General features: G+C 43.8%; 4 protein-coding genes across 5 annotated transcripts; 2 read left to right on the top strand and 2 right to left on the bottom strand.

Moving 5' to 3' along the window:
- Positions 1 to 5,080: 5,080 nt before the first annotated feature.
- Positions 5,081 to 12,972, top strand: fth1a (ferritin, heavy polypeptide 1a). Its single transcript, XM_041198156.1, has 4 exons — positions 5,081 to 5,340; positions 7,841 to 7,987; positions 11,109 to 11,234; positions 12,593 to 12,972. Exons 1-4 carry the CDS (start codon positions 5,239 to 5,241, stop codon positions 12,749 to 12,751), a joined length of 534 nt encoding a protein of 177 aa, XP_041054090.1. The 5' UTR covers positions 5,081 to 5,238; the 3' UTR covers positions 12,752 to 12,972.
- Positions 12,973 to 36,007: 23,035 nt separating this feature from the next.
- LOC121282835 (bestrophin-2-like) lies at positions 36,008 to 74,920 on the bottom strand. Its single transcript, XM_041196648.1, has 10 exons — positions 74,769 to 74,920; positions 67,095 to 67,189; positions 63,114 to 63,347; positions 62,084 to 62,238; positions 48,483 to 48,560; positions 45,947 to 46,099; positions 44,787 to 44,867; positions 43,478 to 43,629; positions 37,104 to 37,322; positions 36,008 to 36,998 (listed from the first exon to the last, which is right to left on the bottom strand). Exons 1-10 carry the CDS (start codon positions 74,918 to 74,920, stop codon positions 36,008 to 36,010), a joined length of 2,310 nt encoding a protein of 769 aa, XP_041052582.1.
- A 21,892-nt stretch (positions 74,921 to 96,812) lies between these two features.
- On the top strand, positions 96,813 to 161,828 carry LOC121283267 (guanine nucleotide exchange factor for Rab-3A-like). 2 transcript variants are annotated; one of them, XM_041197653.1, is made up of 11 exons: positions 96,813 to 96,988; positions 136,796 to 137,051; positions 138,122 to 138,217; positions 139,909 to 139,986; positions 141,891 to 142,106; positions 146,689 to 146,817; positions 147,595 to 147,707; positions 147,799 to 147,822; positions 154,406 to 154,505; positions 158,746 to 158,812; positions 159,515 to 161,828. In XM_041197653.1, exons 2-11 carry the CDS (start codon positions 136,866 to 136,868, stop codon positions 159,595 to 159,597), a joined length of 1,092 nt encoding a protein of 363 aa, XP_041053587.1. In that variant the 5' UTR covers positions 96,813 to 96,988; positions 136,796 to 136,865; the 3' UTR covers positions 159,598 to 161,828. The 2 variants fall into 2 exon arrangements, with proteins under 2 accessions (XP_041053587.1, XP_041053586.1); XM_041197652.1 differs by lacking the exon at positions 96,813 to 96,988 and adding an exon at positions 100,505 to 100,796.
- Positions 161,829 to 173,536: 11,708 nt separating this feature from the next.
- Positions 173,537 to 263,286, bottom strand: LOC121283409 (eosinophil peroxidase-like). Its single transcript, XM_041197965.1, has 16 exons — positions 263,121 to 263,286; positions 240,864 to 240,954; positions 232,727 to 232,820; positions 230,425 to 230,600; positions 225,877 to 226,009; positions 224,394 to 224,523; positions 224,081 to 224,287; positions 223,632 to 223,992; positions 218,696 to 218,856; positions 198,667 to 198,925; positions 197,090 to 197,260; positions 187,909 to 188,146; positions 185,185 to 185,396; positions 182,565 to 182,729; positions 179,861 to 179,954; positions 173,537 to 175,990 (listed from the first exon to the last, which is right to left on the bottom strand). The coding sequence occupies exons 1-16, from the start codon at positions 263,259 to 263,261 to the stop codon at positions 175,852 to 175,854; spliced, it is 2,772 nt and encodes a 923-aa protein (XP_041053899.1). The 5' UTR covers positions 263,262 to 263,286; the 3' UTR covers positions 173,537 to 175,851.
- Positions 263,287 to 278,372: the final 15,086 nt, after the last annotated feature.

The raw sequence follows: 278,372 nt of genomic DNA, 5'->3' as shown, positions 1-278,372 counted from the left end.
ACTTTGGAAAGATGTGCAGAACTAAAACCTCCAGATACACAGAGGTTCATGAGAGAATCTTTGCACAGAAGGCCATTAATGAAATAGAGGAATCTCACCAAAAATAGGAACAACAATGTTTCCTAAGCGAGATCAAAGATCCAATAAACACTTTCTGGAATGTGGATATTTGTATAAATGGATACATCATTGATTTAAAATTGAATACAAGAGCAGGTTTCATAGTCCTGTCCAATGAAGAACCATGGCTAGCAGCCGAATGGCTGAGGACAACTGAAACACCGTTATGTGGTGCAGGAGGGATCAAAATACCAGTCATAGGCATGTTACAATCAATGCTCCAATACAGGAACAAACAGATACTGGAAACATTATATGTTATTCACAATAAGGAATTTTCTCCTCTGAATCAAAACTCTTTTGTCAAGCTCAACCTAAACAAATAGCCAAAGACACCAATGTACCAAAAGTCGTCAATTATGCCGCAGAGGAGCCCCTCAAACCATCCAAACGCTCTGATGAGCTCAATTTCAGTGTTGATTTTTTGACACTCTTTACTGAGGCCAATAATCTAACCCCTTTCCAATAACATGTATGGAGACGGAACGTAAACCTGTTCTTCCTGAAGTGCTAATGAAACAATTGGACCAACGAGTACCTGAATGCAGCCATGACCCTTCATCAATCTGTGCATTGGGAGAGGGTAGCAGACGAAACCCAGACGAGACAATGCACTGGTACAATATCACATTCATCTGACAGTGGTGACCCTTTGGTAAGTACATTCACACTTATCTATCCACAAAAAGTGATAATCCAGGATGCGAGCAGTAAAACAGGTCCAAGATCATAGAAATGAACTGAACCAGATGATGTTCACCTCTTCCACGTTGGAGGATACTGTCCTTACTGCTACACCAGGGTTATGGGAATTTGAGGGAAAGCAAGATGTTGATCAAGTTCCTTCCTCACAGCTTCCTATCTTGCCTACACAATTATCTCTGGAGGCAGCAGACCAGGATTCTCCAAGACTTCATGAACCAGAGGCTACAAAGAGTCATCGCTCCAGAAGTAAAGAATGATGGACAAACCTGTCAAAAGGAACCAGAGTCAACTCAACAAGCAAGCAAAGGGAATATAGTAAACATAAAGAAAGGGATAGACCCACAAAATCTGACCATCAGAGAGAAACAATAGATCAAGAGAAGTATAACAGCAAGGAGAGGAAGAGCATCATGAGTAGATCCACATAACAGAACCTTCCATTATATATCTGGGAGAATGTTATGACCAATGCAGTTGGTAAAATGGAGTTATTTTAAAAATCCCAGGGGGAAACTTTAAACAACTGTCATAACCTATAACTTTAAGTGTTATGTTTGAGATGCGACTCTAAATTCAGGAATCAGACCATCAGTTCTTGAGGTTTTACATTAATTGAAACATTTTATTAATTTACACAGATTAAAAATATATATACACATGGCTACAAATTATTACTATCATAACATTTTTTACAAATTCCCAAACTAATCTCCATTAAGGCAACAGCAACCCATAGGCTTAACCAAACACCAGGCAAAGCATTTTCACCTTACAAATTCAAAATGAGTTCTTTTCACTGTGGAGCCAGTTGGAGGCTTGCAGCTGCCTTTTGATCTTACATTGCCTCTGCCTGCACACCCGAAAACTACTGAAGTTATACCAACCACCACTGATTGAATTCAAATTCTCATTGTCTCACCAGTCTCTTTGAACTGTACCTTTTAATAATGAAACCCCATTAATTGTACCAAATTGTATTAGTAATATAAACATATTGCTTGGTAGCTGCTAGAAAGGCATCAAGTTGTCACCCCACTTCTTGAATGCTCTATTCAAAAATGCAAATGGATGCTATCTCTCTTACATATCAAAACTAGGACCCATCAAAGCACCCAGACTAGCTGACTTTAATCCAATTAAGACACACCTGCAGACTAAACCTCAATTTTAAAATAAAAATATTTTTCAAAATATTATATACATTAATAGCTTCATGACAGAGAACTAGTTGTTGAGAGTCAACTGACAATGCACCAGATACTGCAACTCTTGCCGAGGACCAACCAAGTCAAAGCCAAGAAATCGAAGGGGAGACTACTTCCAAGCCTCACAAGGACCAAAGAGAGTCATGAAACCTCCAGACCAATTAAACCTATGAAGTCAGAGACTTGGGAGGAGAAGAGGCAGTGTGTAAATATAAATATATTTGGACAAAGACTTGGGGGCTGATTAGTATTAGGGTGTTCAGGGCTGAAAGGGTTAAGGGACTGGAGAAACAGTACCACATGTAAGAGAGTCACATGATTAGGAGTCTAGAAGGAGAAAGCTCACGGATTAGATTGATTAATACCTGTACTCTTGTACTTCTGTAATTAGCTATGTTCATACAATAAACCAGTTATTGTACAGACATATCTTTGCCTCCTCAACTGTTCCTTCGCCAGTCACAATCACTTGTACGTTTTAGAGACACTTGAAAAATTAACGTGAGGGTCAATACATGTGTAAATACGATTCACAATTATCATATTCCATTATGTACATACTTTATAACTTGTGCAATTGTTCCTATTAAAGGAAAGGGGGATGTTGTGATATTGCTATGTAGTTTAACATATTGATTAATATACTGCTGAATTTGGAAATAGTTTAGTATATGTCATCACAGAAAGTGATTCAAGTTTACATGTGACATAGTAGTTGGAGCAGTATTGATCATTCGGTAACACATGTTACACACAAAGAGTTTTCCTAGTATTGTGTTTTTCTTTATTAAAGAGCCCTTTATTTAGATTACTATTGTCCAAGTGTTTGGTATGTTTGTGTTAAGAGTCAATAACACAACACTGGCATTAGTTGCATTGACTGTCATTGTAATATACATTATTCTACTTTTCTGGTGAGAGATGCAGTGGTTTTTGTCGAGGTTCATCCCAAGCTGCTTTGTGACACAGGACTTTGTGCTCTTTGGGCTGTTTTCAGGGATGCACACAAAGACAAACGTCAGCTGCAGCTGGAGGATTATCAACTCGATGAAAGAGGCTTTTTGGTCTGCCCGAAACTTGTTGGTCTTCCAGTGCAAAGAGTTGTCCCCGACCGAGTGTTGCAGACTGGCACATTCCAAGGTCCAGGACAATGTGCAGTAAAGTTTAGGGCAGCCACCGCAAAGGGTGCAATGAGGAAAGGTCACTGCCTAAAACCTTTCAGCCATAGTGCACTGAGGGGCTGGATACCGTATAGATCCCTCGGGCTGTATAACTCACAATGAATGTATGCAGCGAAAACTACATGTATATCACAGTTGTATTGAAGCACCTCAAAGTGCGACATATGTCGATAACTTGAATACTATTGCACTGTCTGACCATCTGTAATGACCATGTTGAAATGTTTGTAATGTTCATTGATTATATTGAAGCACCTTGTGATCTATGTGGAAAACTGGAATATGATTGCTCTCTTTGTGATGGTTATTTTGAAATGTTTTGTAATGTTCTTTCAGATATTTTATGAATAAAGTGTATTTTTTTAAAAAAAACAAGTCTGTCATAGATATATGTAAACCAAATTTGATAATATCAACGTCAGGACTGAACTTCCAAACCTTGAATTTATGGTATGTACTTTTTCTTGAAAAACTTGAGCAAAAAGTAGAAGTTGGCACTATCAAGGCTGAGTAGAGTAAAAGACATGATTAAATAAATTAAGAATTAATGATTCAGTGACACTAAGCTTGGATTTTAAGAATCTTGAGGTTGAGGAGGAAGGGAAGACTAAAGAGGTATGCTGTTCCAAACTTTTGAGGTCACTTAGGTTCCAACTCTTGCACTTTATCCCACTGTTAGTGACAAAGTCTTGAGCCCTACTTTCTGGAATTCTCTCCCTAGGTCACTTGTCTCTCCACCTTTAGAAACATTCTCAAAACACTTCTTTTTGAATAAACCTTCAGTCATCTATCTTAACTTGTGCGTTACGACTAGCTGTCGCTCATTATTTTTGCTATTTTTTTCTGCACAATAAAAATCCTTATGACGTTTCCTACTTTGAAGGTTATATGGTGTATGACCGCATCTTGTCCTTGAGGAATATTGCGATAATTTATCACATCCAAGTGACAAGGTTAGGTCACACCCTGACAAAAGGTGAAAAAAATTCCACGTTTCACGGCAAAGATTGGTAATGTACTTTTAAAAGCGTTGTCATCATAAAAAGGTATTGGTAAATATTTTTTCCCCTGGGGATATGGGGTGATGAATCATACGCATCTGTGTTATTTTCGTCCTGGTGGCCTCATACAGCGATACAACAGTGCATCCTGATACGTTTGCATCAGTGTTGTTATAAACACAGGCTATTCATGGAGATGGTGCCCTTTTAAAATAACTGCATGTGAAGTGCTGTGGTAAATTGCAGATTCATGGTCCAAGGAAGATATAACAGGCAGGATCACAGGTTTGGCAGAAATGATGCGCATTTTCCTGCAGAATCTGTAAGATGGCTGTACAAGGTTGCAGCTGAAGGTGAGGTGCTTGGCTTTCTACCACATTCTGCCTCTCTTATTACCACCAGCAAGCCCGCCATCACACGGACACCCTTTACTAATGACACGATGAGGCGATATTTTAGTTCGTCGCTCCTGATTTCCCTGTATTTCAGTTCTTCATAAATGAGTGTAAGACAATTTGGGGAAAAAGGTGCCAACCGGCTTCGCCATTAGACTCTCCTTCCGTGCTTTGTTAAACCGACCCCGCGCGCGGTCACCGCATTAAGCGCGAGGCGCCACTTAAAATTAGGCAAACAACAGCGCCGCGCGCTATCTCCCAGCTCGCGCAGGATTAGGTGATGGGGATCGGAGCACGATTCAGCGCTTGGGGACGAGGCCGCACGTCCCTGTTGTTGAGGGCTGACTGGGGCGCGCGTTCCTGCGGTTGGGGGTGGGGCGGGGAAGGGAATTTCTTTTTAAATTTCCGGAAGCTCCTTCCCACTGAGGGTTATCTTCCAGAACTACGCATGCGTATCAGCTTTTCCCCTATAAGAAGCTGTTAAGAATGTGGGTGGGATCAGATTGAAGGAGAGTTTAAGGGAGAGACAGCGTTCCTGCTTCAACAGTGATTGAACGGAACCTTCATTCCCAAGTACTTTTTCCGTCCACATACACATAGCATCCTCATATTCTGCTTTATCACCATCGCAATGAGCTCCCAGGTCCGACAGAATTACCATCCTGACTGTGAGGCCGCCATCAGCCGCCAGATCAACCTGGAGCTGTACGCGTCTTATGTTTACCTCTCCATGGTGAGTATGGTCCACAGGTCAGGGAATGGGGGTGGTTACTACTACTGCTTCACTGGTGAGAGAGACAAAGGGCTTGGTATGTCATGAAGGACAAGGGTGGTGGGGGGGGGGAGAGAGTTGGGATCAATCTGAGAAGAGGACATATGCTGGGTGGGGGAAGGGACTGGAGAGGAAAAAGGTCGTTTCTCCCCTGGGCTTTCTGGGTAAGATGTATTGAAACTGTTTCCGCGGTGGTGGTGGTAGTAGAATGACGGTGTAAAGAAGCTGATTGGCTTGTAGTTATGTAAGGTTTTATTGCATCTGAAATGTGTTCATGATTGATCACTTAAGTGCAATGATTTTGAATGCACCAGCCGTTTTGCATTCTGCAAAGTCGGTTTGTTCCAAGACAAAAATAAAAATACCTGGAAAAACTCAGCAGGTCTGGCAGCATCTGCGGAGACGAGCACAGTTAACGTTTCGAGTCGATATGACTCTTCAACAAAACTAAGTAAAAATAGAAAGGAGGTGAAATATAAGCTGGTTTAAGGTGGGGGTGGTAGGGTAGAGCTGGATGGAGAGCCAGTGATAGGTGGAGATAGCCAAAAGATATCATAGACAAAGGACAAAGAGGTGTTGAAGGTGCTGATATTATCTAAGGAATGTGCTAATTAAGGGTAGAAAGCAGGATAAGCAAGGTACAGATAGCTCTAGTGGGGGTGGGGTGAAGGGAAGGGATTGAAATAGGCTAAAAGGTAGAGATAAAACATTTAAAAATAATGGAAATAGGTGGGAAAAGAAAAATCTATATAAATTATTGGGGGGGGGGATCGGAAAGGGGGTGGGGATGGAGGAGAGAGATCATGATCTAAAATTGTTGAACTCAGTATTCAGTCTGGAAGGCTGTAATGTGCCTAGTCGGAAGATGAGGTGCTGTTCCTCCAGTTTGTGTTGAGCTTCACTAGGACAATGCAGCAGGCCAAGGACGGACATGTGGGCATGAGAGCAGGGTGGAGTGGTGAAATGACAAGCAACAGGGAGGTCTGGGTCATGCTTGCGGACAGACCGAAGGTGTACTGCAAAGCGGTCACCCAGGCTGCGTTTGGTCTCCAATGTAGAGGAAACCACATTGGGAGCAACGAATGCAGTAGACTAAATTGAGGGAGGTGCAAGTGAAATGCTGCTTCGCTTGAAAGGAGTGTTTGGGCCCTTGGACGGTGAGGAGAGGGGAAGTAAAGGGGCAGGTGTTGCACCTTCTGCGGTTCCATGGGAAGGTGCTGTGGGAGGGGGTTGAGGTAAAGGGGGTGATGGAGGAGTGGACCAGGGAGTTCCAGAGAGAATGCTCCCGGAGGGGGTTAAAGGGAAGATGTGTTTGGTGGTGGCATCATGCTGGAGTTGCTGGAAATGGCAGACGATGATCATTTGAATGCGGAGGCTGGTGGGGTGATAAGTGAGGATCATGGTTCTGGGAGGGAGAGAATGTGCGGGAGATGGGCCGGACACGGTTGAGGGCTCTGTCAACCACCTTGGGTGGAAAACCTTGGTTAAGAAAGAAGGAAGACATGTCAGAGGAACTGTTTTTGAAAGTGGCATCATCAGAACAGATGCGATGGAGGTGAAGGAACTGAGAGAATGGGATGGAGTCCTTACAGGAAGTGGGGTGTGAGGAGCTCTAGTCGAGGTAGCTGTGTTCCAAGCATTGGGATGAAAGGCCAGTTAGTTTATTTTTGGTGATTGGAAAAGGAGCTGGGCAGGACACTCGATAGCCCTCCGCTTTTGTTCAAGATCCATCTAAACCATTGGGACAAGGGGTGCTTTAATGGCTCATTGGATATAAGTCTAGACTTTCTCCAATCACAAGATGGGCGGCATTACTGGTAAAGTCAGCATGAATTGTACTTAAGGTTTTTCTGAGTTGCCTCCTTTAGTACAGCTGAATAGCATGCATGGCCATTTCCCTGAAGTCACATGCCCAAACTGGAAAAAGACAGTAGATTTCTGTTCCTGAAGGACATTAATGAACCAGGTGATCTTTTACAGCAATCCAGTAGTCCCATGGTTACCATTTCTAGCCTTTTGAGTATGTATCGTGAAGAAGGTGCTACATAGAAGCAGGATGAGGTAGTTGGAGATTGAAGAGCTCACAAAGACTCGGCTTTTTCAAAATGTTGATTTACAAGTCTCCAATGCTGTTTGATATACTTTAGCCCTAAATTCCAGTATGGCCATTCTACTCATGTGGCTTTGGCCTTCCTGCATCTTTTTTGTGCCTTTTTGTATGTTGGCAACAAAGCCTTCAATGTGCTCTAAGCTCTCTGTCATTAAAAAGCCTCTTTTTGCAAACTTGCCTCCTTGACCATACCACCTTCCACCTATCCTTGGTGCCCATCTAGCTTTCACTTTTTTTGAAGTGCTTTGGGATCTTTGTTATGGGATGTGCTATGAATACTATCATATTGTCTTGTCACTTGAGCACATACTTTTAAGTGTTCTCAAATATACATTATTATTTTCTTTTCAGTCCTTCTACTTTGATCGAGATGACATTGCATTGAAGAATTTTGCAAAATTCTTTCTTGAGCAATCTCATGAAGAGCGTGAACATGCTGAGAAACTCATGAAACTACAAAACCAGCGAGGAGGGCGCATCTTACTCCAGGATATCAAGGTTTTAGATGCTTACTAGTAATATCCTAAAATATTTTGTATGCTTATTGACTGCAACTAATTTCAGGTCAGTCAAGAATTTGGACTAAGTGTTTACTGATGGCTCAGTTGGTTACTATGTTAAGTAGCTGAGCTGTGCTAAACAAAAATTCTGGGTTTTTCTTGGTGAAAATGGGTTCTATAATGAGACCTGTTTGAAAGTGTGGTTTTAGCACATACCTTTGGACCTAGTTTCTGATTACTCATAATTTGAGCTTGCTGGAGATGCTAAGTTGGACACATGCAGGGTTTTAATATTCAAGTGCTGATTAGTTACACTATCCATGAAAATTGCATGTGGACTCCTTGCACCCACTTCCACTGAAGATGTAGAGTGTGAAGGCTGACACCTAGCAGGTATCGGATGGCTTGAATCTGAGTGAAAGGATGTACAGGTTCTTGGACATGGTGCTGAAGGTTCTGGTGGTGGCAGCCCAATAGAAGGGGGTGTTCTGTACCTGCAAGGGGAAAGGGGTTTATTTCTCTCCTGCAGGAGCTGGTGCTGCTGACAGCCTCCTACAGACCAAGAAGCTTCCCTAGCAGGTTGCTGATTAAGTATTTTTGTTGGTTACTACATAACATGGAGTAGCCCAGAAACCCTCAAGAAAAATTTGGAATAAATGTTGAAGCCAGTGTCACATCAGACTGGGTTTCAAGTGTTTGCTTCAAATCTCATAGCAAGTAAAGAATAAAATGTAATATGCCTTCAATTGTGCTCAATCTTCTAAAAGGATGAATTTATTCCTGGTCAGCTGATCTCTAATAGAGGATTAGGACAAGTGCCAACCATCAAACTCTTTTGCAACCTTGTTAATGGGTGCTAATGGGAAGTTGAGTGCCAATCAGCTGCTTAGCTATCTTCCTGACAAAGGTCATGAACAGCCTTCCAGATAAAGGCCATGAGCAGAAGCTTCAACTTTACTAAGATGCCTTGTGCTAAATGGGTGTTCCAGTATAAGGCCCCTTAAACTCTTTTTGGTACCTGAAGAATTGAGGGAGAATTTCCTCCCACCTGTGCCAGGTTAGCTGCTCTCTGCTAAGGTGGTAGGAGGTATTACAACTGACATCTGCATCCCTTTTATTCTTTCATGGGCCAAGGCCAACATTTGTTGCCCATCCCTAATTGCCCTTTGTGGTGGTGAGCTGCTGTTCGTAGTGTACCTATACACCCACAGTGGTATTAGGGAGGATGTTCCAGGATTTTGATCCAATGACAGCGAAGAAATGGTGTTATAGTTCCAAGTCACGGTGGTATGTGACTTTGGAGGGGAACTTGCAGGTGGTGGTATTCCCATGCATCTGCTGCCGTTGTCCTTCTTGATGGTAGAGGTCATGGGTTTGGAAGGTGCTGTTGAAGGAATGAACCTTGGTAAGTTGATGCAGTGCACCTTGAAGAAATCATCTTGGGAAAGGGAAAATGATCCTAAACATCATTTGCTGGCTCCTGTTTAGAAAACGGATTTGGGCTTTGCTATGCTTCATTTACCTTGCACCTGATGAAAAGCCATGTGGTTGGGATGTTGTCCATGGAATCCTCCCCCAATTGGGGGAAAAGCTTGAAGAAAAATTTGTACACCAAGATTAACCAATAAAGGAAGGTGTTTTTGTTGATTGAGTGAGCTACATCCAGAGACCACTGCCTCATTTTTCTTCAAAGCTTGCACTTTCATATTGGACCATTTTTAATTTTTAACATCTTTATCATGGTACCTCCTGGGATTGCAAAATTCCTTTGCATTAGTATGCCATTTGGAGGCTAAAGTTCTACATGTGTTGCTCATGGTACATTAAATAATTACCAGGTAGCCCCAAAACTCTGGAAACAAAATGATCCCTGTGTCTGCACTATAGTTGCATTCTTGGGAATAGTAAGAATTTTCAAACCCTCCCTTTCTTTAAAAGGAAATCTCAGTTGCTTTAAATTCCTTTAGCTTATCCTGGGTAATGCTGTGGCTGTGTAGAATGGATTGATTGTTCCCAGTCCTCATGAAAATCACTCTGCTGTCTTGCACATTTTTGCCTTTGCTTTATGCCCCATGTGTCTCGTCTCTTCTAACTGCCCCTCCTCCTGCCACCACCATCACCACAAAAAACCACAGGAGTGTTTCCTGAAGTTTTGAGTATTGAAAGCTTTTTGGTTTCACAATACATAACTTGTGCTCTACAAAATATCTGGATTGTCTATAGTTCAAAAGCTTGAATTAGATTGCAGCCCTAAACAACAGTGATTGTAGTTGCATCAAAGTACCAGAGGAAGACGAATTAGAAGTTTGGGGTTCTGAAAGAGTGAACAAATATTTCAGATGGACAGGAAATGTCTGGTATGGGATCACCCCTTTCATTGTCAAAAGGGCTCAAGTACTTTTGACAAAACAACAATTTACATATGTTCAAATTTTATATACATTCACTGAGACAAAGATGTAGATTAGGTGACTCTGCACCTTTGTTTCATATACTGTCTTAGCCGTGGCTTGACATTTACAATTTCCAGTCAGACAAATCAATCCCCTGCCCAAAAGACAATCTAAAGCACTCTTGTGCTGTCAGAATGCTTACCTAACATCAAATCTGGATAAATCTCAACCTCTTCTGGCTCACATTGGGAGAAGAACAAAATCCATTGCTTTTTGGTACCCACTAAAATCAACTTTTATCAGCAGCACTCCTAATAAAATGTAATGGCCACTTGTGGTCCAGATCCTCTTTATCTGGTCAAAAGACCAGCAAACCTTCTCCACATGCCCTGGACTTTCATTTGAGCTTCCCTGATGCAGCACTTTGACATCTGGGATTTAATGCTGCTTCCTCTTATATTTCAGCATAAGGTAACAAGGAATGCTGTTTATTTTTGCAAAGTATGCAACAAGTTCTTTTGCCATTTAACTGATTGTCCTCTACTTGTATGTTTTTGTTTGGCCTTCTCTAGGCAGTTGTCCAGTAGCCAAGTTTTAGTTGTGAATTCACTGCAGGGAGTCATTGCTCTATGGACTGATATTCTAGAGTCTCTTGAGCAAAACATTGCTCAAGATAAGTGCTTTATACTGGTATGTGAAGTAACTGATATATTTTTCTCTTGTCAGAAACCCGATCGTGATGAATGGGGAAGTGGCTTGGATGCAATGGTGTGCTCTTTGGAGCTGGAAAAGAGTGTAAACCAGTCGCTTTTAGAATTGCATAAACTGGCTACAGACAGGAATGACCCACATGTATGTATTTCTTGTATCATATCTGCTGGTGTCGGTCTCTTTTATCAGTTCATAGCCAGTGTGCATTGTAACTGGGTCTTGAGCAGAAAACTAGGTGTGGTGACTGCTGGTAAACAGATGGAAAAATAGTGAATGAGTTCTTGGAATTTAATGCCTGTGTTCAGTTTTTTTAGCTGGATTTAAGTGCTGATGTGGATGGAACTTCAGTAAAGTTATACTTGAAACTGTGTATTTTGGTCATTTGAAACTAGTGCTGTCTGGTGAGAATTTTAAATTGCCTAATACTAGGGTAATATGAATGATTGCAGGTCTGGTGATGGGAGTGATTTATTTTCTTCTAGGTGATGAGTATTGTACAAAAAATATTGGCTGCATTTTTTTCAAAACTATTTGGTACCAACGTGTAGGCTAGTGATGGCACTTTATCCCCTAGGAATTTGCACCAGACCTTTGGTCCCTGTTATCCTGCTGATGCAAAGCTGTTCATTAATACTGTAATAAATTACCTCAATGTAACAGGGGTCTTGAACAAAAATCATAGCTTGTTATCAAACTGCAGTTCATCTGTTCTATTCGCTATGCTAGAATTCTGCTTTTTGCTGTGAAACCATGGACTAGATTTTGCTATTTTTAAGTATGTTGTCTGAGATTTTTGATAAGTTACCTAGTTAACACTGGTGCAGTTGGATTATTTTAATTTTCAAGTTGGCTTATATATTCAGTAGGTAATTGGTACCATTTAGTCTGCTGTTGTAATGGCTTGTTTTCGTTAAACAGCAAAATATCTTAATTGGCTTTCAATGCATTTTTATAAATTAGAGCCAGCCCAAGATAGGCTCAACACTATCCAGTTTCCACACTTCTCACATGCACATTGATATTTGCAGCAGGTAACTTGTTGAAAAGATTGTTTATTTCCAAGCCTGGAAGAATTGCAAAGTATACTTTTGGATGATTTGTGCAATTAACTTGAGGGTGGCTGTAACTAAGATGTGAATTGCTGTTTGCCCTTTTTATTATGTCAGATGTGCAGTTTGAATTTGCATTGTTGCACCTTAGATACTCATTTGGCCTTGTTTTATTCTAGTCCAGTTGCAAGTAACAGTTAAGAACAGTAGATTTCTTTCCTATGTCTCCTTTTCTGATTGTGACTCATGCTGGAGTAGAATTCTGAGCCATGGCTTTTCCAGTGCTGCCCCCATCTGGCAGTCATTCTTGAGTCTTGGTGATGAATGTTAGGATGTTTGACTGGAGGTAAATAACAACTATTGTTTCCTAACTGGCTAGCAATAGAAAATAAATCTTGCTGCCCTTGTGGTTATTAATTAGCCTCAATTTAATATTCCATTTCTCCACAGCTCTGTGACTTCCTGGAGACCCACTACCTGGATGAACAGGTCAAGTCTATCAAGCTATTAGGAGACCATGTAACCAACCTGCGGAGAATGGGCGCTCCTGAAAGTGGAATGGCTGAGTACTTATTTGACAAGCACACTTTGGGTAAAGACAGCAGCTGAACACCTGAACTGTCTATCCCTTGCTGCTTGACTCTGAAAAGCTCAGTGCATGTTTAACTTATATTTGTAGCCTGTCCAGTTTTCACACCATCCAATTATGTAATTGATTACCACCATAAACTTGAATGGGTTTGATTAAGCTAATATTGGTGGATTATTGAAGTGTACTTGTAGAAAATGTTCTTTGGCTTATCTCCAAATAAAGCAACTTGAACAGGAAATGCTGTTTCTGGGTGGTTTGCCTGTTTTCTTCCCTCTTTGCAGAAGCATTGACTATTATGTAGCTCTTGCTAAACGGTATTGTAAGTAGAGTCACAGCTCAGCCTGATCTTATCTTCACATCCATGCACACAGCCTTTTAGGAACAGAAAAAAGAGTGGGCCATTTGGTTCTTCTACTCTGCCATTCTGTAATATGATCTTTGACCTCAACTCCCTTTGTAGCCCAAAATCGTGACCTGAGGTAGTGAATTTAATGTTTACAGCCTTGAAATTTCTCCAGATCTTAATTCTAAATGACTAGCCTCTCTGTGTTGAGGCAGTGACCCCTAATTCTAGCTAGGGGAGACACCTTCCCAACATTTACCCTGTAAAGCCCTTATGAATGACATGCTAAATTCAGAAAACATTTGTACGTTTGCATCAATTGCTGTAGACTGAAAGAAAATGGGAGTGACTGATCTATATGGGCAAAGTACTACGTCTATTGCTATAAGTCATTGAGGTGAGTCTGTTGAAGATGAGAATTGTGCTGTACTTTGCCAAAGCCTGTACATCATCTAGTTGTGTCCAACATTTTTCCACTGCCCCTGGTATGTTGTGACTGCATGCTATAGTGCATTACTCAATAAGGCTACCTGTTAGTTTTTTTGCCTTTCAATTTTGAGTTACTTTGTAATGCAATATAATCTAAGCTTGCAACTAATACAGTTGAAACAACTTCACTACAATGCTAAATACGCAATTTAAAATAAAAATATTGGAAATCTGCAACACTCCTGAGTTAATGAGCTGCTGGGAAAATATGTTTCTGGTGTAGGCCCTTCATTTGTGAAGGATCTACAACTAACCTTTTCCATTCTCCACAGAAACTTGAGTAGCTGAGAATTCAGTAGAAAGCACAACAAATTACCTGGACTGCACCAACTATCATCTAACTGGTGCACATGTCCTGTGTCCTTAGTAGTTAAAGGCTCTGCTGTGGATGGTGCTAATTGGGAACACAGGTAAGACTACCTATTTAAACAGACATTCTGTAGTACAGAACACTTTTTTGTCGAAGCTTTTCACCTTGCCCTCAGGACAATTTGCAAGAAATGGGAGCAACAATTTTGTGATTGGCAAATGGATCCTGGTAGAGTCACTGCCATGGAGAATGCACCAGTTGATGGTGACTGATAGTTAACTGCTGAGCATTGTTTGAAATTTAAACTAGGCAACTTGACTCCAAGACATTGGCCTGAGGAATGATCTAGTGAATGGCTGTCGCTTATTTTGTTTATCTGAAATGGGTGCAATATGTACATCTTTTTTCTGTATGCAAAGAATATGTATACATTGCACTTGTTTCTCTCATTTTCACCTGTGTATTAATATGTGGCTTCCAGTACATGCAAATGTGCCACTGCGAGCCTGACGATCTTAAATTGGTTCTCAGTGTAATTCTCAGCACAGGATTTAGTGCATGTTGTCCAATTGTGGAATCTCATCTAACCTTGGATACCCAAGTTTTGCAAGCACAAGCTGGTTGGGTATGGTCTACCTTGGGTATGGTCTACCTTGCCTGTTGCGAACGGCAGGAGGGATATGCTCATCAGTCTTTGGGATATATGATCTGCATACCTAGCATCATGCTGACACATTTATATACCACATTCTGCCTAATCACACAATGTCTTTTTGGCTTGAGGCAGCATCCTGTTAGCGGCAAATACCACTTCTGTTGCTACTGTGTAGAAGCAATATGAAACAGCTAGCTTCACCTGTTGCTCAAATTTGAGATATCTTGCCCTTCCAGTGTAAACTGAGGTTGACTCAGCACTTTTCAGAGCTGAAAGTGACAGCCTTAGACTATTCACGAGTGTGCGATATACAGAGCAAAATGATCTGATCAAGGTAGCCATTAGCCCACAGGATGCTTTTGATGCACCCTGTTTTGGCATCAAGCTTGTGTGGTGAGCAAATAGCTCAGCCTATTTGAGGTTGCCGATAAGACCAATCTTATGTTGTGTAGAACTAAGGAATCCCAATGTGTATATTGACCAGTCAGTCACCATCAACTGGTGCAATCTCTAAGGCTAGCTGTTTCATATTGCTTCTATGCAGTAGCAACATAAGTGGTATTTGCCACTAACAGGATGCTGCCATCAACCCAAAAAGACATTGTGTGATTAGGCAGAATGTGGTGGGGAAATGTGTCAGCATGATGCTAGGTATGCAGATTGTACATCCCAAAGACTGGTGAGCATATCCCTCCTGCCATTTGCAATAGGCAAGGTAGACTGTACCCAACCAGCCCATCCCTGCAAAACTCGGGTGTCCGACATTAGATGAGATTCCACAATTGGACGTCATGCACTAAATCCTGTGCTAAGACCTACACCCACAACCAATTTAAGATCGTCGGGCTCGCGGTGGCACATTTGTATGTACTGGAAGCTACATACGTTAATACACAGGTGAAATCAGAGTCCACTTGCCAACAATCAGCACTCTTCTTGTTCAGTATAAATTGTTCCCTCTACATTTTGGTATTCTTGTAAATTGTCCTGATGAGTGCAAGACAAAAAGCACTTTTTCAGCAACACTACTTATTTAATAGGTTCTCGTAACCAGCAAACAGAAGCAACATCCACTTCATGAATCTTGATTCAAATCCATTCCATGGAAATGAAAGCCTCTACCTTCCGTCATAAGATACTAATTTCATCAGAGGGTAGAGGAAATCCGACTAATAAATGAGGGGCATACACTTTTAAACTACTCCCAGTATTGTCTTATTCTGTGATTGGTTTGGGATTTGAGAGGAAAATATAGGGAATGCTTTATTACAAATTCTTGTTTATTTATGTATTGGGAGTAATGTAATAAAATTAAACTTTTGGGGTTGAGTTGAGGGATGGCTTTGCCCAAATTATGTTTCATACTTTTTGCTGTTCCTTAAGTTTCATCCTGTATGATATAAAAAAAGTTTGGGAATGCAGCTAGAGTTTCATTTTAAATGTACATCACAGTAGATATGCATGGACAAAAGTATAACTTTTTAAAAAAAACTTGAAGTAGGACTGAGCTGTGTTTCCACCATGGGACTGCGTGGTTTTCAAGTTTTTAGATGCTCTCATGCCAGCAGCAAGTCTGAATGCAAACTGCGTAAGCTGGATATGTTTGAGATGAGATTTTAGGCCAGTGCAAAGCTGAACCCTTGCTGGTTTCAGTGAAGCTACTCTTGAGGGCTTGCCATTGACAAGTGATCCAGTAGAATCCTGATCTGACTGGTCACTGGATGGGGAAAAAATGGCTCTTGAAGCATCTTTCTGTGGCCATAAATTTTAAGTATCAAATTGGGAGTACTTTTAAGTACTAGAAATTCCTATCATAGAAAAGTTGGTTGAGTAAACTTCCTTATTGACAATGTGATGTAAACAATTAATGCATTACTGTATTCTGCCATTTTTCCTTTTTCATTGATTGTGCCCCTTTAAATGCTGAGGGGGCTCAATATTGTATTGAAGTCATACTGTAACTTGAAGGAATGCTTAGTGCTTATCACTAAGTGGATTGTTTTTATTCCTTGCTCGTTGGCATGTACTCTGAGAACATAGGCATAAACCCAGGATTAAGAAGATTAATTTTCAGACTTCCATATGTTGCTTGCTTTTGATCTAGTTATTGAGACCAATCTGAAATAGGACATGTGGAGTCTTAAAATAATTCAAATCTGTGGCTCAAGTCCCCTCTGATTACTGCACACCCATCACCCTCATCCCTGAAAAACTCAACTGATTTACCTGTTCCCTTTCCCAAGAGATGAGGCAAATTATAGCACAACTACTTATTCAGAACAGATCAGGAATCTATCTAGACCTTACTGGTCTGTATAGGTTTATGTAAAACTTGGTGCAATACTCAAGGCTCTCAGTTTGATCAGTTCTGATGAATGAATACCCTAAAATCTGTCATATCTGTCTTTTCTCTTTACAATTCTGAATTACCTGTTAAATTTACAGCATTTGTAGTGTTTCCTTTACATTTGTAAAATAAAATTTGCTTTTTATTGTGGGCGGGAAGGGGAATAATAATGAACAGAAATGGTTAAATCTAATAAAGTGACATTTATCTCAGCACACGTTCACTTCACCCTGATCAGTTCTTTTTGTAAAGTGCATACTCCCTGATGTAGAGCTGTGTCATTGAGATTAGCAGTGATCAGAAGAGAGAGAGAGATGAGGAAAAATATGAAAATGGGTAAACAGCATTGCACAGAGGTTTATCTGTAAATTAGTTACTATGGCAATAAGTCTGGCTTAAAGTACTTTTGAAATGTGGGTATTCATTTAACCCTAATGGCAATGCCAAGATAACTGATGAAATCCTTAGAGCAACGAGATCAAAGTTTAGTCTTCTGGTACTTAATTTTTTTTAACCTTGCATTTTACAAATGGCTTTCAGCCAATGGGGAGACAATTTCTGAAGATGAGGATCCCTGCACAGGGGGTCTTTGAATAAAGAAACCCCAAGCAATATTCTCAAAAAATCATCAATGTCCTTTTGAACATTGGGTGCTCCCAATCACTGACATTGATATACTGCAGCTTGCCAGTACAGTATGCCATGAAACAGTTGGATGTGTACACCACATCAGGTGGACTTGTTACATTTCACCTTCTGAGGGACTTGTGCTTCACCACTGGAACAGAAGGGAAACATGCCTCTCATGAACCTCCTGGAAGCTGACTGCGAAGCAACATCAATGGAAAAGCTTAGAGTTAGTTAATTGCTTGCATGCCCACCTCTTACTGAGGGAACAATTTGTGATAGAGGAGATGTAAAGACAGGTGCAGGAAAAAGTATTTCCCATTCACAGTATATTGGTCTGGATTTTGTGTTCATCTGTTCTAGCGTGGGCACCCTCTACAAGGCATCAGTGGCATATGTGAGGAGGGCAAGCGACCGATCAGAATGAAGTATCTTCACTAAATCATGCAGAGTCTAAACCAAGAAGTAAAAGCTATGTTTGAATCATGTGCAGTAAATGAAAGAGTGGGAAAGAAAGATGGGATTAAGAGAAAATAATAAAAAATTAAATCTCCAGCACTGATTAAATTCTGAATGGTGACTCCACATTTGAATGTGACTTCACATTTGTTAAAAAAAAAATATGGAATGAGCTGTAGATTATTTAGGAGAGTTGGCAGAAGGCACAGCCTAAAATACTTTAAGATTTTTTAAGTTGGGAAGGGAAATGAAAAGGTGAAGCAGTTTAAGCAAGGAGTGGCGGGGTGAGGCCAACGCAGCCGAAAACTTAAGTTTTCAAGGGAAGAATGCTGCAAGGGGATGGTTGCATAGAAGTCCAAAGTGGGAAGATTGTAGAATGGGATTGGAACTTGGAGGTAATTAGATTTGTATAATTGTGTGAGGCCTTGGTGGAAATATATAAGCAAGGGCAAGGACTTTGAGTTTGATGTGGAGGGAGGGAGCCAGGGAAGGTCATTGAGGAAAGGGTGATGGTGAGTGAAGCTAAGACAGGTGGTGCATGGGAACTTGCTCAAGGAGTCAAACCTTCAGGTACAAAATTAATAGGGTTTCAGTGGCAGAAGAAGTGAGATAGCAAAGTTATTGTAAGGTGAAATAATGTTCTTGTGATATGATTTAATACACAGTTTAAGGTTGAGTAGTACATCAAAGTTGCACAATATGATTCAGCCTGAGTGAACAGCTTGGGAGGGAGATAGAGTTGGAAACAAAGGTACAAAGTATTTGTCAGGCTCCAAATAATGCTGCTTTGGTTTGCCTGGGAAAATCTCTGGCTCATCCAGAAGCTGAAGTCAGAGCTACCCAGTCCAACAACACAGGGGTGGAATCAATATGAAAGATGGAGATGCTTATGATCAATAAGATCAATTTAGTTCCACCTTCATTCAATCTTTATAAGTCCCTGGCTTTAATTTCCTTAATGCCTTACCTGTCAGTTTTCACTAAGACTCTTTTCCTCTCTTAACCTTATTACTTGCTTTTCTCTCATTTATGGTCTGCAGTTTACTCACCATCAGTCCTCTCCACTCAGTCATTCCCCATTCCTCTTAATTTTATTTGACAATTTAATCTTTTGCCTCTTTTTATTCAGTTGGTATTTTCCCACAGCTTTTACCTATTTATTTTCTCAGCCTTTAATCCATTCTCTCCCCAGTGACTCTAAGCTTTGTGTTTTTTTATTTCAAGGTCTCTATTACTCATTTATGTCTCTGACTTGGTAGGTAACACACTTGCCTCTGGATCACAAGGTACCAGGTTCAGATCCCACTCCAGTACTTGAATGCAAAATCAAGGTTCTAGCTCCACTGCAGTATTGAGGGAGCACTGCATTGTTGGAGGTGCTGTTTCTCAGATGAGACATTAACTGAGGTCCCGTCTGCCTGCTCAGTTGGATGTAAGAGATCCCATGGTGCTATTTTGAAGTAGTGGTGTACTGGGCAATATTTGTCCCTCATTCAAAAACATGGATAATCTGGTTATCACTTTGCTGTTTGTGGGAGTTTAGTTCAAATTAGCTGCCATGTTTCCTACATTACAACATGAAGTTTTGAGGAGACTGCACTTCAAAAAGTACTTCATTGGCTGTAGAGTGCTCTGAGATGGTTGGTTGTTTTGAAAAGTACTATAGAAATGCAAGTCTTTGTTTTTTGCTTTTCTATTTAGTTTCCATTCTTCTGATGTGTATTGCATTTGCATGTTAATTTGAACACTAGAGGGCCCCACTGATAGGAGCAGGTGTCCTGCAGCAATTAAAGTCCCGGGTCTCCTCACATAGTCTTTGTTATACACTTCAGAGAATGTTCCAGACACTCTGAAATTAAAGCAGCCTTTACATTACCACCCCAACTTGAGTGCTTATTGGATGTAACAGTATGTGCCAATTGCCTCTCTGAAATTACTTAAATGCACGTTGTCTTCATCGATTAAAGCAACTTTGGTGTAAGGTGACTATATTTTTCTAAATCGGATCTGGGGACGCATGTAGCATGGTCAGACATCCGGTTTTGTACTGGACAGTCCATCTTTAGCTAGTCTGGTACTGCGTTACTTCATATGAAGTATTTTGACCCTTAGCACACTTACCTTAGTAAAGCACCAGCAGGGCCTGAACTTGGTCCTTTCCCTGTCTGCAGCACCTTGAAGAGACGGGGATGCAAATGTCAGGTTTGCTTTCATACTTGTTTCCCAAACCAACTTCCCTTGCCATTGTCTGTCCAACGGCGCCGAAACCCCAAACATGATGATGTCACACACTTGCCTCCAGCAATGGCCATATGATTGAGTGAGGCTGAGGTACCGGGTCCTGTCTGTTAGACAGATTTTTGATCTGCAAAGGAATCAGGGGTTATAGTGAGTCAGCAGGAAAGTGGAGTTTAGGCTACAATCGGATCAGCCATGATCTTATTCATTGGCGGAGGAGGCTCAAGGGACCAAATTGCCTACTCCTGCTCCTCTTTCTTATGTTCTTATGTTCTGCCCAATTACGGAGACAGACATGAAAATGCTTCCACTTTGTGTGTTAATGTACCCTCATTGTTTTCTGTCCCTGGGGCCATGGCTCACACACAAACACTGCTATCACACTTCCTATGCAAACACAGCCACCCCTTTGAACAGCACACACCCCGCCAAACTAACCTTTAGCTGATCTAACCCAAAGCCAAACTGTCGTCTCAAACTATGATTTTGTTTTTATTTATTCGTTCATGGGATGTGACCAATATTGGCTAGGTCAGCATTTGTTGCTTATCCCTAATTGCCCTTGAGAATGTAGTGAGCCATCATCTTGAACAACTGCAGTCCATGTGGTACAGGTACAGCCACAGTGCTGTTAAGAGAGTTCCAGGATTTTGACCCAGTGAGAATGAAGGAATGGACATATAGTTCCGAGCCAGGATGGTGTTTGTTTTGGAGGGGAACTTTAAAGTGGTGGTGTTCCCATGCATCTGCTGTCATTCTAGGTGGTAGAAGATGCAGGTTTGGAAGGTGCTGTCGAAGGAGCCTTGAGTTGCTGCAGTGCATCTTGTAGATGGTACACACTGCTGTCACTGTGCATTAGTGGTGGAGGGGGTGCCAATCAAGTGGGTTGCTTTGTCCTGGATGGTGTCGAGCTTCATGAGTGTTGTTGGAGCTGCACTCATCCAGGCAAATGGATCTATCCTTTTATTGGTCCATCACTGCTATTGGGCACAGAAAGTGGGCCTTGTTGATTGGTGTGTCTCTGAGTGCAGGTGCATATTTACATGAGCTACAATTAGGTTGAATGGTGCTTTTCAAATAAAATGGCAGCTGGGGTATTTGGGGATGGGCTTTTTGAACTGGGAGTTACTCTGGGGACATTTGTTTGCCCAAAGACACAGTACCTCACCTGGGTCTGCCTCTGGAAAATGGAGAGGTACAAGCACCTTATTCTGCTAAGAAATTCTGTCACAAAACCAAATGTTTTGTTCTTAGCAACAGGAGCTTCCTGAGGCACAAATCACGAAAGGAGCAGTAATTTCCTCTGCAGTAATGAATCGATAATGTTGTGCAAAAGCTGTGAAATGGGTGTGTCTAAAATGCTGATGGCTTCAAAGCACAGGTAAATTGATTTTTTTAAAATGTTTTTTATTATGGTTTTTTTCTCTTCCTTCAATTTTATACCTTCTCTTGGAGATGCTTATTCTGATTGGTCACCCCTCAGCAATTCACCCAAATGGTCATTTTTTTCATGCCTATGTCTAGAAAGTGGTTATCAGCAAACCTTTCCTGTTTTTTGTTATAGGGTGAGTGGGTGGTGGTGTTATTCTATCCTGTGTGAGAGGTCTCAGACTTGCATTTAGTTTCTTGGTATGTGTGCTGTACAGATTAATGTTATTAGGAGAGTTGGTGGGAGATATCAGATCTTGTGGACCAAGGAGCTGCAATTAATGGAATATAGTGTTGATTTTGTTGCTGCTGTTTAAAGTTTACTTTGAATAAACCCAATTCACAGATTATAGCCTGTGGATTGACTGAACATATATTGTTCGGTTAATCTGACAAATCAGGAGCATTGGAGGAGCCACATGTCCTTCCCATGACCACACAGCATAGAGTTGTTTGGTTTGATCACAAGAAGCACTTCATTACCAGATAGTGTGCATGCAAAGTCACATCTCAGTTCATAGGGAGTGAAGGCTTGTTTATGGGAGTGGTCCCTAGTGTTCAGTATAAGAACAATGTCTGGAACAGCCTAAAAATCATAACAGGAAATGGGCTACAAACACCAAGTCATTGTAATTGTTCAGAAATGTTAATTGTGATTCCGAAGTGTCATCTACATTTTGAAGATCTATATCAGATCGCATGGTGCATAGTGAGAGAATAAAACATTAAGGTTTGTTTTGTGTGCAGTAGGAGAAATTCTCATTTAAACTGTCTTCCTTAGTCTCCGAGGTTTTGTTGGGCTGCAGCAAAAACATCCTTCCCACTTGTGGTCCATCAGTTGCAATCTCAGGTCTCTCCATAGGCCAGTTACTTTGTCTGGTTTATTTTCCTTCTATTTTACTCCAGTATCTTCCCCTGGGATGTGGTTTGTGTTTTGGATTGTTTTCTGTGTGTGCGTGTTTATGTGTTTATATACTGGAAGAAGTGCTTCATGGATCTCTGAAGAATATTATTTCTCCAGTCCTTGACAGAAGTAGAATGTCACTAATTGGGACTGGAATATATTCCACAGGCCCTAAGCTATTGTTTCTTATGGTGATGTTCAACTTCATTCAGAGAAAGTGTTGGGGTGGGGGTGGGGGGTGCTGTGGGAGCTGAAATATTGTTCTTATTGTGATAAAGTATGTTTTTATATGTGGAAATAATAGACACCCAGAAGTGAGTTACAAGCTGAAGGAAGAATCAACTTGCATTTACATGGCACCTTTCCACATGCTCAGGGCATTCCAATGTACTTCAGAAATAATTAATTGGATGTGAAGTACCAAACGATCTGCTACATCCATCTGAACAGGACTATTAAACTGCCCTCATTGAAGAGGTAACATTGAAAGTTTGGAGAGGGGGCAGGAGAAGAGAGAAAAGTACATTGTGATTTAGCATTTTATCTCTCTTACTATGCAGCATTCCCTCACTAGTGCACTTAAGATTGGAATCACGAGGATATATTATATCCAGAACTGAGTTTCAGATTGGAAGTTAATTTAAAGTGTTGAATGGTTTATATGTTGGATAAGGGATGAAAGTTGAAGCAGATTTTTTTTCTTCTTATTTGTTTGACAGTGGTTCAGTCCATTCTAGTATATGCACACGGCTCACTGGGCCATGGAAAAATAATACAACAAAATGCCTATCATGTCATATGACTCAAGTTCCTGAGCAGCACGCTAGCTGCACAGTGCTAGTTTAGAATGGAGGCTGAAGAGGAAGATTAATTGGAATAAACCTGGTATCCTGTTTTGATGTTATCCCTGCCCAGTTACCATCAATCATGTGTCATTGCTGTCCTTGTGCCTACTGCCTCTTTCTTCACATCGCATTAATCCCTGTCTCATCCTCATGATACATCTACTTGTTAAACTACCAGGGTGACTTCAATAACTTAGTGAGAACATGTATCATATTGGGTATATAGTATATATCTATCAGCCATGATCTTACCGAATAGTGGGGCTGAAAGGCCTATTCCTGCTCCTAATTCGTATGTTTGAATGATGTACAGGAATTGGTTCTTGTTTTGTTAATGCTGGTTCTGGTTTGAAGGATTGGTGTGGAGGCTCTGATTAGCACCACCCCATAGATTTATCTTTGAGGCTGAAGAATGCAGCTTAGGAATGGGCGATGCAAACTTCTGATCCAATCTGGGTGAATTGAGCACCCTCCCTGTGTCTGCTTGTTTTCCAAGAATGTTTCTCTGTCTATGCAGCAGCTGCCTATCTCCTGATATTGTGAACTGAGGGCATTGATGAATAAACATGATAATTGCGGCTAAAGTGCATTTGAACCAGCAAAAATAATACATATTTCAGTTTACTGTTTTTTTTCCTGTTCTCTATTCTCCCCTCCTTTCCTGACCTTGCTGACTCATTGCTAGGTTAGGGATCTGCACTTCACGTCAGCCCTCTATTAGCATTCTCAGGTAGCCACTTGTCATTTAATCATCTCCGGTTCTCTGTCCAAGCACTTCGTAGTCATTCTCTTTCATTTTTTTCTGTGTTTTGCTTTTCCTTCCTTACCTTTCCCTTGTTTTGTGGCTTAATTTTTAACTAACTGCTGTTCACCTGTATCTTCCAGTTCTGAAGAAAGCTCTCAGAGCTGAAACTTCAGCCTCTGTTTTTCCATGGGTGCTGCCTGACCTGCTAATTATTTCCAGCTTTTTCTGCTTTTATTTTTGGACTTACAGCACCTGCAGTATTTTGCAAGCGCAAGCACCTGCAGGGGTCACTTGAAAATTATCAGGAGCTGACATACTGCCTGATTTTGTTATTCTTTATAGCTCAAAGGTGCAGAAGCCTTCGCCACAGCCACACCATCTAAGGAGAGCTAACTTGGCAAAAAGTGAGGACTAAGTTCTTATCCCTGTCTGTAAGGCTCAGTTACACATAAGGTGGTGCATATACCAGTTGAGGTGTTGATGAGATGTTAACCATTTTAGTTCCTCCACTCACATGCTCAATTATCCTATGAAATCACAATTTATAAACTTTATGAACTACACTCGGTCAAAATATAAATAGGCTTACACATGAAGAATGACTGCCAGTGCAAGGTGGTGGAGGGTTGGTAGTGTCCATGGAATCAGACTAGCAGGAATCAGATAATTGGAAAAAAATAGTGAGAGCTGTAGAATACTATAGTGATAGTGATATTTCTGCCTGTACCCCATCTGGTTCAGTTGTACAGGCATTATAAATGTTCAAGATGAAAATATTGTACTATCAGTAATAATGTTCCAATATAAGCTAGAGATCAATTCAATGCCTGACATTGTGTCTTATTTAACAAATATTAGGCTTTGGATTCCCACTCCACCCTTCCCCCACTCCCCACCATGTACATGCACACTCACTGTGTCATATGTATGTATACTTATTTACATGTTCCTTCATAAGCATGTACATACTCCTACATATTTATGCATACCTGTTCTGTTATGTACATATACACAGTCATATCCATGCCCATTCACAGAGCCACACACATTTACATACCTCCTCACATAGATTCAGACACACATTCAGTCACAAGCTCTCTCACAGTCATTTTCAACCTCATTCACACACCCTATCATAAATAAGCCTGCAGTCCTCCCCTCAAGGATGCACATAATTGATATGACAATTGTAAACTGACAATGGTAAGGAACGTAAACTGCAGTGTTGCACTTTCACTATCATTATATTTTAAAATCTTTGCACATAGTAAGTAACAATCAGCCAAGGCAACATTTCTAATCCCAGTGAATCAAGTTGTGGTAATTTTAACTCTCAACAGAACAACTATTCACTGTATTTGCATATTGTTTAATTGACAAAAAATATATTATTTTAAATTTGTAATACTGAATATGACAAAGTAAAATTACAATAAATCATATACTTAAAAATTGAGCATTAAACATTATGCAACATAAAGATTATATCATTTTATTGAAGAAATACTACCTCTAGCTGAAGTTTAGTGATAATCAACAAACTGAATTTTGAGTCTGTCCATGAAAAGAGTTTCTGGAATCTGCAGAAATCGAGTCATTGCCATTTTGAGTAAAATCCATCTTTCTGCTGCTGTTGACCTCATTTGGACCTGCCCTACATATTACTCATGTTACTTGCATTTTACAGGTAGAAATGACAAATTCCAGGCATTCAACTAAACCAGAGAACTTCCTTTCATCTGTAAGAGTCTGAAATTCAAAGCAACTTGCTAACTTTTGAGTAGTTTCAGTATATTTCTCCATCTGTTTGTGTCTTTTACTATCTCTCTAGCCTATCTCCAAACCTTCAGTGCGTTTCCCCAGCTATCTCTAACTGTTTAGGTCTCTGCCTCCATCTTCGACCCTTTTGTTTAACTCCCTCTGCCTCCAACCCTTCAATCTAGCTCTCCCTCTGTCTCCAACACTTCAGTGTGTTTCCATCATTTCTAACCAATTGTTTTTTTTCTACGTGTTTCTCTTCTCATCTCTGGCCCTTCAGTATATCTCTTCCCCACCACCTCCATCTGTAACTATTCTGTGTGACTGCCCATATCTCAAACCCTTCATTGTTTGTTGCATTCCATCTTTATGCTTCAGTGTGTTTCACTATCGTCTCTCTCAACCCTTCCACTGTAGTTGATTTATCACATTGCTTTTCTGACAAGCATTGGATGAGCAGAAATTTCTTCCAGTTTGTCTTTGATTCCTACCACTAAGTGCATTCTCTAGCCATTAACTGTATTCCTCTCCCTGGCAGCTATCTGAGGCTGGGCTAAACCATTCACATCCTTGGTGTTATATTTGACTCTGAGTTGAACTTCCAACCAAATAATCTGCTCCATCACCACAACTACCTACTTCCACCTCCAGAAACATTGCCCAATTCAACCACTGCCTCGCTACTCTGCTTTTGAAATCCTGATCCATACCTTTGTTACTTGTGGATTTGACTACTCAAAAGTTCTCCTGGCTGGCCTCCCATCTTCTACTCTACATAAACTTGAGCTCATCCATCTTGCCCATATCCTAACTTGTATTAAGTCCCATTCACCTGCCCTGTGCATGTTGAGCTACATTAGTGCTGGTCCTTCAATGCTGCAATTTACAAATACTCACCCTCCAGGGCCTCGCCCCTTCCTACCTCTGTAACCCCCTCCAGCACTGCTGCCCCCCCAAGATTTCAGCTTTCTGGTTCTGGTCTCTTGAGCATCCTTTATTTTTATTGCTCCACCATTGGTGGCAGTGCCTTTAGCTCCCTAGGCCCTAAGCTCTGGAATTCACTTTCTAAACCTTTCTAACACCCTGTCTTACTCTAAGACACTCCTTGACCAAGCGTTTGGTCAACTGACCTAATATTTCCATATGTAGCTCGATGTCAAATTTTGTTTGGTAACACTTCTTGGGACCTTTATGTTAAAGGTGCTATTTAAATACAGATTGTTGTTGTTTATAACCATCTATCAATATCTCTAGCGGAATCCCTAACCTTTCAGCATGACACTGCTTCCATTTCTATCCCATCCTATGTTCTAATCTTTCATTTATCTATCCATCTCCAACCATCCACATTTCTGTATTTTGGCACTTTTTTCATCATTAATCCAACTATATCTCTTTCCTCCTTTACTAGTCACATAGTATATCTATCCTGTCAATTCCAGTCTTCGTGTCTCTTTTGGTCTGTTTCTTGTACTTCTGTGTTCCTCAACCTTCGACTTCCACTCTTTTTGCATGCTTTGCTGCATCTTCAAATTTTCAGTACGTTTAATTTCTCAGCCTCTCCTTCTCTCAGTGTGTTTCATTGTACCTCTATCCCTTCACAATGCATTCACCTCAATCCCTAATTCTTAAGACTCTCGCTGCTTCCACCTCCAGGTCTTTCGTGTGTATCTCTCTACTTTTCCAGTTCTTGAATCTGTCTCTTCCTGCATCCATGACCTTTCACTATGTCTCCCTCACCAACCTTCTATCCCCACAACTTTTATGCGTGGTTTTTTCTCTATCTCCATTTTATTTTTGCTATTCCTCTCCCTTCATAACCAATTTTTTTCTTGTGGCAGAGTAAAAATTATTTTTCCTTGTTTGAGGAAGCTTAGGCTGAAGAGGTACAGGTGTGGAAAGTTCTATTACAAAAATTTAAATGAAATACTCATTTTACTTATAAAGAATTGTTTGTCTTGGGTGGCATGCAGGATGTGGGCCACACTCAAAATATCCAGGAAACTATACTTGCATCAAGTGCCAACTAACTGAGTCCCTGACATTCATTACTATGCTCAAGAACCAACTAACTGCACTGTAAATCAGGAGGAGTGTTATCTGGGAGATTCCAGTGCAGTTATCTCACTGGGATAGAGGAAACAACAGTAAGATATGGATGGCGGCCCCAGTGGAATGCAGAATGAGTAGGGAGAAATGAATGGAGCCTGTTGAATTAGAGTTGTCCAACAGATTTTCAGCACTGAAAGTGGAAAGGATTGGACTGCAGATTATGGTAACCATGAGCAGGGCAATAGCATTGGACAGCAAGTCAATCAGGAAATGAATAAGATTAAAGGTAATTGTAGTTCTAAAGGACTCCTTGATGAAAGGAATTGATATTATTGGGAATCCTGAATGGATGCTATTTTCCAGGTGCCAGCAGAGTTTGAGATTTGGCAGAGCAGGTAGAAATGATTCGATGAAGGGAATGATGGTAGCCAGAAATTGTGGTCCATGTGGGAATCAATGATTTGGGTAGCTGTAAATGGAGGAAATTTCAGGAACTAGGGAAAAGATTGAAGAGAGGGCCTTCCAGGGTCCTAATGTCAAGATTTTTCTCCATGCTTTATGTTGGACCGACTGCAGACAAACAGAGGGAGGAGTTCAAATTCTCGGTTCAGTGGATCTATCACTGTGGGGGAGAGAGACTCTACCATTGGGATGACATTCATCTAAACTGAAGAGGCACATATTATGGGCAGAATTTTATGTTCCCCTGCCACTGCAGGTGCGGGGGGCTTCTAAAATTCCTCAGAAGGCCTTCCAACCGGGTTCCTGCCTGCCCCCAAACTCTCTGCAATTTTACGGTGGGACGGTGAGGCCTAAGCCAGCTGTCCACCCTGCCCCAATTGAGGCCCTTTAGTGGCCAATTAATAACCATTAAGAGCTGTTTCCTACCCAGCCTCAATTTTCAGGCTGGTGGGAGGAGTTCATGTGTAGGTGGGCTGCCCAGAAAGTGACCCTGCTCAAACCTCAGGCAGGGTGGGTTGCCTCCTCCATCAACAGCCTCCTTTCAACATCAGGCGAGCCCCACAAGTTCTAGCCCCTGTGGGTGCTCCCTCCTCCAACAACACCCTACCCCCCCCTCTGCCCAACCCCCATGGCCTCACCTTCCCTCCCTTCCCCGCCCTGGGCTCCCAGGACTTGGACCTTGGAGACTGCTTGCAGTCCTAGCCCTGTCCACTGCAGCTTCTGGTGCTGTTGGAACCAGAGTGTTGGCTGGTAGCTCTCTGAGGCGTGACCCTTTCCAAGTGAGGGTTGGAAGTTCCATCTCCAGTCAACTATTGCTCGTTGGAGCATTTAACGGCTGCAGGGCAGCCAGTATCAGTGAGAATGCGTTTGCTACTGGTTCCTTGGATGGTGGGAAGGGAAATCCTGCCATCATAAAAATCTTGGTCTATGTCTTAACTTAAAACAATTGAGGTAAATGGAGGAATATGAACCAATTTTTGAGAAGATGTAATGTGAATGCAGAAAGGAAAACAAGGAATTAACTTTTACAAATATAAAATTGAGTTATAATGATAGTAAGTAGGGACCCAATAGAAATTATTGATATCTGGCTAAAAGACGAGTATCTGCAGCGCTGTGTGCACTGGTATAAAGAAGGAAAGAAATAAAGTGGGTATGACTGTTTATCAAGAAAGATTTTTGCATTGCTGAGATTAAGGTATTGGGAATTGACATAGGTTGCTTTAGTTCATTGATCTGGAAGATAAGAAAGGGAAAAAAATGTTTACGGATGGCCAATAAAACAAGATGTTATCCATAACAAATGATGTGATACATAAGTCAAAGGAGGCTTTGCTGATGTTGTATCTTGGTGAGGACATATCTGGCATATTGTGTTCAGTTTTAATTTCCGCATTATAGGAAAGCTGTAGAATTATTGGAGTAAGTCAGAGGAAGGCTGTAAGACTGATTTCTGAACCAAGGCAGCTGAGTTATGAGGAAATACTATTGACCCTCCTTAGGAACAGGTGGATGAGGGAGACTTGATAGAGGCTTGACAGCTTTTCAGTGATGTGGAGAATTTTAAATGCGGGAAAATATTTATGCCTGGTGTAGGATTCAAAGATGGGAGAAACAGCTTACAATTAAGGCTAACAAAGAAACTAAAATTTAAACAACAATTTTTGTAAGGGTTATTAAAAATTACTATTATCAGTTGTTGAATATAAAAGCATGGTAGGTTTAAAAAGACAACTGAATGGGAGGCAGCACTATTAGTTCTAGAATCCCAGTAAAGAATTTGATAGATTTGCAAGTAGAGGATAAGTGGCCCAATAGTCTTCTGCTTAAAATGTTATTCTGCTTCTATGCTTCTGGCTCGATCTCCCACCCTTCAGAATGAATGATTGGAGATGAAAGCAGAAACAATGTGGCTCTACCTTCACTTCCAATTCCCCACTGTGAGCTGGATTTTATGCAGCCTATTGCGGCAGGAACCAGGGCAGCTGGGATAGACCCCACATTAGTCTCCCAGTGGCAGGAAAGCCTCCCCTGATTAAGTGGGAGGGGCTAATGCAGGATTCCTGGCTGCTGCCAGGGGAAATCATTGATGAGCCAATTGATACCCATTATCCTTGAGCTCATTGCAATTTAGTGGTGGCTCAGGGATTAAATGGGGAGGCTGCACTGGTCTCCCATGCTGCTTGAAGGCTGCCTAGCAAAAACTTTCAGGTTTGCCAGTGGCCTCCTGAGGAAGAGGGGAGGGGAGGGGGAAGGGGAGGGGGAGGGGAGGGGAGGGGGAAGGGGAGGGGGGAGGGGGAAGGGGAGGGGGAAGGGGAGGGGGGAGGGGAGGGGGGAGGGGGAAGGGGAGGGGGGAGGGGAGGGGGAAGGGGAGGGGAGGGGGAGGGGGAGGGGAGGGGGGAAGGGGAGGGGGAGGGGGAGGGGAAGAAGGGGGAAGGGGGGGGAGGGGAGAGGAAGAAGGGGGAAGAGGGGGAGGGGAAGAGGGGGAGGGGAGGGGAAGAGGGGGAGGGGAGGGGAAGAAGGGGGAAGGGGGGGGAGGGGAAGAAGGGGGAAGGGGGGGAGGGGAAGAAGGGGGAAGGGGAGGGGGAGGGGGAGGGGAAGAAGGGGGAAGGGGGGGGAGGGGAGAGGAAGAAGGGGGAAGAGGGGGAGGGGAAGAGGGGGAGGGGAGGGGAAGAGGGGGAGGGGAGGGGAAGAAGGGGGAAGGGGGGGGAGGGGAAGAAGGGGGAAGGGGGGGAGGGGAAGAAGGGGGGGGGAAGGAGGGGAGGGGAAGAAGGGGGAAGGGGGGGAGGGGAAGAAGGGGGAAGGGGGGGAGAGGGGGAAGGGGGGGAGGGGAAGGGGGGAGGGGAAGAAGGGGGAAGGGGGGGAGGGGAAGAAGGGGGAAGGGGGGGGAAGGAGGGGAGGGGAGGGAGGGGAGGGAGGGGGGGGGAAGGAGGGGAGGGGAGGGAGGGGAGGGAGGGGGGGGGAAGGAGGGGAGGGGAGGGAGGGGAGGGAAAGGAGGGGAGGGGAGGGAGGGGAGGGAGGGGGGGGAAGGAGGGGAGGGGAGGGAGGGGGGGGAAGGGAGGGGAGGGGGGGGAGGGGGGAGGGGGGGAGGGGGAGGGGGGGAAGGGAGGGGAGGGGGGGGAGGGGGGAGGGGGGGAGGGGGGAGGGGGGGAAGGAGGGGGGGGGAGGAGGGGAGGGGGGGGGAAGAAGGGGGGGGTGGGGAGGGGAAGAGGGGTGAGGGGAGGGGAAGAGGGGAGGGGAAGAGGGGAGGGGAGGGGGTGAGGGGAGGGGGTGGGGGGAGGAAGGGATGGAGGGAGGGGGGTGGGGGTTCTGGGGGTGGGTGGCGTCCCTCACTTTCAAGCACTCAGTACCTAATTGAGGGACCCGGCATTGGGCAGGGATGGTGGCCACTCAAAGTCAGCCCACTGCCCTTGCCTTTGATCCCCACCCCCCAAAACCCCCTTTTGCAATGCCCACCTGTGGTTTGGGGTCCTTTCACGATCTTAGGCCTCAGATGGATGCAGCGTTGCCAGCAGCCACCACTCCTGCTGGTGCTGACGGCAATGACAAGCTGCCTGCCTCTGATTGGCTGGCAGCTCTCAACGGGGACCTCAGTCATAAGGAAAGCCTGAAAGCGACCAACTAAGTGCATGAAGGGCACTTAATTCTGTTGGGTGTCCCTGATGGAACTGACGGGGTTCCCCACCTGTTCTCTAACCAGTAGGCGAGGACCACAGTCAGCCTGACAAAATTCACTTTTAACCATTCATTTGTACTGCCCCCACTAATTAGAGAGAAATTATAGCAAAAGTAACACTTTTTCTTTGATTGTGACCCTCACTGAATTGACAAGAACTTCCACTTTGACGCCCTTAGTTTCATTGTAAAAACCCTTGAAAATGTTACGCCTTGATGAATAGGTGTAACTGGGTTCTTAACATCATGTAAGTTTTCATAATTATTGCTGAATGTCCTCACTGGCCCTGTAAGAGTAATTTTATATTTGTTAAATGTCAAATTGTTCCATTGGGACAAGAAATGTCACAATTTTTAATAATCATGTCTGAAAAGTTTTTGACATTTTAGCTTCTACCTTTAATCCCATGTGTATGTTCCAATGTACTTTGCTATCTGTAAACCTTAAAATTGAATTCAGTATTTTTCTGTCTGTTAGAATACTTCAATGTGATTGGCTGCTTGCCCTGCTTGATGGCATCACTGTTGCAGAATGCTTGGATGTCTCTTTGACTTGGTGCTAGTTTCAAAGCAACATTGGGAAAGAGGAAATCCATGCCACAGAGATCACTAGGTTTTTGTGGACAGCTTTCTTCAAGGTCAGCAGTGAGCACTGTTGTTTTACTGCTAACTGCAAAATCTAGCCCATTAAATTTTAAATCCTGGATTTTATCTGTGGATCCAGTAACTGTCTAAAGCCTAGCTTTGGAGGTGGCACATTTAAAATGACATGCCTGGTTAAATTTGTGCCCATCGTTGTGAAGAATGTTAGTATTGAGGAATAGAATACCTTACGTTTTGGCACTGACTGTCAGGATCAAACGGGCTGGATAGGCATAACACAGGAGAGTAAAACCTTCTCTACTTTGTTCCTTAAAATTCCACTGCCTCAACCCAGAAGAACACGCTACTGCAACAGAATGACAATTTTTCATTTCCCACACCAGTCATCCTGTGGCCTCATTGAGTGAGGCTGCCAATTTAGGGGCAATTTTGTGCTGTATGCCTTTGTTAACTAGGGACTGGTTTGAGATTGGCTACAGGAGGCAGTAGTGTAGTGGTATTGTCACTGGACTAGTAATCCAGAGACCCAGGGTAATGCTCCATGGGAGATGGTGGAATTTGAATTCAATAAAAATCTGGAATTAAAAGTCTAATGATGATCATGAAACCATTGTCGGAAAAACCTATCTAATGTCCTTTTAAGGAAGGAAATCTGCTGTCCTTGCTTGGCCTACATGTGACTCCAGACCCACAGTAATGTGGTTGACTCTTAGATGCCCTCTGAAATGGCCTAGCAAGCCACTCAGTTGTATTAAACCACTAAAAATCAAAAAAGAATAAAACTGGATGGACCTCCTGGTATCAACCCAGGCAGCGGAAAAGACAATGGTAAACTCAGCCATGTGGACCCTGCAAAGACCTCCTTACTAACAGCTGGAGGCTAGTGCCAAAATTGGGAGAGCTGTCTCTCAGACTAGTCAAGCAACAGTCTGACATAGTCATACTCATGGAACCGTACCTTTATAAACACCATCACTATCCCTGGGTATATCCTGTCCCACTGTGCGGGACACTCTGGGCGCTGTGGGTCATCAGCAGCAGCAGAATTGTACTCTAACACAATCCTTCTGTCCTGCCATATCCCCCACTCTACCATTATCACCAAACCAGGGGATCAACCCTGGCTCAATGAAGAGTGTAGGAAGGCATGCCAGGAGCAGCATCAGGCACACCTAAAAATAAGGTGTCAACCTGGTGAAGCTATAATACAGGACTACTTGTGTGCCAAACTGAATAAGCAGCAAGTGATAGAGCTAAGCGATTCCACAACCAACGGATCAGATCTAAGCTCTGCAGTCCTGCCACATCCAGTCGGGAATGGTAGTGGACAATTAAACAACTCATTGGAGGAGGAGGCTCCACAAATATCTCCATTCTCAATGATGGAGGAACCCAGCAAATCAGTGCAAAAGATAAGGCTGAAGCATTTATTACAATCTTCAGCCAGAAGTGCTGAGTGGATGATCCATCTCCTGGATGCCAATCTTCAGCCAATTCGGTTAGCTCCATGTGATATCAAGAAACAGCTGAAGGCACTGGATACTGCAAAGGCAATGTGCCCTGACACTACACGGGCAACAGTACTGAAGACTTGTGCTCTAGAACTTGCCAAGCCTTTAGCCAAGCTATTCCAGTACTGCTACAACACTGGCATCTACCTGGCAATGTGGAAAATTGCCCAGGTATGTCCGGTACACACAAAGCAGGAAAATCCAACCTGGCCAGGTACCAACCCATCAGTCTACTCTCCATCATCAGTAAAGTAATGGAAGGGGTCATAAACATTGCTATCAAGCTGCACTTGCTTAGCAATAACCTGCTCACAGACACCCAGTTTGGGTTCCGCCAGGGTCACTCAGTTCCTGACCTCATTACAGCCTTGATTCAAACATGGGAAAAAGAGCTGAACTTCAGAGGTGAGGTGAGAGTGACTGCCCTTGACATCGAGGCAGTATTCTGGCCAAATGTGGCTTCAAGGAACCCTGGCAATACTGGAGTTAAAGGGATAAAACTCTCTGCTGGTTGGAGTCATACCTAGCACAAAGGAAGATGGTTGTGGTTGTTGGAAGTCAATCATCTCAGTTTCAGAATATCACTGCAGTAGTTCCTCAGGGTAGTGTCCTAGGCCCAACCATCTTCAGCTGCTTCATAATGACCTTCCATCATAAGCATGAAGTGGGTATGTTCGCTGATGGTGCTGAACATTGCACAATTCGCGAATCCTCAAATAGTGAAGCAGTCCATGTCCAAATGCAGCAAAACCTGGACAGTATCCAGACTTGCGCTGACAAGTGGCAAATAACATTCATGCCACACAAGTGTCAGGCAAAGACCATCCCCAATAAAAAAGAATCTAATCATCACCAATGGCATTACCATCACTATCAACATCCTGGGAGTTATCATTGACCAGAAACTGAACTGGATTAGCCATATAAATACTATGGCTATAAGAGCAGGTCAGAGGCTGGGAATCCTGCAGTGAGTAACTCACCTCCTGATTCCTGAAAGCCTGTCCACCATCTACAAGTCAGGAGTGTGATGGTATACTCCCCACTTGCCTGGATGAGTGCAGCTCCCACAACAGTCAAGAAGCTTGACACCATCCAGGACAAAGCAGCCCTTTATTGGCATTCCATCTACAAACATTCATTCCCTCCACCACCAACGCACAGTATCAGCAGTGTGTACCACCTACAAGATGCACTGCAGCAACTTACCAAGACTTCTTAGACAGCACCTTCCAAAACCCATGACTGCTACCATCTAGAAGGACAAGGGCAGCAGACACATGGAAGCATTACCACCTGGATGTTGCCCTCCAAGCCACTCGCCATCCTGACTTGGAACTATATCGCCGTTCCTTCACTGTCACTGGGTCAAAATCCTGGGACTCCCTCCCTAACAGCACTGTGGGTGTACCTATACAATATGGACTACAGTGGTTCAAGAAGGCAGCTCACCACCTTCTCAAGGGCAGTTACAGTTGAGCAATAAATGCTGGCCCAGTCAGCAACGCCCACATCCCAAGAATGGAAAAAGAAACCTATTTCAACATGGGACGCTCACAGCTAGCAGGCTGGTATACTCAAAAGTGAAAAGCTAGTCTAAAAGCCTATATCCTACTTCATTCCACTCGAATTGCTTCTGCAAAGGGAAATCATCGTGCAGCAAGGCTGCAGTAAACGTTACATTGCATTGTGCAAGCCTACTTTAACATGTGCTACTTTGGAGTTACATTTAATAATCTGCTATGTTCAAAATAAGGCTTCAAAGTAAAGGTATAGAAGGACAACCAAAGGAAATGATGCACGCTGTCTTCAGTGTTTTATCTCAGTCTTTTGCTTCTGAGTGCCTATCCATCTTCCCATTCTCAGGAATGTTTTCTGCTGTTTCAATAATGATATCCATCAAGTTGACTAGGTCCCCATCATTGAGCGAGAATCTTGTATCATTTGGAGGCACGGTCTCATATTTCAGATGTGGTTTCATATTGGCATCGCCGGTACATTCAGCAGTGGTCATGGATTGAGTGGCTATATTGGTGTACTTGGAAGAGGTCCCCACTTCAGAAAACCCTTGGGAAGGTGTGCTTCCTGCCTTATAATCAGTGCCAGAGATGGTCCCACTTGGTATCCTTGACCTCCCCAGCATTGGGGAAGAAACTGGTGTGAACGAAAAGGTGGACATGTTTGTACCACAGCTTGGAGTGTTGAGTGAAGGATTTGAAAGGTCTGGACTGTTAGCATGTCCAAGGGACTCTAGGGTCAGTCTAGGATGCTTACGTGCTCGGAAACCAATGCTTGTATTAAGCTTTTGTTTCATTTCGTTAAGTTTATCTGTGTCTGAAGAACCGTCTGTGAAGAGACAGTGTGGACTTTCAGGAACTAGTAGTAAGCTATTACAGCTACCATGATTCAAGCTGCTGGATGAAGGCATAAGAGCTTCCTTGTTGTTTAAGGAGTGGATACTTGTAGCACTTTCTACTTCAGTTGCTGCCTGACTACTGTCCACCACTATTACCTTCTCAGATGGTTCATTCAGGGAGGCATCTTTATTGACATTAATGCTGTTTCCCTTGTCCAGCTCGTCAGCTTTGGAGGCCGACACACTGCTGTTGCTTCCTTGGTTTCCAGCAGAGGAGACCGAGATGTTGGCAAGCATAGAGGGCTTCTTTAAAGGAATTCGTTTGAGTGGAAATGTCATGGGAATGGATTGGATGGGTGTTTGAGGAGCACTATAGTAACCAGGTCTATCATAAAGTGAAGAGGAGATGAAGCTGTCAAAATCCCCTGCTTCGTTATCCAAGGCCACACAACCTAGGGTGGATCCTAATGGCGAATGAGAGGAAGATGAGGCTCGGTGAATTCTTGCAAAGGGTCTATTTGGAGGGAGACATCCTGGCTTATGAAACCCATTAGGTGTTGATTCTGAGCTCAGGAAGCTGTACGTAGCAGCCTGTGATAATGCACCATTCCTCTTCCTTATTAGGTTAATTCGAGGAGTAGATCTTGAAATGTTCTGCAAGTTGGTTGATGGAATTCCTAGGAGTCGTCCTAAATTACTCAGAAGAGGAGTGGCATGGTTTACTTCTTCATTCTCATTGATCTGTTCCAGGGGCTGGAACTCCATCTCTTCTTTAAGCATGCTGTAAGGGATGTAAATGTAAGTTTTCTGTAGGCAAACATAATATCCATATAAACAAAGGACGTCGTGTCTCTCAAGATGTAAAAAAACTTGCATTGTAAAGGTTTCCTCAATACCTCACTTGGCAAAGTCACTGTACAACTGACTGACTAGACAAATTAGATTCCCGCGTTTGCTGATCTCAGCTGGGGTAGCATTAGCCTCCATATTGCTTGATTAAGGAAAAATAAATTGGTTAGGATTTGAAGTCCTAATTACTTTTCAACAGTTTTTGGATGGAAATGTGCATTCACTAAATGATATTTTACATACTTCTAAATGGATAAGGTAATTATGATACAAAAACAAATTGGGAACAGATTGTGCTGCGGCACAGTTGGACCATGGCAATTAGAGATGCTTTTGTCTTTGAAGTTTATTTACCTATGTCAAAACATTTGTCCAGATCTAATAGAGTCAGAAGTTGCAAGATGACTATGAGCTGTTTTGAAATGTTAATGTTTGCAGCTTAATATCTAGGAATCGTTGAATTCAGTTTTCCTGATGGACAAACCATTAAAGATAGATTTTTGTAGAAACAGTAATTCCGCATCATTAGTGCTCTCTCCACAACATAAACAAAATGTTGGGTGGTATTTAATGGATGCAATGGAGGTCTTGTTCTCCAGCTGGAGAACTGGTGAGAGCCATGTCACCTCTTTTGGGGCACTTAAGTGGGCAGTGGTGGGCCTCCCTCAGGGTCTAAGATCTCTGGATGGAAGTTCCACTGCTGAGGATTGCTGGCCAATCAGAGGCCAACAGCACTTCATTGCTTGGCACCGCCATGAGGGAGGCGGTGGGGGCCACAGGTGACAGTACATCCACCCAAGCCTTGGATGTCCGATGGACCAAGGCAGAGGTGAATGATCATGGGAGGGGGTTGTGGGGTGGGGGTTGAGGCAGTGGGGAATTGGGGGTCAGTAGCAAGGACAGGGGGCTGGCCGTCACATGACCACCCCCTTCCCGATGCCAGGTCTCTCACTAAGGTACTGAATGCCTTTGAACAAGGGCCTCTCCCCGGGAACCCGTAAGCAACCCTAATAGGGTTTGCTTTATGGGCTTCCCGCATGGTGAGTCTCCCACCCACTGCTGAGTGAATACCATTCGGGGCAGGAAGAGGCCCTAGAGTAGATATTAATGGCCCATTTATGGGCTTCAATTGGCAGCAGGGTGGGGAAGCCAGCCATGGACCTTCCTGCCACAGACTTATTTGAGGAAGTGGCAGGAAGGCAGCAGGGTTCCCACCCGCCACCCTTGCAGCTGATTAAATGCCCCCCTGCCACCAAACTTACCACAGGGGAGGGCGTTAGTTATTAATGTTTTTAGATTACCTGTGGACTTCCATGGAATGGTTATAACTTGAAAGTCCCCATGGCTCATTATGCTGCTTTAGATCTATCTGGAGATCTGAATTCCATAGATTGGACAGACATATCATTCATGTTCAATTTTCATCATGTAACTCTACAAAGAGCCAGTTTCATCAAATCATTCTAACTAATTGAGAAATGTAAGAAATATGTTCCAAAAGATTTTTTCCTCATGTGGAGCTTATGTATCTTTTATTAGTTTAAGCATCACACTGTCATTATACTGCTTCTGTGTAGTATTATGTTGTGTATAAATATAATTATTAGTTTAACCTATACTTTTTTTTGTCTACGGCGTGGAGTTTTCAGCTTTTTGATAAGTATGAGGAAAATGTGGCATCTTGTGTGATCATCCCCAAAGGAGGTACCCCTGACTTCCTGCCTGCCAGCAGTTTCTGCAGTGAAAACTGCCAGGCCTTGCTTTCACCTTCCCCCACTGCATGCATTATAATGGCGGAGGTGGATTGAGGCCATTAATTGTCCACCTAAGGGCCTCAATAGGCCCAAGAGTGAGCAGGCAGTCTGCCTGACATTCTACCTGTTCCCTGTAATATGGGAGACAGATTGGGGATGGGTGGGAAGGTGGCTGCCAGTCCCCCCATTTTATTTTATGAACCCCTCGGCCCCCCACCTTCAAATATGCAGGTGGGAGGCCATAAAACTCATCCCCTGATTTCAAATGTACCAGTTCAGACTGCTGCCAAATGGCAGCCAGGCCATTTCCCACAAGAAAGGGAAAAGGAGGCCCTGGGATTGATGATTTTATTAAAACTATAAGAATATCTGAATTCTTTGGATGTATCAGTAACATTTTACTCTACCCACATTTTAACAGCAGCATTAAGCGATTTACAATAAATAAACTTTTATTATTAACTGATGCCACTAATCCCAGGAATTCGTAACAATAATGTTATCACATGGCCATCTGCTCATGTTCTACCTAAACGCATGAACCATGATTATTCAGAGGCAGCTCCTCTGCTAAGGCACTGGAATTTTGTATGGGCGCGAGAGCAAGAGTTGGTGTCACTCTTGGCAGCAGCTCAAGCCCTGGGTGAGCAGAAAGGAGCCATGTAGTGGAATCATGCTCCACATTGTGGTGGTTGGATTCCACAAGAAGGGCTGTCAGGTTAATTTAGGGGCCTCCTTGGAGCTGTGGAATAAGAGAGGGAGATAAAAACAAAAACAGAATTACCTGGAAAAACTCAGCAGGTCTGGCAGCATTGGCGGAGAAGAAAAGAGTTGATGTTTCGAGTCCTCATGACCCTTCAACAGGACTAGGTGAATCCAAGGAGATGGGTGAAATATAAGCTGGTTTAAGGTGAGGGTTTGGGTGGGGGGGAGAGAAGTGGAGGGGGCGGTGTGGTTGTAGGGACAAGCAAGCAGTGATAGGAGCAGATAATCAAAAGATGTCACAGACAAAAGAACAAAAGAACACAGAGGTGTTGAAGTTGGTGATATTATCTAACCAAATGTGCTAATTAAGAATGGATGGTAAGGCACTCAAGGTATAGCTCTAGTGGGGGTGGGGGGGGCGCATAAAAGATTTAAAAATAATGGAAATAGGTGGGAAAAGAAAAATCTACATAAATTATTGGAAAAAACAAAAGGAAGGGGGGAAGAAACAGAAAGGGGGTGGGGATGGAGGAGGGAATTCAAGACCTAAAGTTGTTGAACTCAATATTCAGTCCGGAAAGCTGTAAAGTGCCTAGTCGGAAGATGAGGTGCTGTTCCTCCAGTTTGTGTTGGGCTTCACTGGAACAATGCAGCAAGCCAAGGACAGACATGTGGGCAAGAGAGCAGGGTGGAGTGTTAAAATGACAAGCGACAGGGAGATTTGGGTCATTCTTGCGGACAGACCGCAGGTTTTCTGCAGAGCGGTCGCCCAGTTTACGTTTGGTCTCTCCAATGTAGAGGAGACCGCATTGGGATCAACGAATACAGTAGACTAAGTTGGGGGAAATGCAAGTGAAATGCTGCTTCACTTGAAAGGAGTGTTTGGGCCCTTGAACGGTGAGGAGAGAGGAAATGAAGGGGCAGGTGTTACATCTTTTGCATGGGCATGGGGAGGTGCCATAGGTAGGGGTTGAGGAGTAGGGGGTGATGGAGGAGTGGACCAGGGTGTCCCGGAGGGAACGATCCCTATGGAATACCGCCAGGGGGGGTGAAGGGAAGATGTGTTTGGGCGGCATCATGCTGGAGTTGGCGGAAATGGTGGAGGATGATCCTTTGAATGCGGAGGCTGGTGGGGTGATAAGTGAGGACAAGGGGGACCCTATTATGTTTATGGGAGGGAGGAGAAGGTGTGAGGGCGGATGCACGGGAGATGGGCCGGACACGTTTGAGGGCCCTGTCAACGACCGTGGGTGGAAAACCTCGGTTAAGGAAGAAGGAGGACATGTCAGAGGAACTGTTTTTGAAAGTAGCATCATCAGAACAGATGCGACGGAGGCGAAGGAACTGAGAGAATGGGATGGAGTCCTTACAGGAAGCGGGGTGTGAGTAGCTGTAGTCAAGGTAGCTGTGGGAGTCGGAAGGCTTGTAATGGATATTGGTGGACAGTCTATCACCAGAGATTGAGACAGAGAGGTCAAGGAAGGGAAGGGAAGTGTCCGAGATGGACCACGTGAAAATGATGGAGGGGTGGAGATTGGAAGCAAAATTAATAAATTTTTCCAAGTCCCAACGAGAGCATGAAGCTGCACCGAAGTAATCATCGATGTACCGGAGAAAGAGTTGTGGAAGGGGGCCGGAGTAGGACTGGAACAAGGAATGTTCCACATACCCCATAAAGAGACAGGCATAGCTGGGGCCCATGCGGGTACCCATAGCCACACCATTTATTTGGAGGAGGTGAGAGGAGTTGAAGGAGAAATTGTTCAGTGTGAGAACAAGTTCAGCCAGACAGAGAGAGTAGTGGTGGATGGGGATTGTTCAGGCCTCTGTTCGAGGAAGAAGCTAAGGGCCCTCAGACCATCCTGGTGGGGGATGGAGGTGTAGAGGGATTGGACGTCCATGGTGAAGAGGAAGCGGTTGGGGCCAGAGAACTGGAAATTGTTGATGTGACGTAAGGTGTGTTAGGTGTTCGAGGAATCACGGCTGTAGGTGGGAAGGGACTGGACAAGGGGAGAGAGAAGCGAGTCAAGATAACAAGAAATGAGTTCCGTGGGGCAGGAGCAGGCTGACATGATCGGTCTACCAGGACAGTGCTGTTTGTGGATTTTGGGTAGGAGGTAGAAGTGGGCCGTCCGAGGTTGGGCGACTATCAGGTTGGAAGCTGTGGGAGGAAGATCCCCAGAAGAGATGAGGTCAGTGAGAGTCCTAGAAACAATAACTTGATGTTCAGTGGTGGGGTCATGGTCCAGGGAGAGGTAGGAGAAAGTGTCTGCGAGTTGACGCTCAGCCTCCACGAGGTAGAGGTCAGTGTGCCAGACACTGCTGTTGCGCAACCCCTACCTATGGCACCTCCCCATGCCCACGCAAAAGATGTAGTACCTGCCCCTTTACTTCCTCCCTCCTCATCGTCCAAGGGCCCAAACACTCCTTTCAAGTGAAGCAGCATTTCACTTGCATTTCCCCCAACTTAGTCTACCGTATTCGTTGCTCCCAATGCGGTCTCCTCTACATTGGAGAGACTAAACGTAAACTGGGCGACCGCTTTGCAGAACACCTGCGGTCTTTCCGCAAGAATGACCCAAATCTCCCTGTCGCTTGTCATTTTAACACTCCACCCTGCTCTCTTGCCCACATGTCTGTCCTTGGCTTGCTGCATTGTTCCAGTGAAGCACAACGCAAACTGGAGGAACAGCACCTCATTTTCCGACTAGGCACTTTACAGCCTTCCGGACTGAATATTGAATTCAACAACTTTAGATCTTGAACTCCCTCCTCCATCCCCACCCCCTTTCTGTTTCTTCCCCCTTCCTTTTGTTTTTTCCAATAATTTATATAGATTTTTCTTTTCCCACCTATTTCCATTATTTTTAAATCTTTTATGCCCCTCCCCCCCCACCCCCACTAGAGCTATACCTTGAGTGCCTTACCACCCATTCTTAATTAGCACATTTGGTTAGATAATATCACCAACTTCAACACCCCTGTGTTCTTTTGTTCTTTTGTCTGTGACATCTTTTGATTATCTGCTCCTATCACTGCTTGCCTGTCCCTACAACCACATCACGCCCCCCAACATCTCTTCCCCCCCCTCCCCCCACCTTAAACCAGCTTATATTTCACCCCTCTCCTTGGATTCACCTAGTTCTGTTGAAGGGTCATGAGGACTCGAAACGTCAACTCTTTTCTTCTCCGCCGATGCTGCCAAACCTGCTGAGTTTTTCCAGGTAATTCTGTTTTTGTTTTGGATTTCCAGCATCCACAGTTTTTTGTTTTTATTTAAGAGAGGGAGATACCTGGATTACAAAATGCAAAGGTTTATGTTGTGCACATCAGTAAGAACAAGGAAAGGAGCTGGCTTTGCCAAAGTAATTATTATCCCTTTCCTCCCATGTCCTTACTGATTTTCTTCTTATCTTTGACCATGCTTTTTCCTTATAATGAAAGATACCTGTGGACAAGAAAATCAAACATGTTGTGCATGCACAAAGGCCAATTGCCATGGTGATATGCTGGATGGTAAGGCATGTATAGCTGTGCCTCATCTGACAGGCCACGACTGCCACTGTAATTATTGGCGAATTTTTGTTTTTTCAGCTTCATAAAGAATTTCACTGTGAAAACAATTAACCTGATATCAAAAGTGGAGCCAAGGAAGGAGGTTTTCCGGTGCTCAGTGGTTGCTGCAGTGTATGGAGGTTTAGGATCATTGTCATTCCAGTACTCATCCTTCTCAAGAGCTGGTACGTTCTGATGCATTTCGTCAACTGCCAGGAGAGAAACCTAAAAAAAAATCAGGATATTTAAAATCTCAACCCTGCTGAAAAACTAAACCTCTGTACAATTACGTAATCAGTAACTCACATTACTGAATAAGTAGGAATTCTGTGAGTACAGTGAGCTATCCCTACAGTGCTGAATAAACACAAATTCCACATAGTTACATGTTAAACTAATTTTTAACCCGCTGAATAAGCATAAACTGCATAGAATTGTTAACAAGGGAATGGGTTACTGTTTATTCAGCAGCGTAAAGGTTAAGCACCGTGCAAATATTCACATTCCTTGTTATTCTGCCTGAGCCTCGCACTCTCTCGCTTTAGAAATACTGTCAAATTGCGAGAATCTAGACAGCTGTGGAAAATATATGACCCATAATTTAATGCGATAATCACAGCTGCATTTAATTCTATGCTCTGTTTTTGATGCAACGTTCCTCTGGGGGCCAAGACTCCAGTCAGCTGGAGACAGAGCTCCCATGACATGGGATGAAGGTTTACACCGCTTTTGAAGGTGAAAATCCCAACAGTTTAACTCACCAGAGCATAAAGACATATTAGCCTGATCTAATCTAATAAGGCTAAGCTCCCGTCATCCTTCATACCAAAAAGTTTAAGATGTCAGCAGTCTTGCTAATAGCAGAAAGTCCCACCAACTTCAGTGCTGGAGTCTGAACCTTCTTGGGTCCATTCATTGGCACTTAAGGATACATCAGCCCAGCAAGTTGGAAGCTAAAGCTGCTTTACCAGATTTCTAGAATCACAGTCTCACAAAATAAGGTCCTATCATTACAACTTGTTAGAGTTCAAGCTTCCATCAGCTGAACTAGTAAGATATTAATGTCCCACTAAATCATGAACCAGGATCAACAGCTTATAACTTATCTGACCTTGTGATTTAAATTATAGGTTTTAAATTGTTCCTTTGTAGCTGTTTATGCCATTCCATTTGTATGCAAGGCTTTAATAACAATACATGGTGTATTATCTATTATAATAGGCAACCACTATTGTATGATTAATTGCTCACAAACAGAATCCTGCCACGGTATCAATTTACTGACTTTCCTGAAAATTCCCCTGTTATTCTGACATGATATTGCTGGTTTTGTAATCTTCCAGTTTCTGATCACTTGGTCTCTGGGACAGTTTGTTGATTACCTGGAAATTTCTGTCAATGAGCCAGTTTGCCTCAAAGTCATCGTCGTCCTCGCCAAAAGGGTTAATCAGCTGCTCAGCCACCTGTGTAGTTTCAAACAATTTGGTTAACAATGAGAATGGTATTTTAAGGTTAATTTTTTGTTCCTGTTATTCCTTGCTAAGTTAAGAAATGCAGAAAAGACTCGCCATGTTTTCAATTCCTCTCCCCCTTTCCTGAAGATGCGGATTCTTGATGGCATTGACCATCTCATCCAAGTGGCCAGTCTTCATGCCCGAGCTGAAACAGCAAGCTTCAGCAGGCTGTTCATGCATTATAGCACAGCCGGTCCTGTCTCATCTGACATCCACACACATGCCCTTTTTACAGAGGTCAATTGGTAAAGGTCAGGACCATGAGCATTTGCTGATTTTAATTCTAATTGGTACAGAGGCACCAGTGCCAATTATAGTAGTTGCACCGTCACACCAGCAGAGACAAACTAACTCAGTACAAACCAGCGATCATGAGACCTCGAGGTCTTTAGAGCTTAGGACCATTAACGTATTCAACTGTTTCTACATAGTGTCTTTTCTATAGATGTACTTGCAACTCAAGTCTGTTGGAGCAGATCACAGGGGGAAGTTTTACACAATTAAAAAAGAGGGGGTTGATGTATGGAATTCTTTCCCTGTTTTGTTTCTCTCCTCTTCTACCAAATGCACTGCTTGAGGCACCAATCACCTCGGGTACCTCAGCCATTTCTTCATGAGTTTGTCTAAAGAAAGACTATTGGCATGAAATCCAACATATTCAGGACAGATACTGCCCGCATCTGTAGTCTTGATGCATGTATATTCCAGCACGGGTCACTGGATAATGGAAATGCTGAATTTTGTTTCTCCTATTGTCTCTTTCTTTTTTCCTAGCCCAAGAGTGCGGAGATCTGTTGTATCGCTCTGCTGTTCTGGCTGAGATTACCTATTTTAGTACAGGCCAGATTTTGAGCATGAGACCTACCTGGATGACTCAGTCCAACACTGGGCAATGCATTTGTCAACTAGCCATCTGGGGGTTTCATATTGGGATTTCTGGGAAGGGCACTCATTTCCTGATGGTATATCCTCCCAAGATTACACACTTGTGATTTTTTTTTTAGAACATGTCTTGTTTGAGTCATTACCTTAAGCCAACCAGCATAAAAGAAAAACTGCAACAGGGTGAAGGCGGGTATGCAGAGGTCGAGCTCATGGCCTGGGTAACCCTGACTGGGATCGAGAAACTGCCGACCAATCAGACATGCCAGAAAGAAACTGTAAACAGCAATGGTGACGACCTGGGATATAACAAACACAGTGAGACCGATGCAACGGTCATTAGAATTAGATTCAGACTCCAGATGTATCTCAAGGGACACAGCCTTCCTTTTATTTTGAGTCAATCATGAAATTACTTCATTGAATTATATACTGTATGATTGTTTGTAATGCTGCCACAAGAATGGCACACAGCTCTTTCACAAATTAAAAATAGTCTAGCAAATATATTGCCTTGACTAAGAATAGAATCAGTCTGCCCTACATCTCTGTTTTATTGAAATGGGGTCTTTGATGCAGTCAGTTTTTGCTGTTGGTAACACTGATATTTGGATGACGTGTAGTCAGCACTGAACCAAGAATTAATAATCATAAAAATACCTGGAAAAACTCAGCAGGTCTGGCAGCATCTGCGGAGAGGAACACAGTTAACGTTTCGAGTCCTCATGACCCTTCAACAGAACTAAGTAAAAATAGAAGAGAGGTGAAAAAAAGCTGGTTTAAGGGGGGCAGGGTGGGACAAGTAGAGTAATAATCATAAAAACAAAAAACTGCGGATGCTGGAAATCCAAAACAAAAACAGAAATACCTGGAAAAACTCAGCAGGTCTGGCAGCATTGGCGGAGAACAAGTTGACGTTTCAAGTCCTCATGACCCTTCAACAGAACTAAGTAAAAATAGGAGAGGGGTGAAATATAAGCTGGTTTAAGGTGGGGGGTGGGGTGGGGGGGAGAAGTGGGGAGGGCGGGGTGGTTGTAGGGACAAGCAAGTAGTGATAGGAGCAGATAACCAAAAGATGTCACAGACAAAGGAACAAAGAGGTGTTGAAGGTGGTGATATTATCTAAAAGAATGTGCTAATTAAGAATGGATAGCAGGACACGCAAGGTACAGATAGCTCTAGTGGGGGTGGGGTGAAATAAGACTAAAAGGGCATAAAAAGTATAGGTTTAAAAATAATGGAAATAGGTGGGAAAAGAAAAATCTATATAAATTATTGGAAAAAACAAAAGGGAGGGGGAAGAAACGGAAAGGGGGTGGGGATGGAGGAGGGAGTTCAAGATCTAAAGTTGTTGAACTCAATATTCAGTCCGGAAGGCTGTAAAGTGCCTAGTCAGAAGATGAGGTGCTGTTCCTCCAGTTTGCGTTGAGCTTCACTGGAACAATGCAGCAAGCCAAGGACAGACATGTGGGCAAGAGAGCAGGATGGAGTGTTAAAATGACAAGCGACAGGGAGGTCTGTGTCATTCTTGCGGACAGACTGAAGGTGTTCTGCAAAGCGGTCGCCCAGTCTGCATTTGGTCTCTCCAATGTAGAGGAAACTGAATTGGGAGCAACGAATGTAGTAGACTAAGTTGGGGGAAATGCAAGTGAAATGCTGCTTCACTTGAAAGGAGTGTTTGGGCCCTTGGACGGTGAGGAGGGAGGAAGTGAAGGGGCAGGTATTGCATATTTTGTGTATGCATAGGGAGGTGCCGTAGGTGGAGGTTGAGGAGTAGGGGGTGATGGAGGAGTGGACCAGGGTGTCACGGAGGGAATGATCCCTATGGAATGCCGCCAGGGGGTTGAAGGGAAGATGTGTTTGGTGGTGGCATCATTTTGGAGTTGGCGGAAATGGCAGACGATGATCCTTTGAATGTAGAGGCTGGTGGGGTGATAAGTGAGGACAAGGGGGACCCTATCATTTTTCTGGGAGGGAGGAGAAGGCGTGAGGGCGGATGCACGGGAGATGGGCCAGACACGGTTGAGGGCCCTGTCAACTACCGTGGGTGGAAAACCTTGGTTAAGGAAGAAGGAGGACATGTCTGAGGAACTGTTTTTGAAGGTAGCATCATCTGATGAGGTACCAGATCTCTCCTCTTTTTACTTAGTTCTGTTGAAGGGTCATGAAGACTCGAAACGTCAACTTTGTTGTTCTCCGCCAATGCTGCCAGACCTGCTGAGTTTTTCCAGGTATTTCTGTTTTTGTTTTAGAGTAATAATCATGTTGGTCTCAACTATGAACTGCATGGTATGTAAAACCTTATCCAGTTTGAATTGGGCCTATCTCTGGTTAAGCTTGTGTTGGTGTCTAAATTTATGATAAACTATTATAAAACAAATGTGGCTTTCCTAAAATTAGAATAACTTCAAGTTTTGCAATATAATTGTTTCTGTCCAGGAGGAAGGAGGGCTCTCTGGCTGGCATTGTGCCTGTGCTGATATCAAATCCTAGCTACAAATCCGTTGAAGCAATAGCAGGAGGCAATTTGCCCTGTTGTGAGATGTCAGAAGTAATTCCTATCCCAAAAACAGAGTAGTGAACCTGCCCAATGTGTGAGCCTCAGTTATCATTCTCTAGGTGTATTGTGGATGTATCTGCCCAGTGTAAAACTGAATTATACCCTGAAATAGTGATTCTTACCTGTGTGTAAACGAGTGGGACGCTGATCCAGTCATAACTGTATAGCCTCTCACACTGGCTGCGCAAGGTATTCACCTCCTGTAGAAACAACACAATTTAAATATACTCTGAACCTTTTCCCACTTCTCAATGTCCTCAGTTTCTAAAATAAGGACATTGTGACATCCATGGTTCTTTTCCTCTCTTCCTCTAGCCTGGTTTGATGTTTGGGTAGTCTACTTAAGTTATTTCCTATGCCATGACTGAAGTTCTCCTACTGTGGCTGTCTCCTCACCTTGGCTGAGTTACATCACAACAAATCCCTCCCACTGAAAACTACTAAAGCTCCACTAAAATGTGCTCCAGAATTGAAATCTGGTACCTGGCAATGGCCATGGATATAGCTTTTAGGATTGTGTGTTGAAACTTTGGGTCTCTTTACTTGAAGCTTGAGGCTGGGTGCCACAATTCAGGTGCATGAGAAATGCAGCTGAGTTGTGACAGGGTTAGCAGCATTGGGCCCAAGCCTAGGTTGTGGCCTGGGGGGGTGTACATACAAAAGTTTGCAACTGTAGCGAGACAAGTTGTGAAGGCTGTTTATGGGTTTATTATCAGAGGCAAAGAATACAAAAGCATGGAAATTTTGTTTATCTTCCTAAAAGACTAATTAGTCCATAGTTGGATTGGTGTGCCCAATTTTGGGCACCACACCTTATTTTCAAAGTGTTGGAGAGCGTAGAAGAGATTTACAAGAATGGTCATGTCATGTGCTCTGCCTGAAGGCAGGTCCTTGCCACATTGTCTGCTGATGTTTCATCTGGAGCTGTTTGCTTAGCAGTTTTTTTTTGTCAGTGGTGGTTTGCCATTGCCTTTCACTGTTGGGGCAAGGAGAGGATACAGGTCCCAAGTCTATGTTAGACAGAATGAGAATCAAGCCAACACTGTTGGTATTATTCAGAACCACATGTTAGCTACCTATCCAACTGAGCTAACTGGTTCCTTGTTAGAATGGTAACAGAAATGAAAGACTTTGGTTAACATGGAGCGACTGGAGAAAATTGGGAATGTTCTTGTCATGTTTCAGTATGTTATGAACTTTCAGTCAATGCTTTAAAATTTTGAACACAAACAGACTATTTAAAATAGCCACAACAATTCAGATGGCCTTTTGGCATATTGGGCTCCAGACAGTCTTGAGTCTCAAGCAAATACTTAATTAAATATGGATATTCAGAGCCCTCTGGGAATTCTCACACCCCTTTATTTAAAGATAAACCATCAACAAAAGAACTGCAGCATTCCAGCTTTCTGTTTCACCATGGACAAAAGAAGCATCAAAACTCAATGTGTGTTAAACATATGTGAATGGATCCCATCGACCTTCCATTGTATTATGATGATCCCTGATCCAACTAGACTGGGTGAATTTCAAGGTGGCAAATGTCAATTCAAGATGTGTGATTAACCACACCATTCCTTTTTGGAAAAAGGACTTTGAACTTGTACAAGTCACATGGTGAGGAAGTTATTTTGTTGTGTGTTTTTAAAATAACAGCAAGAAAGTATATTCTATAGACAGTCCCATCAGAAAGCTATTGAACCAGCTGTGAGTCGTCTAAGCAATTAAGGTAGGAAACAGAAATAACTTGAAAGTGAGAAGGTTTCTCCTCCCCCCCCCCCCACCCCCCAACAACCTATTCCAATTTCAAGTTCACCTAAGAACAAACTTCCTGGAAATACAAGTACAAGAAACCTTGCAGCTTATTGAGAATCCTCTGCTTCACAAGACCTTCACTTCAACTAATGCATCAACTCATCTAAGAAACTACATGCCTTCCATGAAAGAGATGAAGACAGTCATAAGTTGTAATTGTATTGTTTTACCTTCATTTGCATCTAATTTTTATATGTGACAGTCAGAGAGTCAAGTGAGTGAGACATTGCATTTTAAACATCTGGGGCAGGTGTTGCTGCTGGGATTATTAACTTGGGACAATCACTTTGAGGGTAAGAAAAAACACACCTTTTAAATACAAAAAAACACTGATCATGGGCAGTAATAAAACACATTAGTTTTGTTCATGACAAAATTGGGTGCTGCAGCCCAGAGTCGTATCCATTGCAAATGAGCCAAATCTGACTTCAAAGGAATTGGGAGTCGAAGGGGAAAAGTAACGTTGCTAAAATTGTTGAAACAAAAACCAAAAGGAATTACAGCAGTAAGCTTTGAGTGCTAACAATAGAAAATAAGATGGCTACTTGTGATGTGAAAGCGTTAATGCCAGAAGAGGACCTAATGTGGCCAAAGTTAGTGTCCCTAAACATAGAACAACTAAAAGCCATAGCTAAGCATGTAGAGCTTAATATACATCATAAAGCATGGAGACCTAAGCTACTAAACAGGCTTGTCGAGCATCTCTGCCTTTCTCCAGATTTGGAACAGGTAGCATATACAGAACCTGAAACAAACCAGGTTATTTTAGCCAAAGTTTACCTAGAAGGGCAGAGTCTAGAGTTAGAGTTTCAGGCAAAGGAGGAATGGGAGGGCCAGAAGGAAAGGGAAGAGAAAGAGAGAGAACCCCAGAAGGAAAGGGAATTCCAATAGAGACAGCAGGAGCGTGCTTTTCAGCTTGAAAGGCTTGAGAGAAAGTTAAAGATACGGAAAGATCAGGAACTGAGGCAGATTGCAGCAGGCAGCGAGAACCTGATTTTACTAAGTATTTAAATACCCTCAGCCCAGAGACAAATTTTGATTTCCTAAAGTATTCCTGATCTTATCCCCAAATTTAAATGTGGAAATTTTCTTTACAGCCTTTGAGAAATCGGCAGCTTAATTGCAACGTCCAGCAGAGTTTTTGGACACTCCTGATACAAGGTCCACCAGTACGAAAGGTCCGTGAAATTTATTCCATGCTGCTTGCCAAGATTTCTGCCAGTTCTGATCAGACAAAATTCTCGGTGCTTATGAACTCTTAATAGACGCATACCGTCAACGTTTTGGAACTCCCTTAAAAAGCCCACAACGAATTTTCTGGAGTTTGAGAGAACTAAACAGCAACTGATGGGTGGATCTGAGCTCTAAAGATTGACTGTACCTATGAAGGTTCAAGAGAGAATACTGTTAGAGAAGTTCAAAAACCATCTCCCAAATAGCCTCAAAATAGGAGGAACAAAGAGTTTCCAAAGTCAGAGACACAACTATCATGGCTGATGACTGTGACTTAACCTATAAACCAAAACAAATTTGCTCAAGTAACTCTTACCAGAAAAGGAGAAATAAGAGGAGGGAAATGGAACAGAAATAGATCCAGAGGAAAGGAAAGTAGGGAAGACCTGCAGTCAATCCCTAACTTTAAAAAGAAAGAGCCAGAAAGTTAATCAACAGGAACATGTCCTGCCTGCTTCCAGTGCGGCAAGAAAACTGTTGGTTTTCCAAGAAACCAACAGGAGAGCTGTGGTCAGAACCGTGTCCATAGCCTTGAAAGTACCAAGCCCAGACTCAAATGTGATGGGGATAGTACAAAATACCTACCAAACAGATTCAATAGTAACTTTTAGGGCAGAATTTTCCATTCGTTAGGCGGGCTGGGCTGACCCAATCGCAGGTGGGTGTGGAGCTGATTGCTACCGGCGATCCGTGCTGTGCCGCACCGCTATTTTGCATGGGCGGGCCAATTAAGGCCTGCTCAGCGCATTTCGCACTCCCATGGAGAGTGGGATTTTCAAAATTGCAGCGGGCATGTACAGACTGCCGGTTCCAATGGGGAAACGGCAGTCTGTATAAAGCAAGGCCAGGCAGCCTCCTTTAGGCTGATCACATGGCCAGTTACAGGTGCAGGGGGTTTGCACAGCGGGCTCCAGAGGAGAGCAGGCTGCAGGGTAGGCCAGCAGGGGGCCAATATGCCCCTTGCTTCTCTGATGCCTGCCTTGCTGCCCTTCTCGGAGGTGGCAGCACGTCCTGCGGGCCTGGCAGGAGGTGGTGGAGGTGGTCAGCTCCCAGATGCTGTCCGTCGAACAGGGACCCAGCGCTGCAAGCGCTTCAATGATTTGTTGCACTTTGGAAGGATGAGTACCATGTCAGCCTTGGCCATTTGACCAAGCAGGTGGCCTTAGCCTTTGAGGCCCCCCTCACCTCCACGTCTTAGTGTCATTACTGCATTGGGCATTTGGCGCACGCTGGGTGGGCAAACAGGTGGTGACCATGCTGACATCAGCCTTAGTGGTTGATGAGAAGATGGGTTCTCCCCGCAGCATATGTTGGTGTTTGCATTTGAGTAGGCTGGGGGCAACCTGCAGGAGAGGCAGCTAGACACGTACTCAGAACTCCAACACATGTCTTATTGATGGTGATGAGATGGTGGAAGGGGAGCCTCAAGGTGTCGTCTGCTGGCATCAGTGCCGCACCTAGTTGCGCCTCCTTGCCATGGGCGCTAAGACCCGTATGTTATTGAAAGTGATGGATGCCGAATGTGTCCAAGGTGGCTGTTGGGGGAGGGGGTTGGGAGGAGCCATACTATCTTCTGGTGAGTGATCACCAGTAGTGTGGACAGGAGCCACTGGAGGCCTCAGATGGGCCACTGTGGTTGGGCTGTGGCATGCGCGTGCAGAGTACATGAGCGATCAGCCCCAGTAAATGGTGTTCTCTGTTCTGCAGGTGAAAACTGCGCACAACATGCATCAGCGTTTGTGCACTGGTGGTGGCCAGGCTATGCTGCATACTCTGACCCACTTTAAAGAACAAGCCATGGGGCTAGAAAGGAGTCAAGCGGCCAGTTCGGCAGGTATTGGTGAGGCTGGGGTGCAGCAGCCAGGTATTTGAGGCCCACAGTCCCATCCACTCTGTCTCCCCACCATCCAAAGCACTGATGATTGCTGCAATCGTTAATGCAGCAACACTGCTCATTCACAGACTGATACAGTCAGACATGTGGGTCATACACAAAGGTCCCTCGGCCCCTTGAGGATACGCAACTCTAGCACCTTCCAAAGTCGCCTTATCCCATTTCTGACCACTATCCCCATGGCCTAACATGCCATGGCATTGCTGCTGCACATCCAAATACTTATTGCATCTTTAGCGGGTTTGTACCTCCACCACCCTTTCAGCCAGTGCGTCCCACATTACTCTGTCCAAAAGGTCCTCAGCACCTCACCTGTCAACCTCAAGACACTTAAATAAATGCCACCACGTTAGTCATCCCTCTGCCAAGGGGAAATGTTGCCTTCTGACCACCCGGGCTATGCCCCTCATAACGGTATGAATGTCAATAATGTGACCTGTCAATCTCCTGTGCTCCACGGCAAATGTCGCAAGTGTATGCAATGTTTCCTCATAACTCCAACTCTCCAGGCCAGCATGCATCCTGGTCAGGAACCTCTGCACTCTCCCCACTCCAATGCCATCCCTTCCATGAAGCGCAGGTCACAACTGAACGCAGAAGTGTAGCTGTGGCCTCGACAGTGTTTTCTGCACTTGTAACATGACCTCCCTTTTCCTACATTCTATTCCTCGGCTAATAAAGGCAAGTCTGGCTTTTACTTTGTTAAATGCCTTATGTTCCTGTTCTGCTACCTTAATAGGTCGGCCAGCAAGGCCCCTGTAATCGTTCTTACTTTCCACAGTCCTACCATTTCTCCTCTATTCCTGTACGTTGTTCGTCTTGACCAAGTGCATAACCTCACACTTATCCACATAACTTTCCATGTGGCATTCCTTAGGCCACCTGACCAGCCTGTCTGTTTGCGTGTATAATGTTTGGGCCTCCTCTTGACTATTTACCACCCCACCAATGTTCGTCTCCTTAGGTTCTTGAAGACTGAGCACATTATGAGCCTGGGGGGGAAAGGGATGAATTGTGTTACTGACTGGACGCTAACTGATCCATTGTCCTTGTTGATAATTTCAGCATCACCACTGCATGGCCGCCAGGAGGATGTCCAGAGTCCCCCTTCCACACCTGAGGGGTGTCAATTGGCATGAGCCAATCATATCATTTCAGCAAGCCAGGCACAGGCACCAGTGCAGCGACTACCACATCGGTGAGGAGTATAACGTTAGCTAGTGTCCACAGTGGAGAGGGCACTTCACAGTCGCTGGAAGAGATGGCACGGACAGAGAGTGCCGATGGCGCCAGCAGCCAGAGGACCGCAGGGGACCAGGCACATGCTGAGTCGGGCCGTGATGATGTACCTCTGGAGATGTCCGCCATGCAGCAGCTGCAGGACAAGCGGCCGGGTGTGCAGGAGCATCTAGCAGTGTTGCTTGAGGGCGTGCTTCACTTGGTCTCTGTTGGGGAGGAATCCAGGCAGATTGTCAGTGATGGCATGAAACTCATGTCAGACCGTCAGGCTTCCTCCATTGAGAGATTGGCGATTCTCATGGAGAGGGGCTTCCAATGGATTGATCAGCATTTGATTGGGTTACGCTCGGACCTGCAAGCCCTCACAGCGCTAATGGCCACAGGTAGTCATTCGCAATGTGGGAGATGTTCTGGGCATCAAGTGTCCCAGCTCGGTGCCCATCCATCTGCGGTGAGCAGGGAGGTCCAAAGTGACCTCATGTCGTCTCTGCGATCTCCTCTCAGGGCGCTCCAGATGAGGGCAGCAGCTCCTCCGCCCCTCTGCCAGTTACTGTTGCATCCGTTGAGGCTGCGACAACTGGGGAGGTGCCAGTTGTGGAACTGACCACTCCCTCAGGCGGGGCCAGCACAGACTCCATGGGCCAGAGGACGTCCGCCAAGGTCATCGAGGCCAACAGGACAGCAGAGTCAGCAGGCTTTCTCACAAGACACTCCAAGCGATGGGGCAGCATCAAGACGAGGCACCCGCAAATGTAAGCATAAGGCACGTTAGGTACACCATGGGTTTCTCACTGGTGTTTTTCTGGTGCCCCTAGATTGGGGAATTTATTTTTGTCAACGTCGGAGCAACGTTTTGTTATGTTTTTGGTGGCACCATCTGATGGAAGGGAATAAAGTCCACATTTGTTACCATGGCTGAGGGTGTCTCCTTTGTGCTGCATTTGTCTTTCACAGATATATCATGAGTGTTTGAGTGGACATTGATGTTTATTTAGTTGCAGCTGATGAGGTGGAAGATGTAGCACTTAAATGCCGCATATGGATGTGCCAGGCAATGCTGGTCCTGCAGATCCATTTGTGTGGAGCTAGCTGAAGGTTCGTTGGATTAAAGTGTCCCGGGTGTCCCTGCCTCCTTGGTATAGTAGCGGGTCAGTGTGCTGCCCCTCATCATTGCCCTGTGCTTCCTCATCCTCTGATCCACTGCTGGATTCATTGTGTGCAGCCGCATCCACTGCGTCAAGGTCTTCATCATCAACTGTGTACCCCCTTTCCAGCGTAAGATTGTGCAGAGCGCAGCATGCAACCACTATCACAGAGACACGATCTGGGGGGTACTGGAGTGCACCCCCTGAGCGGTCCAGGCATTGGAAGCACATCTTGAGAAGGCCAATGGCTCTCTTCACCACAGCCCGTGTGGAGCCATGGCTCCTATTGTAGTGCTTCTCAGCTTCTGTTCTTGGATAGCAGAGAGGCGGCATGAGCCACCTTCTGAGGGGATAGCCCTTGTCACCCACCAGCTGTCCATCCAGCCGAGCTGGAGCACTGAAGAGCCCTGGCACCTGGGAGTGTCTCTGAGGATGTAGGCATCATGGGAACTGCCTGGGTACCTTGCACAATCTGCATCCTGTGGTCACACACTATCTGCATGTTCATGGAATGAAAGCCCTTCCTGTTGACGAAGGCACCGGGCTCACCTGCTGGTGCCTTGATGGCCACATGTGTGCAGTCTATTGCACCCTGGACGCTGAGGAAGCCAGCAATCGCTGCGAAGCCTCTGGCTCACTGTGCCTGACTTGCCTGGTTTCTGTGGAAGTGGATGAAGGTCAATGCACGTCTGAACAGAGCGTCTGTAACCTGCTTGACACAAGTGTGGACAGCTGATTGGGAGACACCGCAAAGATCACCCACTGAGCCCTGGAAGGAGCCAGATGCATAGATGTGGAGGGGAACTGTGACCTTCAGAGCTGCTGGCATGGGGTGTCCGCCCACACGGTTAGGAGATATCTCAGGGCCAATCTGACAGATGTGGTTGACTGTTTCCCTTGACACTCGGAGCCTCCTTCGGCACTGACCTCAGTCATATTGAGGTAGCTACTTCGCTGCCTGTATACCCTGGCAGCAGGATAGTGGCATCTTCTGCGGCCCCTTGCACCTTGGACAACATCTTGGCCCTACACCCCTGTGCCTGTCCTGCCAAAGGTGGCTCCCCTGGAGGCTGATTGTCCACTCCTGGCCTCCTCCTTATTCTAGCCCTCCCTTCCTCCTCAGAGGAGCTGCCTCCAGTGGAGATGTCAGAACCCATACCCCCAGGCTAAATGGAGGCCTTCGGAAAGCTGCAGGCCCGATAAAGATTCCTGATTGCAGACTGCTGAGCTGAAGCTTCAAAGTACAGAGAAAGCTGCTGGAAATCGATCTGAACTGCTACCGATCACACAGGCAAGTTTAAAACACTTGCTGCAATAAATACTTCACATTAAACATTGACAACCCCACTGAGCCCACATATCCTGCCCGTGGATGAGTTTTGTTTAAAAAGTCACTTACCCACCTGCCCGTTGCGCTCGTGCGCCAAGCCGAAGATCGCATGGGTGCCTCAAAATCAGTGTCGATTGCGAGTTAAGGGCTTTAACAAGCCCTTTAATTAATGGCGGGCACGCGTCGCACTTCATCATGTGCCCGCCCAGCTAAATATTGCGATGGCGTGCGGTGATGTCAGGACGCTTGCCCAATGTCAGCGTGCGCCATTTTAAGTGCTGACGTGTGGGGCCCGCCACCCGCGCGTCATCCAGAAAATTCTGCCCCTAAAGTGGAATTGGGATATGTACTCAAAAAAGGAAAAAAATATCAGTGTTATGGGGATAGAGCAGTGTGGGACTAATTGAATAGCCCTTTCAAAGAGCCAGCACAGCAAGATGGGCCAAAAGCCCTTTGGTGCTATAAGATTCTATAATTGCTGCACAAAAGGGAAATGACTACCTTTGCATCACACGCTCCAAGAAAAGAATAACTATTTTTGGAGAAACAGTATGTTTTCAAATGAAGGTTGTTGATTGGCCACCTGAAAGCAGGACAAACACCACCATGCTAGTTCAAGGGCTTACTGGCACAAGTTTAAAGATTCCCCTAGTAAAAATTCACCTGCAGAGCAAGTAGGCCACCGATGTAGTGATGGTTGGAGTTATTACGAGCATGCCCATAGGGGGATTGGACCTATTGTTGGGAAATTATTTGGTTAGGTACTAGGTATTGTACCCAGAGGGTCAAATACAGTCTACAGAGACTGAGGAAACAGAAGGGAACCAGAAAAATTCTGTTCAGCTGCAGAGAGTTGATGTCCCTAATATCTTACAGGGGTTGATAGGGCCATTAAGAATTAGGAGGAATGCCAAAGGACTTTCTGCAGTCCAGCAGAGGGTCTACTGAGGTAAAAATGATCAAGTTGCAATCCTTAAAAGCTAAGGAGGCCAAAACCAGGTCAATAGAGTTTAAAGAAGACAAAGCAAGATCAATAGAATTTAAAAGGAATGAAGTATCTAAAGCAGAGGTCTGGTTAGGTCTTTCAGGGTGGAATAGGGACAGAGAAAGTTCCCAAACCAGCAGACAGAAAGTGAGGGAGACACCTCACCCAGTCGAAGAGCCATAAGGAAGTGCAGCAGAAACTGGCCAGCCACCTATGAGCAGTAGTGTCCCAAAGGACATGGGGCAGATTGGGGACAAACCCATCCCCAAAGAAACAGAAAAGGGGAAGTCTTCGTCCCTTAAGACGAAACGCCCTTTTGAAAGCCACAAGAGAAATACAAGTGCAGCTAGCACAGAATGAACACAATTAACATCACAGGATCAGATTCAAAACTTAAATCCATCTGAACTCAGCATTCAATTTCCAAGGCAACAGACAATAAGGTGCTAGGGGAGAACCCAGACACCCCACAGGGGTTTAAAAACACTACACCCCACACCATCGCCCTACAAATAAGAATCATCAATAAACCAGAACCAAAATTATTAGACGCCCGGGTTCTGGAAGCAGCCATGAAAGGGCTAAGAGCTTTACAGGCATCCCAACAAAACGATCAGAGTAATTTATATACAGCAAGCTTCAAAACAGACTCCAGCCTTGTGTGCTCGGATTCCTCCCTCAAAGCCAGCATGGAGTTTGAGCTTCCAACTGCTAACTGCATTGAGAATCATGCCTGTTCGGGTTACCATTCCCAAAACCTTGGGTACTGGTATTGATGAACATTCACCAGTTAACATGTAACTGGGTATTTTAAGAAAAGGGAGTGCAACAGAGAAACTGCACCAATACCAGATTACAGTGTATGAATTTCTGACTGTATGAAGAAGTGAATGTGTACATTGTTCTTTTGCTTCATCAAGGAAGCTCGGTTAAAAAAAATATAGAAAATAGGAGCAGGAGTCACAGATTCCATTTTTCTTCTCGTGTGGTAGAGGCAAGTCATGTCCCAGTCAATGCTTTAAAATTTTGAACACAGACAGACTTTTTAAATGGCTGCTGGAAATCATGTGACCTTTTGGCATTTGGAGCTCCTTCAGTCCTGAGTCTCAAGCAAATACTTAATTAAATATGGACATTCACAGCCCTCTGGGGAATTCTCATATCCCTTTGTTTAAGGATGAATTATCAACAAAAGAACTGTAGCATTTCAACCAGCCCGTCTTTCTGCTTCACCATGAAAAAAACAAACATTGAAACTCAATGTGTGTTAGACAAATGTGAATGGATCTCTTTGACCTTCCCATGTATTATGATAGTCCCTCATTTAAACTAGACTGGGTGAATTTCAAGGTATCGAGTGACAACACAGGATGTATAAACAACGCACCGCCCCTTTTTGGAAAAAGGACTTTGAACTTGTATAAGTCACATGGTGAGGAAGACAATTTGTTGTCTGCTTTTAAAATAACAGCCAAAAGCTCTTCTGTAGACATAGTTCCATCAGAAAGCCATTGGACCAGCTGAGAGTCATCTAAGTAGCCAAGGTAATAAACAGCAATACATTGAAAGTGGAAAAAGGACTCCCCCCAAACCTGTTCCAACAATGAGTTCACACGAACATAACCTCCTGGGAATTCAAGTACAAGGAGCCTTGCAGCTTACTGAGAATCCTCTGCTTTACAAGATCTTCACTTCAACTAAAGCATCAACTCATCTCAGAAACCTCAGGCTGCCATGAAAGAGATGGAGACAATCATAAATTTAAATTATTAATTAGAAATTGTAACTGTTTTACCTTCATGTGTATCTAATCTTTGTGTGTGTGTGTGTGTGAGAGTTGAGTGAGTGAGACATCACATTTTAAACATCTAGGACAAATGTGTGATGATAAATAATTTTTTAAAAAACTCACAAAAAGCTTGCTGCTGGGATTATTAAATTGGGACAATCACTCTGAGGGTAAGAAAAAACATACCTTTTACATACAAAAAAAACACTGATCACCAGGCAGTAAAAAACCTGTAAATTCTGCCCTTGACATTCTTCTTAGAGCACATGGGGGGATTTGATACAAGTATGTAAATCAGAGTAAATAAAGGGAAACTGTTTCCTGTGGCAGTAGGGTCAGTAACCAGAGGATAAAGATTTAAAGTAGTTGACAAAAGACCCAGATTCAAAATGTGAAAAAAAAAATATAGGCAGCGTGTTGTTCTGATCTGGAATACATTGCCTGGTGGAAGCAGATTCAATATTAACTTTCAAAATGGAATTGGAAAAATACTTGAAGTAGAAAAAATTGCAGGGCTATGGGGAATGATGAGGGAGTGGGACTAATTGAATTGCTCTTTCAAAGAGCTTGCACAGGCATGATGAGCCAAATGATCCCCTTCTGTGTTATATCATTCTAATGATTGTGTGATTGTTCCAAGAGTAGACTAATAAACACACACAGTCACAAAATGCTGTCAAGCAATTTAAGCAGTAAAATAAATTCATTGTATTTGTGCATGGTGTGTGCCAAAAAATGTTGACAAAAAATCCAATGTTTAAAGTAGCGCATCACTGCCATCATGATGAGCAAATATTTTCAAAGTCTGAATGTAATTTTGAATGTGTTATGAACTGTGGTCATTGTTTTCAGTGTATCCATTTTGTTACTAGCATTGCTATAGTCATTATTGAGGTTCTTCAGCACGCATCCTGACATTACGGAAGCAATGTGTATCTCTGGACCTGATTTTGGTAATAAAAGCAATAGGGAATTTTAAGATTATTCCCCTCCTCAAAACTGATTCAACAATAAAAAAAATCTGTGAATTATTCCTGGAAGCTGGTAGAAACTGATTTTAAAGGTGCCTAAAGTTGGCTAGATGGATAGATAGGTAGATAGATCTATTGTGTAGTGACCATTATTTACCATGTGCCATGTCGTGGTTGGAAATATTTCTTCCTGTGTCTGATTCAACTTAAAGATCTGAGCCAAACGCTAAGGTGAAGATATGATTGTCACTTTTCTTGTTCCACAGCACAGACCACAAAGATAAGAGCAAGGATCATAGATAGGATCATATGTAGCCATGCGACAGAGTTGGGTAAAAATAGACTTCAGCTTTACAAATCAGATTTTTGGCATATGATTTACATTTTAGAATTTTCTGTACAGTTCAGTCAAGAATAGACTGGAATTTCTTTTTAAAAAGCACGATGGTGACCCTAAGCATTCAGCAACTGCTTCCCTACAGGGAAGCAGGAAAGGAAATTAGAGAAACTGTCACTCTGGGTCATGCTTATGTGCACCAGTAAGAGCCTGGGAGCAGGTTATTTGAAATTCCCTGTGACTTATAGGGCTGAATTTCCATCCTATTGCCCAGCTGATTGACATTGGCTGTGGCCAACATTGCAATGGTTATGTTCCCACAGGTCTATCATTGAGCAGCCCCCTAAATCAGGCATTAAACTCATTAAAAATGTTAATTGAGGTCCAATGATGTATATAGGACCCTGATTGCCATTTTTGGTTCTGAGTGGGTGAAATAAGTACTTTTTGTGGGGCCAGGAGGAGCAGCCTAGTCTGCTGGTGCTGGAGTTGGTGGCTGCGCTGTAGGCTCAATCTCCTGCTGCAGCATGCCTGCCTGTAGAGAGGCTTGGCCAGCTGTTTGAAGTCTGTTCAGGGTAAAATCCATGCTATGATCTCCAGCCCACATTTGAGCCCATCCTGAAGCCTCTCTAAGTGAGCTGGCTATTTTGGTGTCAGTGTTATGCCATGGGTCAACACTCAGTTGGAACTGGGTGGGATGCCTTGCAGCCAATCAGCAGAGAAAACTTTCATCCCTTCAGCTGGCGCTTATCTGAGGCCAGTGTGTCAGTGATGAAAGCCTCTGCACTATAATTCCTTTATCATTTACGTACTAAATGTTCACTTTTTTGATTTATTGTTCCCTCATTCTCTCAAGCAGCAGAGTCATAAAAATACTTTTGGGACGCAATTTCACTCAGGGGAGGGCTGGGAGGGTGACTGCTGACGCTGAGTCTGAAGGAAGGGCACAGATGCCGATTTTATCCAACTGAGTGCAGACACTCACTCTGAAGATGTGTGCCAAAGACACATAGTCACTGATTCGGTCTTCTTTCCTCGCTTTCACCGCTAGATTGACAAACCACACACACGGAACCCAGAATTTATTGTGAGGAGAATTCAGGCTTTCAAACTTCCTGTGCTCATCTGGAGTCATGAAACCTGGAAACAAAGATGACAGACAAAGGAAAGGATGAAGAAGTCAGTCTGTGATCTGTTGAATAGCTGTTGTACATCATGGCTGGTATTTTTGGTTGACAACCCATATTTTCTCATTTTTAATGGGTGGAATTAAATGCTGGCAAGTGTAAAAGCAGAAGCCCTGGCAAACAATTCTATCCAATTATATACCTCCTTTCCTGGAGGCATAACTAAAGCTGAAGGTTGGCTGCCTTCTGGAATCTCATTCAAGTGCTCATTATTAATTTGTGAACTGAGATGGTGAGTGCTATCAAAATAACACGGGGCATCACAATCACAACACAATCCTGTTCAACACTCACAGAAACACTTTCAATATGGGTCATTGAATAATAACCAGGAGTGGAAATTCCAGTTGATTTTTTTCCTTCGTAGCTGAGGAGTACTGAGGGCAACTGTGTTTGCAAATGCTGCTCCAACTCAGATCAGTAACTGAGAATAGAACAGGAAATGAACATCATAGCCTATGATCTACATGACTCAGTACTAATCTGGATGGACATTTTTTCCAATCTTTTTATGGCAGTATTTATTCGGTATTCTTTTTTGTACTTTTATCCACCTCCTTTATTTGTCTGAGCTGACATTTCTGCAACTGAGAGAGCAGGTGTATAGTTGGCTGCTGCCAAGGCCTCCTGTTATCAGCATCTAAGAAAGCACAAAGGATTGATTCCCAACTGCAATGTATCCCTTTCTTCAATCTTGATTTTCCCTCTCCACTCGCTACCCATCACTCATTTCCTCCCCTGTTCCCCAGACAAGGATGGAGCTGTGCCTGAGGTGGGGCTCTGATCCTGCGTCCATTTACTGTTGGCCACCCTGTTGTGTTTGCTTACCTGCCTCCACCATGTGCCTCGTGGTGGGAAAGCGTTTGTAGACGGCAGTGCTGACTGAGCGGAAGGTGAGGATGGAGGCGAGGTTCGCATAGCGCATCAATGTTCTACGCAGCATCCTGCCATACTCGTCAGTGCCTTGGACATGACAGGAAATGGTGCACATAAGGCGGTCTAGCCATGGCATGCTCTGGTACTGGTTCCACCAGCGAGACACAACCAGACTCACATAGAAACCTAGGGAGAGAGACCAACACTAGTGAGCAGGAGGGTAGGGCCCAGGGATACACTGGCTATCTTCTGACATAAATGTTGTCTCATAGAGCATTAGAGGTGAAGGATCTGAACTGAAAAGAGGATAAAGGGGAGGTATTGGTTACATAGTCAAATGGAGAGAGATGGCTAACAAGTGGATTTGTAAGAGTATACCAGTGAAAAGACATAATGATTGTGTTGAAATTAGTGAAGAATGAACTGGGTAGGGCTTGAGCCTACTTTTTGGGGCTGATCTGGATGGCATGCTTTCCAATAGATTGAGTTGGGACTGGAAATAATGAGGAACATATGCAAATCTTTTTGCCTTCATGCATCCAGATAGATGGTGCAAACACAATCCCTCAGAAAGCCACATACATGCTGATAACTGCAGCAGGGCTTACTGGCACTTAAAACTGGACCATTGTCATATGACCATTTGGAAAGGTAAATGTACAAAGCAATGTTATTATAGAATTAACCTGCATTGTACATAATTATTTATTTATTCCCACACAAACTGGGAGGCAGATGGCCATTTGGGCTTTTCAAATTTCCAATACGCACAATTTAAAATTAGGAAAAAGGTGGTCGGGAGCAATATGGGCCCCTTGACATCTGACAAGAGTTATATTGTCAATGAAAAAATAATGGAAATTGTGGGGATATTGAATAATAATTTGTGTCAGTATTTACAGTAGAAGAATAGATCTGAATGCTGGAAATCCCAAGGAAAATAATCAGCAATTGGGACAGGAATTCACCAAAATTAAAATAAGCAAAATAATAGTAATGGAGAAATTAATGGCACTAAGGAGAGAAGTACCAGGATCAGATGGTTTCCATCCCAGGGCTTTAAAGGAAATAGGTGAAAACATTACAGATGCTTTAATTATAATCTTCCCAAGTTTTTTTGATTCAGGAACTGTTCCTTTAGATTGGAAAATGGTGCATGCTACTCCGCCATTGAAGAAAAGTGAGAAAGGAAACCAGGGAATTATAGATGTTTGCCTAACATCAGTTGTTGGGGAATTGTTAGACTCTATAGTTAAGAATAGGGTGATTGAACACCCTGAAAATTTTCAGCTGATCAGAAAGAGCCTGCATAGATTTGTAAAGGTTTCAATTTTTTGAAGAGGTAACTGAAGTGGCTGTAGTAGTAGGGTCTGGTACATAAAGGGTTTAAATGGGACTGAGTACAGTATCGCCCACACAGTGATGTAAGAAGGCACATGGCCCAGAGCCAGGGTCAATCTAGAGATGGACAGAGTTGGGTAAAGACCTTGAATGGAGTCAGCTCCATACCTGTACCCTCTACTGTATATAAGTACATAGTTATGAGTTGTTAATAAAGATTTTCTGTTATTATACTCAAGACTACAAAGCCTGCTTCATGGTGTTTGAAGTGGGATTCTTCAGTGGTGACAGGAGAATGTCAATGGATGTTATTTATATGGATTTCCAGAAAACATTTTATAAAGTCCCTCATAATAAACCGTTAAAGTTGAAGCCCAGGGAACTCTTGACCTGGTTAAGAAATAGACTAAGTGGCAGGACACAGAGAATAGGGATAATGGGAAATAACTCTAATTGGCAGGATGTGACTAGTTGTATCCTGCAAGAATCTGTTGAAGCCTCAGCAATTTACCATATTCATTACTGATTTGGATGGTGGGATAGAAAGCCACATATTCAAATTTGCTGATGACACAAAGATAGGTAACATTGTAAGCATTGCTGATGGAAGCATAACATAGAATGTGATATAGATGGATTGTTTGCATGTACAGAATTGAGGCAAATGAATTTGAGTTCATACACTTTAAACTCAAGAAGGATAGAACAGGGTGCTTTCTAAATGAGGGAAAAGCCGAAACTGTGGAAGTCCAAGAGACTTGGTGAAGGGAGTAGGTTTTCAGGTGTGCGGATCAAAAAAATCTCATCAACAGATACAGAAAATAATCAAAAAGGCTAATAGAATGCTGGTCATTATATCTAGGGGAATAGAATACAAGAGGGCAGAAGTCATGATTCAGCTATACAAAGCTTTGGTTGGATCACACCTTGAGTACTGTGAGCAATTCTGGGCACTACACCTGAGGAAGGATATGGCGGTTTTGGAGGGAGCACAGCATACATTTAGTGGAACGATACCTGGCCTCACAATGTTAAATCAAAAGCAGAAATTACACAAACTAGGATTGCATTCCCCAGAATTCAGAAGGTTAAGGGTGATTTGTTTGAAGTTTTCAAGGTTTTAAGAAGGTCTCAAGAAGCTCAACACCATCCAGGACAAAGCAGCCTGCTTGATTGGCACCCCATCCACCACCTCCAATGTCCACACCCTCTACCACCGATGAACCATGGCAGCAATGTGTACCATCTAAAAGATGCATTGAAACAATTCACCTAGACTCCTCTGACAGTCAAGGGGAGCAGATGCAGGGGAACATGCAAATCTCCCTCCAGGACATGTCATTTTGACTTGGAAATATATCGCCATTCCTTTACTGTCACTGGGTAAAAATCCTGGAACTTCCTCCCTAACAGCACTTTGGGAGTACTTACATCAATGGACTGCAGTGGTTCAAGAAGATAGCTCACCACCACCTTCTCAGTGGAAATTAAAAATGCTGGCCTAGCTAGCAATGTCCATGTCCCATGAAAGAATAACAAAAGGGGAACAGAGAAGGTAGATAGAAGGAGACTCTTTCTGCTGGTTAAGGGATCTAGTACTGGGGGCATAGTCTTAAAATTAGAGCCAAACCTTTCAGGAATGAAATTAGGAAACAACTCTACACACAAAGGGTGGTAGAAATTTGAAACTCTCCTCCATAAATAGCAATTGATGCTAGAACTATTGGTAATGTTAAATCTGAGATTGATAGATTTTTGTTATCCGAAGGTATTAAGTGATATGGGGCAAAGTATAGAAGTCAGGCTGTAGATCAGCCATGAGCTCACTGAATGGAAGAACAGGTTTGAGGGGCTAAATGGCTTACTCCTGTTCCCATCTTAGCATTATTTCTTTACTTCAATGGATAAAATAACATATAATATTGAAACACAGCATTCTGTTAATTTGTTTGCTGCCATCATATAGATTTTTCAGTATATGCTTGATGAGAATCACTAATTGAAATGTATTTGTATAATAAGATGAAGCTTTCACCTACTTTCGGATGAGGTCCTTGGGTCTTCCATAAGACATAATTGGATCTTGAGTGAGGGCTAGAAACACCTACAGATGTTTTGTGGAGCTGCGTAGAGCACTCCAACTCCTACTAACTCCGCTAGAAACTACACTCCAATAGATTTAGAGATTTTTTTTGAGCAGCTACTAGTTACGCTGTTTAAGATCTGGAAGTGCAAACTCTGACTAGGGCAAATGACTTTACTCAACTTGATCTGAGATGGGTTTGGAAAATTCATTTTAATATTACAAAGAAGCCTGTGCTCACTTCAAACATCTCTGGGGCCACCTAAATCAGCAGTGGCTTAAACACCTGTGCAGATCTGGTGTGAGTCTCTGCACTGCCAAATTGATTATTGTTATACCTGCTTTAGGCCCATAAAATGGGTGTAACAATGTTGAATTTAGGTCCCTCACTCTCCAAAGGTGTTGTACTGAGGAGGACTTGATGAGGGAAAATGATCTTAAAGCGAACTCTGCCACAAAATCTGGAGGGCAGATCAAAAGAACTGGCTGAAATCCAAAAGAATTCTTACCAAGCACAAATGACATTGGGATCAGGTCAGCATAATTGTTACAGTTGATGGCCATTTTCTCAAAGAAGCGCTTTTGGCTCTCTTCCAGCATAAACCTACAGATATCCAAGAAATAAAATCAAAGAACCATAACTTAAGCAGAATTCACAACTTGATCAGTAGGCATTGTGCAAGGTACATCATTTTAATAGAGAAACCTATGTGATAGGCTGAGACACATGGCCCAGAACAAGTAGAGTTGGAAAGTGAAGATAAGTCAATTAGTACTGGTTAGGCTTGAATGTCAAAAGTTGCCTAGAATCTACAGCAGAGAAATATACCATTTGACCCAGCTGTGCTGGTGTTTACATTCCATCAGAATCTCATCCTGTTCTAATTACCAATTCCCACCCTGTCCCCATATTCCTCCATCCCCTCTTCTCTCTTGATTGAATTAAACTCTCCCTATGTACATCAATGCTATTTGTTGCAACTTTTCCACGTGGCACCAAATTCCACATTCTCACCACTATCTCTGTGTAAAACAATTTTTCCTGCATTATTTGATCTGTTAGTGGCTATCTTATACTTAAGCCCTGTTGCTTTTGACTTACCCCAAAAATGGAAATAGCTTTTGTTTGAAATAGAAATCGTTCTCCACATTCACCCAATTAAACCCCTTCAAGATTTTACATTGCTTTGTCAAGTCTCATCTTAGTCTTTTCTTTTCTACATTCCCAGTCTGCTTAATCTTTCCTGATGGTTGCCCTTTTCAATTCTGGTAACATCCTTGTAAATATTTCTGCACTTTAAGACTAGAAGATGGCGCAATGAGTTTTGGTTTCCATATTGTCAGCAAGAGGGAAGAACAAGTAGATGAATGTGCCATGGAGAGACTTAAAGTCATTATAAGAACATAAGAAATAGGAGCAGGAGTAGGCCATTTGGCTCCTCAAGGCTGCCTGCCATTCAATAAGATCATGGCTGATCTGCCCTAGGCCTTAACTCCTCTTTCATGCCAGCTCCTCATAGCTCTCAACTCTCCTATTATTTCAAAAATCTATCTATCTCCTCTTTAAATACTTTCAGTGATCTAGTCTCCACAACCCTCTGGGGTAAAGAATTCCAGACATTCACTACCTTCTCAGAGAAGAAATCCCTTCACATCTCAGTTTTAAATGAGTATCCCCTTACTCTGTAACTATATCCCCTAGATTGAGATTCCCCCACTAGTGGAAACATCTTCTCAACATCTACCCTGTCAAGCCCCCTCAGAATCTTGTACGTTTCAATAAGATCACCCCCTCATTCTTCTAAACTCTAATGAATAAAGGCCTAACCGGTTAGACATTTTTGATAAGTCAACCCCTTCATCCCAAGAATCAGCCTAGTGAATCTCTTTTGAATTGCCTCCAATGCCAGTATATCATTTCTTAAACATTGGGACCAATGTATACAGTACTCCAGGTGCGGCCTCACCAACCCACCCTGTACAGTTGTTACAAGACTTCCATATTTTTAAACTCCAACCCCCTAGTAATACAGGCCAAAATTCCATTTGCCTTCTTAATTACTTACTGCAGCTGCATGCTTTTTGTGTTTCATGCACAAGAATACCCAGATCCCTCTGTGCTGCACTTTTTTTGGAGTCTCTCTCCATATAAATAATAGTCTGTCTTTTGATTCTTCCTACCAAAGTTCATGACCTCATACTTTCCTACATTGAACTCCATCTGCCAAGTTTCTGCATCACTCACTCAACCTATCAAGATCCCCTTGCAGATGCCTCATGTCCTTGTCACAACATGCCCTCCCACCTATTTTTGTATCATCAGTAAATTTGGATACATTACACACTGCCCCCTCTTCCAAGTCATTAACATAAATAGTAAATAATTGAGGCCTGAGGGTTAAGCCTTGTGGCACTCCACGCGTTACGTCTTTCCAACCTGAAAAAGACCCATTAATCCCGACTTTTTGTCTTCTGTGTATTAACCAATCATCAATCCATGCTAATACATTACCCCCAATACCGTGAGCTCCTATCTGGTGCAATAACATTTAAGTGGCACCTTATCGAATGCCTTCTGGAAATACAAATACACTACATCTACCAGTTCCCCTTTATCAACTCTGCTTGCTGTATCCTCAAAGAATTCTAGCAAATTTGTCAAACGTGATTCCCCTTTCACAAAACCATGCTGACTCTGATTGCGTTAAACTTTTCTAAATGTCCTGCTATTTCTTCCTTTATAATGGACTCTAGCATTTTCCCAACGACAGATGTTAGGCTGACTGGCCTGTAGTTTCCTGCTTTTTGTCTCCCTCCCTTCTTGAACAGGGGTGTCACATTAACGGTTTTCCAATCCGCTGTGATCCTCCCGGAATCCAGTGGGTTCTGGAATATTTCAACCATTGCCTCCACTATCTCTGCAGTCACTTCCTTTAAAACTCTTGGATGCAGGCTATCAGGTCCTGGCGACTTGTCTGCCTTTAGTTCCATTAGTTTGTCAAATACTTTGTCCCTCGTGATAGAGACTGTTACAAGATCTTTCCTCCCATTAGTTCCTTGCTTATCTGATATCTTTGGGATGTTTATAGCGTCCTCCACCATGAAGACCGATGCAAAATATTGGTTTAAATTATCTGCCATTTCCCTGTTCCACGTTATCAATTCTCCAGTCACATCTTCCAAGGGTCCCATGCTCACTTTATCCACTCTCCTTTTAAACGCCCATAGAAGTTCTTGCTGTTTGTTTTTATATTTCTTGTCAATTTACTTTCATAATCAATTTTCTCCCTCTTTATTAGCTTTTTTGTCATCTGTTGCTGGTTCCTAAAAAAATTCCCAGTCCTCTGGCCTACCACTAGTTTTCGTCACTTTGTATGCCTTAGTTTTTGATTGGATACTCTCCTTAACCACCTTTTGTTAACCACGGGTGGTTCATTCTTCTCATCGAGTCTTTCTTTTTGACCAGGATAAATTTTTGCTGAGCATTATGAAATATCTGCTTCAATATCTGCCACTACTCTTTCACTGACCTTCCCCTTGGTTTATTTTCCCAGCCTGCTTTAGACAACTCTTTCTTCATATCTCTGTAATAGTCCTTGTTTAAGTTGAGGACACTGGTTTGAGACCTGAGTTGCTTGCCCTCAAACTAAATTTGAAATTCTACCATGTTGTGATTGCTAGCCTCCCTAGAGGACCCTTAACTACGATATCTCTTATTAATCCCACCTTATTACACATTACTAAATCTAAAATAACCTGTTCCCGGGTAGGTTCTGCAATGTAGTGCTGTAAGAAACAATCCCTGATGCACTCTATAAATTCGTCTTCCATGTTACCCCTATCGATCGGATTTGTCCAGTCAATATGCAGATTAAACTCACCCATGAGAAGTCTAGCACCCTTCTTACATGCGTCCATTATTTCCTGATTTATACTTTCTCCTACAGTGAGGCAACTCTTCAGGGGCCTAAATTCAACTCCCACCTATGACTTCTTCCCTTTGCTATTCCTTATTTCCACCCAAACTGATTCTACATCACGATTTATTGCACCTATATCACTACTGATACCTTCCTTTATTAACAAAGCTACCCCACCTTCTTTTCCTTTGTGCCTGTTTTTCCGGAACATCGATTGCCCTTGAATATTGGGTTCCCAATCTATGGCATATAAGGAATTCATTTGGCCTATCAAGTCCATGCTGACTGCGTGTCAAGCAACCCAGTCAGTCCCATTCCCCTGCCATAGTCTTGTAGCCCTGCAAGTTTATTTCTGTCAAGTGCCTATCCAATTTCCTTTTGAAATTATTAATTGTCTCTGCTTCAACCACCCTCGTGGGCAGCGAGTTTCAAGCCATTACCACTCACTGTGTAAATAAGTTCTTCCTCACTACCACCCCACCCCCTATATTTCTTGTCCAAATTCTCAAATCTGTGACTACTATTCTTAAGATGCTTTTTGTGTCTTCTACTGTGAAGACAGGCACAAAATACTTGTTCAAAGTCTCTACCATTTCCCATTATCATTTCCTCAGTCTCATCCTCTAAGGGACCAATGCTCATTATTGCTACTCTTTTCCTTTTTATATACTTATCGAAGCTTTCACTGTCTGTTTTTATATTTCTTGCTTGTTTTCTCTCATACTCCAATTTCCATTTATTAATTTTTCCATTATTCTTTGCCAATTTTCCCAATTTTCTGACTTACTACTAATCTTTGCAGTATTGAACATTTTTTTTCAATTTGAAACCATCCTTACCTTTGTTAGCCACAGATGGTTATCCTTCTGCTTGAACCTTTCTTTCTCAACTGCATTTATCGTCATTGAGAGTTATGAAATATTGCCTTAAATGTCTGCCACTACTTCTTTAATGTTTTAGCTTTTAATCATTCTTCCCATTCAATTTTAGGCAACTCTGTCATCATACCTTTATTTAAATTTAGGACATTAGTTTCAGACCCAACTTGCTCACCCTCAAACTGAATGTGAAATTCTATCATGTTATGATCACTCTTACCTAGTGGATCATTTACATTTATTTATTAATGCTGTTTCATTATACATTGCATATTACCAGGTCTAAATTAACCTGTTCCCTGGTTGATTCCAAACCACATTGTTCTAAGAAACTGTCCCAAATACACTCTATGAACTCATCCTCCAGGCTACTTTTGGCCCAATTTGATTCGTTCAGTCTATATGAAGATTTAAATCCCCTATGATTATTGCAGTACTTTGTTTTACAAACCCCCATTACTTCTTGATTTATACTCTGTCTTACAGTGTAATTACTGTCAGGGGACATTTAAATCACTCCCACCGGTGACTTCTTTCCTTTGCTATTTCCTATCTCCGCCCAAACTGATTCAAAATTTTGATACTCCAAACCAAGATGATTTCTCACTTCTGTACTGATCTCATACTTTATTAACAGAGCTATCCCACCTCTGTTTCCTTTCTTGCTGTCCTTCCAAAATGTCAAATACCCTTGAATATTCATGTCCCAGTCTACTCACTTTGCAACCATTTCTCTATAATGGCTATGATATCATACTCATTTATCTCTATTTGTGCTATCAATTCATCCACCTTGTTATGAAAACTGCGTGCATTCAGCTGAAGAGCCTTTAATTCTGTCTGTTTACCATTTTCTCTACCTGGACCTTATTTACTGTTGCACTCTTATGTTTGCATACTCTGTTGCTTTTTGTCACACTCTGGTTATCATTACCTATGTTGCTATCCTTCACTATTGCCTTGTCCTTTCCCTTTAACTAGCCAAATCTCCCCTCATATGAACCCTCGCCCAAACCTACTATTTAATTTAAAGCCCCCTCTACATCCCTAGTTATACGATTCACCACTACACTGGTTTGAGCACAGTTCAGGTGAAAGCCATCCCAACAGTACAGTTCCCTCTTTCCCCAGTACTGGTGCCAGTGTCCCATGAATCAAAACCTATTTCTCCCATATCAATTTTTGAGGCATGTATTCAACTCTCTGATCTTATTTACCCTATGTTAATTTGCTCGTGGCTCAGGTAATAATCCAGAGATTATTACCTTTGTAGTTCTGCTTTTTAATTTAGTCCCAAACTGTTCAAACACCCTCAGCAGAACCTTTTTCTTAGTCCTACATACGTCGTTGATACCCATGTGAACCCCAATAACTGGTTCTTCCCCCTCCTACTCCAAGTTCCTCTCCAGCCCTGAGGAGATGTCCTTAACCCTAGCACTGGGCAGGCATCATAGCCTCCGGGTTGTTCTCTCAGCTGCAGAGAACAGTATCTATCATCCTAACTATACTGTTCCATACTACAACTAGATTCCTTTTTTCTCCTCCTCACTTGAATGGCTTCCTGCACCATGGTGAAATGGTCTGTTTTTTCATCCTCTCTGCAGTCCCTGCTCTTGTCCACACAAGCTGCAAGAACCTTGAACCTTTTGGACAATTGCAAGGGGTGAGGTTCCTCCATTGCTACCTTCTGGATCACAAACCTACCTCACTTACAGGCATATCCTCCTGTCCATGACCATGGACCAAATCTGAAGTACGTAGCCTAAGGGGTGTAATTGTCTCCTGGAGCAAAGTGTCCAGGTAACTTTCCCCCTGCCTGATGCATCGCAATGTCTGAACCTTAGACACCACCTCGTCAACTCGGAGCCAAAGCTCTTTAAGCTGCAGACATTTACTGCAGATGTGGTTCCTATGGATCGCACAGGTGTCCACCATTCCCACATGCTACTGCTGCAACACATCACCTGCCCTGCCATCTTCATTTTGTTTGTAATTAACTAATTAAATTTCATGTTTGGGATATCACTCAACAAATATCTGTAGTTATATTATGGAATTTAACTAGTTACACTATAAATTTAATATAATACTGATATCTTCCCAGTACAGGTTTAAACTACTGCCCTAGTTTCGAGGAGAAGTAAAAACTTAAAATTCACCAATTGCTTACCTGTACACCTAATTAATGCCTCCAGCCTTCGGCTCTCAGGTCTTGCTGTCTCCAGTTCTTTCTCTTGGATCATTCCTTTTTGTAAAAGACCAGAACAGAACCTCTTCTCTCACTGCACCAAATTCCCTTACTTACAAAATTCCAGTATTTAAACACTCAATCTTGTTGCACTCAGTCTCCAGTCGCACCTTTGTCCGACCTCTGCTTGCCTATCAAAGGACTGTTGTGGTCGATTGGTATGAACCTCACTGTCTGCCACACTTCCAGATTTGGTATCATTGGCAAATTTTGAAATTTTACTATGTATTCTAATATCATTTATATGTATCAAAAACAAAAACTGTCAAAAGGCAGGGTCCTAACATTTATCCTTGGGGTACATCTTGGTCTACCAGCCTCCAGCCAGATAAGCAATCATTTGCCTTGACTTCCTGTTTTTTGCCCTTAAGCTATTTTCTTAATCCAAGCAGACACTGGCCCTACTATTGCATGAGTCCCAATTTTGTTAGCCATCCTTTTAATCAGAGAATCATAGAAATGTTACAGCACAGGCCCATCCTGTCTGCACTGGCTGTCTGAATGAGCAATTCACTTAGTGCCATTTCCCTGCCTCCGCCAAATAACTCTGCACATTCTTCCTTTACAGGTAACTATCTAATTCCCTTTTGAATACCTCGAATGAACCTGCCTCCACCACTCTCTGGTGGTGCATTCCAGATCCCAACCACTTGCTGCATGAAAATGTTTTCCTCATTGCGCCATTGCTTCTTTTGCGAATTACCTATAACACTATATGTAGAAGAGCAGATAGGTGACCTGGCCAACGTTCCTCCCTCAGCCAACATCAACAAAGCGCAATAAACTAGTCATTCACTTCATTATACTTTTCTGGTCTTGTGTCCTAAATAGGTACTTTGTTTGCTTGAAGAATGGCAGTAACTAATTGCAAATTGAAGCACTAAGAGAGGTGATAAGGTGCCACATAAATGCAAGTCTTTCTTTTTGTTTTTCCTCTGCAGTCTTCACTAGTATTTGAAGCAAAAGGGAAGATTAGAAAAAAAAATGTTCTGATGGAGTAAATAAAAAGTAAATGGGAGGCGGGGAGGGGGGGGGGACAAAAATGGGGAAAATAATCCATGTAAAATACAGAGAATCATCAACATGATGAGGTGATCTTCTGTCACCGAACCTCCGCCCATTGTAGATTATTCTTACCTGTAGATGCAGCTGAGAGTGAGGTAAAGCAGCATGAAGATGAGGAACTCCTTGTACAGTAGTTTGTATATGCTGCCCTTCCACTGTAACAACAGCTTGGAAAACCCGCACAGGCGGGCATTAGCCACACGGCTTGTGTAGGTCACCGTCATACCACAGCTTGAAGGGAGGAACAGTATGTCAACCGTTGCCAGCGGATGATTACCTGAGAATGTGCAACACATTTTATTTTATTTTCTTTGCCATAATTTATTTCTCCCCTCCCCTGGTCCTGAACTTGTGTTAAAATGTATTTCCACAGGGACTGGCCATCATTAACTATCTCAGGTGAGGTGGTCGTGTCGTGGTAATGTCACAAGAGAGAGAGAGAGGGAGAGAGAGAAACTAAAGTTGAAGTCTTAGAGTTGCAAAGGAATTTGTATATATGTCAAAGTTGACTAAATTAAAATCTCAAATGACATCATGATGACTTTGTCAAGAGACCAGGTTCAAGGAACCAAGAAGTGAAGACCCCAGAAGTCCTGGGATCCACAGGAAAGACAGACAAACTCATGTTGAACTTATGCATCGTGCCATGCCTCAACTAATGGAATGTTAAGTATCAATCTTTAATGTCCAATAAATCTTGTTAGTTTGATTCTAAATGAGTGATGGTCCTTTTTGCCAACAAGGTTATTCCTCAAAGAATTTTCTTATTTTGGGGTTTATACAGAATCCAAATCCCTACAAGACCCACAGCAATGTGGTTGACTCTTAAATGCACTCTGAAGTGGCCTAACAAGCCACTCAGTTCAAGGGCAATTAGGGATGGACAACAAATGATGGCCTTGCCAGTGACGCCCATATCCCATGAAGGAATAAGGAAAAAAAATTGGACGTATCATTTTTTTGTATCATTCAACCACGTGGATGATGTCTAATTTTGAGCACAGTTGAAATTCACACATATACCTAGCAGGAGTTAATGAATATTTGAAATCCTGTCTGGGTTTTTACCCCAACCTAGCACACGGGTATTGAAGCAGTGCTCTTGCGACTACCCAGGCTGAGATCAGCTAACTCAACACTAACAGAGGATTGAGCTTGGCATGATTCAAAACCACAATTGCTTTTACCATCGAAGTTAGTGATCAGCTCAGAAAAAAACTGCTTTGAGAAATTAAACCAAAGACCTGTCTATCCTCTTTGATGGACGGATAAGGTTCCACTACTATATTTCAAAGAAGAGCAGCAGAAATCATCTTCGTGTCACTGGGCATTATTTATCCTTAAATCGACATCTGAAATAATAATATTGTTTGTGGGAGCTTGCTGTGCATAAATTCTTCAGCTGTAAAATGCTTTGGGATGTCTTGAGATCGTGAAAGGAATGAGATAAATGCAACTTCCTTTCTAAATGGATGCATGTTTCCATGGATAGTTGGACTTAGATTGTAGAAAGTGAAAATAACATAGGGACTGGGAGAATGCTGGACTGTAATATTGCCTAAGTAATTATAACAGTATGTAGCACGGTAATGTTATCCAACATGGTGTCTATGGTAACCCAGAACATTAGATTGTATCAGATTAATGCATTAGTTTGCCACACATTGAATATTCAGTATCAGACTGTGATAGAACAAGAGTATCCAAATAACACTCCATAAATTTCAACAATGTTAGTCAAATAAAGTAAAATTGTGACATAGCAAGACTATCAGAATGTAACACAACGTTAAATGGGTACACAGTGCATTTGGATAAGTCTGAGACCGATTCTAATCTAGTTGTTTCCTTTAATGTTTGGTTTAGGAACCTGAACATGAATGTCTTTCCTTTTGGGATAATTTGCTAGGTTCTCCTGGCTTGGCTTTCTGAAAGCAGCATTACCCACACCAGCTGACACCCATCATTGAAAGTACAAAATGGTTATGACCCATCGCAATTTCAGGGAAATCCACAGATGTAGAATATCTTTCTTCAGAAATACTTTGAAGTCATTCCTAGTCATTCAGCTTTGCAAGTTGGACAGAACATGAGCAAGGATGTTGTTAGTAATGATTAATTAACACAATCAGATGTCATTTTACAAATGGTACTTACTGTAGTTTAGTGCAGCAGGCTTTCTGTTTTCTTTCCGTTCGTGTTCCAATTTCCAACAGGTTCCGGAAAGCTCATTTTTTATGTGAGCGTGGTAATATGCCAAAAGAAAAGTGTGTGGAATTTCCAAACCCTTTCAAGTAGCAGTGGTCACTTGATCAGCTAATCCGCAAGTTTACAACACTGCTTTGTTCTTGTGTTAATCCCTTTCTCTGACATTCTCAAGTTTTTATTGCTATTTCACAACACAAAGTGGTTGGATATACAAACTTGTAAAATACCAAACCAATATTTGACCACTAAGATTTAGATCCTCAATAACATGATTCTTTGCATTTTCCACACTTTTAAAATCCCAACTGTCTAGCCTTTGGCCCTCTGCCACAATATTTTTGCAGCTAATGATTTTCTCAACCCCGCCCTCTCCTCCACCTTTGATCTACTTTTCATTAAAACCATTACTCTTTTGCATCTTGGCATTTCCCCCTAGTATGGCCCTCATCTCTGCTCCCTTAAGTCCAAGGGACACAGACTTGAAAGGATATGGTGACAGCTGGTTTAGCTGGTCACTGCAGGTCCTGGTTGAACCACTATTGGGTCCTACTCTTGTCTACTAAAACTGCTCATTATTCCAGGATCATCCTGGTTTGGCTAAAATAACCCCAGCTTCTTTTCTCGATTGCAACGGGTCATCTTAAAACCCTCTCCCCTGCCTCCTCCATTCTGGCCTCCAACAGTAAGTGCAAGGTGCTCATGGACTTCTTTGTCACTAAGCTCAAGACACCCAATCAGCTGTCTCTGCTGTATCTCTCCTTTCCACCAACCTACTGGGCCAATCTTCATTAAAATCTCCTCCTGTCCTAGCCCTGAACATGCATCTTTCCCTCACCTATCTTCCTTCATGTCCTGCCGGAGCTCATCTTAGAGTCGTAGAGTCATATTGGCACAGAAAGAGGGCATTTGGCTTATTAAATCTATACCAGCTTTCTATAGAGCAATCCAGTCAGTCCAATTGGCTAGGAAGTCAACTCATTTCAACTTCTTATTGAGAGGCAGACTCAATTTCTCTCATTTGAGTGACAATTTCTTTCTAAACAAAAACGCACTTTTTCTTTCTAACTCATGCTGCTTATAAAGTGCATGAGGTGGAATGGCAGAGTAGGGTCTCATGCACCTAGGAAACCAACTGCCCACATCAGCTGTTATTGTCTCCCTGGTGACTGTAGACCTTAACCTGCAATATTGCTTTAATAGACTTTAACTGGCAGCTCAATAATTGCTAATAACTTATTTTGTTATTACTCAGAGAGAAAAGATAAATGCTAGAGTTACACATCAGGCTTCCCAGCATGTAAAATTAAAAAAAAGACAGCTTAAGAGTTTGGGCTTACTGCCTTTCTCAGAACTGCAGTCCAGAAATATTAATCCAACCTTTTTAAATGTTGACAGACATGCTGTGTACTTTCAGCATTTTCTGTACTTATGGTATCGTCACAAGTATGTGCTATCCATGAGACCCACCTCCTGCTCCCTTGAACCATGTTAGCTGATTTTGTTAATGGTTCTCTCTTTTTGGTGTTGTACCTCTCTCCTTTTAAATGTACCGTCATCACCCCTGTCCTCAAAAAACAAACCTTAACCCCACCTTCCTTGAAAACTACTATCCCATCTCCCTTTCCTCTCAAGTCCTTGAATGTGTTGTTGCCTCCAAATCCATGCTCATCTTTCTGGGAACTCTATCTCCCTCCGGTCAGGTTCCATCTCCTCCCATAGTACTGAAACAGCTCTTAACAAAGTTACAAATAGCATCCTAAGTGACAAAGATAAACTATCCCTCCTCATCCTTTTTGATCTATCTGCAGCCCTTGACCTCCAATGCCTCTCTGCTGTGGTCCATCTGGGTGAGACTGCTCTCACTTGGTTCCATTCTTATCTACTTAGTCATAGTCAGAGTATCACTGGCAATGGCTTCTCTTCCTGCTCCTGCATTGTTACCTCTGTTGTTCCCCATGGATCTATTTTTGGTCCCCTCCTATTTCTCATCTACAGGCTACCCCTTAGTGACATCATCCAAAATCACAGCATTAGTTTTCACATGTACCCTGACAACACCCATCTATCTCAGCACCACCTCTCTCAACCCCTCCACTAAATTGTCAGAATGCTTACCTGACATCCAGTACTCGATGAGTATAAATTTCTTGCAATTAAAGATTGGGAACACTGAAGCCTTTGTTTTCAGTACCCACTGTAAACTCTGCTTCCTGAGCTACTGACTCCATTCCTCTCCCTAGCAACAGCCTGAGACTAAACTAGTCTGTTCACAATCTTGATTTCATATTTGACCCAGAGATGAGCTTTCAACCATGTATTCATGCTATCATGAAGACCACCTATTTCCACCTTCTTAACCTCACCCAACTTTGCCCTTTTTTCAGCTCCTGCTGAGACTCTCATACGTGCCTTTGTTACCTCTAGACTTGACTATTCCAATAACCTCCTTCATTCTACCCTCTATAATCTTGAGGTCATCCAAAGCTCTGCTGCCCATATCTTAATCCATTCATCTATCATCCCTATGCTCGTTGATGTACATTGGCTCCCAATCAAGCAACATCTTGATTTTAAAATTCTCACCCTTGTTTTAAAATCACCACATGGTTTCCCCCTTCCCTATCTCTCTATTCTCCTCCAGTCTCACAATCCTTTGAGATATCTGAATTCATTTAAGCATGGTCTCTTGAGCTTCACCAATTTTAATCACTCTGCCGTGCCATCAGTTGCCTAAGCCCTAAGCTCTGGAATTCCTTTCCTACACCTCTCCACCTTTGTACATTGCTTTCATCCTTTAAGACACTCCTTAAATCCCACCTATTTGACCAAGTTTTTTGTCATCTGCCCTAATATCTCCTTATGTGGCTTGGTATCATATTTTGTTTTATGATGCTTCTATGAAGCATCTATGGATGTTTTATTATGTTAAAGGTGCTAAAAAAAAGTTTTTATGGTTATTTGGCACAACAAAACTAAAGTAATCATTTGAACAGGCAAAACCAATTATGTTTTTTTTTCACTCCTCTGTTTTCCAATTTTAAGAATCTCTTGCGGTTAGGCCACACCTTCAGTTGGGTGTGATGAGGCATGAATACCATTAATATCAAACCATATTTTGATTGATTAGACGGAGGTGCAAACAGTGAGGTGACAGTGCAAAGGGGGCAGCAGTTCCCCCTCATTGGGGTAAATAGAGGGTTAATGCATCCTGCTCTCTCTGGAATGAAGAGAGGAACACATTGTACCCATAGGGATGGCATAACAAGCAGAAATCACTTTTGTCCAAGATGGATTATTAATTCTTGCTGGTCACAACACACTCAAGGTTAAAATTGGTTACTGCTGGATATGTATGCAAATTTCAGAGAATACACTTTCCCAATTGGTTGATATAGACACTTTAGGCTAATGGCATCGAGCTTGTTCAGGAGGTCCTTAATATATGTTGGTTGATTTCTATCATTGTCCTTGACTGTTCAAATTGATAAGAACTGATCAATGGCTCAAGCCAGTCAATTCAAATACAAGCATCCTTTTCGTGCCTGGTGGGCACCGCGGGGACTGGGGTGTTTTGTTGACCCCTTTAATGACATTTTAATTTAAAGTTTGTAAGTTTCCTTTAAACTTTGTTCTTGGTTTTACAGCTGACCTGAATTAGTGGCTGTGCCTGATTTATCCCAATTTTGTTAATTTAGTTTAATTGTTTTGACTCTATAAGAGTTACAAGCATCCTATGAAAAAGAAAGACTTGCATTTATATAGTGCATTTCATGACCACCAGATGTGTCAAAGTGCTTGACAGCCAATAATCTTTTAAGTGAAACCAATTAAACCAAATCAACAAAATTGGGATAAATCAGGCACAGCCCCTAATTCAGGTCAGCTGTAAAACCAAGAACAAAATTTAAAGGAACCTTACAAACTTTAAATCAAAATGTGATTAAAGGGGTCAACAAAACACCCCAGTACCCGCGGTGCCCACCGGGCACGGATTGACAGCCAATGAAGTACTTTTGAAGTGCAGCTATTAATGTAACGTAGGCAGCCAATTCACACACAGCTGCCACAAACAGTATTGCAGGAATGACTGGGTCTTCTGTTTTTATGGTGTTGATTGAGGAATTAATATTGGTTAGCACACAAGGGAAAGCTCCCCTGTTCTTTGCAATAATGTCATGGGATCTTTTATGTCCACCGGTGAGGGCAGAAGTGGCCTTTGATTAATGTCTCATCCAAAAGATGGCACCTCTGACAGTGCAGCACTCCTTCAGCATTGCACTGGGGTATTTGTCTTGATTTTTGTGCCCAAATGTTGGACTTAAACGCAGAACCCTGTAACTCGGAGGCAAAAGTGCTACCAACTGAACATTGTACAATCATGAGCAAACATTTCTAACCTTAGGATGGAGGGAAGGTCATTGATGAAGCAGCTGAAGATGGTTGGGAAGAGGACACCACCCTGAGGAACTCATAGTGATGTCCTGGGACTGAGATGATTGACTTCCAACAACATTCCTTTGTGCTAGGTATGACTCCAACCAATGGAGAATTTTGCCCCTGAATCCCTTTGACTCCAGTTTTGCTAGGGGGTCCTTGATGCCACACTTGCTGCCTTGATGTTAAGGGCAGTCAGTCTCACTTCCCCTCTAAGGGTTTCAGCTCTTTTGTTCATGTTTGGATCAAGGCTGTAATGAGGCAGGAGCGGAGTGGTCCTGGCAGAAACCAAACCGAGTGTCAGTGTGCAGGTTATTTCTGTGTAAATGCCTTCTGATAGCACCATTGACCATCCATTCCATCACTTTGCTGATGTTCAAGAATAGACTGATGGGCAGTAATTGGCCCAATTGGATTTAATTACCTGGGCAATTTTCCATATTATCGGGTAGATGCCAGTATTGTAGCTGTACTGGAACAGCTTGGCTGGGGCTAGTTCTGGAGCGCATGTCTTCAGTACAATTGCTGGAATGTTGTCAGGGCCCATAGCCTTTGCAGTATCCAGCGCCTTCAGCCATTTCTTGATATCACGTGGAGTGAATTGAATTAGCTGAAGACCTGCATCTGTGATGCTGGGGACCTCAGGCGGAGACTGATATGGACCATCCACTTGGCACTTCTGGCTAAGGATGGTTGCAAATACTTCAGCCTGGTCTTTTGCACTGATGTGTTGGGTTCCCCCGTCATTGAAGATGGGGATATTTATGGAGATTCCTCCTCCAGTGAGTTGTTTAATTGCCCACTACTATTCACGCTGTAGGGGAAAGAGATGGAGAAAAGAATAATGTCATCTGGTAATCCTCTGCAGCTGATATGATGGATACAATTGTTTCTTTTACTGCGTGTTATGATTTGACTCTTCGGACGTGTGACTCACAGCTGGAGTTTCCCTGATTGTTACGGCTCTGTGCATTGACTGGGGTGTCCACACTGGTTTATGAACAGCAAATTGCAAAATGACAAACCCTGTGAAAGTCCTGCCCTTGAATTACAACCCTAATTAATGCTTGCAGCCAAAGAGAGAGCCTTTCTGACATAAATGTATAACAAAGAATTATTTTTGCTCCCTTCCAATTTCTTCCTCCTCCTGAAGATGCTGATTCCTGCCCTGGACAATTGTCACTCCACGATTCCTCACTCAAATGGCCTTAATTCATATGTGAGCCTTGTCGGGCTATTCAACAGTAGAGAAATGGGGGCCAATCTTAATCTTGCCCAGTGTTGACACACTGGCCCAGAATTTCACCAAGTTGGGTTAACTCAGGAGCTCTTTAAAAATGGTGGGTGGGACCTGATTCTGGGATTTCTGCCCCCGTTCCCATTTCCAGCAATTTTCACTGTTACGGGATAAGGGGGCAGATATTCCACCCACACGCAGCGTTCCTACCCTTGCCTGCTCCATTGAGGGAATGGGAAGTTTAAAACTCCCTGCAGTTTTAGTGGAGTCAGGCCTATTCAGGAAGAAGACTTGGTTCACAGCCTCGCAGAGGAGGCATGAATCATGTGGGACCTGCAATCCCAAATGAACAAAAAAAAAACAGGGACCTGTTCCTGGAATTCTTTCATTGGCAGGCTTTGAATCACACACAAAAAGAATGTGCTTTCAGTTTCAAAAGTTAGATGCTGCATTGTAAGTTAGATATGTTTTCCTGTAGCGATTGGCTGCAAGCATTAATTAGGGTTGTAATTCAAGGGCAGGGCTTTCACAGGGTTTGTCAATTTGCAATTTGCTATTCATAAACCAGTGTGGACACCCCAGTCAATGCACAGAGCCGTAACAATCAGGTAAACTCCAGCTGTGAGCCACACGTCCGAAGAGTCAAAACATAACACGCAGTAAAAGAAACAATTGTATCCATCATATCAGCTACATATCCAACGTACAATACAGCATCTAACTTTTGAAACTGAAAGCACATTTTTTTTGTGTGTGTTCCAAAGTTTGCCAATGAAAGAATTTCAGGAACAGGTCACTGTTTTTTTTTGTTCATTTGGGATTGCGGATCCCCCATGATTCATAAAAGTGGTTTATGTTCCCAGTGTCCTTTTAAAATGAAAGAAAAAAATTTCAGCAGTTTTCAGAGAAAATAAAAGCCCCCACCTGCTCTGGGATGCTTTGATTGATAGGACATCTTGTATAGCTTAGAAAAAAAGGGGAAAAGTTTTAACGTTTCAAAAAACAATTATTTACATTTCCCAGGAATTGTTATTATAGCTGAGCCAATAATAAATGATTGGCTGAGTTTTAGTAGGACAAAACTCACTTGCCTCAGCAGGGTGCTATGTTCAGATTTTGATTTAAAATTTTAAGAGGCTATTAAAGGATTATCTGACTTTGATGTGGGTAGTAAAATATATGTTTGTTTGTTTTTACAACAGATTGACCGCTTGAGAGGATTCTTATTTTTGAATGGGTTTTATGAGTCTTTTCAGTGTCAAATCAGAGCTGTATTAGATTGCAAGAAATTTCTTTTTTCATGTTTATGCGGCTCCAAGGTCTGCGTGTAATGGATACGGGATGAGTGGCTATGGACAATACCTGGGGATCATGAAGTGGGGAATATGTGGGAGCATAGAGGGCATGAGGGGACATGGCAAATATGAGGGACCATGGAGAGGGAATGGAGGCAAGGGAGAATGGAGGGCTTTGAGGTGGCACAGGAGACATGGGGGCATGGAGGGGGAATGTAGGAGGCATATGGTGAGAGGGGATTGAGGAGTGAGGATTTGAGGGCCTGACATTTATCAATGTCCCAGTAAATGGAAGCGGGCCTTCCAGACTGCTGCCCTAGCCATCCGCCCACCTCTGTTGTTACCTTGGGCCTGCCTCTGGAGGTGGTGGGCCCAACTCTATCCTGCCCCCACATCCCTGGAACATAAATATCCCAGGCAGGAGTCTTTTTTAAAGGAGGTGGGCCTGCTATATCAGGAAGTTTCCTGACTTAACCTTCTACCTCCTCCAGCCCAAAATCTGTTGATTCACAGGATGCTGATCGAGAGCAGGAACCCTGATTGGCTTCAACTTGCCTGTAATCCAAGTGTTCTAGACTAAGTTTAGCAGCTCCAACTGAAGTCAGTTAACAGCACAGACTTTGTATGCTTCAGAGATAATAGCCTTGATTTTTAAGCTTGCTCATATGGCAGGAATGGATGTACTCTTGGCAGGGGGAAGTTAAAGAGGCGGCCAGGTGCACTGCACTCCCACATCTCTCTCCCACCAATTTGACTGGTAGTTTTTTGGGAGCATTGAGATCTACAGGTAGGTGGGGGCCTCAAATATTAAAAGGTTGAGGTCTAATGTTGTGATTCAATAATCCCCATGCAGCTGATTTTATGTTTTTTTGGCCAAGGACTGGCCCTGCATGCCTGCGCAGACAAGAGAGAGAGAAAACGGTGCAAAGGGACAGGTCAAATGACCTGCAACAGAGTAGCATTATCTTGTAAAAATGTGTCCCAAGGGAGCAGGATATGGGAGGCGGACAGGGAGAGGTCCCAAAAGGCAATCCAAGACTAGGGATAAAAGCCAGAGGACAGAAGTATGTCCCTTAAGTGAAGTTAAAGAAAGGAGCGGAGCAATAAGCTCTGAATTCAAGAAAGAGCCACATGGAGCAGACCTTAAGCGAAGTGGGCACTAGAGGAACCCTGAAGATCTGAGAAGGCAGCCAAAGTTTGGTGACTCTGTACTGAGGGCTCTTGGGGTAAAGGTACCCCTTTTGGAGTAGTGGTATTCTGCTTGGCACAGCCAAAACATCTGAAATTGTGTGAGGAAGATGAAGCTTGAGTGTACTTTTTTCCAGGGGAAAAAATCTCGGAAGGCGAGATTGAAACCCTATGAGATGGGTCATTGTTGAAGATGTTTGAGTGGGAACGACTTTTGAAGAGAGCTCCAAGGTGAGATCTTCAGATGTGGAGACTGGAAACCCTTGTGAGAAAGATGAAGTTTCAGTAAGATCGACTGGCTCACAATGTGACAAATGTCTGGGTGGATTGTTGAGGAATCCATGGAAACTTTTGTTTGCATTTGTCAGCTATTATGTAGTGTGGTGTGTCTGACTGCAGTTCGCCTGTTAATTCACATGTACCTCATACTTGCCCTCAATATAAGAGTATAAGATAGATATTGTAAATTGATTTAACTTTCTGAACTTGTCTAGTAAAGTTTGTTTAAAACCCATGGAATCTTTTGGCTTTATTCACTTAGTAAGCATCTGACTCTCAAACTTTATCTACTTTAAACAAAACCTTTTGATCCCTAACTGGATCTCCCCCCACGTCTTGGGATTTGGCAAGGACCATAACACTTGGCTCTTGGGAATGGCCAGTCATTGCACTATTTCCTGCTCTCATTGGCCAGCCAATGAGAAGCCTTCCTTTGTAGCCTAGCCATCTCTGACATTGAGGTATACACTTAACTTCAAACAAACTTGTATCCTAAATCTCTGGATTTGAGCTTTGCTGTAGTCTTGAGGGTTTTTTTCCTCTTTTCTTCCTGCTCTTTCCCATTTCTTGAGAGTGCTTCACTGCTCAGCCATTGAAGTCTGGAGTTAATTATTACAGGGCAATAACTTAATGAAAATGGTTTCTTATTACAGTGTGTGTGCGCCTGGCCAAGGGTCAGATTGTCTGGCAGTGTATGTCAGTAAAAACCTACAGCTGAGTTCACTAAGAATATGAGCAGCTTATGTCTGTTATTTATTCTCAACTTACCAACTAACTTCCAAAGAAGCTTCCAAGTTTTTTTTTGCTGTGCAAGATTTTGATTGCCTTGTTGTATGTGAGAAGAAGACAAAGAGAGAGAGAGTTAGGTTCGGTAAGATGGAGCCTGGATCATGAAGAGTTCACACTGTGGGAGGTCTCATAAACATGGATATGAGGTAAATGCAGCTGCATCCGCCTCCCAGAGAATGAATCAGGAGTTGGCCGTGAAAGGGGAAGCAGAGATAGAAGTTTGTACCTCCTCTGCCCCTTACCGTCAGCTAGAGTCTCTCAGCAGGTGTATGGACCTCTGCCCAGAAGGTAACAGGTTTCTGGAATCTTGCACTGTGCTACACATTGAAGACAACTTGACCATCTTCAGGTAGGATAGATTGTGGAAGAGATACAGAGGCGGGAGAAGGGGAAGAGTCTGATTAATTCTTACACATTGCAGTATTTTCAGACCAGAGTCTGATTAATGCAAGGGTTTTCCATAATCCAAAGGAAACCCCAAATCACTAAACTGCATCACAAAACATTTGCACAGAATGACTTTCAAAATGTAAACTGATCAGTGATCTGTTCAAAACCCATGTTTAGACACCTGGACCACGATTTTCCAGTCGTCGGGCGGGGGTGGTCGCGGAGCTGACTGGCACCCACGATCGGCTCCGCACTGCGATTTCACGTGGGTGAGCCAGTTCAGTCTCGTGCTGCATGGATCGCAAGCAGTAGAGTGCTACCTGTGCGGTTGGGGGAGGAGGAAGAGCAGGCCTGGCGCGCAGTTCGTGCATGCATGCGAAAGAGTGCTTCAATCTCCCTGAGGCATGGAGCTGCCCCAGGGAGATTGAAGCACTTTTTGAAAAAATTATTAAACACAATAAAAATTCAATGAAACATGCCCTCTCATGTGTCACATGAGATGGAACATGTTTTTAATTTCAAAGGAAAGTTTTTATTTAATTTGTAACAGCTTTAGGAAACCTCATCCCGCTTGTGGATGAGGTTTCCTAAAAAACATACAGCCCGCTTGGCCTTTTTGCCTGCCCGCCAACGGTAAGTTTGGATGGGCAGTGTAAAATTCAGGTTAATTACGTCCTTAAAGGCCTTACAATTAACGGCGGGCGTGCACCTGCTGAACGAAATATCACGCGAGTTCGCGATGACGTCAGGATGCAGGGCCAACGTTATCACGCGTCATTTTACATTCCGGGTGCGCCTGACATGCCAAATGTAAAATTCTGCCCTTAGTGTTAACATATGAGTGATGTTTTATGATATAGAGACATTAATTTAAGATTTTTGATGAATTTTTACCTGTGGCAAAGTAATCATCAGCACTCAAGCCATGATCTCAGCCCTCTAACCTACCTCCATTCTATTCTATTCCTACCCTGATTCTGCTCCAGCCCTAGCCACAATCAGACCTTATTCCACCTCCGCTGTGAACCATTTTAATCACTTCATCATTCATGGCCATGTCTTCAGCTGCCTAGCCCTAATCTCTGGAATTACCCCTACCCCCTCAACCCCTCTACCTTGCTTTCCTCTTTTAAGACCCTCTTTAAAACCTACCTCTTTGACCAAGTTTTTGGTCATTGCACCAAATATTTGCTTCTGATGGCTTTTGGGATTGATATATGGTACCAGCCAATAATCCTGACTATAGTGAGATCCCAGAGTTTTGTAATAAGAGCAACTCAGTTGCTCCGTACTCCCTTTATAAGAGCAATGGGTTTATGGACTGGGCAAAAATTGCCTTCCTATCAGTGAAGTGACCAAATGCCCACCAACAGCACTGACACTGAGGTTGCAAGCAAACGCTGACCTGTGTGCAATTAAATTCACCCAAGTTATTCAAATTAGGAAAAAACCAGATGTGATGCATAATTATAAGCTGATGGTTTACAAGGTTGATATCAATTACCTGCGCTCTTCCAGCAAACAAAAGGCCAGAAGAGGAACCAAGATTGTTTGACATATTCTTTGAATTGAGTCAGTGACGAAGAATAGAAAATGTACCATGTTTTACTATTTCATTGTACGTGTTAAAGTCAAAAGAAAATGGGATTTGATCTCTTATTTGCATTCACATTGGTGAATGGAGTTATTCTGGAGAATTGAACACTTTTTGGGCTGGACTTTTGTGGAGTTGGGGTGACTCAGCTGACCTTTAAAAATGGCTTCTGGGAGCTAATTCCCGGATTCTCAGCCCCATTCCTGCAGCCCCCCACCCCCCAATTTTCATCAGCACAGGTCAAGGGTGTAGGCAGGGTGGGTCACATGCCTGCGCCCTGCACTCCTGACCTGGCTGGCTGTATTGTGGGGATAGACATTTCCTAGCTCTCCACAATTTTTATGGAGTTGGGCCAGCTTTTCAATGAATTGTGGTTCACAGTCCCTCAGTGGCATCATGAACCATAGTCTGGGTGAGGGAACCTTTTGAAACATAAGCTCAAAATACTTTACCCATGCACCCCCATGCCAATCCATGCCTCTCCTCCTACTCCCCATGGCCCCTCGCCTTCCATGCCAACCTGTGGCACTTCAATGCCCATTTACCCGGTATACACTGTACAGAACTGATGAATCCTATAGTTAAAATGTCAGGTGTGAAAAAGCTTTTAAAAACCAATCATTCATTCATAACTTTCTTAGAAAAACTTATTGTACCACAGCCCTATAAAAGTGTCAATTAACTAATCCTTTAAAGTATCAATAGCAGAAACTGCAAGCACTTGACACCTCTTTATCCTGTGTAAATAAACATTGAGTAATTGAGGAATACATCTAAGAGAGAAAGATGTCAATCATGCAATGTTTTCCCTTGGGGGCAGCTGTTGCAACAGACTAAAGGATGACTGGGCCCTCAGACAAGCTCCCAAGGTGGGCATGCTGAGCCGGGAAATTTCCCAACTCCTGCTCCTTGCCAAAGGATGAAAATCCAGCCCATCATTTCAGAAACTTCATGTCAGCATCAAGCTATCAAAAATCAGTTAGATGCAATGTCAAACTCCCTCTATGCTTTTCTACCTGCCGCTTCCCACACACCCCTCCTCCAATAAAAGTGGTTGAGTTGCTAACATTGATAAAGATAAAGTGATGTCTGCCTACTTGCATCATTTTCTGTCGCTCAATGTCCATTGCTCTCAATATGCCACAAACATCAGGGCTGCAAGATTGGCTGCCTTTCAGTGGGCTTCAGGCACTTTCCTGGCACGAGGTGGGAGATAGTTGAAATGGGCAAGGAGCGTGAGGAGACATCAAGTATGCAGGGCAGGTGGGGCAGAAGGGGAAAAGGTTAGAAGGAGTAGCCTGATTTTTTTAAAAAGCCTCTCATTTAACGCCCATTTAAATTGGGAAATACATAACCGTGGAACTGTTCAGATACTCCACGTTCATTACAAAATGCTGCATATTGCAATAAAGTTCGTGAGCCTACTGTACTTACTATATGGCTTTTCATAAGCATGTCTGATTTTCCAGGCGTCAATGTGCTGAGGCATGCCAGGGACTCGACCCATTGTATTATCAGCCCTGATGAATGAGATTGGCAATTTTATACAGTTGGCCCCATTCCTTTAGGCACTGCATTGAGAATGTCCAAGTTTGTTTATTATATGAATCTTGGAGGCAGCAGACAGGAGAGACTTTTAGGCCATCAGTGTTGGACCTGACACCAGCTCCCCAGAGGTGAAAGGCAAGTGTCTAACTCACTGAACTACTAACTGATGGTTTTAACATATTTTGGTATCATTCATCAATTATAGGTACAAATTTGCACTCCTAGGGAAAAAATAGAGATGATGGGTGAAGATTAACAACGTGCGACTTTCTCTGAGGAAGAGTGAGGTAAATCATGCAGCCTGAGCTGTAGGTTTTGGGAAATGCAATGCTCCCTGAGGTGTGATTTGAGGGGATTGCTATATGTGATGCACCCTGTTCTGTTTAGGGGTATTGTAGCAGGTAAATACATTCTGAGCTGTAGGTTTATGCAAATGCACTTACCCGGTTTTGAGATTTTTAATAATTATTTCTTAACGGAAAGGGTTTTGGGACTGTTTTACAATAACAGCATCAAATTGCATTTATATAGTGCTTTTAACGCAGTGAAACATCTCAAGACTATCAAGCAAAATTTAACACCATTACAACCAGTCCCCGGGTGAGGTCCCCCAATATGATCCCGGATGAGGTACTCCAAATTATTATACTCCCTGGGTGAGGAGGGATGAACTGACACCCTTTCTTTATTCAACCTCCTCGGTTGGTTGCAACAAGATTAACTTAAAAAGGATCCCTTCCCTTATGGATACCTTTTCCGAGTCCAAATGTATTTATGTTTTAAAAGGAGCCAATTTAACCAAGCTGTCTTGAATCAAAGAGCGAGTTTATTAGTTACTAAATGCAAGAAAAAAATAATAAAAATGCAATACACATACACAGATTAGAAATGAGAAATATAAGTTAAGAAGATATACAGATCAGTCTTTTGGCTTGTCTGTGAGGAGTTTGTTTTTATTTATTCGTTCGTGGGATGTGGGCGTCTCTGGTGAGGCCAGCATTTATTGCCCTTGTTCAGGGGGCATTTACGAGTCAACCACATTGCTGTGGGCCTGGAGTCACATATAGGCCAGAGTAGGTAAGGACAGCAGATTCTTTCCCCAAAGGACATTAGTGAACCAGATGGGTTTTTACGACAATTGGCAGTGGTTTCATGGTCATCATCAGACTTCTAATTCCAGATTTTTTTCATTGAATTAGAATTTCACCATCTGCCATGGCAGGATTCGAACATGGGTCCCCAGAGCATTACCCTGGGTCTCTGGAATACTAGTCCAGTGAAAATACCATTATGCCATCACCTCCCCATATGGTGAAGCTTTGCGGCTGTTATGTTGGCGTGATTCCGGTAGTGCTGACTTTGGCGGTTGAGTGGTTAGTTTAGAGATTCTCGGTTCTACAGGTTAGCCGAAAGGAATTGTCCTGTTATATTTTCGACTGTGGCTTTGCTGACTTGTGACTTGCTTCCAGCAATCAGAGAGAGAATCCTTTTTACCTGCAAGTGGAGGGATGCTCAGTTGGTGTTCTTCAGCTGTGACCTTCACAGCATACCAGAACAGAACACCAGACTAGCACACAGAACTAGGATTGCAACTGGCTTTTTAAAACCCCTTTCTTTGTGTATTCTTGGAAGGGAAAAACAAACATGTCTTTTGCCCAGATCTGTTTTCTTTTCAACTCAGTTTATGTTCACAGTCTGGGATATAGCTCAACAGGTGGTTTCAACTGAGATGGTAATCATTTTCCATTATCTCCGCAGCCACAGGAGATTACAGTTCAGTTTGCATTGTATCTTTTCCTTTGAAGTGCCTCTGTCTGAAGTAGGCCATGTCACACCTTTTAGGTGTGACATTCTGTTCTCTCTCAACTAGTTGGTCAAGTACTCCACATAGGAATTTTCCAGCAAATGGTTACCTTACAGTCTTAGCCAGCTTTTGCTTGTATGTCCTTTTTAAAAAAAAACACGTCTCATTTAAACGTTCAGTATGTTCATAAGTAATTCAGGGGTAGGATCCATGGTCATGACAACACTGAGCCATATAAGGTGACATTAGGACTTGGGATCCAAAGACTTGTGGTCAAAAAGGTAGCTTTTTAAACGAGCATATTAAAAGAGGAGAGAGAGATAGAGAGGTTTAGGCAGGGAATTCCAGAGCTGTGGGCGTTGGTAGTTTATGCTTAAGTGTTTAAAACAAAGTAAATTTGTAAGGATGTAAAAAAAACTGCTTCGGGCATTGAACATATATGCATCAAATCCAGATGGGCCAGTTTGTGGGATGTCACAGCTCATTATTTATTCCAAAATTCTTTACAAACCCAAACCTAAACCACTAGGTGGAGAAATAGTGGTAGCTGGGTTTATTGATAAGCCTACTAATGAATAACGGACCAGGGAGGAAGTCTGCACCACAGCCCTTCCCTGCTGGGAGCACGTAGAAAGGGTCATGGAATCGGGTTTTAAACAAGAGACTGTTTGGTGTAACTCGAGGGCCCAAAGCTGGGGGAAAAAACAAAGGGCAGTTTTTGCAGTTGGAACAATTTAGAAAGAATGGTAATAGCAAAAATAATTTAGTCAGCTCACAATAGGGGCAGGATGTGAGGTTTATTATTTTTCCCCATTTTTAAGGAGAGAGATGATGAGATTAAATTAAGTGGAATTTTCCTTGACTATTACAGTGTTCACCTGCTCTCTGAAGTAAAGCAGTTTAATGGAATATAGCTGGCTATGTTTTCACAAAGTGTTTCAGACCAAAAGCTGGAGAAGGGCATGCATGAAAGACACAAGTATCATTCAGATCACAAGGAGATACTATTGTTACACCTTGAATTATGCTATTTTTATGATTAGATATTGGGCAGTATTAGCACAGTGCTGAGTGCAAGAGACCTGGGCTCCTTATTATATAGAATTATGCAAAATTTTACACTGCAGAAGCAAGCCACATTCAGCCAGTGTTTATACACTACATGAGCCTTCTCCCAATCTATTTCATCTTCCCTAATAGCATATCCTTCCATTAAATTCTCCCACATATACTTATCTAGCTTCTTGTTAAATCTATCTACACTAATTGCCTCACCATTCCATGCATTAGACCATTCCACATTGCAAAAGAATACCTAAAGCAGACCCAAAACTTGGGATGTGTGCAGTAAACTCTAGGTTGAGGTATGCTGCCTCCTAGGTTATCCATTAGGCAGAATGCAATGCACCATGCCCCCTGAGCTGTAGGGCCAGAGGAATGTGGTGTGTGATGCTTGCTTAGCTGATTATTAGGGGAAATACACCCTGAATGTAGAGTGCAGTATAATTTGACTATAGGGTAGTAGCAATACAGTTTTATGCCCTTCCAAACAAGGGAGGAGAGGTGCAATCTGTTCCCTGGCCTCTGAAATCTAGCACCAGATGAGGAGAAGATTCAAAAAAATACATTCTATATAAATTTTGAGGTGTATGATTATCATTTCCACTGAGATTGTACAATTGCACTTCACAATAGGTGAATGGCCCCAAATTCAGCTTGAATTATTCAATTATTATTGTTCTTATTCAAACAAATGGGTTAACTTGCCATCATTCACTGAGCTTTGGTCTGCAGCCAATATAAACATCATATACAGTGAACGGCAAGTTCTTTTCAGATATCCTAATCTGCTCTCTTGCAGATAGAAAGCTTGTTCAGAGTCCTTTGTGTTCTGAGCATTACTCTGAAGTGTAAAGTCACAGTAAACATAAGATCATGAAAGATCAACTTTAAAGGAGAAATGTTATCTGATAATTGCTACATTCTAAATGGTATGAAGAAGATAACTGGAGTTAACATCATTTGAGTTGTTTTCCGTTCCTGTGCTTTCTCTGCTGGTTCAGTTCCTTAATGGTCATATGGTTAAAAGGATTGACTTATGTGATATTGAGATTCATCAATTGGATGGATCCACATTTGATTCCTGGCCGATGTTGAGTTTTCTGAACTCACCTGAGGCAATGTTGGTGGCTTGTCAACCATCATCAGCACTTCTGGGCAAGGAAGGGCAAAAGAATCAGCCAGTCCCTGCTACTGATCATCATCCTGTAAGCCCTGCTGGAAAGTGCACATGTAGTTGCCAGATGAAGACAGATTGAGTTTTTCCTCTAAGACCTTCCATGAATATGAATGAGGAAAACCATTCAGCTGATGTTAGCTCGTCCAATTAGAACAACCTCCAGGCCCCCACACAACATGAGAATGAAAATACCGCAATTGTCCGAAATCTGAAATAAAATTGGAAAATGCTGGAAATACTCAGCTGGTCAGACAGGATCAGTGGAGAGAAAAACATAGCTGATGTTTCAGTCTGATGACCTTGTTCTGATGAGAGGTTATTGAGCTGAAACAATAATTTTCTTTCTCTCCAGATGCTGCCTGACCTGCTGAGTATTCCAGTATTTTCTACCTTTAGGTGGAGCAGGTTACCTGCATCACATGCTATCAGCACATGCTGCTCAGCCCCTTGCACAGTGTCCAGGCAGCCAGCAGCATGGCTCCCATTCAGGCTAACGCTACAATAGTAAATGAGGAGGTAGCACGAAGTTTGCATTCTGCCTGTCTCAGTGGGAACATGGGAAGATGGCAGAGTGTGACCCCAACACCTGAAAAAGATCCTTAATGACTTTTTAGCCCAAGAGTATAAAAGGGCATTCTGCCTATCAGAGGTCACCCTACTGTTACATTAGCTCTCCACTTTGTAGCATTCAGTTCTGTCTTTACTATCTTATCTGAGAGACTGCTCTTACTATTCCTTGTCCTCATGAAGAATTTTTTAAAGTATTTATTTAATTCCCCTTGAGAAGATGGTGGTGAGCCGCCTTCTTGAACTGTAGTCTGTGTGGTAAAGAGCTGTTAGGTTGGAAATTCCACAATTTTGAAATTTAAGATTTCTGTTTTAAACAGTTCTTCACTAATTGAAATGTATGTATTATAGTCCTTATCTGATTTACTTTGAAGTGATATTTTGGCACGTTAATTTCTTTGTATTAATTAATATAGTAAGAGTCCATTTCCCTTTAATGATCATCTTTATATATTGTATAGTTTAAGCTTTTCAAATATTTCGCCATAGCTCATTCATTTAGTGTTTGTATTTTTTATTCTCACAATATCCTTTCAATCTCCATTCTGAGGCATTAATGCTTTGTATGATTAAAGCTTTGAACTGGTGGTAAACTGCTCATTATGTTACACCCTTGTTGCAGTAGGAGAGGGGAGTTAATCTTGCCTCAGTTTTTGGTTTGGGTACATTATCGGATGTTCCAGCTTTGTAACTTTGTAATGTGTTTATCAGGGTCTAAAATGTTCTAACGGTGCACTCAGTGACTCCGGCCGAAGTCTGGGTGGTGGTGTTGCAAGTTTATGCATGCTGACTAAGTTTGTTCAAAGTCTTTTTCAACTAAGGTCTTTATCACTCTTGTATCAGGCTCTCTTAACACTCTACCCAGATGGTGTCTCTTTTGTAGTTAGCAACTGAAAGAAGGGCTCTACTGATAGTTTAGTGAGTTAACCATACTGTGTGTAACTGAGCCACACAGAATATAAAATCTCTGGTTCAATTCCTATTCGGTGCTGATTTAGTTAATTTCAACAGAGGTTCTACTGTTGAGTTTGGTGTCCTGGCCAAAAAGGAAAACAATCAACTTGGGATCTTGTTGCTGATCCTTATTCAGAGTCCCCTTTGAAAAAAGTGTGTGGACTTTGAAGACAGAATTTGGACTTGATTGTGATGCATAGCTATATATCTGCTGACACTCACTGTATAGCTTTACAAATGCAGAATCTCTGAGGTATCAGAGGGTAGCTGGAACTAAACCCCAATAAGGGGAATGGGAGTAAAGTAAACTGCAAGGTTTATTATTTAAAATCATAAATTATTTATGCTGCTCCTGTGCAAAGCTCTGGCGCCGTTCAGGCCTTTGATATCAAACCAGGTCTCCTGCAAAATGCAAAAGAGAGGCCTGTGGCGGAGTTTCAGAATGATGTCACACAGGCTCTATTTTAAATAACAAACATCAGTTTATTACATTATCCTATTTTTCCACAGCAAGGAATGGATTTTGGACTTCCCTCAGGATTCCTGGGGTCAATGCTTGATTGCTGAAAATTGCCTCCTCCATCATACCTTCCCTGCGCTTCACTGAGCTGTCCATGTTTACAGGTATAGCGGGCAGAAGTACCCAGAGCTTTTACTTGTGGATCTCTTCCTTCAAGAATGTGGAGGCACTCAGATTTCTAGACTGCTGGATTCTGTTTATGCTACCGGTCTTGGGTAACTCCTTGCCTGAGTGCAGGAACTCGAGGCTAATCTCTAACACTGTTGTGCTTACATTCCCTTTAAAGGCAAGTTTAAGGCGACATTAGAATGTTGCTTCTACTTAGATTCCTAATGAGTAATATTTAGCGCTTTATGATTGGCTATGAATGATCTTTGTATCAAATGGATACATGAAAGTCATGGTTTTCCACTGCTTTTTTTGGGGTTGTCACAGTTTATTTCTTACTCCTGATTGCAGTAGACAATCTCCTCATAACCTCACTTCAACCTGATTAATTTTCTCCCCTCCACTTCAGAAGACATAGACACCTTGTGGTTTCCAAATGTGGATTGTGTGAATCTGAACACTGCGTGCCAATATTAATTAATCCTCAGGAGATCTGAGATCAATGCCCTCAGACATTCACTTCCCAGCAGGAGTGATTGGAGGAACAGGAATCCTATCTAACTTTAATCGACTAAAGCCTAGGGCTCTGAAGCTAAGTGCATTGCCCTGACTGCTAAGATCAGCAAACTGAACACCAACTGGGGAATGAGCCTGGGACCTTCTTGGTCCATGTGGTTCAGCACCACATCAGGTGATTCAATGGACAACTGAGCTCTCAAATTCTTTACTGTATTATAAAGAATTATGACTAACTAATGCAGCATACTGCAAGAGAACTGCAGCAATATCAATGGTGGGTACAGTCAGTATTGGTTGGAAGCAGTTATTAAGCCTGACTATGTGAGGGAACTGGATTAGTATCACTGGAGGTGTGGTCAACAAAACATTGCTGGCAGGAGGAGTCACTGATATTCTCTTAAGGGTGATGCAACTTGTTTCAGACTTTTGGAATTTGAACAAAAAAATTAATTGCAGCCTTGCTGTCAAGACCTGGACAGTCAGACTCGCTTTCTTTTCTCATATACGTGCATCAGCTTTAACTCGCAGTTTGTGGGACCAGAGAGTGCCAGAGGCTGAACTTTTCCGGGCATGTCCTATCCTGTCCAACTTTCACCAGTTTGCACCCTTGAGAAATCAGGTTGGTGATTTACAAATATGGAGAGGGCCTGTGAGCTGGTAGTGTTTCCATGTCCCTCTGTGTGGAACATACAGCAGAGCTCAATGTTATCACAATGTGGGACAATCAGAATGCGGAAGATTTTATAGGTATCAGCCTGTAACCTTAGCTTGTCTATCCTAGCTTCTGGGGAAAGTTCAGAAAAACCGTTCTAGGTTTAGTGACTTTTTCTATTTTATATAATTAAATGGGATCCTGCACTGGATGGCATTTTTATTCTGAGAGAGGAGATTTCCCAAGAAGTATACAAGATATTGATCAATATGGATAAAGTCAGTTAATACACTAGAATATGGGAATGTGAGTAAAAACAGATCACGGGATAATATATGTCTAATATAATGAAGAACTTTATACAATGATTAACATTGGGAATTAACTTTGGGTAGTAAATGCAGTTGCAAATATTAGATTCACTCAAGGTACAGTTGGATGATGAAAAGGGGGATTGTAAGTATTCCTGTACCCTGGATAGAGTTGATCAAGTTAGGTAAATGACTACCCTCAATATTGTGTATGGGCAACGTGCTAAAAGGACTAAATGAAATACTAGTGTATAAAATGGTGGGAAAAAGAAAGAAAAATGTGCATTTATAAAGCACCTTTAATAACCTCAGGATGTCCTAAAGCACTTTACAGGCAGTTATGTACCTCTGAAATGTAGTCAATGTTGTATTGAAGGAAACACAACAGCCAATATATACACAGCAAGCTCCCACAAACAGATTCTTCTTCTTAGGCAGTCCCTTGGGATTGAGGATGATTTGCTTCCACTCCAGTTCGATGGGCACTGAGATGGCTGATAAGTTCAATGTTCAATCTGCAGACTCTGTCACATGCAGGGCAGGTGGTGATGAAGAGTTGGGTAGATGAGTTGTTTGGAGGTTTGTGTGCTCTCTCTATTGCCTCAACTTTACCTCTGCACGTTCCTGACAAAGTCTCTCGATGTGTTCGGTGCCTTCCCAAATAAACCTTCTCCATTTTGGTCAGTCATAGCCCAGGGACTTCAATGACATCCCTAAAGTGTTTCCACTATCCTTCTGGTAGTCTGCTGCCACAACTGAGTTCCAAGTAGAGCATTTACTTTGGGAGTCTGGTTTCAGGAATATGAATGACATGTCCCTCCCAGCAGAGCTGGTTTTGGTGATTAGCATCTCAGTGCTGTGGACATGTTGGCTTGGGAGATTTTTGTGCTCAAGTCTCTGAAGTGGGACTTGAACCCTCAACCTTCTGAGAGTTCTACCAACTGATCAATGGCTGAAACATTACCTATAAGAGATTTTTCTTATTCATTGCCAGTGCTTATTAAAATCCATGGATGGCAGTGTTTTATGCTGGGATTTGGCTCTGGTTATTGCTATGTGCTGACAAGAGGTAAGTGTGCCTCACATATATGGCATCACAAATGTTCCGGCTGTCCTGGAGCCCAGAGTATCAACATGCAGGTGCCCACTGCCTGACAGCAAAATGTTCATCACCATCACACATGGAGAAATGGGTTCCCTTGTGTTGGCAGTGTCCTGGCATTGACAGGAATTCTGCACTTTCAGCTTTTACTTTGTGACCCCTTGCACTATTTCTAGTAAGCTATGTGTTAGTGTATGTAAGAACATATGCAGTAGAACGCAGCAAATCGCTCATTTTCACCAGTTACCCTGATGTTTTGGTGTATACTCAGTTACATGAGCTTGGGGATCGAGTCCCATTCTGGGCTGCATCAACTGGAGTAGCAGTATGGGTGCTACAGTTGGTCTCTGAGCCCCTGCATTAGGAAAATCAGGCAAGGTACTCTGTTCCTGATCATTATCCTGGCTGGAAGGATGTGGATGTTAGGACAGAACAGGATCCAGCCCCAGCTGGATAATGCAGCAAAACTCTCTGATCACATGAAGAATGGACTGGAGGGTGAACTAGTGCAGCTTTATACACCAACAAGCAGCAGTTCCTTCAGAGAGGCAAAACATGGCTCAGTCTTAGAATGAGACACTTCTGACCTTTCAATTGAAATGACAAGTTTGGATTGTTTGCATTTTAGTTTATTTCTCTGGTGTGAGTTGATTAGCTGTAGAATGTCTGCAGACAAACTATTTCACGAGTTGGAAATTGTTGATGGGTTTAGAGTTCAGTAAAGTGCATGTCCAAATGCAGCAAGACCTTGACAATATCCAGGCTTGGGCTGACAAGTGGCAAGTAACATTCACACCACACAAGTGTCAGGCAATGACCATCTCCAACAAGAGAGAATCCAACCCTCAGCTCTTGATGTTCAATGGCATTATCATCACTGAATCCACAACTATCAACATCCTGGGAGTTACCATTGACCAGAAACTGAACTGGACTAGCCATATAAATACTGTCGCTACAAGAGCAGGTCAGAGGCTAAGAATCGTGCGATGAGTAATTCACCTCCTGACACCCAAAAGCCTGTCCACCATCTACATGGCACAAGTCAGGAGTGTGATGGAATACTCCCCACTTGCCTGGATGAGTGCAGCTCCCATAATGCTCAAGAAGCTTGACACATCCAGGACAAAGCAGTTTGCTTGATTGGCACCATATCCACAAACATTCACTCCCTCCACCACTGATGCACAGTAGCAGCAGTGTGCACCATCTACAACATGCACTGCAGGAATTCACCAATGCTCCTTAGACAGCACCTTCCAAACCCATAAAAACAAAAATAAAAACAAAAAAACTGCGGATGCTGGAAATCCAAAACAAAAACAGAATTACCTGGAAAAACTCAGCCCCCCCCCCACACACACCTCCTCTCCGCCCCCCACACACACACCACTCTCCGCCCCCCACACACACACCTTAAACCAGCTTATATTTCAGCTCTTTCCTGGACTCGAACTCAAGTTCTGTCGAAGGGTCATGAGGACTCGGAACGTCGACTCTTTTCTTCTCCGCCGATGCTGCCAGACCTGCTGAGTTTTTCCTTCCAAACCCATGACCACTACCACCTAGAAGGACAAGGGCAGCAGATAGATGGGAACACCACTACCTGGAAGTTCCCCTCCAAGTCACTCACCATCCTGATATGGAAATATGTCGCTGTTCCTTCACTGTTGCTGGGTCAAACTCCTGGAACTCCCTAACTGCACTGTGGGTGCACCTACACCACATGGACTGCAGCGATTCAAGAAGGCAGCTGACCACCACCTTCTCAAGGGCAACCAGGGATGGGCAATAAATGCTGGCCCAGCCAGCAAAGCCCACATCCCGTGAATGTATTAAAAAAAAGTCTGAAGCTCTGGAGCCATGCAGTTCCTATTATTCAGGTGGCCGGTTGTGGGTGTCAGTTTTGTTTGGAAAGGGAAGCTACTGTCCCAGATATTTTGAGTGAAAGCAAGCAGTTTTCAATCAGATGTTTTCTTCCCTTACTTTCTGTCAGCTGGAGCTCCTTGTCTGCCTATTTGTTCATAAGATGCCGGAGGGAGGGTCACATGTTTCCCTTATTCAAAAGATTGAGTGAGCGAGCTGCATGTGATCATGTGATGTTGAGTCTAGGTTGCTGAGCTGTTCCTGTGTTTGCCCAGTGTTGTAGAATGCGGTGAAGTGGAGAGAGAATCCCGAGAGCAGAGTGGAGTTGCTGGCCTGGGGGGGTTGGCAGCTTCCTTCCTCCAGTGTCTCAGTACTAGAATCTGGCAGTTTAGCCCTTCGCTTGCCTGTGTAATGGAGCCGCAGCTGCAAACCGTAGCATTGGACAGTTAGATGTGGAGGAATGATGGGGGGGGGGCCTCGCTAGTATGTGGAAACGGTAAGTCTGAACCCTGTTGAGTTACAGCTTCTTTCCTGTGTTAGCTGCTGGGAAGCTTCTGCCGTCACCAGTTCTAATGCAGACCTAGTGGTGTCTGAAAGAAAATGTACTGGGGAGGGGAGGTTTCGAGGGCGAGGGTAGTGAGCGAGCTGGAAATATGTGGGATGTGAAACCGGGCTCCAGTATCCGTGTTGGCGTATTAAATGCTGCAAATCCTAAAGCAGCTCTGGCAATGACTGTAAACTGTTGTTTAATGATGTGCTTCAGACTCTGTAATACAGTGAAAGTATAAATTAATGTTGATTTGTGACTTCTAAGGATGAGCTCTTAATCTATTCCTTGATTTGTGAAAGACAGAGCCTCACAGACGAAATAGAAAACGCAAGAACATTTTTTTTTAAAAGTCAGGAACGAGAAAGGGACATTCAGCCGTTGAAGCTTATCCCTAAACAGAGACACATTGATAGCAATTTGAAATTGCAGATAGAGGCACGAAGGGAGACACGCATGTCAGCAGAATAATTTTCTTGTGGTCTGTTAATAACACTGTCTAATTGTGATTCCTTCTCTGTCCCATGTTTAAATCGGGAGGAGAAATCTTTACTTTTCAGAGGATGTCCAGCCTTTGCACTTTTGCATTTTAACAGTGACATTGGAGATGTACTTTTAAAAAAAAATCTTTCCCCCAGTTTTTCCTGGAGGTAGCAATTGCTGCTTGGGTACAGTTTCATCATGGGCTAGAGGCCATTCTTGGTGTTTGAGTCTAGGCAGTGAGGGTAACAGATTATTCGGCTGTGGAAGCATCACAGTTGACCTAATTTTGTCTTCATCTGACCACTACATTTCACAGAATGGGCCAGCATAGTGATTAGGAGAGGCAATTTTCCCTTTTCCAGCTCGAAGTTGCTGAGGCTTGTTGTAGTCTTGCTGTTGACCTGGCTGAGATCAGCTCCTTGAGCACAGGCCTCGGATCAAATTTGGAGCCTTCTGGTCTTTTGAAATGCACCAGATAGTGCATTTACTAACTGAACCATCAGTCTGCTCCTGCATTGGCCTAATTTTAACTGTAGGTCTGGATCTTTCTCTTAGTGCTATTATTTAGATTGCACCCTGTGAGGTTAACATAGCTGTGGTTTGATATAATATTGAGAAACTCTGCAGTTTTTCCTAACCATAAACATTCTTAAAGAGACACTTTTCATTGAAAAAGTATTTTTGGTAAACCTTGGCTTTTATTTGCAAGCACTTGCTGCTGTGACACAGGTTGTCAAAATATGACACTTTGGTTCATATCCCAAGCACGTTTGTGCCAATCCTTGTTTGTTGGCGAGGATGCTGGCTGTTTAAAACCTGCTAGCCTGCATACCCAGAAAAATGCCCTGATGTGCATATGAAGCCAGTGTGACAAGCTTATAAAGTATATTGTTGAATAGGTTCACAGCTGTGGCTCCCCTGATCCCTCAGTTGCTAAAGGCAACTAACTTGACTTGTAGAACAGAAGGACCTAGGTCTGATTACTCTTTCATGGTGTCTGCTGATCTGAACCAGGGAGGAGTACCAGTAGAACTACTGAAACTGGCTTCAGTGCGCCTGCATTTGGGAGAGGAAAATCAACCAGAGTTCCTGCTTCTGATTGCTATCCAGTGACTTTTGTGAAATGCGTGTTTGTGCAGGCATCATGTGAAAGCAGGGTTTGGCTTTGTCTGAGTAATGCAATGAGCAGAGCATTTGCCAGCTAACCATTGAAGCTTAGAAATACTTTTGATTTATAAGTACCTTTCTCTGGTAATGGTCGAGTGGTTGTGTTTGAGAGCTGGTTTTGAGAGATGCTGAGGTAGTATCAATTCATATTGGTAATCTTGAATAAAAGCAAAATACTGCAGATGCTGGAAACCTAAAATAAAAACAAAGTGCTTGAAATACTCAAATCAGGCAATATCCGTGGAGAGAGACAGAGTTAATGTTTCAGGTTGACGACCCTTCATTAGAACTTTCATTTCATTTTCTCCTGGTTAAGTGTAAAGCATTGAGCTGAACAGTTTTCAATGCCACACTAAATTAACAAACTGAATCAGAAGCTATAGTATGACTGGCATGGGAATTGAATGAAATGTGACAGCCTTTTTGAGATTGACATTGAGGAGTGTTGTTGATATCAAGTAAAGGAACTTTATGTTGCATCAGAACCAAACAGTACTTGATTTGGGAGTGCTTTATATAACATTACAGACGGAGCTTTCTCCTGCATCTTGCTATGAAAGAAAGAACTTGTCTTTGTATAGCATTTTTCACTTCCCGAAGACATCTCAAAGGGTTTCACAGCTAGTGAAGTACTTTTGAATATATTCACTATCCTATTATAGGAAAATGCAGCAGCTAATTTGTCCATAGGTAGGCCCCACAAACAACAATGAAATAAATAATTAGATAACTGTTGGTTGAGGATAAATATTGGCCAGAGCTTCAGGATAACTGTCCTGCTTTTTAAAAATTTTCAAATATTGCCCTGGGATCTCGTAAACTCATTAAGGGTGGATGGGGTCTCTGCTTAATGTGCCATCCTAACAACAACACCCCCAACAATGCAGCCCTCCCTCAGTACTGCACTGAGGTACCAGTCTAGATTTTGTGCTCAAATCTCTGGAATAGTACTTGACTCCTTGACTTTTTTACTCTTGGGAGTATTACCACTGAGCCAAGGCTGTACCATGTACCTGATGTGCAAGTGCTTTATGGGACAATGTAGAGGGAGCTTTACTCTGGACGGAACCCATGTGCTTGTCATGAGAATGCTTGATGCTTATCATGTCCAGTTGTTCCATGTTTCACTGAGTCTGGTAACTGACCTATGCTCACTGTGCTTGATTGGTTAAGCCTGGGTGTGAAAACAGACACCACCTAAGCTGCTAGAAGCTAGAGCTGGGGTAAACATAGTGCAGAAATTTTGTATTGCAGAGATATTTTAGAAGTGCTGTAAATAAACCTGTTGTACACTTTGAGCAATGCAGATGATACTAGTTTGAGATATATCAAATATATAACTGCTCACATTGGGTGAAATAAGTTAAGCAAAACTTAATTTTCAATTCTAATGTCTCACTTTGAAGAACATTTAAAAAAGGCAACAGGAACAAAATGATGTACAGAAACAACTCAGATGTTCCAGTGAATAAAGGAACTGCCAGACGTCTCAAACATATAACTGCTCACATTGGGTGAAATAAGTAAAGCAAAACTTAATTTTCAATTCTAATGTCTCACTTTGAAGAACATTTAAAAAAGGCAACAGGAACAAAATGATGTACAGAAACAACTCAGATGTTCCAGTGAATAAAGGAACTGCCAGACGTCTCAAACAGAGTCCCAAATTGGCTCTCCAGTCCCTGCTCAGTTCACCAATCTTAACTGGGACAACAAGTTGGGTGTTGATTAATCCTTGCAGTCCTGGGAGGGGGTAAAATCAGCTATGGCTCTATTTCTGATCATTGTCCATTGACCTTTACTGTAAAGTGCAATATGTAGATGTCAGGTGAGGACCTCTAATAGAAGAAATAGCCTCCTGACGTGCAGTGTCTGTCCAGACTCTCATGAAGAGTGTCCAATGACATTGTATCCCCAACATATTAATACATTTTTTAGAAGAGATAGAGGGAGAATTTTTTTGAGAAAATAACAGGCCAGATTCAACAGTTGTCTGTTCTGAAGACTGCAAGGACCTCCAGATTCCCAAAGGTTTAATTTTCTGACTGTTCCAGATTGCAGTTATTTTGGTATAATACTGCCATTGTCCTTCTAACACTGGCCGTGGTTTGCACAGTTGCAATTTCATGTGGGAGATTGGAGTTAATTATTCTCTCCTGTGACCCTCTGATTCAATCTCTGCTGGCCTGACATTGAATGGACATTTGTGTCGTAGCCTGTGTCAATCCATATCACAGCATCAGTTCAAATTAAGTACAACAAAAACAATCTTTGAAATTTATGTTTAAAACTTTGAATATCACAGATGCTGACTGCAGCTATGTTTGGCCACTGTACTGGGCCAGGTAACAAATGGTGACTCATCTTAGCACAATAATAAGTCCCTGGATTTATTAGCGCTTTAAACCACCTTACATTTTTAGTATCTGGCAACTTGGACCATCCTAAAACTTATGCATGGTTGGAATTAAGGGATCATAAGTATTGGGCTGAGGGGTAAGTGGGGAGCATAAATAATCCTTATTTGTAAAATAGTGGCAGGAATTTTTTCATAAGAAAAGGTATGTGACATTGTCTTGGGGCTGGAAAGAGGGAAGATTATTCACATCCTGCTTCTGATTTTTAAAAAAATATATTCCTAATATGGGCACCACTGGCAAGTCTGCATTAATTGCCCATCCCTTGCTGCCTTGAGAAGTTGTTTGGTTACCTTTTTGACTGTTTCTACCACAGGTAGACCACTGAAGAGGGCATTAAGAGTCAACTAGTGGAGCCCTGTGTGGGCCAAATCAAGAACAAGGTTGTCTTCCCAAGAGAAGATTTAAAACCAGATTCTTTTTTTTTTTTACTGCAGTTCAGTAGCTTTGATATTTCTTGATGATAAACCACAAAAGACTAGATTTATTGAATTCATTGTCCCAAATTTATTTTAGGGAAATTTAATTTGCAACCTCCTGGGTAACTAGTCCAGTACCATAACCACTACTATTAACGTATGCCGTGACTCCTAGAAATTGTGGGTGTGCTGAGGCTGAGTCTAGGTAAAATCGTACCCTACACTGAAACCCCACAGTTAGTCTGGCAGCACACTCAGTCTCAGCTGATACGTGGTGATTGGCACCTTGGGCAAGGTCCTGGTGACTGCTCAGTGCCTGTAGAACTGAACTGAGAGATGGTGCATTTGGAAAAGTAGAGAATATTGAGTTTTTTAAATGAAGGCTGCTAATTTGTGTTCTGAGCATACTATGTGACAACAGTGAGAGAACTTGAAACAAAATTTTGAGAGTTTGAGATCTTGCTGAAAGATGTGCTATAGAATTGCAAGCCCCCCCCCCCCCACCCCAAAAAAAGGAGGACAGGGCTTGAGATTTCAAAGGCAGTCACACTTATTCCTGCTGCGCCCAGTGTTATTTCTGAATGTGGTTGGGGATTTGGAAGAGGAAGTGCGGTTCCATTCTGCAATGCTGAGTGGATTCATTTGCACAGAGTTCAAAATCTCAGATCTCTCAGCAACATTTAAATGAGTAGCAGGCTTTGCTTGGGTTAACTTTTTTTTTCAATGAGAGCCAAGTTCCCCACACACGTCACACCACTGATTGCAGCAGATCAAATGTCTCTGAATGCTGATGACTCTTAACTGATGAGATGATGGGCTGCAAGCTGACATTGACACAACACACGAGAGGTTGTTGAGTGTTGTGTGGATGAGATTTTCTGATTTTGCTTTCATACTCTGGCTGTTTACCAGAAGATCTTTTGCCTCTGGTATGTTTACGCAACTGAGAATAGTTGCAAAATATAGAAAAAAGAAATTGCATTACCAACATACACGCTGTGATATGTCTGTCAACATGTTGAGCTTTCTTTCAGTGCAGCCCTTATGATTCAGTGGGTTAATGCGTTGGTGTGGTGCTGAGTTATATAGATCAAAATGTCCCCAGTCTGTGATGTTGGCTGGAGTCAAATAGGGCCATCACTTAGTGCTAAAATTGACCTCCAATGCTTTTGGGTTGGGGAGGGGCCATTCAGCTGAACATGATCTAATGACACTTATTTGAAAATTGGGTATGTGGGCAGCAACTGAAGGCAGGATGGGGATTAGATGTGTCAAGTTTCTAATCATTTTGCCTACTGATTCGGGATTGATCAGTTTGCTTTTGGGGTGGGAAACAGGAGCTGGGTCTGCTTCTGGTCCTTGGTATTGGGGGTGGGGGGTAAACAGTGATTCATTGGAATTTTGACTGGAGTGCTGCCTTAATTGGCATGGAGACCAGTTCCCTGTCCAATTAAGGGCAGCGGACAGGCTCTTGAAGCTGGAGGGCCAGCCAGAGACCTTCCAACTTTGGAGGTGCATTTGGCTGCAGGAAGAGGCAAGTAACTGCCTTCTCTCTGAAATATTTAGTTATAAAATAGAGAAAGCAGCCAGGCTACTGCTGAGGGGGCGGGTGGTGGGATTGGGGGCCTCTCTACGGGGTGGCTTTTCAGCCCACCTTATTTTTTGGGCCCCACCACCTCTGGTCCCAAGCACTGCAGGGCCTGAAAATCCTGCCCTCGCTGCCTAGACTCTCACCTGGGTGAAGCATGGAATGGTCACTGGGTTCAAGTTTTCCAATCAAGAGTACGGGCAATACCTGAGTGTAGCCAAGTGTCAGTGGAGTGACCGTATGAATAAACATTGAATATGAGGGTATTTTTGAGTTTGGTGCTGAGTGTAGAGGTGTTAAGGAGTTTGGTGCAGGGTGTGTGGTGGGGGCTGGTGGTTGGTGCTGGGTCCAGGCAGGTGGGGTGGTGTTTGGGAGTCTCGGTGGTTTCTGCTCTCTGGATCAGTCATGCTAGTGATTGAGCTACTTGCTTCAACGCTGGTGCTTGGGCTGGGTAATTTGTCCCAAGATATGCAATTAGACTAAAACAGCCTGTTCACCAATGACACACATCTGTAGCTAATGTCTTAACCACCCTAAATGTTGTAATTACTGTCAAACTCTTTGATTTGACATCCACATTGTAGAGCGCAGAGTTCAAAAGAAATCCAAAAATGAAAATAGAATTCTGCAAATGCACGGCAGTGACATCAGTCTCTGAAAGAGAGAAAATGAATAATACCATTGGAGCTACTTAGTCAGGCTTCTGCTAACCTGTCTCAGGCACTGACTGACTTTGCCTTGAATATCTGATATCGTGGCCTGGTTGTTATGCAGCTGAATCTCCGGGGAGCATCAGTGGAGTAGCACACTGTCGAGCAACACATCTCTGCCCCGTTTTGAGTGCTACTCACCATTTGAAAGCAAGTAGGAAGATCGGGGGAGGAAAAGCTGCTCGTTTTCCAGGCCTCCAAAGAACCTGTTTAAGACCCATGGAAAATCCGCTGAAAAATACTGTTGTACATGCAGTGTGTGTTTTTTCGGGTGGTGCAGTGGCTCTGCCGCCAGCAGCTCATATTATGTTTAAAAGCACTTTGAGACATACAGTTAATTAAATTGATCTTTCATTTTTGATAGCAACATCAATAATTTCAGTAAAAGCTTGTGCTGAATGTCTTCTCTAAATTATTTTGTTGCTTATGGGAGCTTTCTGTGTGTAAATTGGCTGCTGTGTTTCCCACATTAAAGCAGTGACTATACTTCATAGGTACTTAAAAGTACTTTGAGAAATCCTTGAGGTCTCACAGTGCAATATAAATACAATATATTTTTCTATATTTTGTTGACTGTAGTTAGAAAAGCAGAATTTTTGAAACTTTGTGCAATCTCCTGCTTTACCGGCACAGTTGTCATGTAACCACAGGAATTGAAAGAACATTCACAATGACATACAATTGGAATGTAATCTGCTGTGGAGGAAAGAGAGCCGCATGCTGGATCTGAAACATTACCAATCCATAATTCTTGCTCCAGTAAGACCTCTTGTAGCTATCCAGTTCCATGCTGTGTTCTATGTTCACTGATCTGAGCATGAGCCTGTTGTTGATCAGACATTTAGGTTTTAAGCATTGACACTTTATAATTTATAGATGTGAAAATTGACAGAAGTCTGGGACAGATAGCTGTAGTCCTACAAGACTTTTGGGAATGAAAGGTGGGGACTGAGGAAGCTGAGTGAGAATTGAAGATAAAATACTGTCTATTGATTTTTTAAATTTTATACAGTTTTCTTTTCACAAGTCACACTTTGTCAAGATTTTGAGCCGTGCTTTTTTTATATCAACAATTGGCAATGAAATTACTTACGTGAAACATTTTTTAAGGAAATACTCCAAAAGAACATGTTAGCATTTATTGCAGTTGTTGATTAATTGAATCTCTCATTTCAGAAATTCAAAATTATAGATTTTAAGCATCAAATAATTAAAATTATTACATACTGCATGTTAGCATTACTTAAATTCACTCTTTTTTTCACTTTTTAATAAAGGTTACACTTAAAAGCCTCAGCTTCTTTCAAAATCCTGGAATTAATGAGTTTGCCTAGAGCAGGGATACTATTTGAAAATCCTATGGTTTGAGCACCTGCATTATGTATACTTTTCAGGAATACAGCAGCATTTAAGCTAGTATAAAGGGACAAAATGGGGTTTCTTGCACTTGTCTATGTTTATACTGTTTTATCAGGGTTTCCGTGGCTCATCTGCCTAGGTTATGGAGACGAGTAGAGAATGTAGGAATCCACTCCATTGCTTTCCAACAAAATCTTCAAGTAAAATTTGAATATGTTTCAAACACTGAGGGAGAAAATAATAGACTGTGTAGTAGTTGAAGCTTTTGATTTCAGTTTATAAATGCTCTGTGTACTTCATAAAGCATTTCCAACTGACAAAGACACATACACTGAGTGTCTTATCTCATCTTAATTTGAGTTCCTTTTTAAAGAAAAGGAACTGAGTTGCACTTTGAAAGGAAACAAAGCCTCTAAGTGAGATATGCTTACCCCTGAAAAAGCAAATTTGTCCTGTCCCAAATTCACCATTAAGGTTAAAAACAAAAAACTGCGGATGCTGGAAACCAGACCTGCTGAGTTCTTCCAGGTAATTGTTTTTGTTCACCATTAAGGTTGCTGACTTTTCAGGGCCAAGATACATAATTGATAACTTCAATTGGCACATCTTGCATATTATTTTACTATATACATTCTTAGATTTAAAACTGAGGTTTAAAATCAATTTTTAAAAATTCATTCACCGGATGTGGGTGAATTCCTGCAGTGCACCTTGTTGATGGTACACACTGCTGCTACTGTGTTGGTGGTGGAGGGACTGAATGTTTGGATGTGGTGTCAATCAAGTGGGCTGCTTTGTCCTGGATGGTGTCAAGCTTCTTGAGTGTTGTGGGAGCTACACTTATCCAGGCAAGCGGGGAGTATTCCAACCCACTCCTGACTGTCTTGTAGATGATGAACAGGCTTTGGGGAGTCAGGAGGTGAGTTACCTGTTGCAGGATTCATGGTCTCTGACTTGCTCTTGTACCCAGAGTATTTACATGGCTTGTCTCATTCAGTTTCTGGTCAATGGTAACCCCAGGATGATATTGAGGGATTCAGTGATGGTAATGCCATTGAACATCAAGGGGCGATGGTTGATATAGATTTAGGGAATATATATAAAAAATAAAAATGTTCAATTATGGTTTTCAATGAAGATGAACAGATGTGGAATTAAATTCCCAATGTATGAGCAAAAATCTCAGAACACTACTAGGACAAACACCTCGTTATAAAATAGTGAATTCTCCGACTCACCATGCACATTGCCTCAGGTGATCTGCTTTTGTAAAATGGAATACAAGCAGAGAGCAAAGGTTGAACTTAATTTGTTTATTCCTTCAGCTCTAACTGGAGTCCTGGGTAACTTGAGCCCCACTGGATATATAAAGACTTTCCATTTGTAAAACAATGGCTGTAATCCCTACAATGACCCCAGCTGTTAACTCTCTGGTTCAAAGGAGTACAATAACCCATCAATAAAGGACCATCATACCTGGCAATGATGTTACAGAACAGAATGAGCAATGTCTATGAAATGATCAAGAGAAGTGAGAATAGCTTTGAGTGTTAGAGAGGCTGGATTGGAAAACCTTGCTGCATCCAGCAGGACTAGGCCACAGCTGTCTTCCAGACACAGTTGGTAGGCCTCAACTGTGTCAGTGCAGCCTGACTCATAGCTTCCGATGGGACCACTTTCTCTTTCTCTCTGTTCACAGGAAATCTCTGCTTTTCTGGGCACAAAATCTTTTGTCAGAAGAACTTTGTGGAATCTGATCCTGTTTTCTTTTCTCAACTCTGACCTGCTCTTGTCAAGCCCCTGGGACTGTATGAAAGCACAAGCATTCTTTCCTGTATTTATTTTTTTGCCTGTATGTCCATTATAGATTCTACAGAATTCTGCTTCGATGCTTTGCTTTGATGAAGAGGAAATGCGAAGTAGATATGTTGTGGGTAGGCTATAACCAGTCTCGTAAGAGACTGGTTAGAAATGTATGATTTAGATGTTGACTTGGGGCAAGGTTTGGGTTGTGGTGTTGGCTCAGGGCAGTGTGCAGGACTTTCAGTAATGAGGTGTTGCCTTGTGTAAAAAGCATAAATGTAGGTTAAGTTGCATCTGTTCAAAGGATGGGTAAATGGCATTAATGTGCTCGGCTCTGGCTCTATTCTTTTCTATCCTCTTCCTTTTCTCCTCCACCACTATCTTCTTATAGTCTTGTTGACAAGTTGGAGGTTTCCTTGGAGGAGTCACCGATTGTTAGATAAATAGATTGCAGCAGGTATATGAATTATCAGAAGATGTCTCAACGTCAGACATATGATATGATATAAAAAGAAATGTGCAGGTTAGGAGAGCTGATTGGACAGGAAACAATTTGGAATGCGAAGGGTTTGGAGCTTCTGTAGTCTATCCAGGGGTCAGTACTGGATCTCTTTTGTTTGGGCATAGGGAATGTAGTTGAAGTAAACTTTGAGTTCCTATAGATAATACACTGCAGCTAAAATGCGCTATTAATGGAAGGGTGGGTAATAAGCCCAATGGCATGGGCCAGACAAGTGAACTACTTTATCTTAGGTGTTGAGCTCCTTGCCTGTTTAATAGACGCTACCATCGAGTCACATCCCTGACCTGAGCCTTTTTAGACAGTGGAAAGGCATTTGAGGGGACAGGAGATGAGCCACTTGTCACAGCCTCTGCCTTGCTTTGTAGCCATGGTATTGATATGAATCTCCAGTTAAGCATCTGGCCAGTGTGGATGTTGGTGGTGAGGCACTCCAGGTCAAGGTGAGGTGGCTGGAGTTTTCTTCTCATGGAAGGTGGTGATTATCTGGCATCTCTGCAGAGTGAATGTTGTCAGCCATTTCTTAGTCTGAGCTTAAATGTTGTCCAAGTTCTGCTGTAGGGTGGTATGGGTTGATTTGCTATTGTTAGTGCACAGCTCTTGAGACAGTGGGAAGATGGTTGCTACAGCAGATGAAATGGTTGAGCTGAGAAATTTTTTAGACTGCAGATTGGCCTTGTCACTACAACAAGAGCATCTATCTATGAGCCGGGTATGACTTCAGCCTCAAATGTGTTTTTTCTCTCCTTTTTGATTCCCATTGGCCTCAGTTTTGCTTGGAATCTACTTCCAGGTATTTATTTAAATAAAAGCTATCTGAACATCTCGGTTAGATTCCAGCTGGTAACACTCGTATGCTACTCTATGTAATTTTAAAGTGTGAAAGACTTATCCATGTGGGAAGTACAGTGAGTTTGGCTATTCAACTGAGTCATCACTGAAAACACAATCCTTTTGTGACCCAAGTCTATATTTGCATTCTTTCTAGAAAGAGGCACTAAATGTCAACATGAAATTTGAACTCTGGCTGACTCTTCTCCTGCACCCCCAGCTGAGGGAACAAAAATCAATTGTCGAGATCTTGCCACCATCTGGACTGGGGTGAACTGACTCTGCACAGATTGGGAATTAAACCAGGGATCTTCTAGTCATTACAGTTCAACTATTAATTGCTTTAACCACTGCTACAAAGGGAGCCATGACATGGGCAGTTTGACAAATACACGTCTTCCATTTTAATCTCAAAATCTCTCACAATCACAGAATTTTAATGGCACGGAAGGAGGCTATTCAGCCTATTGTGTCTGCACCAGCTCACTAAATGAGCTGTATGACCTAGTGTCATTGCCCTGCCTTTTCCCCATACTCCTGCACATGATTTCTATTCAAATAATCATCTAATGCCCTCTTGAATGCCTGGATTGAACCTGCCTCCATCACACCTCCAGACAGTGCATTCCAAACTCGAACCACTCGCTATGTGAAAAAGTTTTTTTTCTCATGTCACATTTGCTTCTTTTGCAAATCACTTTAAATCTGTACTTCGTCATTCCTGATCTTTTTATGATTGGGAACAGCTTCTCCCTATCTACTCTGTCCAGCCCCCTCATGATTTTGAACACCTCCATCAAATCTCTTCTTAGCCACCTTCTCTCCAAGGAGAACAGTCCCAGCCTCTCCAACCTAGCTTCGTAACTGAAGCTTCTCACCCCTCGAACCATTCTTGTAAACCTCTTCTGCACTCTCTCCAATATGCTCATCTCCTTCCTATAATGTGGCGTCCAGAACTGTACATAATACTCCAGCTGAGGTCTAATGTGTGACTTGTATAAATTCAGCATAACCTCCTTTGCTCTTGTACTCTATGCCACTATTAATAAAGCTCAGGATATGTTATGCTTTATTAACTGCTCTCTCCACCTGTCCTGCCACCTTCAATGATCTATGCACAAACACAGGTCTGTCTTCTCCTGCAACACAACTCAACTTCAAAGTTTCACCTTATTTTATTGTCTGTCCATGTTCTTCCTACCAAAATGTATCACTTACACTTCTCTGCAGTGAATTTCATCTGCCACCTATCTGTCCACTCCGCCAACTTGTCTATGTCCTTTTGATATCCTACACTGTCCTCCTCACAGTTTGACACTCCCAAGCTTTTTATTATCTGCAAACTTTGAAATTGTCCCCTGCACGTCAAGATCAAGATCATTAATATATATTAGGAAAAGCAAGAGTCCCAATACTGACACATGGGGAACACCACTACAAACCTTCCTCCAGCCTGAAAAATATCCATTGCTTCTATTTTTCAGCTAGTTTTGTATCCATGTAACTACTGTCCCTTTTATTCCATGAGTTAAAACTTTTCTCAAGTCTGTGTGGTACTGTATCAAATAAATGCCCTTTTGAAAGTCAACAGCATTACCTTATTGACCTTTTTCTGTTAGCTCTTCAAAATATTTTGGCAAGTTAGTTAAACGCTATTCCCTTCTCTTCCTTATTAACCCATATTTTTTCCATGTGGTTATTAATTCTATCCTGAATAATTGTTTCTAGAATCTTGCCCACCATTGAAATTAAACTGACTGGTCTGTAATTGCTGGGCTTATCCTTTACACCTTTCTGAACAATGGTGTAATGTTTGCGATTCTCCAGTCCTCTGGCACCTCGCCTGAGTCTAGGGAAGACTGAAAAATTATGGACAGTGCCCCTGTAATTTCTGTGGATACAAAGTATTAATTTAATGCCATGGCCCCTTCATCCATGTTTAAGTTCCCTTTTTGGGTCCCTAATCGGCCCTGCTCCTTTTTCCACCCTTTATTTATATGCCTAGAGAAGACTTTGGGATTCCCCTTTATGTTGGCTGCCAGTCTTTTCTCATATTCCCTCTTTGCTTCTCTAATTTGCTTTTTCACCTCTCTTCTGAACCTTCTGCGTTCCTCTTGGCTCTCAATTGTATTTTCTACCTGACACATGTCATAAGCACACTATTTTTCTTCTTAATCTCTAGCTCTTTTTTTTTATTCAGGGAGCTCTGGATATGTTTGCCCCTACCTTTCCCTTTCGATGGAATATACCTTGACTGTAACTGAGCCAATTCTGTTTTGAAGATAGCCCATTGTTCAGCTACAGGTTTTTTCCAGGCTTTCTGGCCCAGCTCCGTTCTTGCCCCATTGAAGTCTGCTCACATCCAGTTAATTATTCCTACTCTGGATTGCCTATTGTCCTTTTCTATCATCATCCTAAAACATACAATACAATGATCACTGTTTCCTAAATGCTCCCCCACTGATCTACTTGGCCCACCTCATTTGTAAGAACCAGATCCAACAGTGTCTCTTTTCTTAAAAAAAAACAGAAAATGCTGGAAAAACTGAGCAGGTCTAGCAGCATCTGTGGAGAGAGAAATACACTTAACGTTAATGTGTGTCTTGTCTTGTTGGATTGGACACATGCTGTTGTAGAAAATTTTCCTGAAGACAATATAGGAACTTTTTGCCCCTCTCTGCCCCTATCACTGTCGCAGTCTACGTTCCAGAGTCCTCCGTTATAACTACTGTATAATGCTTGCATCTCTCTGCAATTTCCTTTCAGACTTGTTCTTTCTTCCTTGCTAGTTTGCGGTCTATAGACTACATCGAGAAATGTAATTGCACCCTTTTTGTTCCTTGGTTCTGGTCAAATTGATTCTGTCCTTGAACCCTCTGGGACACCCTCTTTTTCCAGCACTGCAATGCTCTACTTAATCAATTCTGCCACCCCTCATCCTTTTCTATCTTTTCTGAACACCTTGTACCCAGGAATATTTAACACCCAGTTCTGCCCTTCCTTGAGCTAGGTCTCTGTTATCTCCATATAGCAACCTGCGCCTGTAACTCCAATCTTATTTACTATACTCTGTGCATTCACATACATGCATAGATTTAGATTTTGTTACTTTCTCCCTCACCCTGCCTTCACCTATTAACTTACAATTCTCTATACTAGTACTATCTGGCCCTCTCAGTATTTTATGCACCTTGATATTCCTCTCTAATATTTTCTCTTGGTTCCCACACCCCTGCCAAGTTAGCTTAAAGCCCTCCTAACAGCACTAGCAAAACGCCCGCAAGGAACTCAGTCCCAGCTCTGTTCAGGTGCAGCCTGTCTGATTTTTTTACAGGTGCCATCTCCCTCAGAGCCAGTCCCATTGTCCCAGAAATCTAAAGCTGCCCCATGCACCATGTTTCCAGCCATGCATTCATAGGCTTTATCCTCCAATTTCTGTACTCACTGGCACGTGGTACTGGGAGTAATCCAGAGATTACTACATTTGAGATCCTGTTTACTAATTTTCTACCTAGCTGCCTAAATTCTGATTGCAAGACCACATCCCCCTTCTTACCTGAGTCACTAATGTGGATCACAACCTCTGGCTGATCATCCTGCCACACCTCTCTCTCTCTCTCTCTCTTTCTCCCGCCCCCCCCCCCCCCCCAAACCAACCAAAGGAAGAATGCAGCTGCTCTCTGACATCCTTGACCCTTGCACCAGGGAGGCAACATGCCATTCTGGAGTCACGCCTACAGCCAAAAACACCTGTGTTCCCCTAATCAATGAATCCCCTATCACTATTTCTCTTCCTCCCTCCCCTCCTGTACAGCTGAGCTGCTTGTGGTGCTACAATCTTGGCTCTGACTGCACTCCTCCGAAGAACCAGCACCCACACCAGCTTCCAAAAAAGAAAACCGATTTGTGAGTGGGACTCCTGCATTACCTACCTACTTCTCTTGGACTGCCTGGTGGTTGCCCATTCCTTCTGTCTCCAGGCCCTTAAGCTGTGGTGTGACCACCTCTCTGAACATGCTATCTATGTAGCTCTCTGGCTCACGGATGTGCCACAGTGACTCCAGCTGCTGCTCAAGCTCAAAACTGGAACTCAGATTTCTGCAGCTGGCAGCACTTCCTGCACATGTGGCCATCTAGGACACCAGCAGCATCTGTGACTTGTACAAAATACAGGACATACATTCCACTCGACTGAGCTGCCCTGCCATGTCTTAACTCTACTTCCCTTATGTTAATTTTATTCTACTTTGGACTATTTATATTACTTTATATTGGCCCAAAATTTCCCTTATTCTTGGCACTTCTCAGTTAAACAAAGTATAGCTACTCGTTTAAAACTATTACACTTTTCTAATTTACTCACTAGGTCCTTCTTACCAAGGCTGCTGCTCTTCTTTCTGAGGAGAGGTAGAAAAGGAAATGAGCACCTCCCTCCTTACTGAGCTCCCTCAGTCACCTCCTGAACTCTCGCCACTTCTTATGCTATTTAATGCGGTAATGTTGGCTTAGAGTTGGTGTTATTTTATTAAGAAACATAGGTGAAGGGCCAGAGAATAGTTAAGTAGTGATTAAATGATGCCACACTAGAATTTAAAAGCCTTGGATTGTAAAGAGAAGAGAAACTTGAGGGGTTTGATGGCTTTGAGGTCCTGGCTAGACTGGGTTAGAATGCAGACTGTACGCTTGGCCTTGAGTGATTAGAAGGACAGAGAATATGCAGTTAGGATATTTGGACTTGGGAGGAACAGCAGAAGAAAAGTTCAAAGCAGCATTCTCACATTAAGAGAAAATTTATAACAGAAAATGAAATGTACTTGTACAGAATCTTCTGTTGCAAATAGCTTGAGCTCCTTCTGGGTGGCTTTACTTGAATCTTCAAGTGCAAGCTGAGCCTGTACCCCCTCTCAATTTATGTTTCATTCCTAACCACCAGCTGTTGTTTGTATAAGATAGGTGGTCAGGGAATCAATGGTGAAAGTAAGTGGCCACAATTCATAAACCCCAGACCTCACACTAAATTCCTCACTCCTCCTTGAAGCATCTGTCACATTTATTTAACTCTCCTAGTCTGCACCCCACACAATGATTGGCCTGAATTAGGCCTAAGCAGTAGCTGGACCAGCAGTGCTAGTGCCCAGGTGTTTCTCTCTACTTTTCTCTCTTACTCTCAGCTTAATTTTATTTATAACTGTCAGTTTAGTTTGCAAGCAGCTGCAAGATTTTTAAAAAAAAACTCAATACTTCATAGAATCATGTAGCAAAGAAGGAGGCCATTCTGCTCATTTTTTCTGTGCTGGCTCTTTGAAAGAGCAATCCAATTAGTCCCACTCCCCTGCACTCTCTCCAGATCCTGCAAATGTTTCCTTTTCAAGTATATATTCAGTTTTGAAAGCTACCATTGAAACTGTGTCCACCATCCTTCCAAACAGTGCAATCCAGATAGTAACAACTTACTGCATTCCCGGGCCTGCACTGGACTATCTGGATGCAATAAATATCAGAAAATTGGGAGGATTGGAGTGCCTGCCTGTAAAAGAACCCAGCTGATTTCCCTTCCATTTGAGTTGAGTAGGTTACATTCAGTAAGAGACAAATAACACTGATAGTTAATCTATTTGAGAACTGGTGTTGATTTAGGGAGAGAGTTTTTAGTCATGATACAAGAGAATTTGAATAGTAGATAGGATCATCACATTTGAGGGTTTATTTTAATATCCTAAGTTCTGTTTTTTTTTCAACTGAATCAATCCCTCAGTTCTATGTCATATGTTTAAGTCATGCAGTGGATCAGTTATTTATTCAGACTAGTGTTACCAGCTGAGTCAAACTGACACATTGCCTGTACGCTTAACTGTTCTGGGAGTATTTGAAACAATGCAGAGAGAACTTTTATTTAGCATCTAAGTGGATGTCTGGTTGATTTTTGACCACTAACTGAGGGGTGCAAAAGCCAATAGTAGTTTCCCCACCACTGTCCTAGTTGAGATCAGGTAACTCGCCAGAGATTGGGAGCCTTGGAAGTGATATGAGACATTAGGCTTATCTATGATAGTCCCTCCTTTCACTGTCTAGTCTCATAAATAAAGATTGCTGACTTGAAGTGCTGGAGGAATTGAGAGACAGAAGATCAGGAAAAAAGACAAGTGCTGTGCTTCTCATAATCCAGTCCGATAGTGTACAGTTTTCCTAAAAAAAAAAATATTCAAAGTAGTGAATCCTAATCACAAATGACAATTCCTGGAATCTCACTCAATAACAAATAAGTTAGATTTGTGCAGTTACCATATAACAGTGGCCTTTCCTGCAATTCTGTTATGGAAAGATGGGTAGAGATCAACCATTCTTGCTTGAAGTAGCTGGCAGTCTATTTCAGTCTGTAATTCAAAACACAGCCTCGGCAGCTCTTTGAAGGTGAATCTCAAATGATTTACATTAGTTTAGTTTGAAGTGACTGTAGCACTCGGCTGGCCTTCCTGGCCAATTCTTCACCTAAGTGTGGAAGAATAATCAGCAAGCAGTAGGACCCAGTGGCAACCTGAGAGATGCAGAACTGAATTGAGTGGGAGGACAGCGAGGCAGAAACTTGATGAACACTGGCTACTTGCCAACAAACCGAAGGTTCGAATGGTAGACCATTGAAGAGGCAGGAGAGAGAGCTGCCAGGTGGAAAACAGTAATTGTGTGAGCCTACTACTTTGTGTTTTTGGGGGTGACCATGTGTGCCTTATGCATTGACATTATGAAAGGACTGTACTCTGGGCTGTACTGAATTATCTTATTTCATCTAGCACACCACTAAGGGATGTTAGAATTTTGAAATTTTAACTTCAGTCCTGGGGTGTGGAGATCTCTGGCAAGGCCAGCATTTATTACCCATCCCTAATGGCTCTTGAAGGCATCGGTGAGTTGTCTCCTTGACCAGCTGTGGTCAGTGTGGTGTAAGTACAGCTACAATGCTAATAGGGAATTTCGGAATAGGATATTTACCCAGTGACGTAGGTGATGTAGTTCCAAGTCAGGATGGTGAGTGGCCTTGAGGGGAACTTGCAGGTGGTGGTGTTCACATGCATGTGCTGTCCTTGTCCTTCTAGATGGTGGGCTTAGGTGCTATTGAAGGAGGCTGCAGTGCATCTTGTAAATGGTACCCACTGCTGTCACTGTGTTGGTGGTGTAGGGAGTGAATATTTAAGTTGGTGGATGAAGTAGCAATCAAGTGGGCTGCTTTGTCTTGGATGATGTTGAACTACTTGAATGTTGTTGGAGCTGCACTCGTCCAGGCAAGTGGAGACTATTCCATCACACTCCTGACTTATGCCTTGTAGATAGTGGACAGGCTTTGAGGAGCCTGTGGCTGAGACAATAATTGTAGAATTCCCTGCTGACTCTGTCCTACTCTTATAATGACAGTATTTAAGAGGATGCTCCTGTTAAGTTTCTGGTCAATGGTGGGGTACCCAGTGATGGTGATGCCATTGAATGTCAAGGTGGTTGGACTAACTCATGTTGGAGGTGGTCATTTTCTGGCACTTGTGTGGCACCATGTTAAGTGCCACTTTTCAGCACAAGCCTGCATGTTGTCCAGGTCATCCTGCATGCAGGCATGAACTGCTCCATTACCTGAGAAGTTGAATGGGTTTGAAGATTCTGCAATCAATGGACATCCTCAACATTCCTCCTGCATCTCTTGGCCAAAACCTTAAACCGTGCCCCCTAATCCTTGTGTAATTAGCTGTTGGAAAACAGTTTTTCCTAGTCTATCTTAACCAAACCTGTCATAACCTTTGTACACTACCATCAGATCTCCCCTCAATCTCTTGTTCTCCAAGGAGAACAATCCCAGCTTTTCTAATTTTATGCAGTGAGTGGTAATGACTTGGAACTCTACAAGCGTATTGGGAGTGGGAACGATCAACGATTTCAAAAGGAAATAAGCCTGCTGGGCTATGGGGATAGAATATGGGAGTGAGACTAACTAAATTGATCTAAGAGCTGCCATGGACTTAATAGGCCAAATGGTGTCCTTCTGTGCTGTAAGTAACTCTGACTCTCCCACTTATAGAAGAAAACCTACAGAATCTTTATAGAAGTAAGTTATTAAAGCAGTTGAAGATGGTTGGACCTAGGACACTACCCTGAGGAACTCCTGCTGTGATCTGAGGCTGAGATGAATGACCTCCAACAACCACAGCCATCTTCCTTTGTGCTAGGCATGACTCCAGCCCGTGGAGAGTTTTCCCCCTGTTTCCCATTGACTCCAGTTTTCCTAGGGTTTCTTGATGCCACATTCGGTCAAATGCTGCCTTGAATTCACACTCGCCTCATCTCTGGAATTCCGTTCTTTTGCCCACGTTTGTACCAAGGCTGTCACGACGACTGGAGCTGAATAGCTCTGACAGAACCCAAACTGAGTGTCAGTGAGTGGTTTATTGCTGGGTAAGTGCTGTTTGATGACACTGTTGATAACGCCTTCCATCAATTTGCTGAACACTAAGATGGGGCAGTGGGCTAGAGGAGGGGAGGGGGTGTGCAGTGCGCTAGTAGGAAGGAATGCAATGATTATTCAGATTGGAATTGTCCTGCATTTTGTGGAAAGGATATAGCTGGGAAATTTTCACAAAGCTCCAGAACTACATCTGGGATGTTGTTGGGATCTATCTTTGGCTGTACCTAGTGCATTCAACTATTTATCAGCTGGAATGAAACAAATTAGCTGAAATCTGGCATCTGTTTTTAGGGATGGGTCGTGGGTGAAGGTCAGGATGGATCATCCACCCAGCATTTCAACCTGTTGTCAACACTTTTGCCGTGTCTTTTGCATTTTACATGCAGTGCTCTGCTATCATGGAAGATGGGTTATTTGTGGAGCTCCCTCCTTAATTGTCTCATTGGTCACTGTGACTCTCCATAGAAATGTGCACTGGCTGTTCATGACACCTGGTATACTGTGGACAAACAAAGAAGCAGGTTGTAAAAACACAAGAACAGTATTTTTGACTGAAACTGTGCAAATTAGCAGCTGTGCTGACTGAAATGTCACTGCCTTTAACTAGGATTAATTTTATTTTTTTTTCTCAATAATTGAGCATTTTATTCTAAAATGTCAGGGATATTTCTAATGTTTAATTACTTTTCTTGAAGAAAAATAATCCTGAAAGTTGTAACATCATGTGGAGCTCAGTATTATTACCTTGGTGTCAATATTAAATCAATGGTCCATGAACTAATGCATTTTTTTTAAAAAGCTCCAAAACTGTATATTTTGAGACTGCATTTGATATTCTGTCAGGTTCAGCAATACGAGTTGCTGCTATAGGCCCTTGGTGCCCAATATCCAGCATCCCACAACAGCCATAGCAACAACTTGTATTTTTATATAGTGCCTTTTAAGATAGTAAAATATCCTAAGGCACAATTGACAAGCAGCATAAAGCAAAATCTGACACTGATACACAGGAGGATATTGGTTAAGAATGAGCAGTAGAGAGAGGGAGAGATTTAGCAAAGAATTTTCAGTGTTTAGGGCCTTGGCAGCTGAAAACATGGGTCATAGCAACAACACCCCTTGTTCCCTTGTAATAAAAACAAAAAAACCAAAACTGCGGATGCTGGAAATCCAAAACAAAAACAGAATTACCTGCAGGTCTGGCAGCATCGGCGGAGAAGAAAAGAGTTGACGTTTCAAGTCCTCATGACCCTTCAACAGAACTGAGTGAATATTAGGAGAGGGGTGAAATATAAGCTGGTTTAAGGTTGGGGGTGTTGGTGGGGTGGGGGGGGCGGGTGGTGGTGGGGTGGGGGGGGAGGAGAGTGGTGGAGGGGGGGGGGAGGAGAAGTGGGGAAGGGGGGGGGAGGAGAAGTGGGGAAGGGGGGGGGAGGAGAAGTGGGGAAGGGGGGGGAGGAGAAGTGGGGAAGGGGGGGGGAGGAGAAGTGGGGAAGGGGGGGGGGGAGGAGAAGTGGGGAAGGGGGGGGAGGAGGAGAAGTGGGGAAGGGGGGGGAGGAGGAGAAGTGGGGAAGGGGGGGGAGGAGGAGAAGTGGGGAAGGGGGGGGGAGGAGAAGTGGGGAAGGGGGGGGAGGAGGAGAAGTGGGGAAGGGGGGGGAGGAGGAGAAGTGGGGAAGGGGGGGGAGGAGGAGAAGTGGGGAAGGGGGGGGGAGGAGGAGAAGTGGGGAAGGGGGGGGAGGAGGAGAAGTGGGGAAGGGGGGGGAGAGGAGAAGTGGGGAAGGGGGGGGGGAGGAGAAGTGGGGAAGGGGGGGGGAGGAGGAGAAGTGGGGAAGGGGGGGGGGAGGAGAAGTGGGGAAGGGGGGGGGGAGGAGAAGTGGGGAAGGGGGGGGGGGAGGAGAAGTGGGGAAGGGGGGGAGGGGAAGGGGGGGGAGGAGGGGAAGTGGGGAAGGGGGGGGAGGAGGGGAAGTGGGGAAGGGGGGGGAGGAGGGGAAGTGGGGAAGGGGGGGGAGGAGGGGAAGTGGGGAAGGGGGGGGGGGAAGTGGGGAAGGGGGGTGGGGAAGTGGGGAAGGGGGGGGTGTGGGGAAGGGGGGAAGGGGGGGGTGTGGGGAAGGGGGGGGTGTGGGGAAGGGGGGGGTGTGGGGAAGGGGGGAAGGGGGGGGTGTGGGAAGGGGGGGGGTGTGGGGAAGGGGGGAAGGGGGGGGGTGTGGGAAGGGGGAAGGGGGGGGGGGTGTGGGGAAGGGGGGAAGGGGGGGGGGGGTGGGGAAGGGGGGGGGGGTGGGGGGGAGGGGGGAAAGTGGGGGGGGAGGGAGTGGGGGGAGGGAGGGAGGGGCGAAAGTGGGGGGGGGGAGGGAGGGGGGAAAGTGCGGGGGAGGGGGGAGAGGGGGGGAAAGGGGGGAGGGGGAAGAGGGGGGGAAAGTGGGGGGAGGGGGGAAAGTGGGGGGAGGGGGGGAAAGTGGGGGGGGAGGGAGTGGGGGGGGGAGGGAGGGAGGGGGCGAAAGTGGGGGGGAGGGAGGGGGGAAAGTGGGGGGGAGGGGGGAGGGGGGAGGGAGGGGGGAGGGGGGAGAGGGGGGGAAAGTGCGGGGGAGGGGGGAGAGGGGGGGAAAGTGTGGTGGGGAGGGGGGAGAGGGGGGGAGGGGGGGAAAGTGGGGGGGAGAGGGGGGAAAGTGGGGGGGGAGGGAGTGGGGGGAGGGAGGGAGGGGGCGAAAGTGGGGGGGGGAGGGAGGGGGGAAAGTGCGGGGGAGGGAGGGGGGGAAAGTGGGGGGGGGAGGGTTGGGGGAGGGGGGGAAAGTGGGGGGGGGAGGGTGGAGGGAGGGGGGGAAAGTGGGGGAGGGAGGGGGGGAAAGTGGGGGGGGGAGGAGGGAGGGGGGGAAAGTGGGGGGGGGAGGGAGGGGGGGAAAGTGGGGGGGGGGGAGGGAGGGGGGAAAGTGGGGGGGGGGAGGGAGGGGGGGAAAGTGGGGGGGGAGGGAGGGGGGAGGGAGGGGGGAGGGGGGAAAGTGGGGGGAGGGAGGGGGGGGAGGAGGGAGGGGAGAAGTGGGGGGGAGGAGGGAGGGGAGGAGAAGGAGGGGGGAGGGGGGGGAGGAGAAGGAGGGGGGAGGGGGGGGGAGGGGAGGGGAGGAGAAGGGGGGAGGGAGGGGGGGAAAGGGGGGAGGGGGGGGAGGGGAGGAGAAGGGGGGGAGGGAGGGGGGGAAAGGGGGGAGGGGGGAGGGGAGGAGAAGGGGGAGGGAGGGGGGGAAAGGGGGGAGGGGGGGGAGGGGAGGAGAAGGGGGGAGGAGGGGGGGAAAGGGGGAGGGGGGGGGAGGGGAGGAGAAGGGGGGAGGGAGGGGGGGAAAGTGGGGAGGGAGGGAGGGGAGGAGAGGAGAAGGGGGGAGGGGAGGAGAAGCGAGGGAGGGAGGGGGGGAAAGTGGGGAGGGAGGGAGGGGAGGAGGAGGGGGAGAGGGAGGGGATGTGGGGGAAGTGGGGGGCGAAGTGGGGAGAGGGGGGGAAAGTGGGGAGGGGGGGAGAGGGGGGGGAAAGTGGGGAGGGGGGGAGAGGGGGGAAAGTGGGGAGGGGGGAGGGGGGGAAAGTGGGGGGGAGAGGGGGGGAAAGTGGGGAGGGGGGAGGGGGGAGAGGGGGGGAAAGTGGGGAGGGGGGGAAAGTGGGGGGGAGAGGGGGGGAAAATGTGGGGAGGGGGAGGGGGGAGAGGGGGGAAGTGGGGGAGGGGAGGGGGGAGAGGGGGGAAAGTGGGGAGGGGCAGGGGGGGGGGAGGGGGGGAAAGTGGGGAGGGGGGGGGAGAGAGGGGGGGAAAGTGGGGAGGGGGGGGAGAGGGGGGGAAAGTGGGGAGGGGGGTGAGGGGGGGGGGAAAGGGGGGGGGAGAGGAGGGGAAAGTGGGGAGGGGGGAGGGGGGGGAGAGGGGGGGGGAAAGTGGGGAGGGGGGGAAAGTGGGGGGGAGAGGGGGGGAAAGTGGGGGAGGGGGGAGGGGGGAGAGGGGGGGGAAAGTGGGGAGGGGGGGGGGAGGGGGGGGAAAGGGGGGAGGGGGGGGAGAGGGGGGGAAAGGGGGGACGGGGGGAGAGGGGGGGAAAGGGGGGGAGGGGGGGGGAGGGGGGGGAGAGGGGGGGAAAGGGGGGAGGGGGGAGAGGGGGGGAAAGTGGGGGGGAAAGGGGGGAGGGGGGAGAGGGGGGAAAGTGGGGGGGAGAGGGGGGGAGGGGGGAAAGTGGGGGGTGGGGGGGAAAGTGGGGGGGGAGGAGTGGGGGGAGGGAGGGAGGGAGGGGGCGAAAGTTGGGGGGGGGGAGGGAGGGGGGAAAATGTGGGGGAGGGGGGAGGGGGGAGAGGGGGGAGGGAGGGGGGGAAAGTGGGGGGGTGAGGGTGGAGGGAGGGGGGGGAAAGTGGGGGGGGGAGGGTGGAGGGAGGGGGGGAAAGTGGGGGAGGGGGGGGGGGAGGGTGGAGGGAGGGGGGGAAAGTGGGGGAGGGAGGGGGGGAAAGTGGGGAGGGGGGGAAGAGGGAGGGAGGTGGGAAAGGGGGGAGGGGGGGAGGGGGGGAGGGAGGGGGGGAATGTGGGGGGGGGGAGGGGAGGAGAAGGGGGGAGGGAGGGGGGGAAAGTGGGGGGGAGGGAGGGGAGGAGAGGAGAAGGGGGGAGGGGAGGAGAAGCGAGGGAGGGAGGGGGGGAAAGTGGGGAGGGAGGGAGGGAGGGGAGGAGGAGGGGGAGAGGGAGGGGATGTGGGGGGGAGGGGGGGAAGTGGGGGGCGAAGTGGGGAGGGAGGGGGGGAAGTGGGGAGGGAGGGAGGAAGGGGGGAGGGAGGAGGGGAAGTGGGGAGGGGGGAGGAGAAGGGGGGAGAAGTGTTGGGGGTGGGGGGGGGTGGGGTGTGGTTGTAGAGACAAACAAGCAGTGATAGAAGCAGATCATCAAAAGATGTCACAGACAACAGAACAAAAGAACACACAGGTGTTGAAGTTGGTGATATTATCTAAACGAATGTGCTAATTAAGAATGGATGGTAGGGCACTCAAGGTATAACTCTAGTGGGGGTGGGGAGAGCATAAAAGATTTAAAAATATTTAAAAATAATGGAAATAGGTGGGAAAAGAAAAAAATCTATATAATTTATTGGGAAAAAAAAGGAAGGGGGATGGAGGAGGGAGTTCAAGATCTAAAGTTGTTGAATTCAATATTCAGTCCAGAAGGCTGTAAAGTGCCTAGGTCGGAAGATGAGGTGTTGTTCCTCCACTTTGCGTTGGGCTTCACTGGAACAATGCAGCAAGCCAAGGACAGACATGTGGGCAAGAGAGCAGGGTGGAGTGTTAAAATGGCAAGCGACAGGGAGTTTTGGGTCATTCTTGCGGACAGACCGCAGGTGTTCTGCAAAGCAGTCGCCCAGTTTACGTTTGGCCTCTCCAATGTAGAGGAGACCACATTGGGAGCAACGAATGCAGTAGACTAAGAAGGGAGTCACGATAACAAGAAATGAGTTCTGTGGGGCAGGAGCAAGCTGACACGATCGGTTCACGACACAAACTCATTTCTCGTTATCTTGACTCCCTTCTCTCTCTCCTTGTCCAGTCCCTTCCCACCTACATCCGTGATTCCTCTGACACCTTACATCACATCAACAACTTCCAGTTCCCTGGCCCCAATCGCTTCCTCTTCACAATGGACGTCCAATCCCTCTACACCTCCATCCCCCACCAAGATGGTCTGAGGGCCCTTAGCTTCTTCCTCGAACAGAGGCCCGAACAATCCCCATCCACCACTACTCTCCTCCGTCTGGCTGAATTTGTTCTCACACTGAACAATTTCTCCTTCAACTCCTCTCACTTCCTCCAAATAAAAGGTGTGGCTATGGGTACCCGCATGGGCCCCAGCTATGCCTGTCTATGGGGTATGTGGAACATTCCTTGTTCCAGTCCTACTCCAGCCCCCTCCCACAACTCTTTCTCCAGTACATCCATGATTACTTCTGTGCTGCTTCAGGCTCTCATCGGGACTTGGAAAAATTTATTAATTTTGCTTCCAATCTCCACCCCTCCATCATTTTCACGTGGTCCATCTCTGACACTTCCCTTCCCTTCCTTGACCTCTGTCTCAATCTCTGGTGATAAGACTGTCCACCAATATCCATTACAAGCCTACTGACTCCCACAGCTACCTTGACTACAGCTCCTCACACCCTGCTTCCTGTAAGGACTCCATCCCATTCTCTCAGTTCCTTCGCCTCCGTCGCATCTGTTCCGATGATGCTACCTTCAAAAACAGTTCCTCGGACATGTCTTCCTTAACCGAGGTTTTCCACCCACAGTCATTGACAGGGCCCTCAACAGTGTCCAGCCCATCTCCCGCGCATCCGCCCTCACGCCTTCTCCTTCCTCCCAGAAACATAAGGTCCCCCTTGTCCTCACTTATCACCCCACCAGTCTCCGCATTCAAAGGATCATCCTCCGCCATTTCCACCAACTCCAGCATGATGCCACCACCAAACACATCTTCCCTTCACCCCCACTGTCGGCATTCCGTAGAGATTGTTCCCTCCGGGACACCCTGGTCCACTCCTCCATCACCCCCTACTCCTCAACCCCCACCTATGGCTCCACCCCATGCCCATGCAAAAGATGTAAAACCTGCCCCTTTACTTCCTCTCTCCTCACTATCCAAGGGCCCAAACACTCCTTTCAAGTGAAGCAGCATTTCACTTGCATTTCCCCCAACTTAGTCTACTGCATTCGTTGCTTCCAATGTGGTCTCCTCTACATTGGAGAGACCAAAAGTAAACTGGGCGACCGCTTTGCAGAACACCTGTGGTCTGTCTGCAAGAATGACCCAAATCTCCCTGTCGCTTGCCATTTTAACACTCCACCCTGCTCTCTTGCCCACATGTCTGTCCTTGGCTTGCTGCATTGTTCCAGTGAAGCCCAATGCAAACTGGAGGAACAACATCTCATCTTCTAACCTAGGCACTTTACAGCCTTCTGGACTAAATATTGAATTCAACAACTTTAGGTCTTGAACTCCCTCCTCCATCCCCACCCCCTTTCTGTTTCTTCCCCCTTCCTTTTTTTTCCAATAAGTTATATAGATATTTTTCTTTTCCCACCTATTTCCATTATTTTTAAATATTTTTAAATCTTTTATGCTCCCCCCACCCCCACTAGAGTTATACCTTGAGTGCCCTACCATCCATTCTTAATTAGCACATTCACTTAGATAATATCACCAACTTCAACACCTATGTGTTCTTTTGTTCTGTTGTCTGTGACATCTTTTGATGATCTACTTCTATCACTGCTTGTTTGTCCCTACAACCACACCCCCTGCCCCCCACCTTAAACCAGCTTATATTTCACCCCTCCTTGGATTCACCTACTTCTGTTGAAGGGTCATGAGGACTTGAAACGTCAACTCTTTTCTTCTCTGCCGATGCTGCCAGACCTGCTGAGTTTTTCCAGGTAATTCTGTTTTTGCCTTGTTCCCTTGTGACTGTTGTAGTATAAAGGGTTAAAAGATGGGATTTGTTAATTTATGATGTAGATGTACTACTGACCACAGCCAGCCATGGGTTAGACTCTCCCTTGAGAGGGAGGTTGGCATCATGCCTAGGAGATATGTGCCTACTCTCTAACCTGTTTAGATGTAGTCGTCATAGACAAGTGTTAAGCAGATACCAGGCTCTGTCTACAGCCTATCTAAGAACCAATTCACATACCTAGAGTTCAAGACCAAAGAACACACCTCTCAACAAGTGTTAAGCTCACACATGTCCCACATGTCAACCTTCCAAAGATTGTTTTTAAAAATTCTAGTGAAATGAAGCCATTGTAAACTAAGGAGCTGGTTTATTTCAGTTTTGTCCAATATGCTCACTTGCCATATGTGGCTAATCAACCACAGATATGTGGTGAATGAATGCTGCTCATCAGGTGAGAAATTTTAATCAGATGGGCATTAGGATTCTGTGGCTGAGGATATGGCTCCAGATCTGCCTCTCAGAACCTGTGGGGATGTTGGAAACCCAACAAGAAAAACAATGCATAACATTAATGGATCTAGGCAACATTTTTTTTTATAGTATGTGGTAAAGAGGCCCCCCCTCATTGAAGGAAGTGCAAGCATGTTGAAATATTTTAGTTGCTACACAACTGGTTCCTGTGTAATGCTTAGTTGCTGCTTTTAAAAATATCCTTTGACGGAGTTGCAGTCACAGTGCAGGGTGCAGTTGCTCACCTTTGGTTCTGCCCCTCAAACCCAGTTCTTCTCTGGGAGATTATTCCAAGATTCACCATCCCTTGCTTGTATTTTGGTGAAAATGGCGACCTGATTGACACACTCCAAACTTTTGCTAAAGTACTATTGGACAACATTGTTCATGGAAAACAGTGTGAACAAATAGAATATAGTGCACTTTGAATTTCAATCTACTTGATGATGCTTCTCATAACAGAAAATAATGAAGCATACCACTATACAGATGATCAAAATCCTTGATTGTTAGCTCTAACCTTTCAGTTCTCTCTCTGCATCTGCCTTCCACTCCAAGCTTCTGTAGACTAATTTACCAGGTAGAGACAGTCCACCGCATGACCTTTCCATGTAAGTGATTGGCCACTCACTACTACCACGAGATCTGGGCTTCCACAGCTATCTCCCATTAGGTTCAAAAGAATGAAACCGATTTGAGATTTTGGATGTCAATGTCTACTGGATTCTCTTAACGAACTCCATTTGTCTTGAATTGATGTAGTATATAGGGAAAAACAGAATTTAGTCTAAAACTAATCTACATCCCTAGACACTTGTGTATTGTGTGAATTTAATCTCTTGTGAACCGAATATAATTTAGTAGCCACTTTTTTATTATAAATTAATTCTAAACTCTCCTTGGACAAGTGTTTGAAATGTGCCATAAGAATAATACAGCACAAATGGAGGCTATCTGGTCCATCGTGCTTGTGCTGGCTCTTTATGGTAGAGTAATCTAATTAATTTTGCTATCCTGCATTTTTCCCATAGCGTAGTAACTTTTTTTTTGCAAGAATTAATGAACTAGCAGGACACAGTCGACTCAAATCCCACTTGCGATTCAGGACATGAAGTAAACAAATTCCAGATAAATCATGATCCAGTCTTTTAGTTGCTACAAGCCCTGGTCATGGGTTGGAGATGACAACTTTGGACACATTGCTGGAGGTTTGACCGTGAGACATTTGATCACTGAAAACGTTATTGCATTTTATTTGATTTATTCAATCCTTGATATTCCACTATTTCAGACTTTTTTGTTTTGTAGAATATTGAGATAAATTGCAACAACTTATATAAGTCAAAGCAAGTTTGTAAGTTAATGCTGAACTTTTATTCTCTACCAAAGGGGAACCTTCCACCATTCCAAATTCTTTAACACACATATTCCTCAGTTCCTTTTATTTTAAACCATTTTTCACTGCTTCTGATTCTACCCTTTGTCATTGTATCCTGATCCTGGCCCCTCCCTCCTTGTCAATCAACTGTCCTTGCCTAATTTCCTTTTCAAGACTCCCCATTCTGGGTAGATGGAGTTCTTGCAGAAGCTAAGCATTATTGTAAAGTGTGTCTTGTATGTTTATATGGGATTTAAAATAACTGGTTCTCTGCTAAATCACCGGGAAGCTAACTAGAGTTAAGTAGAACAGGATAGTTTAGTAAAAGTAAAGGGGAGACACAGTTTTCACAAGAGGGATGAGGGCTGTATCTATGGAGAGGGACAGCTTGTTTGCAAGGACTGGGGAGAGCTTGGGAACAGTGGTCCTGTTGAATTTAATGGCAGGATCAACATTACTTCTTTCTCCACCATTTCCTGTTTGGCAGCTGACCAGAGAGACTGACTGGCAGAGGGTCAGCTGGAGAAGGCTGCATTTGGGATGGCAACTGGGGAAGATGGAGGGTTAATGAAGGGTCGAACTGACAATAGCGAATGAGGTAGGAAGGGGAGAGATTGTGGAGTGGATGGGCTTTGGGAGGGCAAAGGGAACAGTGTGATCAGACCTTCATTTGGGAGGGAAAGGGGACAGTCTTTGAATGGTGGCCACCCCCCTTTGGAGGGGGTGGCTGATTGCAGCAGATGATATGTTTGCAGAGCTGGGAAAGCACTGTAGCTCTTCCTGGCCCATGAGCAGTGCTATAAAATGTGCTTGCCTTCTTGACCTGCCTTTGTTTTGCGGTCAGGTTTCCCAAGGCCTGGGAAATCTGGCTGGTCAGTTAAATCCAGCTTCTAAATGCACTGTGGCAGCCTCACTTAAATGTTATTCCATGTCTCCAGAATGGTGTGTGATTACACCTCACAATCCACAGCTGTAGAAATGGCCGCCTCCGGCCCATTATAGAGCAGAGATGGGGGTGGAGCTCCCCTCAAGTTACCTAACAGAAAATTGTTTTGTTAGTGAGTCAGTTAAAGTTAATCATGGGACTTGTTTTTAAAATGTGACAAATACAGTATAAAATGGTTGATATGGTACTGGATCAAGCATACCTTGAGGTCAGTAGGTACCCAAGCCAGGCTGCTGGCACATTGCCAGTAAGCAACTTGGCCTTGTCTTGTAGGCCTGACTGCCAATGACCTTTGGAAATAGGCTCGGCAATTACTGGGATATCACAAAGCCAGTTGAAGATTGGTGCCATTGACTGTAAGGACCTTTGCATCCAACCAGTGGCACTGTGGGTCTTGAGGTTATCTCCTCCCTCAGCTTGTAGGGCAGGATTTTCATGGGCTGATGGGGATGGGAGGGTGCATAATTTTGTACTGCTGGCGGGTATGCCAGTTAGCCAGCACCATCCAACCTCGAGCCATTTTAGAGACGGGCAAGTCAGACATGGAATGGCTACTTGCTCGCAAGCTTGTGTGCTCCCTGACAGCTGTCTGGAAGCAGCCTCCTGGTGGTAGCCCTCCCTAATGATGGCCTGGCACTTGTGACCAATTCTTGTTCAAATATGTTAAAAATACCATGAGGGCACCTCAAGATGGAGATGTGCTCACTCTTTTCACTCCCTTACCCCCAATGACCTTTTGGCCCTCAAACCTTGAGGTCAGCCACCATCTCATGGACTCTGAGTTCCATAGCACTTTGGCTAGCTCTAATAGCTTTTAGTAGCATTCCCAGGATAATAACCATTTAAAAACTTTCCTGTTCTGTCCCACCACTACTGCAGTGTGCCTCCCACAGAATCTGTCTTGTATTTAGAAAAACTGGCAGAGGATTGCACAATCAGAAATTGTTTCTGACTTTATTAAATAAATGGCTATGTCAAAGTAAGCAAATATCTATATTTAAGACCATAAGATATTGGAGCAGAAGTAGGCCATTCAGCCCATCGAGTCTGCTCCGCCAATCAATGAGATCGTGGCTGACCTGCTAATCCTCAGCTCCACTTTCCTGCCTTTTTCCCCATAGCCCTTGATTCCCTTAATGATTAGAAATCTGTCTATTTCAGCCTTGAATGTACTTAATGACCCAGCCTGGACAGCCCTCTGAGGTAAAGAATTCCACAGATTGACTACCTTCTGGTCCTAGACTCCCCCACAAGGGGAAACAACCTCTCAGTATCTACCCTGTCAAACCCCCTAAGAAACTAGTGTTTCAAGTTTTAGCAAAACTTCCCTATTTTTATACTTCATTCCCTTTTGAATTAAGGCCAACATTCCATTTGCCTTCCCTATTACCTGTTGAACTTGTATGTTAGCTTTTTGGGATTCATGCATGAGGGCCCCTAAATCCCTCTGTGCTGCAGCCTTCTGCAGTCTTTCTCCATTTAAATAATATTCAGCTCCTCTATTCTTCCTGCCAAAGTGCATAACCTCACATTTTCACACATTATATTCCATCTGCCAAGTTTTTGCCCATTCACTTAACCTGTCTACATCCCTCTGTAGACTCCTTGTGTCATTCTCATCACTTGCCTTCCCACCTATTTTTGTGTCATCCGCAAACTTTGCAATAGTACATTCACTTCCCTCATCTAAGTCATTAATATATATTGTAAATAATTGTGGCCCCAGCACTGATCATTGTGGCACTCCACTAGTTACAGGTTGCTGTGCTGAAAATGCCACTCGTACCCCAACTGTGTCTTCTATCAGTTAGCCAATCCTCTATCCATGCTAATATACTACCCTCAACACCATGGTCTCTTATCTTATTAAGTAGCCTTATGTGCGATACTTTATCAAACTCCTTTTGGAAATCCAAATATATTGCGCCTCTTAGTTACCCTTTATCTATCCTGCTTGTTAACCTCAAAGAATTCTAATAAGTTTGTCAGGCATAATTCCCCTTCATGAAGCTTTACTAACTCTGTAATTCTAGATTATGCATTTCTAAATGCTCTGCTATTACATCCTTTTATAATAGACTCCAACATTTTCCCAATGATGGATGTTAAGGTAACTGCCTATAGTTAGTTGCAGAAACAAATATATTCTAAGCGTTTTGAAATGGAAGGAAGACTTTTTGCAGTCTGACTAAATTACTAATGTTTTGAACTAACTTTGTATGTACAGAGTGATAATTTCCTCATCTGTAACTTGGCAAGAGAGTGGTCTAAACCCAGGAAAAACTGCGTAAACATGGGATTTCTGTGGTGGTTCCCCTGAAATTACAGCAGATAGAGCTCAATAGTGAAAAATCATTTCCTTTTGTGCTTTGTGACTGGGTTTTAAAGGGGCTGCCACCGAGCCAGAACTAAACACACATGCATCTGCTCTTTGGGGTGCTGCTTACAGCATTGCCACGTTTGTTGCTATGCTGCCCTTTTGAGGAGATACTGTGGAATGCAAACCCTTCCTCCACCCAACTCCATCCAGCATCACCCTCTTGTTGCCAGCCATGAGATTGGCAGTGTGGCCACTTTGGCACCAATTGCATAGATGAGGCCTGCAGTAAATTATTTGTTTCAGTTTTCAGTGCCCTTGTGGCCCCTTTTTAAAACCATCTTCCTCCCCCTTTTCAGTACTGCAGTCCGCATTGCAGGAACACCTGGATATCACTTGGGACCATTGCTGACGAGAACCTGTTGGGAGCCAACCTTGCTTATAGTGACATTTGACACGGGCTCAGAATAGTGGGCAGAGGCCCTGACCCCACTTGTTGTCTGTCTTGGAACTTAGGAACAAGATTCAGCCACTTAGATCCTGGCCGATGGCTGGAACAGATGGCATAGTGATTTTGCTTTCTGATTGCGCTGCTGTTGGGATGATTGTGGAGAAGTGTGCTGTATTTGATTTTGGCTCAAATTAACATGATGTGCCTGGGGTATGACTTCTTGTAAATTTTCATTGAAGTCTATAGAGCTACTTTTTTTTATTTGACACCACTAACTCTTTCAGGAAAAATATTTCTTTACTGTACGACAGAATTATGGAAGGTTCAAAATGCTGGCAAGTTCATCAGATATGTGCACAAAATTCCTGGGGAGGGAAGGACAGCAGAGCTTCCTAGAATGCAAATCTAGTATATTTAATGTTCAGATCTCCTTAGTCATTTGTGAACTGTACTTTTTCTTCCCCCTGCAGTGAAGGTGATGGGTTGGATATACCCATTGCTTTGTATTTCTCTGTAGTTACTTGTTTTTACAAGTTATAGGGCTATTTTTGAGTTGAGTAGAAAGTCCTGGTCAGCTTTTTCTTATCCAGCTTGGCCTGTATGTGGATGTTGCACATTGTGCTGTTTTTTGATCTGTTTGTTCTTTCAACGAACTGATGCTTGAGGTGGAAAGGACAAGATCAGTGCTCTGATGAAGCTGACTGCACTGGTGGTCCTTTTGCTGCTTACTGTCCCATATTATTTCCTAAAATGGGAAGATACGTGTTGTTACTTACATCACTTAACGTAAACAGCCGTTTAAGTTGTTAATGTGAAAAACTCCCATGCGTTTGGTTTGGTTGCATTTCAGCTCTTAATTTTCTCCCTTCCTCTGCAGCAGGCGCTGACTCTTGCTGGCTTATAGTTCTATAAGAGCCAGCAGTCTGGATTCTAGCTCGGACATTTTGCTGAGCCGGATCCTGTGCTCTCTTGCTGTTGATGCATTTTTTGCATCAGAAATGTAGTTTGCAGAGTAAGAATTGTGGCTGACTTGAGTGTACTGAGAACAAATGTAGTATCCCAATACCTCCCTGACTCAGACCAACTCTCCCAGGGGAAAGAGAGAGAGAGAGAGAGAGAGAGAGAGAGAATGCATGCACACAATCTTTATTTAGAAATGTCTATCTGGGAGATTAACTGTATTGCATGCCCTGGTTAACAGTGTGCCTCTGAGAGCTGAATAAGATTTTTATAGCCTGAATATAGAGTAGCACCAGAAGGCCTGAGCCTCCACACTACTGTAGCCCCAGTAGACTAGGATCTGTGTTGATATTGCCACTGGCAACCCTCCCAGCTCAGATGCCTGGGGAGTGGAGTGGTCTCTGTTATCTTCACTGTGCCTCAGGTGATTACATTCCAGTGGGTCACCAGCCCAGGGAGTTGCTGGAAAGTCTCTCTGGTAATGTATAGATTTTTATTTGGCCAGCCTTCTGCACAGCCCCCCCACCACCCTCCTGAAAATACTGACCTTTTCTGCTGCTCAGATCCATGGACACCATTTACATCCTGTAGCTTGCTTGGGGACCATTGTTCATGACCTAAGCTGATACACATGATGATAAATAAGGGTCAATATGTATATACAGTAAGGACATTAGTGAAATCTACCCTGTCTTTACTGGACTTTTCTCTCTCCTACATTCTGCAGATTAAAAAAAGTGAAGGCACAAACACCATGCCTTCCACAATGTGCCCCCCTCCCCCACCCCACCCCTCAAAAACTGGTACAAATGAGATGTCTTAGGTGAGCTGAACAAAAATTCCCAGAATGAAATGGTATTTATTCCAGACTGCTGTGGTGAAATGCTGGTCTACCTTATACTCCAGTATCTTGTGGTCTGTATGGATCAGCTGCTTTAATGAACAAACTTCCATCAGCTGTAGATATTTATCCACTCTCATGTTTTTCCTTCCTCCCTTCCTTCCTTCCTTTTTTCTTTCTCTCTTTTTCTCTCTCTCTCCCCAAAATAGAGATGAAAAGCCCAAAGTGCTCTGATTAGGAGCAGTAGGAGAGAAGGTGAACTGAATCAAGAAATAATGGTTGGTTGATATAGAGCTTGGGTTTAAAAAGCCTGCAGATTGTAGGATGATGGAAATATTGGGGGAAAGTAAAAAAAATTCACCTACTTCTGAAGTTCTGGGAAAGAATGAGTTTGAGTAGGATGCTGAGAGTGAGACTGCATTACCACACAGCACTAATGAAGGGAGGACAAAAGGTTGATAAATTTTGACAGTAACACATTTAATCCATTAACCTTTGTCTTCATTCATGTAAATTGGCAGTGAGTGTTTGCATTATACATGAGTCGTTTAACTTGTGTTTCTAAATCTCTAAGAATATCCCACATTTTGGATACAATTATGTAAGAAGCATTGAAATTAGAAATATTGAGTGCAGCCTCCATCCTGGTATAAACAGCATGATGCCCAAAGGAATGACAATTACTTGAGCCCCCCTATCGCTTGCACAGTCTGTCTATGCAGATGAGAGAAGAATGGCTGGGTTAGGTGAGTTATCATAGAGTTGATGGTGCCTGAGAATTATACCTCAGCAGGAATCAATCTCTTTGGAAGAGAAGGGAAGAACATATTGGGGATAAAACTCCCCAGATATCCATTGGATCTGTGGAGTATGCTCGCCCTCTAGTGTTTGTCGCAGGAACTGTATTGACCCGGTTTTGGAGGGTTTATTCTGAGTAACATGCCACAGACGCAAGCCAATTTAACCTTCACTGTTCTACAATTGTTTGTCACCATTTAGGTTTGTAAGTGATGTGTGAATTCATATCCCCCCTCCCTGTTTCCTTTTTAGGTAGAGTTTGTTCATTCTTTGTCTTTTTCTCTTTCCCTTTACATTTCTGCTATTGTTGCTTTTTTCTCTTGTTCCCTTTCTCTATAATATCTTTATTTTCTCTATCTTGGTTTCATGGCCTCTTTCTTTCACTTTATCATGCTTTTTTCCCCCTTATTGTGTCTCTCACCCATTTCCTTTTATTTTTCTCTCTCATTATCTCCCCTCTGTCTGTTCTAGTTTTTATCTGGATAAGGATTGATGCAGTGCTGTGGTTTCAGTCTGGGGTTGAGCTGCTCTGATGGCCTGGGTGCATCACCTGAATTCCTATTTGACTTTCTCTCAGGGATCCAAAGCAAGCAGTTGGAAGCCAGTATTTTGCCAGTAAAAGAGTGCTCAGTACTTGGAAGGAGGCAATGCCCGTGGACGATGAAGTTGGGTCTGAGCAGCATGCAGCAAATGCTCAGCAGGAAAACTCTGAGCCCATGAGTGAGGAGATGCTTCGCAATGCCTACCACCTGTCCCGGCTACGGAGTTCCTCTGTGGAAATACGGGAGAAAGGGTCGGAGCGGTTAAAGGAGGAGCTGGCGAAGGCACAGAGGGTAAGAGGGTGCAGCCCTGTGTGTGATTAAAACCAACTTCAACCATTTGCACTGGACTAACTGAATCAGATATTTCATTGTGAATGGAGGTGAAAGATGGGAGGAGTGTAGCACTAAACAGAATAGAGGAGGAGTGATTGTGTTTATTGTCCAGAGGAAAGAAATGTTATCACATGATTCTTGGGCATATGCTAATTATACTGCAAATGGTGGAGAAACCCTATACTTTAGATACATGATGATGCAAAAAAAGTTTTAGATCTGTCCATCTGAGTTGAAGGTGTTACACAAATATTACATTTGAAACCAGCAGCTGCTCACAACTAGCGAATCAATCAGTGATCACCTTTAAAAAGCATAAAGAATGAAAATCAATCCTGCTGCTTTTACTCGATAACCTCAAAGGGAAAAGCTGAGGGTTTAATAACAGCTGTGAATCAATTGATAAAGCTTACTAAGACCAGCAGTTAGCCTTTAATTGAGCTCATGAAATGCCCATTTCCAGGAATTTGACTTTGTAACTGGAATGTGAAAGTTCAGTTTTAAGTGCAATTCCATCTTAACTATAAAATGTGTTACACAGTATAACCTTTTCTGGCCCATAGTGCATCATCTAACTTGAGCATTGCCACAGGTGATCCTCCTGTGCAATATAAGAATGTTTTCATTGTTCTTTTAAAAAAAAAATCCTCCCTTCAGCTGTCGTCTTTTACGTCATCCTGGGCCACTGTTCACAGACCTTGTTACATGTCCATTCTTTACAGTGAGTCTAGACATTGACGACAACCCTTTTCCACATTATAACTGAACGCACTGCCTTCACTTGCACAAATACTTAAGAGCCTCTGGACAGTGATTTGGAACATGAGTCAAGGCTGTGGTGTGGAGAACAATTATTGTCCATCTGCTCACACCCTGGGCCTGTTAAGTTAACTTAGCTCAGAATGGGTTCGAGTCAGGAGTCATTCCTGGCTCAAGACTGTACTAGATGGTGCATTTACCCTCTGAGCTGTTGCGGGTAGCCTTCCACTGATGTGACTGTGTGACATGTGTCTCTGTTCCCTTTTGAGGAGCTGAAGCTGAAGGATGAAGAATGCGAGAAACTATCTAAAGTGCGGGAGCAGTTGGAGCAGGAACTGGAGGAGCTGACGGCCAGTCTCTTTGAGGTACTGCCAACTCCACAGCCAATTGTTGATGTCGGATACTAGTTATTCTGGGATGGGTGATGCCTGATGGTGTTCCTCCCTGGGCAGGCGGTATCTGAGGGCTCCTGATCTTGCCAGTTGGATGGCAGCCAAGGGCCCATCTCCCCAAGTGTGTGTGGTGCCAGAGGACTTGTTTCCTCAGTCAGGTGGGTTTGGGTTCAGGGAGGTTGCCAGTGCTGACGTTAGCTATCATGTACATTGTCCCTACAACAACTATAAACTGATGAACTGGGACTGTATGAAGATTTTGCACACTGGGGTTCCAGAATTATTAAGCCATTCCTGTAATCAGCATTGGCTGTGCTCATGAGTTATGCATTCGGTGATTTTAGTTTCTGCTTGTCTCCCAGACTCCTCCATAATTCTCTATAAACTTTGTAATTCATCAAGTTCTTCCCCTCAACTCAGCTATTCAGGAGAGTTTTTTTATTCATTCATGGGATGTGGGTGTTGCTGGCTAGGCCTGTTTTTATTGCCCATTGTTAATTGCCCTTGAAGGTGATGGTGAGCTGCCACCTTGAACCACTGCAGTCCATTTGGTGTAGTCCCATGGTGCTGTTAGGGAGGGAGTTCCAAGATTTTGACCCAGTGACAATGGAGGAACGACTATCTGTTTCCAAATCAGGATGGTGAGTGGTTTGGAGGGGAACTTCTAGGTGGTGGCATTCCCATCTATCTGCTGCCCTTTTTAAATAGTAGCGGTTGTGGCTTTGGAAGGTACTAAGGAGCATTAGTGAGTTGCTGCAGTGCATTCTATAGATGGTACACACTACTGCCACTTTTCTTTTGGTGCAGGGAGTGATGTTTGTTTGTGGATGGGGTGCCAATCAAGCGAGCTGCTTTGTCCTGGATGGTGTCCCAGCTTCTTGAGGGTTGTTGGAGCTGCACTCATCCAGGCAAGTGGAAAGTATTCCATCACACTCCTGCCTTGTGCCTTAGTAGATGGTGGACAGGCTTTGGGGAGTCGGAAGGTGAGTTACTCGCCACAGGATTCCTAGCCTCTGACCTGTTCTTGCAGCCACAGCATTTATATGGCTAGTCCTGTTTAGTTTCTGGTCAATGGTAACCTCCAGGATGTTGATAGTGGGGGATTCAGTGATGGTAATGCCATTGAATGTCAATGGATGATGGTCAGATTCTCTCCTGTTGGAAATGGTCATTGCCTGGCATTTGTATGTGTGAATGTTACCTGCCGCTTGTTAGCTCAAGCCTGGATATTGTCCAGGTCTTGCTGCATTTGGATAAAGACTGCTTCAGTATCTGAGGAGTCACGAATGGTGCTGAACGTTGTGCAATCATCAGTGAAATCACCACTTCTGACCTTTTATGATGGAAGGAAGCTCATTGAAGCAGCTGAAGATGGTTGGGCCTCGGGCACTACCCTGAGGAACTCCTGCAGTGATGTCCTGGAGCTGAGATTCAGTAGAGTGGTGAGATTAGATTCATTACAGACCCATACCCATTAAGAGTGAACCCTGACTATGTTGTTAAGCTGTGTGTCCTTTGACCTAGTCTGAGATTTCTGGGACCCGAGGCTTGGGTACTTGACACACATTCTTAATCCTAACTTCTCCACTCTCCCCGACCCACTCTTGACCTACGCCCTCCAACTGTAGCTTGCAATCAGTAATAATTTCTTTTCTTATGAACAGGAGGCGCATAAGATGGTGCGGGAAGCAAACACTAAACAGGCCACAGCTGAGAAACAACTCAAGGAAGCACAAGGGAAGGTAGGTAACCACTCCCCATGATGTGGTCAAACTTGTGTCCTGCAAAATCACCTGATGTGGCCAGCTGCCTCATAGGGTGACTCAGAAGGATGGCAGCATGAAAACTTCAAGCTGTGGTAACCTTCGCTTCTCCAGCAAGGGCTGTCCCTGATCCTAGGTGTTGACCACAGGTCATTGTGCAGCAGTTGTGTTGTAAGAGATGTCTTCTCCGGTACTTATTAAAGGTGCAATTAATGTAGGTCCTGGGGTGGCGTTGAGTACGGTCAAGAAGCTTCAGGCTTCGTTGCAGCCTCTGCTGGATCTCTGAAACCCTTCTTCCTCATAGATTTCTTAGCAAAATTGAAGCCCGTGGGTTTAAAGAGACAGTGGCTGCATGGATCTGAGATTGGCTAAGGGACAGAGCTGTAATGAATAGTTATTTTTCAGACTGGTCAAAGTATGCAATGGTGTCCCTTGGGGTCACTGCTTTTTAAAAAAAATATATTATTGACCTGGATTTGGGTAAACATGGCATAGTTTCAAAGATTGCAGATGAAACTTGGAAATGTAGCAGGTGGTGAGGAGGATCATAACAGACTTCAGGAGGATGTAAACAAACTGGTGAAATGAACAGACATGTGGCAGATGAAATTTTAATGGATAGAGCAGTGTGAAGTGATTAATTTTGTTAGGGAGAATGAGAAGAGGTAATGTAAAATAAATGGCCTAATTTTAAATTTGATGCAGGAACTTGGAGACCTTGGGGTGTATGTGCACATATATCTTTGAAGGTGGCAGGACAAGTTGAGAAGGCTGATTTAAAAGGGACAAGGGATTCGTGCTTTTATAAAATGAAGCAAGATATGCTAAACCTTTTGAAACACTGGTTAGTTTACGGCTTGATATTCTGTGCCCTATACATTAGAAAGGATGTTCAGGCCTTCGAGTGGGTACGGAGGAGATTTATTAGAATCGTACCGGGGATAAAGCATTCATATGGAGACTGGAGAAGCTGGGGTTGCTCTCATTAGAGCAGAGATGATTGAGGAGATTTGACAAGGGTATTCAAAAAGTTTCGAAAGGTTTTGATAGATTTTCCTGTGGTAGAAGATTCGGTAACCAGAGTCTACAGATTTAAGGTAATTGTCAAAAGAGCCAAAGGCAGCACTGGGGGGAGAAAACAATTTTGCACAATTGTTATGATCTGGAATGTACAGCCTGAGAGGGTAGTGGAAGCAGATTCAATTGTGCTCAAAAGGTAATTTGATAAATACTTGAATGAGAAACCATTTGCTGGGTTATGGGGAAAGAGCAGGATAACTCTGAAAAGAGCTGGCACAGGCATGATGGACTGATTGGCCTTCTTGCTGTATCATTGTATGATTCTAATGGTCAGTTGCACTTGGAGGATAACAGGTGTGGAAACTTGAAAAATGCTAGGTGGTATTGTTGCTCGACATGTAATGGAAGTTTTAAAAAAAATCTTTTTGGGCTTCATCTGACCCTGACTCCTGCACCTGTATGATATCCAATAGGGGAAAAAAAACCTCAGTATCTTCCACGCCATTTACTAAAATAGCAATTGTAGCTCTGAAATTGTCAGGATCCAAGAATTATGTTGTCTGTTTATTGTGATTGTTCAGAAAAGCAAATTAAAATGGGAGAAAGGATGGAAGCAGGAGCTCCTTGGGACAATTTAGGAAACTCTCCTGCCTCTATCCTGCCCCTTCAGGTAGGGTTAAAATCCACTCCATGAGCATCGTCTATCTCAGATATCCCATTCCTCAGCATTAACATCCCTGCCCTTGTTTAAGCTTAAAATTCACTGAAAGGAATAAGGATGTTTTGGCCATTGTTTGGGAATATTGTTGATGACTGGGAACTGGATTGATTTCTCTGCCTTCTCTTCCCTCACCCCATCTTAGATTGATGTGCTACTGGCTGAGGTAACTGCACTGAAGACCCTTGTGATTACATCTACACCATCCTCTCCCAATAGGGAGCTGCACCCACAGCTCCAGAGTCCCTCAAAGGCTGTCTTTAAGAAAGGTCACAGTCGCAACAAAAGCTTGAGTAGTGCCATCGTCACGGCAGCAACACAGAATACCCAGTTACAGCCAGTCAGCAAGGATGGCAGGGAGGTGAGTGTGAAAATAGATCTGGGTGTCTTGTCTGTCTTGCTTGCTTGCCTGCCTGCCTTCCTGTCTGTTTCCCTTTGCTTACTTGTCTTGCTCTGACTGAGTAAAGCTACCTGAGCCTCCAACTGGTTTTGTGATTCAGTATCTTGTCTGATAAATATGACATTGCCCTGGAAATGTTCTGCCAATTTTAACTGCCCACTGCCCCTGAGCCTAGTTTCAAGCAGGCAGGCATGGGTGTCTGAAATGGAAGCTTTCTAACCAAACTTCTTTAATTTATTTGTGTGCTGCCATCACAACCTGAAAATAAAATTCCTGAAACTCTTGGCTTCTAGCCTCAATGCCTGGGGCTTTTTAAAGCTCAGCCATTAACCTCATTTCACCATTGTATTCTCTGGCATTTGATTTTTCTCATGACAGCATTTATTCCAAAGCTCGGTAGGGAGAGGGGAGGGAGCAGTCAGCTGAGCTGAGTTAGGATCTCTGTGCTCCCGCCTGTGGAGGGAAGGCTCAATCAGTTATCCTGCTCTGTAGGAGCAAACAGTGTCTTCTCTTGTTTACCATCAGCCAAACTTGGTGAGACTGTGGCTTAGTGGCAATGTCACTGGACTAGTAATTCAAAGGCTCCAAGCTAATGCTCTGGAGACATAGGTTCAAATCCCACCATGGCAGCTGGTAGAATTTAAATTCAATTAATAAAATCTGGAATTGAAAGCTGGTCTCAGTAATGTTGACCGTGAAATATCACTGTTTAAAAATCCATCTGGTTCACTAATGTCCTTTTTTAGAGAAGGAAATTTGCCATCCTTGCTTGTGGCCCCAGACCCACAGCAATGTGGTTGACTTTGAACTGCTTTCTGAAAAGGTCTAGCAAGCCACTCAGTTCAAGGGCAATTAGGGATGAGCAACAAATGCTGGCCAAGCCAGCAATGCCCACATACCAGGAAAGAATAAATTAAAAAAAAATAATAATGTTGGTGACCCCAGGGTTGTAAAAATTGAGTGAGTTGGAGCCCTATCACTCTCTATGGTATAACTATAATGGCACTGCCACTAGCAAATTTGAATCCATAGGGCTCAGTACTAATTAGACTTGGTGGGGTGGTATTGTTTTTATTTGAACCAACAAATAACCTGACCTTGTACTGGGAGACCCTTGGCGATATTCATAGGCAAGGGTCAAAGAATGTGTAAAGCATCTCTGTACAAAAGATCACAAAAGAACATTGTTTTGATGGAATTCAAAGACATTTACCATTTTACTGAGGGAATAGTGTTTGGACTTGGAACTAAAAATGGGTGAAAAATCAGTTTAAAATCTGAATTTGTACATCAACCTGGGCTTTATCTCCATTATTTGCTGGTTAAAGTTCTGGCTGCTTTCTCACACTTTTCTCTCCCCTCTAATACCCACCTTGTGTCTGCCCCCCAACTGCTCACCTTTTTAAAGACAGTGAGTTGCATTCACAATGAAGTGATTCTGGTGTTACCCTGAGTCTGTCTCTGGTCTCTTGGTCAATTCCCTGTCTCTTGATTCTAATACTCTAACTCTACTAACACTGATTTTTCATGGTGCTCCTGAAGGCAGGAGTGCCCACTGTCCTCTCTCTGCTGCTCTGCATTGTACCTGGGAGGGCGATTTATGTCACACCTGAGCCGTATGAGCATCTTTCCAAGTCATCGTCGATGCAGGAGCATCAGGTACTGTTGCCACCTTGTGCTTTGAATGCCCTGTTATGTATGTCTCTGAAATAATTAATTTGTAAAATGGCTTAATATCAAGAGGAATTAAAAAAGATAAAAAGGATTTGTGGTGAGGTAGATTCATCTCCAGCCCAGGCTAGTAGATTGGAAGCCTCCTCTGTCTGCTGGCTATAAGTGACATACATGAGGAGTTAGAGCTTTCTCGGTGAGTGACATTTACAGCACAGGTTGTTAATTTGGCATGATAGCGTCATAGAGGTCTGCAGCACAGAAAAAGGCCATTTGGCCCATCGTGTCTACGCCAGTCAAACAAGTATCTAACTATTCTAATCCCATTTTCCATCACTAGGCCTATTTGCCTTGTTTGCCATGGCATTGCAAGTGCACATCCAAACACTTCTTAAATGTTATGAGGGTTTCTGCCTCTACTACCCTTTCAGGCAGCAAGTTCCAGATTCCCATCACCCTCTGGGTGAAAAAATTCTTCCTCACATCCCCTCAACCTCCTGCCCCTTACCTTAAATCTATGCCCCCTGGTTATTGACCCCCTCCACCAAGGGGAAAAGTTCCTTCCTGTCGACCCCATCTATGCCCCTCATAATTTTATACACCTTAATCATGTCCCCCCCCCTCAATCTCCTCTGCTCCAGGGAAAATAATCTCAGTCTATCCAATCTCTCCTCATAACTAAAACTCTCCAGCCCAGGCAACATCCTGGTAAATCTCCTCTGTACCCTCTCTAGTGCAATCATATCCTTCCTATAATGTGGATTCCAGAACTGCACGCAATACTCTAGCTGTGGCCGAACCAGCGTTTTATACAGTTCCAACATAACCTCCCTGCTCTTACCTTTTTATTAGCCGAAGCTAAGAATATAAGTATCCCATCTGCTGCCTTAACCACCTTATTTACCTGTCCCGCTACCTTAAGGGACCGGTGGACATGCACACCAAGGTCCCTTTTGATCCTTGGTACTTCCCAGGGTCCTACCATTCATCATGTATTCCCGTTCCTTGTTTGTCCTGCCCAAGTGCATCACCTCACACTTATCTGGATTAAATTCCATTTGCCCGTCTATATCCTCCTGTAATCTAAAGCTAATCTCCTCACTATTTACCACCCCACCAATTTTCATGTCATCTGTGAACGTACTGATCAACCCTCCTACGTTCAAGTCTAAATCGTTTATATATACCACAAACAGCAAGGGACCCAACACCGATCCATGTGGAACCCCACTGGACATAGGCACCCAGTCACAAAAATGCCCCTCGATCATCACCCTCTGCTTCCTGCCACTCAGCCAATTCTGGATCCAAATTGCCTTGGATCCCATGGGATCTTACCTTCGTTATCAGTCTCCCATGCGGGACCCTATCAAAAGCCTTGCTGAAGTTCAAGTAGACCATGTCAAATGCATTGCCGTCATCTACACACCTGGTCACCTCTTCGAAAAATTCATTCAAATTGGTCAGACATGACCTCTTAACAAAACCATGCTGACTGTCCTTGATTAATCCCTGCCTCTCCAAGTGTAGATTAATTAATTCTGTCCCTCGGAATTGCTTCCAATAGTTTCCCCACTGCTGAGGTTAGACTGACTGGCCTGTAGTTCCCTGGTTTATCTCTTCCTCCCTTCTTGAATAACGGTACCACTTTGGCAGTCCTCTGGCACCTCTCCTGTGGCTAGAGCAGTATTTAAAAATTATTGCCAGTGCCCCTGCTATCTCCTCCCTTGCCTCACTCAACAACCTGGATACATTTCATCCGGGCTTGGAGATTTATCTACTTTTTAAGTCTGCCTGACCACTTAGAATCTCCTCCCTTTCTATGCTAGTTTCTTTAATTATATCACAGTCCTTCTGCCTGAATTCCATACCCACATCTTCCCTCTCACTTGTGAACACCGACACAAAGTATTCATTTAGAACCCTACCTATGACTTCCGGCTCCACGCACAAATGACCACTATGGTCCTTAATGGGCCCTACTCTTTCCCTAGTTATCTTCTTACTCTTAATATACTTGTAAAATAACTTCGGATTTTCTTTTTATTTTACCTGCCAATGCTTTTTCATGCCCCCTTTTTGCTCTCCTAATTTCCTTTTTAAGCGCCCCCCCCCCGGGCCAATTCTATACTTCTCTAGGACTTCCACTGTTTTTAACTCTTGGTATCTGCCATAAGCCTCCCTTTTTCTCTTTCTCCAATCCTGTATATCCCTCGACATCCAGGGTCCCCAGGATTTGTTGGTCCCAACCCTTTGTCTTTACTGCAATATGTTGGCCCTGTACACTCCCTTTGTCCTTCTTGAATGAGTCCCACTGCTCTGATGTTGACATTCTTGCCCAGTAACCAGCAGCAAATATTTAGAACGATCACTGGAAGAAGAAACGGAAAGTTTGAAAAAGAGGAGAAATCAAATGCGCATCTGGATTAAGAGCAGGTCTGTGTGCAGTGATGTTACTTACAGCAGTTTGTTCTGCCTCCAAGGCATTGCCTGCCTCTGCTACTAACTATTATTGACTGGGTCACACACCTACCTCATTAGCCCATTAGTGACTGGATCATACCCCTCCATCATTAATCCATTAATGATTGGGGCACAGCCCTCCTTCATTGACCCATTAGGACAGGATTGTGCTTGGCTATGCTGCATTCTCTTGTTAGCATTCTCTGGCTATAATTACTGAGGTGCTAAGTGTGCCAAATGCCTGTGGAATTGCACCACAGTGAGGGTCAGCATTGCTGGGGGACAAAGGAAGAATACAAGTCACCTTGACTGCATATTGGGCATCAGCAGGAGATCCTTGCCTGCTGGGAGCTCTGATTTAAAAGCTATTGCACTTCTGTTCCTGATGTCCCTGCCTTGCTGCTTACAGATCGACCTGATTTTATTTGATGAGTTCCAGGCATGGAAGGAGGAACCAACACTGGATAAGGCTTGCCCGTTCTTGGAGAGGATATACCAGGAGGATATCAGCCCATGTCTCTCCTTTGCCAAGCATGAGGTGAGCTTTAACCTTTGGAATGAACTGTCATTGGACAGAGGTGATTGCCTGATGGCAGTAGCATTCTGGAGGATGAAAATTTATCTTTCAAATAGCCCATAGACCTTACCTCTTGTCTAGGCTGGTATCTCTGAGGTGTCGAGTCATGACTCTCCTCAACTGGTGTATGAATATGAGGACCTGGGTTTTGAGTTTCTTGCACCTGATTTTCTGGCTCAATTAGGAGGATCGGCACTTTCCGGATTTACTGCTGGCAAACTTATTCAAATTAAGAGTTACTGATCATAATTTTTCCCTTATGTGTCCAAGCTTCCTCAGCATGTAATTCATTAAAAGCACATTTTAAATAGTTTGTATTGACTGAAGCACTTTTGAAGCAGGAGGGGGAAATTTATAGGGCAGCAAAGACAAATGTAATCTGTTGTTACTTTTGCTTTTTGAAAACAAGGTAAAGACCCTGGAGGGTGGAATGGGGCCAGGGCTGCTTCCTGTCTGATTCTAGAGGAACTGTCTGCAACAGGAGATGAAACCAGCGAATGAAGAATTTAAACATGAGAAGATAGATATGGTGGGGTGGTGGCGTGGGCATGTAAAGCTTTTTGCAGTTATTTGACTTCTGTTAACTATTTTTCAATCACTATATGGGTGAAATGACTTTGTGGACAAATAAATTCTTTTATTTAAAGAGTAATTTTTTTTCCTTTTTTCTGTCTTTTTATCTCGGTCTCTCCTAACCATCTATCCATCTTTCTCCCATCTCTTGCTCCCCTCTCACAGCTGACAGAAGCAGTCCAGACTGCCGTGGAGAGCAACACTTTGAGTATTGAGCCAGCTGCTGCCCAAGCATTACCAGTAGTCAAGGCCTCAGCAATAGAGTGTGGAGGACCAAAGTAAGAGCATGTTCTTCCTTCATAGCCTTTGATCTGATGCTGTTAATTAGTCTGATTCTCCTCTTGATTTAATGTTCTTTCTCTCTTCTAGCGGGTGGCGGTCTGAAGTATTGACGTAAGTGTTCACAAATATTCCTGAACCTAATGCACACTAACTCCTGTTATCAGCCAGCCATTACTCACAGTATTAATACAGCTTCTGTAACTCATAATGACTCGTAAGCCATATTTATTATGGGGGCAGTGGTGCTGCAGTATACCAGAGCCTGTTCTCTGGGATCTGGGATTGAATCTAATTCACGTTGATGCAGTGAACACCTTTTATCTGTCTGCTGGCTGTAATGTTCCAAAGTGAAATGAATGGGACTTTCTCAATTCAACTCCTGGTGGCCATTGGCCTATACACTGTGAAACTGGCTCTGAATTGCCAATCCTGATTTGGAGAGCTGAAGGATGGTTGATGCGGAAAATGGATAATCTCACATTGGTGCAGCAGAGAGCTCTGTACCTGGATGGGGCTGAGGCATATCAAAGGCACAGAAGTGCAAATGTATTTAAACTTGTTCCATGGACCTTAAGTTTGCAAGAGGGTCCCAGAGATCTGTGGGAGCAGAGACTCACTTAGAAGAACAAGACCTGAGCAGGTGCATAGGAACACCACCACCTGCTGAGAAGCATGACACCAACAATAATATTCCTAATTAGCCAAGATTAGAGTTTGGAGCAAAGGGAAGCAAGTTAGTGTAGACTGTTCCCTCGTGCAGTGAATACAAATCTAGATGGCATGCAGTATTCCTACAGTGAATGTAGACTTTGTTAATCTGTAGTTGCTTGGTGCACATTACCTCCAATATAGTGAATGTAAACTTGTTTGGTTTACTCTGCCTTAACGTATTGAATGTGGACTTTGGTATCCACACTATCTCCAGTCCAGTGAGTGTTGACACTGTTGATATTTAAAGCCTGTTGGTATACTCTACTTCAAGTTGGATGAATGCAGACCTTGTTTTTAAACACTATCCCACACATAATAAATATGTGCTGTTTTAAAAAAAAAAATGAAATAAAATGGTTAAACAATTGATTCCGCAGTGAATAAGGTAATGGGATTTGGTGCTGGGGCAGGAGAGAAATGCAAGTGGTCTGGTTGGACACACTACATAGAAGTAAATGATGGGATGGGCCATGGCTTTATCTCAATCTTCAACTCTTCAGAGTTTTCAAACATTTAACATGAAGGTTGAAATCTTGACCTGGAATCTGGATTGGATCAGAATTAGGAGGCCATTCCCAGTGGATAGCATATCAGGGAAGAGGTAGGCATGCATATGTTTGATAAATGATCAATCACACTACAGTGTCTCTAACTGCTTGTTATATACACACCTTTTAATGATTTGAAGAAGGCTTTAAACATCAACCAGTACCTATTGTTCATAAAACTACCTCATGCGCACTTTCTCGTATGTCTCAATTCCTCCTTTTTCCACGACATTCCTCCTTTTTCCACAACATGTCTGATATTTTTACTGTTCACTTCAATGGTCTTCTGGAGTAGCATTTTCCATAATTTTTTCATTTTGGGTGAAAAGTTCCGTACAACTTCCTCCCCTTCTGGATCACTTCATTCCGGGGGAATTAGTTTGAAATTAAGATTTCTTTTGATCGTGAGTTTCAGTAAAATTGCAATATAATTCCTTTGAAATTGCTTTTACGATTTTGGTAGAAATGGGACTGAAGAAATTTTCTTCACATGAACCTTTCACAATAGTGAGCAATCATTTGTGAACTTGAGTTGTCAGGCTTAGCTTAATGTGAGCACTTGTCAACCATTGAGTCAGGCTGACACCTCCTCTGTAGTGCTGAGGGAGGAACCATCTTTTGGGTCAGAAGTGTCTATCTGTTCTCTAATTGGATGAATGTTTATAATAAAAAAAAATCCCATGACACTATTGGAAAAAGGGAAGAAATTCTCCCAGTATCTTGGCCAACATTGTAACCCTCAACCAACACCACCAAAGTCAGATTAACTGCTCATTTACCTGATTGTGGGATCTAGCTGAGCACAAATCAGCTGCAGCATTTCTCTATACTGCAACAGTGAGTAACACTTCAAAAGGACTTGTTGGCTGTAAATGATATCCTGATGTCACAAAAAGTGTTATATAAAAGCAAGCCCTTTTAAAGTTGAAACTTTGAATTACATCATCTTGATATTTCTATTTTTCCAGAGTTGAATTTGTAACTTTTAAAATGCATCATTGCTTTGGTTATGGTGAAAGCACGTGCAAGCAAGAAATCTGTTCTGTGTCTATTGCAACCCCCACCCCCCCAACTAGCGTAAGGACAGACAAGTGTAGCTGAGAGCCTCCAACAACAAGTGTGCATTGTACATTGTGAGGAATGCTATCTCTGTATGTGCTCACCTGCAGTAATCCAAACTGCTTTGACTGGGGGAAATTTGTCACTAACTTTCAGGTTTGTCTTCAGTCCAATATTGAAACCAAGACTGAGTGTGCTGTCTTGTGTTTGAACTCCTCCGCACTGGAATTCCAAATGTCTCTGGATCAGTACACTTGTAAAACCCCAAGCTTCACATAATTATCAAGTTTGACCTTATTTCCTTCAATATGATTTTTCTTGGTGGGATGATCACATTATGGCCCTTCGCCTCGACTTGAAAACAGCTGTGTTGTGGTAACACATTACCACAAGCTAAAATTCTAATAAATTTTCAGCATATTACTGCAGGTTTTCACTCTCAGCAGAGATATCCAGACTCTGATTTTTCTTTTGGTTAATATCTGCCTGGCAAAACATAAAATAAAACCTCTCTCTCCTCATACCCTTCCAACCCCTTTTTAAACCAGCTTGTTCTGACTATAGGAAAACAGCAGCACACCAAGCTCTCAAGTCAGTTTACTGGAAAGCTCAGCCTGAATTCTTTCTTCCATCATAGGCTGAGGATTATGGTACCCATTTATCTATTATCCTCTGATACATAGGATATGGAAGGAATCCCAACTCTGGCTCCATATGGTAACTATCAGACTCTTCGCCCTCATGGTATTAGTCATTCATATTACTCTGATAGATCACATCCTAGTAACCACCAACCTAGTAGAGGAGTCTCCACTGAGACTGAGGCAGTATCTGTGTTGGCTTGGAGTCTATGCAAACAATGACTTTTAGGAGAATATCTGCAACCTTCAATCAAAATGTCAACACCTGGGGACCAAAGCTCTCATTCCTAATACTGTGTGTGCCATGCCAGGGCTGCTAGGGTTGAGAATTGGCAGCAAAGTCCTTTTGGCTGGACCTCTACCTTGTTTGTGTGCAGGCAGGTTTCTTGGGACCAAACGGGCAGAAGTGGGAAGCTCTAGCCTGAAGCATGCAGGAGCCTTACAATTGCATACAAATAACTTGCCATTGCCTGGGATTCTGCTAGACAGTTCCTGGAGTGGAGAATGCCTATGTAAGCTTGTTATCTGATGTTGCTGAGCAGTGTCTTCAGATCAGATGTTCAAAGGGACAGCCAGCAACTATCTGGTCATTTGGGCAGCAGGGGTCCACCTTTCCACCCAATTCTGTGCAGCAGAGCTGAACTATAGTATGAGCAGCAGATTCTCCACCATCTAGTTTCTCTGATACATAATGCTGCTTCTGCTATGTTACTGTGCAGATTGTTAAGATTGACAGCAGTGCACAACATCCTATTTGAAACAAACATTGAGCCTTTGTCACCCTGCCCCATCTTTGGGAAGTTCATTCAAAGCAGCTGAACTAGTCAGACTCGTTAAAACAGTTGCTCCTAAAAGTGGGCATCTAACTTATGTTGAGGCTGGAGGTTGGGACAGCAATGTTGAGGTGAGCTGGGTGTGAAGCAATAGGCATCATAATTTATCATGGCAAAATAGAAGTTGCTAGATAATTTTGAAGATTAATTTATGGAATGCGGACATCGTGGCTAGGCCAGCATTTATTGCCCATCCCTAATTTCCCTGGTGATGGTGGTGAGCCGCTGTAGTCCATTTGCTGTTAGGGAGGGAGTTCCAGCGACAGTGAAGGAGCAGTGAAATATTCCCAAGTCAGGATGGTGAGTGGCTTGGAGGGGAACTTCCAGGTGGTGACGTCCCCATGTGTTTGCTGCCTTTGTCCTTCTAGATGGTAGCAGCCCTGGGTTCGGAAGGTGCTGTCTAAAGAGCCTTGAGTTGCTGCAGTGTATCTTGTCGATAGTACACAGTGCTGCCACTGTGTCTCGGTGGAGGGAGTGAATGTTTGCGGATGGGGTGCCAATCAAGCAGACTGCTTTGTCCTAGATGGTGTCAAGCTATAGACCAATCACAATCTAACTCTCCTTCCACCATGCTGGTAATTACATGTTACAATGATAATGGAGTAGTTGATTGCTATGATCAATCTCCATCAATTGTTTGGCTCAGACCTAGGAAGGGTGCTTTGGCAGAGCGATTTAGGAATCAGCGATCCAAAGGGGCTTGTTACACTCCCATGTTGTCTCAAATTACACTCATACCGAATCCGAAAAAGAACATGATCAATCCCACCTCTGGTACCGAAGGCTGGTTCTGTAAGGGGCCTGTGAACCAGGGCTGTTCTGTACTTGTGGTGGGTCAAACTGCCACAGCATTTGTTCCTCAGTGTCTGTGGCCTGGCGAAGGAAAGAGATTAGTCACTGGGAAGTGGCATTTATTTTAAATTTTATTTTTTCAACTTGATTTCACAAGTCAAGACAAGGGCTTAAATAATGGGTATTCAAAAATGTTGTGAGCATAATGTCATGTGTGCTGTTCCCCTCACATCCACCATCTCGGAATGTAACGAATCAAGGAAATTACAAGAGGTCTTCTGGGAATAAGCATAACTGTAACCCCACATTATTCAGCACATTCACTATAAAAGAAAACTGAAAAATCTGCCTGGTTCAGGAATGTGGTGCTGGAAGCTGAAGGGCCTCTTTGTATCTGACAGGGCTGGAGATTGCTGAAATGTTTTCTGTGATTGTATAAATTCTTAATTCCTGCAGATCAAGTAGGAAATGCTGTATCCCAAAGGGACACAGGAAGATAAAGATGATACTGCAGTGTTAGAGGGCTTATGAAAATTTCACCCCCTCATTCCACTATTATCAGGGGAAGTAAGAGAATGTTCTTGCAAATTGTACGGCTAGGCAAGTTAAAAGAAAAATATAAGAGAAATGAACTGGAACAAAAAACTATGAAAGGAAAAGGAGGGTAGAAGAATGTGTTAATAGCACTTAGCCATTCCTTGACCCACATGGCTGATGCAGTTGGCCATTCTTAAAATCATTACTTCAACCCAACAAAATAATATCCAATGTATGGTCCACGACTAAGAATCATACCTCTGGGATTTGCCCCTTTCCTGGAGGAAAATGTGTCAACGCTCATTTTTCAGTCCAGACACAACGGAATTTTTGGAGGTCTGCAGATTAGGGAATGGGGGCACTCCATTACTTATACTTTTCTAACCTGTTTTACCCCGATTGACTTCAATAGAAGAACACTATGATTTCAACCCCGTTAATTTAAACTAACCTCTGAACTTAGTAGCACTGAACAAAGTGGTTTGAGCCTTGCAAAATATTTGTAGATGCTGAAATTTATGCAATTACATAAGCTGATAACCTCCCCCAGTGCTCTTCACTATAAGGGGACATAGGCTAATTAGTTTCCTTAAGTATGAAAAGGGCCAATTAATGGAGAGATGAGTAGCTTGGCAACTTGTGCTCCCTTCCAGGGAGAGGGAAGTGAGCAGGGATCCAAGTGACATCCTGCCCTGCAAACAGGTCCAAGTACATGACGGGGGCAGAAAATAGTAGAGCAACTTTAATTTAAGAAGTGTTACTTGCTTGTCAAAGGGGAGGAGGAAGGTGTGCAATTGTTTTTGGGCCAGTTTTGAGGTCATAGAAATTTACAGCACAGAAGGAGGGCATTCAGCCCAAGGTGTCTGCGCAGCTGACCAGTAGCCATCCAGCCTAATCCCACTTTCTCGCCTTTTTAGTTTGTGACATTTCAAGCACGTATCCAAGTACTTTTAAAATGTTATGAGGGTTTCTGCTTCTATCACCTTTTCAGGCATCGAGCTCCAGACACCCCCTCCCCCTTTCTGGTTGAAAAAGGTGACCCTCGAATCCCTTCTAAACTCCAACTTCTTAATCTAGATCTATGTCCCCTGGTTATGGACACCTCAATCAAGAGAAATAGGACTTACCTATCCATTCTAATTGAGCCCCCTTATAATTTTATATACTTCAATTAGATCTCCCCACAGCCTCCTCTGCTCCAAAGAAACCACCCCAGCCTATTTGATCTTGCCTCAAAATTAGAATTCTGCAGTCCTGGCAACATCAATGTGATTCTCCTCTGTACCCTCTGGTGCAATCATAGGAAGGTGAGCTAAACTATAGAAAATATACGTTGCCTTTCTCGGAGATTCTAGACTATCATCCCTAGAGCTTATTTTGAGGTAAGTAGTACCATAATTAATGGTGTTTCTGTATTCGAGCCCTGTCCAAACTTGAACAAGCCTAGTTTAGACACTGAGGTGGATCCTTACCTCTTTAAATGATGTATGCACTACTGCTTTCAATTTCCTGTAAGGATAATATATATAACTGGAACGGTGCTTTACTGTGTGACTTTGTTCCCTCTTCACAGGAAATGTGCACTGAGTGGCCTGCCCAGAACCTGTAAACATCGCATCAAGCTGGGAGACTCAGGAAATTATTTCTACATTTCACCATCCTGCAGGTCCAGGGTATGTAAGAGATGAAAGGAGGAGAGGACTTGTAACATAGTGTGTCAGGGCTACACCAAACAGGATTTAAGACAGTTTACTTCAGGATGTGAAAGATGATCGTGTTGTCCACTCAGCAGGCAAAAATTTCAGGCAATAATACTCTAATCTTTTCAAAATTTCTAAAAGTACGTTACATAACCGTTCAAATTTGCCATTCCATGAACTTCATTGCAGAGTGGCACTCAAGTGCCTCATACACTTACAGGTTTTACTTATAATATACATTTCATGTCAGAGGTTCTGTGGTGGATCTCTATGTTCAAGTTAATTTTATTGTTTAGTAATGAGATTTTTGCCTTCTGTTTTGAGTTAATTAACTGGACGTGTTGAAGAGTGACTGCTGTTCAGACCTCTGGAGAGAGTTTGAATGTACATGTGGGTGTGCCAATGGATGTATATGTGTGTGCACGAGGACTAATGTGTGCGCATATCAGTTTGTACGTGCACACGCTAACGCACGCACACCAATGTGTGTCTCTCCCTGCTATGTACATCACACCCCTGAACCATCCCTTCATTCTAATTTCCTTCCCATCTCTACCCCAACTCTCATCAGCATAATTTCCTTCATGAACCGCTCCACATGCTACCTCTCTCCAACCCTGTTGCTGGCTAACCAATTTCTCGTCAGCAATATGTTTACTCACATTGTAAATCTCTCCTATACTTCAGGCAGTGTTCCTGCATGGCACTTTCAAAATCACTCTTCCCACTGTGCACCCACCCTGCCTTAGAAAAAACTTTGTTCAAAGCTCACCCTTGCCTGCCTATCTTTCAAACTAATATCATGGGCTGAATTTTGCTATCTCCATGCTGGACAAACCCATGTCAGCAGCCACAAATGGAAGTAAGGGACCTTGAAGTCAAATTTCCCACCTGATTTCCACTAGCCGCCATTATGATTGGTGCAGGAGTTGTGGCAGGGATAAGTGACGCTCACTTAGTGTCTTCGGTTTCAGCTTTTTAAATGCCTGCCTGAATTGTGAATTTCCCAGAGATCTTCAAGGTGAATTGGTTTGTGAAGCCTGTGTGGAACATGTCAGGTTAGTCCATTTGTGAAACTTGGAGAAAACCTATTTTGGAGTCTGGAAGCTTTTGACAGTTTAAAGCTCTTGCCAACTTCAAATATCATAATGTGATGGTGTATGATAATTTGTTTTTAATGTAGTGATTGATCCTACGGCTCTGTCCTTAACAACAGCCAAGTGACATTTATACAATGCTGGTCAATTTAAATGCTTGTGTATTAGAATACTTTTATCTGTTAGATAAAGTGCTCGTCTGCGTTCCAATATTAAGAATCTCATTTAAAGTAGTCATCTGGACAATATGCTTTTGACTTTTACACTGATTTAAGTCCAGACGTTTGTTGAGCCTTTGAGGAAACTGGACAGATGCCAGACTTCCTCAATAAACTCCATCTGTTGAGTCTTTGAAGAAAATGAGCAGATGATCAGGCCACTTTAGAGACTCTATTGAGCTCTAGAGGGTTTTATTCACTATACAATGGAATTTCATAAATGCATGGCTGAGTTCTAAACCCCATTAATGTGGAGGGGCCTGTGTGCTTTGTTTGACTGTTTTAGAGCAGCTACTGGAATTAAACGTTTTGAAGAGATTTTTGAATAGCTGTTTATTTTAACAGATTTATGAGCACTTGAGAGTGCTTTTTCAATGGCTGTGTTTGACAATTTTGAGATGTTAAGAGAAATCATTTTTTTCAATTAGAGCTTGAATGGATGTTTTTTATTTCATGAGCATTTCAAAGAATTCCCAGTGTTTTTATAGGGCTTATGAGTTCTGCCATATTGGATACAGGGTGAGTATGTATGGAAGGGGCATGAGGGTTACAGAAAAGCATGGGAACTATAAGGGGGTGTGGAAGGGGCATGAGAGATGAGGGCTAGAGGAACACAAATGGGACAAATAGTTGATCTCAGTCATGAGTTTCCAGGAGGCAGCCAATTAAGAAGCTGTCTCTTGGAGTTCCACACAATTTAAGATGATGGGCGGACCAGGGAATGGATAGGCCCAAAGAGTGACCATCTCTGCCTGACCAGCAGCTCCACTGGGAGGTTGGTGCCTTTTGATGTAGGATGCGATGTGGGGATGTTTCCAGCTTGAGGAGCCCTCTGAAGAATTAAAGTGTTTATTTAACAAAACAAAGTGCAATAACTGCTAGGCCTTCGTTGTGGAAGGGGGAGAGCCTCCACGGAATTACTTGTGGCTCCAGCCAGGCCCTCTGATCCCTGTGGCTACAGGAAGTTTGGGTGGGTGGGGTGTTGAGGGTGGATTTGAAGGAAGCCTCACTGGCCTGCTAGTGGGATGATGCCTCCAGGCAAAGGCTGGGCTTTGGCCTCAGTAGGGGGGTCTATCTGCCATCAGGAAAATCACTGCCAGGATCACCAATATGATCCCAAGTGGGGACTTAATTGAGCCTAATTAGTTACTCGCTGGTGTCAGTCAGGCTGCATCTCCAGCAAAGTTGCTCAGAGGTGGGATCAGGTCAGGTGTTGCCCTGTCTCAAGATTTTCTAATTTTGCTCTTGGTCCCTCCCCCAAACACATCCCTGCAGGACTGGGAAAATAAAGCCCTTTATTGTGACCAAATTAGTTGTTGGATTTCCCACGTTACCACTGACTGCATTTCAAAAGGACTTCTTTGTCTGTTGAAGGATCAGGAGATCATGAAAGGTGCTATATAAATGCAAGTCTTTTGAATATTCTTTAATAGCATTCCTCTGATTTCTATGAAACCGCACACTTCTGGATTCGCACCCTCGTCAACCTATCTCCTGATGTGTCTTCTCCCACACCCAAATGGTGACCCACCTTTGTATCTCAGTGCTCTATCATTGGTTCCTTTTCTATTTGCCATCTACTTTCTATCTCTCTGCAGACTCATCTAGAAGTATGACAACGGTTTTTTTTTCTCTCATCCTGACTACATCATCTGCTATGACCATTGACTTTCGGGCTGCCAGCTGTGTTACTGCATGACCTCTGGTTTCTGCTTCAGCCAAAATTCCCTGCAGTTGAACTCCTTGCAACATTTGAGGTCACCTTGTTTGGCTGTCACCAGCTCCCTCATGCTCTTTGATCCAACTCCATCCATCTTCTAGTTGTGCAGTCAGGTTGAACACAGTGGACATGCTGCCTTGGTGTTCTGTTAAATGTTAAGCTGAATTTTGAGCCCCACTATATTGCCCACTTACAACCCCATATTTCTGTCACTGCCAAAATCCATATCTAGGCTTTCAGTGCTTCAAGAATTAATTTCTCAAGAGCTTTGCTTGTGTTTACCTACACAAATTCTATTCAATCCAGAACTCTGCTGAAGCAGGAGTCCTGTCCCACAGACCAACACACTTGACCCCTTTTACTCGTCAACAGCGCTGGCTCACTTTGTCCCAGAAAGTTGGTTTTAGTGTTCACTTCCTCCTCTTCAGATCTCTCTGTGGACTTACTCATCCTCTTGTTAGGGATAATCTTCTCCAGCCGTATGTCAAGTCCTGCATTCTCTGTTCCCCGTCTTCAGATTTTTGCTAGTCTCCTGTGTTCTTTTTCAAGCTGATCTTCCAATTTCTATTCTGCCTTTTCTGGAATTCTGTCCCCAAATCCCTCAAAATCTTGTCTGAAAGCTCCCTAAGTGCAGGTTTCTTCGATTTTATGCACCTTTTTTAATCACCTTTTCAAAATCCCTTGCATCAAGCTTGGTGCTCAGTTCTTTCCTTTACAAGGTGTATGACCAGAAAAATCACCGGTATTGACTTGTGTTTGTGTGTGTCTCCTCTGTCATCCCGTAATGTGCACTGTGACTCTAGAGCTCATTTATATAATAAGTGCCTTATTAATTCTATTCTCATACGTGGCAGCTAATGATGATGAGAATATCCCCCAATAGCTGCATAGGATCCTGCTATTATTGTGATATGTGACTTGAACCCAAGTGTTTCAGTGCTGAATCTCAATGAAAAATAGAATGAATTTGTATGAGAATTCCACAAGTTTTCTGTCAGTCTCTTGCTGTAACTCCAGTAGGAAAGTTGGCAGACTGCCCCAGCCACCATCCCCAAACTCAGCCAATGAAGTTTCAGGGCAAGGCGTTTTAATGTTTGAACAGATCCAGAATCTGTCTGTGGCTGGGTTTGTTTCAAATTTTATCTGATGTGCTTGTAACTCTGCTGTTTCTTGCACAGATTACCGCTGTTTGCAACTTCTTCACATATATTCGTTATATCCAGCAAGGTCTAGTCCGACAAGATGGTAAGATCATAAACAGTCTTTTTTTTTCACTTAAGAGTTGAAGGTGAAAGCTTGAGGTCAATTAGTGGTCTTTTCAACATCTCCAGGGGTGAAATAGAATAGGGATGCACGGTAAATTGAGAAGCAGTTTTTTAAAAAAAAAAAGTTTTAATGGAGGCTTAAGCAAGTTTAAGAGCAATAACAACTTTGAGATTACCATTGCAATTGACTGACCCCTGTGAAAAGTGTGGGCACTGGATGAGGTCTGAGTGAATTCCTGCCTCGGTGTCAAACATTGTTCAAGTTTGTGTTCCACAGCAGAGACTTGAAAACAAAAGTACAGGCTGACAGTCAGAATGGTACTGAGGGAGTGCTGCACTGATTTGTGGTCTGGCCTCTTGATTGAGCCATTAAACCAAGGCCCAGTCTGCACTCCTCTTGAGGTGGATGTAAAAGATCCCATAACACTTTTTTAAAGAACGTGGCGTCATCCATGGTGTCCTGGCTAACATTTATCCCTGAACAAACAAAAATTGTCTGGTTATTGTCACCTTGCTGTTTGTGGGAGCTTGCTGTGTGCAAATTGAGTGGTGTCCTTGCCATGTCGCAACAGTACAGAAGTACTTCCTTGGTTATAAAGTGTTTTGAGATGTCCTGAGGTCATGAAAGGTGCTATAGAAATGCAGGTCTTTCTTTCTAATTTGTTTTTTTTCCCTTTTGTAGTGGAACAGATGTACTGGGAAGTGATGAAGCTGAGGAAGGAGATGTCTATTGCTAAACTGGGATACTACACAGAGGAGTCTTAGTGTCCAGGTTAATGCCCCAGATGCAGGACTAAGCTGCCATGCAAGGGGCCATTCATTTACATAATGGACTTAAACAAAATGGGAAATAACGCCATCTAAAAACAAACACAAGAGCCTTTGAATCCATGAAAAACAGGGAACAAACAGGAAGTGTGGTAATGGGCCCAGGATGAGTGAGTGACTGGCTCTGTGGCCTGGGCTGTGTTTTAAAAACACAAATTAAATGCTACGGAGAGGCTATGGATGATATACAGGGTAATTTTAATATCCCATTAGCCATTGATCAAAGATCCTGCAACTTTGACCTCTGTTACAACAGCCAAGAATTGTAAACCACCATAACTTAGCCTTTGTGCCTAATAGGCCTCAGTGGCTTAATTTTTTTTGTTTAACTGATGTAAGATGGAAAAAAGTGGTTTATAAGGGGATCATTTGAAGGAAAAAGATTTTTTTCCTTTTGACGTAACAATAGTATTGGAATATTGGACTTTGAGTAGGACATTAGGCCCAGCTGTGATTGGTCAGTTGGTTTTTGCCCTCCATGGGGCACTATTCACCAGCTAATTTTAAAAGCCTATGGACAGGGCCAGTGTTGGCTGAATCAGTCCTGCTACTTCATATCAGCAGCAGTGGTGCTAGGCAGAGAAATGTGCAGTGAAAAGAGGAATGTAGAGAAACTCCATCTGCACCCATAAAGCTGTCCATACTGTCATCTCCCAGCTGAGACCCATCCTGAACCGACCTATTGGAATATTAATTTGCAATGCACTGTTACTGTACACAGCACTCCATTTCAACACTTAAGTGTTGGTCATTCTAAACCAGCAGCTGATACTCAACATCTTTCTGGTGTTCCTGAGGTCTCAGCGCTGTACAGTGCGGACTGCACCCTAGCCTTATGCGATCTCCTGTTCACACTCCATAGTACATCTCTCCTCTTCTGGAATGGTCTTCATAATTTTTCAAATAGGAGAACATTGTGTTTCTTATGTTCTTGCATTCCACCCACCACCCCCACCCCAACCAACTTTGGATGCACCACCTCCTTGGTAACTAGTCTCCTCAGCAATAAATGTTGTGCCCTGTATAATGTTTCCAAATGCCTCATTATCTGTGTGCACAGAATCCTGAGAATGGGAACCAATATTTTACCAAGAGTTTCAGTTTTTAATCTTCAATTACAAAATGGCTTGAGCCATGTATCATTCCTTACATGTTTAACTTGTACTAGAGTATTATAATCACTATGAAATTCCTTATAATCCATATGTTATTATTAAAGGAGCACTGTCAAATGTTTGGCAAACATTGTCTAAAAATAATTCATGCCAATTTTCTCCCCTTCTCCTATCTTCAAGGTGCTGCCTCTTGCCAGGATGCAAAGGCCCTGGTTGCCCTCCAGTATTTGGCTCAAGTGGTCACTCTTCAGCTTAGTGAGTGAGTGGGTACTGGTAGGCTGTTCAAACCTGGGAACTATCGTAGGAGAGCCTGATCCCCTTTCCATGTACTTCCCAGCAGGAGTCACTGGATTGTGATCAGGAGGAGGACCCCTGGTTCTTTTTTTTTTTTTCCACCCTCTTAACTGGCCTGAAAAATACAGCAGCCCTTGCATCATCCAATTGACATTAACTAATCTGAACAAATCTGAGACCATCATGTCCTTATAACTCAGTGCCACACTGGATGGTGTACTTATCCAATGAGTTGTTGGTGAAATCTTTGTTTAGAAATATCATGACATAAATCATATCATAGTGTAATAACATGTTAGTTGTGAGATATCAGCCTATCAACTGTGACACAGTATTCTCCTGGCTTTTCCTGTTCCTGATTTCCCCTCCATCCCCTACAAAAGAAAAGCGTTTGCCAAACACTTTTTTCCTTTAGGTAGTGCTCCTTTAAGCTGCATGGTGCATGCTTATCTTTTTACATTGACTTTTTTTTCAGGTATCATTAATTCCAGTGTTTATTGTGGAGAATTGTCCTCCATTTGCCAAATGTAATGGCTATTGGACGCAGGGGCTTCCTGTCTTCCTGAAAACCAGTTGGAGTTTCCCTTCTATGGGTTGGACTGACTGCACAGTTATATAAATGTGTAATACATTTCTAGTGTATAAAATAACAACTAATTAAAAACTGACAACTTGCTCCTTTTAAATGAACAAAGTGATGTTGATGGGCATAGTTTTGAAAGAATATTTTTTTGCACGTTAATAAATTGTAGACTGGAATTTAATGAACCTTGGATGGTTTATATATAGAATAATGGAAACCTGGAAATGAAATGGGCAATAGAAGAAAAGTCAAGGACACAAAAATGCCATACTTCCTTTCCAGACTTATGCTTCATTATAAAATATCAAACATTTCTAATATTAGCCTGGCACCATGATATACATGCACAATCTACCTCTCTTCTGCCTGTTGGTCTTCTGATACCCCAAGGCCAATTTAACCCTGGGGGAGGTGACCACTGGCATTGTTAAAATTGGTACCACTTAATGCTCTGGGGCCTTCCACTATTGGGTGGTCCAGGTGCCTGTCTGAATGGGGCTTCCATACTGTATGCAGGCTGGGCTGAAGAATGTCACTGCAAATCAGATGGCTAGAGAGCCTATGCAATGCACAAACTTCCCAGTTGAACTGGAGGGTGAAGAACAGGGTTTCACAAGCTGTGTGTGGGTCAAGACACCCAGCGGGGCCATGAGATGAGATTTTGGGATCGCAAGCTCCAAGGCAGCAATGGCTGCCATGGAGCTCATTGATTTCTGACAGCTGCAATATGTGGCCCTTTAATCCCCTTTTTTTTTTAATTTTGGTGGGCTTCGCCTGGTGAACAACTCTGAAAAAAATGCCTATGCATAGGTAGGTGCTCGGTTTTGTTTTTATGAGAAACCCTGCCATTTCATCATCCCTCATGAGAGAGAAAATCTGGTTCCCTCCCTTCCCCCACCACCCCCACCAAATTTTCACCCCTGGGGTGCCTCAGTCTGAGGCATTAAAATGGTGTCGCACCATATGCTGGTGATGAGAAAGAAACCCCAAAAATGTGAATTAATTTTTGTAGGGACAGATGTGTTCTGCACTCCAGTGTGAGCTACTGCTGAACACCTCTTTCGCCACTTCTACCTTCCTGCCTGTCAGCTTGTAGTCCACTGATATTCCAGGTGACGAGCTGCAGCATGATGGCCATTCAGGGCATGCATCCTGTTGGCAGCATAGTAACGAGGTCCAGAATTTAGGTTGGACTGGGTGTCCTGTGAGCAGGCAACTTCACACCCTTCCACCCCATCTTTACCCTGCAGCTCATCAAGTTCGTGTCTGCAGTCCGGTATTATCACTGGACTGGTAATCCAGAGACTCTGCGTAATGCTCTGGGGACCTGGGTTCAAATCCCAACACAGCAGATGATGGAATTTGAATTCAATAAAAATCTGGGATTAAAAATCTGGGATTAAAAATCTGATAACCATGAAACCGTTGGTGTTTGTGACAAACACCATCTGCTTCACTAATGGAAAGGAAATCTGCCATCCTCACCTGGCCTGCCCTACGTGTGATTCCAGATCCACAGTAATGTGGTTGACTTTTAAACACCCTCTGAAATGGCTTAGCAAGCCACTCCATTGTATCAAACCGCTACAAGGTGAGTTAAAAGGAATGAAACTGGACAGACCACCTGGCATTGACCTTGGCGCTGGAAAGGACAACAGCCATGTCAGCCCTGCAAAGTCCTCCTTACTAACATCTGGGCCCTTGTGTCAAAATTGGGAGAGCTGTCTCACAGACTAGTCAAGCAACTACCTGACGGTTATACTCACTGAATCACACCTTACAGGTCATGTCCCAGACACCACCGTCACCATTCTGGGAGGACAGACCCAGCAGAGGTGGTGGCACAGTGGTATACAGTCAGGAAGGAGTTGCCCAGGGAGTCCTCAACATTGACTCTGGCCTCATGGCATTAGGTCAAACATGGGCACGGAAACCTGATTACTACCTTCTGCATCCCCCCCACCCCACCACCACAGCTGATGAATCAGTGCTGCTCTAAGCTGAGCACTACTTGGAGGAAGCACTGAGGGTGGCAAGGGTGCAGAGTGTACTCTGGGTGGGGGACTTCAATGTCCATCACCAAGAATAGCTTGGTAGCACCACCACAGGCGGAGCTGGCTGAGTTCTAAAGGACATAGCTGCTAGACTGAACAGCAGATGGCGAAGGAACTAATAGGAGGGAAAAACATACTTGACCTCATCCTCACCAACTTGCCTGCTAAAGATGCAACTGTCCATGACCGTGTTGGTAGGAGTGAGCACTGCGCAGTCGTTGTGGAGTCGAAATCCTGTCTTTCACAATGAGGATACCTTCCTTCGTGTTATGTGGCACTACCCCTGTGCTAAATGGGGTAGATTTCGAATAGATCTAGCAACTCGAAAGACTGGGCATTTATGAGGCACTGTGGGCCATCAACAGCAGCAGATTTGTACTCGACCACTATCTGTAACCTCATGGCCTGACATATCTCCCACTCTGCCATTACCACCAAGCCAGGGGATCTACCCTGGTTTAATGAAGAGTGCAGGACAGCATGCCAGGAGCAGCACCAGGCAAACTTAAAAAATCAGGTGTCAACCTGTTGAAGCTACAACACAAGATTACTTGTGTGCCAAATAACATAAGCAGCAAATGGTGGAGCTAAGTGATTCCACAATCAACAGATCAGACTTAAGCTCTGCAATGCTGCTACGTCTGGTCATGAATGGTGGTGGGCAATTAAAAAAACTCACTGGAGGAGGCTCCACAAATCTCCCGATCTTCAGTGATGGAGGAGCCCAGCACATCAGTGCAAAAGATAAGGCTGAAGCATTCACAACAATCTTCAGCCAGAAGTGCTGAGTGGATGATCCTTCTTGGCCTCCACCAGAAGTCCCCAGCATCACAGATTCACTCCACGTGGTATCAAGGGCAGGATTTTTCCCTTGGGTGGGGTGCTCGGCAGGGGCAGGTCGCAAAGCAGACCACCGCCTGCGATGGGCTCCGCACCGCACTGCAATTTTATGTGGGTGGGCTTGCCCAGTGTGGAACGTGAGCAGCTGTGGAGAGGAGGGTGAGTGGGCTGATCTTCATGCATGCATGCAAAAGTGCTTCAATCTCTTTGAGGCATGGAGCTGCCTCGGAGATGAAGTGCTGTTTTTTTAAAAAAAATAAAGGAAATAAAATTGTCATAAAACATGCCCCCTCATGTAACACTGTCACATGAGCTGGGACACATTTTTAATTCAAAAATAAAATTTTTATTTGATGTATATTTGCTATAGGAAACCTCATCCTGCCCGTAGATGAGGTTTCCTAAAAAAAACGTGAAGGCCGCTTGGCCTTTTTGCCTGCCCACCAACTGTTAGGTTGGATGGGCAGCGTAAATTTGAATTTAATTAGCTTCTTAATGGCCTTTAATAGGCCTTTTGGTTGTCGTAGGTGAGTAGCCAACTCCAGCGTGTGCCCAATGAACGAAATGTTGCGGGACTGCGTGAAGATGTTGGGACGCTTGCCTGATGTCACGGCGCGTCATTTTACTCTCGGGCAGGCCGGGCACATGCCTGCACATCGAGCGTAATATTCTGCTCCAAGATATGGCTGATGGCACTGGATAGTGCCAAGACTATGGGCCCTGACACTATTCTGGCAGTAGTACTGAAGACTTGTGCTTCAGAACTTGCTGCACCCCTAGCCAAGCTGTTCCAATACAGCTACAGCACCGGCATTTACCCGAATGTGGAAAATTGTCCAGGTATGCCCTGGACAAGCAGGACAAATCTGACCTGGCCAATTATTGCCCCATCAGTCTACTCTCGATCATCAGTAGTGTGCTTGTCTAGCTTCCCCTAAAAGTGTCTATGCTATTTGCCTCTGCTACCTCAGTGGTTGCAAGTTCCCCATTCTCACCTGGGGCTGGGGGGATTGGTGGGAGTGGGGTGGTGGGTAAGGAATTATCTTCAGAATTCCCTATTTGATGTAACTATATTGACAGCCTGTAGTTTTGCTCTTCCCCACATGTGGAAACTTGCCCTCCGAATGCAAAATTTGGAATTGTATCTCTGTTCTTTTTTTCCTGGCACTGCAAGTGTCTTTAGAAGTCCAAAATAGCCTGCCACGCATACACACCATTCTGGTGTAAGTCATGTTAATGAAATTCAGGTTTGGGGATGGGCTCTCCCAACCATCTGATCCTTAAATGAGAAATCTGGTATATTTATGATCTTTGTATTTAATTCTTAGCCTGTGACAAGTAAACTGATGTCAGTCATGCAGTAAATAAAGGGTGCTACAATTGTGTCTATATCCCTGGCTTCACAGCCAGGGCTTACCTCTCAACCCAACTACCCTTGCCAGCAGGTTTGTATGAAGATTTTCAAACACAATGGATCAGGCTTGGTTGTCACATATGTTGGCATTCACAATCCAAGTCTATATGTGACCAATGGCTACCTGGCGGAATTGTACCTCTGCATTAGTCAGCACCTGCAGGAGGGGAAGGGAGGAGCTGGAAATAAAAACCCCACCAATATAGGACAATGAACATACTGTTTGAGACTATAAAGAGGGAATATCTGTAATATATTTCATTCAGCACATAAGTTGCACACGCTCTGCTATCACCATTCCATCCTGCATCTAAGTGGTGTCCTACATAGAAACAGGAGTAGGTTTTTCAATTCTTCAAGTCTGTTCCACCATGTGGCTTGTGTTGGCTGCAGAATCTTGTACCCAAGCATCACTGTGTTCCGTGATATTCTCTGTGTGCTCTCAGCACCTTTTTGAGGCAAGGCTGGCTCCCCCCACCATCTTGACACCATTTCTGGCAGGTGAAGGTGTGGTGCTGAAGGGAACAGGTGCTGAAGCCTGCAGAAGGATCAAGTTGTCTTAAAGTCCATGTGGCTGCTGTTTCTCAGCAACATCTTGATAGGAGTCTCTTCACAGAATGTATGTGTGCAACTCTCAGCCAAACAGGTGTCAGATGTTCCCAGATGTAATGTGAAGATCTCAGGAGAGTCCTCACTGCATCTCGTCATCATCCTCCTGGAATCTTGCAGTAATGAGGGCCTCATGACTATGCCTGCCTTGTCTAGTCAGTGCAATGGCCTCATCGCCCTCATCCCCTTTGATTTCCCCCTCATGGGAGGAGATATGCAGCTCTTTGTATTGCCAGGTTGTGTAGCAGTCAGCAGGCCACTATGATGCTTGACATCCTCTGGGGAGTGTACTATCACACTCCACCAGATCTGTCCAGGCACCGGAAACTCATTTTCAGGATGCCAATGGTGTGCTCGATCAAATTCCAGGCTGCGGCATGAGCCTCATTGTGACTTCCCCCTGATCAGGAGTCTGAGGCCGCCGCACAGGTGTCATCAGCCACATCCTTTTTGGGTAGCCCTTGTCCCCGAGGAGCCAACTCTGCACCTGTGTTGTCCCTGGAAGATGTCAGGGAACTGAGGCCTGCTGATGATGTACGAGTCGTGGATGCTTCCTGGGTATCTTGCACAAACCTGCATGATCCGCTTGTTATGCTCACATACCAGCTGAACATTGAGAGAGTGGAAGCCTTTGCAGTTCACACACTGAACTGCTTGTTGCTAGGGAGATTTAAGAACCATGTGGGTGCAGTCGATGTCATCCTGCACCTGTGGGAATCCGGGCATCTGAGCAGATCCCAGGGCTCTTGCTCCCTGGCTTGCTTGATCTCTATCAACATTGACAAAGTTCTGTGCCTTGGCAAAAAGGGCGTCCGTGACCTCCTGGATATATTTGTGGCTGGAGGCTTGCGGAATCCCGCAAAGGTCCCCAGTGGAGCCCTGGAAGGAGCCACTGCCGTAGAAATTGAGTGCAGTGGTAACTTTGTCACTGGCAGTGGATGCCCTCTTGAGTCCCCATGGTGCCAAATCCCACAGAAGGTGGCAGGTGTGCCTGACCAGTTCCCTTGACATGCAGGCGTCAGCAATACTGGTTCTCGCTCATCTGCAGGTACTACATGCGCTGCCTGTTGACCCTGGGTCTAGCGATGTGCTTACAAACCATGGCTCTGTGGGGTTCATCCTCTGAGTGCGGAGGAGGCTGTGCCGCTCCTTAGCCTTCAGGGTTCTGCTCCTTCCTTTGGCAAGCCAGGTGCCTCCGCATTCTTCCCCTTCTCTCCTGCCTATAAGACATGAGGCAGACAGTGAGATCACCAGATTCCATGTTCCTGTTGGTCTCCTCACTGCAGTATCAAAATAGAGATGCAAGGGTCAGCAATTGTCCCCTAAGGACCACTCTTGGTCAAATCCATCACCTGTGGCTGCCTCTCAAGGCCCCTTAATGCATGCCGGAGAGTCCAGGTCACCATATGGATGCCCAGTGTTTAGTGCACATGATGGCTCACCATGCCCGCACCCAGCAACACCCCATGCCACATGACCGAGTAGCAGCAGCTTCGGCCACTCAACTGCATCCTGAACTCTTGTCTCAGGTGGAGGCATTTTCCAAACCTGGATCCAAGGCTTTGTGGTTTGCTTGTAACACGAGGGTGACTTTTCAATGTCAATTCAAACGTAGAACAAGGGACTACGAGCACATCCCACCGTCAGTGTTCGATGGCCACCTTTCCCAACAGGATCCTCAGGTTTGCCCAGTTGAGCAATGGTTCTGCAGCACCATAGCTCTCATTCGAGTTTGAAGTGTGCATCCGAGGGGTTAACAGTAGAGGAGCGATCTTTGGCACTTTGAGGAATTAGTGCTGCTCAAGTGGGCACAACTGCTTGACTAGGCTCACTCCAAGCATGTCAATTGAGCTCAAGCTAAATATTCTCAGCTGCGGTGGAGTGCTCATCTTTGACATGTTTTGCCATTAGCCTGGTCGTTGCCTTTCCCCCCCCCACCACCCTGCATGTGTTTGTGCTCAAACTTCAGTTAGTGCTGCCATGAAGTCACTGGTGGGAGTCGTCTATAGGCCTCTGAAGAATTGCCTCACTGTAGGACAAAGTATAAATCGGGAAATAATGGAGGCGTATAAGAAGGGCGCTACAATTGTCGTGGCTCATTTTAATCAGCATATTAGCTCGACAAATCCAATTGGCAGGGGTAACATGGAAGAAAAATTTGTAGAGTGCATCAGGGATTGTTTTCTACAGCAATATATTGCAGAAACTACCCGATACAGGCGACTTTAGATCTAGTAATGTGTAGTGAGGTGGGGTTAATAAGAGATATCGTAGTTAAGGAACCTCTTGGGGGTAATGATCACAACGTGGTAGAGTTTCAAATTCAGTTTTAGGGCGAGCAACTTGGGTCTCAAACCAGTGTCCTCAACTTAAATAAGGACGATTACAGAGGTATGAAGAAAGAGTTGTCTAAAGCAGCCTGGGAAAATAGACCAAGGGGAAGGTTAGTGGTTGAGCAGTGGCAGGCACTTAAGCAGATATTTCATTACACTCAGCATAAATTTATTCCAGTCAAATAGAAGGACTCGATGAGAAGGATGACCACACGTGATTAACAAAGGTGGTTAAGGAGCATATCCAATCAAAAACTAAGGCATACAAAGTGGCTAAAACTAGTGGTAGGCCAGAGGATTGAGAATTCTTTAGGAATCGGCAGCAGATGACTAAAAAGCTAATGAAGGAGGAAATTGATTATGAAAGTAAATTGGAGGATACGACTGGAGAATTGATAACACGGAAATGACAGATAATTTAAACCAATATTTTGCATCGGTCTTCATGGTGGAGGACACTATAAACATCCCAAAAATATCAGTTAAGTAAGGAGCCAATGGGAAGAAAGATCTTGTAACAGTCTCTACCACGAGGGACAAAGTATTTGACAAACTAATGGGACTAAAGGCAGACAAGTCCAGAACGCATTCGATAAGGTGCCATATAAAAGGTTATTGCACAAGATAGAGCTCACAGTATTAGGAGTAATGTATTAGCATGGGTTGAGGATTGGTTAACACACAGAAGATAGAGAGTTGGGATTAATGGGTCTTTTTCAGGTTGGAAAGATGTGACTCGTGGAGTGCCACAAGGATCAGTCCTCAGGCCTCAATTATTTACTAGGGTGCAGAGCATAATGTATCAAAATTTGCTGATGATACAACAATAGGTGGGAGAGCATGTTGTGATGGGGACGTAAGGAATCTGCAAGGGGATATAGATAGGTTGAGTGAGTGGGCAAAAATTGAGGCAGATGGAGTTTAATGTAGGAAAGTGTGAGATCTTGCATGTTGGTAGGAAGAATCAAAAGGCAGACTATTATTTAAATGGAGAGAGACTCCACAAAACTGCAGCACAGAGGGATCTGGGTGTTCTTGTGCATGAAACACACAAAATTAGCATGCAGATGCAGCAAGTAATTAAGAAGGCAAATGGAATTTTGGCCTGTATTGTTAGGGGATTTAAAAATAGGGGAAATCTTGTTACAACAGTGTAGGGTGTTGGGAGAGGCCACACCTGGGTTACTGTGTACAGTTTGGTCCCCGTATTTAAGAAAGGATATACTGGCATTGAAGGCAGTTCAAAAGAGATTCACTCAGCTGATTCCTGGGATGAATGTGTTGACTTATTTAGAACGGCTATACAGGTTAAGCCTTTATTAGAGTTTAGAAGAATGAGAGGTGATCTTATTGAAACGTACAAGATTCTGAGGGGGCTTGACAGGGTAGATGTTGAGAAGATGTTTCCACTAGTGGGAGAATATCAAAGTAGGGTACTTAGTTTCAGAATAAGGGGACACTTATTTAAATCTGAGATGTGAAGGAATTTCTTCTCTGAGGGTAATGAATGTCTGGAATTCTCTACCCCAGAGATTTGTGGAGGTTAGATCACTGAAAGTATTTAGAGGTGGTAGATAGATTTTTGAAATATCGGGGAGTTGAGGGTTATGAGGAGCTGGCATGAAAGAGGAGTTGAGGCCTGGAGCAGATCAGCCCATGATCTCATTGAATGGCCTTCTCCTCCTAATTCTGATGTTCTTATGTTCTCCCCCTTTGCACTGTCACCCTTGCCATGGCACCACAAGCCAGCCACGAAGAAATCACTGCAGAGACTTGCCTGTGCTGCCCCTGAATCCGCAGAGCCAGTGGGATCATCGCGAGTGCGACGCAAAGTTTTGCGCACTTAACTTCTGACTTTCCCTTGAAGTCGAGGTTGCTTGGTTCACGCCTTTTAAAGGCAGTTGTAAATCACGCCGACGTGGGATTTAAATTTGACACGGGGGGCGGGGGGCGGGGGGGGGGATGATTCCGGTATGTGGCCACAATAATTATACGCAATTTTTTTACAACTGAGTTCCTGATATTCGACGGCAGGAAATGTGGCCCACCATTGACAGGGTGGGGGGAGGGGACAATCCTTGTCAAGAAATGTGACCCAGGCCTTCTCGTGAGATTCTCTGATCTCACCACTGTACCCGCCCCCTGCGAACGGGGTTGGAAAATCCTGGCCTTTGGATTGAAATCCCCCAGCGTTTCCACTACAATGCCAGTAGCAGTGCAATGGAATGATCAGAGATCCTGGTGGCCTTTATTTGGGGTGGAGCCCCTGCATGCCCTAAACAAGGCCCCTCTTTTGGAGGGTACAGGGCTTGGGGCACCTTATGCACCATCAGCCTTTTAGTGGCTTGGTGAATCTTTCAAGGCCAGTCCCCTGAGAGAGTTGTTGGAATTGGGATCCACATTCAGATTCAATGGCTTGGCTTTGGCCTGGAGGCTGAAAAGGTCAGGCAATCATTTAAAACATTTTTTTGGAACAGCCCCTTGGCAAGTAACGAACGCACTGAAGGCACAGCCTAGCTTTGTCTGTATATCATTCTTTTATAAATATTATCAATTTGAATAACTATGCATATTCCTTTAAATTTCAATATAAACTAAGCATTCGTATTGAAATTCCAGTTTCTTTTAAAAATGTTTTTGTTTTCATTTCAATTAGATTACTAATCACTTTATTGTACTAACTTTCAGAGACATTTCCATATTTAACTCAATTAGGTAGCATCAAGTATGAATTTAATGTTCTCATCAGTTAGATTAGTTAAATCATACCCTTTTCATTTGTTATTTTATCTAAATTATATCTTTCAATATTTATTTCATTTTTTGAATCTTGCACTAACTTACTGTTAATTAGCATTTGATTCTGAAACACTAGAACATTATCATGGGCTTTTGGTCACCTAGCTTAGTACCTTATATAGTTCTGTCAAATTTTGTTGGTAATTGATAATGTTCCTGCAAAGAGCCTTGTGAGTGACATTTTACAACATTAAAGGTTCTATATAAATGCAGATTGTTGTTACACAATATCAGGCAGGTGCCAATGCAAGTTAGCAACAGCTCACTTGTACCAAGGGAGACACTATGGCCTGAATTTTTGCTCAGCACAATTCCTAGTTCCGCAAAGCTGACCCAGGAGAAAGTGCCCCAGAAGTTTTGATTTTCAGTCCAGGGTTGGGGGTGGTGGGTGGGTGGGTGGGTGAAAATGGGAGTCGTGGTGAGCGATCCTGGAATAAGAATGGAGGCTGCTGAGGCCAGCCGGCTGAGAGTTCTGTCTCGATATCCAGCTTTTTATTGATGATTTAAAAAAAAACAAAACAGCCTTCACTCCTCCCCCTCCCCACTCCCCATGCCCCATTCATGCCAACCCATGTCACATCATGCCCCACCCTCTCCCCACAGCCTGTCATACTCTCCATGCTATCTATGCCCCTTTACCCACTCTCCATAGCCCCTCATATTCTTCAATGCTAACCCATGACCTCACCCACCAAATTTCACCAAAAATGGTAGGTACTGTGTTACCATGCCAACTCACCCAGTGTCCTCTATGGGCAGACTTCAGGACCCATGCTGAGATTTAAAAAAAAATTCTCAAGTGACTATTGAAGAATTCACTATTTCAAGCAAAAAATCCACACCGATTAAAAACCTATTCACGTTTAACTTCCTTTAATCCCTTATAGAAAACAAGTACTGAAATTCATAGTCCCACTTCAAAGAGTTTGTAACTATTTAGAGCTGTCATTCAAACTGTGAACTGACAGGCACCCCACTGTGATAATGAAAGGTTATGAAATCAATCATGTAGCACTAATCTTGTAATGATAACCCCCAGACTTACTTCAACAGATACTGAGGTACAACAGGTACTGTCAACAGAACTGCCGTTTTTTTCCCAAATATTTAAAGGGCAGGAGTTTTGACTGTTTTGACAGCTCCTTTGGACAGTTACAATGAGCTTGACCATTCCAATGAGTTTATGCACTTTCTATATGCCCTCATGTCTACTTTTAACAATCCAAAGGGCATCTTACCTTTCCAAAGGTGTGCCAGGACTATATCCTGAGGGGTTCTCAACCTCTCCAAATAGCTCCAGCAGCTTTAGACCTTCTTCCACCTGGTCTAAAATGCACAAGTCATGTTTGGGACATCCCACTAGTGAAAATCAGATCAGCCTGAGGCAGCTGTACTTTAACATATGCAGCTGCCTCCATGTGCAACTCAGAACATTTCCCCTCAGCAAAAATGGTAGGCACTGTGTTTGGGGTTGGGACTTTTGGACCCAGGCCTTTGCTGTAATTCTCACAACAATGAAGAGCCTCCCTGTCTTTGTGAAAATTCAGGCCTACATGTGGGTGAAAAATTGTATCCTCCAGCTCAGTGGGTCACAACATGGGGCTTAAATATAAAAACTGTGTTGGAGTGCTAAAACTTTCTTACTGGTGATCTTATTTTGTTCCCAATTTGAGTGAATTTATACATAACAAAGCTTGCTACAAAAAATGCTTTGGAAGTTTTATTGGAATATATATACAAACACAAGATAAACTGTTGTAATAGGAAGAACATATAATGTTGAATAGAGAATCTAAGTACTCAGATTCATATAACAGTTTTATTTCAGGCTACTTGCTACGATAAAGTCTAACACCCTGACAGGATGAAGATGTAGATTTTACAGTGGTTACATGGTTGCAATTCTTACACTATACAGATGTTAAAATTATACCATGAAGTGACAAGAGCATTTACAGAGTCTCCACACCTTATTCCATTTACGTAGCAATGAAGGCAAGCAACCTCTGAAAATCTTAATCCTCATTTATCTCAATCCAAAACCAGTATACATTAAATTACACTGTATACATCTCTGTACCAAGTTTTGTTGAAATCATCCATTAGCTTTTGAGAAATATTGATTACAAACAGACGAACAAATAGGGCAAAAACATTACCTTCATCCATCTTTGGTGGCAAAGGTAATAAACCAAACCACTCTTTATTCATTCCCATTCTGGGAAATTTCCATGGGCACAACTCATTCAATATTTATTATTTTATTATTCAACATGTTAATTCTATTTTACAGAATTCTGTTAATTCTGTTTTACAGAATCCCACTGGACTTCACCCTCTCATTCACTCCTGTATAGAATTTCTGATTTGAGGCTAAGATTATTATGATTATTATTCTGTTTTTAATACTTAGCACTAGGTATAATCAAGCCACTGTTTAAGCTACAGACAACAGCTTTGTTAAAAGCCTAATAGGATTGAGTAAAATATTGAGATTTGTTCAGTACTTTCTGTTCATAATTCATCAATGAATGAATCACTAGATTGGAAGAGATACAAACAACATTTCCAAGAATTTATCTTAAACTGTTCTAGATTGATTTTATTCTAGAGTGATTCTGGTTCCCCCCCTCACCTGTGGCTACTCTGATATCCCTGTTTGTAACTATTTATTGCCATCATGCAGTTTTCCGGACTGTGGGATGTTGATAGCTTCAATTTAGCATGGTTCTCATTGCTCTTTGGCAAATGGTAACAAAGTGGTGTAAGAGGTATAGGTATCCAAGATTCTGTACATTCAGTAAAAGGGCTCCATTAAAATGTGACTATTTGGCAAAACTATTGACCCTTTAGTTCTTTATCCCTCTTCCTGTGGGGAAAATGCCTGAACTCCACTCAGAAATTGCCCAGAATGGTGTGAGGGGAATCACAGACATGACTGAACACCTTGTGATGTGAGAGGGGTCCTGATCAGACATTGGTTGAGATTGTGGACCACAGAGTTAACTAGTAACATAGGTACAAGGCTAAAGAGAATGAGTCCACAGGAGCGAATGAGTTGAGATGATGAGGACGATACAGCTCAAAGGTGGTGGGGGGGGGTGGTGGTGTGCAGAAATAACCAGAGTGGTATTTGTGAATTATAACAGCTAAGACTAATTTCAGCCTTTGTAACTTATCACTGGATAATGTGTGCTCCTTTTTAATACAATATATATATTTAGAACATTTGAAATAAAGTCCTTTTCCAGCTTTCAGGCAAAGTGGGAAAGTAACTGATGCAGTTTGAATGGAAAATGATAGATCTGAGAGTCCTCTTGCCCAGGGTTTTTCAATTGTAATTACTTAATTATTGTAGTATAAGTGTAGTGCTTGTTGAATCCCTGTGGTTCTAGTCCTGGCTGCAGTATGACTGGGTGTGTATCTGGATCTGCTGATGGCAGTGGAGTAACATGTCAGCTCTGGTTTAATAAGAGATGCCAATGGAATAACCCAAAATTAAATGAAAGCCATGACATAATTATACACATTAAAGCTGTCATTCATATGAATCTAACTGTTCTGGTTGGTAGGTGATATTCCAGTACATAAAGGTAACAAATCATTACATTACTGGCTAATACACAGTGGGCTTCTCAGTTTCTTGTGAAACTGCCATACGTGTTACAGAGTATAAGGGCATATATATAGTTTTGTCCATATTTCTGAGGAAACCAAACAGGCTAATTATGTGCTGCAAGATTTTCTCCCCAGTCCCAGTGTACATTAGATAGATAGAATATGGGAGAGAGAAATTTCAACACAGCTTACAAAAGGAGAAAGAGACACTTCCAACAGAGACAGCACACTTTCTAGCAGCAGAGGCAGACACTGTCTGCATTTCCTTGAGTTGTTATTTAGCAGTTGCACAAACACACCTGGTTTCATCTTCAAGAGATATCACAGACTAAACGAAGAAGTGGGAAGAGGTTACAGTAAAATGTGAGAATGAAATAGGTCCACAGAATACATGGCTGAATGGTTCCAGAATGGGGTAACATCATGGAGATCAGAATAAAGCTGTACACCTTGAATGAATAAACCTCTTTTGCAGGAAGGGAAGTCTGAAGCTTTTATAAAAAGTGATAAACTAGAAAATGGAACTTCTGAGTCAAGTGGATGGTGGATCAACATATGCATTGTGTCCGGTGTTGTCATCTTGTCTGCTACCATTTTTAGATGAGAAACATTTGATGCACAATTCACATTTAATCACAGTCTCACTCTTGTCCTGATGTCTCTGCTGATATCTAGGTAGAAAGAAACAGGTTATTTTATAACCAAAGCAAACTACTGCACATGCTGAAAATCCAAAATAACGGAAAATGTTGTACGTGTTTGGCAGAACAGGCAGCATCTGTGGAAAGAGAAACAGAGTTAACATTTCAGGTCGATGACCTTTCGTCAGAACTGGATAAAGTTAGAGATTTAATGGGTTTTAAGCCTGCACGGATGTAATGAAGGAGGGGGAGGGAAAAAGAACATAAGGGAAGGTCTGTGATAGGGTGAAGGCAGGAGAGATTAAATAACATAAGGCTTGACACTGAAAGGCAAAAAAAAAAGTTAATGGGACAATGTTTCTGCTATTCACATCTTCTCCAGACCATGTTTTTTTTTACTTGTCTCATTACCATCTCAGTGCAGCCATTGAGGCAACATTGCATAGGAGCACCAGGCTCATGGATCCAGACTAAGGGAATTAATGCACAAGAGTAATTTGTTGATGAGTGCAATATGGCAATGTTTAATTCATAAGTTTGGTTTGGAATGTTTACTTTGTGTTGGTCTTTATTTTAGGAGTGGCCAAGTGGACACTCTGATGATCAATGCCAGAGGAAAGGTGAGGTGAAGGACTGTTGATGAATGGGGAACGAGCCATCTATTGACAGCCCAGCCAGAATGGGGGTTGACTCCTCACTTCCTCTTCCTCCTCCTGCTCTTCAGTTGGCTGCTGCATATTTGGTGGAAAGGGCAGTGCCCTCATCATAGCTGTGCAGCATGAAACGTGAATTTTGAAGGGTATTGCAGGCCTCCTCTAGAGTGATCCAGGCAGTGGAAGCATTGTTTCAGCAGGCCAGTGGAATGCCCTATCACATTTTGTGTGGTGCTATTTTGTATGCTGCTTGCATTTGCATAGGTTGTGCACTAAAATCATGCGCCATGTGGTCAGCAGATAGACCTTGTCATCCAGTAGTCACCCTCTGGTTTGTGGTGGCTCAAGTGCAGATGGAAAGAGTGGATTGCCACAGAATGAAGACATCACAACTGTTGGCAGGAGACTGGGCATCGACCTGAGTGATAATGCTGCTTATGGTCACACACCAGCTGGACATTTAGGGACCCGAATCTTTTTCAGTTTTGGCACATTTCAGAGTTGGGATGCAGTGCCCTGAGATCAATATTTATAGGGTTAAGAGCACCCTGCACTACAAGAAAACCTGCAATCCTCGCAAAGTCGCAAACTCACTCTACCTGCTCCTCTCTGGAAATGAAATGTAGTCAGCTTTCCTGGAATACAGAGAGTCAATGACCTTTGTTATGCAACAGTGGAGAGCAAACTGGGAAATATTGCAAATATCGCCTGGAAGGACCCAAATGCATGAAGTTCCCACTGGCAGTGCCATCCTCGCCCTGCTCTGAGACTCCGATGTGGCTGTAGCAGGTGGTAGATTTCAGTGGGGCTCTCCTTACTAAAGCACAGATATCTCTTACATTGTTCCTTATTGAGGTTCAGTTAGGAAAATTGCCCACTGAATATCTTGGCTGGGTGGGGGCTCCTGCTGAGAGCCCTTCTGCACATCCTCCTCCTCCCTCTTACACCACTGCTGTAGTCCAAGGGGAATGCCGACAACTGCAATCATATCTGAGAACAAGTGGTTTGTACAGAATCCTTAAACTCAGGACAAAGTGCTACAGCACCTGCCACACCACTCCCTGTAGACTTTAGCATCTTTAAACAACTCTTTACAATTGCAGCAACAGCCTGTAGAAAATCAATCAGTAACTGACCTGAGTAGTTGATGATTGCATAAATAGCATTGGTGGGCAGTCCTTGTTGCTGAATATACATTCAGCTGTGCAGGTTTAAGAGAATGTTTGCTGGATAGTTAAGCTCCAAAATGGCACCATTGGCACCAGATTGGCATTATATGCTGATTGATGTCATAATCTGATTACTCTGTTTACTTCCAGAGGGCATTCCCTGTGTGTGCCGGTCTGGCCAGGGATGGCATTTTGGAGCCAAAACAGCTATTGTAGTGCTAAAAATATGGCTGCTGAGGAGTCAGATTTTGTGGCCTTAATTTTTGATCTGTGTACTGGTATAACCCTACGAAATTTAGAAGATAATCTGGAAGCCAAATGCAAATTCTTGAATGATGAACTGCTACTTCCATAACAGACATATGTAAGGAATAGTGATGGTTACCTGTGGTGTGTCTGAAGGAACTGTAATACTGCTTGATAGATGGTAATGAACGTTAAATGTTTAGTAGCACTTGGAGGTTCCTCAGATGCTATGTCTATTAATGATCAATAGTATCAATATATAATCATACAATTAGCACAGAAGGGGGCCATTTGGCCCATTGCACCACTGCTGAATCTATCATGACTCGTTTCTTTCTGATGTGTTCCAGACAGGGCTTGAAGAATATAAGCCATTTTTCCAGCAGAAGGTGGTTTTGTGGGTAGTATCTTTCTTAAAATAAATTATTTTTAACATACTATAAAGAGAGGAAATATAAACTATAGAATAAAATATTTTCTTTATGTCACATCCTGGTCTGCAATGAGTTGGGTCATTTCAGACAGGGTATTTAGTAATCATAGAATCATTGAATGGTTCCAACACCAAAGGAGAGACCATTTGTCCATTGTGTCTGTGCTGGCTTTCTGAAAAAGTAACTCACCTAGACCCACTACCCCACCTTTTCCCTCTAGCCCTGCAAATATTTTTGTTTCAAGTAATTATCCAATTCTCATTTGAATGCCTCGATTGTACCTGCCTCCGCCACACTCTCAGGCATGCATTCCAGAACTTAGCCACTTGCTGCGTGAAAAAGATTTTCTTCATGTCACCATTGCTTCTTTTGTCAATCACCTTAAATCAGTGTCCTCTGTTCTTGATCCTTCCGCCAATGGAAATAGTTTCCCTCTATCTACTCTGTCCAAAGTGCTTATGCATTTGAATACATCTATCAGATCTCCTCTTAATCTCCTCTTCTCCAAGGAGAACAGCCAGCCCAGATTCTCCAATATATCCATATAAACTTAAATTCCTCATCCCTCATTATTCTCTTGAATATTTTTTCATCCTCTCCAAAGTGCGGTGCACAGAAATGGACACAATACTCTAGTTGAGGATGAATCAGTGTTTTATATGGCTTATCACAACTTCTTTGCTTTTGTACTCCATGTCCCTATTTATAAAGCCCAGGATTCTGTTTACTTCATTAACGGCTTTCTCAACCTGTCCTGCTACCTTTAATTGTTTGTGCACATATACCCCCGGTGCCTGTATTCTTTCAGCCACTTCAGAACTGTACCCTTTAGATCATTGCCTCTCCTTATTCCCTGTCCAAAATGTGCCACTTCACTTCACACTTTTCTGCATTAACTTTCACCTGCCACTTGCCCACTCATTCTACCAGCCTGTTTAAGACCTCTTGAAGTTTATCACTACCCTCCTCGCAGTTCGCAATTCTTCAAGAATTAGCCTCAGCCTCTCCAGGCTAGCAATGGAATGAAAGAAAATCCCCCACGATTTCCACTTTTGCTAACCATTTAACAATAGGTGCTGAGATGTACGTGTGAGTGAATGTCACATGAGGAAAGGACTGCTCTTGGCTTTTCTGACTTCCAGTAAACAGCCTGTGGACACATTGTGTACTCTCAGTTATGTAGGATGGGCAAGGTATTGGAGGACAACAGTAACAATTAATTCATGCCCATCATAAGTCATCTTTTAGGAGAGGTGACGTAAAATCTGGAAATTTGGGAGGGCCTAAGTACTTATAAAATTAACATTAGTCAAATACTTTCAACCACTCTGTGTGCATGCGTGTCCATCTGACAATATTAAATGCTGATGGGTAAGCTATTAGGCAATAGAATCTTACCTTTGGAAACAGGTGACTGCAAGCATGATGCTGAAAATACAGCTGCAGACAACAACAATTGTGATGAGAAGGCTTGGATTCTTTGAAGCATTATCTATATGAAATATTTTAAAAACAAATCTGTTATCGTGAAACATGTGAGAGCCAGTAATTAAGTGATATTACAGGTGGAACTCTGTACCTAACAGTGATATAGCAGCAATCTGCAGATTGATACTGAAGGAATGCTGAGTTGGAACCTGATAATTAAGCAATTATGGCTCAGCACCTATCAGTTGTAGGAGCTCAAGCCCAATCTGTTAATGTATATTTCTGATGATTCAATTTCTACTATGATTCAACTAATTTTTTGGTGGATTAAGTAACTTTTAGTCAATTTCCCCAATAATATAATCAGCCATTGTCACATTGTTTAAAAACTAGTTGAAGCTGATAGGCAGTGTAAAGAGAGCCTTTGGGGGACCCTAGAACTGGGGCCATAGTTTAAAAATAAGATATCTCCCTTTTAAGATGGAGGTGAAGGGGAATTTCTTCTCTCAGAAGGTCGCTCATCTTTGGAATTCTCTTCCCCCGAGAGTATTGGAGGTTGGGTCATTGAATATATTCAAGGTTAAGTCAGATAGATTTTTGATCTACAGGCAAGTCAAGAGCTATGGGGGACAGGCAGGAAAGTGGAATTAAGGCCACAATCAGATCAGCCATTAAATGGCGGAGCAGGCTTGAGGGGTCGAATGGACTATTCCTGCTCCTATATCTTATGATCTTACAGTGTGCTTAACCCATACTCTATTTAACCTGGGAGTATTTGGCACTCCATTCCTGAACATTGACATCTTGTATTTCATTTGGTGGAAATATTACAGGATGACTGTGAATCTAGACATATTCACTTCCACTATTGCGCTGCACTGCATTGCACTGGTGATTATATCATTTTGTGTTTATGTTTTTGCTGTACTCTGGCATGAGTGTGCTGTAAACAGGGTAAGTACCACTTAGCTTAATGTTTTCATATCTCCTCCATTGGCATTGCTGTCTCAGAAGCTTTGTTTTCTCTTTGTGCTAAACATTTCCTTCCCCTTCATCATCCCTTGACTCTTTATAAAGCCCAAATCTGTCCTATACTTGGATGCTGCTCCTATATCTGCGCGTCTCTTCTAATGTCTCTCTCAAACTCCACTTGGAAAGGCCAAGGCCCATCATTAATCCATTTCTGACCTTTATGTTACAAACTCTGTGTCATGAAATATAATAATTTTCATAATGCTATTGGGATTTATTGTAAAGTAGGAATAGCGTGTGTGTTTAATTGAATTACAGACAGCTGGCCTGGGTACTCTGATGGATCAGAACAGAAGCTAGGTTTGAAATGCTAAATAAGTAAACATGGGTGAAGTTTTAGTATATGAGGTGTGAAGGAAAATTTACATTTTTAGATAAACCAGAGTAGTTTGAATTTCATAAGAGAGGGTGAAATGTTACACTTAGCCAGAAGAAGCTAAACAGTGTGTTTATTTTTCCCAAAAATTACTGATAAAATTGGTACTATGAAAGATTTTTATTATTATAAAGGTAAAGCCCAAAGGCATATTGGAACAATGGGATTTACATTAAAATGGGAGAAACATGTATAAAGGAGATGAGGTTATGTGTAAGAAGAAGGAATTCTAAGATCTAACAAGTGTGAAAAGCTTCCAGCCTCTGTGTACTAAGCTGCTGCCTATAGGAACTGAAGCTAAGAGAATTAACTGTGAATATCCCTGTCCAGGGTATCATGCGATTTGCCTGGTTCTGTTAAAATCTATTTTGTTTTTACTGTTATCTTAAAGGAGGTATAACTGGGAGTCAGATTAATTAGGGGAGCTAGGAGTTATCAGTAGTAATTTGTAGACCCATGTATGTGCTTAAAATTATTTCTTTTATTAATAAAGGTTTAGTTTTGCAACAAAAAAACCCTAAGACTTGGTGGATTTATTACTATTGAATTCAAGGCACGCCTCTCAAAATAAAAATACAAATTGCAAAACAGTTGTGGCAGTTGTTTCAACTTTCCCTCTGGGATTTGAGCATCTTAACATTTACCATCCGCTGTGCCACAATACTCTGTGTTTTCATCACAATGTTTCCTATTTCTATTTTAGTTATATCACGGTTGTCAGTATATGAACTTTCCTCACTTATTGCTTCTAATCTGTCTCCTGTTCCACACATTTCCTCCTTCCACTATCCTCAATGTTGGGATAACATTAATTATGCCTTTTTGTACTTTAAACTCATCCTTACTCAGGATGTCAGAATTGCTTAATACCTCTTGACTTCCCCCTAAAATCTAGAGGTTTTTTCTAAAACAAACATGTTGTTGTTACCTAACCACTAATTCCTGATTTGCCTCCTACTTTTTTCAACCTTTGTGGTGCCCTGTGCCATGAGTCCTGATTCTTCATCTGGGTATTAAAATTATTCAAATGACAGATAATCACTGTTCATTGAAGCCTGATGGACCGTCACTGTTAACCAGGTTGTGAATCTGAAAGAGTAATGACTGATTAGGCGTGGGTCTGAGTGGGAGGAGAGCAATACCAGAAATCATAAGGTGGGCAGTTAGTCTGTCTGGTGTTCCTACTAATCATTTGTAAGTAGGTTTTATAATTATGCTGCGTCAATGTTCAGATCTAAGAAAGTAGGACAGTGAATTCCTAGGTACCTTGGCATGTAGGTGCTTCAGAACTCCATGTTCCAGTCAAGGGGTCGCAGGTTAGAGATGAAGATCCAATAAGCTCAAGTCCGGCATAACATTCAAAATGGATGGATGTTTTACAAAAGAAGAAGTGTGCCCTTTCCACTTTGGGAACCTCTCCGCAAGGAATATCTATGGAAAACAGAAAGATCCAACCTTAACAAACTCCTGGAATGCTAACATCCTTTAGGTGCTAGGGTAAACAGAATCAGAGCAGAATACCATAGGGCTTACGTTACTGGGATTTCTACCAATCATTCCTTTGTCATTTGGCTGACCTGGTAAACCAGCCCTTCTGAGGAATCAGTTATTTAAATGCCTCATGTTTTTATTCACTAAAGAGGTCACATCTTCTGTAAATTTGGTAACATAAAGGTGCCAGCATTCATCTCTAAGAATTCTAGCTGTTTTGTTAGTTCAGCTCTTCTCTTTGTACCAGCTCATTCTTGTTGAGTTTTAATAACTGCAACAAAATAATCCTAACTTTATTGGGCAGTCAATGCAATACTGAATCGTGTAGCTCAGGAACCTCCTGGTCGGTGCTGAACAAACTGAGTTCAGTCAGGAGGATACACTATAACTGACCTCATCACCCTAGGGGTGGGAGGGGAGAAGAAACTGTGCTATATTTTTCCTGGAAAGTGCACACTTGAGGAGGGATCAGAACTCTGCAGTATGTCATTCAGGTGAAATATGCTATTGCTAGCTGCTGTACAGCTCACAGCTGGATGAGGTACTGGAGTGGCATGAAGAATTCATGGAATGGTCCTCTAGCAAGTGTTAAGGTATTTGACTTGGGCAACACTGCAAAATGGGCAGTAGCACATGCACTGAGTGTTGTACGCGCTCCCGAAACTGCATGGTACTGAATCTCGGACAGGTATGTCAGGCACAGCAGTATATCAGGCAGGATGAATGTTGGATAGGAACTGTACATCAGGCATGGGGTGCATATCAAGCATGGGGTGTACATCAGGAATGGTGTACATCGGATACAGGGTATACATGAAGTGGGTTTTACATCGGATGAGGGTGTACATCAGGCATGGTGTATTTTGAGAAAGAGTATTTGAGAACCAGAATCTCAATTCCAAGACTAAGATCATGGTTTACTGGGCAGCAATGATTCCTGTGCTCCTATATGCTTTGGAGACTTGGACAACCTACAGCAGGCACCTCAAAGCACTCAAGAAGTACCACCAGTGCAATATCCTCCAAATCCAGTGGCATGAAAGACGGTCCAATAGCTGCATCCTCTCCCAAGCCAACTTGCCCAGTATCGAGGGGCTAATCACTCAAAACCAGCTTCACTGGGCAGGACATGTTGCTTGTGTGCCTGATACCAGAAGCCTGAAGCAGTTGCTTTATTCAGAACTCAGTTGCAGCAGAGACTCCCAGGTGGACAGTGGAAATGCTTTAGGGATGTCCTCAAAGCATCAGTGAATAAGTCATGGGGGTCCCTGGCTTGTGTCTGACCAAAATGGAGAAGGCTCAAAATGGGAAGCATAGAACACATTGATGGACTTCATTGGGAATGTACAGGGATGAAGTCAAGTTGCCAGAGGAAATGCCATTTACCCAATCCTCAAGCACCACCTGTCCCACATGTAGCAGAGTCTGCAGATCACACATTGGATTCATTAGCCATCTCAGAGCTCATTGAGACAGAGTGGGAGTAAGTCAACCTTAATCCCAAGTGACTACCTAAGGGAAGAAAACATTGAGTGGGTGTACACTGGGCAGGGTATACATCAGGTGAGGGTGTACATCAAGCACTGGGTGTATATCGGACAGGGTGTACATCTGGCAGGGATGTACATTAAGCACATTGTATATTGGGCGGGATAAATGTCGGGTAAGGGTATACATCAGCCACGGGGTGTATATCGGGTATGAGGTGTACATTGGGTGGGGTATACTTTGGGTGAGAGTGTCAATTGGGAACAGGGTGTATTAGGCCTGAGTATATAGAGTGAGAATGTATATTCGGTGAGGGTGTATATCGGGCACAGGATTTATGTTGGATCAGAGTATATCGAACAGGGTCTTCATTTTAGGGGGTCTTTTGGGTGGGGTTATGTCAGGGTGGAGATTATATTGGGAAGGGCCAATATGTCAGGCAGAGGGAATATCAGTCAGGGGTATAAGGGGTGAGGGACTTTATATTAAGGGAGGTGTACTTCTGGTTCCTTCTATGCTTCCTGATGTGGATGCACTGGTCACTGAGGTTAGAACAGTCTGTTGAATGGATTTTCCCCAGCAGGAAAGCAGATATCTGAACTCATTCCATCATCCATCCCTGCCTTGTCCTGATCTCACTCCCTGTTCTCCCTCCTGAGTGCCCAACCCGACCCCACCTCTCCTTTGACCCCTCTCCTGACCCTTCCCCCTATTCTACCCAATTCTGTTCTATGCCTTCTCTATTCAGCCATGGTGCTTCCCTGATCACATTCTTCCCAACCTGTTTACCTCCTCTTGCCCCTCCCCCTTCTCTTTTCCAATTCCTCCCACTCCATTCCCACTTCTGTGCCTCACCTAAACCCCACTCTCTGTCTGGTTCTAGAGTTGGCAAATGGCAGCTACTGACCTGCAAACTCCTCTCTCCAGGGAGACAGATTGAGTGAAGGGATGGCAGAACTGTTACAGTGTACAAAGTCGATGGGATACTGATTCCTTGAGAACACATCCACTGGCATTCTCTGAATCCTGGTGCTGTCACATATGATTCTGGAGAGGGTGACTTTGCTCAGTTCTTCTCTCTGCTGGCTGGTAAACACACCCTCGTTTTCCCACCAGAACCTAATGAGAAAAATGCAGCAGAGTCAGGTCCAGGACTCGGATAAGGTACTTACTGAAAAGCTGAATAGTGTGAATGATGCAAATCTGAAATAAAAACCGGAAATGCTGGAAATACTCAGCATGTCAGGCAGCATCTGTGGAGAGAGAGATAGAGTTAATGTTTCAGGTTGAAGAACTGGGAAAAGTTAGAGATGTAATTTCAGTTTTGAGCAAGGGGTGGGTGCGACAAGTACAAAAGGAAGGTCTGTGATAGACTGGAAGACAGGAGAGATTGAATGACAGTCGGGTTAGTCTTCCAGGGACAAAGGGAATGCTGATGGAGCAACAAGGGAAACATAAGGTGTGCCTAGAGCAGGTGTGCTGCTATTTGAAAGCAAAAATAAGAGCAATATCAAAATTAAATCTCTAACTTTTCCCAGATCTAACAAAAGGTCATCAATCAGCAACATTATTCACTCTTTCTCTCTCCACAGATGCTGCCTGATCTGCTGAGTATTTCCATCACTTTCTGTTTTTAACCTCGGTTAAGGTATGTTACCTGGTTTTGCAAGTAGGTTTCATTGATGTATTAATACTGATGATTGTGTATGATGGTGGAAGAAGATATGTCCCTCTCTCCCCAGTGTTGTAATGATCCATACAGATCTAGATTATAGGAATGATTCCCAAGTTGTGCTGAGGTAGCTGATCTCAGGCCAAATGGCAGTGAGGTGCTAGAATCTGCTTAAATATCCCTGAGCCCAGGAGAAAAAACTTGGTCCAGCTCCTGCTGGAAGGGTGTGTGAATAGATTTTAGGTAAGGACAGGATCAGGCTCAGGTGTGCACAAGTGAAGAATGACCACATGTGCAAGGTAGCAGAGGGTGTTCGATCCATATGAAATGTACCCTAACAGGAGTCAGTTATCTCAGGAAAAGTGAGGAGGAAATTGGAGAAGAAAATGTTTTTAAAAAATTCATGCAGTAGCGTGCATTGGCCTGGAAATGGCTTTACTTGAACAGAGCTTTCCAGGGGGCTGGAGCAGGATGTTCCTAGAGTTTAACTTGCCTCATATGTGCCCCATTGTGATGGCAATGGCACTCTGAACTCACTTACAAGAATTGCAGCCTTTTCCCTGTTTATCCTCTCAAACACTAAATTGCTGATCTAAACCAGAGAGATAATTGGATGGCTGGGGAGGAAATGGAAACATCACATCAGTGCAGAGTGATTCACTCTTTGTTGTTAAAACTTTCACTCTGCCTCTACTCTTGTTGGACGTGACCTGGGAGTGCTTGATTTAACACGGGAAGGCAGAAATGGGATGTGTTCGATTCCAGAACACTAATATCATGCTTCTCAATAAATCTCTCGAGTTTTAAGAGCCTTTGGGGATGTTTTACGACTTTTTAAAGGTGCTATCTGAATGCAAGCTGTTGGAAAGGCTGACCTGGGGACTGAGAATGCAAAAGCACCCTTGTAAATCCAGCATTTAGTGCCTGCCGATCCTGGATTGGAGAACTGACAAGCAGCTTCACATAGCTATTGGGTGGAGCCTTCAGTTATACATTTTATAGATGGCATACATTTATATATTTGGTAGATATTTTATATTTAGTATAAATTTATATAATTAGTATACTTTTATAGTTAGTTGTGGTGTTCACTAAGCCTTGCGCTCAAGTTATCTAATCGCTGATTAGTGAATATCTTCTTTGGTGTTTGGGTGAGGACTATAAGCTAGGCCTCTTTGGGGTGGAAGTGGTTCCTAGATAGTCCACTGGCAATGGAAGACTGAAACCTATCAATCCATTAGAGCAGATTCAATAATCTAAGGAACTCAGTTAAGCAGATCCACAGTATTCCAGGGCACCATTGATGACTATCAGTGAGCTTGGTTCATTATAATCGGACCTCGAGGGTTAAATGGAGCTCTGGTGTTAAACATAGATAATGCACAATCTCTACAGGAACACACTCCAATGACCCAAATACAGGGAGCTTGACCAACCCCAGATGTGTTTGTCACTGAAAGTTGGGATTCTTCTGGTCCACTTCTGATAAACATGAAAATCAAGGCCCTAATGGATAGGCTGGTTCTCGTCAGATATACAGATGGGCTGCACAGAGCTATTGCTTGTTAAACTCTAGCAGCAAACTTGCACACACCTGAAGATCACTAAACCATGGGTCCTGCCAAACTATGTAGCTTTTTTCACAAGTATCTTGTAAACTGAATTTTTCCCTTTCTTCCATAATTTTGTATCCCGACATAGTAGGTGTATGCTAGTTATTTAAATTTAGTGAAGTGTGGTGTGTCCCCATTAAGAGACTCTATATCAAGCACCAGGAACTCTACATGTGTAGCTTGGTTTGGACTCTGCTGGGGCCAAAAAAAACCACACATTGATAAGCACAAAATGTATGAAAATGTCTGCGCAGGACATTGAAATTAAGTCTCTGACCCCCAAAACTAACCATCTGCATATAGGTGTAGACTGTCATCGCCAAGGGCTGGGAATTTCCATACACACCTGTCTCCATCCCTCAAAACTTGGAATTGTTTTCCGAGAAGGCAGGCTAGGAGTTCTCCGACTCGAGCTTTGGGCAATAATGGCTCTGCTATTGCGCCGATCCACACATCTATATTGTTGGGTGTCTTGTACACTGACAGGAGCTTCTTGGCCAAGTATGTGCTGTTAAATATTTGTATTAACTCAGAGATATTCCTGGCTTCCTGCAGTCCACAGAACCGTCTCCAGGCACTGTAACCTACAAGAGAAAAGAAAGGACATCCAAACCATTCTTTGAAAATAAGTTACAGTCATATGCATAGCTTCAGAAATCACTGCAGTTATCTATAATTTGCTGGCTCTAATGGAAGAACACATTGGTATACAGCTGTATGTGTTGGGATGCTGCATTTTGAGGCTAACGACTGTTTGGTTGTTAGTCACTCTGGCACCACTAGATGAACTAGGTGGGGGTGGGCGGAGGGGTTGCCTGCTGCCTTTAAAAAAAACAGAACTGAAAGCCAGCTGCATTAATATGGATGAGCAAATGGCAAATTTGGTTCCAACAGATTAGGTTATTCATACTGAAAGGAAGGGATTGTGTTCATTACTTTAGCTGTGTTTTTCTTTTAGAAATAGTGGTAACATTTATCGTGTTCACTGAATAGAAAATAGCATGAGAAATTTGAATTGAACTAATGTCATTGCTATGCTTCATTGACGGACATTGTCATTTCTATTCAATGGTATTTGTATTGTGTACTATTCATTTCTGTAACTGAATGGCATGCATGCTTTACTAGCCTTTTAATATGAGTTGTGGGCTTTCCAGCCCCATCTTCTTGTTGAGTAAAGCTTGGGCATCTGCTGTACAGAACTGTCCTCAGGATACCATGTGTCCCACAATTTACCAGCCCTTAATTAGGTGTGAATTGAGGCATCTTTAAGTTACAGTCAATGCGCTATTGAAAAGCAGTTAACGTAATGCAGATTGCATTGATTTTACAAGATTCTGATAAATAAAGATTTAAACTATCCTGAATTGGCTTTTTAAGTGCCTGTTATTAAATTCAATTGAGAATTTGTGTTTTATTTCTGTTCCAAAATGTAGTGTGGGAGAGTTGGGACAAATTAGCACAATAGAGGCAAATGCTACTCATACATACATAGTAACACATACAGAAATGAAATGCAAACATTTTAAATTAAGTTTTTGACAAGAATGAAGTCTAGCAACTGGTGATATTTTAAAAATTATAACATTAAAAATAGCTTTTCAATTTCAAGTGGTTATTGTCTTAGTACAGCGCTGATTGCACTTAACAAGTCTGATACAATATTTTGAGATCTCCTATTTAATAGCAATATACCCTCTGTGCCATAATCCAGTTTAACCACTTTATTAAAATTTGCAAAGCAGCCAGTATATATTCATTCACTGGATGATGATACAGTGTAACATTTTTCTTTATGGATATTCTAGCTTCAAGATTCTTCGTTATCACAATTTCTGCACCAACATTCTAGTGAGGTGGAAGTACTTTGGAATTTAAAAATATTGCAGGATTTTTTTTAAACTTATTGCATTTTACTAGAATACTTGTTGACTTCCCATTTAGATCTTTTGTTCCATGTGATCACAAAGGGGTTTACAAATCCTGGCAGAATGTCGTATTGGTGGGATTAAAAGCAGAAACAGCCAGGATTCTTTACTAGGAGTAAGGGAAACAAAATCAATAACTTCACAATACAATTTGGAATTCATCAGAAAGGAATTGATTTTTTTGGGTTTTCAAGTATTTTGAAAGGGCAGTACACGGCCAGATAATGTTCTATATGGTGAAGCTGCAGGAAAGAAAAATCACTAGTGAACGTATTGGGGTAATTTCAGATATTGTAAACTAATAGCCATTTGCATGTTTAACAGCCATGAATGAGACACCTTAGGACACCGATGCATTTAGCAACATGATTTCATTATCATTATAAAGAAAAATAAGATGATGTGCGAGAAGTCGTCACTGGAGCAATTCGAGATATGTCTCAAAACACTAATTTAAAATGATCAGACATTTTCTTATGACATCAGCTCTAATTTGACCTACTTAGTGATATGACAGGTGTTTGTCAATTATATATTTGAATGCCCCATATGAATTATAAATATTGTAATGCTTTCATTGCTTCATCAATGACTTTCCTTCCATCATAAGGTCAGAAGTGGGGATATTCACTGATGATTGCACAATGTTCAGCACCCTTCACGACTCCTCAGATACTGTAGCAGTCCATGTCCAAAGCAGCAAGACCTGCACAATATCCAGGCAAGTAACATTCGTGTCACACAAGTGTCAGGCAATGACTATCTCCAACAAGAGAGAATCCAACCATCGCCCCTTGATGTTCAATGACATTATTATCACTGAATCCCCCACTATCAGCATCCTGGGGGTTACCATTGACCAGAAACTGAACTGGACTAGCCATATAAATACTGTGGCAGGTCAAAGGCTAGGAATCCTGTGACGGGTAACTTACCTCCTGGATCCTAAAGCCTGTCCACCATCTACAAGGCATGAGTCAGGAGTGTATGGAATACTCCCCACTTGCCTGGATGAGTGCAGCTGCCACAACACTCAAGAAGCTTGACACCGCCCAGGACAAAGCAGCCCGCTTGACTGGCACAACATCCACAAACATTCACTCCTTCCACCAATGTCACACAGTAGCAGCAATGTGTACCATCTACAAGATGCACTGCAGGAATTCACCAAGGCTCCTTAGATAGCACTTTCCAAACTCTTGACCACTACCATCTAGAAGGACAAGGGCAGCAGATAAATGGAACACCGCCACCTGGAAGTTCCCCTTCATTCACCATCCTGACTTGGAAATATATCACTGTTACTTCACTGTTGCTGGGTCAAAATCCTGGAACTCCCTTCCTAACAGCACTGTGAATGAGAGGTGTGGGAGCAGAGTGCAGGAATCTAGTGAGTGGTGCTGTAGAATAGGGAGAGGCTGAGACCTGAGTGAAGGCAGGCCATGGATAACAACCACCCGTGAATAATTGTTTTTCAAAGGTTATTTGGGGGCCGGAGGGCTGGATGCTCCAGGCTAAAAGTTTGCATAGCACAGCAAATACCCTTGCACTGGCCTTACGTACTGTGGTTTTATGGTGGTTCTACTGAGTTAAATTATGACCATGGACTAGATATCAGGTAGGTTTCTAAAGGCACTTTAATCGGGTACCAAGTACCACTTAATATCCCTCTTATTTTTGACAGTTAGAGTTTTGGAAGATGGGGCTTACACATTGTAGACTCCAGGAAGGAATCTCGGGCACTCTGATTATGCATTTCAGATTAAGCATTATCCTCTATGTGACACACCTAGCTATTTATATTTATATACTGTGACATTACATAGAATTTAGACAACAAAAACTGATTGTTTGATTCAAGCATTCTATTGGTGCTTATTCTGGTTATGACCAGTTGAGAAGGGGTGAACTGGCTCGCCTCTATTCAACCACCTGTCGGTCACAACAAAGGTTTCTTTTTCGCAAGGATACGTCTTTTCCAAATCAGAATGTAATTAAGTAGCAAGCAATAAGGAACTAATCAAACAAGGTCAAAGGGCAAAATTTTCTGTTCCCGCTGGTGTCAGGCATGCTTGGCTGTGCGAGCGGACAATATGGCGAGAAGGCCCAAAATTGGTTTCACGATGTTGTGAAGCCAATTTGTGATCGTCTGCTCTGCCCATCATTGGTGGGCTGTTTTTGCCGCTGTTGGATTTTGGGAGCTTCATTGTAATACATCTGCATCTCATTATAAACCCAGCTCACTAGATCACCCCCCCCCCCCCCCCCCCCCCCCCCCCCCCCCCCCCCCAGACGCCGGAATCACCCCCCTATGCTGGAATCACAACCCCCCCTGCATCAGAATCAACCCCCCTGCACCGGGATCACCCCCCCACACCGGAATCACCACACCACCCCAACCACACTGGAATCAGCCCCCCCACCCGCCCACCACCCCCCGTGCTGGAATCACCCCACCACCCTCCCCTATGCTGGAATCACACCGCCATGCCGGAATCATCCCCCCCACGCTGGGATTATCCTAGCGACGTGTTTCACAACTGTACATAAGTGACGTGCAACTGGCAGGCCGCACTTCACTCGGGACTTCGAGGTTTGTTTGCCTACTTGCTTTGGGCAGCACTTGCGGTCATCAGTGCCAGGGTTCACAGGCAACACCACATCACTTTTAAGGGGCCTCATGTGCAGGTCTCTGCCTACCAGACCAACCGTAAAGCTGCAGGGCTTGCTTGGAGAAGGAGACAAAGTGGCCTCAGGCAAGGGAAGAGACTGCAGGGGGTGGGCTGTACTGGGGAAGGGAGTATCCCAGGGTGTGTGTGAGGGGATAAGTTGATCTGTGCAAGTGGCCTCAAGATGGTGAGGGCAGAGGAGATGAGGCCAGATGGTCATGACAAGAGTATATGTGTGTGAGAATGGGTGGTGATGTCCCTTGAGCTGGCAGTGAATGAGATGCCAGTGAATCTGTGATGGGCTTGAGTGAGAGTTTAGAGTGATGAGATGGTTGTCTTACCCTGGCTGCATGGATGAGAGCATTCATCCTCTATCTGCATTGAATGGCCAACCTCTTCTGTGCAGCATTGTCACTGATCACCACTGTTGTCACCCACCAAGCCCGAGTGTTGAGATTGCTGGACCTCCTGCTGCTAGAGTGGGGGTAGAGGGCATCATGGCGGGCCTCAATGACATCCAAAAAGTGTTCCAGGGGTATGCCACTGAATCGAGGGGGCTGCACCCCTTCTTGCCTTTCGGGACCATGTCTTCTGTGGAGCAGTTCTGGGCTGGAAGCAACTGAGAGGCGTGTGCGTGGCTACTTTAAATATGGCAGTCGGCATAATGAAGCACGAGGTGACGGCATGATGGACAAATCAGAGCCTGCCTGCCATTGAAATGACGTGTTTCCTGGGAATGCATGGTTAGTGAGGCAGGATTGGGACAATACAGCATGAAAAGCCACTGTGGCAGCCAATGGGTAAAGCCTTCTTTTTCCTGCCCACCACTGCACTTAGTGCAAACCTGGAACAATTCCGCTCAAAGAAAGAGCAAATTTATTAACCACTGAACCCAAGGGAAAAAATAATAAAAACGCAACGTCAAGCATTCAGTTATCAAAAATAAAGGAAGTTGGAGTTCAATTAAAAAACGGTAAAAAAATATTCAGTTCACTGTCCTTTGATGGTCTTCGAGGTGTAGATTTTAAATATTGTGACTGATTTAGCTGGTTTCTTGGATGCGGTTGGATATAGAAGATGTTGCAATGAATGATTACGAGATCTCAGTTTACTGGTAGGTTTCTGGTAGAATTGGCTTTCGAACCAAGCAGCACTCTTACTTCGAAAGAAAGAAAGGGAGACAAAGCCGCCTTCAGCTGTTGCCTCTGCTGAAGACTTTCTTGACACCGCCTGTGTCACTTGCAATCTCTCTCTAGTGGCTGGGCAGCCTCACCTTGAAATACTTAACCCATTGTGTATTTCCAAGAGGTTTCGGTTAGTTTGTGACAGCCATTGTTTCAATATCCAGTACTTTGTATTTTTCAATGTCTGTTCCTTAGACAGTTACTAGTTTTGATGGGTGTCTGGGTTATGGGAAATTTCTCTTCCTTCAAACTCCTCTGAGGGTGATTTATTTGTTCCTCACCTTCACCTTGGAACGTGGCCTAGCATTTTTAAGCAGTTTGCTCTGTCTCAGTTGAAATTGCAAAATTTATAGCCAGTTGAAAGTTGAAAAATGATATTTTCAAAAAATAAAAGGACATAGCCCCATGACAGTGGTCCAAGCAACGCTTGACCTGAACAAGCTCGAACCACCCAACCCAAATCACTTGACCCCGAAAACCAGCAAGATCCAAAATCCAGCATGGACTCTATTCTGAGGTGGCCAGTTTTTAGAAACTGTACCTGTAGTAGCATTACTATAGATATAGATCAACTTAAAGACTGGTACAGCCAGAAACTTGAATTTCCAACTTGTATCTTTGTCCCCCATATTTAAATAGGTCATGGTATCAATTTTGGATATGTAGAGTTACACAACCCAGCACCTAAGATGAGTTGATGGCATAAATAGAAATAAATGAATATGACTTGATAGTTATTACAAAGAGGTGGTTGTAGGGTGACCAAGACTGGGAACTCAATATTCAAGGGTATTCAACATTCTAGAAAAATAGGCAAAAAGGAAAAGGAGGTAGGGTACCTTTGTTAATAAAGGGAGGTATCAGTGCGGTGGTGAGTAATGATATAGGTGCAATAGATCATGATGTGGAATCAGTTTGGGTGGATAAAGGAATGGCAAGGGGAAGAAGTCACTAGTGGGAGTCGTCTGTAGGCCTCCGAAGAATTGCCTCAATGTAGGACAAAGTATAAATCGGGAAATAATGGAGGTGTGTAAGAAGGTTGTTACAATTGTTGTGGGTCATTTTAACCTGCATATGCCTCGACAAATCCAACTGGCAGGGGTAAAATGGAAGATGAATTTGTAGAGTGCATCAGGGATTGTTTCCTAGAGCAATACATTGCAGAACCATCTCAGGAACAGGCGATTTTAGATCTAGTAATGTGTAGTGAGGTGGGGTTAATAAGAGATATCGTAGTTAAGGAACCTTTTGGAGGTAGTGATCACAACGTGGTAGAATTTCAAATTCAGTTTGAGGGCAAGCAACTCGAGTCTCAAACCAGTGTCCTCAACTTAAATAAGGACAATTACAGAGGTATGAAGAAAAAGTTGTCTAATGTAGGCTGGGAAAATAGACTAAGGGGAAGATTAGTGGTTGAGCAGTGGCAGGCACTTAAGCAGATATTTCATTACACTCAGCATAAATTTATTCCAGTCAAATAGAAGGACTCGATGAGAAGGATGACCACACGTGATTAACAAAGGTGGTTAAGGAGCATATCCAAACAAAAACTAAGGCATACAAAGTGGCTAAAACTAGTGGTAGGCCAGAGGATTGAGAATTCTTTAGGAATCGGCAGCGGATGACTAAAAAGCTAATGAAGGAGGAAATTGATTATGAAAGTAAATTGGAGGATGCGACTGGAGAATTGATAACGGGGAACAGGGAAATGGCAGATAATTTAAACCAATATTTTGCATCGGTCTTCATGGTGGAGGACACTATAAACATCCCAAAAATATCAGTTAAGCAAGGAGCTACTGGGAGGAAAGATCTTGTAACAGTCTCTATCATGAGGGACAAAGTATTTGACAAACTAATGGGACTAAAGGCAGACAAGTCCAGAATGCATTCGATAAGGTGCCATATAAAAGGTTATTGCACAAGATAGGAGCTCACAGTATTAAGAGTAATGTATTAGCATGGGTTGAGGATTGAGGTTGGAAGATAGCGAGTTGGGATTAATGGGTCTTTTTCAGGTTGGAAAGATGTGACTAGTGGAGTGCCACAAGAATCAGTCCTCAGGCCTCAATTATTTACTATCTATATTAATGACTTAGAGGAGGGGGTAGAGTGTAGTGTATTCAAATTTGCTGATGATACAAAATAGATGGGAGAGCATGTTGTGATGGGGACGTAAGGAATATGCAAGGGGATATAGATAGGTTGAGTGAATGGGCAAAAATTGAGGCAGATGGAGTTTAATGTAGGAAAGTGTGAGGTCATGCATTTTGGTAGGAAGAATCAAAAGGCAGACTATTATTTAAATGGAGAGAGACTCCACAAAACTGCAGCACAGAGGGATCTGGGTGTTCTTGTGCATAAACACAAAAAGTTAGCATGCAGGTGCAGCAAGTAATTAAGAAGGCAAATGGAATTTTGGCCTGTATTGCTAGGGGGTTGGAATAATAGGGAAAGTCTTGTTACAACTGTACAGGGTGTTGGTGAGGCCGCACCTGAAGTACTGTGTACAGCTTTTGTCCCCGTATTTAAGAAAGGATATACTGGCATTGGAAGCAGTTCAAAAGAGATTCACTCAGCTGATTCCGGGGATGAAGGGGTTGACTTATCTGGAACGGTTAAACAGGTTAGGCCTTTATTCATTAGAGTTTAGAAGAATGAGAGGTGATCTTATTGAAATGTACAAGATTCTGAAGGGGCTTGACAGGGTAGATGTTGAGAAGATGTTTCCACTAGTGGGGGAATCTCAAAGTAGGGTACTTAGTATCAGAATAAGGGGACACTTATTTAAAACTGAGATGCGAAGGAATTTCTTCTCTGAGGGTAGTGAATGTCTGGAATTCTCTACCCCAGAGATTTGTGGAGGTTAGATCACTGAAAGTATTTAAAGAGGTGGTAGATAGATTTTTGAAATATCGGGGAGTTGAGGGCTATGAGGAGCTGGTATGAAAGAGGAGTTGAGGCCTGGAGCAGATCAGCCCATGATCTTATTGAATGGTGAGGCATGCTTGAGGGGCTGAATGGCCTACTCCTGCTCCTATTTATGTTCTTATGTTCTTAAACAATATATTAAGATAAACTGAAATGCTAGAAGCAGATTGATGTTGCTTTGCAATGCCATTGAAAAATGATTTTTTAAAATTTGTGTGTTCCCGGATGTGGGCATTGTTGGCCAGGCCAGCATTTATTGCCCAGCCCTAACTGCCCTTGAGAAGGCAGTGTTGAGCTGCCTTCTTGAACTGCTGCAGTCTATGTCGTGTAGGTACAGCCACAGTGCTGTTAGGGAAGGTGTTTCAGGATTTTGACCCAGCTACAGTGAAGGAACGGCGATATGTTTCCAAGTCAGGATGGTGAGTGACTTGGAGGGGAACTTGCAGGTGGTGGTTTTCCCATGTATCTGCTGCCCTTGTCCTTCTAGGTGGTAGAAGTCGTGGGTTTGGAAGGTGCTGTTCAAGGAGCCTTGTGAGTTGCTGCAGTGCATCTTGTAGATGGTACACACTGCTGCCATTTTGCGTCAATGGTGGAGGGAGTGAATGTTTAAGGTAGTGGAAGGGGTACCATAAAGTGGGCTGCTTTGTCCTAGATGATGTGAGCTTCTTGAGCGTTGTTGGAGCTGCATTCATCCAGACAAGTGGAGAGTATTCCATCACAATCCTGACTTGTGCCTTGTAGATGGTAGACAGGCTTAGGGCAGTGATGGACTTGTTCCTGCCCTGTGTGAACTCTGTTTGTGTGCCAATACTCACTTGGTAGCCCGTGATCCCTCCCTCGCTGGAGGTTTAGTGCTGCCAGATCCAATGCTAAAGATTTCTTAGGTTGAAACAACTTTTCTGTTAGCTCTTCTGGCATCATCTGTGTTTGTGTTTGAAGCTTGGCAGAGTTCAGTATAACTCCTCGGACAAGAGGGTCAATTCCTCCTGCAGTACAACACAATATCAGGGGTTAGAGTGTGGGACAATGTGCCTGATACTGAAACAGAGGGAAATAGACTCTGGTAGATTGGCCTCCCATTTTAAACAACACCAGATTCAGACCAGGAAAGCTATAGTCTATTCAGAACAGGCAGATCTTAGCCATGTTGTGTGTTACAATTGGCTTCAACATCTTGGGGGTCACAAAAGGAAGGCCCAAAATTGGTACCAGAGTGCCATGCTGGGTTTCTGGCATGTTCTCACCTCTGGACCATTTTTGTTCCAGGCAAAGCAAAGGGTTGGTGGCTATCTGCCCACAAGCAGCATTGGTCTATCAGTTCAATTAAATGGCCTATTAAAATTACTCAGCAGAAGCTGACCAGAATCCTCCTCCTCTGAGGCTGAAATAGGGCCATGGCATGGATTCTGCCCCTCAGCGACAGACTTGGGGAGAGGGGCTCAGTGCTCCAATCCACAAGGGCAGCCCCACCACAGCCGCCTTGGCTGTTTGGTCACAACCGCGGCTGCTGACCAACCAGTGGAAAGATTGCCTGGCAGTTGTGGCCATTTTAAATTTAAGATTTTTTTTTTACCTTCTCTTCAGAAAATGCCTCCATGGCGAAGTGTCCTTTTTTGTTCTTACATGCATGGGGAATTCCCAACTTGGATCGTGGGGCTGAGTCAGGGAGGAGAATGCTGACTAGTGCTGCTGCTCCCTCGTGGCTAGTGTCTACGCATGTGCACTGTGCTCTGGACTATGTGCGTGCAGCAGCACAGTGCACAAGTGCAGTCACAGAGGATGCTCAGGCGGCGGCAAGAGGAGACCTTGAGCAGTCTCTCCAGCCATTGCCCAGAGGAATCCCGGACAAATAGCACCCCGGGAAGCCCATGTCCGGGATGGGGATGTGAAGCCAAATTCAGGGACAATCCTGGAAATCCGAGGTTGTTGGTTACCCAGGGCTGCCAATGTGTCATTATTGAAGGGGCCTGAGCCTTGGGAACCCACCGCTCTTTGTTCTGAATTGAATGGAGAACAGGCTCCCTGCATGGCCACTTATTATTGGTCACCCTACAGAAATCGTGTCAGGCAGCTGATGCTGGTGTGACACAGGGTCAGGATCTAGAACGTCAGGGTCCCAACCCCAAAACAAAATCCAACCCTTTTTAAGTTTGACCTCTGGATGGGAAGATGATTATTCGTGACCAACTGACACTCACTGTTCAGACTTACAAATGAAACCTGATAGTTTGAATAAGGAGTTACAAAGCTGGCAGCATCTGTGAAACCAAATAGCAAGAAGAGAGAGGTATGATAAAAACTAACATGAATGGATTTTGCTCTCAGTGTATTGGGCCAATGCTAGATAGACTTGTGGCATTGCATATCTTGAAATAGTCAACACTCTTCTTACCTTCTTCTATAATTCTCCAGGGAGAGAAGAATGACTTGTGTAGAGAGATGCTAGGGTAGGTAGGGTTCTCTTTGTAATTCTCATCTAGTCGGAACACTATTGGGTGGATGGTAACATGAGCAAAACGAAATGCTGCAGTGGCAAATATATTAGAAATCCGAGGGTCAACTGTTGCATCATAACCCCTGTAGGGAGGCAGGTGCTGCTTTGTGACATCTGGTCCTAGGATTTTAGGTACATAATCCTTCCAGTTTATAATCTGTATGGAGAAGAAGGGAAGCTCTAGTCACACCTCCTCCTTCTCAGACCAGTTACCAGCACAAAACTTAAATGCTTAAAGCAAAATAGCTTCTCAATGGCATTAACCTAGACCTGAATTTTAGTTGGCATTAGTCTTTTCCTATACTAATCCACATCCTCATTAATCATTACCTGGATTTCTGCTTATCCACTTTGTTCTTTATTTCCCCACCTTTATTTGCATTGCCCTCAATCTCTATTCTTGCTGACCTTGATATGTTGGCATTGATTTAGATCTACAGTGTTTCTCACCTAGACATGCTTTTGGCACAAGTTTACATCCCTGCTTGCATTAACTTAAATCTGCACCTGCATTGACTTGCTGTTCAATTTGCAGTAACCCAGACCTGAATTTGCATTGGTGTAAATCTCCACTGGCAGAAATACAGACCTTTGTTGCCATTGCCCCAGCTCTCTCTTGGCACTGACCTTAACCTCTACTGTCTCCAAAGGTCTGCATGGCACTGGTCTAGACTTGAATTTCTGTTTGGAACTGTAATGGGTCTATCAACTAGATATTAAATGACATATTTTTGAAAAATGAGGAATATACATATGCATGTTTTAACCTGAATTAAAAGAGTATCAGAAACAAATACAGCGTATATCATACACTTCACACCTATGGCTGTCTCAGTGGGGAGGCAGAGTATGTAGACATGTGCTCATCAATGCCTGTGCAGCCCCTCAGACCATTTGCAGCCAATGAATTCTATTGCTTTTAGCATGAACATGACTCAAAGAGTGATGGCATTTTACTTCCCATCATTGTTTCTCCTTTTCACTATGACTTTGGCTGCCTGAACACAAAGTCCATTTGGAAGGATTGAAAACCATCTTTATAGCTGGATTGACAGACCACATGATGGAGTACTGGGAGAAACAAAATATAACTCCAGATTTGTTTTCAAACTGGGTCCTTCTTGCTTCAACCTGGGATGATACTCCTGCTTTTGATAGCCTGAAGTTCAATGGATATGGCATGGGCATGAGCATAGTCTGACAGGGTAAGACTGAGTGACCTTGCATGATTTCTGTAGCACAGTACATATTTGATTTAAATTGCTCAATGATGTGCAATATGTTGCCTGATGAACAAACCTGAGTTACATTTGTGAGATTGATTCTGATACTGTAAATTAGCCTGGTCTGCAAACTGGATTCTGTATTAAATTTGTTTTCATTTGTCGAATTCAACAGCTTTTATTTTATCTTAATGTGACATTCTAAATACTTTTTCACCTTCCTCCCTTTTCACCTTGTTGAAGTTGGGACTCAATACATTGCTTTCTACTCTAGTCACAAAATTTGGCTGCATAGCACCTATAGTTTCAGTGCTGTTTTGGTACCAAAATGCCATCTGTGCCATTTGTGCAGCTTTCTGGAACAGCTCATGCCAAACACCATCTTGGCGAGGATGTGGGCATTAGGAGCAGGTGCTAATGTAATGTCAATGTGACGTTGATTTTATGCCAGTACTGCTACTTTTGACCTCGTTGCTCCAGCAAATGCCCTCTCTTAAACATGCAGCAGAATGTGCATTCAGCAGCAGGAAGAACTCTCCTATAAGCACTATTTAAAGGCTTCATCATTAATTTGCAGGTTAATTGCTGCTTTCTTTCTACTCACTCTGTATGAGTTTTTGGAATTGTTGGGCAGTTTGAGAAGTCTGTAGGAAGTGGGACTCCATGTGCAGAAGGTTGTGCTGCAAGGGCTCTGGGCATTCCACTTGCTCCCAGGCAGGGTGCAGCATGAGAGGGAGATGCAAATAAGAGACAAGTTGCTCACTGTTGGGAGAAAGAGGGAGAGAGGGGCTCTCAGCAGGAGGTCTTATCCACTTAGGGTCTTCCCAGAAGCAAGGAGCAGTGTTGTGATTTATTTGGAGGTGTTCACTGAAATCTGCAAACTCCTGCAAGCAGACCTGCAGCCTCAGAGCAGGGTGCGGATGGTGTTGCCGGTGGCCATGAAGGTGATCATGATCCTGAATTTTTTGTCAGCATCCTTCCAGGCTGGTGGAAGTGACATATCTCACATCTCCCAGTTTGCTATCAATTCTACATCAGAGATTTGACAGTGACATTCTATGCTACAACAGGGGAGTTCATTATGTTCTCTCTGAACACAGAGAAGCAGGTAAAGCACACATATGGCTTTACCTGTAGGGTCCAACCAACTGCATGCATGTGGCTTTGTGGGCACCACATCTAAATGCTGAGATGTACCATAACCACAAAAGTTGAATGTAGTGTCGGTGTGCGACCCACAGATAGCACATCATGCTGGTGTATACCCACTATTCTGGCAGAAGTCATGTGTTCATCAATCTTACAGGCAGAATGTGGCTATGGGGCAAGTCTTGTCTGCCCTATACATGAATCCCCTCAGCAACCCAACACACCTCACCAGCACTCATATAATGAGATCTATTCACAGGGGCTGGAGTGCATCACCAGCCCCCAAAATAACATTTTAATTCAGTTTGTTAAGTTTCCTTTCAAAATTTGTCTTTTGTTACAGTGCCGCTTTAAGGAGCTGTCATCTTTGTTAATTAGTTTATTTTATTCATTTATGGGTTTGCAAAAGAGCAATAATGAGATCCATGATACCATGAGAAACATTATTGAGCAGACTATTGGGGTGCTGGAGCAATGGTTCTGATGCCTTTACTGCTCTGGAGGAGCCCTCCAGTATTTGTCAGAGCAGCTTTCCAATTTGCGGTGTTCTACTGCATCCTCTACAAGCTGGTCACAGGCCTTGCTCCAGGGAGTCAGTGAGCACCTCAGGTGGAAGAGAAGGAAGAGAAAGAGGAGGAGAAACTGGAAGAGGAGGAAGGGTCATCTGTGACAGCCTCATTCAACTTTGGTTCCCATGACTACCTCCGCAGATCCCCATTGTACAACAATCACAACTTGCCATTCCTCTGATATGGACCATCATAGCCTCCTTTGGACGACAATACTGAAATAAAAAAACAAAAACAGAATTACCTGGAAAAACTCAGCAGGTCTGGCAGCATCGGCGGAGAAGAAAAGAGTTGACGTTTCGAGTCCTCATGACCCTTCGACAGAACTTGAGTTCGAGTCCAGGAAAGAGCTGAAATATAAGCTGGTTTAAGGTGTGTGTGTGGGGGGCGGAGAGATAGAGAGACAGAGAGGTGGAGGGGGTTGGTGTGGTTGTAGCGACAAACAAGCAGTGATAGAAGCAGATCATCAAAAGATGTCAACAACAATACTACAATAGAACACATAGGTGTTAAAGTTAAAGTTGGTGATATTATCTAAACGAATGTGCTAATTAAGAATGGATGGTAGGGCACTCAAGGTATAGCTCTAGTGGGTTTTTTTTTTTTAATTTTTTTTTTTTATTTTATATAATGGAAATAGGTGGGAAAAGGAAAATCTTTATAATTTATTGGGAAAAAAAAAAAAAAGAAGGGGGAAACAGAAAGGGGGTGGGGATGGGGGAGGGGACTCACGACCTAAAGTTGTTGAATTCAATATTCAGTCCGGAAGGCTGTAAAGTCCCTAGTCGGAAGATGAGGTGTTGTTCCTCCAGTTTGCGTTGGGCTTCACTGGAACAATGCAGCAAGCCAAGGACAGACATGTGGGCAAGAGAGCAGGGTGGAGTGTTAAAATGGCAAGCGACAGGGAGGTTTGGGTCATTCTTGCGGACAGACCGCAGGTGTTCTGAAAAGCGGTCGCCCAGTTTACGTTTGGTCTCTCCAATGTAGAGGAGACCACATTGGGAGCAACGAATGCAGTAGACTAAGTTGGGGGAAATGCAAGTGAAATGCTGCTTCACTTGAAAGGAGTGTTTGGGTCCTTGGACGGTGAGGAGAGAGGAAGTGAAGGGGCAGGTGTTGCATCTTTTGCGTGGGCAAGGGGTTGTGCCATAGGAGGGGGTTGAGGAGTAGGGGGTGATGGAGGAGTGGACCAGGGTGTCCCGGAGGGAGCGATCCCTACGGAATGCCGATAAGGGGGGTGAAGGGAAGATGTGTTTGGTAGTGGCATCATGCTGGAGTTGGCGGAAATGGCGGAGGATGATCCTTTGAATGCGGAGGCTGGTGGGGTGATAAGTGAGGACAAGGGGGACCCTATCATGTTTCTGGGAGGGAGGAGAAGGAGTGAGGGCGGATGCGCGGGAGATGGGCCGGACACGGTTGAGGGCCCTGTCAACGACCGTGGGTGGAAAACCTCGGTTAAGGAAGAAGGAGGACATGTCAGAGGAACTGTTTTTGAATGTAGCATCATCGGAACAGATGCGACGGAGGCGAAGGAACTGAGAGAATGGGATGGAGTCCTTACAGGAAGTGGGGTGTGAGGAGCTGTAGTCGAGATAGCTGTGGGTGTCGGTGGGTTTGTAATGGATATTGGTGGACAGTCTATCACCAGAGATTGAGACAGAGAGGTCAAGGAAGGGAAGGGAAGTGTCAGAGATGGACCACGTGAAAATGATGGAGGGGTGGAGATTGGAAGCAAAATTAATAAATTTTTCCAAGTCCTGACGAGAGCATGAAGCAGCACCGAAATAATCATCGATGTACCGGAGAAAGAGTTGTGGAAGGGGGCCGGAGTAGGACTGCAACAAGGAATGTTCCACATACCCCATAAAGAGACAGGCATAGCTGGGGCCCATGCGGGTACCCATAGCCACACCTTTTATTTGGAGGAAGTGAGAGGAGTTGAAGGAGAAATTGTTCAGCGTGAGAACAAGTTCAGCCAGACGGAGGAGAGTAGTGGTGGATGGGGATTGTTCGGGCCTCTGTTCGAGGAAGAAGCTAAGGGCCCTCAGACCATCCTGGTGGGGGATGGAGGTGTAGAGGGATTGGACGTCCATGGTGAAGAGGAAGCGGGTAGGGGCCAGGGAACTGGAAATTGTTGATGTGACGTAAGGTGTCAGAGGAATCACGGATGTAGGTGGGAAGGGACTGGACAAGGGGAGAGAGAAGGGAGTCAAGATAACGAGAAATGAGTTCTGTGGGGCAGGAGCAAGCTGAGACGATCGGTCTACCGGGGCAGTTCTGTTTGTGGATTTTGGGTAGGAGATAGAAGCGGGCCGTCCGAGGTTGGGCAACTATCAGGTTGGAAGCTGTGGGAGGGAGATCCCCAGAGGAGATGAGGTCAGTGACAGTCCTGGAAACAATGGCTTGATGTTCAGTGGTGGGGTCATGGTCCAGGGAGAGGTAGGAGGAAGTGTCTGCGAGTTGACGCTCAGCCTCCGCGTGGTAGAGGTCAGTGCGCCAGACAACAACAGCACCACCCTTGTCAGCGGGTTTGATGACAATGTCAGGGTTGGACCTGAGAGAATGGAGTGCAGTAAGTTCAGAGAGAGACAGGTTAGAATGGGTGAGAGGAGCAGAGAAATTGAGACGACTAATGTCGCGCCGACAGTTCTCAATGAAAAGATCGAGAGAAGGTAAGAATCCAGAGGGAGGGGTCCAGGTGGAGGGAGAATATTGAAGATGGGTAAAAGGATCCGTTGAACTGGGAGAGGACTCCTGCCCAAAGAAGTGAGCCCGGAGACGAAGACGGCGGAAGAAGAGTTCAGTATCATGCCGAGCCCGAAATTCATTGAGGTGAGGGCGTAAGGGTATGAAACTAAGTCCTTTGCTGAGCACTGAACGTTCAGCATCGGAGAGGGGAAGGTCAGGGGGTATAGTGAATACACGGCTGGGGTTGGGATTGGAAGATGGGGTGGGGACGGAGGGACAGGCAGGGGTGGAGGGTCCTAGATGGGTGTTGGTGTCGATGAGTTGCTGGAGCTTGCGTTCCTTAGCACTTGAGAGAAAGAGAAAAAGTTTCTTGTTGAGGCGTCGGATGAGCCGAAGGATAAAATGAAACTGGGGGCACGCGCAGCTTTGAAAAAGGGTACGGCGGTGCTGCTGGAGGGAGAGGTCGAGTGTGTTCATATGGCGGCGCATGGCACTGAGAGTGGATTTCAGAATGTGACGGGAACAGCAGTCCGAGAAACGTTTTATGTCCCGGAGATACCTGTAATCCTGGGTGGGTTCGAAACATGAGGGGTGGAATTTCAGTTGAAATCCATGTGGGGTAAGTCGGAGACGGAGACAGTCACTGAGAAAGGAGATATGGCTGTGAAAGCGGGTTTTAGTAAACACCTTGTCAAACACTAGGAGAGAAATGGAAAGCAATGAAGGTGAACAAGGCAACAGAGAAATCCGGAAATCTTGTCGCAGAGAGGAACAGAACTTCTTCAAGGAGGTAGGCATTTCTTGAAGAGCAGTGGCAGTCAATTAAACACAGAGATAAAAACAAAAAAACTGCGGATGCTGGAAATCCAAAACAAAAACAGAATTACCTGGAAAAACTCAGCAGGTCTGGCAGCATCGGCGGAGAAGAAAAGAGTTGACGTTTCGAGTCCTCATGACCCTTCGACAGAACTTGAGTTCGAGTCCAGGAAAGAGCTGAAATATAAGCTGGTTTAAGGTGTGTGTGTGGGGGGCGGAGAGATAGAGAGACAGAGAGGTGGAGGGGGTTGGTGTGGTTGTAGCGACAAACAAGCAGTGATAGAAGCAGATCATCAAAAGATGTCAACAACAATACTACAATAGAACACATAGGTGTTAAAGTTAAAGTTGGTGATATTATCTAAACGAATGTGCTAATTAAGAATGGATGGTAGGGCACTCAAGGTATAGCTCTAGTGGGTTTTTTTAACACTCCACCCTGCTCTCTTGCCCACATGTCTGTCCTTGGCTTGCTGCATTGTTCCAGTGAAGCCCAACGCAAACTGGAGGAACAACACCTCATCTTCCGACTAGGGACTTTACAGCCTTCCGGACTGAATATTGAATTCAACAACTTTAGGTCGTGAGTCCCCTCCCCCATCCCCACCCCCTTTCTGTTTCCCCCTTCTTTTTTTTTTTTCCCAATAAATTATAAAGATTTTCCTTTTCCCACCTATTTCCATTATATAAAATAAAAAAAAAATTAAAAAAAAAAAAAAACCCACTAGAGCTATACCTTGAGTGCCCTACCATCCATTCTTAATTAGCACATTCGTTTAGATAATATCACCAACTTTAACTTTAACACCTATGTGTTCTATTGTAGTATTGTTGTTGACATCTTTTGATGATCTGCTTCTATCACTGCTTGTTTGTCGCTACAACCACACCAACCCCCTCCACCTCTCTGTCTCTCTATCTCTCCGCCCCCCACACACACACCTTAAACCAGCTTATATTTCAGCTCTTTCCTGGACTCGAACTCAAGTTCTGTCGAAGGGTCATGAGGACTCGAAACGTCAACTCTTTTCTTCTCCGCCGATGCTGCCAGACCTGCTGAGTTTTTCCAGGTAATTCTGTTTTTGTTTTGGATTTCCAGCATCCGCAGTTTTTTTGTTTTTAATACTGAAATAAAAACCACCACGACAAAAACCATTCCATGCCAACGTTATCTGACAAAACATCCATATTCCATATAAAATTCAACTAATCACCATTATGCAATCCTTTAGTGCAGCGATTCATAAACTGTGTTTCTCCTCCCACACTTCATCCTCCCACTGAATGTATTTACTGGATCCGATCTTAGCACTGGCAGTCTGGTCCCTGGGACTTACTTTCTTCTTCTCAAGACCAGTTAAAAAAAGTCATGTGTAAGGGGACTCATTAATTTGGGAGTTCCTGTTCCTTGGCCCATATTAGAACCTCTTGTGCAATGAGAAGTAGGAATGTGGATTAACAAACTGATTGATCTGAAAAATTAACTGGAGCCTGAGGAAGAGTCAGTTTTTACACTGGTGAGTATGTGGATGGTGAAAGAGGGTACAGGGGTGGGGGTTTGGTGAGAGAGTAACCCCGCTAATTATTACATGATCCATTCTAACATAATTACAGTTTTCCTCCAAGCATTAGTTTACTCCAGTGGAGTGTGAGGGAGTGAACTTTACAAGAATAGCAAGTTGTAACTAAAAATGTTAGGAAAATATGAAATTTTTAAGCCAATAGTCAATAGCTGGTAGGCACAACAGGAGCCTGGGGTTGGTGAATCAGCTGCACACCACTTGGGCTGGGGGGGTGCTCAGGCTCTCAGAGCTGTTGTGCCTCCTCATTGGCTGTCAACGGGGTGTGCATGCATGTGGGCGGAGGTGGGGGCTTCACTGAGTCTCTTGTTGCCAGGGATAATGGAGAGCTTGTCTGAAACTTACACAAGTACATAAAATAATAACATTTTTATAAAGTGCTTCATAAACACAGATTTTCATATTTATATATATTATATCTTGATCTATAATATGCAAACTTTAATAATTAGGTATTGAATTTTTATTGCTTTATTACTGTTTTGTATTTGTTGGCATCTGGGGTTGCATCAATATTCAAGTGTTAAAATGGGGTTGCATTGGGAAATAGTTTGGGATGCACTGCCTTAGTGCCTGTCTTGTAGGTCTAGCAATCATACACAGTGCTCAGTGGCTGCAATGGCTGGTGGAATGCTGCAGATTTTCAGTGGGGAGTGTGCAGATGGCCTTACAAGATGCCTTCAAGCAACTCTGAGCCTAGAAGGCCCAGGTTTGGACTGCATCACTTCGGCATGGATGGGAGCAGTCTGGTTGACAGGCAACAGTAGGGTTCTGGTGGAACGACCAGTGATGAGAGCACAAATGCTATCTCCTGAGACAGGACAGCAAGTTCATGCACCACAGAGCCACTGCCACTTCCCAATGGTGGGGCCTCATTAATCTGAATAATCTGATAGGGCAGAGATTATTAGACTGCTGCGAGACCCTGCAAGCCCCTCTGAACTCTTATATCTGTAGTCTGAGCCTGCTTGGCAACAAACTGAAATTTTATCACCTCAATCTGAGCTTCCATTGTAGCACTCGGACATTGGGTAGTTTCTTCTTGTGTTCAATGGAAGCTGAAACAGTGGCCACAAGATGCTGCATGATAGTTGGGCCATAAGTACGCTATCCTTTTCGCTGGCCCTGGCTGTAGCCCGCTTGTGCCAGGTAACTCACCGCATACAAATGCCATCTCTGTATTACCCTCTCCACGCAGCACCAGCATCTGAGCTGGTAGCTATGAGTGTGAGATTGACAGTGTTTCTTCATTTTTTTTTATTCACCCATAGGATGTGGGCATCCCTGGCTCAGACAGCATTTATTGCCCATTCTTAATTGCCCTTATTCAGAGGGCATTTTAAGAGTCAACCACATTACTGTGGATCTGGAATCACATGCAGACCAGACCGAGTAAGGAAGGAAGATTTCCTTCCCTAAAAAACTTAGTGAACCAGATGGGTTTTTACGACAATCGGCAATGGTTTCATGGTCATCATTAGACTTTTAATTCCAGATTTTTTACTAGAATCAAATTTCACCATCTGCCTTGGTGGGATTCGGACCCAGAACATTACCCTGGGTCTCTGGACTACTAGTCCAGTGACAATACCACTGCCTTCCCAAGACTGTACCTGTTCTTTGAGGACTTAAATTTTCCACTCCTCTGCCTGACCAGGCAGTCATCTTGTGTATCTGAAATCAAGAAGACAGAAGGAAAGTGGAGGCATGGAAAAAAGGAGGATCATGATTACACAATCCACATCTTGTAAATCATAACGGATTGCAGGATGAGGGTGAAGTGGGGTCTCCATGGGTGGATTAGGTATTAACAAATCATCATCTTCATAGTTTCAGCTGGGACTGGCCACACCCTCAGTTATGGCTGCCCCAATGACTGCCAGCACTGACTCCTCCGTGGAGGTGAGGACATACAGCCTGTATTCCTCCGCTACTGTCTCTGGCTAGGTGCTATCTTGTCTTTCAAGAGAAAGGGAAGTGTGTGAGTGAATGTGGTGCAATGTACTTGGGTGATGTGGCCATGATGGTTGAATAACTAGCAAGCTGTTTTAAATGGGTGTGAGACTTGCAGCAATGTGAAGGTGAGCTTAGGCTATGAGTGTGAGGTCTGACTTGTGTTTGACAGAGATTGCTGGTAGGTGACTGAAGGGGGTGTAATGAATGGAGCCGTCTCTGATGCTATTGCTTCATTTGGAAGGAAATAGTGAATTGAGATGCATTTACTCACGTGAAATCATTAAACTCTTACACAATGCATCCAGATCCTCAGGGATAGACTGCTGTTATTGACTACTTCCACTGCCTTCCCAGTATCTGCCAGGAGTACCTCATGGCTCCTGAGGGAAGAACACCACTCTCCTCCTGCACACCTCCTGCAACAAGGCCTCTAGCGCTGCGTCAGAGAAACTTGGCACACTCTTTGGCTAGGTTCACCATCTTTCAAGGTTCTTCCTGCTCAATAACTTTCACCACTTCCAGCCCCTGTTTCAGCCACAATGCACTTTACCTTTAAGAGGTGCAAACTGGCATTAAATAGCGCATTCTAGTTTTAATTGGTGCTAGCCTCACATGCACTTGAACCCTCTGAAGAGGCATGCAGTCACTCCAGAACATTTAGTGCTGGGTGGCAAGCAATTATCATTACAATTAGCAGGCAGCACAAAGATTGCAAGTTACCTGCTTTACTTTGAATGGGTGTGGGATATTTGCACATTGCGATCCTGCACCCATTTGTGGGGACTATCCAATTCTTTCCCAGGACCTCAAAACTGTACAATATCTCATCTCCTCCAGTATTCCCTCCATCCTGCAAACTACAGGCTTCTAAAACTTGAGCTTGTCTTCACGTCACTGCTCCGTCCTAATTTGTCTCGACTTTTCTCCTTTGTTTTCAGTCTGTAGTTTCCTGCATTATAGACATTACTCTCACAAGATGACAGATAGGGACGAGGAAGACTTTTCAGCTCATCATAATTATTCCACCCAGGAAGACCCTATATTCCCTACGTTACTGCATCTAACTATTTCTTAAATGGCTCCAGGGTTTCTACCTCAAGCACTTTGTCTGAAAGTCTGTTCCAAGTGCTGGTCAGTTTCTGAATGAAGACAAACTTCCTCAGTCTTAATGTTATCTTTTGCTAACTTGAAGCCTTCTCTCCTGTCCTACTCCCACAGTTAATTTAACATTTCCAATACCATTAACTGTCTTATCTAATGTTATAAGTTCACTTCTCAAAATGTGATTGGCTTTTTATTTGATTGCTGCTCTGCACTGGTTAATTATATTGAGTGTCAGGCATATTAAGACTCCTAGGGTGGAATTTTCCGTGAACACCGGCATCAGGCGTGTTTGACAATATGGCGAGAAGGCCAAAAATCGGTTTCACGCCGTCTTAAAACCAGTTTGTAATTGTTCGCACTGCCCATCAATGGTGTGCCATGTTTCCCACCATCGGACGTCAGGAACTTCGGTATAATACATCTGCATAAGTCCAGCCCGCCGGAATCATTCCCCTATGCTGGATCATCCAGGCATGTCGGCATGATTGCACACTGATGTGTTTCACAACAGCATATATAAGGCGTGCTTGGTGGGCTGCACTTTGAGAGGAACTTGGAGGTGAGTCCACATAACGTTCAGGCAAGGGCACAAGCAAGTTGCTTTTTTCCGACTGGCGGTCAGTGCAGTGCCAGAACAAGGGTTGCCCTGCGGTTGAGGCAACTCGGAAGGGGGAGGGGACAAGGCCTTTCCTTCGGTTGAGCTGACTTGGTGGGGGGGCAAGGGCTTCACTGCGGTTGAGGCCAGTTGGGGGGGGCGGCAAAGGCAGCACTGTGGTTGAGGTGAGTTTGGAGGGGGGCAAAGGCTGCACTGAGCCTGATGGCAGTGCACAAGCACGTGCGGGGTGGGGGGAAGTGAAGTGACCATACATTAGCGAAACCTTGTATAAAGTGCCATTCCTCTGCAGCTGAGACAGTTCAGACACAGCCACATTGGACATGCCTGGAGTCGAACCTTTAGCTTATCTGCCCACTCAGACAACGCAGAAGCATGAAAGTGTCACAAAATGCTCCTGAGCTTTTTAGCCTTCAGGCACAGGCTGCAAACTAATGAGCGTTTTAGTGGACTGCAGAACAGCTGGACGACCGGGCATGTTGTACAATCTCCTTGCGCAAGTTAGCAATGGAGGAGGTGCTCACAGCCCCTTGCACTGTTAGCATTCAGATTTGGACCAGTGGGTGAAGCTGCCACCAATCAGTCAAGTTGAGTGGGGCAGAGGTGGGTGGGGTCTTGGGCAGTCATGCAGCTCACTGAACTCTGGCAAGTGGTGGCCAATACTCTCCAGGATACGTTAATGAGCCCTCAGACTCAACAAAGAGAGGTTCTTAGAACACCATGCTAACCCATGCATTTCTCTTTTTTATCCTGCAGGAGGAGTACATCAGGAGCATGGAGCCTGGTGACCTCGCTGTATGCCTCATGGCTTACAGAGAGTGGTGATGAAGGAGAAGGGAGCGATGGAGGTCCCTGGCTGGGCAGCGGGAGGAGCAGCACCCTCAGGAAGAAGGGGCGGCTGGGGCTCCCGCACACGCCGCTGAAGAGCCCATAGTGAGACCTTGCTGTTTGGCGCCTAGCTAGACCCAGGGTTTACGGATGCCACCTTTCATTCCTGCAGATGACTAAGAACCAGTGTTGCCAAAGACTGCACAGGTGTAGGGAACTATCTGCCAGCTGCTGCAGGATTTGGCGCCATGTGGACATGGAGGGCATTCACTGCCCATGGCCGTGAAAATGACAAGCGGCGCTCATTTTTATGCCTGTGGCTCCTTTCAGGGCTCCACAGGTGACCTCTGTGGATCTCACAAGCCTCCAACCACAAAGGCATCCATGAGGTCCCGGATGCCATCTTTGCGAAGACACAGAACTTTGTGCATTTTGCCTGGGACCAGGAAAGCCAGGATGCAAGAGCACTGGGATTTGGCCGGATCTTGGGTTTCCCACAGGTGCAGGGTGCCATTGACTGCACTCACATGATGCTCAGATCTCCATTGCAACACGTGGTCAACTATGTCAATCATGAGAGATTCCATTCGCTGAATGTTCAGCTGGTGTGCGACCACCACAAACACATCCTGCAAGTCTGCGCACGGTTTCCAGGAAGCGTCCACGACTCCTACATTCTCGGTCGCTCACAGATCCCTGACGTCTTCCAGGGTCCACAGAAGCTGCAGGGATGATTCCTCTGGGACAAGGGCTACCCACAGAGGGTGTGGCTCATGACACCCTTGCGGCAGCCCCAGACTGCAACAGAACAAAGGTATAACGAGCATCATGCTGCAACTCATACCTTGGTGGAGGAAACCATAGGGATTCTGAAAATGAGGTTCCATGACTGGACTATTCTGGTAGAGCCCTGCAATATAATCCACAGAGGGTGTCACGCATCATCGTCATCTGCTGCACCTTTTGCAGTGCCAAGTTGTAATGGGGAATGGAGCTGGCTGAGGAGGAGATGCAGGAGCTGGACATCTTGTCCGATGAGGAGGACAATGGGGATGAGGGTGAGGAGGTCCTCGAAGGCAACGATGACGGGGATGAGGCCCTCGCACTGGCCAGACGAGGTAGGCGCACTCGGGAGGCCCTCATACCTGCTAGATTTGTGGAGGATGATGACAACATGCAGTGAGATTACCCCATAGATCCTCACATTGCATCTGTGAATGTATGACTCTAGTCTGGCTTATGGCAGCGCACATACCCTCTGTGATAAGGCTCCAGCATGGAGATGCAGCGAAGGCCCTAATAATCGCTTGATTGCAGGAGGATGATGACGACATGCAGTGACGACACTCCATAGATCTTCACATAGCCTCTGAGAATGTCTGACTCCTGTCTGGCCGAGGGCAGATGGCTTGTGCTCTGTGATCAGGGTCATATCATAGAGATGCAGCTGTGAAACTTTAAATGTACTTGATCCTTTGTCAGCCTTCAGCACCTGACCCCTTCAGGAGCACAGCGTCACCAGTCACAGATGCTGATGAGATGGGGGACAGCCCCACCTTAAAGGTGCTGACAGCAGACAGAGGGAATGACGTGTGATATCTGCCCACGACCTTCTGGCAGCAAAGGCAAGCACTGTCCTTAACCGAGGTTTTCCACCCACTGTCGTTGACAGGGCCCTCAACCGTGTCCGGCCCATCTCCCGCGCATCCGCCCTCATGCCTTCTCCTCCCTCCCAGAAACATGATAGGGTCCCCCTTGTCCTCACTTATCACCCCACCAGCCTCCGCATTCAAAGGATCATCCTCTGCCATTTCCACCAACTCCAGCATGATGCCACTACCAAACACATCTTCCCTTCACCCCCACTGTCGGCATTCCGTAGGGATTGTTCCCTCCGGGACACCCTAGTCCACTCCTCCATCACCCCCTACTCCCCAACCCCCACCTATGGCACCACCCCATGCCCACGCAAAAGATGTAACACCTATCCCTTCACTTCCTCTCTCCTCACCGTCCAATGGCCCAAACACTCCTTTCAAGTGAAGCAACATTTCACTTGCATTTCCCCCAACTTAGTCTACTGCATTCGTTGCTCCCAATGCGGTCTTTCTACATTGGAGAGACCAAACGTAAACTGGGCGACCGCTTTGCAGAACACCTGCGGTCTGTCTGCAAGAATGACCCAAACCTCCCTGTGTCTTGCCATTTCAATACTCCACCCTGCTCTCTTGCCCACATGTCTGTCCTTGGCTTGCTGCATTGTTCCAGTGAAGCCCAACGCAAACTGGAGGAACAACACCTCATCTTCCGACTAGGCACTTTACAGCCTTCTGGACTGAATATTGAATTCAACAACTTTAGGTCTTGACCTCCCTCCTCCATCCCCACCCCCCTTCTGTTTCTTCCCCCTTCCTTTTGTTTTTTTCCAATAAATTATATAGATTTTTCTTTTTCCCTCCTATTTCCATTATTTTAAAATATTTTTAAATCTTTTATGCTCCCCCCCACCCCCACTAGAGCTATACCTTGAGTGCCCTACCATCCATTCTTAATTAGCACATTCGTTTAGATAATGTCACCAACTTCGACACCTATGTGTTCTTTTGTTCTGCCGTCTGTGACATCTTTTGATGATCTGCTTCTATCACTGCCTTTGCCTACAACCACACCACCGCCTCCACTTCTCCCCCCCCCCCCCCCCCCCCACCCCCCCTGCCACCCCAACCACCGACCACCACCTTAAACCAGCTTATATTTCAACCCTTCCTGGGATTCACCTAGTTCTGTCGGGTCATGAGGACTCGAAACGTCAACTCTTTCCTTCTCCGCCGATGCTGCCAGAGCTGCTGAGTTTTTCCAGATAATTCTGTTTTTGTTTGAGACTTGGAGGGCTCTGGCCTGCTTTTGGGGTCCTGCTGTGTCGCAGTGGCACCTTCGTCGGCTTGTGGAGCTGGAGCTGTTGGGGTCACAGAAGAGGAGGTTTGGATGGGCCGGACATTCCTTGAGTCACCTGGGTCGATGGCCCTAGGGTGTGCAGCTGCTGATCCTCCTCCCTATGGGTGCCTGAGTGCCCCTGGCTTAATCCGTCAGGCAAATGGATAGTTTGAGTGAGATCGAGCTGCTCTGCACCCCTTTTGCATACACAATGTTGGAGGCCAACTATGGCATCAGCGATGGAGTTCGGCCCGTGCAGCAGTAAGGATCGATGTCCTGTACCAAGATCTCCATGGTGGCTGCCATCCTACCAGTGTTGACCTTGGCGTGTTGCTGTGCCGCTGCTATCATCTCAGCCTGAAGGCAGACGGACTCCTCCATTGTGCCTTGCAATCTGAGGAGTGCAGCATACATTCCTTCCTGATGTTCCCAAGCTTGCCTTTGCAGCTCCAGCAACTGAGATGTGACTGGGTCCATAGGCTTGTCATCTGACTCGGACTCAGAAAATTTCTGGCCTCCAACCATCCCCTGAATGTCAAAGACCCTGTTGCCACCCACTGTGGATCAGACAGATTGTGCTCACCAGAATGTGATCACGAGGCTACTCTAAAGCTAGATCCCACCGAGGTGTGTGTCTCTGCACTGGTGGAGCATCTGGGCGAGCGCTGTGGTGGGTTTTCAATGAAGCTGCCTTCAGATTCCTCTTCAGAGATTTCTTTGGGGCTTGATTGGAGGCCCCAGGTTGTGGTCTCCATTGGAAGTTTCCCAGATGTGCCTGCGAAAGCAAGGAGAGATAATTAGTGCACGGCAGGGGACCACAGAACAGGACACATCACTCACAGCCTGGTTGTCTGATGGCTGTTGCACTGCTGGATCATCACTTGGAAGAGCAGCGTCCGCCTCACCGTCAGCACAGGAATGGTCTAGATCCTCGCCGGCCAACTGGATGGCTGTGTTTTCAAAGTCCGTGAGGACCTTGATTTCAGACATTCCTCCACCAGTCTGCAACCTCCCCCTGTTGTTGTGTGCCAGTTTGTCCTGCATGAATAGAGATGGAGAGAGTGTAAGCAGACACCTGCCAAGCCACATGCTGGCATGTGTGTGTGGTGAGTGGTCCCATGGACAGGCTGAGGACAAAGAAGATGTGTGTGAGAGTGTGAATGGTGATGTCCCTTGAACTGGCATGAGTGAGATCCATGTGAATGTGTGATGAGCTTGTGAGTGTGTGAGTTGAGAGTGATGAAGAGTGGAAGAAGATTGTTCAACCTTTTTCGGCACTGGGTGGCTGTCCTCTTATGCAGGGTGTTGGCGCTGACCACCGCTGCCACTGCCTCTCATGCTGGATTGGTGATTTTGCTGCCCCTCCTTCGGCCAGGTAGGGGTAAAGGACATCACCGCAGGGCTCTACAGCATCTAAAAGCCACTTGAGGGATTCATCATTAAACTGGGGAGCTGCAGTCCTCTTGCCTTTTGGGAGGTTGTCTTCTTTGCAGCAGTGCTTGTCCAGAAGTACTGAGAGGCATCCGCGCATCTGCGGTTTAAATATAGAGCCTGGCATGATGAAGCGGTGAGATGATGGCATGGTGGGCGAATGACAGCCCGCCCACCATCGAAACAGCGTGTTTCCTGGGAATGCATTATTAATGAGGCGGGATTGGGACAATACAGCATGAAAAGCCGCCATTGCAGTTGGCGGGTAAAATGTCCTTTTTCCCGCCCGCTACCACACTTAGTGCAAACCTGGGATGATTCCACCCCAAGAGATCCTCAACTTTATCCTTTGTCATTTCAACATCAAATATCGAGTATACATATCATATCTTTCTCTCTATGTACAGTATATTACATTTATTTGCATTTATGTTTCACCTGCCATTGTTTGGCCCACTGTATTTTACTTATTCCATTCTGTTTTATCTGGGCTGCCTCCTTTGATTACATAGCCCTTCTTAATTTGGTATTGTCTCCAAATCTGATTACTTTGCATTGAGTTTCTGATACAAGTAACTTATGTAAATTAGAAACAGTGGTGGTCCCAACATTGAGCCCTGGGGAGTCCCACCCATTACTTTTCTACACCCCACATGACTCCAACCAGTACTGATGGTTTCTACCTTTGAGCAGATTTCCTATCCATTCCAAAGTTTTACAAAGAGGATTCCTAAGGTACAACTAAGTACATCTGTCATTTTAGTGCTATGGATTGTTTTAGAGCTATGAAATATGCTTTCTCACAACATTGGCAGTTAAAGAAGATTTCCTTAAAGGATGAAAATTGTCATTGATACAATGGAACTATTCTAAGGAAGTCCAATGCCCTGAATTGTGACTCTTTTCCTTGCCTCTGTTTCCTATTGTTTTTCTGCACCTTCCTTTTTTTCTACATAAATTTCTAATTCTTTTGTTCTGTTGAAATTTAGACCAATCGTGCATCTCATTGTGATTACGTAGTTGTTCCATTCTTTTGACCCTTGAGCAATTTAGAAGATTCAACTAATCACAATTAATCTTTAAAACTCAATTAATCTCCTTCGGGAGCTCAGCATGAGGGGGAATAACAAATACACAAGTTAGCAAAAGCAATTGACAGCTGTAGAACCGAGCTACAGCACAAATCTAAGGCTTTCTCGCAAGGAGTGGAGAAAACTTGAAGAAAGAAATAGTGGAAATTGTTCAAACAAGAGATCTGAAAAAAAATTTGATCCACTTTTTGTACTTTTATCACATATTTTGAGATTTACTAATATCATTTTCATAGCTACCTTAATGTTCCATAAGAAAATTAATTGCATTTATTTTCCACTTTCTATCACTATGCTTGTTATACAAGCTAAATATGGTTACAGTTGAGTGAAGCAATTGTAAGCTGGATGCGCTGGTTCCTCAAGGCCCACCTTTGTTGCAGGAAAAAGGCAACAATATTATTTGCAGTATCTCAAATGCAACCTTCACACAAGCTCAGCTTTCTCATTTGTGCCAACAGTCAGTTTGATTAAAAAAGGAACTCATGAGAATATAACAATTAACAACATGGTTTTTAACAACAAAGGCATGGTTTGCTTTGAAAATCAATATGCAATCTGGTTGACAGGTAGACATACCCATTTACAAAGTTCACTCCTATTTTTCTTTTTATTCATGAGATGTGGGTGTTGCTGGCAAGGCCAGCATTTATTAGCCATCCCTAATTGCCCTCGTGAAGATGGTGATGAGGCATGTTCTGAATCTACTATAGTCCATGTGATGAATGTACTCCCATAGTGTTACTGGGGAGGGAGTTCCAACATTTTGACCCAGCGACAGTGATCGAATGGTGATATAGCTCCAAGTCAGGATGCTGTGTGACTTGAAAGAGAACTTAAAGGTGGTGGTATTCCCATCTGCTACCCTTGTTCTTCTAGGTGATAGGGGCTGTGGGTTTGAAAGGTGCTGTCAAATAAGCCTTGGTGAGTTGCTGTAGTGCACTTGTAGATGGTGCACACTGCTGCTACTGTAACCGAGTGGTGGAGGGATTGAATGTTTAAGGTGGTGGCTGGAGTGCTGATCAAGTCAAATGCTTTGTCCTGGATGGTGCCAAGCTTCTTGTGTTGCTGGAGCTGCACTCATCCAGGCAAGTGGGAAGCATTCCAACACAAGCCTGACCTGTGCCATGTAGATGAATAATCAAAGATATATTTAAAAAATTTGGACAGGTTTTGAGTGAAGCGTTTTGCAACATGTCATAGGAGAGCAAATCTGTGCAAAGGTGTGCACAAGAGTTCTTAGCCCTTTACAGAACTGAACTTGAAAGAGAAATATTTCTGGAATCTCGTTTTTTGTAGTATGTTGTAATCATTGCCTGTGTGGCTTCTTGTTTTTGAATATTCCCTGGTTAACTGTGATTAAATCCATCTATTATGATTTTCAGGTGAAAAGTCTCTGTAAAATTTTCGTTTAAGGAACAGAGGCTGAGAATTTCCCAGGAGCTGCTCCTGTCATGGCTTCATTGGACATGTGTCGGAAACACCGCCCAGGCCCGCAGAATAGTGCACATGTCCTACCCAATCACAAACTCACAGAGCGTTGGCAATTATGCTTCTAGTGCAGAATTCATGATGGATGTTAAGTAAAAGGAATTGATGTTATTTTTTATCAGAGAAGTTTGCACATTTCTTATACATTGATGGATGTAACTCCATAAGCACAGAAACTGTGGTTAGTTAGTTGGAAAGCACATTTACAATACAGACTTGTCCTGATTGTTATCCACAAATATATTGTATTTGTCATTGGAGAAAGAGTGTTCACTGAGGCACCTCTTAGGTGCCTCTTAAAGCCTGGCTAAAAGCAGCTTAGACACAAGCATTGAAGGAAGTCATACAGCCCCAATCTTGAACAGAATTGGTGCATGGTCTATTAGGACCTGAGTAAAGAGGTAAAGAAGTCTCTTGAAATGTAAGGGGATCCAATAGCAATCCTCTTCCTTACTTGTTGATAGGCTCCTATGATTTTCCGTGCTTCCTGGTACAGGGTCTCGCCACTCCAGTGCGGATTCAGATGGTGCAGTTCTGATGCTATTCGATTGTGCTCACGTAAGAAGATTGTGTGTAGTACCTGCATCCCTAAATGCTCGTTTGCTCGGGAATCTCCTGCATCACAAAAGAAAACAAACAATCTCATGGCATTCAAATTCCCAAGTGCTACAGAAATTGGACAGTTGTGCTGCAGAATGTCTATTCTATTGCTGTAATATTTGGATGGGTTTGATGCAGAAAATAGTCTTAAAGGTCACTGACATCACAGAGTCTCAGAAATGTTACAGTGCAGAGGGAGGCCATTTGGCCCATTGACTCTGCACTGGCTCTCTGAAAGAGCATTCTACCTAATCCCACCCCCTACCTTATCCCCATAACCTTGCACATTCTTTCTTTTCAGATAGCAATCCAATTCCCTTTTTAATACCTCAATTGAACCTGCCTCCACCACCCTCTCAGGAAGTTCGTTCCAGACTCCAACCGCCCTCTGGGTGAAAATTTTTTTCCTCACATCACTATTACTCCTTTTGGCAATTATTTTGAACCTGTGCCCTCTAGTTCTTGATGCCGTCTTGAGTAGGAACAGTTTCTCACTATTTACCATGTTCATACACCTCAAGATCTTGAATACCTCTATCAAGTCTCTTCCCAACCTTCTTTTCTCCAAGGAAAACAGTCCCAACCTCTCCAATCTATCCTCATAGCTACAGTTCTTTATCCCTGGAATCATTCTTGTGAATCTCCTCCGTACTCTCTCCTTTCTCAAGTATGGTGCCCAGAACTTGACGCAGTGCTCCAGATGAGACCTAACTAGTGTCTTATACAAATTCAATGTGGCCTCCTTACCCTTGTACTCAATGTCCTTATTAATAAAGTCTAAGATACTATATGCTTTATTAACTGCTCTCTCAATATGCCCTGCCATCTTCAATGACTAACATACATATATACTGAGATCCTTCTGTTCCTGTACCTCCTTTAGAGTTTCTCCCTTTATTTTATAATGTCTCTTCATATTCTTCGTGCCAAAATGCATCACCTCACACTTCTCTGCATTGGACTTCATCTGTCACTTGTCTACCCAATCCACCAACATGTCTATGTCCTTTTGAAGTTCAAGACTAATTGAGCGACCCCATATTTTTACTTGTGAACATAGACAGTAAGGCCTGAATTTTCACACAGACGGAGAGGTGCTCAGTCTTTGTGAAAATGGTGCTGGTTGCCAATATCTGAACGTCCTACCTCCACACCCAGCCCCCACCATTTTTGCAGGGGCAAACAGGGGTGGGTTGAACATTGGGCATCTGTAGTTCATGGAGGCAGTTGTACATGTTAAAGTGCAGCACCCTTCAGCCTGATCTGATTTTCGCAGGGAGGGAGTGAGAAATATATGACTTGTACACATTAGATCTGGTAGGAGAATGTCATAACTTACCAGAGTTCTTTGGAGAGGTAGAATACCCTTTTGGAGAGTTAAAGTACTCTTTATGGTCCCGGGACACCTTTGGGAGAGGTTGGTGTCCTTTGGGATTGTTAAAATTAGACATGAATGTGCATAAAAAAGTGGATAAACTCATTGGAACTGCCAAGAGAGCTGTCAAGGGGAGCTGTCAAGAAATTAAATCTCTTGCCCTTTAAATATTTTTGAAAACCGTCTGCAGTGTTGAAAATAAAATCAGCGCTTGCTACTTTACCCTGTCTCTTGACATAAAGCAGAATCTTCTGTTTGGTGTGTGGGGGCGGGCCCCAAACATCGACACATAAAATGACACACGGTGACGTCGGGTGTGCGTCCCGACGTCACCACGTATAATTCTGATCCTCCGTTCTGCGGGCAAGCACCGGAGTCAGCTGCACGCCTGCCGAACTGTCAAAGGCCTGTTAGGGCCATTAATAAACTAATTAAAGTAATTGTCAGGGCTGCCCGTCCAACCTTAAGGTTGGCGGGTAGGCGAAGAGCCCAGGCAGCCTTCACATTTTTCATGAAACGTCATCCACAGGCGGAATGAGGTTTCATGAAGATTTTATTAATTAAATGAAATTTTTAATGAAAATTCATAAACATGTCCCAGCTCATGTGACACTGTCACATGAGGGGACATGTCTGAATAATTTTATTTTTACATTTTTTTCCATCTTTATAACTGAACTTAATCTCCCTCAGCTCTGCCTCAGGGAGATTTCTGTGCTCTTTCGCACAAAAGCGTGAAAGAGCGCAGGCCTCGACTCTCCCCACTACCGGGCACGCGTCATGCTGGGCAAGCCTTAATTGGCCCGCCCAAGCAAAATGGCTGCACGCAGCCGATCGCGGGTGATCAGCTCTGCGCCCACCTGCATCCACTCCCGACTAGCACCCCCCACAGCGGAGAGAAAATTCTGCCCTATATATGTAGGTTACTATTATAGGATCAGCACTGCATGACTGTTTTCTTAATCTATCATTATCACAGCGGGGTACCTGTCAGTTCACAGTTTGATTGACAGCCCCAGATGACTATAAAATGGGATTGTGAATACAAATGCTTGTTCTCATGAAGGATTAAAGGAAGTTAAATGTAGTGAATGGGTTTTTACCAATTAGTGTGTTTTTTTAAATAGTGAATTTAACAAGACACTTAAGAACTTTATTTAATCTCAGCATGGGTTCTGAGGGCTGCCCATGGTGGATACTAAATAATTGGCATGAAGGGTGGAAGGGCAAAGAGTAGTGGGTGGGGGCCATGGGTTGGTAGGAGTTGGCACTAAATTGGCATAGGGATTATAAAGGGCCATGGGGGTTGGGGGAGGGGCAAAGGCTGGCATGAAGGCTATGAGGAGCTGTGGGGCTAAGTGGAAGGCATGAGATGACATGGGTTGGCATGGAAAGTATGTAGGGGGAAGGTTGAGGGGGTGTGAGGGGTGACTGCTGGATGGCTGATTTTGTTTTATTCACGGCTAGGACAAAGTGCCGGAGCATGAGCCTGGCCTTTTGCCCAGCACGCCTCTGCACACAGCAGCCCCTGTGCTGCCTATCAACCTTTTCTGGGGGCAGCGGGCATGACTCCCATAAAATCCAGTTCCCTGGATCTAAAATCCGAACTTTCAGGGCAATTTTTCAGAAGTTGGGTTTACGGAGCCGGGAATTTGTGAACCCAATGTGAGTATGAAAATTCAGGCCTTTCACTGTGAACTTTCACTGGGCATCATAGCCAAATGCAATCCTGTCATCCCCACATGAATTTCCCAGTGGAGCTCACTGATCAAGCATGGGATTGATTTTTGTTAGGACTGACGCCAATTGTAACACCCCAACAGACACTCCAAATCTGATCAGACAACTCGGAACAGACTGGGAAATGGATTAGAGTGTTCTGAGCTTTAAGGCTCACTTTTACACATTGCTATTAGCTGCTAAACCATTACAGGAGTTCACTATGGTGGGGTCAATGTCTTATTCACTGGACTGATGGCCTGTTGGTTCAAATGAAGAAACATTTTGAAGTTGGAACTATTCAATTGTTAAATGAAGTGTGCATGTAAGTAATGATAGAAGAGAATTTTTGAGCAGGTTGTTAGCGGTTAGAGTGTAAGAATACCTTGGGACAAGTGCAGCTTGAAGGAGAGTCAGCAGGAGGTGGATTTAAGGACAATATTAGGTTAAATAAATTGTCGCTGGGAACCATCATCAGTGAGGGGGTCACAGTACCAAGAGCAAGGGGTGCTCTATCGTGTGGAAGTTTGGTGAACCTCCAGGAGGAATGGTTGAGAAAGGCACAGCCTGATTGTTATTAACACTGAGACGTGAAGGGTAACCAACATATATTGGAGTTTAGGAGGGCATGATTAGTACTCCTGTGATCAGGAGATAGCATTCCACCATCACGTTAACCCTATAGCTGTCTACCAAAATCTTATCTTAGAGAATTAGATAGTGGGATCTCCATAAACTACTCCCTACAGCCAGAACACCAATTTGATGCATGGCAGCTCCACCCAGGTAAGAGTTCAATGAAGGGAGGAAAGAGAAGCTGCAACTTTGTGTATGAAAATTAGGCAAAAAACTGCCAGAAGTTGACAGGTACATCCACAATCCACAGCAATAACACAGCGTACATTTAAATACATTGGCAAAGTGAAGGCACCAAGTCAGCTATGTTCAAAATGAGGAACAGTCTCTCCTTACACATGACACAGTGCAGGTTTGGAAACAATTGTAAAGATGGTACAATTGTAAAGGGAGGATATACCTTTGAATCACTGGACTGAAAGAACTAGGACAAAAGAAACTTAAAGGAATCGGGAGGATGGCATAAAACAAAGTTCTTGAACAAAGCGATGAGACAGAAGATCTACTTGGATAGTTTATGATCAAGAAAGGACTTTGAAAGAAGGTTATGTAGTTCAAGAGAAAGAAGAGGAGTTTCACTGCAAAATAAAGAAAGGCAAAGAGTGGTTCCTTGGAGGTATCTTTTTAAGGACCTTTTAAAAAGATTAGCATGAGTAGGAGAAAGAAATAATTTTGGAAGAAACTTGTGAAGGAGCATGGAGAGCTGTTGGGAATTGAGGAATCAAGGATGAGAACATGGACAAGAATCACTGAAAGGCATTTCTGCAAAAAGCACTGGACAGTTTACACATTTGTACGCATTATTCATATCTTGAATTTCTGCTTAATAAAGCCTCTATTTTCTTTCATAAATAAACCTTGAATCATTTGTATTATCAGTGCTAGAACTTGGGTCCTCTAGGTTGCAAAACATTGCTGTTGTTTATAGTTTTTCTTCCTTGCCTCCTCCCTGTATTACTAAATATCTTCCAAATACAATGACCTATTTCAACTTTTAGACCCTTTCTCTTTTACATTACAATGATAAATTTGTGGTACACATGCCTTGTCATGAATTTACCTGCCAGAAAACATGCAATGTCTGATTTGTTTGTGGTGAGGGATTGATCTCTGGTCAGTGCACAGGGGTTTTGAAGTTTCTTGCTCATGAAGGGTAGGTAGGCCAGGCCATTGTCAGAGTACTCCTGGTTAATGGCCAGATACCCGAGATCATTGGTTAGGTTCCTCAGTTTCCGTGCTAGGGAGTCTGTGCTTCCATAAACCATGCTGGCATCCACAAAGGCAGTGATACTGTTCATTTGTTCCCTGGGATGGAGCTCCCCTGTGAAGATTCCAGACTTGCCGCTCCCACATGCTGGTGCTGAGCGGAAGAAGGGCATGCACTCCTTGCTTTCACAGGCACGTGGGTCATCGTCAGGTATCTGAAAAACATCCAGATTTAATCAAACAATGAACAAAAGTTCAAATATCACATCAAATGTACATGAGTGATGCAGGACAGATACTTACCTGAATTGGGAAGCATGGGCCTCTGTTGTGACACAATGATGAACAGTCACTGTTGTCGATAAAGGAAGAGGAACTGGCACTTTGTGGTGTCAGGTCCATATCGTGGTCAATCCACTGCCCCCATTCCACCAAAATGTGGGCGTACCTGCTGTCCAGAGAAATGTTCTCATTGCCGGTGTACAGGATTGCAGTCGACACTGTCCTGGCCTGGAAATAACCAATACAATTGTTAAGCTCAGAAAGCTCTCATCTTTCTATCACAGCACGATCGTCTCTATACACCCACCTCACCTTAGCATGCCCCACTACATACCAGGGGTAAGGGGAACCCATTATATTCTTTGCTTTCAACCCATCCTTTTGGAAGTGAGAACCCATCATCATACTCTGGAAGTAGCCATCGAATATATGGTACATTAGCTGCTCCCCACCAGGAATGCTGCCTAGAGTCATAGAAAATACAATAAATGGTAAATTATTTATGGTGAGCAGATATTTGAAGAACTGTAACAGAGGTTAGAGAAATTGGTTGTGCTGCCTCTAACAATCCCTGGGAACAAGCTACATTTGCAAGGTAAAAGGTAGTATATCTAATAATGGGGACATACTCATACTTATTAATCAGCACATTACAAGAGTTATTATGAAATCTCTGGTGGAAGCTATGCTAATACATTAGGGGCATCTAAGCAACTGGTAAAGTCATACTGTGGGTCAGCAAATAGCAGACCAGATCTCTACACCACAGCCGGCTCCTGCAAGATTCCACTGGCAGTGAGCATAAGCCAGAAAATCAGTGAATAGACCTGCATACCCAATACATTGCTATAAATTGTGGCGAAGAAAGTGGTCAGTATTCAGGAAACTGTGCTGCTGGAGGGTGTCTCAGAGGATCAGGGGCCACGAAGGCAGGGGCTATCCCTGGCCCACTATCCTCCTCTGGAAATTCAACTTCTGTGTTGGGTAGATAGCCAAGCTCTTCTTCAATAAGACAGAAAAGAAGAATTCATTCAGTGCATTTCCTATCATGTGCCTACTTGATAACCTATTACCTTGAGGGGTCTTTCAGTGACCCTGCCAATTCCTTTAATCGCATGGTTTCCATGAAGAAAATTAAAAAAAAAAAACACAATTTCCATTTTTATCATGACTTTCTTGATTTCGAGATGTCCCAAAGTGCTTCACAGATAACAAATTACTTTTGAGACTGTTTTTAGGCAAACTTGGCAGTTAATTTGTACACAGGGAGGTGCTGCAAACATCAGTGAGAAGAACAGCCAATGAATCTGCTTTGGTACTGGTGAAGGGATGAATGTTGCCCAGAGCACTGGGAGAACTCCTTGTTCTTCTTGGAAAAGGGTCCATGGGAGTTGTTAATGTTGACAGAGAAACTCAGTTTAATGTCTCAACCAAAAGGTGAAACCTCTGTCAATACATTGCTCCCTCAGCTCAGTGCTGTGGTCTGCAGACAACATTTACCTTAAGTCCTTCTTTGGAATCAAGATTATTGATGGTTTTCCTTTTTAAAGTAAATCAGGCAGGAAGTCCATGCTTTCTGCAGCATTCACCAGACAATAGCCTTCCCCCTTGTGAGATTTCTCACCTCCTCACAGGCTCCTAGAATCTAAGCTTCCATTTCTCATCCTCTTCTCAAACCTGCTGGTATCTGGTATTTTCACCGGAGTTCATCAACTTAAAAAGAAGCTGCCAAGAGCCACATGACTGAGGGACTGTCCTGGCAACAGATACATCTGACAATACCATTGACATAACTGTTCTTTCTGCTGATGCAGTACCTGTTATTGCAGATGCCAGTGATGGTCCGATATTTGTTCAGTAGGCACGAATTGGAGCAAGTTACTGACCGCAACTGAGTGGTGCAACCTGTCACCTCAGCCAGCGCCTGAAGATCGAGTGTGCTGAGCAGATCTGAGGAACAAAGCACCATCTTAATCAGAGGGTGTAAGATATGATCTCAGTCAGGCAAATAGCAAGATTTTGAAGTTTCTTTGTGTTTTAATTTCCTTTCTCATTTGTCCTGAAGGCACTGATTCATAATGAAAATCTGTTCCCTCACCAGAATGATCATTCTTCAGGCATGGATCATGTTGGGGAGTTTTGTGAAGCTTTTCCACCATTCAGGGCATCGGTGCCGAAGCCCACTACTGCCCTCATTTTCTAGCAGGTTCAGGAGTTGGAATCCTGGCTGCTTTTCTCATTTTAGGGGCACAGAGATCCAAATATTACATTTCAACTGGCGCCCCAGTTTAGATCAGGTAATCTGGCACAGAAAGGGGGTTGAAGCTGAGGCACTTTAGCCTGTATGTCGTAACACTACAACAGTTATCAACTGAGACATTAGAATAGTTAATTAGGATCTGTAATATGCTAAAGATCAGATCTTCCAAGGTTCTAACATTAGAACAAGTTTCAAACAAGACTTTGATTTGGACTCAAAACAAAAACAGAATTACCTGGAAAAACTCAGCAGGTCTGGCAGCATCGGCGGAGAAGAAAAGAGTTGACGTTTCGAGTCCTCATGACCCTTCGACAGAACTTGAGTTCGAGTCCAAGAAAGAGTTGAAATATAAGCTGGTTTAAGGTGTGTGTGTGGGGGGCGGAGAGATAGAGAGAGAGGTGGGGGGGGTGTTGTGGTTGTAGGGACAAACAAGCAGTGATAGAAGCAGATCATCAAAAGATGTCAACGACAATAGGACAATAGAACAAATAGGTGTTAAAGTTGGTGATATTATCTAAACGAATGTGCTAATTAAGAATGGATGGTAGGGCGCTCAAGGTATAGCTGTAGTGGGGTTTTTTTTAATTTTTTTTTATTTTTTTTTTAAATAATGGAAATAGGTGGGAAAAGGAAAATCTTTATAATTTATTGGAAAAAAAAGGAAGGGGGAAACAGAAAGGGGGTGGGGATGGGGGAAAGGAGCTCACAACCTAAAGTTGTTGAATTCAATATTCAGTCCGGAAGGCTGTAAAGTGCCTAGTCGGAAGATGAGGTGTTGTTCCTCCAGTTTGCGTTGGGCTTCACTGGAACAATGCAGCAAGCCAAGGACAGACATGTGGGCAAGAGAGCAGGGTGGAGTGTCAAAATGGCAAGCGACAGGGAGGTTTGGGTCATTCTTGCGGACAGACCGCAGGTGTTCTGCAAAGCAGTCACCCAGTTTATGTTTGGTCTCTCCAATGTAGAGGAGACCACATTGGGAGCAACGAATGCAGTAGACTAAGTTGGGGGAAATGCAAGTGAAATGCTGCTTCACTTGAAAGGAGTGTTTGGGTCCTTGGACGGTGAGGAGAGAGGAAGTGAAGGGGCAGGTGTTGCATCTTTTGTGTGGGCATGGGGTGGTGCCATAGGAGGGGGTTGAGGAGTAGGGGGTGATGGAGGAGTGGACCAGGGTGTCCCGGAGGGAGCGATCCCTACAGAATGACGATAAGGGGGGTGAAGGGAAGATGTGTTTGGTGGTGGCATCATGCTGGAGTTGGCGGAAATGGCGGAGGATGATCCTTTGAATGCGGAGGCTGGTGGGGTGATAAGTGAGGACAAGGGGGACGCTATCATGTTTCTGGGAGGGAGGAGAAGGCATGAGGGTGGATGCGCGGGAGATGGGCCGGACACGGTTGAGGGCCCTGTCAACGATCGTGGGTGGAAAACCTTGGTTAAGGAAGAAGGAGGACATGTCAGAGGAACTGTTTTTGAAGGTAGCATCATCGGAACAGATGCGATGGAGGCGAAGGAACTGAGAGAATGGGATGGAGTCCTTACAGGAAGCGGGGTGTGAGGAGCTGTAGTCGAGATAGCTGTGGGAGACGGTGGGTTTGTAATGGATATTGGTGGACAGTCTATCACCAGAGATTGAGACAGAGAGGTCAAGGAAGGGAAGGGAAGTGTCAGAGATGGATCACGTGAAAATGATGGAGGGGTGGAGATTGGAAGCAAAATTAATAAATTTTTCCAAGTCCCGACAAGAGCATGAAGCGGCACCGAAGTAATCATCGATGTACCGGAGAAAGAGTTGTGGAAGGGGGCCGGAGTAGGACTGCAACAAGGAATGTTCCACATACCCCATAAAGAGACAGGCATAGCTGGGGCCCATGCGGGTACCCATAGCCACACCTTTTATTTGGAGGAAGTGAGAGGAGTTGAAGGAGAAATTGTTCAGCGTGAGAACAAGTTCAGCCAGACGGAGGGGAGTAGTGGTGGATGGGGATTGTTCGGGCCTCTGTTCGAGGAAGGAGCTAAGGGCCCTCAGACATCCTGGTGGGGGATGGAGGTGTAGAGGGATTGGACATCCATGGTGAAGAGGAAGCGGTTGCGGCCAGGGAACTGGAAATTGTTGATATGACGTAAGGTGTCAGAGGAATCACGGATGTAGGTGGGAAGGGACTGGACAAGGGGAGAGAGAAGGGAGTCAAGATAACGAGAAATGAGTTCTGTGGGGCAGGAGCAAGCTGAGACTATCGGTCTACCGGGGCAGTTCTGTTTGTGGATTTTGGGTAGGAGATAGAAGCGGGCCGTCCGAGGTTGGGCAACTATCAGGTTGGAAGCTGTGGGAGGGAAATCCCCAGAGGAGATGAGGTCAGTGACAGTCCTGGAAACAATGGCTTGATGTTCAGTGGTGGGGTCATGGTCCAGGGAGAGGTAGGAGGAAGTGTCTGCGAGTTGACGCTCAGCCTCCGCGAGGTAGAGGTCAGTGCGTCAGACAACAACAGCACCACCCTTGTCAGCGGGTTTGATGACAATGTCAGGGTTGGACCTGATTTGATTTGGACTCACCTTTCCTCTACAACAATGGACAGATTCCCAGCTCCAGCAGCTAATGTTCCAATGTGTACAGCTGAATGAATTAAACCTGGTTAAAATTGGGGTTGAGGATTATAAGTGAAACCATGTGCAGAATTTTCTGCCTGGTGGGCGGGCGGGCCTGACCCAATCTCCGACGGGTGGGGAGCCGATCCCCGCCGGAGAAATGGGCCCTGTCGCCATTTTAAGTGGGCGGGCCAATTAAGGCCCGCCCAGCATTATGTCCGGCGGGAAGTGCTTTGCGCTTCCTATGCGGGCAGGGGAGGATTCCCCAAATATGAGAATGCGCTCTTTCACACATGCGCACGAAAGAGTGCACATCTCCCTGAGGCAAAGTGCTGCCTCAGGGAGATCGCTGAAAGCTGTAAAAGCAGTAAAAATAGAAAAAGAAAAATCCTTCACATGTCCCCCTCATGTGACAATGTCACATGAGATGGGACATGTTCATAAATTTCACTAAAACTTTATTAAACTTTATAAATCCCTGCGTGAAACCTCATCCCGCTGGTGCATGAGGTTTCATGTTTTTTCTATTGCCCACCGGGGCTCTTGGCTTTAATTGTCCTTTAATTGTGTTAATGATCCTGTCAATGGCCTCAATTGGCCATTGACAGGTCGGTAGGTGCGCAGCTGATTTTGCTGTGCCCCCGCCTTCCTGAAAACTTAAATGGGGCGGGATGACGACAGGGGTTTCCCCCGACATCATCCCGTGTCATTTTACATGTTGGCGAGTGGGCCCCACCCCCTGCTCACCGACGGCAAAATTCTGCCCCATTAGTTTGCAGTTTTAACAGAAAAAACACATAAAATGTGATCCTCAAAATATTGGTAAAAATCTTGCAGTACCATGTAGTAAAAATGGAACTTCAGTTAGTCAGTCATATTAAACCAAATGATTCTAATGGTCAAGCAGTGTGTGGATTTGATAAAACTTTGTATCACTGATAATGTGGTGTCAAGGTCTTGAATAATACAATGTAACATGCAGGATATAATGGTTTTGATTTTAATTTACCTTTGGGTTCAAGAAATAACAATTGTAGAACATTTTCTTTGGAGATTAAATAGATAGGTACCTGAGTTGTTTCTACCAACAGTTGGAAAGAACATTTTTCAAACCCCCTGACCTCTATCATCTAGACGGACACCACCACTGCAAGTTTCCCTCCAAGTTGCACACCATTCTATCTTAGAATTACATCACTGTTCCTTCATCATCACTGGGCATAACCTTACATTTATCCACATTAATTGCCACCTGCTAAATGTGGGCCCATTCTCCTGCATCTAGATTTGATTCTAGTCTTTCTTGTCCTCTTCCAAGGTTCTAACATTAGCAAAAAATGAGTCACAACAACAAGGCCGAGAACATTGTTATCAGAATGTGCCACAAACCACACTGATTCTATTACCTGGTCCCCAGTCCTTCCTCTGCTTCTGTTCCTCACTTGGGATTTATTACTATTTTATAAAATGCCCTAGGACACTTCTACAGAAAGGTGTTGCCGACATATAAGTTGTTGTTGTTTACCCGTTACATTCTTGAACATTTTCTCCTGGGTATAAACCATCTGCCGAATGAGTTCGATGGTAGTTTCCATCAATTCAGCTGCTCTCACTGCTGTCCGAGTCTCAGCTACAGGATGTTTGAAGAAGCTGAGCAGGTCATTGGCACTAATGGAGCCTTTGGCCAGCGCTGCTTTACTCCTGGGAATCAAAGAGTATACCTTAGAGCAGTAGATGGTTTATCCATGGCAGTGTAAATCTTTCATCAGAACCCTCCCCCTGTCTTCCCAATGAAAGCTGTAGAACATAGGGAAATAAAAGGCATAAATCTGTCACATTTAGTCATCATCATTGAAGGGATTCAATCGAGTTAGTTGCAGAGAAGAAAATGACAATGCTCCCAAATTCCCAACTCAGAAATGTGTCATTGATGATAAGATGCAGTTGAAACTTTGGCAGCTAGAGGGTACAGATTCCAACCTGGGAGGCTTTGCCCATTTTCTGATGCCTTTTTCCAGCCAATCAGAAATTAGTTGGAGGCATCATCTTTAGTCACTCCACTTGCCTGGATGAATGCAGATTCAATAACACTCAAGAAGCTCAACACCATCCAGGACAAAGCAGCCCACTTGGTTTGCACCCTATCCACCACCATAAACATTCACTCCCACCACCACAGATGTACAATGACAGCAGTGTATACCATATACAGGATACACATCACTAGCTCACCAAGCCTCCTTCGACAGCATCTTCCAAACTCGTGACCTCTTACCAACTAGAAGGACAAGGGCAGCAGATTCATGGGAACACCACCACCTGAAAGTTCTCCTCCAAGCCTCACCATCCTGACTTGGAACTATATTGTCATTCCTTCACTGTCCCTAGGTCAAAATCCTGGAACTCCCACCCTAACAGCACAGTGGGTGTACCTACCTTCTCAAGGGAAATTAGGGATGGGTAACAAATTCTGGCCTAGCCAATGATGCCCACGTCCTGTGATGGAATAAAAAAAACAGGTAAATCTACCTGGAAAATTCCTCCAGGAATGTTTGGCCTTGATTTCTTTGTTCATTTGTGTGTTTTGTGTGAGCTAAGAATAGATCATCAAGCAAATTATTCTGCTTGGTATAACAATAGAAATGATAAAATAATTTCAATAATATTTAAAGATATCAGGTGGTAGCAGTGAAACATTTCCTTCCTAGGGCCTGTGTACTACTTTGTTACAGGTGGCCATCTTTACCCTTTTCTCTAATGCTTGTATTTTATTTCCCACTTTTCAGAATTCAGTAAGCCAGGATACTCTTGTTAACAGTGAGCACACAAGCCACATCAAATCCTATTGAACGCTTCCAGTTCAGCAACAGGATGAGATAGTTACAAAGCAAACTTCCCACCACCACATTCCCTCATTGAGTACTTACAGAGCAGATGCAACACCAGCTAGATAGGAAAATGACTTGCACTGATATAGTGCAATGTCACATCTCTGAAACATCCCAAGTCACTTCACATGATAATTAACTTTGAAGTGCAGTCACTGATGTTTATGTAGACAAACTCAAGATCCCACACCAGCCATGAAATGAATGACCAGTTAATATGTTTTTGGCAGAGCAAAGTGTATTAGCCAGGATAATCCCTTGGAATAAACAGGTAGATGGCCTCTGCTAAGTGTCTAATTCAGAGAATAGCACCTCTAACAATGCAGCTCTCTCCCTGTGATGCACTGAGCATTAAGTTCCTTGGGACATTTTTACTAATTTAAAGGCACTACGTAAATGCAAGATTTTGTTAATCAGCTAGATTATGGAGTGATGTTCCGTGGCCTTAGAACCCAAAACTTTGTCTCCAAGACAAAATTTCTGCCTGCTGAGTCAAGCAACATTTAAATGCAGGGTAAAGCTCCTTCTATACTGTGTCACTAACATGCCTTAACTTCAAATCTTGCATGGTGACATTTTTCTTTCTTGCAGAGACATTTCTGAATGAAATTGCCAATTTGCTGGTGTGGTTTTGGTCCTGTGGTATAGTTCCTGCCTGGTCTCTGATAAACTCACAATATTCTGTCCATTGCATTGATCCCCCTCCATGCATCCTCACTGTTCTGAGCTCAACACTTTTACACTAACTGACTTTTTCTTCTACAATTAAATTAAAGTTCAATGAAACCTAATCAGTGCACCCAGGTATATTTCCACTTGTTGCCTATTCTTTTCCACCTTATGGGTAGCGTTCTGTACAAGGGGCCTTGGCACTTAACTGGTTTACCAAATTTAAAATAAATTCTGCTTTGTCCCTTTCTTAGCATGTTTTGATCTTACCTGTCTCTAGATCTTTTGTAGGCTGCATTGACAAGATCAAGTGCTTGCCGGAATGCCTCATTGACAAACCCACTCCCTCGCTGAGTCACAGATCCTGCAAGGCCAGAAGAAAAGTTACATGGTTTACAGATTGCAGCAATAGATTTAATTGTATAAATGTAATGGAAATTCTAGGCTAAAGGAGGAGAGTTATTTGAATATACTATTTAGTCACAAATGTTCCAATTGTGGGAAGCTTTGCTTAGACATTTTAGAACAGCCTAATATTGCAATGGGATCTTCAGTGAAATTCCCATCTAATAACTCATCCCCTCTGTTTTAGCCTGACCAGAAATCTTGTCCTTTGTTCCCATGTCAATGATACTGAATTAAAACTGTTTAAAAATCTCAAGTGTTTCCACTGCCACAAATCTGGGAAATGTAGTAAGCAGTGAGGAGGAAAGTAGCAAACTTCAGGGGGAATTAGACAGACTGGTGAAGTAGGCAGACAACTGGCAGATGAAAGTTAATGCAGAAAAATGTGAAGTGATGTATTTTGGAAGGAAAAATGAGGAGAAGCAATACAAACTACATGAGGTAATTTTAAAGAGGGTGGAGGGACAGAGATGCCTGGGAGTTCTTATAAATAAATCTTTCAAGATGGCAGGACAAGTTAATGAAGCTGTTTAAAAAAAATATATGGGATCCTTGGCATTATAAATAGAGGCATAGAGTATGAAATGAAGGAACTTCAGCTAAAGCTTTATAAATCACTGGTTAGGTCCCAGCTGAAGGATTGTGTTCAATTCCGGCATCACACTTTAGGAAGGATGTTAAAGCCTTGGGGGAGAATTTTCCCCACGTCGGGCTGGTCGGGAATGGGTGCAGGTGGACGCAAACCCAATTGCCGCCCGCGATCGGGTCCGCACTGCCATTTTACGCGGGCAGGCCAATTAAGGCCTGCCCAGCATATTTCATGACTCCCAAGGATAGTGGGAGCGGGTGGGTGGTGGGCGTGTTCAGACTGCTGGGTCTAATGACGACCCAGCGGCCTGTTTAAATAAAGGCCTGGCAGCCTTGGAAAGGCTGCTTGCAATGGCTGGGAGAAGCGCTCTGCAGAGGGACAATGTTGGTGACGCAAGTCCGGAGGGTAGGCCATCAGGGCAGGCAAGGCCAGAAGGTAGGCCAGCGGGGCAGTGTGCCCCTCGTTTTTCAGATGAATGCCTAGCTGCCTTCCTGGAGGAGATACCAGTGTGGCGGGAGGTCCTTCTTCCGAGGGACAGGAAGCGGAGCTCCCCCCACCTATTCAATTGTGCATGGGAAGAGGTGGCCGAGAGTATGAGCTCCCATGACGTGGTGTGGTGCACATGGCTCCAGTACCGCAAAAGATTCAATGATCTCCTGCGCTCGAGAAGGGTGAGTACCATGTTGCTTCAAGTCACTTAATGCAGCTGTCACCCTTTCCCCCAAACCCTCCTCTCCACCCCAACACCCCTGCCAACAGTAACATCATTGAATACCTCATGGCATGGATCCCTCGCTGGGTGCGACAGCAGGTATTGCCCATGCCCAGTTCACCCTGAGAGGGTTGAGCTAGGATGTGTTCTGCACCCGCAGCATGTGACACTGACACTCAGAGTATAGTATGAGGTTGAAAGTCAAGAGTCTGCACCTAGGCACAGTGCTGGAACTGGGAAGCATGTTGAAGTCAAGGTGCTAAAATACTGGGAGGGGAGCTTCCAGTTGGCAAGGCACTAATCCATCTGCTGGTCTTCATGCTCCACGTGCTTGTGTCTCCTTGCTTAGCAAAGTGACACCTTGTGGTGCCACATGTGAAAAAGGCAGCATTTGGGCAATGCGGGGGCTCAGCCCTGGCTTGTTTGGGTGAGTGTGCGACAGCTGTGGGGTGATGAAGAACTGCAGTCCAGCTCTGGCTGGGTTGGCAGAGACACAATGGGAATCCAGGTGCAGGCTGGACTAATCAATGCTCTTCTCTCCTTTTCAGGAAAAGACTGCGCACCATGTGTTGGAACAAATGCGGACTGGTGGAGGGCAGGCCCAGTTGGCCATCCTAATGGCTTTCGAGCAGCAGGCTCTGGATCTTGAGAAGCGCCATGCCCCCAAGTCCACTGGTGGAGGTGACGCTGGGGTGTCACGGGGAGGTATGTTTGGCCAGCACTCAGATCACCATGTGTATCACCGAAGCCATGGCACTCTGAATGCTCCGTTATTGAAGTTAACAACATGGGTTTACCCGTGATTATGGAAGGATGAGCGCATAATGATCCGGTGGAGATACATGAGGCTCTGCGTGGCATGGTGCCCGTGCTGGAGGAGTCCACGCAGAGCACCACCGATGCAATGAGCATCATGGCCGAGTGTCATGCTTCCTCCAAGGAGAGAATGGCGACTCTCATGAAGAGGCTCCTCCAGGATAACAATCAGGTCCTTCTGGAGTTACGCTGAGACCTGCAAGCCCTCACAGCGGCATTGGCCACAGCTGGTCAGTGCCCGTGTGGGAGATGATTTGGGCACCAAATATCCCAGCTCAGTGCCCATCCATCCACAGTGAGCAGGCAGGTCTGAAGCAACCTCATATCGGCGTAGCAGCTTTCTGTCGTTTCTGCAGGTTCCTCTCTGGGCACTCCGGATGAGGGCAGCAGCTCCTCCACCCCTCTGCCAGTGACCGTGGCATCCGGTGAGGCTGCAGTGACTGAGGAGAAGCCAGCTGTGGAACTGGCAGCTCCCTCTCAGGCAGGGCCATCAAATGCTCTGTGGGCCAGAGGACAACAGGGCAGCACAGTGGGCAGGCTGTCTCGGATGCCAGTGCCAGCGAGGGGACAGCACCTAGACGTAAATCCCGTAAGAGTAAATTTAAGGCACCTTAGGCACACCACGGGTTTCTCACTGGTGCTTTTATGTTGGCCCACAGTACTTAGTTAAAGACTGGGTGTGCTGTCCAACACCGTTTTTGCTTTGCTTTATGAATTTACTTTTGTTCACTCAATAAATTTTGACATGTTGCCATGCCTCAGGGTGATTCCTTACTTCTGCATGTGTACGGGAAGCCATGATGTTATGAGTGAGTTGTTTGACATTGAGTTTTATTGACAAGGGCCTTAGTTAATGTTACTATCCAGGCTGATTTAGCACTCAGGCATTAATGTGGAGCCTAACATGTGTTGAAGGTCCATCTGTGGTGTGCTAGCTGAATGTTCTTTGGATTAAAGCCTCCCAGGTGTCCACTGTGTCCCCCCTTGCCAGTGCAAGATTATGGAGAGCACAGCATGCAACCACTATCAGCGACACACGACCTGGGGGGTACTGGTGTGCACCCATGGAGCGGTCCAGGCATAGGAAGCACATCTTGAGAAGACCCATGGTTCTCTCCACCACAGCCCGTGTGGAGGGGTGGCTCCTAATTTATCGCTGCTCAGTTTCTGTTCTTGGATGACAGGGAGGCGTCATGAGCCACCTTTTCAGGGGATAGCCCTTGTCACCCAGCAGCCATCCATCCAGCTGGGCTGGAGCACTGAAGAGCCTCAGCACTTGGGAGTGTCTGAGGATGTAAACATTGTGGGAGCTGCCTGGGTACCTTGCACAGACTTGTAGAATCAGCATCCTGTGATCACACAGTATCTGCACATTCATGGAGTGGAAGCCCTTCCTGCTGACGAAGGCACTGTGCTCACCTGCTGGTGCCTTGATGGCCACATGTGTGCAGCCTATTGAACCCTGGATGCGGGGGAAGCCAGCAATCGCTGCGAAGCCTCTGGCTCGCTCAGTCTGACTGGCATCATCCCAGCGGGTAGTGGATGAAAATCAATGCACGCCTGAACAGAGTGTCTGTCACCTGCTTGACACAAGTGTGGACAGCTGATTGGGAGACTCCGTAGAGATCACCCACTGACCCTAGAAAGAGCCGGAGGCATAGAAGTTGAAGGCAGCTGTGACGCTTAGAGCCACTGGAATGGGGTGTCCACCCACATAGTTAGCGGAGATCTCAAGGCCTAGCATCTGACAGGAGGCCAGGAGTCTGGATGTGCACTCCTGGCCTCCTCCCCCTCCTAGCCCTCCCTCCCTCCTCAGAGGAGATGCCTCCAGTAGAGAGCACAACTCCCATTCCCAGGCTAAGGGAAGGCTTCCTGAAAGCTGCAGGCCCCAGAAATGAACACTACTGTAGAGTCCTGACCAAGGCTTTTACTCCCGTCCTAGCAGCTGGTATGAGTTTTGAAGTCTTCCTGCTCGCTCAGGCAAGTATAAGTTACTTTCACACTTAAATACCTCAAACATCACATTCGTGACTCCACTCACCCCTTTTATCTCGCCCGCGGATGAGGTTTATACTAATGTCTCCTACCTGCCTACCCATTGCGCCCGTGTGACATCCTGAAGATTGCACGGGCCCCAAAAAATTGAGATCAATTGCTGCCTCAAGGGCCTTAACTGGCCCGTTAATTGATGTTGGCCTCATTTTACACGCAGGTGTGTGGGGCCCACCCCCCTACGTGCCAACAGGAAAATTCTGGCCATGGAGAAGGAACAGTAAAGCTTTACCAGAATGGTGTCAGTGTTGAGAGATTTCAATTAGATAGAAAGGAACTAAAGAAGTTGGGATTGTTCTCCTTAGAGCACAGAATGTTAAGGGAAGATTTCAAAGAGATGTTCAAAATTACCAGAGACTTTGATAGATTAGGGTGATGCAATGTTCTAAGAATATTTAAGAAAGATGCTGTGCCTCAGCAATCAACAGTTGGCATGCTCTGATTGGTTAAAACATTTTGCTGGCTCACCCAGTGATAAGAACAGCTGGCAGTAGTCTGAGACTGTCTGCACGTCTTTGTGAAATATGCTGCAATGTGGCCTATGGCAATGGTGCTGTGAGTGTTACTCTCTTCCTTGTGCAATATCAGCTCTGTCAAACAGGGAGCCAGCTGCTAAGCTGCCCTTTCACTGGGCTGCAGGCTTGGTTTGCTTTAATTTTATATTTTGCCTATCACTTCCACTTCAGCCCATTCTGATTCACCAGTTTAATTGTTCCTTTTACATTAGCTTTCACTGGCATGCTGATTTCCTCTCCCATCATTGCACCCATCCAAATCTGCATATGTCCAAATTGACGCAGTACAAATCCTGCTCTACATAGAGCAAAATGTCATTAATGGACAGGTAATGAGTCTCCTATGGATTTTGTTTTGGCATGTTGGAGTCTCTGTAAGGTATGCCAGCTCACAGCTGGCAAAAGTCTCACTGGATCAATTGGTGTAGGAGGAGCTGGAATTGCTCCAGACATGTTGCTAAACCTGTTTATTGACTTAAATTCAACACACCCATAAAAATGGGATTTGCATCAATTATAATGCAGGTCTTAATTCTGGTGAATCCAAATTCCAGCCTAATTTATGGATCCTCTGCTGAAAGAGTTTCAGAGTCCCTGTTTTCCAAAAGGGAGAACCGACATTTTGGAATAAAGCTTGGCATAAGCTGGAGTTAGTCCTGTGAGTGCTGTTGTTAAAATGGGCTACAAACCATTACACATTTCTCAGTGAAAGATTGAATGATAATGTGAGTTCTTCATTGTTCTGGGGGGGCTCTTCAGGAACTTGGCAGGACATTCTGTCTTTACAGCTCATTGGGAAACTTAGGAGACCATATGGCCCTTTAAGCCTGTTCTGCCATTCAATGTTATTATGACTGATTTCCTGCCTCAACTCCACTTTCCTGCCTGCTCCCCATGTCCCTTGATTTCCTGAGAGATCAAAAATCTGTCTATCCCAGACTTAAATGTATTCAATGATGGAGCATCCACAACCCTCTGGGGTAAAGAATCCCAGATTCACTACCCTCTCCACGATAATATTCTCCCCATCCTAGTCCTAAATGATTGACCCCTTATCCTGAGGCCGTACTTCAGTGTTTTAGATTCTCCAGCCAGGGGAAACAATCTCTCTGTGCCTACCCTGTCAAGCCTGTTCAGAATCCTGCAAGCTTCAATGAAATCACCTCTCATTCTTGTAAATCCAGAGAGTGTAGGCCCAATTTACTCTGCTTCGCATCATGGAGCAATCCTCTCATCCCAGGAACCAATCTAGTGAACGTTTGTAGTACAATCTTCGATGCAAATATATCCTTCCTCAGATTTGGAGACCAAAATTGTGCATAGTACTCCAGGTGCGGTCTCAGCAAAGCTCTATACAATTGTAGCAAGACTTCCTTCTTCTAGTATTCCAATACCCTTGCAATAAAAGGCAACATTCTAATTGCATGCAAACTTTCTGTATTCCTTGTACAAGTACACCCAAGGCTCTCTGAGTATTACCATTTAGAAGTTTCATGCCTTTTAAAAAATATTCTGCTTTACTATACTGAATACCAAAGTAAATAATTTCACACATCACCATATTATATTGCTGCCAACTTGTTGCCCACTCATTTATTCTGTTGATATCTCTTAGAAGCCTGTTGTTTCCTCCTCACGGTTGTATTCCTGCCTAGCTTTGAATCATCAGCAAATTTGGATACCATGGCCCAAATCTTCCAGTATCTACGTTGTAGGAGATTGGATGTAAGTTGGGAAATGTGTGTCAGGACCCTGTGGAAGTCCTGGAGCACTGAATTCCCTGAGAAGTTTAAACTTCTAATGGGCTGATTTCTGCTGCCCAAGACCTCTGCGAATGTCTCCAACATTCTGAGCTCAGTGTCAGAGACTTGGGCAGGTATGTGGGACTTATCTGCAAACTTACCCTGGAAATGTTATGCTGATTAAAGCTGGTCTAACTCAGAGACTCACTAGCATTACTGATCTGAGTGTCACAAACGACCTCATAAATCACCCACCGACCTGACCTGACTACCCCCGCCGCCAGCCCCTCCCCCCCATCGCCTGACTAACCGCCCCGACCACCCAACTATTCCCCTGTCCAGACTCTACTACCCACCTTCATCCGACTACTCACTCACTCACTCATCCACTCGCTAACCCACTGAAAGGCTTGAGACCTTTAAAAACTTACCTGAATATGACAGCTAATGTCATGAAATGGGGGTGTGTCTTCTCTTTGCTCATCTTTTCTTGCTCCTTCTCTGTGGATATCTGCGCTGACCCATTGCTGATTAAGCTGGGATGGGAAGTCCCAGCTGAAAAATCGCAAAAATGGTCACAGAAATCTTTGCGGGTAACATCAATGCATGCAGCATTGACGCTAACTAGAAGATCTGGACCATTACTCGCGATTCCTTTGTCCAAATCATTGATATGGATTGTAAATAGTTGAGGCCCCAGCACTCATTCCTCTGGCACTCCACTAGTTACAGTTTGCCAACCTGAAAATGGCCCATTTATCCTGATTCTCTGTTTCCAGTTCATTAGCCAATCCCCTAACCATGCTAATATATTACCGCAACACCATGAGCTCTTATGTGTCTATTCTCCTCACTATATTACCACCTATCACTACCACATTCTTTTTCACTCCCCCACTTGAATGACCTCCTGCACTATGGTGCTATGATCTGTTTGCTCATCCACCCTGCAGCCCTTGTTCTCACCCACACAGGCAGCAAGTACCTCATACCTGTTGGCCATAGACAAGGGCTGAGGGTCAAAGTCAAGGGCCTCCATCACTATATCCTTGGGCCTATGCCTGTCTGACTCACAATCACACCCTCTTGTCCCTGACTATTGACCAACTGTAAAGTTCTACTTGACATGACTGAGCTGTCTTGTGGAGCAAAGTGTCCACATAGCTCTCCAATGTCTGCAGCTCGGACTCCAGCTCAACAACTCTCAGTTGAAGTTCCTTGAGCTGTAAACACATTGCAAATATGGTTGTCCAGGACTCCAATAATTTCCACAAGCTGTCATAAGATACAGTTACAGTACATCACCTGTCCTGCCATGTCTATCCAACCCTATTCATTTATCGATTTGATTATTTACTGATTTAATAAAGTGCGAGCAAGTTACAGTTTTCTAGCTTGCAGACACCAGCTACTGGAGCGGAAACAAAAAGAACAAAAAACAACTCCACCTTCCCATTTACACTGAATTCCCACTTGCACCAAATTCCAGACTTTAGAACTCTATCTCCAAGGCACTCTGTGGGCTGGCAAATACTGTCTACTGTACACTAAATGCATGGATTGCAGAAACATTTACCTGGCATTGTAGGATGCATTTCTGCCACTGTAGAAGTGGAACTCAGGTAACTAAGTAGGAGCAACAGCTGGGGGATTCCTATGTTTAATACCTACAAGTGAAAAAAACTAAACAGTTAGCACCACAGTGGCATGTCATTTCACTGAATATAAGCCTAGAAATAACAAAGACTAAATTAGCAGTGACATTTTTAAGTTAGATCAGTTAAGATAGCTAAAATAGTGTACAGAGAACAGTCCTATAAAAAATGTGAATCATTTGTACAGTAAAATTCCAAACAATAATACCTAGGCTTCAGAGAATTTGTTGACGATCTCCTTAGATAGTCTTTCTGCTATAAATTACCTCAAAATTATAATAGAACTGCACATGTAAGTGGCACTTTAAGCATAACATCATTGACTAATTGATTTCATTGTAGTCAGACCTAACAGCCCAGATTTACATCCTCAAGGTGGGAATTGTAAGTTGGGCCATTTCCTGACGTCACGATCCCGCCTCCTTCCCGCCAGTGCCAAGCCACACTATTTTCATTGTGGGGTGACAAGGATCAACCTGAGTAGGGGCCACCGCATCCAGAAGCAGGCCCAAGGCAAGAGAAATGGGTGGATGCTGAGGCTGGCAGGCTAGGAGGCCCACCTTCATTCACATTGGCCCAGTTCATATACATGAGTGTTAGGAACCTTAGTCCTCACCCCTCACCTTAACACACTCCCCACTACCCCCAACCCCTTCATATCCCCCCATGTCCTGTCATATACCTCTATGACTCCTCCATGCCCCCTCCATATCCACTATTCCTCCTCCTATCTTCCCATGCCCATCCACCCAGTATCCACAATGGACAGAACTCATGATAACATTTGAAAATCTTTGCGCTGCTCTTGAGACTCAAAATAAACAAACAACCATTCACAGATCTCATCAAAAATGTTCATTCTCTTGGGAGCTCATAAATCTGTCAATAAAATGTACAGCCATTCAAACTCCATTTGATAAAAAAGTAATCCTCTTAATTGCACATAAAACTATCAAGTTAGAACAAACAGCTATTCAAAATCCTCCTTAAAACATTAGCTTATTAACTGTTCATAAAATGGTCAATAAAAACAAAGCTCACAGTCCCCTTAACTGCTGTATCAATAATCTCTGTTGAGTTGAATCCATTATTGTGGTTTGGAGCTCAGTCACACATATATAATAGGATTCCATTGCACAGCTGTGCCAACAAAACCTCCCAAGCTGAATACATTAAAACCTTTGAAGTAGTGAACAGATGGCCATCTGTTGCACAACTTCAAAACACAAAAGAAGGTTGGAATGTCAATAAAAGAATGCAGGTATCTGTTCCGCTAATTCAAAGGCTCAACAGATGGCTGGGCTGCCAATAAAATAAGTCAGTCATCTGTTCAGCTATTTTGAAGGCTCAACAGATGCCTGGGCTGACAATCAAAGGAGACAGCAAACTTTCAGCTTTTTTCAACAGATGGCTGGACTTTTAATCAAGGAAAAGATTAAATCACAGGGGGAAATTGGCGTATTAAATTCTGAATCTCAGTGCTGTTCAATGCAGTAGAGTACTTGATCCATGGATAAGGTACTCCAGTACAGATAAACATTTTAACAATGCTGGTGAATTTAATGGTCATTTACCTTTTCTAAACAAAGCCTTATCATTAATCACTGTATTAGAACATATTTAACTTATCATACACCATTATATCATGACATGTGAAGTTATCACCACCTTCTGAACTTACCTGCCAAAATGTTCCTGACTCCAGACTAGGCTTCCCCCACAGTTCACAACTCCTCTGAGATGTTGTGAACCACATCTCCTGCTAAAATGGGCCTGACTCCAGGTAAATAGCAGAGGGTCTAAAATACCTCCACAACGGAGTAGGCAAGGGCAGCAGTGTCGTGTGTGAACTAGCTAACCACACACTTATCCTGTACTTTTAAAAATCCCACTTGATAGAAATGGGGGTGGGAATCACAGAATTGGATCCCACCCACCATTTTAAAGTCTCGCTCTGTTCAAATGCTGCCTTGATGTTAAGAACACTCACTCTCGGCTCACCTTGGGAATTTAGCTGTTTTGTCAATGTTTGGACCCAGGCTGTAATGAAATCTGGAGCTGAGTGGGCCTCGTGAAATTCAAACTGAGCATCAGCGAGCAGGCTATTGCTGAGTAACTGCCACTTGATAGCACTGCCGCCAATGCTTTCCATCACTTCCTGATGATTGAGAGTAGATTGATGGGGCGCTAATTGGCCATCAGATTTGTCCTGCTTTTTGTGGACAGCGCATAGCTGGGCAATTTTCCATATTGTTGGGTAGTTGCCAATGTTGTGGCTGACTGGAACAGCTTGACCAGAGTTGCAGCTAGTCCTGGAGCACAAGTCTTCAGATCTACAGTTTGGATGTTATCAGGGCCCATAGCCTTTGCTGTATTCAGTGCCTTCAGCTGTTTCTTGAATTGGCTGAAGACTGGCATCTGTGATGGCAGGGATCTCAGGGGGAGGCCGAGATGGATCACCCACATGGCACTTCTCGCTGAAGATAGTCGCAAATGTTTTATCCTTGTCTTTTGCACTCACGTGCTGTGTGCTGCCAACATTGAGAATGGGGATATTTGTGGAGCTGCCTCCTCTGGTTAGCTGTTTAATTGTACACCACCATTCACAGCTGGGTCCGTCAGACTGCAGAGCTTAGATCTGATTTGTTGGTTGTGAAATTGCTTAGCTCTGTGTATTGCATGCTGCTTCTGCTATTTAGCATGCAAGTAATCCTATTTTGTTTCACCAGGTTGACACCTCCTTATAATGTATGCCTGGTGCTGCTCCTGGCATGCCCCCCTGCACTCTTCATTGAACCACAGAATGGAGCATGTTCTCAGTGTGAAGATGGGATTTCATCTCCACAAAGACTGGGTGATGGTTACTCCATCAATCACAATAACTATCTATATTTATAGAGTGCTTTTAACATAATAAAGTATCTCAAGGAGCTTCACATAAGTGTTATAAAGCAAAATTTGACACTGAGCCATTTAAGGTGATATTAGGATAGATGCATAGCCATGACTTCAGCTGCCTAAGCTCTGGTATTCTCTTTCTAAACCTCATCGTTAACCCAATTCTCTTCTCTTTAAAACGTTTGTTAAAACCTACCTCTTTAACCTGACTTTTGGTCATCTGTTCTGAATATCTTTTTATTTGACTCAATGCCAATTTATTTTTTTGAATACATTCCTGTGAAGCACTTTGGGATGCTTTACTACATTAAAGGTACTATATAAATACTAGTTGTTGTAATTAAAGCAATGAAATGAAACTTCCATTCACTCGACAGGCAGAAAAAGCTACCAGCCAGCAATAAACAGCAATGTCGAACCAGAGACTATCACAAAATGAATCATGCAAAACGTCAAAATTCTGAAAACATCCAACAAAAGTTTACAAAGCTTAATCTTAAAATTAGTCATTCAAATTAGAAGTTCCCCGCATGGGGCTATTGTTTACTATGGGGCCAGAGTTCTGCTTTAGTCCTAGGACTGACAATTTCTCCTGGGCTGCTCTCATTGACAGATTGTGTGTGTGTGTGCATGCGTGTATGTGTGTGTGATATGAGAGTTATAGTTATCACCCTGCTCCTGTATTTCCAGAGTGCACCAGACAACCTCTTCAATGGTTGTACATTATTATGGAAATTTGCCATTGGTTAGTGGCCACAAAAAAAATCTGACAACATGACCACCAATATGTCAAGATGTGAAATGAGATTTGGTATATCTTGTAATTTGTGGGCTGCTACCAGGAAAATAATTATGAAAGCTACCGCCGCTGCTACTTGCAGCTACTCCTACTGGGTGATCTGCCGCTGTGGTAAGTCACACTCGCCTGTCTTGCGCCATCCTCACACGTCCACTGTAGCTCATCTGAAACTGCTCCGTGATGTCCATCCTCCAAGTACACCTAGGTTGACTCCGCTTTCTGCTTTGCCCTCCACTTTACCCTCTAAAAGAGATCTCTGTAACTTTCCAGCTCTCATCAAATGTCTGAAATACTGACCTTTTTACTCTTTTAGTGGTCTTTTTGTTCCTGCAAATTCAAGTACCTCTTCATTGGTCTTATGATCTGTATATTGGATTTTTAATCATACATCTTTGCCTCCACATTTCAAAGGCCTCTATTCTCTTCCGCAGATCTTTACTTATTGTTGAGGTTCCCGAGGCATACAGGAAAGTAAATAGAATTTAGCATCTTATGAGTTTTTTCCTTGCTCCAAACTTAAGTTTTAACAAATCCTTCATCTTCACAAAATTGCCTGTATTTACCCTTCTTTTAATTTTGGCATCACATCTGCCAACTTCTGTTATCATTTGTCCTAAATAGATAAACCTATCTATTTGTTCCAGTGTGACACCATCCATTTCAGTCTTCACTTATGTTTCTTCTAATGTATTCCTCCTGACTACCATTAGTTTTGTCTACTTGATGTTCATACTCAATCCATATTCTAAACTTTTAGATTTTACTTGATCTGTGATATTTTATAGGGCCTCTTCTTATTCTGCAAGTAGCACTGTATTGGCAGCATACCACGAGTTTGTTGTGTTTTTGCCTCTAAGTTTTATGCCGCAAGTATATCTAATTCCCTGAATATTTGGTCTGTGTACAGATTGAATAGTTTTGTCGACAGCACACAGCTTTTTTGTACCCTTCGCTTGAAACATGTCTGATTATCCATCTTCTAGCCTGTGTTCGCTATTTGGTCCCAATGTAGGCGCTGGATAAATCTGACATCTTTAGTGTCAATGTCACATTTCAGCAGCACATCTATTAATTTTTGGCACTAGAGCTACTGTATAGTTCAAAAAAATGTCAGGGAAGGGAACCTGCCATCCCTCTCTAGTCTGGCCTACATGTATCTCCAATCCTACACTACACGGTTGCCTTTTAATAGCCTCTGATATGGCCAGTTGTAAACAGTTATTAGAAAATTTAATGTTAGGAAAGAATCAGACTGACCTAATACTTAAGTCAAATGAGGATCACCAGTTATTGTTCACAAACAACTGATAGATCAGTAACTTTTCCATGATAAGCATCATGAAGAAAGCAAGGGGATAGATTGTACTCTGATTGAATGACTTCAATGTCTCCCACTGAGAATGGCTCAGTTGTACCGCCACTGACAGAGTTGGATGATTCCTGAAGAACATGACTGCCAACCTGGGCCTGAGTCACATGGTAAGGTAGCCTATCTGACCTCTGACTTCACTAACCTGTTGCAGTCAAGTCTGCCCATGATGGCATTTGTAAGAGTGATCACCTCACAATTCTTGTGTAAACCAAGGTGTTGATTGTACTGATTGCCATTGAATGGGAAACACTTGGTAGTAGATTAACCGCCTGTGCTTTCCTTTCAGCTGACTACAGATATTACCCAGCAGGATCAATTAAAATCATCCGCTAAGTCTTTTCAGATTGGTGAGAGCATTCTCCATCATATAGTGTGGCACTACCACCATGCTAAGACAGATTGAGCTATTCAAATCTGGGCTTCCATCAACTTCAGCAGAATGTTATAACACTACAATCGGTAACCTCATTGCTCAGCCCATCCCCCTGTCCTCACTCACCACGAAACAAGGAAACCAACCCTGTTTCAATGGGGGTTACAAAAGGTGTGCCAGAAGCAGCAACAAACATAACTAAGAATGAGACACCAACCTGGTGAACTCAGGGCTACCTGTAAGCTAAGCACCCCAAAGTAGCATTTTTGCACAGAGTTAGGCAATCCCATAGCCTATGGATCAGAACAAAGCTCTCTAATGCTCTGCGCCCATCATGCTAATGACAACTAGGATACTAATAGGAGCAGAGGCTCAAGGAACAGCCCTCTTTGCAACCATAATGAAGCCAGTATTTGAATGTAACAGACAAGGCAGAAGTGTTTGTCAGTATCTTCAGCTAAAAGTGATGAGTAGATGATCTGACTTGGCCTTTTGTTGAGGAACACTACCATAATTAGCACTATCCAGTAAATTTGATTTAATCCACATAACATTAAGAAGTGCCTGAGTGCACTGAGGGAATTAAGGGCAGATTGTTCTCACTGTGAGGCTTGTGATGATAACATTCTGATTATAGTGCTGGGGACCTCTGCCCCAGAATTATCCATTCACTAAAATTCTATAGAATTCAAATAGAAAAAAGAGGTGGTGAACCAGAAAAGGTGAGGAGAAGAGAAAGAAAGAAGAGAGATGGGACAGAGAAACTCAAAAATTCAAATTGAAGAGAGGCTGTGTGGAAAACCCATAAAGGGTAGAGAGAACCAGTAAAGGACAGAACATGACTGAAAAAAAGAGAAGGAAACCAAAAAAAGCAGAGAGGGAACCTGAAAAGGAAAGAGATGGTGAATGATAAAGGGGAGAAAATCAGAAAATCAATGTATGAACCAGAAAAGTGGAAAGAGAAAGGAAAGGAATGTGGACGAGGCAATGACCACCATATTCAAGGTGCAGGTCCTTGCAGACTCATCAGGGGGAGAAATATTCATGGTTAGAGCAACCTCAGTTACAGCTTTAAAATTGGCAAAGTCATGGATTGTGCTAAGAAAGTATTGTACTGCAACCAGTGACGTTCATACTCCCATCCACATCTCTCAACTGCCACTGGTGGGAATCTTACGCTGACAGTAATTGTTGCATTATCTCCTGAACTTTAACTTGCTTCATATTGCTATGATAAGGGCATGTGAAAGATAGGATTAATTACCGGTGGAATTTAGATCATTGACCATTCACAAATCTACGTCAAGATACAATCAAAAAATTCTGGAAGTGAGAAAGTGAACAGTTGAAAATATTGACCTAGATTTTACAAATTAGTGGCGAGCAACGATTTCTCATCTGAACTCCCAATAAACGGCCCCATTGCACAAAGCTTTCTGCTGTAAGTGGAAATCCATAAACTCTACCCATTGTGTCCTTTCTTGTTACATCATTAAAATAAAAAATAGCTTAGCAAGAAGAAACAGAAAAGAGATCTTAAACAGTAATTAACAAAAAGTAAAGACATAAGCTAATAGAATCAAGGAAAGGGAAATCAAGCTAAAATAGGAAGACAGAATATGAATAGACAAGTTAGAATAAAAAGGCAAACCAAGTAGTTACCTGGTAGGAAACTTGATCAAAGTGAAAATGAAGTAAAAATATCTGAGAGAAAAATGCAGAATTCAGGTGAAAAATGGAAAGAAGCTCAAAGTGACGAGGCAGAAAAAAGTATAGGTTCTCATTTTTCAAAGCTGTAAAATATATAAGTGATATTGATTAGAAAGATGAGGAATTAAGATGCCCATTACATAAAGTGACACCTGCTGACAATGTAGCCCGAAGTAAATGTGAAAGAGATATTCATTATTTACAATGTTGGCACAGAGAGACAAAGATACAGCAAAGTAACATTGGGACAAGTGCCTTTTACCAGAAGCCTTGCCACATATTCATTACAGAAAGGATGTTCGAAAATTTGATAGAGAGTTTATTAAAATGTTTCTCATGAATTTGGTTGTGAATGTTCAAGAGAAATTTCTATTCCCAGTAAGAGGAGATTCCTTGAGCTATTCCAAATTGTAACAAGTTCAGGAAAATTGGCTGATTCATCAAAAAAATCACAGTACAACTATCTCAGCAGGTCATCTCAACCGACGCCTCAACAAGAAACTTTGTCTCTTTCTTTCATGTGCTAAGGAACGCAAGCTCCAACAACTCATTGACACCAACACCCTTCCAGGACCCTCCCCCCCTGCCTGTCCCTCTGTCCCCATCCCATCTTCCAATCCCAGCCCCGGCCGTGTACTCACCATTCCCCTTACCTTCCCCTCTCCGATGCTGAACATTCAGTGCTCAGCAAAGGACTTAGTTTCATACCCTTACGCCCTCATCTCATTGGATTTCGGGCTTGGCACAATGCTGAACTCTCCTTCCGCTGCCTTCATCTCCATGCTCACTTCTTTGGGCAGGAGTCCTCTCCCCGTTCAACTGATCCTTTTACCCACCTCCAATATTCTCCCTCCACCTGGACCCCTCCCTCTGGATTCTTATCTTCTCTTGATCTTTTCATTGAGAACTGTCAGCGTGACATTAGTCGTCTCAATTTCTCTGCTCCTCTTACCCATTCTAACCTGTCTCTCTCTGAACTTGCTGCACCCAGTTCTCTCAGGTCCAACCCTGACATTGTCAACAAACCCACTGACAAGGGTGGTGCTGTTGTTGTCTGGTGCACTGACCTCTACCTTGCAGAGGCTGAGCGTCAACTCGCAGACACTTTCTCCTACCTCTCCCTGGACCATGACCCCACTACTGAACATCAAGCCATTGTTTCCAGGACTGTTACTGACCTCATCTCCTCTGGAGATCTTCCTTCCACAGCTTCCAACCTGATAGTCTCCCAACCTCAGATGGCCCGCTTCTACCTCCTACCTAAAATCCACAAACAGGATTGTCCCGGCAGACCGATCGTGTCAGCCTGTTCCTGCCCCACGGAACTCATTTCTTGCTATCTTGACTCCACGGCACCTTCCCATGCAACTGCAGAAGATGCAACACCTGCCCCTTTATTTCCCCTCTCCTCACCGTCCAAGGGCCCAAACACTCATTTCAAGTGAAGCAGCATTTCACTTGCACTTCCCTCAACTTAGTCTACTGCATTCGTTGCTCCCAATGTGGTTTCCTCTACATTGGAGAGACCACTTTGCAGAGCACCTTCGGTCTGTCCGCAAGTCTTACCCGGACATCCCTGTTGCTTGTCATTTCAACACTCCACCCTGCTCTCATGCCCACATGTCCATCCTTGGCTTGCTGCATTGTTCCAGTAAAGCTCAACGCAAACTGGAGGAACAGCACCTCATCTTCCGACTAGGCAATTTACAGCCGTCTGGACTGAATATTGAATTCAACAATTTTAGATCATGAACTCTCTCCTCCATCCCCACCCCCTTTCCGATTTTCCCCCTCCTTTTTGTTTTTTCCAATAATTTATATAGATTTTTCTCTTCCCATCTATTTCCATTATTTTTAAACCTATACCTTATATGCCCTTTTAGTTTTATCTCTACCTTTTAGCCTTTTTTGATTCCTTCACCCCACCCCACCCCCACTAGGGCTATCTGTACCTTGCTTGTCCTGCTTTCTACCCTTAATTAGCACATTCCTTTAGATAATATCACCACCTTCAACACCTCTTTGTCCTTTTGTCTGTCACATCTTTTGGTTATCACCACCTATCACTGGCCCTCTACCCAGTTCTTCTTGTCCCACCCCCCCCCTCCTTAAGCCAACTTATATTTCACCCCTTTTCTATTTTTCCTTAGTTCTGTTGAAGAGTCATGTGGACTCGAAACATTAACTGTGCTCCTCTCCACAGATGCTGCCAGACCTGCTGAGTTTTTCCAGGTATTTTTGTTTTTGTTTTGGATTTCCAGCATCCGCAGTTTTTTGCTTTTATCTCAGCAGGTGATGTGTACACTTTAACATACACCTTAATCGTTCCCGATGGAAGGGGAACAGTTCCCACACCCATCACAATGGTAATCCTGGAACCAAATTATTGCTTTGTATGTGATGATTATGTTAACAATCATATTCTCCTTTACTATGTAGTTATATTGTCAAAATTAGTTATTAATAATGCATTAAACTGAGTCTTAATTTTAAGATAAATTAAGCCTTGGGTATTGCTTAACCAACACTCCACCTAGCTCCTACTGAGGACTAAGCCATGGCTGGATCTTTTTAGCTCAATTACTTTTTTTGTAGGACAACTAAAAACATAAAAATGATAGTTAATCACGCAATGATAAGAACTGAGATTAAACTAGGAACTGGCATTTTGAGTCATCTGTGTACTGAGCAGGTTAATGTGAACATTGTATCCAAAGGGCTGTAAGGCAGATCTTATTTAGGTAAAAAAGTCACTGATAGAGAAAAGTTTAAAGAGTTGGATTATTCTGTGGCATTAGGGTGAAAGGAGAAACTCAATAGTCAAGTGAGGATCTGACTAAATAATATAATTGATGTTTCACCCAGGAAAGGAAATCAAATTTTTGTTTAGTTATGGTATTGATGATAAATAATAGTTTACTAGTCCATAGTGCAGTTCATACTGCACTATTGATGTTCCATTGAATTAGTTACTTTAAGAAAGCGCTGTTTTTTAATAGCTAAGTTCTCTAACAAGAAGGCTACCCAATGTATCTATGGCAGTCAGTGAGGTTACTGACAGTTTGCACAATAATCATCAAATGGTGTTCTGTTCAGTTTTTAATATTTGGATGACAACTATGAGTTAAATACTGCTTAACCAATGCTCTACTAAGTTTTTGTCAATGAGTGAGTTTTTTTTAATTGAGTTGATTTACATAGAACTTTTAAGAGGCAAAGATGCATTTGAGAATTTCACAGGAACAATAAAGTGTAGGGTACTTTATCATTATTCATGAAATGGGTTTAAACAGAAATGATGTGATGGCTAATTGTTTCTTCACCATATCAACGGTGAAGGATTAGTTTGCTAAGCAGGTGTTGCATTTCTTGAAGTTAAATGCTCCTGTTATCTTACATTAAGTTGAATCGAGCTGAAGTTGTGATATTGTAATTCTGAACTGGGTTACATTATGTTAAGTTGGGCCTCACTACTACTGAATTATTGTAGTTCTGGAATCAAATTATTGCTTTGTCTGTAATGATTATGTTAGCAATCATATTCTCCTTTACTATGTAGTTATATTGTCAAAACTAGTTATTAATAATGCATAAACTGAGTCTTACTTTTAAGATAAACTAAGACTTAGGTAGTGCTTAACTAAGTCATGGCTGGATCTTTTTAGCTCAATTACTTTTTTTGTAGGACAACTAAAAATATCAAATTAGACCTTGGGCATAAAAATCCTAAATAAAATCTGATTTACAGATTCATCATTCTTACAATTTTGCAGCATTTTGCAAATGTTAATTTCCAACTACCTTATTCTCCAATTTTACATTGCACCAAACAATATTATTCTTCAATTTTAAAAATAAACATTTATTTGTAAAAATTTTACAGATTTCACATGGAAATAACAACTAACAATCCACATAACAGAATGACAAAATAAGATACAAAAATTCTAAGCAGGTACTCACTACAATGCAGGAACTTTTACAGATGTCACAAATTCTTCGAACAATGAACTTATTGGTATGAAAGACACACATCAGAGCACATGGAATGGGAGTGGGCACCCTGAGCCATCTTTGACTTCTGATCAAAATCTAAGCAACTCTATCTATGAAGATAGATTGAGCCAGAGAAGCGTTTGAGGGGGCCAGGCACACAAGATCTCAGACTGCAGCCTGTTCCCTCAAACAGATAAACTCAGAACAAATGAGAAGGTTAGCCTCTGGAGAAACTCAGGCAAGGTGGGGGAAGAGAGAGAAAAATAGACAGGGAAACTGAGAAAGAAACCATGAAAGACCAGGAAAGAGCGGGAAAGAACTTGCCTATGTAGGATGAGTCATAGAACCCCAAATCCACATTATTAGCCATCCTGATGTGAAATGTAAAATAGACTTTTTAATTATTCTATAGGTTAAAGAATTCCTTCCTTACCATCATTCTGTCCCTTGCAGGGTACTGTCGTTCTCTGCTGTTCAGTAGGATTCCAATGCTGAAGCTTGAATTTTGGGTGTCTGAATTCTCACTGTTGAAACTAATGTTTCCAGACCTATGTTTAGATTTCCCAGTTTGAAGCTGTAACTTTCAGTTGTGTTTGGGTTACCAGTTCTGAAGATTGAATTTCCAACCCTGTGTCTAGATTCCCAGTGCTGATTTCCACTGCTACAGTTGAATTCTAGACCTGCGTGTATGTCTCTCAGTTATCCCTGTGTGTTTGTTCAGTGAGGTTCAGTTCCCTTTTTATCTGTTGGATTTGGCTGTTGCATTGGCAGAACTCATTACTGCAGAACAAAGCTTCAACTGCTTTGAAATAATAGTCTCATTCATACAAACTTCAAAAAGATTTCTAGTTCTAAATATTTAAATTTGTGGTTTGGGCATTGATAGACAGTGTCTCTATCAAAATAGAGAACATAACTTCTGTCAGAATTCATCAGAAATTGAAGGTCAAGGTGATGTCTTTGCTCCTTCTGATAAGGGACATTGCTGGGGATTCCATGCATTTGAAAATGATGGCAGGGTATTTTTGAGTACTGTGAGATCATTCACAAAACAATAATCAGAGTAAGGTTATGTGATTTTTTTTGTCTCCTCCCAGTATTGCAAATGCTAATGTGCACTGGTACTTCCATATCATTATTAGTAACTTGTCTGTAGCATTGCCAATGGTCCCTTGATGAATGTAAGTTTTTATTCCTTACAAGGTGGGAGAGAGACTTCAGAAATTCATTTGACTGAGCCAGCCAATGGCCACAGAGTGAAACTACACTGTGATAGCTAACACCTTAAAATTGAATGGGAAATGATTACATAACAATTTAGAATGGTAACTGTTGACAAAATAAATGTTTTTGAAAATCATGACAGCAAGAAGCTTTGTGGAGAAGGAATGTGTGCACTATGCAAGTCATTAACTGTTTTATACACATATTGATATATGGTGTGTGTATTATACTCCTGCAGCAGTCAATGAGGTGAAACAGCAACTACTTGCATTTATAGTCAAACATCATAAAGTCGTTCACAGATGTATAATCAGATTAAAAAAATAGAAGCTGAGTGAAGGAAGGAAGTATTAAGAGGGGTAAGCAAAAACTTTGTGAAAGACGTAGGTTTTAAAGAGGCCTTTAAAGGAAAAGAGAGCGCTGACAAGATGTAGGGATTGAGGGAAGGAATTCCAGTTTCAATAGTTGAAGGTAAGGCTGCCAATAGTGTGACAGAGGGAGGGGAAATGAGAAAAGGCCTGAAATGAGGAACAGAGATTTTGGGTAGAGGTTTGTAGATCTGGAGATTTGGACAAGCTGAGTGAGTGGGCAAATGCACGGCAGATGCAGTATAATGTGAATAAATATGAGGTTATCCACTTTGGTAGCAAAAACAGGAAGGCAGGTTATTATCCGAATGGCTATAAACTGAGAGAGGGGAACGTACAACAAGACCTGGGTGTCCTTGTATACCAGTCGCTGAAGGTAAGCATGCAGGTGCAGCAGGCAGTAAAGAAGGCAAATAGTACGTTGGCCTTCATAGCAAGAGGATTCGAGTACAGGAGCAGGGATGTCTTGCTGCAATTATGCAGGGCTTCTCTGAAACCACACCTGGAATATTGTGTGCAGTTTTGGTCTCCTTATCTGATGAAGGATATTTTTGCTATAGAGAGAGTGCAACAAAAGTTTACGAGACTGATTCCTGGGATGGTGGGACTGACATATGAGGAGAGATTGAGTTGGTTAGGATTATATTTGCTGGAGTTCAGAAAAATGAGGGGGGATCTCGTAGAAACTTATAAAATTCTAACAGGACTAGACAGGGTAGATGCAGGAAGGATGTTCCCGAAGGTGGAGGAGTCCAGAACCAGGGGTCACAGTCTGAGGATATGGGGTACTGAGATGAGGAGAAACTTCTTCACCCAGAGAGTGGTGAGCCTGTGGAATTCGCTACCAGAGAAAGTGGTTGAGGCCAAAACATTGTACATTTTCAAGAAGGAGTTAGATATAGCTCTTGGGGTGAAAGGGATCAAAGGATATGGGGAGAAAGCGGGAGCAGGCTATTGAGTTGGATGATTAGCCATGATCATGATGGATGGCAGAGCAGGCTCGAAGGGCTGAATGGCCCACTCCTTCTACTATTTTCTATGTTTCTAGGTTTCTAAGGAGGATGTTGCAGAGATAGGGAGAGGCAAGTCCATGGAGTGATTTAAACATAAGGATGAGTTTTAAATAGGAGGCTTGGGGGAATCAGGTAAGGACAATGACGATTGATGAAAAGTTCTTAGTGCAGGATAGCATACAGGTAGCAGACTTTTAGATGAGCTGTAGTTTATGATGGATGGATAATGGGATGGTAGCCAGGAGAACGTTGCAAGTGTCAAGCTTGAATGTGATGAAAAGCGATGATAAGGGATTTAGCTGCATGTGGGCTGAGATTGAGAGCTGCAAGAAGAAGGTTCTTATGAAGGAAAATATTTGGTGTTAGAAGATCAGCTTGATGTCAAATAGGATTGCAGCCTGAGACAATGGGCAGGGAGGGGAAATTGAAAGATGCTTCCATAGTTTCCTCTTTTACTTCCCTCAGTATCCGCGGATGCATTCTATTTGGTCCTGGTGACCTATCAATTTTAAGTACAGCCAGCCTTACTAATACCTCCTCTCTATCAATTTTTAGCCCGGTCAGTGTCCCAACTACCTCCCCCTTCACTATGAATTTGGCAGCATTTTCTTCCTCGATAAATGCAGTCTTCATTTAGAACCTCAGCATGCCCTCTGCCTCCATGTGTAGAAGCCCTTATTGTGCCCTAATCCACTCGCCCCTTCTCTTACTAACCTTTTATTATCTATACATCTATAGAAGACTTCTGGATTCCCCTTCATGTTAGCTGCCAATCTCTTCTCATGCTTTCATTTTGCCTCTCTTATTTCCTTTTTCACTTCCTGTTTGAACTTTCTACATTCAGCCAGTTTCTCATTTATATTTTCAATGTGACTTCTGTTTGGAAGGTCATTAGAAGAGGTGAGCAGAAAGGAAAAGCTCAGCTGGCCAAGAAAAAGGCACAGAGAAAGCAGAGGTCAGCGAATCGTGCACCTTCTCAGCCCACTTCTTCCTCTGCAACAAATGCGATAGAGATTACCATGCCAGAGTGGGGCACCTGAGCGCACCAGGTTATGCTTAATGCAGAGTTGACCACCACGATGCAAACCATGATCTTGCAAGATGGAAGGTTGCCACATTCCACATACCAGCCTGAAATCTGTTATATACTCCCTTTATCTTTTTCATCTTTCTCTCTATCTGATCCATCAAACATGGAGCTCTGGCTTTGCTAGCCCTAAATTTCCCGCTTGTAGGAATGTATCCTCTCTGCCCTTTATCTCCTCTTCAAAGGTAGCCAATTGTTCTATTACAGTTCTGCCTGCCAAACTTTGCTTCCAGTTTACCTGGGCTGGGTCTGTTTTCAACCCACTGAAATTGGCCCTCCTCCAATTAATTATTTTAGATCACAATTACTCCTTGTGTATTTCCATAGCTAATCTAAACCTTGTGATACTATGATCACTGTTCCCTACGTGCTCCCTTACTGAGACTTAATCCATTTGACCCACTTCATTCCCCAGAATCAGAGTCAGCAATGTCTCCTTCCTTGTTGGTCCAGAAACATACTGATCAAGAAACTTCTCCTGAACACACTTCTAAAACCTTTCTCCCTCTCTGGCCTTTACAGAATTACTATCCCAGTTTATATTGGGTTAATTCAAAATTATTGTTACACTATAATTTTTTGCACTTCTCTGTAATCTCCCTGTAAAATTGAACCTCTAGATCTTTCCCACTCATTGTTGGCCTATAGAATACACCCAGTAGTGTTATGGTACCCCAATTATTTCTCAGCTCTAACCAAATAAATTCTGTTCATGACCCCTTCAGGGCATCCTCACTATCCAGCACCATAATATTCTCCTTAATCAATATTGCCAGCCCTCCTACTTTCTTCCATTCCCTAGCTTTCCTCCATATATTTTATATCCAGGAACATTTAGTTATAAAATCCTGCCCTCTTTTGAGCAAAGCCTGCTTTATCGCCACAACCTCATATCTGTTCCAGCAGCTCACCAGCCTTATTTACCACACTCTGTGCATTCAGGTACATGCATAGTAAACCTAATTTAGACCTTAAGACATTCCTGCTTACTCTGACCCCACCTAATACTTTATTATTTCTTACTCTAGGGCTGTATGTTGCTCTCAATCCTTTGTGCACCTTGCTTATCCTTTCTAAGACTACATCCTGGTTCCCATTCCCCTGCAAAGTTAGTTTAAACCCTCCCAATAGCATGAGCAAACCATCCTGCAAGAACATTGGTCCAGGCTCTGGGTGCAACCCATCTGGCCTGTGCATGTCCCATCACCTCCAAAAACTAGTTCTGATGTTCCAGAAATCTAAAGCCAGCCCTCCTGCACCAGCCACAGATTTATCTGCTCTGTCTTCCTATTTCTATACTCACTTCTGTGTGGCACCAGGAGTAATACAGACAATAACACCTTTGAGGTCCTGATTACCAGTTTCCCTACTAGCTCCATAAACTCTGCTTGCAGGACCTCATTGTTCTTGCTACCTATTTTGCTGGTACCAATATGGACCGTGATCACTGGCTGTTCATTCTCCCTCCCCCACTGAGAGTGTTCTGCAGACATTCAGTAACATCCTTGACCCTGGCACCAGGGAGGGAAGAACCATCCTGGATTCACATCTGTGGCTGCAGAAATGCTTACCTGCCTGTGTGAAAAGGATAGGGCAGTACCTGAGAGAGGGAACCATCTACAATGTCAGCTAGCATTACGAATGGGAAGGGAAGTTGTGTGGTTGTCAATTTAGTAGAAATAGGATAAGGGAGCAAGAAGTTGGTCTCATGTGAGACTCATGTCAAAATGTGAGCTCAGGTAGCGAATGCGAGGAGATATGAGAAAAATTGGACAGCAAGGACAGGCATGTGCTGTGGCTTGCTAAAACAACAGAGGTGCTTCCTCCAAATGTTCATCATGGAAGAGCACTGTATTTTGGGCTAGGGGTGTAGTAGATGGTAAGCAGCACGGAGTTCCCTTTCTTTTGTTTGTCTTGAGGCCACAAGACTTCATGGGGCCTGCGATCAATTGATGAGGATTCCCAGGACCATGCCCATCCAACTGTGAATGACTGTAACTCATCCTTTGATGGGTCTGTCCTACCCATGGGACAGGAGCAGCAATGGAGCAATCTGGGATATTGACTAAAAGATATAGCTGTTGAGTGACTAGTTTGTGGGATGGCTTTCATCAGACCCCAGATATTATTGAAGAAGACCTTGCACAGTCAGCTGGGCTGGATTGTTTGCATCTTGCCCTGATCTGATACCTAGATTGTTGCTGATATTTTTTTCTGGAATTATGTACTGTAGCAAATATTTGCTAACTGAGTAGCTTGCTAGGTTATTGGGAGGTCCACAAATTGTGGGACTAGAATCAAATGCAGACCAAACAGGAAAAAGGATGCAGGCTCCCCTCCCTGAAGGACTTTAGTTAACTAGTTTTTACAACAACCAAGCAACTTTGATGATCATTTTTCCAGGTGCTAACCCATAAAGTACCAGATTTATTGAATTGAATTAAATTCTACAAACTTCATTGGAGGGATTTGAACAGAATTTCTGCTTTGCATGTCTGGTACCATAACCACATAACCCTAATATAACAATCTCTTCCTCAGGCTAGATACTTGTGGAGCTTATTTGTTTATTTGAGATTTCCTTCTGCTCTAACTGTTCCTGGCCTAAGAGTTGTGGCCTACATCCAGGAGCTTGTCAACAGGAACCACAGGCCGAATGCCAGTGGCATGAGGCCTAATAAGAGGTGAGGACAGGTCGAGAGAGTCACCAGCCTCAATACAGCTCCAAATTGTGGTGCACAAGAGCTAATTGAAAGCACAGTGTTTCTCACTGGCTGGGCCCCACACCTTACATCAAAGAAAACCTTTTCTAACAAACTGCAGGAACTGCAACACACTCCCCAATTGCAAGAAAGAAAGGCATTGTACAAATACTGCCACTAATCAGCAATTCAACATCAAACAGGCCTCTTTGAAGCTTTGACTAAATGACAATAATTATATACATAGTTAGGCTTATTCGAGTACTGTACAACATTAATAAATATAATTCAGAAAAACATTTTAAACATCCACAAAAACTGGATTCATTAAAGCCCCTGGTGAAAGCCTTAGGATTTTACCATGATTGCAGAAACATATCTAGAGCAGAAAACTACTGACAACAGTTTAAAAAATAACCCTGACACAAGCAACAGAAAGCTGACAATTCAAGAACCAAGTGACTAGAAACATTGGAGAAGAACTGATTATTGAACTGTTCTCATCTGTTTAACATTTTCTACCCTTATCACCATTGCCACAATTTACCTTCAAGTCAAATCCTTCAAACACGTTTTCATCCTAGAATGTCACAGCTCATCAGATCTCTTTGGCCCTATTAATCTGCTTGCAAAAGTCTTAATCATCTGATTGTTTAAGTCAATATGAGATAAGAGCACTCTTTCGTGGATGAATCGATAAACAGAAGTACACATTTCCCTTTAATATAAAAAACACCAAAGCGAACACAATCTACTCTCTCCTTATATTTCCCCATGGTGTTTATACATGCCCACATGCTACTGCCTCAGTATTGCAAGATATGTAGTTAACTACAAAAGGATGTGACAGCTTGCAGGTAGGAAGGACTCACTGTTGGCTGCACCTTGGAGCTTGTGCCAGGGCTGCAAGGTTTTGCCTGCTCTGTGCCGTTGACACTGTGTTTCGAAGGGAAGGCCCCATGCCGGGCACATGTTCATGTGGTGAGAAAAGACAGCTTTGTCTAGGTGGACTCCTTTCTGCTGGACCCTGGATCCTTGGCCCCACTGATCCGTGGGATGGCTGGTCTAGTGACAGATATTGGATCTCTGAGAGATAGCAGGGTGTAGAAGCTGGGCAAAATAAAGAATTGGATTAAAAAGCACCTATAACAACCACAGGATGTCCCAAAGCATTTCCCAGCTAATGAAGTACTTTTTGAAGTGTAGTTACTATTATAATGTGAGAGACATGGCAGCCAATTTGAGTACAGCAAGATTCCACAAACAACAAAGTTATGACCAAATAATCTGTTGATCCTTTTAATGATATTGGCTAAGGACCAAATACTAACCAGGAGACTGAGGCAAATTCTTTTTCTCATCTTCAAAATTCTTCCACGGAATCTTCTACATTCACCTGAGAGGGAAGACAGGGTCTCCAATTAGCATCTCATCCAAAAGACGACACCTCCAACAGTGCAGCACTCGCACATTACAGTACAGGAGGGTCAACCTTTTTATGTTAGAAAGTCTCCTTCTTGCTTGGAAATGAGAGTGCTACCACTGAGCCAAGGCTAAAAGCAAAGCTTAATTTGTTGTTCTGTGAAAAGGAAGACTCACCTCTGAGATCAGCAGCTTGTGTAATTCCAGCATAGTTGTAACCTGTTGTACTGATTCTTGCAACAAAAGAATACTTCCCCCAAGCTGTCACAAATGATGTTTGTGGATTCCAGATTTGCAACTTACACATGTTCAGAGAATGACCTCTGAACTTTCTTATTGTGCAATGGGCAGCCTTCTTCTCCTAGGTCCCACTAGCACACTCACACTCACTCCCACTCTTGGCTCCATCAAACTCTATAACTCATCCAATGCCACATCCTCACTTGCACTATCTAATTTCACCCTCCCCTCACACTCTACCTCCTGCTCCAAGAATGAAATGGTAAGTATTGCAGGAGTTGTGGCAGAGGCACATGAGACAGCATGTTGGTCCAGAGACCCTTCCATGGATGGGCTGACTTTCCAACTCTTCTCTTCTTCAAAATCATCATCCTTCCCTGATGTTGTGGTGAGCCTGCAGGAGGGGAAAGTCTAAAATAAGAACGGGTGAGCCTAACACCCTTAGGATTAAAGACAGAAGAGGCAAAACTGATTATAAGCCCCCCTCCAAACAGGTGCAGACAGCGTGTTCCAAGGTTTTCCATGTAGCACTCGAGGCTTTGGTGCAGGGGGTGGACAGGAAGTGGACTGGAAAAGAGAGGTCCTCTACCCATAGGAACCTAGGAGGCCACTGTGAGCATGGTAGGAGCTGTTAGCCATTGCAGTCATTACCAGGAGTCTATCCTCGAGGACCTGGTGCAGGAGTTCAATGAACTCATGTCAATGTTAGTGAATGAGTCTTTAAATGCCATACCCCAACAACTCCTAACACACCGCTCACGGCACATCAGCTCCATTGCTCAGCTACCAACTGTCTGTATTAATCATGACTCATACCAATCATTTCACTTCACCCTCACTCACACACAGCACTGCTGAAACTCTCACACCTACATCTCATAGTATGTCACCATTCAATCACAACAGCCCCAAAGACACTGCACCACACTAACTGTCACATTTCTCTCTCTCTTGCAGGACAAGGTGGTTCATAACCTGAAACAGCAGCACCTAGCAACCGGTGAGGGACAGGTATGGCTGCATGTCCTTAGCCCCGAGGAAGAGGCGGTGCTCTCTATCATTGGAGCAGCCATGCCTGAGGCCTTGGCCAGCAGTGGTGCTGAAACTATTCGGTCATAGCTAATCCTCCTCACATCCAACTTCACTCTCATCACATAAGCGCCTCTGATTTACAAGCTGCAGATGGTGTAAGCATGCTCCTCTTGTTTTTTACCCCTCCTTTCATCACAATACCCTTGTGCCTTTTTGCTTTAGCCAAGAACTGCAACCTGATCAGGCAGTGGTACAGGAGAGTGAAGTCAAAATGGAAGCAGAGACCAATGATGATAAAAGCACATTAACTCAATCTCCCACTTGCAGCCATCAGCTTAGATAGTGACACTGTGTGTGCCTCAGAGAAAAGCTCAGAGCCGGGATCTGCATGTGCTGTGACATCGAGCACATGTGGCCTGCAGCCAGGGCAAGGGGAAAGGGTAGTACAGGTGCCAGCTCTCCAGAGTTCTGTTCTGAAGGACTTGGATAGAGTAGTCAGTAGAAAAAAGCTGATGGGTATGCTTGGTGCATTGGCAGGCCTGGCAGGAAGCCTGCAGTCACTCTACTGGAGTTTGGAGGGGTCCGGCATCTGCCTTACACTGAACTTGGAGCCCATCCTTTCCAGCAAGGAAGTGGAGACCAACTTCAGTACCGCACTTCTGGACTCAATCATGTTGCAGACTCTGATATTAGATCGTCCAAGATTTGCACTAAGTATAGTAACGGGCGGGTAAAATGACATTTTATCTGCCAGCCTCGATGGCGGATTTTAGGCTGTATAGTCCCAAACTCACCACATTATTTATGCATTCCTGGAAAGGCGCCATTTTGATGGTGGGTGGGTGCATATTCACCCATCTGCCATCACGTCGCCGCTTCAACACACTGGGCATCATATTTAAAGTCCAGCCGTGCGCACATATCCCAATGCTTCCAATCCACGACTACTGCAGGGAAGATGTCCATGAAAGGCAAGAAGACTGCAGCCCCCAGGTTTAATGGTGTGTCACTGGAATGCCTTTTGGATGCTGTGGAGGCCCATCATGATGTCCTCTGCACCCGCTCTGGCCACAGAATAGGCAGCGGTGTTACAAACCAGGCTTGGGAGGTGGTGGTCAGTGACAATACCCTGCAAAAGAGGACAGGCACCTAGTGCCACTACAGGGTGAATGGTCTCATCCTTTCCTATCCAGGTTAACCCACTCTTATCATTACTCTCAACTCACACACTCACAAACCCATCACACATCCACAGAATTTTCACACCTTAACCAATGCCACTAAGTCTCACACATACTCTCACATCTCCATCAGGCTCGAGATGCATGGGAACACCACCACCTGCAAGTTCCCCTCCAAGCCAACCATCATCCTGACTTGGAAATATCACCGTTTCCTCATTGTGACTGGGTCAAAATCCTGGAACTCTCTTCCTAACAGCATTGTGGGTGTACCTACACCATGTGAACTGCAGCAGTTCAAGAAGGAAGCTCACCACCAACTTCTCAAGGGCAGTTAGGGATGGCCAATAAATGCTGGCCTAGCCAGTGAAGCGCACATTCTGTGAATGAATATGAAAAAAATCAGTGATGTGTATCTCTCACTCACACTGTTCTTCACTGAAGTTGAGGTAGGGGGGAGGGGTCCTTGAACACTCAGTGGATATGGCTTCCTTGTGAGAGCCCTTCTCCCCCTCCTCCCTCTTTAAGCAGCTTGTCCTTCTCTGTGTTGCCTCTGCTCATTCTCCCCGATATGCTGCACACCAAGGGGGATAGAAACTATGGCACCCATGACTGAGAGCAAGGAGTCCGAGCTGAACCTTGAAGCTGGAACCAAGGCTTTCAACATGTGCCACACTGTAGGCTTCACCAGCTTTAAAAAGAACAAGCCACCAAACACTTCTACTGACTCAGCAGCCAATGGAAATAAACCAGTAACTAACCTGAAAGCATAATCCCTTTAAGTCGCACTGGCGGGGCTCCTTCCTGCTGCTGAATGTCTTCAGCTGTGTGAGGTTACGAAAGGGCCTTAGCTGGAGCTTTGAGGTTGAAAATGGCATTGCTGGAGTCAAATCAGCATTCATCCCTGAGTCACATTCTGACCTGATATTTTCAGTGCATGTTCCCAGCACCCACACTAACGACCTACCCACAATGACGTCCTACACAAAAGGCACCAAACGTATGTACATAGTGCGGACATTATTTTGGCATTGAAATGGCACTTGTAAATATGAAAATAAGGGTGTTACAAAACCGAAGCTTGCAGCCAGAGTAGGTTGTGGAAGTTTGTGGTTACAATTTACATCAGCAGCCACTAACTTGGCTCTGGCACTGCATCTCTAACCTTGACATCTCCCACGGCTGGAGCGAATGTCTTCTCAGCAGCTCTGTGGTCCGCTACTCACAGCAAGTGAGCTCCCGGGTGTTGGGAATACCCTACCGGAGCTGTGGCTCTCACAAGCATTGTGTGTGGATACCTTCTGCAGCATGATTGGGTGTGTTAGGTGAAGGCTAGTAATCAAGGGGTCTCACATGCGACACCCGGACTGGCATCAGCCTGCTAAAGTTGGAAGAAGTGGTTTTAAAGTTTTATGTGCTAATAATTGTTATAGCAGAAATGCCGACACATTTCATAAGAATCCTAATGAATGCTGCCTTGAATCAGAGCGCAGTGTGAACAGTTAGTAGCGGAACTCTTAATTTTAGAGAGTGAAGCGTGTCCTGCTGTCCAAGAAATATAAGGCAGAGTGACTGGTATGTTAACATGCCTGCCTTGAATTTCTAGCAGCACTAGTCTATAGTTTTGTGGGGAGAAATCTGACACTTAGTACCGCCTCCCTCCCTCATGGTACAACACACATTTTTGCTGTTGCTGTCATGGCAATCGAGAGCATCTCCCTCCCTCCCCATTGCTGCATCTCATCTCAAAAGGCTTGGGATCACATATGAAAATACGAACAAGGAGTAGGAGTAGGAGTAGGCCATTCAGCCCCTCAAGCCTGCCCTGCCATTTAATAAGATCATGGCTGATCTGATAGTAACCTCAAACCTGCATAACCCAGATAACCTATCATCGCTTGCTTACCAAGAATCTATCCAACCCTGTCTTAAAAATATTCAAAGACTCTGCTTCCACTGCCTTTTCTGGAAGAGAGTTCCAAAGACTCACGACCATCTAAGAGAAAATATTTTGCCTCATCTCTGTTTTAAGTGGGAGGCCCTGGTTCTAGATTCTCTGACAAAAGGAACCATCCTCCCACATCCACCGTGTCAAAACCCGTCAGCATCTTATATGTTTCAATCAAGTTGCCTATTATTCTTCTAAATTCCAGCAGATACAAGCCTAGCCTATCCAACCTTTTCTCATAAGACAACCCACCCATTCCAGGTGTTAGCCTGATAAACGTTCTGTGAACTGTTTCCAATGCATTTACATCCTTCCTTAAATAAGATGACCTATACTGTACACAATACTCCAGATGTGGTCTCACTAGTGCTCTATAAAACTGAAGCATAACTTCCCTACTTTTATATTCAATTCCCCTTGCAATAAATTATAATATTCTATTAGCTTTCATAATTAATTGCTGTACCTGCATAGTAGTCTTTTGCATTTCATGAACTAAGACACTCAGATCCCTCTGCATTTCAGAGCTCTGCAAACTCTCACCATTCAGATAATATGCTTCTTTTATTCTTCCTGCCAAAATGGGCAATTCTGCATTTTCCCACATTAGACTCCATTTGCCAGGTTTTTGCTCACTCACTTAACCTAGCTATATCTTTTTTGTAGCCTCCTTATGACCTCTTCACAACTTACTTTCCTACCTATCTTTGTGTCATCAGCAAATTTGGCAGTCATCACATCCATCCCTTCATCCAAGTCACTTATATAAATTGTAAACAGTTGAGGTCCCGGCACTGATCCCTGTGGCACACCATTCATTACATCTTGCCAACCTGAAAAAGATCCACTCTCTGCTTCCTGTCAGCCAGCTAATCTTCTATCTATGCCAATATATTACTTCCTATACCATGAGCTTTTATTTCCCGCAATAACCTTTGATGTGGCACTTTATCTCTTCTTTAACCCTTCTTTTCTACCTCTTTGCAATGCCACCTCCCTTCCTTAGTTGCTTCTGCCAGATTCTCCAGGGGAAAATATTCTTTAAAAGTGGCACAATATCACACATGAACAATCCAGTTGACAGTCAATGTGCCAAGATAAGTTCTCTAATTAGCTGCACCTTCCCTATACTTCTGCTGCAATCTTCAGCTACGCTTCACTTTTTAAATTTCCAAACCCTCCCAGCACAGTCCGCCTATTTTATACAGAGTTTGCAGTGCAGAACAGCAATGGATATTTAGATGAGCTCATTCTTCAGATTATGACATGATCAATGCTACAGAAGATGGCTGCCGAATTAGTCCCAGATCAGGGCACAAGCTTGAGGTAATTAGGCTCTGAAACTTAGGGGCAATGTCAGATATCCTGAAGGAAACAGTGCCATTATTACAGAACACAGACTGTTATCAGTATACAGCAACAGAAATCCAGGGACATTCATAGATTACATAGGAGGTGTGGCACAGAAACAGGCCATTTGGCCAAGCAGTTCATGCCAGAGTTTATGCTCCACATGTGCTCCTTCCATCTTTCCTCATTTAAATCTGTCAGCATAACCTTCTATTCCTTTTTCCTTCATATGCTTATCTAGTCTCCCTTAATTGTATCCAAACTATTTGCATCAACCACTCACTGTGGTAGCAAATTCCACATTCTCAATGTGCTTTGGGTAAAGAAGTTTCATTCGAACCCCAGGAACATCCATCAAAGAAAATAAGATCACTTTTGATCACATCCCAACAAAGATGTGGCCTAAGTGGCATGTCCAAGAAGCCCCTTCCTGGTTGCTTTGGTGTAAAAGCATTCCTATTTTCTGGGATATGTTTACATCATCTGAAGAATTCCGGTAGATCTACTGTAGGGGTCAGATTCCGGATGAGGGAAGATTAGAATACTGTTGAACATTATAGAAGTGTTGACCTTGTGTTCTGTCCCTGGGTTGAGCATTGGAATAATGTCTCCAATCCTGGGCCCTAATTTTTATTCTGTCTCCTCTTTTTCATGGAATATGTTTCCACAGACACCAGTCATCCTCCAATCCATGCTCAAATGGCCATTATTTACGATTGGGTGTCAGAAGACCATTCGGCCTGATTCTCTCCTTGCCTCACATGCAGATTTGCAATTCTAGTAGTGGCGGAGATAATCAGGAGTGGGAACCTTGGCTGATTTGTTTCTCACCAGCCCAGATATTGCGGGCCAGTTTCAAGGTATTGATTACAAGGTTTTTTCAATGGAAAAATAGATGAACTAGTGGAATATGATTCCTCAGGACAGATTACTGACCAAGCTCTGGCTAAGCTATGCTTTTCCTTTCTCTCAGGCCTCACCAGTACAACAACTAAAGATTTTAAGACCAAGATATTTGGCATGCTTCCCAAGATGAGCAGAAAAGCCTTAATTAATGTGTTGAAAAATGTAAATGGTAAATCTGGTGTTAGTATGCTGATGTCATGTACAGAAGCTACAGTGTTGGGTATAATCAGGACAGGAATGAAACAGAAGTAGGAGCACATGACTGAGGAGGAGGATGTAACAAATAACTCACAGCAATTAATGGGATTTGGTGTTGAGGCAGTGGGTAGGAGAACTTTCCTCTGTATCCATCTCTTACTGGGCCCGACCTGGGCTTGTTGATGGGAAACGAGAACTTTACCCATGGTGTACCAGATCTCGGAAATGATAAGGCTGACACTGGGTGACAAAAACAGTAAGCAATAGTTCATAAATACAATATATATAAAATATATTTTTTAAATGAAAAAAATTATAAATATTGCACTTCGCTCCTTGATTCTGTATGGGTGTTATAGAGTTGATCTTCAGACAACTTGTCTTAGTGGAAACATTTGGCTTTATTTACAAGACAGCAGTAGTAACTACACATGTTCATCAAACCCCATAACTAAAGAAGTACTCCCTTCTCTGTAGAGGTTCCCTGTGCTGCTAATACATTGGTTAACACAGATCACATGATCTTACAGCACTGGATTACTCTTAAAGCTACAATCCAACATTTTCCAAAACTGTAATTACTACATTCCTCCCCCTTTAATTTTTCTGTACATTTTGTATTTACAAGGATATTTATCTCATGACACTACAATATTTACACAGATCATGAAATTACAAGTTCAGTCTTTCAGGTGGCTTCCTGATCCGTGTGGAATGTCGCATCTCTACAACTTCCGATTCTTTGGTAGGAAACACATTTTCTGGAACCACATTAACATCAGGTACCTCATTAGACGCTTGCAGTTCAATGTCTCCCACTCCGACAGAGACATCGGGCATGTCTGTCCTTGGTTGAACAACTTCAACAGGAACCACTGGTTCAGTAATGATTACAGGTGGAACATCATTTTGTTGTGGTATCTCTATTTTTCTTAAATGATCCACACACTTACAGCTGATCCGGCCGTCCACTTCCACGTGGTACAACAATGGTCCGGTCACTGAACTCACTTTACCAGGTAACCACTTCAGTCCTCCACCGAGGTTCTTCACACATACTGCTTCTCTAACAGTAAATTGACTCTCACAACTATGCAAATCATGAGTCGTTTTTTGGTTCCCTTGACTTTTCTCCACCTTCCCCTCCAGATTGGGAAGTATTAGGCTTAGTCCTGTCCGGAGGCGGCACCTCATCAGTAATTCTGCAGGTGTTGCTCCTGTTGTAGTGTGGGGGGTTGTTCTGGAGTGAAATCGAAAATGAGCAAGTTTGGGCTCCGATGAGTCACCTGGTAACCTTTTAATTCCCACCTTAAAAGTTTGTACTGCCCTTCTGCCAGTCTGTTTGATGATGGATGGTATGGTGCAGTCTTCATGTGATTGATACGATTGATGCTGATAAATCGTTGGAATTCAGCGCTCGTAAAAACAGTGCCATTATCCGAGATGAACACCTCCGGCAATCCATGGGTGGTGAAGCTCTGGCATGGTTTTTTAATAGTAGCTCCTGACGTTGGTGACTTTATCTCATAAACATCTAACTACGTGGAATGAGCATCCATAATTAGTAGAAACATGGTTCCAAGTAAAGGATCGATGTAGTCAATGTGCATTCATACCCAGGGTCTACCAGGCCACTCCCATGGGGGTAATGGGGCTGCCACTGACAAACTTTTGCAGCTGCTGACATTGCATACTGTGTTTTACCATATTTTCAATATTGCCATCCATCCCCGGCCACCAAAGATAACTCCGCGCTATGGTCTTCATTCGGGAGATCCCTGGATGGGCATTGTGTAGCTCTACTATAAGTAGTTCCCTTCCCTTTGGAGGAACTACTGCCCATAATAGAATACCATCCTGACTGCTCATCTGGTGTCATCGTTTGAAGAACGGTTTCAATTCATCGGAGCTTGGCTCCTGGGACCAACCATGTAACACTTAGTCTCTCACTCGAGACAAGACTGGATCATGATTTGTCCAGTTTCTTATCTGTCTGGCACAGGCTGGCCAGGAATCTAGAATATTCATCACTAATATGAGCTCCTGTGGAATTAGGACATGTTCATCATTCTCTTGCAAAGGAAGGAGACTTAGGGCATTGGCATTTGCCATATGAATCCCTGGTCTCTGTACAAAGGTGTATTCATATGCTGCCAAAAGTAGGGCCCATCTTTGTATTCTTGCAGAGGCTATAGGAGGTATCGCCTTTTCCTCACTAAACAGACCCAGAAGTGGTTTGTGGCCTGATACTATTGTGAAATGTTGCCCGTGCAAGTATTAGTGAATTTTTTTTTTACACTAAAAATAGCTGACAGAGCTCCTTTTTCGATCTGAAAATATCCTTTTTCAGCTGCAGTAAGTGTCCTGGATACACAGCTTATCAGCCTCTGTCTGCAATCATCCATTTTGTGAGAAAGTACCGTTTCTACTCCATAGGGAGACACATTGCAGATCAGCACCAATTCTTTTGCCTGGTCATAATGCACTAACAAATTGGAAGAGTGTAAGAGCTGGTTTACTTTCACAAAGGCTTCTTTTTGGGGTGCCTCCCAAAACCAGTGCTGGTTTTTTTCCTTAACGGTGAATGAAGGGCCAGAGCTATGAATAAATTTGGTAAAAATCTCCTGTAATAATTTACCATTCCTAAAAATGATTTAAGTTCAGAGATGTTCTTGAGTCCAGGTGCCACTCTTATTGCTTTAACCTTCTCTTCAACCAGGTATACCCCTTGAGCATCGACTCGGTGGCCCAAATAGATGACTTCATTTGCTTGTAAAGTGCATTTTTCCTTCTTCAGGCACACTCCTGCTTCTAAAAATCTTTTCAGGGCTTCCTCTAGTTTAGCCAAATGTTCCTTCCCTGTGAATCCAATTATCAGTACATTGTCCAGGTAGACTACAACCTGAGGTAGTCCCTGTAGTAAGCTCTCCATTATCCTCTGAAAAATGGCACAGGCTGAGGAAACACCGAAGGGCAGGCGTGTATATTGGTATAAACCTTTGTATTTATGGTAATGGATTCACGGGAGGCATCATTCAGCTCCAACTGCTGATATGCATGACTCATATAAAGCTTTGACCCTCCTGCTACTTTGGCTTATAGGTCTTCAATTTTGGGAATAGGATACCTGTACCTGTTGACTGTTAGTTTATAACCCCCACAAATCCAGACAGTCTGATCTGGTTTAAGGATAAGGACTATGGGTGCTGCCCACTCTGAGAACTAAACTGCTTTTATGACATCCAGCCTCTCTAGCCGGTTCAGTTCAATGTTAACCTTCTCTCTCAGGATGTATGGCACTGGCCTTCCCATTAAGAAGCGAGGTGTTGCTTCTGGATCCACGTAAATCTTGGCCTGTAGGCCTTGGATTTTTCCCAGTTCATCATTGAAGACAGTATCATTTTTTTTAACAGCTCTGATAGTCCACCTGCTCTCAACTGGAAGATTTCAGACCAGTTTAATTTAATCTCCTTTAACCAATCTTGCCCTAGAAGGCTTTGTCCTTCACCTTCTACCACCATCACTGGTAGCTGTGCTGATTGGTTTCTCTATAATAAACAGTAGCTCTGGTGACACCTTTCACTTGGATTTCTTCACCTGTATATGTTTTCAACTCGGCAGATGTTTGTTTCAAGTTTAATTGCTGATCACCTTTATTTAGATATCTGAAAATGCGTTCTCCTATTAGAGCGGTGGAAGCTCCTGTGTCTACTTCCATTTTTAATGGTTTACCATTCACTTGCACTGTATCAAATATTGGCTCTGTCTTCACAACTTTCATGTTGCATAGTGCATAAATGTCAGCATTTGTTGTTTCAGGCTCTTCTACACTATTGACTTCGTTTTTTGTTTGGAAATCTGTTTAAATCTCACTTTGCGCTGTCTCATTATGCTTCCACTTTTGTGACAAAAATAACATTCTACTTTTCTATATTGCCAATCACTAGAAAAATTATTGTTTCTACATCGTTGAAAGTTTTTTCAATTTAGTTGCTAAGTTGTTTCCTTTCATTTTTCAGTTAGCAGGGGCGGCTTTTCGCGCCACTTTCGGCTGACTGTTCCACCTGATTTGGAGTACGGCGCCATTTTGCACCCCTTGAATTGCTTCTGAATCCCTTACAGCACATTCCATCACTGATGCTATTTCTAATGCTTTCTTAAAATCAAGACTCACTTCAGCCAGCAATCTCCGCTGTATAGTGTCTTCCTGCACACCACATACTAAATGATCTCTGAGCATGTCATTCAGGGTTTCACCAAAATCACAATATTTTGTTAGTTGCTTTAATTTCACTACATAGGTAGCGATTGCCTGATCCGGGGATCTACTTCATGAATTGAACCTGAGCCTCTGCATTGTGACTGCGTTGAAAATGTCCCTTAACAAGGTCTATGAATTCACTGAAAGTCTTTGAATCTAGGGCACTGGGGGCTGCCAAGCTTCAAATCAAACTGTATGTTTTGCTCCCACAAATACCCAGGATGATCGCTCTCCTCTTCTCCTCCCCCGTGATTTCATTTGCTCAAAATGAGAATGCAAGACATTCTATATACTGAGACCAATCATCTATGGCTGGCTCAAAGGGATCGATTCCGCCAAACTGTGGCATTTTGGATGAGTACATCTTCTGTTATTTTTAACAAACTTAGATACTCACAATCACTGGGCGAGGTGCAGCACTGAATCTGATCCCATCCTCGTTGCCAGTTTGTTGTAGAGTTGATCTTCAGACAACTTTTCTTAGTGGAAACATTTGGCTTTATTTACAAGACAGCAGTAGGAACTACACTCATTCATCAAACTCCAGAACTAAAGAAGTACTCCCCTCTATGTAGAGGTTCCCTGTGCTGCTAACACATTGGTTTACACAGATCACATGATCTTACAGCGCAGGATTATTCTTAAAACTACAGTCCAACATTTTCCAAAACTATTATTAATACAATGGGATAGAAGAAAATCTCAACACCGACAGTCAATCATTTCTTTCTGAAATGGGGCATGACATATGACATATGTTTCACTGAAATAATAAACAGCACTAGACTGCAACTGAAGAATAAATAGTTGCATTTATGTAGCACTCTTCATGATCTTAGGAACGTTCCAAAGTGCTTTACAGCCAATGAAGTCCTTTGTTAAAATTATTGTAATCATATAGAAAATTCATGAAACGTTTACTCCCACTTCCTGGTGAAGACTTCTGTATTTTTTGTATAGTGCTGCCACCTCATGACTATGAATGGAATCATCCCAGATTTGCACTAAGTGCAGTAGCGGGCGGGAAAAAGGACTTTTATCTGCCAGCCACAATAGCGGCTTTTCACACTGCGTTGTCTCATTCCTGGTGTTTCCCACTTCATTAATAATTCATTCCCAGGAAACACGTTCGGTGGTTGGCAGGGTGGCCTCTGATTTGTCAGGCCCGCCGTCACCTCAGGTCTTCAGTAATCTGGGCCCAATATTTAAAGGCCGCCTCTGCACAGAGCTAGCATTCTACAAGGGATAGGAAGCTGTTGGGATCTGATGGTTGCCAAAGGGAGGAAACATGCTGGCCCCAAATTTAGCAATGCCTCGCTTGAGTGCTGGTCCATAGGCAGACAGCCAAAGCAAGCTTCAAGGCCTTGGTACTCCAGAGGACTCATGTCGAAGTCATCAGAGGCAACAGGACCAACCGTTGCACAGGCTGTCTTCACTCCTCCTGCTGATGTCAGGGCAGCAACTAGAAGAAGTGGTAGGCCTAGAAAACTTAAGAATTTCTGATCATAAGTGGTTGCATGGATGAACAAATTTTGTCACTTTATAATCTGAAAATATATTTGCTTTCACTGACTAATGTGTAATGGTGTATTTCAGCTTCATTCACAGCTTCACAAGTCCTCCCCCTGCATCCTCCTTCCCCCCACTAGCAGTTCAGCTGCACGCAGCCAGACCACGAGAGGTCCTGGAAGGAGAAGTGTGAGTGTGACAGCATTCTCCCACACACGTGGAGCCTTCCTCCATCACACTCCCAGCCATTTCCAATGCTGCCTGCTGGAGTTTACTTTCAGTTGTCCATCTGAGCTGACCTGCATCTCTGCCCACTCACTAAGTGTACTGCCATGCAGCACCTGTACCTGCCCAACACAAGGCTCCTCTCACTTTCAATTTCAGAGGCATGGTTGTTGTAAGGCTTGTTTTCAGCTCCTCTGTCCTTTCCCTTCCCCAGTTACCTATGCCCTTTCCTCCATCATTGTTGATATCCCAGCATCACCTACCAACCAGAACCCTTTTCTTTCCAGGATGTCCAAGCGAATGTGCAGGTTCTCTATCTTCCTGAGAATCCTGCCCCCATCCACACTGACCTCGCTGACCTCCTCCTTCCCACCCGCAGGGTCCGTGTCTGCCTCAGAGTCTTCAGTAACCACACTTGCAATCCCTACCACCGCTACCGTCGCATCCTCACCTTCCCACCCTTTCGGTTCACTTTGCCCTCTTTCATACTCACTATTCCCTCCTAGCAGGCCCACCCCCAGTTCACTCCGCCGGAGGTATTCATCCACTGCACAGACCCCTCCCTTGCACATTCACCTGGACATCCCCCCCTTACTCCCTCCTCCCCCCAGACTCCTTCTGCACTCCCCAGGAGTCCTCCTTCCCCCAGACTCCTTCTTCCCCTGGACTCCTGCCACCCTCTGAACTCTGTCCTCCCTTCCAATCTCCTTCCTCCCCTTGGACTCCTTCCTCCCCCCGAAGTCCTTGCTCCCCTCCAAACTCCTTCCCCCCTCTGAACTCCTTCCCCCCTCCAAACACCTTTCCCACTCCTTCCCTTAAAACTTTTTGTCCCCTTACACCTACCACCCAAGCTATCGCATTCTCCCCCATTACATCCTCCTCCCCTGTACTCCCTGTCCTCCTCCCAACCTCACTCCCCCTGACACATTTGCTCCCCACCTCCCAACTTCACCTCTCTGACCACCTTTGTACCCCACCAATGTCACCCCCCGCCCCAAGTACACCCTCCCCTCCCTGTCAAACCTAGACCTTCCTCTCCCACTCCCCCCGGTTCACCTTCCTCTCCCATTCACTGCTGGACCTTCCCCTCCACACACCCTCGACAATCATCTGTAGCAGCCCAATGGCCAAGACCTGAAGCAGACCCCAGACATCAGTGGACACCCCCCACCTTCCGTGAGCTGTTTTGTGGCAGAGCCATGCCTATGAAAATCCACCCATCATGCGATGCATGTGTTTCTCCCAGTAGAGGTAGGGCTCCAGTATCTTCTGCTCCTTGGATGTCCGCGATGTGAGCAAGTCTTAACGGTAAGTCCCGACTTCTGCATGGCACACTTGTCAAGACGTGTTCTAGACGTGTGTGTTTTCTCACCGACCCCTCCCACCCTGATGTGGGGAGATAATTCCGGCGGGCAGGGCTTATAATTATAATTATAAAATGTCATCCTTGAGGGGAAATGTGGCCCGCCATTGATGGGTGGAGGGGATCACTGCAAACTGGGGCAGGATTTTCCCTTTCTCGGGCGGGTGTGGTGGATGGGCCCGGGAGCAGCCGTGAAATGGACCGCGATTGGGCCCTGACCGTGATTTCACACTTGCTGGCCAATTAACGGCCAGCCAGCATGAGAGGCTCAGCGCTGCCGGGGTAGGAGGAGGAGGAGGGCGAGCGCGGAAGTCTGCGCATGCGTGGGGGAGCATGCACTGATAGCTCCCTGAGGGCACAGAGCCTCCTTGGGGAGCTTAACATTTGGACAAAGGAAAATAAAGATTTAATAAATGATAGAAACATCTCTCCACATGTCACTCAGTCACATGAAGAGGGGCATGTTTAAAATGATGTGGAAAAATTCTTTTATGTTTTTTACTTACCTTTGGAAACCTCATCCTGTCCATGGATGAGGTTTCATAAAAAATGGCCTATTTGCCCGCCCGCCAACAGTACGGTTGGATGGGCAGCAAAAAATACAAATTAATTAATTGCTTAAGAGCCTTAATAGGCCTCTTAATTGTGGGTGGGCACGCCGCTGACATTTGCCTGCGCCCGCCCATCGAAAAATCTCGAGAGCGCACAGTGACATTGGGACGCTCGACCGACGTCATCGCGTGTGATTTTACGCCTGATTGGGTCGGGCATGCGCCCGCCCGATGAATGTAAAATCCTACCCCTGATTTCATGACGGTACAAAACCAAATTTTTGGCCTTTTCGCCATACGATCCGCTCACGCCTGCCATGACGCCCAGTGCCAAAAGGGATGGAAAATTCCGGCCTATGTTTGTAGTTTACTGCAGTGTGAATGGACCAGACCTTGGGTTTATTGTTCATATGGAAAAATGAATGTACTAGTAGAGGAATGATATCTGGAAGGTACCAATAAAAATCCTGGAACCCTGTAAAGGGATAATTAATTTATTCATTGTAGTAATCACTGCCCTCAAATGTGGCACATGTATGCTGATGTCATATGCAGAACTTTTAAAAAAAATATATTTTTTCATGGGATGTGGGCATTGCTTGCAAGGCCACCATTTGTTGTCCATCCCTAATTGCCCTTGAGAAGATGGTTGTAAGCCACCTTCTTGAACCTCTGGAGCCATGTGGTGTCGGTACACGTGTGTATTTCCAGCATTTGGTACACTCGGTAGGAATGAAGATTGAGGATGTAAGCTAGGAGCGCTTGAATGAAGAAGAGGGTGTAGTGACCAAGGCCGAATAGGCATAGGCCAGCCCTGGAGTATATATACAGGATCTGCTATTTCACGTTAGGACTATCACCTTTTCCTGTGTATTTGGGGCAGGAGAGTGAGGAGTTGGGGCCTGGGATATGTGAGAGAGGCTATCACAGTTGTAATTCTGATTTTCTGATTTTTGATGCTAATAATAAAAAATCATTGAAAGTGTTTGAAACCTTAATGTCTCTACACCACAAAGTAAATGAAAAAAGTATATAATTTTAAAACTCAGGCTTTCGGTTTCTGCTTTTCATTTTCGGAATAACTGGGCAGCTTTCTCAAAAACTGCCCCATCTGACTTCAAACAGAACAGCTGGCGATGGTGTTGGATTCTGTTCAAGGCTGTGGGAATGCTGGCCCTAGTGTACTCTCTTTGAGTGGGCAAACATTTGGTGAGTGGGCATAAGTTTGGTGAGTGGGCAAAAAATTTGGCAAATGGAATCTCATGTAGGAAAATGTGATCTTTTCCACTTTGGCAGGAAAAATAGAAAAGCAGTAAACTATTTAAATAGAGAGAGATTGCATAACTCTGTGGACAGAACTTTTCATCCCACGGGTAGGCGCACGCCCGACTCAAACAGGAATGAAATAGTGCGTGATGGTGTGGGGCAAGCATCCTGATGTCATCATGCACTCTCACGATCTTTTGGTTTGCAGGTGCGCGTGAGAGGCGGCAGCACACCCGCCGACAATTAAGAGGTCTATTATGGCTCTTCAGTAATTAATTAAGCTGCATTTTTCGCTGCCTGCTTAACCGTTCAATTGGTAGACAGGCGGCCTTTGCATTTTTAACGAAACCTCCTCCACAGGTGGGATGAGGTTTCCAGCGCTTACTAAACAAAAAATATTTTAATATCCTTTCTCGCATGACCCTCTTCATGTGACTGAGTCACATGTGGGGACATGTTTATTGCATATGTTAAAAGTTTATTTTTGTATTTAAAATCCATCAGATCCCTGAGGCAGCTCTGTGGCTTCAGGGAGCTGTCAGTGCGCACTATTCCGCGCATGCGCAAACCTCAGTGCTCACGCTCCTCCCACCTCCCGGCAGCACGGAGGGTCATAGTACATATTTCACGCTGGCTGGCTGTTAATCGTAGATGGTAGTCAGTTTCGAGGCTGCCCCCGGCCTGCCCGCCCGACAAGGGAAAAATTCTGCCCTGTGATACAAAGGGACCTGGGTGTCCTGGCTCATGAATCACAAAAAAGTTAGGATGCAAGTACAGCAAGTGATTAGGAAGGCAAATGGTATGTTTTCGCTTATTGCATGGGGAATCGAAAAATATTGCAGTTTAGTCACAGTTGTACAGGCCGTTGGTGAAACCACATCTGGGGTACTGTTTTGGTCTCCTTACTTAAGAAAGGATATAATAGCTTCAGAAGCAGTATAGAGAATGTCCACTCGACTGATTCCTGGGATGAAGGGGTTATCCTATGAGAAAAGGTTGGACTGGCTGGGCCTATATCCATTGAAGTTTAAAAGAATGAGAGATGATCTTATCTAAGATCCGGAGGGAACTTGACAGGGTGGATGTTGAAAGGATGTTTCCCATTATGGGAAAGACTAGAAATAGGGTACACAATTTAAAAATAAGGGGTCTCTCATTTAGGATGGAGCTAAAGCAAATTTTTTTCTCTGAGAGTCATTAGTATGTAGAATTCTCTTCCCCAGAGAGCAATGGAGGCTGCGTCACTGAATACTTTTAAGGCTGAAAGTCATGAAGCTATTAATATATATAACATTTTGGAAAATATTTTTCTTTTAAAATAGAGGTTTAGTCTGTGGGTGTACCTTAATTGGATTAAAGCCGGCTAGTCTGGGTACTTTGGTATGTATTAGTTTTGATATGTAAGAGAGATAGCATGCATTTGCATTTTTTGAATAAGACATTCAAGAATTGGGGTGAAAAAATGAGACCTATCTGGCAGCTACCAAGCAATATGTTTATATTACTAATAAAATTGGTACTGTGAAAGGGGTTTCATTAAAAGGTAGAGTTCAAAGAGGCTGGTGATACAATGAACATTTACATTCAATGGGCAGTGGTAGGTATAACAAGACAACCATTTTGGGTTTGCAGAGCAGAGGCAATGTCAGATTAAAGCTTATAAGCCTACTACTGTGACCACAGGAACCAAAGTAAAAAGAACCTCATTTTGAATTCGTAAGGTGGAAATGCTTTGTCTGGTGTCTGGTTAAGTCTATGGGTTGCTGTTGCCTTAATGAAGATTAGTTTGGGAATTAGTTAACAGTTATGATAGTAGTAATTTGTAGCCATGTGTATTTTTTTTAACCTGTGTAAATTAATAAAATGTTTCACTTAGTTTAATGTAAAACCTTGAGCTGGTGATCTAATTCCTGAATTTAGAGTCACATTTCAAACATAACACTTACAATTATAGGTTATGACAGTTGTTTAAAGTTTCCCTCTGGGATTTTTAAATACCTCAGCTTTACCAACTGCATCAGTCATGACACTGAGTTAGATAGATTCTTGATTATCAAAGGAGTCAAAATTATAGGGAGTAAACAGCAAAGTAGAGTTGAGGCCAGGCCACAATCACGTCATCCTGGTGAAGAGGAGGCAGTTGGGGCCAGGGAACTGGAAATTGTTAATATGACGTAGGGCATCAGAAGAATCGCGGATGTTGGTGGTAAGAGTCTGGACAAGTCTTCCCCATGGATGTCCAATCCCTCTACACCTCGATCCCCTACCAGGATGGCCTGAGGGCTCTACGCTTCTTTCTTGAACAGAGGCCCGAACAATCCCCATCCACCATTACTCTCCTCTGTCTGGCTGAACTTGTTCTCTCACTGAACAATTTCTCTCTTAACTTGTCTCACTTCCTCCAAATAAAAGATGTGGCTATGGGTACACACATGG

This window comes from Carcharodon carcharias, chromosome 10 (genome assembly GCF_017639515.1).
Source record: "Carcharodon carcharias isolate sCarCar2 chromosome 10, sCarCar2.pri, whole genome shotgun sequence".
NCBI lineage: Eukaryota > Metazoa > Chordata > Chondrichthyes > Lamniformes > Lamnidae > Carcharodon > Carcharodon carcharias.
The sequence above is the reverse complement of the archived record's forward strand: the minus strand, read 5'-3'. Positions and strand labels throughout refer to the sequence as shown.

What these genes read in the sequence shown, in the direction of transcription:
- fth1a (XM_041198156.1), top strand. Translation starts at nt 5,239, where the DNA reads ATGAGCTCCCAGGTCCGACAGAATTACCATCCTGACTGTGAGGCCGCC. An exon ending in TCTTACTCCAGGATATCAAG is followed by an intron (nt 7,988 to 11,108) that starts GTTTTAGATGCT and finishes TTCTCTTGTCAG; the next exon opens with AAACCCGATCGTGATGAATG. An exon ending in CAGACAGGAATGACCCACAT is followed by an intron (nt 11,235 to 12,592) that starts GTATGTATTTCT and finishes ATTTCTCCACAG; the next exon opens with CTCTGTGACTTCCTGGAGAC.
- LOC121282835 (XM_041196648.1), bottom strand. Translation starts at nt 74,920, where the DNA reads ATGACGGTGACCTACACAAGCCGTGTGGCTAATGCCCGCCTGTGCGGG. An exon ending in CCCAATGTCATTTGTGCTTG is followed by an intron (nt 63,348 to 67,094) that starts GTAAGAATTCTT and finishes CTCTCTCCCTAG; the next exon opens with GTTTCTATGTGAGTCTGGTT. An exon ending in TCCCACTCGTTTACACACAG is followed by an intron (nt 46,100 to 48,482) that starts GTAAGAATCACT and finishes GTTATATCCCAG; the next exon opens with GTCGTCACCATTGCTGTTTA.
- LOC121283267 (XM_041197652.1), top strand. An exon ending in TCTCCTTTGCCAAGCATGAG is followed by an intron (nt 146,818 to 147,594) that starts GTGAGCTTTAAC and finishes CCCCTCTCACAG; the next exon opens with CTGACAGAAGCAGTCCAGAC. An exon ending in AGGTCTAGTCCGACAAGATG is followed by an intron (nt 158,813 to 159,514) that starts GTAAGATCATAA and finishes TCCCTTTTGTAG; the next exon opens with TGGAACAGATGTACTGGGAA.
- LOC121283409 (XM_041197965.1), bottom strand. Translation starts at nt 263,261, where the DNA reads ATGAATGCTGATTTGACTCCAGCAATGCCATTTTCAACCTCAAAGCTC. An exon ending in GTTTTGAGGGATGGAGACAG is followed by an intron (nt 185,397 to 187,908) that starts GTGTGTATGGAA and finishes TTTTCTCATTAG; the next exon opens with GTTCTGGTGGGAAAACGAGG. An exon ending in TGAAGCACCTACATGCCAAG is followed by an intron (nt 179,955 to 182,564) that starts GTACCTAGGAAT and finishes TATTTCATATAG; the next exon opens with ATAATGCTTCAAAGAATCCA.